This window comes from Cucumis sativus, chromosome 5 (assembly GCF_000004075.3).
Source record: "Cucumis sativus cultivar 9930 chromosome 5, Cucumber_9930_V3, whole genome shotgun sequence".
NCBI classification, from domain to species: domain Eukaryota; kingdom Viridiplantae; phylum Streptophyta; class Magnoliopsida; order Cucurbitales; family Cucurbitaceae; genus Cucumis; species Cucumis sativus.
Genome location: NC_026659.2, coordinates 19,192,253 through 19,479,720, shown reverse-complemented (window position 1 = coordinate 19,479,720; position 287,468 = coordinate 19,192,253). Strand labels below are relative to the sequence as shown.

Here is a 287,468-nt window from a genome sequence, read left to right as displayed (position 1 = left end):
GGCACCACCATACATTTATTTATACCATATATATGTTTATAACATATATAATTATATTTATCATACATTTTCTTTTAATATTGCTTCATTGAAAACCTTAGTGAAGAAAAAATATTATATTATTTTATATACTTTAATAATTGTTTTATTAAAAACTTTAAGAAAAACCAATAGGGAAAGTCATAGCAAAGGAAAAAAAGCGTGCATCCCTCGTCAATACATCACTTGTGTCCATTGAGTCGTTGCATTTCAATGCTGTGAATCAACTTTTCAAATGTTGAAGTGGACCAACTTTTCAAATGTTGACGTGAGTAATGATTCTAAAAGTAAATATGTCAAGTTGTCATTTGAAGAAACTGTTGAACATTGTTGTCACTATTTTCTTGAAGTTCATGTGTAGAAGAGTTTTGGTAAGATATGTTTTGTTCCATCTCCTTTTATATACGCTTCTTTGATTTGATTTATGTTATACATGCGGCATTGTCTTATGATAATATTGTTGGTAAACTTTCACTAAAAGACAAACCATATCTTTCTCGAATATGATGAGTCATTGACCCCAACCACACACATGCTCTTTTAGCTTTATGAATTGCAAGAATCTCAGTAAGATTTGACGAAGTGGTTGTTATGGTTTGTTTTATAGATCGTCAAGATATAGTAGTTACTTCATATGTAAATAGATATGGGTCACGTAAATATCCAGCATTTGCATAACCAATTAGATCGTAGTTTGATTTATTTGAATAAAACAATTTCATATCAATCGTCCATCAAAGATAAAAGAGTACATGCTTAACTTTATTCTAACGTTTTTTGGTTGGAGAAGAATTATATCTTACTAATAAATTTATTGAAAATGCTATAGTCGGTCTCGTGTTATTAGCAAGATATATAGGTGTACCTATTACACTAAGATATGATACTTCACAACCAAGTAGTTTTTCATTATTTTTCGAGGTCAAAAGATAGCTTCTTTACATCTAGATATCGAACTACTATTGGAATGTTTAATGGGTGTGCTTTGTCCATAAAAACTTTTATGTATGTTGATTGATGAATAGAATTTTCAATCGCTAAATGGTCGATTTGTAAGCCAAAGACAAAATTTTGTTTTACCAAGATCTTTTATTTCAATTTTTTTAGATATTTTATTGCCTTTGAAAGCTCTTCGTGAATTTCAATTATATTGAAATCATCAAAATATATAACTATAATAGCAAATCCTTCTCGTGATTTCTTAATAAAAATACATTGCTAGATTTTGGTAAAACATCAAAATATATAACTATAATAGCAAACCCTTATTCAATAAATATTCACTATTGCTCTGATTGTTTCAATCAATATATCACTACAAGAAATTAGGGCTCTCCTGACGCAGAAAAAGGCGTCGACAAAAGCAATGTTGGAACAAAGGTTCATTTTCGACACATAAAAATACACATCGACCGAGATAAGTATTCCTGATGTCGTAGTTCAAGACGTTGGAAGAAGATAAATAAATATTTAATTCTTGCATTTTTTCGACGTCTCTTTGCACGACGTTAGGAGAGGTAAAAACTATTTTCGACGTTTTACTTATGACATCATAAATAGGGAGTGTCTCCCAACGTTTTCGATGTACGTCGGAAATTCTCTTGTAAAAATCTACTTCAGTTTTGTAATTCACAGAACTGAAAGCTGAGAGAGTTTGATTCCACATTCTTTCTTTTCTCCTTGGATGAGGCTTAATAAAGTTCAACTAAGTGTTTAGACATACGACAAGTACAAGTTCAATGGCCACTCATATACCATAACTGAAGCATTGATTTTCACCACTTTTAAAACTCTTATTTGATGGAGTTTCCTTTTATGATAATCCTTTGTGGTTTTCTTGAAATCTGAATGATTATTACCACAAAAAGTATAATTATTTCTTAATTCCTCTACCATTGGTCACAACCTCGACCTCAACCATGATTGTTTGAAAATACATCATTGACCTTTAGAAAATGATGTTGCTCCGGTTGGGTTAATCAAGATTCTTGATTTTTCATTAATAGCTCGTTATTTTGTTTAGCTACAAGAGAACATGATTTTAAATACATAAAATATCGAAAATGTTTTTCTCTAACATATCTTCATCAATAATTTTTTTTCCGCATAACAATAATTTTGAACAAGTTTTAAATAATGTGAAATTATGATCATTCACTGATTTAAAATCTTATAACATTATGTGCATTCCAATCATATTGAGGTTTAAGAAGAATTACGTTTTTTTTTTTTAATTATCGTATCTTTCTTTTAAACTTTGCTATAGTTCATAGAAATCTTTTATTATAAGATATTCAATCTTTAGTTCCTCGTGAAGATAGATGTAAAAAAAAAAAAAAAATTATGGCTTTCGCCTTTTCTTGACTTGAAGTTGTGTTTTTTTTTCCTTTAATCGTTCCTCTAAGGTTCATGACATCAAAATGAGTTTCAACAATAAGCACCCATGATAAATAATTATTATCATTGATAAAAGTTCTAATTTGGTAAGACTTGTCCAAGTAAAGTTGTAACAAAGAAATTGTTATATTAAAAAATGAAGAAACATGCCAAACATGCATTGATAATCAATTAACATAATGCAATGCATTATGTTTTCTTAAATAATGGATCAACATGTTCAATAGATATGTATTATGCATATCATGCAGATGATATACAATAAAAAAAATCAATCTGACTAAGATATAGTAGTTCTAAACCCTAAATTGTAACATATATATATTAATTTTATAATATACTCAAACTTTACATGTTAAAAAAGTTGACCGAACATGCTTAGGTAAATGGATAAAAACATGGGTAATTGTAATGGATGACCATTTCAAGAATAATAATTAAGGATATAACAACATTTTTAAAAAATTGCAAATATAGCAAAACTATCGTTGATAGACTTGTATCACTGATAGACTCGTATAATTTATTGGTGATAGACCAATTTTTATAACATGGTCTATCAGTGATAGACTCTATCATTGATAGAATTTGACAAATTTTGTTATATTTGTAATTTTTTAAAAATGTTGTTATATACTTAATTATTTTGAATTTAATTGCTAAATTTACAACTATCCCTAAAAACATTTATATCATTCTAGTAAAAAAAGATATTATAGATCAAACTTATAGTAATAGAACGTAGACAATTAAATTATAGACATAAATGACTATAAACTACATAGATCATAAAAGAAATAAGAACAAACCATAAACTTATTATAAACTTATTATAGATAAAAAAAAATATAAATTATTTCATAAATCACAAAGAAATTAGAATGAACCAAACCATAACTTACTATAAACAAACAATAAATTTGTAAATATAATAGGTAAGAAAATATGTCAATATGCATAAAAGAATATGTATTCAACATTTAAAGTATGTATAATGTGTAAATAAAATATTTTATTCACATAAGCCATATATGCAACATCCATAAATACAAATAAATAAATACTAGCCTACCTTAAATGGTCAAAGTTTAGAGAATGAGGTTGACAATCTATTATGAAATGATAACAAAGAAACAAACAACAATAATGAAACAAAACAAAATGGAAGAGTACAAAATATAGAAAATAATTAAACTCAATTGTGACGTGTCTTAAAACACCACACTCCTCTATTTATAGAATATGTCATGATATGGTCATTTATAGGATATATCATGGTATAAAATACAATATTGAAATCTATAAAATGAATGTTACAACCTAAAATTGAATGAGAACTATATGACAATTAGAAAAGATTTCGTGATAAATATTCCACTAAGTAATAAAATAACACTCAAATGAAACTAAACAAAATACATTTTGTATTTGACGAGCATTGATAAAGAAGATGAAAGATACCCATAGATATTTAATATGGATATCGAACCTTTTGATTTACGAATACATAATTCTCATACCTTTTTGTTAATCAACCATTCGGTTCATGTAAAACATTTCAATTTTGAATAAGTATTACTTTTGAAACTTGATCTTCAAGAAGATACATATTTCCACAAATCTTCTTCTATTGAAATTTATATGTTTATAGTGCTTTATAATGAACAAATATTGCAAAAACAAGCATTGCACAAACATTCAAATACTCTCATAGATACTAAAGAAGTCTAGCAGTTTTAACTTTTGAAACAATACAAACACAAATCCTTCAAAGATTTTTCTAAGAAAAGCTAAGTTTGTACAATAGTAAGGTGTTTTTAAATAAGTGTTAAGAACACTTGAAAAGTTGATCTAAATGGAATAAGATTTGAAAGTTTTTATTGATAAACAATAATGAGATAAATAAAATATGTTAGTGGATGTTTTTAAGTTGAGAGCAAGTTGCAACCTTTTGCTTTCAACCTGGATTCAAGATTGAAAAACTTCAATCCACATCTTACTAAATCTGCTGTTTTCTTTTTCATGTGTTCAATTAACAATTCCTCACAAACGATGCAGTTAGCTTCAGTCAGCTGTTTCCTCTCCCTCAGATGCAAAAACACTTTCTTTGCCTCATCAAGTGTCCCATACTTCGACATTCCTGATATGATAGCTGAGTATGCAACTGAGCTCGGAACGCAATCTTGTAGCACCATTTCCTTGAGAACATCGATCACCATTTCCGCTTTACCCGACTTACATGCATGGACAATCGTTAGAGCATATTTAAATTCCTGAGGTCCACTCTCGATGTTCGCCAGGCAATCTCGAACAAGCATCATAACTGCATTGATCTCACAGATTTTGAAGAGACCTTCGGAAAGAGAACAGTAGGCTGCAATGGAAGGAACTGAACCCAGCTCAACTATTTTGTTATGGGATGCACAAGCCTCTTGGATTTTACCAATTTCTACGAAACATAATAAGGCAATGGAGTAAGTTGTTGAATTGGGTTCGATATTTGAGTTCTTCATGTCATTGTAGATTTCTAATGCCTTATTTGCCTGTCCATAGCGATGAAGAGCCCCCACCATGACATTGTATAAGGCAACACTGCCATATCCCTTATCAATCATGCCGTGAAATACATCTAAAGCTACGCTTATTTTGTCCTCCTCTTCTACCATAAAAGACAAAAATTTGGAAAGAACATCATCCACAGAAAATTCCAACTTCTGCAACAAGCTTACTAACTTCCAAAAGTCGTCCATTCTACCCGTCTCCACATACATCATCATAATAGGTTTCACAGTTTCGAAATCTGGCTTAAGATCCTCTCGTATGGTTAACTGAAAGAGTTTATAAGCCTTGTCGACTTGATTTACATTACAAAGACCTTTAATGAGGGAATGATATATCCCCAAATCAGCTCTATACCCTGAATCTACCAAATCCTTAAACAAATCACAAGCCAATCCAACTTTCTCATCCTGCACAAACGCCTCTATCAAAGTCCCATAAATTGCTCTGTCTATCAAAATCCTCTTCCCTTTCATCTCTTGAAACAATTCATACCCTTTTTGCGCCCGCCCGACTTTGCACAATCCAATAATCAAAGTCCCATATGCCATAACATCAGGCTCTACTCTATCTGCTCTCATTTCATCCCAAACTCTCAAACAACCCTCCAAATTGTCCTTAGAAGCCAACACCTTCACCATTGCTGTATAAGCAAACACATCAGGCTTACACAAATTCGCCCTCATTCGAGCCAAAAGCTCAAGCATTTCATCAACCCTCCCTGCTTTACACAACCCTTTAATCAAAATCATAAACGTGACACTCTCTTCCACTAGCCCATTTTCCTGGAAATCCCTATAAACAGTTAAAGCTAAATCCAAATGATCTGTTTTGACTAAGGCATCGAGAATCCTATTATACAAGAAGACACGGGGAACAACCCCAAACTTCTTCATCTTTTCATAAACATAGTAAACTCTAAGACCTCTATTGGCATCACAATGCATCCTAATCAGAATCTCAAACTGTTTTTCACTAGGAGGCTTACCTTGCGAATCCATGAGCTCGGGGATCTGATCAGCAGCTCTGAAACGATTGTGGCGATTCAAACAATAAGCAAAAGCATTGTAAGAAGCAAAAGTGTGATGAAACCCCTTTTGTTTCCCAGCCCAGTAGAAGAACTTGGAGGCTAAAATAGAGTTAGAATCACGACGGTGAGAAGCCTTGAGAACCTCCGCCACAAGGTCCGGAGTAACACGGCGGAGCTTGTTGAGTTCAGAGATCACCGGGGGGCCCCACTGGTTTTGATTCTTCCGAAAGACGTCGACAATGAATCGAGCAATTGGGGAAAGACGGAGTGAGGTGGAGAAGAAGGCATCGGAGGTGGACGACGGGAGGTTGGAGCGTTTTTGAGATGGGAGATCAGGATCCCAGTTGTGAAGAAGGAAGGGTTGGGGTTTTGGGGAAGTGGGTTGGTGAGGACTGGGTGGAGGGAGGGAACGGCGGTTAGTGAAGAAGCCGCCGTAGACGGTGGGGCGGTGCTGGTGGGGGTTGCGGTGGCGGTGGCCGTAGTAGAAATACTGCTTATGGGGTTTTTGAGGGGGCATTTCTTGGATGGTGAAATCGCATAGTTCGTCAACTTAAATAGAGAACAGTTAGGTCAGGTTGAGAATCGCCGGAGGCATTCGTAATCGCAACAGAGGGTATAACCTCCCTAGTAGAAGAAAAAGATGACGGATTAAGTGTAAAGACTGTTTTGAAGAGGATTTTGTCCGCATCACTCCCACGTACGGTTCCTCAAACATATCGTATCCAACATCTTGCTTACATACAAAGGGACATCGCGTTTCATTGAACTGACTGAACTTTTCAACCACGACTGTGGATTATCCTCACGATGGTATAAAAACCCGATACGAAGATCCATCTCCAAAGCCTAGCTTCATTTCAAGACAACGGTGGGATTTAAATTTTTTTAGATTGTTTCAATTTTTTTTAGATCCATCTTCCACTCGCGGTTGAAAGGTCCATGTGAGCCCGATGTCATCTTTATAGCCCTCTCTCCAATTCAAAACAAATCGCATGATTTTACATTTCAAAATTTATTGTTTCCACGCACCTTCTACTTGCAATTGAGAGTCCCATCTAAGCCCAAAACCATTGGACTTACTTTTTTGGATGCAATCACTCATTTGAAAATTTTAGGATCATTCCTATAAAAATCGGATTCATTTGGAAAATAACACTTCTTAAGTTATTATTGGGCATGTACAAATCTTTCTCCCTTAAACAAAATTTGTAAATTTATTGCAAACTTTTGTAATTTAAAAAATTTATTGCGTGTTTTAGACTGACAAATCAAGCAAATTTTAGTGAGATTTGAGTTCAAGGAAAGGATCTAACTCATACATATATTGCACTTACTTCACCTTATTAAAAAATAGAAAAACACATTCATTATATATTTTCTACCACAGCTAATATTTATATTAGTCCATATATTTGAGATGCCACAATAGTAGTTTATTAATGACAAAGTTAGACATACTATATTCAAATTCAAAATGACATACGAATCTCTCAAGTCGTATTGCTTCTACTACGGTTGGAAATGCCACAAACTTAGCGTATATTTGTAATTAACATCATCTTTGTAAAGTTTAAAATCATTCAACCAAATTAGATTAAAAGAATAACTACGAAGAACTAAAATTTTATTAAAGATTTAAGAACTGAATTTGAACCATTAATGATATTTTTACTGAATGATGAACATAATCAAGGCCATTCCACAGATATTTCAGTTTGAAGAATATGCAATAACATAATTACATATCTAAGCTAATCAGCATTCCGACCAACTTTTAACTAATCATTATTAAGGGGGAAAAATTACATACAATATACATGGAAGTTTCTTAGTTCCTTGAACCATTTCTTAGCCACCTGATTCGATCATATAAACACCTCTAAAAAAGAAGTAAGCAGTTTATTTATACCTCAGCTTCTCTTTTAGGTCGATTTCGAGTTCGTGGAACAGTTGGTTTTTCTTCAAAAGATATTTCTGAACCATCTTCGTAATCCTCATCTTCCTCCATGATGGCTTGATTAAGAGCAAGCTGTTTCACAAACAAAATTCAACAGAAGGCTCAGTGCCCATTCCCCAATCATAGGAATCAATTTCCCTAAAAAATCAGTTCCCCATACATAAAAACGAAACATGTCATGTGTTTTTCCAGCTCTTTCATAACCAAGAATGTGGAATTTAAGTGAAGCTACATGATCGAACACATCCATGATGGTCTTTGCCATCTTCTTCCTCTCCCTATTTTAATGCTTCCAAAATATTCCTGCTTTAAGCAAGGTCTACGAGGTAATCAAGGTGGGAAGAACTTGAGATGCTTTGGGATGCCTTCGAAGTCCTAATTTAGGGTTTTCACACATGGAAAACTTGTAAGTTATGAACATTAGGCCTATGGGGTGTCCAAGGTGGGAAGAACTTTGGTTTTTGAAAACTAAGCTTATAAATATTACTTTCACATCTGATTTTGTTTTTCCTGCTATTTACTTCTTAAGCTTTAAAGTCCAAGTTAAGTTTTGAAAAACATGTTTCATTTTGAAATTTGGCTATAATAATTCATATATTTCTCTAGGAAATATAAAAACAAGTTGTGACAAAAAAAAAGAGCATAGTTCTCATAAACTAAATGGTTATTAAACCATGGTCTAGTCATTTAACATCTCAGAACTGGCCTTAAGGTACTCTCTCTCAAGCTCAGTGGTAGTGGTAATTGGCGAGAAATGAGGACATATGAGGCCCTCTCTCGAGCTTACTGGTACTAGATTATCCAATTCAATTGGGGATCATCTAATCAAATGGCCATGAATCTACAAAAATAAGCTTTTGAGCATTGATGAACAAAGGGGGCAGCTTTAGCGTGGGTGGGACCGTGGGGGTGTCTCTCCTTTTTCTGATCCCATTGAACTTGAAAGTGTGCTTAACAAATTGAAGCAATCACCCCCATGGATAAGTAAGTAAAACCAGTTCTTGCAGAGCTAGCTCGAATGCATCTTGGTAACAATGTCTCAACCCTGTAATATTTGACCTCAATAAACCCATAAAACACTGCATAATCCTAGTTTAGGTGCTGCCATGTGAAGAAGCCAAGCCATGTCTTCAAAGACTAAAATCATAAAACAAAACAACCATACATATTGTAACAGTAAAACATAAGCAAATGTGATATTCCTCAACAGTTGACAGTAAGCCTTAATTAAATCAAACACAAACCTCAGTACAATAGAAGTCTCATTTCAAAGCTCAAGTAAACTTATCTAAACCAAACTTGAACGGCAAACCACCAGAATCTCATCAAATTCAGTTCCGCAAACAAAATGAAGCGAAATTAGAAATGAATAATAGAGGTTACCTCCTCAAGAAACTTCTTGTCAAGGTTATCGCCGATTTTAAGGGCAGTGAGGACAGTGATGAGAATAAGAGATAAAGGGATGGAGAAGGCGAAGATGTAACTGCTGGTGCTGGCGCCGGCACGAGTCGTCACGACTCGTAAGGTCCTGGAGGGCGATGGGTTGGCGAAGAATCTGACCGGCGGGGAAAAAATGGAGGGTCTGAAGAATGGCCGTGGGGGAGCAAGGGGGAGAGTGGAAAAGGGAAAGGGTCGGGTGGAGATAAGGAACCTGGCCATGGCTATTGCCTATTGGAAGTGTATGGAATTGGAATGGACATTGTTGAAGGCTTGAAGTTGTTGTTATGTAAATGGGTGTGATGATAATGGATGGCCCAACTCCAATTCAATGGACCTCTTCACAATTACCCATTTGAAACAAATGTGAAGTTTATGTATTTTTCAAAATTAATGTAAGCAAACTACGATGCTATTACTTGGCTCCTTGGTTGTTTCGGTTGCTAGTGCTTCCCAATCCTTACTATCTACGCAATTTGTGCTTCCTTTCGCTATCCAACTTGATTCTATTTCTCCCTTTAGACTCGTAGTTAGCATTTGGAGAGTTACTTGGTACACTTTTATCATGTTAGGTGTAAGGGTAATATGCGTGTTCATCGTACTACTTTGTGTCCTATCCAAGAGATTAATTATTTTTATTTGTCATTCTAAACGGTTGGGGCTTCTCTGATAGGGATTCAAGTGACAAATTCTCGTTGGGACCTTTTTCTCTTGAGTTATTTATGCATCTTTATTGTTTTTTGTTATTCTATATGGTATTTTATGTGTGTCTTGACCTTATAGCATGATGTTCTTTTTTCTTTTACGACGTATGTACAAAATATTTACTAGTGTTTATTTGATAGCACCCAAGGGTAATAAATAAGTGTAGACCAACGTTTTTTAAAAAAAAATTAAAGTATTTCAAAATCTATAAGTGATATGCTTTTATTATCTAGGAGTTAGATCTAAATTTTGTTATATTATACTACATTTTCAAATACTTAGAATTTTATCAATAATATTGCTAGAGATTAATGATTCAGAGGGAGTCTGACTTTGTAAGGACATTAAACCAAGTATCAATAATATACTTAGAGGAAGCTAAGTAAAGTGACGTGATTTTGTTGTAATTATGGATATTGTGTCGAAAAGATAAGTTATATACATGTAATTCTTTTAAACTCTGGTGAACATTTCTTCTCAATTGAACATAAATATAGACGTGTTACATCCAATTGGGTTAACAAGTTTCTTGCATATTTCTCTTTGTTTGTTTTTTTTTTTTTTTTTTTTTTGTCAAATTTGCTAAAGTAAAATAAGAAAAAGAATAATTTTGATGATTTTTCTCTAGTTTGTAGATAATTTCAATTTCACTGCTATATTTAAAAATATATGTTAATAATATAATATATATTGTAATTGCTATTATGGTTATTAGTTAATGTGCATTATTATATTATTTGATTTTATATATATATATATATGGTATTTATTCTCTCATCCTAACCATTTTGTTATTTAAATATATTTCTTATTTGATTTTCGTTATATTTATATTTTACACGTTTCATTCGAATTCTCGAAGTTTCAATTGTTGTAGCTCGTCGTTAAAGACTGAAAATAGTTTGTAAACAAGTATTTAATCAATCATGAAGTCTTTTAGCTCTAGCTTGTCATTTAGCCTTGAAGCATAATGATTGTCTCTAAATTGGTTTGACTTGGAAAGTTTTTCCATGAATTTCGACCCTATGTGTTTCATTTGAGCTAGGACGAGCTTGGTAAGTTTCATTGTTCCCTTCATTTGAGTTGGTGTGAAACCTCATTTTCTAACTCATACTCTATTTTGTTGTTTTTCAACATCTTATAAGATATTAAATTAGGTTATTAGTATACAAACTCCTTGAATAATAATCCAACTCAACTCAATCTAACCATGAAACATTTGAGTTAGTCGGATTACTTGAATTTTTTTCTAAAATTAAGCAAAATTTCAAGATGTAAACTTTTTATCTATTTCACACACACACGAGTTAAATTATTTATAGTAGTTGGCGCGCGCACACACACAAATGAGTTAAATTGTTTATAGTAGTTGAAGAATAAATTATTTAAAAAATCATAAAATTAAATTAGATAAATATATGTGCATATAATAGTAACTAGTATGCATAAAAAATATATTTTGTAAAATTAAAAATTAGTTCGTATTCCAACTCAAATGAATTGTAACCCAACCCAAATCTTACAATTGAGTTTTTCTGAAGTCATCCAACTATTTGGTGGACCAAATCAATGACTAAAATAAATTACCGTAGAGATGTTAAATGATAAGGGGATCATAGTGGAATCTTCATCCATCCCCACAAAGAATGGTTCAACTTTCTTTGTTAAAAGGGAAAAGGGAAAAAGATACAAAAGTTGATAGAAGCATTCAAAGTTAGCTTCAACTTTTTTTTAATTAACTTAGCTCCAAGGTTTCCTAAAGTTATTTTATTTCTTTTATTATATATATATAGACTAGCTAAAACCTCATTTTCCTCCTATGAATTCTAACCTTTTGTTCCATTTTAATCTTTCATTGTCAATTCAATTTCTTGAACTTGGAAAAAGATTCATTTTAGTTTCTAAAAGTAATAGTTTTTTTTTTATACTTAGTAGGTTAATATTCACTCCTAAAATGTTTAAAGATGATGTGTGTCTAGTAAGCTTTAAATTTTAAAACATATGCCTAATAATTATCATTTGTCTTAAACTTTTGGATGCTGTGTGTTTACGTTCTTATTTTTCAAAATGCCTTCTAAATATCATCAAACCTAGAAATTTGCATGTGGTAGTATAAATATTTTACTTTTTTAATGAATTTGGTGATTTATAAATTATATTTTATTTAAAGCTCAAATATCTATTATATCTAGAAAGTTGAATATATCTACAAAATCGAAGGTGTGTACTTGTCCATTGTATTGAGTACTTTTTAAAAATTGAAAGTGTTAATACCTCTTTCTATATATATATATATTATATTTAGAACTAACTAGTTTACTTACATCAAACTAATCTGATGATAGCATCATGTTTGATCCTACATTATTTGAATGTTCAAAAGAACTTGTAGAATATTAACTTCTATTAGATGATCTCTTTCCTTTTCGTAGTCTTTTTTTTTTATCAAACCTATGTCCTTTATTTATCAATAGATCAAACTACGATGGTTGAAAGAAATTATCTTTATAAATTGTGAATTTTTCTAGCATGCGAAACAACACGTGCACCCAGTATTCCTTGGTGCAAAAAAATCAATTAGCACCATGTGACATGTTAAATTAATTAGATATTTTCAAAGTCTAGGGTCTCAACTTTTCTAATTTTTCAGTAATCTAGTTGGTTTTGCAACGTGTTGTAATGTTTCTTTCCAAATCCCTTGCTCTATTTTTTAACTTTTTAGATTCAAAATGTGTTCACATCAATCGGTGTAAAACTCAAAATATGAGAACTTCTCAAACACAAGTTAATTAAAAAAGATAGAGGAAACCAAATGAATAATTAACCCAATTGTATTATACTATTTTCCACCATAACCTATATGCATATATATGTTTGGCTCCCATACAAATCTATATATTAACTCATCCTAATAGAGATATTAAAAATTTCCATATATATATATATGTTCTATATACATTAAACAATCAATTAGCAGAAGAAGAAGAAGAAGAAAAAAGAACCAAAATGAATGAATTAAATATATTCAAAAGTTTAGGGTAAGTATGAGAGAGAAGAGGGTTTGAAAAGTCTAAAGTCCTCAAAGGCAATTTGTTTGGCGAAGGAGCACTATGGGTTAAAAAACAATGGTCCAATATATCATATCCTTAAACATCAAGACTCTAATCAAAGTTTGTTCCATCAAAATATTATTTATTACAAATACTACTTTTCCTTTATTTTCTTTTTCTTTTCATTTTAGAAAAAAAGGACTTTCCAATTTGGCTTTCGGTGGTTAGTTATTGTATTTCAAATTGAAGGCTCCCCCACTCTTGTGTTCGCCCTTTCTTGACCGTATTATCCCCACCACTTCAACTCTCATCAAAATTATATATTCAAAACCACCCTTATTTTAAAACTTCATTTTCTTTTCTTTTATTATTGTTACAGGTAGATTGGCGTTAAGTTCATACGACCAATTAATAATCTTTATCAATCCATGATGAGAGAGTTTAAAGTGAACTTAAATGTGAACTTGGAGTGAGTTCTAAAAGTTTTTGGAGTGCCTAGAATGAGCTAAGAATCCGCGTTTAAAAGCTTAGAGGATGTTCAAAGAACCCATGAAGAACTATATATATAGCTTGCTTATAGAAAAGAGAGGAGTTCAATATAGTATATCTATGAAGAACGTTGAAGGACTCATGTAAGCGACATTTGTAGGATGAGTATTGGAGGACTTAGAAGTCATATAGGGAACCTTGGAGATTCCATTGCAAAACTCACACAAGATCTTGTAGAAATGTGTTAAGAATTGAGTAAGATTGATGCATGCACTTAATTAAGCATCAATCAATTACAACATCAAGTGGTGATAGTGTATAACCGTTCAACAAGTATTAACTTAGAGGTTTCAAAAAATTGAAAACCAACAATTACGAGCCTAAACATAACTACAAAAACCAATAGTTGAAGATATGTCCATATATAAAATTGTCTACTATTTTCTGCAATTAAGTTGCCAACAAACCTGAGACTAATTTGAATCTCAAAGTGTACTCTATGGCTCAACCAACACCATTCAAAGCTCTTTTTTTCTTCATAAAGATATTTGTACTTTTTTTTTCTTCCATAGTACAAATTTAGATCTACTATAGTATATAGAATGTTATAAAATGTATGCAAGTATATATTGCAACAAACTTTGTTTCATTTTTGCTATTTTAATTTAATCCTCTCGCATTTTTACAATATTTTCCATCCTGCTTAATTTTATAATTACTTGGAACGCTCTCTTTAATTATTTATCTTTGATTTCCTTTGCTATACTATTATTTTCATCCACAAATTGGTTTAAGTTTTACTTTGCATATTGGATGTTGATTTTTAAACATATATATGCATCACATGATGGGTAGGTTTTAGACGTAATACATAATTTAGCTAAAATATCTTACTACCTACTATGCTTTTTAAATGATATTAAATTATAAAAAGACAATTGTAAGAAGTACCAAATTTGCTCTAAACAATAAATTGAATCCAAGATAGAATAATGTGTACCATAATTATACTATATACTATGTAACCAAAAAAATGATGTAATATTAAAATATCAAAGTATTCATAAAATTTGGACACTTTTTTTTTTTTTTTAAGGAAAGTCAAATTGGTATCTATAAAAATGTTTAAAATACATTTGATTAGTAGAAAACCTCAACCAAATACAATAAAAAAATTGAAAGATATTTATAAGATGCATAGTGTCACATGTAAGGAAAGATTCCTAGAAACATACATATATTGATTGCTCTAGCTAATTAACATGCACCTTTTGTATTCTCTTTATTACCTACCAAAATTAATATTCCTCCATCAAATTATTAATAACTTTAAGAATACTAAAGAAAATGATTAAATTATCAATTTGGTTATCCATTACTTTGACTTAATTTCAATAATTGGGTTACTGTGTGTGACCATAATTTCAACCTTATCCTTAGTTTCAAAACCTTTTAATTTGATTTGTAAAATTAACTAAAATTATGGTTGCACCCAAATTGAAAGAAAACAATAATACAAGATAAACACAAAAATTAACATAAAAAAATTACTTTAAACTGAGAGATAAACTATGTCTATCTTATTCATCTAAGAAAATTGGAAGAAATTTACCCACATTCTTGTGTAAGAATTAATAAACGGATGATTTTCAAAAATAAATCTTAATAAACAGTCTATAGTGATTTACTTAGAACAATTCAATTTTTTTAAATGAAATTTAAAGACAGTGTAAATTGATAACACTCATAAAAGTTCAACCTTTATATAATTGTTAGTTTCTAGTTTTAACGGATAAAAATCTCAAAGTTAACATAATTAATTGAGTAAAAAAATATATGATACATTGTATAAATATGTTAGAATGAATTGATATCTTATCTTCTCTTAATTATTTGAAGGGTTAAAGTTCATATAAGAAAATGAAAAAGAATATACATTTTGGCATATAAATTTTAAGTATGGTTTCGATTTCAAAATGTAACACTGTTGTCGTTAAATTTTGAGTTTAGTTTCAATTAAATTAAATGGTACTTTTAAATACTATACATTAAAATAGTTTTAAAATGGTGTATTATTACTCATCTAATTTTTCTTATTTATTTTGCTATTGGTAACAAATTTCTTACCGATTAAAAAATATAAAATTTAAGATGAAAAGTAGAAATAAGTTTAGAAACCAAATAGTATTTCAACCTTACTTTTATTCAAGTATTATTTAAACTAAATGAGGGTGGAGAGGAGGAAGGGTTTCTTAAAAGAACTTATTAGTTAAATATATTTTTGTTGTTTAGTTGGTAAAGAACTTAGAAACTTATTGAAGTTGAACCATCTCTTATTCTTTCCTTATATTTGGTGGGGTAACCATGTCTCCTCTTCAAGTAAACCTGACATGTTCCTTCTTATATCAACTTAATCTAATCTAATCATTAACATTTAACAATTACAAAACTAAAAATCAATTCTAAGTCAAAGGAAAACAAAACTATTCAAATATAATATTTACAACACCAACAACAGACTGTTTCGTTTATTGAAATCCCTTTTCTCAACTATTACAACTTGTAACAAAATAGTGTAAAAGAGAATATACATTCAAATAAATTGGTATACATTACAAAGACTTCACACATTTCCATGATTTCCCACACTTGTATCTTCACAAAAAAATTTGTTACAAATGACTCAAAAATTTATGTTGCTTTGACCCAAAAATGAATTAAATAAAAGAAAAGCCAAAAAAACCCAATTATGCTTTACCCTAATCTTGCCATTTCTTCTTCACATCTACTGAGAAAAAAAATGAAAAAGGAATATGAAGCAATGAAGGCTTGAATAAAAGAACCCAACCAATGCTTCAACTTCAAAAACTTGACTCAGAAGGAAATGATAGACTTCTTCGAATCCTCTGCAACGAAAGCACCAACTCCCATGGCTGAAGAAGAAGAAGAAGATGAAGATGATGAAGATGATGAAGCAGAAGCTTTAGAAACCCACCAAACTCTCAAGCTTTTATCAAGGCTACCACTATACAACAAGAATCCCTCACCCACACCATTTGGAGCTGCTTGTAAGCATTTGATTGGTCCTTCATGTCCATTTATCACCCCAATTTTACACAGTCTCCCAAATGCTTCTCTTCTCCAAATCCCAATACTCTTATCAGCTGATCCACTGCACAAAAACTCCCCCGTCAAACATACACATAAGACAGCCATTTTATGAGCTTTTTTCTCACAAACAACTTTCCAACTCATTGTTTCTCCAATCTTTTCCCATCCCATTAAAAACCCATCTGAAATTCCCCCAAATACCCATTTCCCATCATTTGAAACTACCACAGAATTTATTGATACATCCTTATGACCCTCTAAAATCCCTAACAAACTATGCATTTCTTCTTCTACTTGTTCTTCTTCTTTTTTTCTTCTTCCCCATGCTTTGATTTTCCCATCTGCAGAAGCTGAATATACAATCCCATTACAAGCTACAACCCCATTAATGGCATCATCGTGAGCTTTAATGGATTCTAAACATTTCAAATCAGAAACCCTCCAAACTTTTAGGGTTTTGTCCCAAGAGCCAGAGTAAATCAGACCATTATGAACAGCTAAACAAGAAATTGTATCCGCATGTTCAATCCACAGGATTTTATGGTGCCTTCTTGTTTGAACATAATTGCTTTGTTTCATAAACTTACCCAAATAGTCTTTCGCCGTTGGTAGAGTATTCACGAGACGGAAATTGTTCTCCGACCTGCGTGAAACCTTCCAAACTCTGATTTTCCCGTCCTGATGAGCTGTGAAGACTCTGTTCCCGACGGCGACCACCGCCTTAACCGATCCTTCACCATGGCCGAATCTAGTGAAAACCCTTAAGTCCGGCTGCTGCCATACGATTATGTCTTTCCCTTGCGAGGCGCTTAAAATGAACTCACCACATAGAGCCAAAGAAGAAACAGAGCCAATGTGGCCGGGGAGAACAGCCAGTGGGCGATATGAAGAATACCCAGATGGGGATTTGTTGAGAAAATCACAAGGGAATTTGATGCCTTTGAAGTGGAATCGGTAGGAAGTCGGGGGAGTGTGGTCGTCAGCGTCACTGCTGCTTTCAGAGCTTGTGGAGTGCAACAATGGCGTGGCAGCTTCTGTTACAGGAGGATCCATGGAAGAGAGAGAGAGAGAGAGAGGGAGAAGGGAGGGGGGGAGCGGAGGAGTGAAGAAAAAGAAGGGAATCTTTGAATCCGTTGGGAGGAATTGAAGAATTGGGATAGGTTTGATTTGTAGGATTATTAAATTAAAGTTGGGGAAAAAGGGAATTGAATGGTGGGTGTAACGGATACTTTGGTTGTTCATAGACAGAGAAGGATCAGTGGGAGACTTTTTTAACCTTTTTTTCTTTTTATTTTCTATGGCCTTTATTGTAATTAAAAATGTTTAATTATTTGACACCCAACCTTTGGGTGTGGGGAATGCAATTTTTTTCTTTTTCCTTTTTATTTTATTTTTTCCATATTACTTTATAAATACTTAGATAGACGATTTGGCTTTATCAAATTACTCTAATAATTTGAACTTTTTAAATATCAACTTTATTTTCTCCTCATTTCTTATAATAATTTGTATTTTCCTTAACTAATGAATCATTTTTTAAGCTCAATTTTAGAAATGTAAACAAAATTTTAAAAGCTAGTTTTTTTTTTCAAAGTATTGTTTGGTTTTATAAACTATGATGGTAAAAATAGATAGCAAATCAATGAACAATTGGTAGTATCTATAAACTTAATTTTAAAAAATAAAAACAAAAATTTAATGATTACTAAATACGACCTAAATAATTTATAAATTGAGCCTCCTTAGTTTGTTGTTGGTTTGATTTTAAGGTTTGGGTCCAATTGCACATTCTTTCTTTTATTTTAGAAAATTTTGGTATGTTAGCCTAGTTCACAAGTAGTATTTCAGGTCATGTCACAATCCTTCACCCATATCCTCACCTAGGTTCAAGTTCTTGGATCTTCGATCACGACCTCTTTCAGCTCCAGAACCTTGAACAACTATAGGTGACGCTATAGAAACACATTTGCATAGCTTATGGGTAAATCATCATCATTCATAGAATCACATATTTCATGCTTGAAAGCCAAACATGGCCTAAAAACACATTTTCATAAAGTAATTTCAGTCCTTAGTCATCGACACATACTTTTATAATAACATTTTTGTAAAAATTTTAAACATACACATTCTTAAAATCATCATGAGTACACACGTCATTTAAGTATAAATGGAAACGTAGTCATAACAAGTTTCAATCACAGTAGTTTTCAAGCTATATATAATAAATAGCACAAGTACAAACAAAGCTTGAAAATGAGTCACTCACAGTCAATGATTTGATCCCCCAAGATTATACGCTTCTCCATTTTGATTTAGCTTGAAACAAAGATTAAGGTCTCTCGGATCTTCACTTAGCAAGACGGCACAATAATCTTTAAAAACACTTCATTATGAGCCTTCAAGCTATTTTACATTCCTAGAGTTCTTGCATTTTCAAAACTCCTTAGACTAAACTAAAAGTCCACTTTCAAAATTTTTAAACCTCAAATTTAAATTTTTAGAAAAATGGATGTCCAAACTTAAATCAAACTGATTGAGTCTTTCATTTCAACAAGTTCTCGTACCCAATATCCATACCTTGAAGATTTAGATCAATTAACAATCTCAAGCCAACCTATTGGGAATTCCTTGAAAATCCTCAAACTCTCCTATTTTTAATCCAAAACATTATGGGCATCAACAAACCTACGCATACACCAATTAGGTATTTCTAAGAACATAAAGAAAATGCACTAAAGTACCCAAAACTTATTGCAAACTTGTCGAAATCGTCATGACTCGCCTACACAGCACAATAACGACTTTTCTAACTCAAATCTAGCATTCAAATCGTGAGTAAATTAATTCTTGCACTAACCACTTATATTTGGTATTCAATAGGCATCCAAAAAAAAAAAAAAAAAACAAGATTCTCACCATTTTGTTCCAAAACACCCAAGCGAACTCCAAAGTTAATGGAAAGTCGATTTCAACCTTTCAACTCTAGGACCCGAGTATCATAGGTAATTTTATTTTAATGATTAAACTTAATGGGTATTCAAGAACTATAAGAAACTTCAATAAAACTATTCCAAACCTTACCAAGAACATAACAAGTCCCCTTAATTTCAACAAGATTAGCGGTTACTCAATATTATCATTAAAGTTAAATGAGTACTCAACAGTCTGCTCTAAAAAGCTTAGAAACTTACCTAAGTGGTGTCAAAACGCCTAATTTCAAGCTTCCATATGGCTGCACAACGGCCCAAACTCATTTAAAATTCGAATGTAGCATCAAAATGTAATGGGTATTGTGAAAATCAAGTCGAAACTCAATGGGTATTCAAAATTTCAAGAACACTCGTTATAAGTATCCAAAATCTTACCTAAGGCATATCAATATACAACCTTAGCTTTAAAGAAAAGCGTTTAGCAGTTTTCTAAATTTGGTCCTAACATCCACAAATCATGGTTTATTCAATATTAACATCAAACTTAGATAGGTACTCAAAACCCACTTCATAATGCTTAGAACTTTACCCAAGTCTACAAGAGAGAAATTTTAACGACTAACTGAAGGAATGAAAACTCAAAACGCACAACAATAATGGCGTAAATGGCTATCGGAGGAGCAATAACGCGACTCCAACAAAGATCAAACGAATCGAAAAACACAAGAGGGTGACTGAGTCACCTTTGTGGATGTGGAAGTGAGAGCCGCTTTCTATGGAATTCTAGGATAATTCTCCATAGCATCCACTAAATCGGGATATACATGTAAGGCCTTAAGGTACGACCATTTAGAACTTCACTCAATTAATAATGTGTATGCAATGTTATTAGAGGTATAATTTAAAACCAATGGTTACTTTACAATATTCTAAATTATTGTCACTACATAAATGTTCAAGTTGTAAAACATATTTGCTTAAGCACAATATTACCACTACAAGAAAGTATGACTCTCCTAATGTAGATTCACACCATCGAGAGAATAGGCTTCTTTCAACACACCAATTGAAGCATTAGGAGATATAATCTCTCCGGACAAATACAACAAGCGTTGACAATTAGTAACTGACTCCCGACGCCAGCCATGCACAACGTCAAGAGATGTAGGACACCCCTGACGATTTTACTCCACGTTAGGAGATATAAGATAATTGTTGACGGCATTAGTAATGGTGTCGTGAATTGGTAGAGATCTGCCGATGCATTAATATATGTGTTGGCATTTAAAGGACCTTCTAAGAAGAAGGGCTCATGAGGAAGGGCTTTGTTTTTTAGACTTTTGAAGAGTGGAAGGAGAAGGGTTTTCGGTGTCGTCGTTGCTGCCGCCACCACTATCTCTTTATGTATGTAATATATTTGGAACTTTAATTGATTTTATGTGTGCTTGGGAGGGTTGTCAAACTTAGGGTATTCCTTCAATTTCTTTCAATTATTTAGGCCTTTTTCTTCTTTCTCTTTGCTTCTTTAATTTCATCCCATTAAAATGTATATTGACAATCCATAAGTGTTTCTTGCCCTTGTTCTTTAAGGGTACGTAAGTGTTTCCTGTCAATGTTTGAGAATATAATAGGTTGCTTAGAAACTACTATTACTAGTTTTATGGTTTCTTCATTGTAGTATATTGGGTTTGGACCGATGACTATCCAAATGGAGATTTTAGTTTCCTTTATGTGTGAAATGAAATGGATTCATAGGTTTCAAAAATAAATTTTATCTATTTAATACTTTGTAATGCAGACTTTGGACTAATGATCGTAGGATGCTTCTTAGATTGGTTACTTTCTCGTAGAGGTTCAAAGATGCTATACTCACTATCTTCTCGAGAAGAAAACATGGTGGAGAATTTCCTTGTTAACTTATAAATCAAAGTAGGAAAAGCCACCTAAAAATAGATTAATCAATCGAGATTCAAATGTTACTTTATGATGTACATTGTTTGAATGAAAATATTTTCCACCTACTTGTATGTTGTGGTATGTTGGGTCTGTAATGTATGCTTCCGAAAAGATGTTATCTTAAGAAACTTCTTGTTGAAAAAATTTTAGGCCCTAGCTGAAGTAGGCTTTGAGAGCTTATCAAATTTTTTTTGTCTAAAAATGATGTGAGACCTCAGCTTGTTGTATGAATCTTTCTTCTAGTCCTCAACTTGTTGCTTTCTTATGTTGCTATTCTACACACTTATAATAAATTTGATTCATGTGATATATATATCGAGCCATTTGCTAGCTAGTACATGACTTTTATTCCAATTATATAGGGTTTTTTTTTTTTTTTTTTTTTTGTAAGAGGTCCATACTTGGAGGAAATTTGGACTTTTGGTTTCCTTTTTATTTTCTTTTAATGTTTGTTTTGCTATATCAATTTTGATTGATGTAAGATTTGTTCCTCATTTCTCCCCTAAAATCTATGCTTGACCTAAGTAAGGTACAAAACCATACATAATTGTTTCCTTCTAAGTATGTTTAAGGATATTGGCAAAAATGTCAAATGTACACATGTTATCTATTTTTTCTGTGCATATGAGATGCTATACCAATTTTAGTATGTGTGTATGTATGTATAATATTAAAATACCATAATTATATGCTATAATTTTATTTGATGTGAATCATGGATGTGTATGTGATGCTCTACCTTGGCATAGTTATAAATTCCAAAAGCTTATTTTCACTTTGATGGTGACCATGCAGACTTAACCAAAGACTACAACTTCGGTCACAAGTTTACCCTGTTGCTATTGAACTCCGATGGAATGGTATTTCTTGGTTCCAATTCATTAGATTCTTTCTTGTGATTTTGGTCTTCCTTATTTCTACACTTCAAAAGTGGTGTCCTATTTTACTCTTTCAATTATATTGATATGCTCTGTAACTTTGAAACTTTCAAGTTAATTGTCCTTATTTTGGTTGACTATGTTTTGTTTCATGATAAGAAGTTCCATTGTTCTCTATATCTACATTCATGCTATTACCATTTTGTGTTGTTAAGATGCAGTCGAGCACTCACTCGACGTATACATTTTATACATTTCCCCAACGTCCAAAATGCCTTTATTTTCTTTTAATTTTAGGTTACAAAAACCTAAAATTAAAATAAAATAAACATATATTTTTTTAAAAAAATAACCTAACTCCCGACGCCTTAGACACAACGTCAAAAGTTATAAAAAGATCTCTCAACACTACAAGAAAAGCTGTCTACTATGACAGTTGTGTATATCACAAAATGGGAGAGGGAAAAAAAAACTGACACAAAATGTAAAATTTCGCGTTTTTGGCGGAAAAAGACGAAATTTTTCGGATAATACATTTCACGACAGTTATCTAATATCATAGAAAAAACATAAAATAATATTTTATTTTTATTAAAAAAATAATAAATAAAGATTAGAAATTTAGAAAATATTTCCCCAAATCGTAAACCCTTATTATTTTCCTCAATTCTCCTGCGAAGTCTCCATCTCCAATCTGATCTTCTATCTCCAATTCGACCATATTTGGGCCTCATCACCTCTTCTGCCATTTGTGCTTGTCATCACCTCCTCTGCCGGTAAGTTTCTATTCCTTCTCTCTTTGTCTCTCTCTGTGAATATTGTGTAATTCCCTTTCATAAACATTCCAACAATCCAATGTCTTTATACATGCATTTCAACTACCCCTCTTCTTCATACCCAAGTCAGAAGAAGAAAAAAAATGCTTTACGTAGCTCTCTTTGTCCTCTTCTTCAACTTTTTCCTTTTTTTTTTTTTTTTTTTAATGAGGTTAAAGTGGATTCTTAATTTTTTGAATTTTGAAAGTGGGTGTTCAAATGCTGCTTTATTATCCTAGGTACACGAAGAGGGATTATGAGAAAATGGAGGAAGGTAAGTTGGATTTGCTTCTAAAACAGTATGGACTCTGTTTTACCCTCAAGGGAAAAGGGCATTTGCTATTGGCATGTTCTTATGACCTTAACAACTTTGAATTTACCCACTATGTGTTTGATGAAATTCCTAAAAAAAAAAAAAAACTATTAAATTTTTATGAACCCAACTCTGCCCTTGGTCTTGATTGTCACTTCTTATGTTTCTATGAACGTTTCTTAGTGTGCTGTGAATGGTTTTTCAGGATTCAATATTTAACAAAAACGTCTGCATTCTAGCAAGGTTTGATTTTCTCCATTTTTCTTTGAATTGGTGCTTACCTAGTGATTTTAAGATATGATTTGGAGTAGTTGTGTAAATGACTGATGATTGGTGGAGATTTTCACTTAATACATTTAGGATTTTCGTTAGGTTTTATCTCGTTGTATTGTGGATGGAGGAAGAACACAAGCTTTCCTTGTTGGGATTACAACAAGATTTCTTGTGTGATAGGATTTTGGAATAATGCAGAAAAGTTGAAGGTATTCTCTTATTTATTTCTTGAAATTTTCTAAAAAAGAACATCATCAATCAATTCTATCTTGACACTTAAACAAGAATTTTTTTGTGAGATTATGAGAAAATATGATATTAGTTTGTGCTTGTAAGGTGTTTGACGATATGTGTCTGAAGCTTTAAAAGTCTTCTTCTTTTTCTTTTGCATTGTGTGAGTGTGTTCTATGATCTGATTGTTACACACACTGAAGCCTATTTTTAACTTAGTATATTAGACTTGTTGTAATGAAGTTTAGTTTGGCAATTGGCAATTCACCATTTAGAAAATTGTTTGTGAAAAGCCTCTTGTTCTTTCAAACCAAATACCTAAAACCATGGATATAGACAACAAACATAACCTTAAAAGGAACAAGTACCAACATCAAAAGGTGCTTAGTTTTCTTTCATAGAGAAGATTCTATCTGAAAGTTATCTTCCCTCTTTGTTTTACAATTTTTTATTGTGCTAGTTGTTGTCATTTTGCAGTTTGCACAAGTGTTTGTAGCTAAGTCATGTCAATCCATCTATATGGTGCATAATGGTTTTTTAATGTACACTTTCCACCCCTCTTTCCTCCTTTTGGATAGAAGTTGCTCATAATGTTCCATCTCGTGAATTAATTGTTTCCCTGTTTTCATAGGCCGGAAGCGTGGATGTTCAATTATATATACGTTTGTTTATGAACTATTTATGATACCCTGAAATCATTTGATTCATAGACCTATTATCTTTTATGCTATGAGTTGGTCTAAATGTACATTTTGTTGTCTCCAGTAGACTGAGGATCCACTATCTTTTCATTGTAGATAATATATGGGTCCTTGAAAATGTTCTGCTTAGTTTTCTTGATAATTTATGTTGCAGACTTATGATGGAATGATTATTGGAGAACATTCTAGGGAATTAGATCTAGATGTAAGTTGAGAACTTTATGTTTAAACTTTGGATCGAAGTTGTTTCTACTTGATTTACATGGTAAGCAATTTTATTTTTTTCCAGGTTAATCTTGTAAGAACTAAAGAAAACTTACCAATATCCGTTCTGCTTGCAAAGATGAAAATGTGAAGCTATCTCCACCTCGACTTGTATGTTATTTCTACATTGAGTTCCAATTGTATATATTTTAGTTTTATTGTGAATCCAGTATCCAAGATGTAGAATTCAACTCTAGAACGTCAGGACACAAGTAGGCTAGAAAGCTTTATTATCTTTTCCTAAGTATGATTACTCACACTAACATCTAATTTTAAACTTAAATGCAGAGATGAGTCTTGAAGAAACAATAGGATATGTTGCATCTGATGAACTTATTAAGGTAGTTTATGCTTTATTCATTCAAATTGTCTTTCTCATCTTCATTTTCTTTGGAAATTATTGTCAATGTACTCAACTCGTAATATTCTGATGCAAAAACTATAACACACTTAATTTGTTATTTTTTAATGTAACATTTAGGATCATATAATGTTTTTGCTTTGTTGTTGTATGGTTATTGATGGAAAACAATTATTTAATGAGGTTGCAACACACATGGCACGCATGCTTTCCTTCTAATGTGGCTTTTATGATTGGATCTAAGTATTAGCTTTTACAATTACTTATTAGGTTCCGACCATTTACAAATAGAAATTTATTGAACTGGCTACTTTATAAAAATCTCTATTTTGGACTTACAGTTTGTTGCATTGTGCCAAGACCATATTGAAAAAAAAAATGAAGCAAAATAGAAAGGAAAAGAAGACAATCCCAGTAGTTGTTCTTAGCTTAGACCAAACAGAAGAGAAATGATCAGAGCACAAAGAAAGAAAGAACTTGCATTTCAATGGAGAATAGCATGAAAAACAAGAACCCGGTTGGAAATAGAAGAAAATAAAACTTCAAATAATAATTAACGACAGAAGAGAACTTTCATATATATATATTTGCTTTTACGCTTTCGATGTGAGACTGTTTGAATTTAGTTCAGATGTTGAAATTCTTGTATCCTGAGTATGTTCTTTTGATTGTAGTGTCAATCCACGGTATAAAGCTTCAAATAATGATACAAGTAGTAAACTTTGTTTTATTGTCGTCGTGGTTGCTCCTTTCGCAGGGTTGTGAAAGGGAGAGTACTGGGCCTCTTGACTTGGAAATTAATTTATTGTTTGATATAGTGTATCGCATACAAATTTTGTTCTCGATAGTGTACGTTTTTATTTTCCTTCTATGGATTCTTTTCATGTTTGAACATTTGATATATTTGTTCTACAGGATGCAGAAGCATATGCTTACCTTTTAAAATGAAGGATTGCAACAATTTTAGAGGAAGGAGGAGGCCTGAGGAAATTTACCAAATACTTGAGTGATAATTCTGGTGCTAAAGGATATTGCATGTATGCCTCTTTAAAGACCTTGTAAATTCCATATTTGTAAATTGTTTAAACTTGATTGAAAATGTACGAATATTACAAAGTGTATTATAGCATATATATGTGTATATATATATATATATTAAAGTATCGACCATTTGTTTCTATATGGATGAATGAATTATAACATTATTGTCATTCAAATGGTTCGTGTAATGGCGAAGAGATAAGGAGAACATAAAAATATGGTAGTAATTGAGGGATTTGTAACAGAAAATAATTGTCATAATATATGAATTCGTCACACTTCATAATTGTCGTTAATACTAAAATAATGACATTTAATTTTTTAAAAAAAACTGTCACGACTATCCTATATTTGACAGGAAAAAAAATGTCGTTAATAGCGAAACAATGACATTTATTTTTAAAAAAGCTGTCACGATTGCTCTATCCTTGACATTTAAAAAATGTCATAAGAAATGAATTTTCGACATTTTTTTTAACTGTCGTTAATACGCAACTGATGACAGTTATTTGTTGTCATAATATACAATATGACAGTTATTTGTTGTCATAAAATAGTAATTAACGACATTTATTTACTGTCATGAAAAAGCTTATTGCGACAGTTCTCAAAAACTGTCATGGAAGGACTTTCCACGACTCCCGCTTCTATAACTATAAATAATTGTCACGAATTTCGTCGTAGACCACTTTTCTTGTAGTGCAACGTCGTACATAGACGTTGGGAGATTGGTCTTAATTTCCAACACCTAGGATGGCGAACTCTCGACGCCATACGACACTGGGAGTTCTTCGATATCTTGATGCTTCATTTCACGACATCGAGAAATCCTCTCTCAATGCATTTCTCTCGAGTCGGCTCTCAACGCTCATTTTATGCGGCAAAAGATCCCTTTTTGATAAATTTTAATATATATTCCGACGATTTACTGCGTTGCGAGATCTGAAATTTCTTGTGGTGTACACAGATGTATACTGATTGAAGAAAATGTTTTTAAAAATTTTCAAGTGGGGGAATTATTATTAAAAAAATTTCAAGTGGAGGATTGTTGATGAAATGTTTTACCATTACAAAACGTTACAAATGTTTCAACCGTTACCAAATTGTTTCGACCGTTCACAATTTATCACGTTGAATCATTACATTTTGCTCCGCTATATATATGGCACACCTCATTCTCATTTCAACACATAAAAACGAAAAACAAACGTTTCTCTTCTCACTTTCTACCTTGTGTTCTCTCCCTTCCTTTCTATTTTTGTTCTAGTTTTGTTTTTCGAGAAAGTATCCTTTAGAGTGTTGGTATTTTGTTCGATTTTGGTTTAGCTTTGGATGAAGAACTGATGTTGTTTTATCTTGGAGATGATGGGGCAATTTCAAAATTGTTTGCATACCGATCAAAGCTGTGAAACGTCTTAAAGAGTGCGAGATTCATGACTTAGACATTTTGTTAACGTGCTTCTGTTTTACTATTTTTCTTACTACGATGATTAGCTCCACCGAAATGCAACAACACCAAGTAACAACTAACAAGTGTCTCCTGATCTAGGCATCCAAACATACAGATGGCCAAATTTTGCTTCCAATACTTGCTTTACTACATTATCCAATTCCAGTTCCAATAGTATCTCTATCGAAAATTAACATTAATATCAATATCCATGTCAATAGTAAATATGATTGAGATAATATCAGTAGTTCATATCAACAATTAATATGAGTGTCAATAGTTTATTATTTATTATTATTATTGGTTATTTATAGTGGAACATATCGTAATCAAGTTAAAGATTTTGTTTTTATCTAGATTTTTTTTTTGTCATTTTTTACACATTTGTAATATATATTTTCTTTTAGGTGTAATATTTAGATATTTTGTTATAAAAATATAATTTAAAAATAAATTAAATAATATCTTTCACATTTTCAAATATAGCAAAACCAACTAATACTAGGTGAGACATATATAGACTACAATTCAAATCAATTTTTGATTGTTTAATACAATAAAAACATCATCATACAAAAAAAATCAATTGTTTAATACAATAAAAACATCATCATAAAAAAATCAATTTTCATGAAAATATTAATGAGATGGTCAATACTTTGAGAAGAACTAAACAAAACAACTAGATCAATCTGATTCGATTTATCTTTTATTTTATTTTTGAAATAAGATATATGAGTTTTCTTTACTTTTAAGTGTAAATGAATTTATTTCTCTTATTTTGATCTCTTCATATTTTTAATTTCAGTTTAAAAGATGAAAAGAGCAATTTTAAAAAGTATAAACTAAAATAAACGTTTTAAAAGTAGTAAATGAAAGTTAAAATTTGAACATTTTTTATTGTAAAAGATTGATGAAAGAGCTTGAGAGTGTAAGAGAACACAATTATTGGCACATTTACTTCATAATTTGGCTCCATAGATGTAGATCAAGTTCACTAAAAGTTAGTTTAATTATTGATGGTAGTAGTTGCATATATATTGTCTTTATTTGTATTCACACTTTTTAAATTATAGAATGTAATCTTATGTAATCTTAGGTTTGGTATGTAATATATATATATATATATATATAAAGAATGTAGTTTAAGATATGAAATTTAAGCCTATATTATTATATGAGATGTAGTTGGAAACTTTATCCAAGTAGTATCATTATTTTATTGAAAGAATTAATATCACCAATAAATTTATTTAAATTTCAATCAAAATCATCCGTGTATTAAAAAAATGGATCCTAAAATATTTTATTTTTCTTTTAAGTATTTTTTTGAAAATTTGAAAGCTCCTATTTAAGATAGTTTACTTCAAGATGTCATGGACTAATTTTTAAACAAATACAAATTAATAGATAAGAATGAAAACATCTAGAAATTTATAATTATAATTTCAGCTCCTTGTGATGACCGTGTGTTACGCCCCAAACTCGAAGGTAATTTATTTTAAGAAAATTATTCGATTTGTATAAGATTTATTTATTTTTTTTTGAAGAAAATATGTTGAAGGGGGAGAAAGAAGATTTGAAAATGTGATAATATAATTATATATATATTTATTTATATTTTAGTTTTATTATTTAATTTAAATAAAAGAAAAGAAAAAGAAATTTTTTTCCTTCCTTCTTCCTCCCGTTTTCTTCTTCTCCTTCCTATACCCTAGCAGCCGCACGCCCTCTCTTCCCTTCCGTTCGCCGCCGCTCCTTCTTCTCTTTTCTTCCTCTTTCGTTCGACGTCGACTGTCAGACCAAGCCGAAAACGAAAACCCATCCCTCTTTTCTTTTCGTTTTCTACCGCCGGCCACCCCAAAATTTCTCTTCTTCCGTTTCTCTTTCTTTTCTACCATACCCAGCCGCCGCTGCAACCGTCGGCCGCCATCTCTGTTCGCGAAGCAAGTCGTACACGTCACCTTGCAGCTGTCGTCCAGATCTGCGTCGCCGTGCCCCGTCCCAATCGCCTCTGTCTCCGTCGAAGCCAAGCCCAGCCGCCGCCCATTCCTTTCCTCTCCGTTCGTGAAGCCCGGTCGCCGCATCAGATCGTCGATCGATTTTGAGGCAGCGCGCACGTCTACTTCCAGCCGCGCGTTTTCTCTTCTTCCAGCAGCGTGTTTTTCTTCTAACCGCGATTCACAAGCCAGCGTACACTCTAATCTGTCTGCACGATGGTTTTTGTTTAGAATCGATTGCCGCTGTCCCTATTTTTACTGAGATCCGTCGAAGTTTTGTTGGTAAGATTGAAGTTATGAAATTGTAGTCGTTTCCAAAACAATTTAAGTATGGGTTGTGATGTTTTCAAGGTGTTCAAACGTTACGGATGGGTTAATTGACTAATTTGATAAATTATTCTTGAAGGTGTGAAAGATAACTTTGTATCACTTAAATTCACAACCAATTTGTGAATTTTGATTTCGGGTTGCTCTTATTTGGATTGTTTCGTGGACGATAGTTGGTTAAGGAGCTTCCCTAACTTTGAGGTAAGAGATTTTCTACTGGACTCAATAACAAAATTAAGATATAATGACTAATTAAGATGTATTGACTGTATGGACCGTATTATTATATTTGAACTGAGTAGAGATGATTTTTATGATGTATGTTTGGACATTGACTTAAAGTTTAATGTTTGCTGTGTTTGACCGGGAGAAATTAATACATATATGTGCATGGGTGTTGATGTGGACTGTGGTTGAGTATATGTTGTGACTGTCTGGTTATGTATGTTGTACAAAGATAAGGGATGTGGAAACGACTGAATCTCGTAGATGTTGCTTATATAAAGTGTGGATTTGATTAGTAGATTGATTGTTGTCTAGACTGAATGTATAATCTATTGTTATGTTGTGTGCTTGTGAACGGAAGAAACGTCATGGTTGTGCCCTTGGTGACTGAGGAGGAGGTTATGATTGTTTAGCTTGTTAATTGATGTAATGATATGCTTTTTACCGACCTTGGGCTAATTTAGAGTAAGACGACTGTTTGAGGTTAAATAAGAAGTTTACGTGATGAGAATGTTTAACTGATCTGTGAATGATTGCTAAGATGTTTAGAATGGACCGAGGGGAAAAATTGTTAGCTTTTATTGGGATGTGTGCCTTGTAGGTGTCTCACGGGATCACCAATTATTCTGCACCTTCGGGAGCATTAGACTGATATGTGTTTTCTGCAAAACACTAGACTGAAATGTACGTCCCTCGGCGGCGTTAGACTGAAATGTGCATCCTACGGGATCACAAGACTGCGACTCTACAGGGTGTCCCAATAGAATGTTAACAATTTATTTTCCCCTGACGGGACCAGGGTCTCTTACTGGGTATTTTTATACTCACCCTCCTTATGTTTAATTTTCAGGCAAAGGTAATAAAGACGGCAAACCGACGAGGGGCAGGAAGAAAGCGTGATTTCCATATGGGTTATTTTAAATTTGCTTCCGCTTAATAATTGTTGGACTTGGACTTGGGTCCATTTTCCTACTAGACTTGGACTTGAGCTCATCATCCTTTTTGGCTTTATTTTTATATCTAAGGTTTGAATTGGGTTGGGTATGGTAAAACTTAATTACCAAAATTCAATCAAATTATAAATATCACAATGTTTGACGTGATAACGTGGCAAAATTTAATTAGCAAAAATTTCTTACTCAACAAATGCCCATTTTTTGAGATTTGTACATGAGAATGAGTGGATGAATCTTGAAAATGATAAGTTGAAATCAAAGATACAAGTGATTTTGTTCTTGACTTTGACTCCCATTAAAATGGAAATTAATTACGTTTGATTAAAATGAAGTTTGGAATACAACTCTATGTCAATGTTGTAGTGAATTTGACTTTAATTCACAATTTTTTCAATAAAAAAACATTTGGAATATGGCAAAAAAAAGAAAAAATCAGAATGAATTTAATGGAAGAGACTTAAAATGGAGAAAATTAGAATATTATCAACCCATCAATCTATTAGAATATTATCAATCTATGACTTTCAATTTTAAATTTTTTTTAGCAAAAGTTTTGTTACTTAATATAAAGTTGAATTGCATCAAACAAAAAAAAGAGGGAAGTTGATTAATGTGTGAGATAATATTGATATATAAAATATATACATAGTATATATAAAAGAAGTTGATACCAATATTGTATTTTTAAATTATTTAGAATATTAATTACTTCAATTCATAGTGGAATGAAATTTATTTAAGAGTAATTTTAAATCAATTTGCATTTAAATAACGTGGTTGAAATACATTATCGATTCCTAATTATTTTTAATTTTCGGTTTTTGAAACATATCGATTGATTCTAATGATATTTAATGATTAAAATTCATTGTGCAAGTAAAGTTGACTTTTCAATTAACTCTACAATCCAATTTCTTTTGTATGCAATAACCAAAAAACAAAGTTCACAACATTTCTTTTGAAAATCCTAATTTAAAATCTTATATATTTAGAAGTGTATTAATTTAAAAAATATCATTTGAATACTACTGTTTGATTAGAGAGTTGAAGCATTTCAACAAATCATGGAGAATTAAAGTGATGGTTTTGCGAAAAATAAACATTCAATCCTTAGTATTTTTTTTCTTCAATTATATGATTTTAATTTGAATAATTGTTTTTATCGTTGCAAGGAACAAAAATACAAGATGTTATGTTTAATGACATAATTAAAAAATTAGAAAAAATGTGAAGAAAAATAAATCATATTTCATACAAAAGCAACAGCATGTTATGTTTCGTGGACGTTACTTGATTAAGGAGCTTCCCTAACTTTGAGGTAAGGGACTTTCTACTGGACTCACCGACAATTTTGAGTTATGTTGGACTGTATGGTTAAATTGGAATTTAGTGTATATTGTGTTTAACTGGGAAAGACAGATATATATTTATGTGTGGAATGATGTGGACTTGGTATTGAGTGCATGCTGTGACTGACTGGATGTGACTGACTGAATATGTATTTTTACACATATGGATGTTGAATGACTGAAAGTTATAGATGTTTCTTGATTAAATGTAGGGTGAAACTGGTAGATTGTCGTTTGACTGAATATATGATATATGGTTATGATTGTGTTTCTGTGAATTGAGGAAAGGTCGTGTTTGTGTCCTTGTAGACTAAAGTGGATGTTATGATTGTTTTATTGTTCACTGATGTATTGACGTGCTTCTGACCGGCCTTGAGTTAAATTCCAATAAGATGATTGTTAGGTACCAAGTGAAGAGTTTATGAAATGAGAATATTTAACTGAACCGTGAATGATTGTTTAAAAGTTTAGAATGGACTGAGGGGAAAAATTGTTAGCTTTTATTGGGATCACCAATTATTCTGAACCGTGTGCCTTGTAGGTGTCCCACGGGATCACCAATTATTCTGCACCCTTCGGGGGCATTAGACTGATATGTGTTTCTGCAGAACACTAGACTGAAATGTATGTCCCTCGAGACGTTAGACTGAAATGTGCATCCTACGGGATCACAAGACTGCGACTGTACAGGGTGTCCCAATAGAATGTTAACAATTTATTTTCCCCTGACGGGACCAGTAGAGGGTCTCTTACTGGGTATTTTTATACTCACCCTCTATATGTTTAATTTTTCAGGCAAAGGTAATAAAGGCGGCAAACTGGCGAGGGGCAGGAAGGAAGCGTGATCGCCACAGGGGACACTTTAAAATTTTGCTTCCGATTAGTGATTTATTGTATTCTTTGTATTCGAACGTGAGACTGTTTAGAAATTTTGAGGTTTTAAAGCATTTAAAGTTTTGAAACTTTTTTGTTTTATATTTTCATGTGAATTTTAGTAATTTAAAACTGGGGCCCAAACAAACAAAGTAAATTTTGTTCTTTTGAGGTTTTAAATTTTAATTAACCAAGGTCTTTTGTCAAAAGTTAATGACCTCGACTTAGGTAAAAAGTTGGGTTGTTACAACTTGGGAGTTCGTCCACCTGAAATGAAAGGTCAACGGTTGAACCTTCCTTGGTTGACAGAACAATTCACAGAATTGCCACTGGATGCTGATGTAGTGAGCGTTTAGAGATACGCTTGTGCATACATATGCAGTTAATTGGAGGCTTTCTATTTGCCAAATCAAACACCCTGGTCTACTGTATGTTCCTTTCGCTTTTAATTAATTTTGATCAGGTTGGTACGTATGCTTGGGGCGCTGCATGCCTCACATAATTGTATAAGGAATTGTGTCGAGCGAGTAATGCATGATCTTTAGAGATTGTTGGCCCATTAATATTGTTGCAAGTATGGGCGTATGACAAATTTCCTATTCTGGCATCACAAGTACCAATTGAGGTGTCAGTTGGTCGACCTTTGAGTTTCAGGTATTTTTTTTATGTATATATTGTTTTTTAATAAAATTTGTACGGTTTATAACTTATTAATGATTTCTTTCTCTCATTAGATGGAGCGGTGCTATACCATTGTCAGAACTGTCAGCAAATATGTTGATCACCTACCAAATGTTTTTTGATCGGCTAATCAACTCTCAAGTAGTAAAATATTATACCAATATTGTCTAGGTATGTTTTTTGTTGCTTACTTATGTTTGTTTTTTTTAACAGATTAATTGGACACCATACCCCCACATTATGACATTGCTTCCACCTCAATGTCATAACGGTCAAGCGATGTGGACATATGTGGGTCCTATGATTTGCTTTCATCACGTTGAGAAGCATCAAGCAGATCATGTATTGCGACAGTTCCATATGCTACAAATGCCACCAGAGTTTTGCTCCATAGATTAGGGCCTACACCAAATTGATTTAAGAGGCAAGCACGATCAAGATTGTGGTAGGATTCATGCGGAGCATATAGTAATGTGGCATTCACAAAATAATTTTTGTGCCGAAGCAGAAGTAACACAAGAGCCGACAGTATTAGATAACTACTTTTCCTAGTACACGTTGATTACCAGACGCTTCATGACACCTGATGGCGCTTACTATTATCGTATGGTAATAAATTTAATACAAGCCTGAACATTTTTTAATTATATTATTTATAATCGTTCAAAATAATTTCGTTGAAGACGTACGTTGAGTCTCGATGGAAAACAATTTTGAAATTTTTAGGCCAATGTGTGACAAAGTCATGGGAGATATAGACCAACTTGTTCAGCGGACTCGACGTTTAAATGTTGTGACACATATCGTAAACGCATTCGATGACGACGAAGACGACGAGGCGATGATGTCGTAGAGGGAGATGAGAAAAATTCTTAGTTGTATAATTTAAGTGTTCTTAAATTTTGCTAGAACTTATTTAAGTTGTATAAATTAAAAATTGGACTTTTTAAAATTAATTATAAATTAGAAGTTGCTAATACGTGATTTAGATGTAGAAGTACTCTTAATAATATCAAAATATAATATTATTTTTAAAATAGAGAACCAAGTATTAAAAAAAAAACGTTCAAAACATTTTTTCTCGATCTATCTTAAGTCACAAGATTTCGTTAATAAATTAGCAAAATTTCTTATAAGATATCACTAATTTGTTAGAGAAGTTGTGATACTTGATTATTAGTAGAGAGGGGAAAAAAATGAAAATTTAGCTACATTTAGATGAGTGAATTAGGATTTGAAAATGATCCAATGAGAATGTTGAAAACAATTATTTATGTTTTTGTCTTATCAATTCACTCAAAATATCATCTAATGATGTGTTTTACCTTTGGTTTTTTGTTTTAACACTTACCATGCCAAATTTTGAAAACCAAAAAAAAAAAAATTAATAATCAATTTTTTTTTTATAATTAATAATCACTTACCTTGGACATTACAAAAACTAAAATCTTCACATCTTTTATTTTCATTAGTCTTTCACAAATGTTGTTATTTTAAAAATAGTTAGTTTTTTAAAATCTAATAATTTTTTAAATTTTTTTAGGAAGTCGTGTACCCGGTACACAACTTTGGTCATCGAGTCACCACGTGGACTCCACGTGGGTCAAACTGGTCCATACGTGGAGCAAGCTGGTCAAATGTGTTGACATGTACAATGTGAAAGTCGTGTACGGGATACACGACTTCGTCAAATTTAAAAAATTCACCTATTTTTTACAATAGTTTGTCAAACTACCTTATTCTTATCTTATTAAACAACCCTATTTTTATAGAAAACACATTATTTTTTAAAATAACCCTCAATTTTCTTATTAAATTCATATTTTCAATTTCAATTTGATTATTTTCTTATTAACAATTTTTTTTATTTTTTTCCTTTATATATATTCCAATTTTTAATCCTAAAAATATGTTATCTTATCAAATTGAGATCACATCCAATTTTAATTTGATTGTTTTTTTTTTATTAACATTTAATTCCTTATTGCAATTGTTTGATATTCAAATTTTTCATGAGTAATTTTTTAAGGAAGTTTTGTATCTAGTACTCGAATTCCTTTACGTGGGTTAAACTGGTCAAAGTATGAGTGACGTGGATTAATAGAAATCGTGTACCCAGTTCACGATTTCCTTCGAAAACCCAAAACTATCCTATTTTTACAATAGTTTGGAGTTATACCCAACTTCTAAAATTTCTTTTCATACTACCCCTTTTTCGTCATTATTTAAAAATATATATGTATTATTTTTAAAAATACTCCATTTTACAGTAATGGTGCATGTCTATATGGTTGAAATATTCAATTTCACATTCACATTAAAAAAAAATACTCTTTTATCTAAAATTGTAATTAAAATAAAAAAATAAAATTTGAAATAGTATAATATGATATTTTCTAAATTTACTATTCATTTTTCACTCAACGAATATGAAAAAAAATATAAATATGAAAATGTTAAAATGGTTGTTCCAAATATATAAAGTTAAATAATAACTATAATTTTTTCGTGTGTGATTTTTACGTGTATCGGACGCGTTGTTTAGTACTTAAAAAAATGTCAATAGTAAAAGAAAACGAGGAAGGAAGAAAAGAGGAAAAATGTGAGATGGGGTGGGGAGTGCGACAAAAGGAAGTAGGAAGTAGGAAGTAGAGGTGTAAGAATAACTCAAATAAATCGACAACCCGGACTATCCAACCCATATTATATCGGTTGAGTTAGGTTAGTTTAAAATGTAAGTTGAGTTGGGTTGAGTTGAAAATTTTGGTATTTTATGGGTTAGGTTGGGTCTCAGGTTGGGGTTGAAATTTGGTTCAACCCAATCCAACCCAACCAAAATTAATAATTTTTTATATTTTTTATTTTATTATTTATTTAATATTTATGGATTATGTTTGAAACTTTGAATTTATGGATGTTTCAATTTTTGGAAGCGTGTATTTATCGATATACCATGTACAACAATTTTAAATTTTACAAACATTAAGAATGAAAAAGAAAATACAACCCAACCCAACTCAACCCATATTTTAAGGATTGAGTTGGGTTGTGTTGAGAATATAATTTGGGTTATTTGGATTGTGATCAACCCAGTTGACCCAAAAATATGGGTTCAGTTGGAAATGTTCCCTAACCTCTCCTACTAGGGCGATAGATCTGACGGCAAAAGCCCGATCGTCCCTAGAAGAAGCTCATCAAAGTCATTTCTGCAAACGAAGATTGAAGCCCAACGATGACAGAGTCGATCTCTCCTACTAAGGCGATAGATCTGACGGCAAAAGCCCAATCGTCCCTAGAAGAAGCTCAACAAAGTCATTTCTGCAAACGAAGATTGAAGCCCAACGATGACAGAGTCGATCTCTCCTACTAAGGCGATAGATCTGACGGCAAAAGCCCAATCGTCCCTAGAAGAAGCTCAACAAAGTCATTTCTGCAAACGAAAATCGAAGCCCGACGATGACAGAGTCGATCTCTCCTACTAGGGCGATAGATCTGACGGCAATAGCTCGATCGTCCCTACAAGAAGCTCAACAAAGTCATTTCTGCAAACGAAGATTGAAGTCTGACGATGACAAAGTCCGATCTCTCCTACTAGGGCGGTAGATCTGACGGCAGAAGCCCGATCGTCTCTAGAAGAAGCTCGACAAAGTCATTCCTGCAAAAAAAAAACAAAAAAAAAAAAAAAAACAACAAAACAAAACAGAATAAAAAAAAAAAAAAAAAAACACACACACACAAAAAAAAGAGAAAAAAAGAGAAAGGGAGAAGAAAAGTTTTCTATACCTTTCTGCTGATTGGATGAGGAATAAACGTTGGATGAGGTATAAGTGAGTGGGGTATGAGTCTATTTATAAGTCCAACAAATCCAATTCCTAAAAGGATTAGGAATGATATTTAATTATTTTTTTTTAAACAAATCCAATTCCTAAAAGGAATATGAATGATTTTTAAAAATATATATATATAAAGAAAAGATAATCCAATTATCTTATTTTATTTTAAATTATTATTTTTTTTGGATAAATCTCAAGTTTAACTTTTATTGAGATATTTAAAATATTTAAAAATTTCAACATTTTTTAAAATATATATATATATATATATATATATAGATAAATATTCTCAATTTCAAAATTCAAGTTAAATTAACTTGCATATCTGACCTCCTTTTTATCATGAATTTAAATCGGAGCCATAAATCCAACTTTACCTACGATTGAGGACCTGATTTTTTATCTCAAATTAAAATTGGTCATTCCAAATTCTTATGCATCCCCAAGATAAATTAAGGTACGGTAGAAACCTTATCCTTATTTCAAAATTAAAATTTTGGTTATATTCCAAATTTTACTTAAAAAAAAAAATCATCATATTAAATTTTTTTTCTCTCAAATAAAATTAAGTGGGAAATAAAACTTTGAATTTTTTTAAGGTTTGGCCATATTCCAACCCTTATTTTAAATTTAAATCAAACTCACGTACTAAATTCATAGTTTGATTAATTTGATACGTTGAATTGAGTAAAAAAAAAAAAACTCGTACTTTGACTTCAAATTTATCTTTTCCGAGATTCATTCACCCATATACGTGCATAAATCTCGAAAAGGGGGCATTTGTTGAATAAGAAATTTTGAGACCAATCACAAGTTGCCACATCATTTATTAAGTTAATGATGAAAAGTACAAATAATTAAATTTGGGACTAATTAAAATTGACATATGCTCCAAATTAAAGAGTTAAAATAAATAAATTGGTCATTCTAATAATGCCACATGTTTTCATATTAATCGTTGGATTAAGTTAATCATTTTAGTTCAATTAAATATTATTTACTTGGACTAAGTTCAATTAAGCCAAAAAAATAAGCTTAATTGAGCCCAAAAACTAAATATAACCTAAGTCCATATGGTTGAGCCCATGGGTCTGGTCCATGGACCAACCAGGTTCAAACCCATAAAGCCCATTTGTAGGGGTTGGAAAATTTTGACTCTAGAAGATCCAGAGAGAATTCTTCCAAGAGCTAGAAGACTCCCTAACTCCTAAAGTCGACCATCCTCGAAGATTGAAGCTTCTTTAAAGATACAAGCTATACAAGCTTTCTTCCAAGGCTCCAACTTCAAGAACATCAAGGCTCCAACTTCAAGAACATCACGTGCTTCGCTTCCTCCAAATCAAGCTGAAGCATCCAGTTGAGAGAGAATCAGAGGATCAAATTCTAGAGATTGAACCGCATCGCATCAAATCAACAAAAATACAACATCAACTCCAAGTTCAAGTCCACGAATTAAATTTCTCCGGAAATCTCGTGCGAACAATATTACTTTTGTAATTTATTTTATCTTATTACCTATTATGGAGAATCATTTTTTAACTATTTTGTTTAAATGATATTTTCTAATTTTAATTGTGTTTATTTTTTTGCTTACTTATGACATATTAAGATTAAAATGATTTAATTATTAAAAATAATATAAAAAACATTACTTAGTTAAAATGATTTAATTACTATTACTATTAAAAATAAAATAAAAATATTAATAATTTATTATCTTTTAATTATATTCTCACAACCTTCTTTTAACCTATAAAAATTTTAAGAGATAAAAAAGTTAAAACATGGAAAAATCTATCTCTTTATTTAATGATTAAATTTATCGAATAATTCATATAAGTTTAAAAGGTTTCGTAACTTATATTTTTGTCATCAATATAAAGAACTCTCTTCAACAATTTTTCTGGCAAACATTTGAATATTTGCTTCTACTTGGGATTTCTTTAGTTTTCTTCTTCTTCACTCTTAGCCTTAGAATTTCTATGATTGTTTAAATTTAACATCATTCTGACCTTTCTTTTATGTTGTAGTAGTAATTTGGAATGTTAGGGAAGACTCAAATATATGCATGTAGGTTAGAAAAAAAAATGATACAAAGTCAATTTCGTGAAATCGAGTTTGATCATTCTTTTAGTTATTTTTTTAATTTGAAGTACAGAATTATAACCATTGGTTTTTGTATAGAAAAGAGTAAGAAAATAATATACAATCTATTGTCAATTATGAAGTCAATTCCAACACAGCCTTGAATTTTTTAATTTTATATTTTAATTTATTCTACAAGATTATATTTACCTATTTCTATAAAAAAAACACTATTTTATCTTCAAAATTCTAAGAGGAGATATCTTTTTTTTTTATAACTATTTTACTCATTTGTACAAATCTTAAACTTTAATATTATCATTTATTTTTGGACCTAAAATTTTCTTATTAATTAAGTTTTTTTTTATGCATTGATAATTAGAAAAAAGAAAAAACCCACCACCCACCACCCACCACTCACATACTCAATGAAACCTTTTTTTGTTGCACATAAAAATTTAAATGATTTACTATTTATCAAAATAAAGCAGATAAAATGAATATTAACTACTTATTTTCTGTTCATATTGTCTCATCCTCACATTTATTTCTTAAAAATATATTTATACAACAATCTACTAGATATACAATACGTAATATGTTTTCTTTTTCAAGCAGCAAAAGTTTAAATTAGTCTATAAAATGACTTGATCAAAAAGTTCAATAATATTATAGAGAAAGGAAAATATTATAAAAATTTAAATGTTGGAAATTGTTGAACAATAAATTTTGACCAATTAAATTACGCCACATGAAGTCAGGTCCAACAAACAAATGGGCTCAAGCCTAAGTCCAAAAAGCAGGTGGGCCCAAGTCCAAACCCAACTTGCAAATAGGCTCAAGTTCAAGCCCAACAAACAAATGAGCCCAAACTCACCTAAAGCCCATGAAATTTCTCTATAAATAGAGACCATTGTCATTCATTTTAAAGAAGGGTCTTTGGTTGAGGAAGAATTGAAGCTCTAAAGTACTGAAACTCTAAAGAATTGAAGATTCAAACTTCTACAAGCTCTCAAGATGTGCAAGTTCGTATCAACCTCGAGATCAACAACTTCTGAAAGATTGAAGACTTGGAAGATCAAACTGTTCTTGAATTCCAGAAGATTGAAGTTCAAATCGACTTGCAACAACAACATCCTAAAGATCGAAGATCAAGAAGTTCTAAGTTTTAACTTGTATTCGAGAGAAAGCATCAAAAGAGTAAATACTAGAGATTGTATTTGCAATATTCATCAATATATCAAAGTTCAATTCCACGAAATACATTTCTTCGAAGTCTCGTGTGAATAGTTTGACACGTCTGGTGGGACAATCTCTACCTTACATCTCTTTCTCTTTTGAAGAACATCTAAAAAAATCATGACATCCCAAGGCAACACTTACAAAGCTTCAGGCGACGTCGGCAAACAGTCAAATACTCGCAGCCGCTCAAGGGAGACTCAATCATCTGAGTAAATGCCATCATTTGAGGTAACAAAGAATATTTGGGAGCAACTGCCAAGCCACCAAAAGGTGAAATTATAATCAAAGAAAATAATTTGATTGACGAACAAATTTCCTCATGTGAACGCTCGAATGAGGAGATGCCTCATCCAAATATCATGTCGGTTATGGTGACTGGCATGGATACAAGTGAAGACAGAATGTTTGAGCCTGAAAAGAAGATCAACATGCTCCTGAAGGCCATTGAAGAAAAGGATAATGAGATTGCATTTCTCAAGAATCACATCGAACGTCGTGATCCTGCTGGATCAAGTCATACACATACTATAAAAAATATTGACAAAGTGGTGTAATTCAAAGTTGTATTTGGGTCTTTTTTATCCAAGAATCAAATCTTCCATTCTCAATTGGAGAATGATTATTTATAGATGTGAATGGTAGTTTACAATCAGTTGATTGGGTGTAACTAATCAGTTATTTCAACTGATTAGTTAAAGAAAACAGAATATAACAGGAATAAAAACTAATACCTAACTGTAACTAACACCTTAATTGTGTAATTACATCATTCCATCCTCCCTCAGATTGGACTCGACCACGAGTACACTAGTCGGCAATGTGGAAATCGTATGGAGCATAATAGGGCTTCAAATCTGCAATATTGAATACTTAGTGGATATCATATTTGGAGGGAATTTGACCTTAAAAGCATTATCTCCATATTTTTCCAGAATGCGAAATGGGCCGATTTGTTTATCCTTCAACTTGTTATATGTTCCAGCGGGAAATATGTTCTTCCTTAGGTATACTATTACTAAATCCCCTTTAGAAAAAATAACTTGTCTTCTCTTATTGTCTGTTGCTTTCTTATAAGAATCAGTTGATTGAATGAGGTGGTCATGAACTTCGTTATGCAGCTTTTCAATACTTTCTGCCATTGTTTATGCTTCTTTGTGAATTTCTACGGTAGCAGGGAGTGATGCAAGGTCAAATGTTAACCTAGGTCGTTTAGTGTATACGACCTCAAATGGACATTTATCAGTCGACTGGTTCTTCATGTTATTGAAGGCAAACTCTGCTTGTGCGAGGGACAAATCCCATTGTTTAGGTTTAGAGCCACTAAGACAGCGTATCAAATTGCCTAGTGTCCTGTTGGTTACTTTAGTCTACCCATCGGTATGGGGATGAGCTGTGGTGCTATATTTCAGTGTTGTATCAAACTTCTTCCACAGGGTCTTCCAGAAATGACTTAGGAATTTGACATCCCTGTTAGAGACTATTGTCTTAGGTATTCCATGTAATCCGATGACTTCTTTGAAAAAAAGGTTAGCTACATATATGCACTAGTAGAAAAGTGGTCTACTATGACAGTTGTATACATCCTAAATTGAAAGGAGAAAAGAAAAAATTGTCACAAAAGCTAAAAAACCGCGTTTTTGGCGGGAAAAGACGGAATTTTTTGGATTTTACTTTCCGCGACAGTTATTTGGTGTCATAAAAGATACAAAAAATATTTTATTTAATTTATTAAAATAAAATTTATTTTAAATAAAAAAATTTATTAAAATCAGATTTTTTCCTAATTCTAAAAACATTAAATAATTTATTATTAAAATAAAACATCTCCAAAACTCTTTCTCTACCTCCTCCTCTTCTTCTTCTTCTCTGTGGAAGATCCACACGTCGCCCCTCTTCGATTTTTCCTCCCTTCCGCTAACCATCTCTCTCCCTCTCTCACGCACGCCGGAAAAGACTAGACTTTTGGTCAACAACGCGGGAAATCCCTCTCTTTCTCTCCTTCAGCCGACGCAACCACCCAACACCCCTTGCACCGCTGAACTCACTGGTGAATCTCAACCATTATTTCTATTGTTTGTATTTATACAGTATATTAACTTCAAATGCTTTCATTTTACCCACAATGTAATATATTGATGGTTCTTTTTATGAAAAACATCCCTCATAGTTTTGCTTTTATATGAGATATGTGTTTGTTTTGTCTACCATCCTATTCAATATTGTTGTTTACAATCATTTTTCTAATTTGAATCTACATTTTTTCTTTATGGTTGGCTATGTGATGAAACATTTTGGTAGCTTACAATGTGTTTGATGAAATGCCTCAATGAAGCATTTGGATGATTTTTGATTGATTTTTTTTGTTCGAATTAGGAAATCAAGGCCAAGGGAGATGTCATGGCTATGGGCTGAAGCTTTGAGAAAAAGAGAATGAAAAATGAAATGTGAGATTTTAAACTTTGATGGTGTGTAGGGTCTTTTTGTTTGTCTATGCATTTTCCAAGTGAATTTTAGTACTTTTGATTTTTCTATTGATATTTTGTTTATGGTTGCTATTGAGTTGCTTTGATTGAAGGATAGAGGAAAGTGATTATTGATAATTATAGGTATGTTCTCTCTCCCTTTCTTACAATAAGGATAGTAGCAACAAAAATTACTACATGTTCTATATTGAAAGGAAAGACAAAAAAATGATGGTGAATTAAGATTTATTTTGTATGGTAGAATTTTATTTGCCACTTACCATGCTAGATCTTTCCAAGAGGAATAAATTAGAAAATGTCGAAATACACCCTCTGCTTGAAACATAAACCACGATGTATGTTATACACATTGGAAAGGTATGAATGTGTATGTTGAAACTTAAGCCTATACACTTTCCAAGAGAATTTTTGTATGTTATCTATTTGGTTTTTGGCTTTAAGTTTTTGAAACTTACACTTTTTTTACCTCTACTTTTTATCAACGTTTTTAAACTATATTTTCTTCCTATGACTACCTTATGACATTTTGAATAATTGATTGAATTGAGGATTAGCGGAAAGTTCTCTTACTTCAAGGACGTTGTCGTTATTTGTTCAAGTAAGTAGTGTCTACCTCCCTACCAAAATAGATATTCAACTATTGTGGTTTAAAGTATATTTTGTATAATTCTAGTCTCGTTGAAAGTGTTTTAGTCGAATTAGTATGGTATACTAGTAGTATATAAACGTTTGCTTGAATTAATATCATCTAAAATCTTCATAGTAGTTCTTTCCTTACTTTGAAAGATCTTGTTGTTCCTTTCCAACAATAGTGTTGGAAATTGGGGGGAGGGGGGAGGGGGGGGGGGGGGGGGATTAAGGGCTTTATGAGAGTTATCAACTCAACTTTGTCAAATTGTCATGTAAATAGAGTACGATTTAATCATTGAACATTTTTTCATACTTAGGGCTTGAAGAATCCTCGAGAGAGTGACAATGCTTGTTGAATTTTTATGAAAATGCAACATTGAAAAGGTATTACTTATGAGTATTTATGTTCAATCTTATTTTGTTGTGATCAATTGAGATGCATAATATGCACTAGAAATTTGTTAAAGTGCTAGACTTATATGTTTTTTTGATAGGGTTGGAAAGGCTCCAAGGTACGTTTTTAACTATTGAATTACAATGAAAATTGTTTGGACTTGTTAGTTCAAAGTTTAAATTGAGATTAGCTTGTGAAACTCAAAGATTTCATTTGTATACTGATTATATATGTTGGTGTGAAATAGTTTATCTTGCATGTTCCTAACAAAATGATTATGTTTGCTTGATTATATTTCTATTTGTCCATTTTCTTAAAGGTTTTGAGTGAACTCAAGTTTATGGTAGATTGGAGTACATTAAAGTTCATTGAACTTATTCTTCATTGTCCCATTACATAATGTCCTAGATAAGGTGTGTGTATATATATCTTGTTATATTTTTTTAATCTTTCTGAAAGTTTATAAACCATGAAAAGTAAGTTGAACAGTAGTTTCTCATTAGCTTTTGTTTCTAGAGACATATCTTTTATGTACATAGTTCTCTTTAGGGTTTGTTGAAATTGGTTTGTTGTGAATATCTATGGATTTTATGAGAGTCACAAAAAAAAAAAAAAAAAACACAATGGTTTGTTTATCCCACATTGTATTAGTAAAGAAGAGTGAAGGGAAGGGATTTGAAAAGATTCAGAATTAGCCCCCATTATAACCATATCGTTTTTAGTTTGGGGCATTTAATTTAGGTTAGGTTCATCATCATTTCGTTAGTATTGTCTTCACCTTCAAGAAGAAATGGTTGAATTAACAAGTTTTTACAAAGGCGAACATATAAATTCTAACAAACAAGTTTTTGTCTTATCATTCTTTCATTGTCCAGCAACGTTTTTGTTGTGTTTTATCTTTTTTAAGTCAAAATGTGCACTACTTCTGTGTATCTTAACTTCTGCCTTCTCCTCAATTTAGTGGTTCAGTTATGTGTTGGGAGCTATTGAAACATTTTTGAATGTTGTACCAGCTGCAGGGATATTTAGAGGTAATGATGAGTATTTGTTGTTTTAGAGTTAGACTACAGACAGAACTTATTTGTATCTAGTTAAGCCTTTTTATATTGTTATTGGTTGTGGATTTCATTAGTTTTCATTTATAACTTGGATTTAAACAACATTTTTTAGTTTCTAATTTCTATTTCTATCAAGGATATATTTGTCTGGTATGTGAGGTTTTGATACAATTTTACATGAGGCACTGTTACTCTAGTTTATTCTCATGAAGACACCATGTCCTTTTGTTTACACCCTTGTAAGTTTTATGAAAATGCAATATTGAAAAGGTATTACTTATGGGTATTTATGTTCAATCTTATTTTGTTGTGATCAATTGAGATGTATAATATGCACTAGAAATTTGTTAAAGTGTTAGACTTATCTGTTTTTTTTTTTTAATCGGGTTGGAAGGACTTCAACGTTCGTTTTGTTAAAGCAAATTTGATCTTTATATGGTTAGGTTGATGAGTTTCCAATTTCAAAAGTCTACCTAAAGCTCTATTGTTTGTTTAACTCAAAGGTAAAAAAGAGTAAAGTATGTGGACTTGCACCGAATAGAGCCATGGTAAGTTTCCAATTTCAAAAGTTTACCTAAAGCTCTATTGTTTATTGATGAGTTTCCATAGAATTTTGAAGGTTTGAGAAGAGTTGTGAAAATTTGGGACAATACCACCCTCCTTACTTGTATTTATTCTCATTCTTATTAAGTTTTTCTAATTACGTTTCTTTTGTCCCTCAAGGATATATCAAACTGTTCAACTTTAAGGACTACAAATTGTCATACATGTATTGTCGTAGCGTTTTTGTTGTAAGGACTAGGAACGACCCAACTTTAAGGACTACAAATGGTTATTTTGCTCTACTTTAAACATTGTGAACTTTTCATTGATGAAATTTGCATACCTTGGACATTTTCTTTTTGAAGTACATTTCTTACCATGGACAACAGTGCAGTAAGTCTAGGGAGGAGGAAACTTCTTCTTTGGTCGGTCTCACATTTTTCAATGTAATAGGTTTTAACTTAAGAGTAGAGTATGTACAGATTCTCAGAGCTAGTATTTACAATGGGATAATAAACTAAATTTCATCGGATAAGAGTTAACCAAAGAATAGCTGATGTTTGTTACTATATTTAATTTTGAGAGTTTTATTGCAAGAAACAGGGGTGAGAGAGTGCTTTGCATTCTTATATTTGAAGCTTCGATCTCATCTCACTTCTTGCTTTTTCAACTATCTAGTGCTTTATGCACACATACACACACACTTGAACTCTCTGTATTTGTCTCTTTTTGTCTCCATGAATAATGAGAAGCCAATACAAACAGATGAATTCTCTGTTTGGTTCTCTTTCTCTATCTCGATGTTGGGGAAAAGCTAAATATTTGAGGCATTGATTTCAGGAATTGGTGCAAGGGTTTGGATCAAGAGGCTGCTGCAGTTGTTGTGGCAAGATTAACTTCATAAAAAACGAAGATGGAGGTATTCTTAAATGCTTATATCCCTAAAAATGCTTATATCATTTATATTTATTCGTTTACGTCACCAATAATTCTCTTCAAACATTTTAAACTGCATTGTTTTGGTTTCGGAAACTTAAAAATGAAATTGGGAGACGACTCCAAGGTTTAGGGAATTTTATATAGGATTCTTACCTTCAAAAAGTTTACTTTGTCATGTGTGCTGAAATTCATGCGTTCCTCTATTATATTTATTCTAAGGTGTTCTTTTACAACATAAGCTCGCTCTATCTTGAATTAGTTTATAGATTTTGGTTACTGATATTAAATTCTACAAACGCTCATCAAGTACATGGTTAGGAAATAAGTTCTTGATTAGAAACAAGATTCATAATATATATAATGTTTCTTTTACATTCACATTACTACATGGTGGTCCTCCATTTTCTTCTTTGTTGTGGTAATGTTGGTTCACAAATGTATGTGTTATGGATGCTTATATTCATGTTGTCTTTGTAGGTTCAACCGGAGTCGACAACTTCATGAGTTTTCTTTCAAAGAACATTTTCAGAGACGAACATTTTTGGTTGGTCGTTTATGCTTCTGCAGAAAATCTTGTTAGATGTATTCTAATGTTATTTAAAATATTTTTTGATTAAGGGTTGGGATTCCGTACTTGTAAATTGTTGACACTTGATTGGAAATGTACGAATATTATAAATTGTATTATATCGTGTATATATTAAAGTGTTGGCTACTTTTTTCTATATGGGTGTCAATATTATAAATTCAAAATTGTCATTCTTAGCTACATTATTGTCATTCAAATGGTTCGTGTAATGGTGGAGCGGCAAGGAGAACAGGAAAAAACTGTAGTAAATTGAGAAATTTGCAACAGAAAATAAATGACGTAATAAATGAATTTGTGACAGTTATTAATTGTTGTCAATCCGAAAACGATGACAGTTGTTTAATAAAATAAATTGTCACGATTGCCCTATATGTGACAGGAAAAAAATGTGGTCAATAGCAAAACAATGATATTTTTATACAAAAAAACTATCGCGATTAACATATTCATTACAATTAAAAAATGTCACAATAAATGAATTCGCGACATTTATTTAACCGTCCTTAATACACAAATGATGATAGTTATTTGTTGTCATAAAATAAAATATGACAGTTATTTAACGCCGTTGAATTCTGATTAACGACATTTATTTCATGTCATAAAATAACTTATTGCGATAGTTTTTAAAAACTGTCATCGAAGGACTTTCAATGACTCCCGCTTCTATGACTGAAAATAACTGTCTTGAATTTCGTTTACGACAGTAAATAACTGTCGTCGTAGACCACTTCTGTACTAATGATGGCATCATTCGTTTTCTTGCAAGCAACGAAGTGAGTCATCTTGCTAAACCGGTCGACAACCACCATGACTGAATCATGGTTTCTTTGAGTCTTAGGAAGTTCGACTACAAAGTCAATTGAGTGATCTTCCCAAATTGATTGTGGAATCGATAATGGGGTATATAACCCTGCATTAGTTCGAGAGCCCTTAACCCTTTGGTAAATGGAACACCTCTTCACAAAGTTATTGGAGTCTCTCCTTAATTGTGGTCAGTAGTACCGTATAGAAACTGTCTCAAAGGTTTTATCTTGTCCAAAATGACCAGCTAGCCCATTAGAGTGGGCTTCTTTTATTAAGGCTTCCCGTAGGAAAGTGTGTGGTATGCATAATTGGTCTCCCTTGAAGAGAAACCCTTCTAGAATGTGATAACCTTCAACCCTTAAGTAATTAGAGCATCTATACCAGATGTTTGCAAAGTCAATGTCCTCTTCGTATAGTTCCAGCAGATGCTTAAAAGCAATTATCTCTAAGGAGAGGAGCGTAAGTAGGGAGCCTTTTCTGCTTTGGGCATCAACCACCTTATTCTCTTTTCCAACTTGATGTTTAATAACAAAATCGAACCTCGGTAAGTGTTGGAATTTTTTGTCCTAAAACTCGTAGTTTGTAAATCATATTCTGTTCAATAAAGTTGTTATTGAGAAATTAAATATTATAATCTTAAATCCAATAAATCAAGTTCCAAGGCTATTTTTTGAATAAACTTGAACTTTATGTGTAAACGTAAACGTGGATAAGTTCGAGTATATAGCATAAATAGTCTATAGTATATGAAATAAAGGTTGAGCGCCTTATTTAGAGAAACTATGGATGTCGGCCCACTTTGTAGTACAAACGAGGTGATCCTAATCGTTCATGTAGAGACATGAAAGTGGGGGCATCCTATGTAAAATGTTTACATAAGACTGAATCATGAATTAGTCTTTTTTACGTTATAACATCGTTTACTGTTTAAAACTGATTATCTCAATTATTGATGACCTAGGTAAATTAGTCTTAATCCTGAGTTAACTATGAACTCCTGTTCACACGAGATTATCCTTAGATATGCATAGGTGAGGGCAGCTCATCAGCGTTGGCCCAATAAGCCTCCCATTTCAGGGGTAAGATCGGGTGGATAGCTGGGAACATAGGGTACAAGATGGAATTCACTCCTACCCGCTTTAAGGTTAGTAGATAGGTTGTTCTCTTAAGCACTGAATTCAAGTCTTGAACAAGGGGCCCCACCCTCTCATTGGCCCGAGTGGGATTAAGTTTATAGGTTGAACCTTAAACCAATTGTTCAATAGTGGATTAGTGGGACTTAAGGAGCAAGATGTAATCTTGGGGGTAAAACGGTATTTTGACCCAGCCAAGGTTACGAGCAACCTGTGAAGGATTAACTTACTGATTATGGTTTTATCAAATGGACACAAATATATCTATAGTGAGGGGAGTGCAACTACGGGACTTTAGTGGAATGACCCGTTAGTTAACGAATGTTGATTAACTCGGTTTAAAAGAGTTTAGCTAGTTAATCTTGAATCGTTGGAGCCCATGATCTATAGGTCCATTAGGTTCCTCTGCTAGCTCATATGGATTAAACTTAGAACAGTGTGATGAAATAAGTCGAATTGTTCGAATTGGGAGAAGAAAGGGAAACCGACAAATATAGTGATATAGTCGTCGGTCTTCTAATTAGAAATAGAGCTTTATGTTTTACATACTATAAGTATGAATGCGGATTCATACTAAGAAGCTCGGAATTGATGGAATTGGTCAAAAATAGTAAAAAGTCAAAATGTTGACTTTTGACTTTGAAAAGTCAAACTTTGACCGACCTTATATTCAAATGTGATTTGAATTTTGGAAAAATGAATGCGGATTCATGCTCGGGAGGTTGGAATTAGTCAAGACGGACAAAATGGTAAAAAGTCAAAATATTGACTTTTGACTAAGAAAAGTCAAAGTTTGACTTTTGACTTGAAATATCTAATGACCATTTTACCCTTGGACTAAGTTAGTGGGAAAATCCAATATTTTGTTGGATAATCTCACTAACTCTTAGTGGGATATGTGGCTATATGAGATATAGACACCTAGCCCACTAAGTTCCACTAATTGTTAGTGGAATATTAGGTGTTGAGATTTGACAAATGAATTGCATGCATTTTTGCATGTAATTAGGTTATCAATAGAGCTGTTTTCAAATGTTGAAGAACTTTTGCCTCTTTTATCATTTTCATCATCTCAACAAAAGAAAAAAAACCTTCCAATCCCATTTTATCTCCATTACTTTCTACACCAAAATTGGGTCCCACAACCCGGCTCTTTGTCTAGAGGATAGTAGTTGAGTACTAGTGGTGGTCTCGGTTAGAATTGGTAAGAAGATATCAAACCTTTTGAAAGCTTCTAAGGTAATATTTCTTAAAACTCTAATTTAATTAGTTTATGGTTACATGTTAATTGTGGCAATTAGGGTAGAAATTCGATTCTTTTTCTGCTGTGCATGACTTAGTTCTATCAGTAAGTAGGAGATCCAACGGACGTGTGATCGACTGATGTTTGTTTGAGACTTAAGGTACTTTAAGGAGAAATGATCGATTAAGAGAACAAACTCCTTGGAAAGTAAGTAATGTTCCCACGACTTGAGAGCTCGGACTAAGGCATATAGTTCTTCCTCATATGTGCTCATCGATTGTCGAGTTGGACTCAACTTCTCACTGAGATATTCGATCGGGTGGCCTCGTTGAGATAGGATGCTCCAATCCCCGTTCCACAGGCGTCGACTGCTATCTCAAAAGGAGAAGAGAAGTCTGGTAATTGTAGAACAGGGCTAGAGGCTAGTCTTCTCTTTATGTCTACAAAATTCTTCTGCTGAGATAGAGTCCATTTAAAGTTTCCCCTCTTTAAGCAGTCGGTCAGTGGTGCACAAATGGAGCTGAAGTTTCTCATGAATTTCTTATAGAAGGAAGCCAACCCTAGGAAGGCTTGTATCTCTTTGATAGTGGTTGGAACTGACCAATTCTGTATTGCTTCAACCTTTCTTGGCTTCATACTTATCTTTCCCCTCTTGATTATGAATACAAGAAATGTAATTTCATCCCTAAAGAACTCACATTTCTTTTGATTGATGAAAAGCTCATTTTCTGTCAATACTTGGAACAACTTTCTAAGGCGGAGCAAGTGTTCATCATTTCCACTGTTGTACACTAGTATTCGTCGAAATAAACCACAATGAATTTGTTGAGGAAGGGGTCAATCTTCGAAAAGATGGTGGCTTTGCCAAGTTGGTCCAAGAGGTCTCCAACTCTTGGGATAGGGAATCTGTATTTCACCGTGATACAGTTAATTGCTTTACTATCCACACACATCCTCCCACTCCCATCCTTCTTTGGGGTGAGAAGGGCTGGAATGGCACACAGGCTAAGGCTGGGCTTAATATGCCCTTTCTTAAGTAGTTCTTCAATGTGTTCATGGAGTACTTAATACTCTTGAGGGGTCATTCTGTAATGAGCCAAGTTTGGCAATGATGCTTTGGGATTAGATCTATATGGTGTTGGATGTCACGAAGTGGTGGCAGGCCATCAGGTTCCTTCTTTAGGTGTGGAAATTCCTCAAAAAGTTGTTGTAACTGAGGTTCCAACTCCTCAGGCTGTCCTCCATTAGGATTGTCCATCACCACAAATGCGAATATATCTTGCTCAATTTCCTTCAGTAGGGTCTTGCCACTGACTGTTGTGAATAGTTGTCCTCTTGTCTTACCATTCTCCTCATATTTCTTGGCCAAAGGGAGCAGGGCTACCTTTTTACCCATCCAGTGAAATTCATATGTATTTTATCTCCCCTTGTGCAAGGTTTGAGTATCGTGCTGTCCTAGTTTGCCTAGGAGGATGTGGCATACATCTATGTCGATAACATCGCATATGATTTGGTTCTTGTACCCACTTCCAATAGAAAGGGGAACCGTATATATCTTATTGAGAGTGGACTCATTCCCTTTCTTTACCCACCCTATCTTGTAGGGGTTTGGGTGTGGCTCAACCTTTAAGTTCAAGTTGGAGACTATTTTCTTTGCTACAAAATTCTCGCTGCTGACACCATCTATAATAACATCGAATACTTTCCCATTAATGGTGCATCTTGCTTTGAAAAGGTTGTGGCGTTGAGGATTCTTCTCTTCCTTGGGGGCAATGCGTACTTTATGGATAACATAGGAGACTGTGTCTCTCTCATTTGCCTTAATTTCTTCTGTTTCCTCTTCTGGTTCTAATTCGTCTTCGCCTAGTAAATTGCCTTCCTCCTCTGCTAAGGCAATTGTCTTTCTTTGAGGGCAGGAGTTAGATAGGTGGCCTGATTCTCCACATCGGAAGCACTTACCCAATAATGGGCGAGTGTAGTTATTTTGGCTCTTGCCCTTATTGGCTATCTCTGCCTTCCTTTTGTTGGTTGTGGCTTGGGTGTCTGCCTTCTTTCCTTTTCCTTGAATTGACATGTCGGCTGGTCATTAGTTTTGTTCGTATAACTTATCTTCTTTGTTGATGTTGGTTCCCATGTTGTCTTTTGATTCATGGTCTTGGACTTGAGGACAATCATCTCTTCTACCGTTTCTGCCAACAAAATTGCCTCGAGTAAGAAATGGAGAGGTTTCAGCTTCACCTTCTCTTTAATATCAAAGTGTAGGCCTTCCACGAATCTGGCTATTGGGTGCTGCTCGTTCTCACTTAGGTTTGTTCTGGCACTTAATCGGTGGAACTCTTCGATGTATTCAATGACCGTTTGGGTGCCTTGCCGACAATTCTGGTACTAGCTGTATAAGGTCTGCTCGTAATTCGGAGGCAAAAATCATTCTTTGAACAACTTCTTCATCTTTTCTTACTAGCGTACGGGTTGTTTGTTGCATCTTTGCCTGTTGACTTTCAGTTGCTCCCACCATGCTGATGTGCCACCTTTGAGTTTCAAGGCCACAAGGCGTACCTTTTTCTGTTCGGGGGTGTCCATGTAACTGAAAAAATTCTCAGTACTCTTTATCCAATCCAAGAAGGATTCGATAGCTCTTTTGTCGCTGTATGAAGGTAAGTCAACCTTCATCTTGAAGTCATGGTGGGTCTCTCCTTGCACGCCGAACCTTCTGTCATTTAGCCCTCTCTTTGTTTCGTCCCCGAAGTTCCAGGGGTTGTTCTGGTCGTTGTCACTCGAGGTTTCATCTTCGTGTAATGCTTCTTGTTCTTCATGCTCGTCGATGTAAAATTGTGGAGGTGGGTTGTAATCGGGCGTTCCTTCGTTAGCATATCGCGGGTTGTGGAGGTTTCTGAAGTTTCCTCATCCACGTCGTCTTCGTCTGTCGTTGATTTCGCCATTGTCTGCTACGTTTGCTTCGAATCATGGTGGCACCGGTAATTCATCAATCCTTTGTGCTAGTAGTTCGAAGTTATCCATAACTCTGTCTATCTTTCGGTGTAAATCTCCCAAGGAGTCTTCGATGGCCCGCAAATGAGCCGTTGATGTCCTTGGTGAGAAGGCGGCAATGTTCTCCATCTCTTCTTACGCACTGTCGTCCCCCGTGGTTGGGTTATTTCCTCTCCGACTAGCCATCCGTCCAAGAATTGGGCCTACTCTGATACCACTTTGGTGTAATTCAAAGTTGTATTTGGGTCTTTTTTATCCAAGAATCAAATCTTCCATTCTCAATTGGAGAATGGTTATTTATAGATGTGAATGGTAGTTTACAATCAGATGATTGGGTGCAACTAATCAGTTATTTCAACTGATTAGTTAAAGAAAACAGAATATAACAAGAATAACAACTAATACCTAATTGTAACTAACACCTTAATTATGTAATTACATCACAAAGGGAAGGCTTATCCAAGAAAGTCAACCACAAAATTAGACCTCAATCGCATCGTTGTCTATTCAACAGTTGCAAGAGGTGATTCCAAACTCCATCAAAACTCAATATGGTGGACCTGCTCAAACTCTCTCTGTATTTCAAACCATATACGAAGAGGATCGACAATCTCATAATGTCGAATGGATACCAACCACTCAAGTTCCAACAGTTTGATGGAAAGGGTAACCCAAGGCAACATGTTGCTCACTTTATTGAAACATGTTAAACTGCTAGCACGAGAGGAGATTTATTGGTAAAACAGTTCGTTCGAACTCTAAAAGGAAATGCCTTCAACTGGTACATCGACCTAGAACATGAATCCATTGACAGTTGGAAGCAGCTTGAGGAAAACTTTCTAAATCGCTTCTACAGCACCCGACGTATCGTCAGCATGATGGAGTTGACAAACACCAAACAGTGGAAGGGGGAGCCAGTCATCGACTACAAAAATCGATGGAGAGCTCTAAGCCTAGATTGCAAAGACAGGCTCACAAAAATGTTTGCAGTTGAGATGTGCACCCAAGACATGCATTGGGAACTTCTTTATATTTTGCAAGGGATAAAACCACGCACGTTTGAAGAGTTGGTGACTCGTGCATATGATATGGAACTAAGTATCACACACGGAGGAGTAAAAAATTTCTTGGTTCAAAAAATGATGAGTGACAAGAATGAAATTGATGACATAAAATGATTGCAAATAGTGTCATAAATGAGTCTATGGTTGTTCATACAACCCCTTTGAAAAATTTCTCTAAAAGAAAAGAAATAAAAATTGAAGGAAAGCATGATAGCGAGGAAAAGCGACGTCCAACTCTTAAAGAAAGACATGAAAAAGTTTATCCATTTTCTGACTCTGATGTTGCAGACATGTTAGAGCAGATGCTCGGGTCATTAGTCATCCTGTTGAAAAGTGTTTTGTGTTGAAGGAGCTGATTCTAAAGTTGGCTCGTGAAAAGAAAATCGAGCTGGACATTGATGAATTAGTTGAGACGAATCATGTTGCGGTCAATATTACTTCAAGTGTTCCACCATCAACACAACTTTATGATCAAAGGAAAAACTTAATTCAATTTGGGACTTTTCAACCTACAGTTGTCCAATTCCAACAAAGAATCGTGACGACAAACTTCCAAAACAAAGAAGAGCTTGTTGAATATGATGACAAAGGATGGATAATTGTGACTCGTCGAAAAGGAAGACCATCAAATTCCATTCAAAAGGAGTCGTCATTCCGTCAAAAGCATGCAAAAGGATGCATCTCCCATAAAAAGAAGGGAAAAAGAAACAAGAAGATGTGGAAGCCTAAGCCTGTCAAAGGAAAAGACGAGGACTTCTTCCGACCTCAACGGTCGATAACTTTGAGTGAATTCCTCCCAAGAAGCTTCCTTGATGATCATCCCAAGGAAGTATTAGAAGTCACTGCATGTCATGTTGTCAATATAAAAAAAGTCGACAACAGTTATACATCTTCTGAAGAAGTCAACAATTCAAATGAAATTAAGCAAAGGACTTCTCTCTTTGATCGTATCAAGTCTTCAACTACTCGATCTTCAGTCTTTCAAAGATTGAGTATGTCCACAAAAGAAGAAAATCAATGTCCAATGTCTACTTTCACTCGAATTTCAGCTTTCAAAATGCTAAGTATCTCTACATCAAAGAAAGATCAACCTTCAACATCTGTTTTTGATCGACTAAAAATGACAAACGATCAACATGAAAAAGAGATGAAAACTTTGAAGGTAAAATTACATTATGAAGAAAATAATAACGAGAAGATTCACAGTCGTGTCCCATCACGCATGAAGAGGAGGTTGTCTGTTGACATTAATACAAAAGGTTCCTTGATCGTGAAGCCAAGACTTATTATATTCACCAATTCCACAAATGAATGAGGTGAACAAATTTTTTATGAAAATATTTATTAAATGTGTAAAGCTCCTTATCACAAGAGCCTAAACTGCATGATGCTCCTAGTCCACAATAGCTTAAAAGGTGAATGAAAAAAAAAAAAAACAACTTAATTGAACTACGTTATGACTTGATCCATATGTTATAAAAAGGGTACGTAGGCAGCTTAAAGTTTACTTTAAGTTCAGTTGCACGAAAAAAGAAGGTATTATGTTTCATTGTGATGATTTAATCTCAATAGAAAATGAAATTCATGAGCAGTTACAATAGAAAAGAAAGGGGGCAAAGGAGGCAAAGTCAAAATAGCGAGCTCTACCTTTTCTCTCAAGTATTGCACGTGAAAGGATCTTCATCTTCATCTTCTCTCAAAAATTATAGCTGAAAGGATCTTCATCTTCATAGTGTTGTAGCTGAAAGGATCTTCATCTTCATCTTCTTCATGTGTTGCTGCCGAGAGGATTCATTTTCATCTTTTTCATGTGTTACAACCGAGAGGATTCATCTTCTCCCACGTGTTACATTTGAGATGATTCATTTTCATCTTCTCTATGTGTTGTTGTCGCCATCATCTGTATCTCCGATGTGTTGTTGTCGCCATCATCTGTATCTCCGATGTGTTGTTGTTGTCACCATCTGTATCTCTAATGTGTCGTTGTTGTCACCATCTGCATCTTCGACGTGTCGCAGCCGTCAGAGTCTCCATCTCCATGTGTTGTAGCCGTCGTCATCTGCATCTTTGATGTGTTGTAGCCGTCGTCATCTGCATCTTTGATGTGTTGTAGCCGTCGTCATCTGCATCTTTGATGTGTTGCAGCCGTCGTCATCTGCATCTTTGATGTGTTGCAGCCGTCGTCATCTGCATCTTTGATGTGTTGCAGCCGTCGTCATCTGCATCTTTGATGTGTTGCAGTCGTCGTCATCTGCATCTTTGATGTGTTGTAGCGGTCATCATTTGCATCTTTGATGTGTTGTAGTGGTCATCATTTGCATCTTTGATGTGTTGTAGTGGTCATCATCTGCATCTTTGATGTGTCGTTGTTGTCACCATTTGCATCTCCGATGTGTTGCAATCGTCATCATCTGAATCTTCGATGTGGTCATCATTATCTGCATCTTCGATGTGCTGTAGTCACCATCTGCATCTTCGACGTGCCACAACCATCAGAATCTCCATCTCCATCTTTGATGTGCAGATCTCCATCTTCATCTTTGTCTTCCATATGCAGTCAGTCGAATCTCCATTTCCATTTCCGTCTTCGATGTGTCGCAATCGATCAGATCTTCATCTTCATTCCCATCTTTGATGTGTCGCAACCAATTGGATCTCCATCTCCATTTTCGTCTTCGATGTGCTGCAGCCGATCGGATCTCCATCTCTATTTTTGTCTTCGATGTGCCATAGCCGATCTGATCTCCATCTTCATTTTCGTGTTCGATCAAGTTTGGTGTGCTCCATCTTCAAAAGATAAAAAGTGAGAAAAAAAAGAATTATATAAAAAAATAAAGAAATAAAGAAATAGACAAAAAAACAAAGGAAAACATAAAAAGAAAGTTTTTTAAAAAAAGTATTTGAAAAATGAAGAAAAAAACGAAAAGGAAAGAAAAAGTTTTCTTTTTAAGAAAAGTAATCGAAAAAAATATAAGAAAAAAATAAGAAAGGAAGAAAAAGAAAAGAAAAGAAAATTAAAACAGAAAGAATAAAAAAAAAAATTGAAGAAGAATCCTTGAGAGAAATGGTGCGAAGGAAGTGTTGTGATTTTTGTTTTCACTCATTCTTTTCTATTTATAAAGTAGGGAAGGTGCCAAATCTCAACCAAACTTCTCAACAAAATGGAGATTGAGTTCGGAGTTAAGATTTAGTTAGGAGTTGGATTAATTCCTAATCTTTCTCCTTATTTAAAAAATGCATCAAATAAACTAATTAAAAAAAAATTCTTTTGAAAAGATATTTCCTAATTAAATCCATTTTTTTATATTTAAACAAAAATAATAATAAAATCCCTAAATCTTGTTTGGTTTTGTAAAAGTGTTAAACTTTACCCCAAATCATTAATTTATTTCAAATTCAAAATAAGAAGAAAAAAACTGACTTAAATTCATATTTTGATGACTTGGCAATATCCCAATTTTATCAATTTTAAATTTTAAATCTCAACTCTCTCATTAAATTCATCGGTAAAAAAAAAAAATCAATTTCATTAAAAACAAATGGTCATATTCCAAATGATTTTTAATGTAAACAAAAAAAAATGTGAATTAAACTTAAAATTCACCAAACTTTATATAACATTTTAATCACACTTATGTCCAAATGCATATTATGATTAAATTGACATATTAACTAGCGCCAAATACAAGAACAAATTCACTTGTTTCAGCTTATCGTTTTCGAGATTCACCCACCATGTAAACATGCACAAATTTCAAAAAGGGGCATTTGTTGAAAAAAAATTTTTAACCAACTAAATTATGTCACATCATCACAGTAAATATGGTGATGATTATACTTTTGTTTGAGTTTGGATAATTAAGTTTACTCAACTCAACCAAATTCAGGTCCAACAAACAAATGAGCTCAAGTCCAAGTCCAAGAAGAGATGGGTCTAACAAGCAAATGAGCCCAAACCCATCTAAAACCCATGAAATTTTCCTATAAATAGAGACTATTGCCATTCATTTAAAATGGGAGTCTTTGGTTGAAGGAAGAATTGAAGCTCTTAAGTACTGAAGCTCTGAAGCATTGAAGAATTAAACTTCTACAAGCTCTCAAGACGTGCAAGTTTGTATCAATCTTGAGATCAACAACTTCTGAGAGACTGAAAACTTAAAAGATTAAACTTTTCTTGAATTTCAGAAGATCGAAGTTCAAATCGACTTGCAACAACAACATCCTGAAGACCTAAGATCAAGAAGTTCTAAGTTTTAACTTGTATTCGAGAGAAAGCATCAAAGAAGTAAATACTAGAGATTGTATCTACAATATTCATCAATATATCAAAGTTCAATTCCACGAAATACATTTCTTCGAAATCTCGTGTGAACAAAAATATAATAAAAAAAAACATTGTATATAAAGAAATACTCATTTAAGCTTTATGATATATATCTTTAGTATTATTACTTTTTAAAATTTACCACTACATATTGTTTATTCATTTTAGCAAAACTACATATTAACAAGATTCTTACGTTAAAAATTTATAGTATAAATAGAGGAGTATATAAATTTTTTTACTTACATCAATTTTTTTATTTTTGCTTTTTATTTCAACTAAAAAAGACACTTTTCCGTATCTAATCGCCAAAAATAAAAGATGGTATTTCTATTTTCTATTTTAAAAATAAAAAAAATGACAAAATATTTACACGGTATAAAAAAATCAATTGTAATAAATTTTATATTTTAGTAGTTCTTTTATAGAGTAAATATTTTGTTTTTTTCTCCTTTTGGAAAACCAAAACCCCCTAAAAAATAGACATTTTTTAAAATAGAAAAATAAATTAAAATATTTACAATTTATAGCAAATTTTTTGGATTCTATCACGGATAGAAACTGATATACTTTTATCACTGTCTATCAATACTACTCATAAAAGGATATCAATATCTATCAAAAATAGAATATGAAATCTTACTATAACCTGTAAATATTTTGTCAAATTTACTATTTTTCAGCGATTCTTTTTTTAAACTCTTAATTATATAATTAATTATAGTTGCATATTATCGAACTTAGTTAATAATTTGATTATATGCATATTTATTTAAGGAATTTGCAAAAAGTGGCCAATTAGGAATACAAAATAATATTAGAAGGCATATTTCACCTAGTTTTTGCCGATTAGAATCCAATTTTTGGTTTATTCATTATTCCCAAATTGTCCTAAGGTGTTTTATTAATTTGGTTGATTTGAAAAATTGTGGTGATTTTAAAAAAAGATTGGAAAAAATAGGTGTCTTCAAAACTATTTAGGGAAAATTGGTGTTTTCTTTTTTTGTCATTTTGTGGAGTGGGTCCCACTAGCTATAAATTATTGTTGTTGTTTTATTATTATTATTATAAAAAAAATTAGTGGAATGAACTATTTAAGTAGGAAGGTAAGTGGTAACTTTATTGTTTAATTTCATTTTTAATATATTTAACTCTTCTTTTGATATTTTGATGATTTTTTTTTTAACTTTATAATTTTTGATATTGTATAGATTCAATTTTTTAATGTTCAATTTTGTTACAAAAATATTTAATAATTTCCAATTCATACAAATTAGAAATGATTTGTTATTAAAAAAAAAGTAATAGGAGATGGAAAGATAAATTGAGATGAGATATAAATCAATACCAAACACAAATTGAGATAGAATATAAATCAATAACAAACTAATTGTGTGTGAACAAATTGAGATAGGATATAAATCAATAACAAACTAACTGTCTTTTGAGTATATATATGTGTTTGATTGAAGAATAATAAGTAAAATATTTTTATAATTTTAAGAAAATAATTTTTTAAGTAATAATTTTTACATAGATTTTGTTATTTTAAAATTTTAATACTGTAATAATTATAATAAACATAATAATAATAATAAGGATGATGATGATAATAATAATAATAATAATAATATATTTTGATTGGGCCCACTGACTTCATTTCCGCATAAAAAAAGAAAAAAAAGAGAGAAAATAACATGGAATTGAATATTTAAATTTATATCGTGTATAAATATTTTATAAGATTAGAACTTTGAATAATTTGTTAGTAAACTAAAATTATATATATTAATAAAAGTGAGAAATTTAACGGTTTAATTATCAGTTTTCAATAGTTGTTGGTTTCCATTAATTGATTTTTTTTTTAAAAAGAAATGAATTCTTTCTCCCATCTCTAACTTCTCAAGTGAAGAATTTTAGAAGGAAGAAGAATAAAATAGGTGTGGGTCTGTTGCTATGTCCAACCCATCTATTATTGAACATCTCTAAACATCACAAATTGTTGCAAACTAAATAAACTACTATTGTGCATGTAACAAAAATTGAAGAAATAAAGAACTAAATTAGATAAGAGCTACACATAAACTCCAACTCCTTTAAAATGATTTAATTAAACTTTAATGAATTGTATAATCTTACAAAAAAAAGTTATTATATGAGAATTCAAAATAGAGACTATTAGTGCATTAAATCAGTTGTCTAACTAATTAAATCTTTTGGGAGACAAAAAAAAACAAAAGTGAGGTTGAAGTCTCCTTTGAGATTGTGTTGCATTGCGTGCATGTGTTATCTCTTCTAAGTTCATTGTTCTCGTTCTTGTAATTTTAGGTTGAAGTCTCGTTCTATATTAACTGTTCTTTTAGCCATTGATCATCTGAGATTAATTAATTTTAATTAATTAATTAATGTTTTGATAGTAATAAATATAATTTTTTATATATATAATTTTATTATGAAGAGTTGTTAAAAATAACAAATTTGACAAAATATTTATAAACTATAACAAAATACATTGATAGTCAATAATATAAGTCTATCAGTTCTATTTTTGATAGAATCCAAAAAAAATTTCTAGCTTGTAAATATTTTAATTTATTTTGCTATTTTAAAATATGGTCATTTTATTATTTTAAATAGTTCATAAGATAGAGCTCAGAACAACCATTATGATGCCTTTTGAATCACGAAAATCGGAGTTCAAACGAAAAAAATCTTAACAAAAAAAATCTGAGATGGTGATGTGGCGGTCAAATAATCGAATATAACCAAAATTAAAGAAAGAAGGAGGAGTAACACAAATCAATTTTGTTTTATTTTATTGGCTTTGAAAAAGAAAATAAATTTAAATTATTATTTATGTATATAAAGACCAGCTCTTTAAAACGATTGGTGAACTTGAGTTTTAAAATAATTATTTTTAAAATGATATATTATTATATTATTGTATGCGGTTGTGTCTAATGACTATAGTTTAAATCTCAATGATTTTATTTTATTTTACTTACCTCTAACCAAAAAATAACTTGGATCTTAATAATTTCCTCTTACTTTTGTAATTCTAAAAAAAATTGAAAAGTCACCCTTCTTATTTTCTCTAAAACTTCTAATAATCCCTGTAGAATTCTTATTGTATTGTAGTATGAGGATTAATTGTTGTGAACTCAAAAATTGCACTCACCTTCTTATAGTGTTTTCTTTTGTGTGATTTAAAGCTTCAACATATTGTGGTGGTCGGATCCTAACCCATAGAAAGGATTAGGTTTGTTCTTAAACCCGAAAAAGAAGCTAGTAACGATTCGATTCTTATTTGTGGAAAGAGGCAAAATAAGGTTTTTAATCAAAATCTTCAGTAGTGCTTGGAAAAGTGGATGTAGGTCGAGTTTGACTGAACCACTATGAAATTGTGGTGTCTTCTTTCCTAACTCTTTTCTAATTATTTTTTCATTTAATTTTAGTTGCATATTTTTGTTGGTTGGAGATTGATTCTATATTTTATTATACATTTTTTTTTTATCAATCTTGTATAAACTTTAGTTTCATTATTATACAATAAAACTCTAGCATTGTATATAACAATAAGTGCCAAGATATTTGAACTAGATGATTTTAAAAATTAAACTTAGATAAATAATCATATACCTTGATCCATGAATGGTCTTCTAAAAGATTGTGTTTCTCTCACTTGACCTCTCTTAACATAATTAATTTTCTTGATGGGAAGAGTTAGATATACACCGTGTTTAATTAGGGCATTATCTTTTTATGTAATAGGCCTAATAAAATAATGGCTCCAAAAATATAAAATGACCTATAATGCGCTACATTAATGATAATATTATATTTAAAATAAATCTAACATCTTGTTATTTAACATAAATTAGCTAAAGTTTTGTATTTAATTCAAAAATTATCTAATTAATTTAGTTTGGACATATTTATTAAAAAGTTTAATTAAACCCTATTCACCCCTCTAGAGTTGCCATATTGATCCAACATGAATATAAAATCTAAGAACAATTCAAAATTAAGCGGGATTCGATAACAAGTTTTCAATACTATCAAACACTGTATAAAAGGAGTTGTTCTTTAGTTTTCAAATTATCTCAATTTGAAATGTGTTAATTAAGTTTAATATACTAGCTCAATCGTGTCAATGATACAATGCTAGGAGAGAGTATGGGATTGTAATAATTTTTCAAATAGTACAATTATTTTTATTGAATGGTTGGATTTTCTCATGCTAATTCTTGTGTTCCCTATCTTATGACTTTCTTTGTTAGTTTATTTGTTTATTGTGTGGTAGTAAAAGTAACATTAAAGCTTTAGGGTTTTGTAGTTTCTTAAATTTCTGAGTATGCGGAGTGTTTGTTGCATTGTATAAATTTTGGGATCATGAAAGAATTCTTGAAATTCTTCGTAGACAAATTTAGTTATTCTCACTAAATACTAAACCTTAAATCCTAAACCGAGAAGCTTGAAGAAAAAAGAGTATCTCAATGTTTGTACATGATCAAGAAGCAAATCACACTAGGATTGGTAGAAGTTACAAAAACTCATATCAATCTAGCGTTATTCTCAATGCATGACATCGTCTAGAGATGATTGGAGTGAAGATAAATGATGAAGATACCACACTCAAATACATCTTGTCACTTCCCCTCTTTATGAATACTTGAAGCAAATCTTGATGTTAAGAAAGAGAAAACTTTAAGTTTTGTTAAAGGTACTAGTCAACTTTTGTCGATGGAAAGGAGAATGAGAAGTGAAGGTGGAATTTGCTAAGTTTTAATAAAATGTTAGAAATGTAGTTGTTTTACCTCGAAAAAAAGTTCAAGAAAGTAACGAGCTTCAAAGCAATGTAAAATAAGTTTTGAGTTTCAATTGAAACATATTAAGCGTGGAAATACTAATGCAGTGATATAATACTTTGAAAGAGTGCTATTATAATTGGGGTCAAAATAACTTTTCACATAGTAAAATTTTTCTGTGTAGTCTTTCCTTTAGTTATTCCACGTCTATTTCTCAACCTTATTATTTTTGTTAATTAGTATAAAAGAAATCACTCATATATAAAAATATTGTTACATGAAAAAGAAAATGAAAATGAATTTGTATTCACATAGGTATGTGTGTTTTGCCATTTTGAAGATAAATAGCAAGGGGAGCACACTATTAATTGAAGACCACCTTGTAAAGAACAACTTCATAAAGGTAAAAAATAGATTTGTTCCAATCAACAATATGGCCTAAAACTATGATACATTAAAATATGAATGAAAAAAAGAATGTTGGTACAACATTAGCTCCACCTATCTTTTTGCAACTCTTTTTATCGCCCAATTACAGTTTCTCAATTTTTTTTGTTGGGTATAATTGGAGTGTGTTGCAGAAAGACGGGTACAACCAAGAATACACTCAAGTATTGCTCTTAAATTATACCAAAATAAAAACACTAAAAATGGATGTAATTGATTGATCATTGTTTATAGAATGACCATTGTTGTTGTTGTTGAACCACCAAGGTGGAGGCTTTAAAATGTGAATCAGCAGAGGCAAGCATGTCTCCAATGATCCCAAGTTCAGGAAACTCATTCCAGATTCCATCAAAAACCTGAAAGTTTGTGGTGAATCAATTCCTTCTCTTCTTCCAACTATGATAAGATCATATTCATCACCAATAGATCTTATTATTGTTGCTGTCTCTGATCCCTCATCCGCTCTCCTTTCCACATATCTGAAAGGTTCGCCCCCTACAAAACTATGCTTCACGTCGTCGTCAACAGTTCCGTGTCAAGAACCATCTCCCAATGGCTTATGCTCTCATCTTCTGCAATTAACCGTATCACTGTGAGTTGAGCACTACTCACCTCTTTAACCATGCGTCTAGCAAACGAAAATGCTTCCCTGTCGTCTTGACCACCAAGAAAAACCATTGCAACTTGTAATAACGATGCACAAGAACCTCCAAACGAACGATAGCTCGAAAGATGGCCACGGTCAATGAGGATTCCCACTGAGCACGGTGCTCGCTCAAGGACTTGGCAATTTAATGCCCTTATTGTGCTATCCTCTGAATCCACGAATCCTTCTCTTGTCCATCTTCGATGAAATGGAAGAATTATAATGGAAGTGAGCTTTTTAACCGCTACGGTGCAGATGTCGTCGTGCATTAGTTTCATCGGAGCAATTGCTGTGAATACCTCAATCGATACAACACCTTCGTTCCTCATTTCGTACTTGCGAAGCATTTGAATAATACTATCTGAGACCATCACTTCGGATGAACTTTTTTGTTCATGAAGCTCATGTGTGATGAAAACCGGCGTAGCTCGACCAACCAATTCTACAAGGTGAAGAGCATACAGAGAAATAGGAGACTCCTCGGTCGGGCATGATGCATCGAGAAGGTTAAGCAAAACAGGAAGACCATCCTGCGTATGAATGCATCCTAGTATGCTCAACTCAGCATCAGGCTTCAAATTGAGAATGTTCTTTTTCTGGTAGTGAGAATATTTTCTTGAAGGATCATAGAACCATTTCACGACCATCGGCATCAGTATCGAGAAAATCAAAATATCAGCAATTAACACTGCAAAAGTCTGCTCATATAATAACTGCAAATTTCACACCAAAAGGACCAAAAGTTACTTATAAATCTAATGTTATGTATAAATATAAATATATATATATAAATCTAATGTTATGTAAACCCTTACATTGCTGTCATAAAAGTAAGAGCAAGCAGCAAGCTCTACAATGCCTTTGCTACACATTATGAGGCCAAATGCCAAGGCATCATGAGAAGACATCTTGAAATATAGAGCAGTACCAACAGAAACAGCCAATTTTCCAATACTGGATATAAAGATCACAATAATAGAATGGATCAAAAATTCTCCATCGTAGTAAAGGAATGAAAGATCAACCTTCATCACAGAAATAGTGACAAAGAGCGGAACGAAAACCGATGTAATAATGCTATCCAGTTTCTTCACTAGACTGGCTCCTAAAGGTGGTCCTTCAGGCACAGTCAAACCCAAGATAAATGGTCCTGAATAAACGGTTCGTCCCATAATGTTAGAAGTTACACTAGATACAAGCACCAATAGAATGATGATGCATATGTATCCATCCGGCACAGGCCTCCCACTTGGTGTAGACCTAACAATCCAGAGCATCGCAGGACGAAACAAAAACACAATAAGGACCAACGATCCAATCGCCATAGCAAAAGTCATCAAGCCATTCAAAGCACCCTGGCTTCGAACATTTTCAATAACAGTAATTATCAAGGAGAAACTCAGACCCACCAAATCAGCTACAATTGTAGTAGAAAGTACCAAACGACCAACTTCAGAATTCAGAATTTTGAGATGGTCAAGAAGGCAAACCATAACAGCAAATGAAGTGTATGATTGGTGTGCGGCTATAAACTCCATGTCAGCCGTTCCATGTGTCTTACTAAATCTTGATAAACCAAATGCTGTCAACGAACCAAGTATTGCAGGAATAACTATTGATAAAATACCACCTATCAAAGATTGCCTTCCTGATCTTTTAACCACACTTAAATCCATCCTAACTCCAATAAGAAACACAAAAAGTGTGTACCCAAATCCTGCCAGCAAACCCACTATTTCTTGTGATGCAGTGGCAAATACACCATCTTTGAAGTTGTCAAATGATTCAAAACTTCCCCTCCATGATGATCCAAGTATCAAGCCAGTCTGTGGCGAAGCACCAACAAAAGAAGCAGAGAAAAGACAAGCTAAATCATCATCACATTCGAAACCTCAGCTTAAAATATTACTTCTCCATACATTCAATGATCTTCTCTTATCATGAATAAACTCAAACATTAATCTAAGTTACAAGTTATTATCTATATTATATTTAATAATTTTGATGCAATCTTAGTGTTTTCCAATTTTAACTTTTTTTTTATCATAGGGGTATTTTTGTCATTTTACTATGATATGATATAAGATGTGGCATTAAGATTTTGATCCGGAGATTATTTAAAGTCTTCCATTAAGTTGTTTGATATAAAATGATAAATTGAATAAGCCTTTGGGCTTTTCCTTTTAAGCTAAGCTAGAATAGCTTCTTAAATTTCATCAATCATCATTTCTTGTAAGTTGTATCGTTGTTTGGAATTCGTGTGAAACCAATTTTTAAAGTGAAAATGAAATAAGTGGTTTCTCGTACCAAAAGGGTTTCTAATTCCAATTCGTTAGCATAATTTTGATATCCTACCATGGTGTAACATAATATATATGTTCCAAGTGGAAAAGGCAATACACATATTTATAATTGAAAGCAAAAGAGACCACATCATTAAATAAGGAAATCTAAAATACAAAATCAAAAGAAGAAGACTATAAGAAGTAAAAAGAATAGAAAAAGAGGAAGAGAGAGACTTACAATTATTTGAGAGACAAAAAGAGGGAGACCAAAGAGGCGAAGGAAGGAATGGAGGATGATATTGACAAAGAAAATAAGCAGCATTTGAAACTCCAACAATGGAAGAGGAGAAAACCTAAGTTTACGAGCAGCCCCAAAAACAAATTCCCAAATGCCATCGGAATTAATCTTGGGAGGCGTATTCAAGCAAAGGGTTAGGAAACTCCCATGATCTGAACCAAAAACATCATTGTAAATGGTGACATTGGAAGCCATTGCTTTGTTTTAGGAAAAGGGAAATTTGTTGGGAAGAGCTGAAAGAGCTTATGGGTGTGGATAAAGAAATGTGTGGATTTTATAAAGAAGAAGAGATGAAAAATAAAAGTATGAGAAATATGAAGAAGAAAGAAAGAGTTTTTTGAAAAGTGGTTGGAGTTTGAGGCAACAGAATTGAACTAACAAATAATGGGTTCTTGTTGCTAACCATGTTTGTTAGCATTCAAAGCTCTTCTCATACTGTTTTTTTTTTTCATTTTAAAAAGAAAATCTTTGCTTATATTTAGCAAATTTTTTAAACCTTACCCTCACAGTTTACAACAAAATTCAAACTCCCACTCTTTACCAAATTCTTCATCTTTATCATTTTTAATCCTTTTATTTTATTTTTTAAAATTTCACTTACCTTACCTACCTTGCTTATTTTTGTTCTACTTAATATAACAAAAAAAATTAAAACTTTTGTACCCATAGTTTTTATGATTTGTTTGGATTAAGTTACAAAATTTGATCAATTTGAAATTGGAATAGTATTTTATTTGCTTACAACAAACAGAAGTGAATTACAATTTAAAGAAATGAACATATGTCCAACATCTTAGGAGATATTTAGTCTATTAGAATCAAAGTTATTACTTGGTTTGTGAATTAATCACTAATGAGGCCCTTTAATGGAAAATCTAAAGTGTTTCTCTATTAACCCACTTCATTATGTTTGTATATAGCCATTTGATCTACTTTTTCTCTTTCTCTCTCTTTGTTACATCCAACTCTAGATTATGTTTATCAAATTGAGAATTTGTAGGGATAACTAGCTTTAACTAGTTCATAAATTTAGAAATTTGTTTAAAGAAAATGTACCGCTATCATAATGTTTTGCTTTAGTATTCAAATACTCAACAAACAGAGAAGTTACTCAAAATTGTTGCAACAACTTACACTCTTACCTCCTTACCTTCTTACCTCCTTCTCTCATTATTTCCTTTCTATAAAAATTTAAAATGTCAATTACAATGACATACTCTGTTTGATGTCTATATTTTAGATATGACCTTATTGAACATACGATAAAATTAAAGAAGTAGCAAATTCAATTATAGTTAGAAATCTCAAACAAATTAGTTTTATTCGGGCGAAAATGAATTTATTTTACATATGTTTTATAATTACATTTCGCTCCTAATTCTCAAGGTTCTTTTGAGCTCAACTTTGATGCATGTTTCTAAACAGCGATGTTTGGGATTGACACCATTATTTAGAACTTGAATGTTGATATGTAATGCCTACCTTAGAAAATTACTCCTTTGGCAGGTTTTGTTAAGCTTGCCAAGGCCATCAAGGGCCTTTGTAGAGGTCTTGAGGCTAATATATTCCTGTTTTGAGTAGAAACTAATTCTCTTATTATTTGTAAGTTCTCTTCTTATTTGTAAGTTTCTTTTGTTGGAAATTCCAGTTCTGCTAACGAGATCATCCAAGCTTTCATATACTCTATTCCTCATCTCTTCCACAGTAGGTGATGAGCTAGCCACTCATGCTCAAACCTTTGGTTTTTTGACTCTCTCACTTGAAAACAATCCTCCTTGGACAGATTTTTCCCTTCATTTCGACTCATTTTGTTTAAGTTACCATTTGCTACCATTGTGCCAAAAGAAAATTACAATATCTTCAATGTAAGTCTTTAATTCTCCATTTTCAAATGTAAATTTGGTCGAAAGTCACAAAGTTTTGGTTTGATTACCATCGTGTTTTCAAGGTTTCAAAATAGTTTAAATTTTAAAAGCAATTTACCATTTCGAAAGAAAAATAACCTCGACTAAAATGTGATTTTAGTCATTAGGGCGATTCAAGTTTGAGAGCATGAGAGTATGAGAGTATCATTGGAGAATAAATTTTTCATGAGTAAAACTAATATGTTATATATATCCTTGGGATATCAGTAGAGATGTGAATTGAAAAATGAAAAAATGAAGAAAAGAAAAATGTTTATGAAATTAGCTGAGGGTTTGAAGGTTTTACTAATACACCTTCATCACAAGCACACACATGAACAAGTGACACCATAGCTTAAATTATAATTTACAGACATCAGACATTACTCAACTGTTTTCCTCTTTCATGCCCTTTGAATCAAACACACACAATGACAAACTCTCAAACCTTGCAGTTCACCAACAGGGATGTATGGAAGCAAAGAAAATTTCCCTGCCACTCATTCTTCATCTTTAAAACCATCGTCAACGAATACTTCTGTGTCAAGAAACTGACAATTTTCTAACACACTCAAGTATTTTTCATAATCCTATTACACATCATAATTAGTTCATCTTGCCTCTCTAACATCCTAAACATACAAGCAAGTTGTTGCTGTTGATCATCTGCTACAAACCTTATTCTAGAATCACTATATATATAGTTTTTTTTTTTTTTTTTTTTTTTTTGCCTTTTTGAAGTTTTAGTTTCATTAGTCAAACAAAGTTAAAACAAATGAACTTGGTAAGATGGTGTTTGGAGGTTTACCTCTTCTACTACCATCAAAAACAAGCTTGGATGCGTTTGGCAGGAGTAAAAGCTCCCGAAGCATTATTCCGAAGATGGATTTCGTAGCGAGATGTTAGCATTCAAAGCTCTTCTCATACTGTTTTATTTTTTTTTTCTTTCATTTTAAAAAGAAAATCTTTGCTTATATTTAGCAAATTTTTTAAACCTTACCCTCACAGTTTACAACAAAATTCAAACTCCCACTCAAATCAAATTCTTCATCTTTATCATTTTTAGTCCTTTATTTTACTTTTTAAAATTTCACTTACCTTACTTGTAAAATTGCAATAAATGACTATTTAAGCAATAATAATTAAGAATATAGCAACATTTTAAAAAAATTGCAAATATAGCAAAACTATCACCGATAGACTTCATATAGTATCAGTGATAGACCAATATTTGCAACATGGTCTATCAATGATAGACTTATCTCATTAATAGAATTTGACAAATTTGGCTATATTTGTAATTTTTTTTTAAATTGTGCTATATACTTAATTGATTTAAATTTAATTGCTAAATTTGTAACTATCTCTTCTTAATTTCGCTGGCAGTCGCCCCCACCCCATGGCCCATCATATCTACTTTTTCCTCTTTTGTTCCTTCATTCTTTCTCTTCACTTTTTACACTTTTCTTTTGTACTTAAAAAAATTTCAATACTATATATTGTGTATATATCAATAATAACACATCACACGCTTAATCAAACTTCTAATTCTAAATCATATCATACTATATATATATATAAGCAATAATCTTTAAATCAACTTTCAACAAAATAAACAAATATATTGGTAGTATATCATAATATGTCAGACAACTTGCAAATCTATCAAAAGTATATTATCAATATATCACTACATATCAATTAATTTAAAAGAACGTGACATGAAATCTCTAGCAAATTGGAATTAGAAACTCTCTCAAATAAACCCTTGCTTAAATGTACTAAAAATGATATAATTGGAAAATACTAAAGTTTACATCAAAATTATTAAATAAAAACAATAATTTGATGCTTGGACGATTTATATTAGTATCAATAGTGTATTTATTAGTTATATATATCACACATACCAATCAATTTCAAATACCAAACATCGTTTTTAGTTGTAGAACAATATTATAAAAATATATATTGTTAGAATAGATGTCGAAAGAAATTTATGCACCGTAACGAACCACTATCTTGAAAAGCAATTACGACACAACTGTGGTGCTAATCTTGATGTCGGTTGTTTCAAAAGATTAACACAACTCCCAAATTTAGATGTACACGCTTGCCGAAATAAGGGATAAAATCAGTAGAAGATTGGTTAGAGAAAAAGAAGAAACTAGAAAAATTGTGCAGAAGGATGAAGATTTTAATACGAGACTCGAACGTATAGATTTGATGAAGAAGATGATAATAATTAAAAGGAGAAAAAGAGAAATGGGAAATTTATTTAATATCAAAACGTTTAAATTTTAATAAGAGTTTCAAAAAATTAAATGGAGAAATAATAAAAAGTGAATTGTTTTTTTTTTCCACACAAGTGAGGTTACACATGCCCATCCAACTTATCAGACGAATAGGCGACAATGACAGGATTATGCTATATATCACCACCAATAACACACTTTAGTCTTACAACTAGCATGACTTGGTAATTATACCTTCCAGAGATTGCTAAATTGATCCTCAATGTTGGACAAAAGTTTTATCCCTTTCTTACGGGTTAAGCTCACAAATCATTTCCAATAAATCAGCTCCCACAAATGACTTTTATGGCAAAGTTAACAAGTACAAAAAAAAGAAAGGGTTATAAATAAATCTGTACTAAACTAAGATAGGATATCAAAGGTTAAGCATCAACGTCTAATAATTTGAATTGAGATATTGATGCATAGTGAAACAATGCAACAATCTTGATGGAGAGAGTGAGTTACCACTTGAACTTTCAATAACGTTGAGACCCCACAACACACTTTACTCCTTTTTCTTGATTGTACAATATAGGATGTGCTTATTATGGCCATGCACATAAACATGCTTTTGAAAGAAACGTTTAAACTGTTTCATTGGAAAACTATCACGTTATATGTTTCATTGAGTTTGTTAAAATAAACTACTCAAATTGAGTTACGAAGACTTCATCATTATCCATCAAGTCTATATCTGGACCACCCCAATGCAAGGCTAAAATATAATTCAAAAAGGTTTTAGTGATCTCATCCATCAAGTTTATCTAAGGACCACCGAGACAATGGGCTATATTAACCATCAAGTCTACCTCAATAGAGATCACCCACTATATATCCACAATGGGCTATATGGACCATAATGTTCATTGAGGAGTCCAAAATTATTTTCTTAGTTAGTCTTTTGATCAAAGGATTAACCAAATTCTTCTTAAACCTAACACATTTTAAGAAAATAACTCCTCCTACTAACAACTTTTTACAGCTCCATGTCTAAAGACGTATATATCTCTTATTTTGCTATTATAAACATTCTTATTGCCCATACCTGTGGCAACCTGTGAATTACAATATATAGAGACTAGTACATATGTCTCTCACAATGGTAAATCTCTCAATAGGCTTTTAATCCACTCAATCTTCTAATTGTAAAGTAATAAATTCAAATTTCATTATTAAATCTACCTATGCAAGTATGTTTTGCAAACTTCCACATTATTGCTCCCACCTTTGAGTAAAAAAATATATCCACTAATAGAATTGATCTCATTATTATCAATAGCCTAGTTTGCATATAATAACCTTCTAATACAACTAAAAATTTGTCGAAATGTAAAGAATAATCTATTGTGCCTTTAAAGTATATAAATCTCAACAAATGACGACGAGCACCCCAGTGATCCTTATTAGGATGATGTACATGTATGTATATCTACTCAACCTACCTACAAATGTAACAGTTCATTTTATAATACATAACACTGCTTATAATTTGTGTGTATTTAAGCTGAGACCCACTCTGATCTCTTTTATTTTTCTTAAGATTTGCACTCACATCATATGGAGTTTTTATCCAAAGGATAATCAAAACAATCTATTCACTTTAGTAACTTGTCACGTAGTGTGATTGATATAGAAAAGAACAATTTAGCACTCTTCCTAAATTATTTCCAATCGACAGATGATGTAATGGGTAATTAATTTGTAGATGCGACATCCATCGCACTTGCATTTTCTCAACAATGTCTTCATCTTTCTATTCTCTATCATCTTTTTCCAAATGTCAAATCATCTTTTTCCAAATTTCAAATTACTTGGCTGCAACCTTATGTACCTTTCTATTTAGTCAATTAAGGTTACCTTCACATTACTCTCCTTTTAAAATTATTGTTAACAATTGTGTTTTTAAAAAATTATCTGTAATGAGAAATTAAAAAAAAAAAATTGTTTTCAGATATAGAAAAAAGAACCAAATTATTTAAATTCTATCAATTATTTTTTTACCTAAACCTAACCCTAAAAACTGTGTAATTAATGGTGTTTTTGCACTCTGAAAAGAGAAATATTGGAATATATGTGTAGATAAAAGAAAAAATGAGTAAGCAGTGACCACATGTCGTTGTAGGAACCAATAATCCAATAGTAATGAGAATCTAAACTCATCCCCTCAACCTTCATCACAAATCACACTTACTCTGTCTCTCATCATTTTCTCCACCGTTATTATATTCTCTCATTCATCGTCTCTTCATAAACCCTAATCCCAATCCATCCCCATGGCCTCGTTATCCACGGTGGTCGGATCTCAACCGGCTATCAAAGTCATCGCTCTCTGTGGTTCTCTTCGTCAAAACTCTACCAACCGAGGCCTTATTCGTGCCGGTAATTCCTCCATTTACTTTTTACCCTTCTTTTAAAGTTATTGGGTTAAATTGTTCGCTGTTTTTTCCAATATTTTTCATGTGGCTGTTCATTAATATTGCGCAGCAACGGAGATAGCGAAGGAATCCATCGACGGATTGCAAATTGAATATTTGGATATCTCCCCATTGCCGATGCTGAATACCGATTTGGAGGTTGATGGAACATATCCGCCCGTCGTTGAGGCGTTTCGCCGGAAGATTCTTGAAGCTGATAGCATTCTCTTTGCATCGCCGGAATATAACTACTCTGTTACCGGTATATTCCTTTTTCGTTTCTCGTTTTCAATATATAATAATAAGAGATGTCAGCCATTTGTTTTGGAACACGTGTCTTGTCAGCATTAAATGGACCAACGTCACATGTCTCTCTTTAAATATACTTTTGAATTTTCTTTTAAATTTTGTTCTCAACCTCTCCAGTCACAAAAAATTATTTAAAATGTTTATGAAAAATAGTAAAATTTTAGCGTGGAAACACTTTCATACATACTCTATAAACTTTCCTCAATAATTATTAATCGTATCATACACGTCAATCAAAATATAGCAATTCATGTCACACCATTTTTTATATTTATAAAAGTAGCAAATTTAAAAATGATAGTCCTCTTATAGCGTGATAACAGTTTGATATCATTAATTAGTTGTCATATTCGTAATATGTAAAAAAATATGTGTTATGATATATTCTTCTTTTTAGATTTTTTTTGTTATTTGATGCAATTTTTCTAAAAATTATTTGAAATGATCGTGACATATTTGATTTTTTCCCCAAACCTATCCTTATTTTGATATTTATAACATTTTACTTTGACTCATTTTGGTTTCTATTTTTTAAAAATGTTTATTTTAATCTTTTAACTTTTGTTCATTTGGGAGAGTGACTATTTTGGTCTATTCATTTTCATTTTCATTTCATATTTTTGCTACCACTTTTTAAAAGTTGAAATACAAAAATGAACCAAAGTTAAATTATAAGAACTACAAACGAACATTTTAAAAATACTTAAATTAAACTTAACCACGACTTAAAGTAAATGGACCAAAATGAATATGTCGAAATTATAAGGACCAAGACAAACAAAGACCAAAAGTATAATCTTTAAACCTAATAATTCAATCAATTTTACCTCTAAACTTTTGCGATTGTATCAAATGGACCAGTTTTCAAACTTTAATTAAGAAACATCATATGGAACATTATGCCTTGATTGACAACTATTTCGTTTTTTATTTTTGGTGTTTTAAAATTAAGCCGATAAACATCTCATTCACTTCTAAAAATTCTTAGTTTTTTATTTACTTTCTACCCATATTTTTAAAAACCGACAAATTTTGAAATTATTTATTTGGTTCTTGAAACAAATACATTCTTAAATTTATAATTTTATGTATTCGTATATGTGGTTGAAAATGAAAAGTGGTATGATATCTTTAAATTTTCAATTTTAGGTTAGATATTTTATTTTTCTAAGTTTGTATCGGTCAAATCCTTCACATATCTAACAATTTTTAAAAGAAAATTAACAGATTTATTAAACATCAAATATATATTTTTTCAATCGTTCAATCTTATATATTGTTCTAATTGTGTGTTAGTGTCAGGTGCTTAAGTGAAGACTACTTAACTAGCTTGAATTGTCAACTTACTTATGCTATATTGTTTTGTGTGCATTTAGGAAAAGTTTATTCTTTTACATCAATGAACATTGATATTACACTTTAAATTTTATCAAATTAAATCAACAAAATCCAATATGAGTGACTAAACGATATGTCCTTAAAATTAAAAAAAAAAAAAAAAAAAAAAAAAAAAAAAAAAAAAAAAACTACTTATTTGATATATATACTACAGTGTTGGATTCCTCTCTATACCCATATATTGTATTAAAAGAACTTATACATGTTATTTGAGTTTAATTTAGTGGTGGTGGTGATTAATAGTGTTATTAGCACAAAGAAATTAAAACCCTTTTATTGGCATAAAGAAAATGACTCGGTTGCCATCCTTCGAGCTTTCTTCTAGATTTTGTTAGGCCAACAAGCGTAATAAGTACCTCTTAATTCATAGACTCCCTTCTCTTTTCTTTTGATTCTTTTATTGATTTGGTTGTGTCTATTCTGCTTTAACGAACTTAATCATTCTTAGTTTTAATTAATTGAAAATCTCTTTTGAATCACCTTTGAACATGCTTGAAGTCTCTCCTATTTCATTTATTTAATGAAATGTTTCTTATCTAAGAGAAACGATGTTGTTATTAGCACCATTGAAGAATGCAATAGACTGGGGATCAAGGCCACCAAATGTATGGGGAGACAAAGCAGCAGCAATAGTTAGTGCAAGTGGTGGCTCTGGTGGTGTAAGATCACAGTACCATCTTCGCCAAATTGGAGTTTTTCTTGACCTTCATTTCATAAACAAGCCTGAGTTTTTCTTGAATGCACATCAGCCACCCCCCAAGTTCAACAGCAGCGGTGACTTGATCGATGCCGAAGTTCGAGCAAGGTTGAAAGCTCTTCTTCTAGCCTTGCGTGCATTTTCCTTGAGACTTAAAGGAACTAACCCCTTGTAAATCAACAAACGACGTTGGAATAAATGTTATGTGATCCTTATTCATGTAGAGCTGCATGGTTTAAAAATGAACCTTTTACAAAATAACCAACTTGAAAAAGAGATGCCATTGTTCGAATAGCTACAAAAAAAAAAAAAAATAGCCTATAAATACATATCTCTTTTCAACTATTTTAGTGAACTTTTTTCTATAAGCTTTTTCACCCATAAATTTCTTGATGATATTATTATTAATATAACAATTGTAGCTCACACAATTTTAAATTTTATACTAAATTTCTGAATAATATATTTTTAATTAAGGGAGAAGTCTTTTATGAGTTCTTGAATATGTATATATATTGAAACATAATTATGCATGACTTCTGTTTCTATATAAGTTTTGTATGGAATATATTTTCTTTCGAGTGATTTTGGCTTGAAATGTTTTTCGTGGGTTTTGTTCTAAAAAAATTATAACAATTCGGCTAGACTTCATATTGTGTTTTAGCAATTAATTTTTATTGTTTTTTATATTTTCAATACACATATATTGATTTTGTTATTCTCTATTTTAGAATTAATATGGCTTCAACCGATGCTTTTGCACATTATTGAAATTGAGAAAGGAGGAAAAACTCATATATATAATTTTGATTTTATCACTCAAGATGTTGATTATGTTTTACCATTTCTATGCATAATCAATGGGTACATCCTTTCATTTGTTAGAGTATATATATGGAGAGCACTTAGTTTTGATTAATAAACTCATTTGTAAAACACAAAAATACATAAACTTATTGACTTTAAATTTAACTAAAGAAGATATATATATCTAAAGTGTATCATTGAAATTGTCGTACTCTATACTTTTCTATCTTAGAATTTCAAGAAAACAAAATATCACTATGGGCGTAACTATATTCTTGTATTCGTACATGTAGTCCTCGTTCTCACGCTAACATAAATTAAAATGTATACAAATAATCAATATAAGTTTTGATACGATTTTATTCAAGATTTTTGTGTTGTTGATTACGAGTGTATTGCTAAAATTACAAATATAGCATCAATATCAAATTTACATCCATAAAATAAAAAATGACCTAAAATATCATCAATCGGGTAAATATGTACCAAATAATTGTTTTGTAGTAAAAAAATTGGTAAAATTCATATGAAGAAAGTCCAAGTTTGGGCCAAAACTAAGAAGACAAAGGGCCACATTTTTCATCAAAGGCTAAAATACACACACACAAGAACTCTCCTTTGTGATCTCAAAATTAAATATACTATACTAATAATATAATAAACTCTCTCTAAAAAAATCAAGACATTAATGATTAAACTAAAGTGCCCTATTTTCATTGGTCCAATAGTAAAAATAAATAAACAAAAGCCCTTTTTTAAGGCTCTATTTGTAATACTTTAATCCCTTTTTTTTTAATTCTTATAATCACTTGTGAATACACATCAAAAAAGCTACTTTGCCTTTTTGTTTTTTTACGAAAATAAACTAATGACAACTATTCTTTTTTGGTTAAACAATAATATAAAACAAATTAATTAATAGATATATAATTATATGTACATTTTTTTTAGTCATCCAATAGAAAATCAAGCTGTCCTCAACATTCTAATAAATTAAAATATAAACATTAACTACGTCAATATTAATATATTTCACAAAATATAATTCTTTTTAACTTTTATATAGAGAGTTGTTATTATGTATGCCATTTATCAATTTTTATTATCATGGTTGATTACAACAAAATAAATAAAATCATACATCCCTCTGATATTTGTCATACAAACATGAATTAGCTAAGTAAACTAGATATAGATCATCCACAACTAGGGTGGTTGTTCCATATCCTTTTAGAAAAATTATTCACATTTACTTCGTCCTTTTAGGAATGTGACTCGTAAGTATTGGATTTGGTCACATTAATGGTTTTGAATAAAAGGGTCTACCATATAATTAATAGGCTCTAAAGAAGGGGCACATTGGCCTAGGCCTCAACCTCTAAATTAGCTGCCGAGATGGACCATTTGCTTTAGCCACTCTTCTTTTAAAACATCTACAAGAAGCTTGTTATTTTTTAGTATGTTTGAGATGATGCAACGCTTCTTTAGATTTTTTCATTAATCAAAAACTCAATCTATCTATATCCACGGAAAGAAAGTTGAGGCTATTGCTACCTCGAGTTTATATATAAAGGTTAAAATACAATTTTGATATTTGCCTATAAAATTTTAAATGTCTAATTTTAGTTTATATATTTCAATTTTTTTTAGTTCAATCTCTGCTCTTGTTTATCGATTGTTGATGACTTGATTTATTAACATTTTTTATGCTACATTTTAGCATTTTGAAAACATTTACGTTTTCTTAAGAATTATTATTATTATTAATAAGTCAATTTTGATAATATATTAAATTTAAAATTTATAAAAGAAGAATTAGTGCGTGGATATAATATAAGTAAAAAATATTTTAACTTAATTTAGAAAAGCCAAGATGTTGATGTATTTATATAATATATATGACTTTTTTTCTCTTTTCATTTTGTATTTTTAGATTTGGTAAAATTGAGGTCTCATAACAAATTTAAATTTTGAATTATATCATCATCTCATTCATGTTTTGATTATAATACATAAAAGATCAAATCTAGAGGTGTTTGAATATCAGTATATTAGGTTGGATGATATGAATTGGATTTTGATTTGATTTGATTGATTGATTTATATTTAATTTGGAATAGAATCCTTTATATTCACTTAATGAAAACTAATCACATCACATGAAGATACCAAAAGAGAAAAAAAAAAAAAGGATTAAAAAAGTTTTACCAAATCCATCAAATATTGCAATAAGATTAGATTTTGGTATAAAATTATTATTAATTGTGTATTTGGCAAATTATTCTTCGGCTGCCAATTCCCCTTTTGTTCTCATTTGTGGTGTGGATTTAGCAAAGCTTGTAAAATATTCACCAAGTTGTGCACATTAAAAATCACCACTTGCCCTATAATTTCTCATTTTCAACACACCTAATAAATAACTACAACTGATTTAATTTAACATTTTAATAAATACAATTAATTCAGAAGCAAAATCTATTCAACTCTTTACATCTATAAAATATACAAAATTATTTTAGAGTCAATTAGTGTCTAAGTTCAACAATGTCTATAAATAATAGATATAAAATTTTATTATATTTTAGTTTATTTTGCTATACTTCCAAACAAATATAAAGTAGATTCATATATTTTGTTGGTAAATTCGTAAAGTAGTTATAAAATTTATACTATTTTTTTTGAATAAATAATTATAATTTCACTATTTTGAAATATGTTAAAACTATTATTATTAATAAATTATTTTTAAATTACTAAGTTTAATATGTCAATTTTTTTTTCTTTTTTTTAAAAAAAAGAAATTCACATAATCTTATATATTAAATAAAAACGTTAGAATTTCATTGGACTTAAAATTCAAATGCATATTTTTCAACAAATATCAAATAATAATTTTAATAGTTTTTTATCAACCAAGTAGACACAATTGGAGTCAAAATTCAAGATTGATTTACATTGCATTTGAAATCTATCATGATGAAGATTTTGAAATCTACAGGAACTTTTAAGATGTTATAAATAATGTTGCCTTAACATGTAGCTTAATTTTAACATTTATGACATGCATCTTTATGTGTTGTATAGCACAATGCTTATATTGTTCCAACCAGCCCTCCACCTATTTATTAATATTTTGTGGATTTTTCTTTCTTGAATAATAAGTGGATACATAATTCTATAGTATATTTAACAAAAACGTCAATATATTAAGAAAAAAGAAAACAATAATTTGTATAATAGTGTTGAACTCTTTGAAAATGAGTAGGGAAATTAATATATATATCAATCAATATGTCATTTGATTTTGGTTTTAAGTGTGTGTCTGTTTGTGTTTGGCGTTAAACCACGTGGGGTTGGGTTTATTCATGAGGGAAAAAAAAAGCCATTTTGTATTTGCCATTTCGTCTCCCTTGCTTTTCAAACCAGGTTGAATACAATACTATATAATGATTTTGGTCTACTTTTTTTGTATTATATCGGTATCTACCATTGATATATTTATAATAATTTTCTAATAACTTTTGAACATCGTACGAAAAGAAAAAAATTATGTGATTTAAAAGTACTTGAGAATACACTTCAATTCAGCATTTTGAAAGTGCTTTTAAAGGTAAATATTATCGAAACAAGCCAGAACACAAAAGCTAAGGGATAGAAGAATGTAAAAATTCTCCTCGTGATGGACATTTCGGGTCGAAGAGCGTGTTAGAATGTTATGAAGATGATGAACACATATAAAGAGAAATAGATGACAGATGTAACTGATAAACCTAATCCTTAGCCTCATCAACGTAAAAAAATAAACATGAAAGAAGTGAATTGCCTCATCAATGAACCAATAACACAACTTTTTCAAACAGCCAAATTCAGTGACTACCCAACAAAAGTTTTTCAACATGGGATAAAACTACAGTATCTAATTTAACCATTTGAAGAAAGTGAGATCATCAGACTCAACCAAAGCAATATAAAAAACCAACACATTTCTTACAAGTATTTCACGAGCACACTCATAACCATTCCAACATTATTATTACTATTGTGTCAAATCACATCACTGTCATAGTCAACTTCATCACAAACATCCATGCAATAACGTCAAACATTTTCACTCTCTTAAAGAAAAAAAAAAAAGAACTCCAAATATATATTGTTGTGATCAAATTAAAGCCCTTGGATTAATGAAAAAGGCTACCACAGATTCTTCAGAGTTTTGGCTACCAAATAAGAGACAAAAGGGGCAGTGAATTTAGTGGGAGCAAACACCCAAAAAGGAGACAACCACAAAACATAGAGTGCATGAGAAATTGAATTGAATGAACCAAATTTCCATATTATTAATGCCACATTATATATTGGGTGTGTGGGTTTCTCTTTGATTCTGTTACATGTAAAATAATGAGTTCAAAATAGTTGTGTATGTGTTTGTGTTTGTTCCCTTTAAAAGGTATGTATTGGAACACAACACACTTCCCATTGCCATCCAAAAATAGTTGACTTTTAGAAACCCCAAATATGAAAAGAGGTCCTACCAATACGTTTCAAGTGTTTCACAATAAGAGACACAAATAAGTGATTGCCAACTTTCTACCTTGTCTAATTTAAGTCCATATTTCTTTTTTAATTTTATGTTTGTGAATTTCACATTAACATATAACAGTAGAAGATGATATTTCTATGGTATAGTAGAAGTGTTGATATGAATTACAAACAACAAATTGTCAAAAATTAAGCATCCGTGTACTAACTTAATGCAACATCACATACGTACAAGTCCTTTGACAAGCCAACTCAAATGAATATGATAAAAATGAATAATCTGAGTAGATACGTGGACCGAACAAAAGTTGTAACTAAAAGAAAACACGAAATATAATTGATGCTAATTTAAAATGATTTACCATACTAAGTAACCATATATTAAATGAACCAAGCTAGTCCAATAAGAAGATTGAATAAAAAAGAAAGGCATGAAAGAAAAACTATATATATAGTAGCTTAGGCCGGCCTCGGGATAAGAAAATTAAAACTCTCAAACATATATTCTTTCTATTGTATATAATATATACACACTTATAATCGTATTCCAATTATAAAGGACAAAATTAGAAGGAAAACTTTAAAATCATTACTTTTCTATATGACTCTTTCTATTTTAAAATATGAATATGAAGCTCTTCTTAATTCCTTCTCAACTAAAATGTCACCAAATAAAAATGCATATGTCATATTGCTTTATTTGTGTGATATTTTTTGTAGAACAAATTTCATATATAAAGGCCATCTACATAATGCCACTTTGGTCAAAACAACATAAGAAACTTTAAACTCTAAAAACAAACGAAAAGAGAAACTCACAAAGCTATATATATTGAAGCAACAACTTTGTACATATACGATTATTACATATATATATATATATATATTATCAATCAAAAGACTAGAGATTCATAACTCACCACTTCTATATGTGAATTTGACTCAAATGAGGTTCAATATGAATAAGAAGTTAACGAATGACCTAATAAATTTGTCTTAAATCAATTGAGTTATTTTGGTGTTGTATTTATTTTAGAAGTGGTTGATAAACGAATTATGATATCTGTATGTTATTAAAAAGAAAATCATAATAATTACTCTCTCTTGAATTTCATATATTTTTTAGTACGCTAGTGGTGGATACAAAAATTTTAAATCTTACAGTTTTGTATGAAAAGGAGTGGTACGTCAATTTTCAATTAGGGTTAAGTATTATCTTTCCCGGTTTTGATTCCAAATTATATATATTCATATATTATTTTTTATGATCAAGCTATTGATCTCCTCATATATATATATACCTTAAAAGATTTAAGGTTGTTGAACCTTTTTTAGTCAAGCTAGTAATACACTTTAACAATATAATTTGAGCATGGAAGACACAAGACAAGACCAATATTATATTAGATGTTGTGTAGGATGTGAGCATTCAATATATATGTCCTATCTCTAATCATTATTTGCAACAATATGTGAAGATTGACTTCAAGTACAATGAGAAACTTTTGATAATCTAATCCTAGGTTTTGAGTTTTCTCAAGATATCTCATTATTCTTTCTACAACATTCCAGTGTTCTAAATTACTTCTGCTAGTAAACCTATAGCATAAGCTATGTTGGTCTAGTGCAGTCAGTAGCATATCTCAAACTTCCTATGATGCTCGCTTATTCAAATTGATTAACATTGTCACCAATGTTAATTTTGAACAACTTAACACTAGAATCATAGGGTGTACATGATGGTTTCCTTTCAAAGTAGTTGTGCTTTCTTTAGAATCTTTTCTATGTAATGAGATTGATCTAAGAAAATTTCATTTTTAGTTTTAGTAATTTTGATGTCTAGGATTACATTAGCTTCTCGGATTACATTAGCTTCTCTTAAGTCTTTCATGTCAAAGTTTGCACTCAGCATTTATTTTACATATTTTATGACGTGCAAGTTTGATTCAAAAATTAACATCCCATCTATGTATAAGCAAAGATAGTACATAATCTATCTTCTGTTTTATAGTAGATATATTTGTCACTCTCATTTACCTTGAATCCTTTGGACATGATTAAGTTGTCAAACTTTTTATGTCATTACTTAGGAGCTTGTTTTAGGCCATAAAGGGATTTTTCTAACTTACAAACTTTAGATTATTGACAGTGAACTATGAAACCTTCAGGTTGTTCCATATATATCTCTTCTTCTAAATCACCATTTAGGAAAACAGTCTTAACATTCATCTGATGTATTAAGAGATTGTTCAAGGTATCTATAGAAATCAACACTCTCATTTAGGTGATTCCAGTTACTGGAATCAGAGAAAGTGTTGAAGAAATCTATGTTTCCCTCTGCCTAAAACATTTTGCCCCTAGTTTAGTCTTACACTTAATTATCTACTGATCCATCAAGTTTGAGTTTCTTTCTCAAAACCCATTTACAGTCTTTTGCTTTACATCCAAAGGGTAGGTCAACTAGGTTGAGTTTTATTTGATTTCAAGAGATTCTATTTCATCGTTGATTGCTTCTTGTCATAGGTTGGCATCTACTGAGGATAAGGCTTCAGTTAGATCTTTAGGATCTTCTACATTGTACATTTCAAAGTCTTCTCCAAAGTCTTTTCCAAAGTCTTTTATTGTTCTAGGCTCTCTTTCTTCTTCTAAGTTCATGATTTAATTTCTTATCTTGTGTTTGAATCCTAACTTAAGGTAAACTACTTCAACTTAAGTCCAGACTAGTTGACTATTTAAGCTCCCATTATTTCTAGATTTAAAAGAAAATTTATCCTATAAAAAATTTATATAGTTTGATTCTATGATTACCTTATTTTCTAAGTCATAGAACCTATAAGTTTTACTCTTTTTTACGTATCCTATAAAGACACATTCATAGGCTCTACTAGCTAGTTTTCTTCTTTTAGGATTAGGTATTCTTACATAGGCTAAATGAAACACAAGTTCTAAGATAATACAAGTTTAATTTTGTGTTTTATTCTTAAGGACTTCGTATGGTGAAGTTTTACTGTTTGATTTAGGAATCCTACTAAGCATACAATTAACAATCTTGATTATTTCATCCCACCAAGATGGTGGGGTCCTAAATCAAGCAACGTAACAACTACTAACTTAGTTAGTGTTCTATTCTTCATTTTAGTTTTTCCATTCATTTCAGAAGAGTAAGGTGCAATTATTGCACTTATTATTCCTTTTGAATTATAAAACACATTCAAAGCAATTGAATCATATTCAGTTCCTCTATCACTACAAGGTCTCTTAATTCTTTTGTTAAATTGATTCTCTATTTGAGTTAAAACACTTTGAACATGTCAAAGACATCACTTTTATTCTTAAGTAGGTAAATAAAAGTTAATTAGGAACAATCATCTGTAAGTGTTATAATATACCTTTTACTATTCCTAGTTAACATGCCATCAGATTCACATAAATCATAATGAATTAACTCTAGACAGTTACCCTAATTACAGATTTATGCGAAGTCTTTGTTATCTTAGCTTGACTACAACATGCATCCCTTTTTTAAATTCATGCAAAGATAACTTAGGAATAAGATTCAACCTACTCATGTTGCTAATTAATTTTTTGTTAGCATGACAAAGTCTAGCCTGAAAAATATTAAAAGTAGACAACATGTAAGCAGAAGACATTTTCTTATTCATTTCCAAATTGCTTTTAAGCATGCCATCAGTAGTGTAACCCTATCCCACAACACAAATACATTGTTTTTATTTGAAGTAAAGAGATTTGATACTATTGTTTGTGTGAAGTCGACTTTGTTGAGGAGATATCTTAAGACCAGGTTCTTTCAAATTTGAAGAGTGTGCATAACTTTCTTAAGCACAAGCGTCTTGCCATATACAAATTTCAATTCTACTTCTCCAATGTCGGCCACTTTGGTGGTGTGATGATCCCTCAAAAGGATATTCTTGTCCTTAGCCTCATTATATTTTCTAAAAAAGCTAAGGTCGTGACAAACGTGACAAGATGCATCAGTGTCTAGCCACCAACCTTTAGACCCCCAAATCACATTTAATTATGTGATCATAGCTACTAAATCCTCTTCTACCAGGTTTGTTTATGCAGTAGGATGATTCTCGTTTCTACAATTTCTAACTATATGCACAGTTTTATTACACTTATAACAAACAATTTGTATCGTACTTTTAGACTAGGGTTTCTAGAAGTTCTTCTGTTTGTTGGATCCTCGTTTCATTTTGTTCCCTTTGGAAGTCAAATTCGGTTTTAGAACTGCGAAAGACTTCTTTTTGGAAATCGCGTTCACTTTCTCCTTTTGATCATGATTTCTTGTCTGCTTTTTTATCCTTAAACGTGTGATGAGGCTTTCCAGCGAGAACTCATTAATTTTGTGCATAAAAGTTTTTTTAAAATCCTTCCACAGTGGAGGCAATTTGTCAATAATAACCGCAACTTGAAATTGATCGTCAAGTGACATACCTTCACTGATAATTTCATGTATTATCTTCTGAATTTCATGTGATTAAGCCTCCACAGATCTATCATCAGTCATTTGAGATTGCAAGTATATGCTTACCGCATACTTCTTGGATCAAGCTTCCTCATCGTTATACTTTTTCTATAACACGTTCCATACTTCTTTTGCGGTAAACGTGGTACTGTAACAATTATACAACTCATCAGTAAGACCGTAACGACCAAACTCTTTATACTAAGTTTAGGTCTTTACACAAAAGATAAATATCAATAAACATTTTCTTGAAAAGGGAAAACTAGATTTTTTATAAAATTAATATCAATAAATGTTCGAAGACATAAAATCAACAAAAAAGAAAAAAATTAACAAAAATAATTTGAAAACGTGATCCACGGGTACTAACAATTTAAAGAAAACCATAATAAATAAGTAACGCAAATCTTTAAATTAAATGTCTAAAAAACAAAATACTGAAAACTGATAATTAGATGCGAAAGTAGAACTATGTCCTTATATGGCATGTCATGGGCCCTTCCTCTTGCTCGACAGCTTTGCAGATTCTTTACCTTTGCCTAAAATATTAAACATAGAAAAGAGCTTGTATATAAATGTACCCAGTAAGTGATCCACTACTAGTCCTGCTAGGTGTCTATTATCTTTCCATTAGGGGGCTCCATGAAGAGGTACCCAAAACTATCGTGGTCCAGAACTCACGCAATCTAGTGAACTGTAGAAATACTCTCATCTGTCGGTGAACCCGAAGGAATACCTATGATGTCGAGTTGTAAGTGATTCTGTTGAAAAACTCATAATCATGTTCATGACAGACCGGTGGTTCCGTCGAACGCACATAGTTAAATCTATAAAAGGTGGTGATCTCAAGAAACACCCATGTAGGAATAACCCTAATAGACAAAGTAACAGAACACCATACTCCATAGCATATAGCAAGATCATAAACATGACATGAATATCAATCAAAATGTCTTTAATCATGTGATTAATATATCATGCATAATCATTAGCATAAGCATATCAGTCACCATTAACGTCATCATATTATGCATTTTAGCTACCATTAATGTAAAATAATAAATACATGCAAGCTCTTAACTTCATGTTCGAAGGTCTTGTAGTAGAATCTCTTACATGAGAGATTAGCCAAACAAAATATTCCTTAGCTGATAGTAAAAGTTCTCTAATTAAATGGATCTAAAAGTTGATATTGAAACCAATTCAACCTTGATAGGAAAAATTTAGCATTTAAATCTAAGATTTTCCAACGGGACCTTCCAAAGATAATCAATCAAAATCAACTTCAATAATAACTTAATTTAGAGTCTCAATTAATTAACCTTTAATGAGTGTTAAAATTTCATAATAAAGATTCAAAACACTCACCTAAGCCACCAATCTTAACCAAAACTAGTAAGACGGCAGCAAGAGTTGTCTTAGTAAAAAAGATGAACATTTTCTTTTTAATTTAAGGATTCCAATTATCTTTCCTCATTAAATTACTTAAATGCACACAATTTTAGGCATTTGTAATCATTAATATTAATATTATTATTATTATTCTCTCACCAAAATATATAATATACATATATATTTATTTCAACATTATTCTCAATCTTAATTAAATATATCATATTTTCTCGTTCAATCAAATCAACCATCTCTCTTCAAATGGATTATTTTATTTTTCAAACAATGATGATAATTATATTTTATCATGTAATTAACTTTTCCATATTAATTACTTTTCCAATCTTCAATATAACAACCAAATAATTTAAGATAATTAATGAAAACTCTTAAAAGATTTGAGATGTTACATTTCTTTTTTCAATAATTATATTCCCAATGTATAATTATCAATTTTCCTATTAAGTAAATCCAATTCATTTTCTTTCCTTATTTACCCAATCAATGCAATCATATCAACTTCTCTCCCCAATCAATATTTAAATTTCTCTCAAATAATTAATTATCTATATCTCTTTTCCATAATAATTATATATATCATTACAAGAAAACAAACTAATCATGACGCCAAAAACGACGTCGCCAAAAGCCACGTCGGCGTTAATAAGCTTTTGGTGACATGTGCAGCAACTCGTCGCGGAACCTTCCGCGACGTACGAGAATACGTCGCAAAAAGTTTAATATTTAATTTGTTATTTCACCTTCCTGTGACGTGTGTTTCAAAGGAGACTTACGACAACGTCACGTACTACACATCGCGGAAAGTTTACTATTACATTCATTATTTTCGACTATTCCAGATGTGTACTCGAAAGACATCGTGGAAAATTGAAGTTGAAACATCATGTTTTGACTTTTCGCGACGTCTCTCTGACATATGTCGCGGAAAGGAGAAACTATAAATTCAATATTGATCTTTCTATAATGTGGTGGTGAACGACGTCGTGGAAAGTAATGTTAAAATAATAATTATTTCCACTTTTCACGACGTGTAAGGGATAGACGTTGCGAAAAATTACCACAATAAATTTGATGTCCTACTTTTCGCGACGTGGTTGTACTAAATGACTTATTTCATAATCTTTGTGTGTCCATGTTCCTGCTCTTAAAGTTGAGTGAAGGAATAGAGAGATTGAAATGTTTAGATGAGAAGTTTAAAAATTAACTAAAATTTTATATTTATATGCACTAAAAATCAAGAGATTTGTAATTTAAATCCTCTCAACTTAACTTTTACTAACTTTCAATAATTAAACCTATTTATCTTTTAGGTCTTAACGATGAACAAGAGTTGGTCTTTAATGTTTGTTTAATTTTGGTTTTTGTGTCTATAGGTACTACGACAGCATTCTCGAGTAATTTCCATGAGTACAAGTTAGTCCCTCACACGCAATCCTCAGTCGGTGACACTTCAAGTTAGTCCCTTGACTTGGATGTCACTTTAGGAGTTAAGATTTAGCGATTTTATTGTTGTTGCATTTGTAGAAAGAGTCAAAGTTGAGAGATTATTGGGTTGTTATGGGTCAGGTAGTTTGACCATAGAGTCAGTTTGAAGGGAGGAGGAGGAACTTAAACGTCACTTTAAAGGTCTCAATGTCATTGTTATCTTAGGTGGGCCATGCAAAAGTTAGTTTTTGTGTAAGAAGTTTATATTCTATCATTGTTACATTTGTACCAAGAGTTAAAGTTGTTAAATCCTTGTAACGGTGACAATTATGAACTACATACTTTGTAAATGTTATATTTTGAAACTAGATTATAGACTAGAAAGTTTTGTTTATGGCAAGAACGAACCACATTTTGGTTTTCAATAGATGTAAATGATATAGCAACACTGAATTTTGATTTTACATATGAGTGAATTCATATTAATACTGTTATACAAAATTTTCACACATATATATGGTGTGTCTGCTTTGATTTTATGAAGATTGAGGTAAATGTTGATTGAAATTCTACTAGGCACATCAACAATAAATCACTAGATATTTGTTTATTGGTGTGTATAACTCACGTATCAATTTTTATCATCAATAGAAAGTAGAAAGGTATCTGTGGGTATTATTACATTGTCTACCACGGGTTTTTCACAAATTCAATAAAATAACATGTGTTAAATCAAATTGGAAAAATGGACCAACAAAGATTATTCTTTAAAATTTAATTTGAAAACATACGCATGAGTTTTATTGTGTATCTCGTGAGTTAAATATATCTTATTGAGTGAGTATTTTTTAAATACTTTCAACACCCTCTATGTGTCTATTAGTGATAACATTCTTTTAGTTGAAATTTTTTAGACCAACGTATACATACATTTTAGTTAAGCCAAACTTTAGTTGACAATAATTTTAATTTTTTTCTATTTTTAAAACTTTTCTTATAAAAGATATTTAATAAATATCTTTTAATTATGATATCTCATGTTTAACCACATGCATATCCTAATTACCATATACATTTTTATACTTTTAAGTTTATTGGTTTAGTTTCTACTTAATTTTATCCCCTTTTGTTTTTTCTTTTATTTCCACATCTTTTGTATGAAAGCTTACATAAATGTGAGTATAAACAAAAAAAAAAAAAAAAAAAAAAACAAGCAAATGATCATTAGTAATCATTTAAATCGTAATAAAAAAGAAACCCTCACACGTACTCTTGTACTTCATTAACAAAGACGTTGTATCTTTATCTTCTTTGATCAACTTTAGACTTTTTCTCCAACCTTTTTCGTTTGTTCAACTGGTTAAAATCCTCTTGAATTTGTTTTTTAAGCCTACAAACTCAAACAAAGACAAAAAAAACATCTCATTTTCTCTAATATTTTTAGAACCAACTCGTTTTGTCTAATTTTTTAAAATTAAAATAACAATAATACTCCTTCATCTCACTTATCTAGCAAACTAAAATACAAATATATATATATATATATAAAATTAGCACATGATTTGAGTTATTTCTTCTCTCATAATTAAAGTAGGTAGTCCAAAAATGAGATATAAAAAGTGAAAAAGAGTATAGACAATTTGATCCTTAAATGCATATTGGTGTGAAAGCTAGAAAAAAGAAATCCCCATGTGAGGAGCACGTAGACAATGTCCAACCCATAACCACCATCTCTTGTGTGCTTCTTCCACACAACTCACTACTCACACACCACTACCCCATCCATCATCACATCACTTCCCACCATTCATACCAAATTACTCATTTCAACACTTTTTATTTATTATTCAATCATCTTCTTCATCAAAACTATATATCAAAATCATATCATCATATATTATTTAATTTAATTTGCTCTCATTCATTCACACACACACACATATATCTTATACTTCTCATCCTATCTATTTCTCCATTATAAAATATCAAGAACGTTGTTAGTACTTCTTAATATAATTTCCAAATGTTGTGTGTGTTTAATAATATAGGTTACTCCTATTAATCACACTACTTTAATTAACATCCTTTTAGTACTAATAATTGTATGGATGGGACCGAACGTTTGTCTCTAACTTTAAAAAGGAGGGAATGCATATCATCTATAATTGTCAAATTGTGTTTACTTTGAATGCTAGTGTAACATTTATGTAGCAGCTAGTTGTTGAGATTTTGTTCTTTAAAAGTTATATGATATATTCATACATTTTCGGATAGTTGGGAGGGTTTTTGTTGTATAGTATTAAATGGATGAAGTTAATAGTCATTACCTAATACACAAACAGTTGTATACATATATATATATTTAGAGGTATATTATAATCTAAGGTGCTATGAGCAAACTATCTTCATCTTCTTCTTTTGCTTCTACATCTTTTATTAGATGTGACAATTTTTACAACATATATATAACCAAAAAGAAAAAAACTTAAATAGACTATAGATGATTTGATGGTTATTACTGTATTTTTGTAAATATAATTTAATATTTAACATTTTCACCTATATTTTGTATCCCTTAATTAATACTTTATAAATTGCCAAATAAAAGACTTGAAACCAAACTTATAATTCAAAGTAGTGAACTTTATTTTGAACTTAGCATCAATGTGAGGATTCAAACATATAAACATTTTGTTTAGGAATAGTCTTTAACCCATTTAATTATACACATCATGTTTTTGTATGGTTCTTATAAAATTTCCATATTGTTCTTTAATAATAAAACAACATCTGATTTTAAGATCATGAGTTGATGCACGTTGAATTAAGCTTACTTTGATCATTTACTTTATAATTAAATTATTTTAACTCATTTTAAAAGATTATTAAAATGATACTTCAACTATATGGATGAAAGTTTTAAATTAGAATCTAAATTTAACTCTTTTATGTGTAAGAGGTTATGGTTAATTTACATATTTACGATCTGTGTAACAAAAAATAAAAGCTCACAAAATTGTCATAGATCTGTCTTGTTGGTTTTGAATTTTATGTTGAATGTCTGTGCATCTCCTTCATATGTTATTTCTCCTTCACACTTCTTCTTGTTCACGATTTCTTCATCCCCTCTTCCAGAATTTATTCTTTTTTTCGTCATCTCTCATCTTCAACATTGTCTACTTATTCTTTATTAGTGTATTGTTTTTCTTCTCTTCTTTCTTCTTTTTTTTTTCACTACACGATCGTACAACAAGATCTAAATGATCGTGTATAACAATATCTAAACCATTTTGGTGTATACCAAGATCATTTAGATTTGGTACAAGATTATTTACCAAGATGTAAAGTATCGTGTATGAAAATCGTTTAGATTTGGTATAAGATTGTGTACTAAGATCGCTTAGATTTGATATAGATTGTGTAGGAAGATCATTTACACATTGGAACACTCGTGTACCCCACGATAATCGCTAGTTATTTTTATTATTTCATGTTGTGGGCTTGTGAGCTTGTAAGCTTTTTTTTTTCTTTTTCAAAATTATTCTATTGGATGTAAATGTTTTTGTTCTTTGAAAAAAAATCCAAGATTATTATTAATGCATTGGTTTCAAACTTCTTAAAATATTCATTTTATTTTGACGAATAAACTTTATCTTAATTCTGAATTTCTTTTATAAGATGATAATCATTTTGGCTTAACTTTATTTTGATTTTAACAAATTTGTAACTCAAGAATAAATATTAACATGTTAATATAGGAATGTATGTTACATGTATTCAAATCATAAAGTAGAGAACAAATGGATGATCAAAGAGATTTGATGATTAGCTTATTTGTTTGATGTTGTTGCTTTTTACTTTGTTGGTAGCTTATCTAAAATGAGGTTTCTCTAGATTTGGCATTCTTAGTCTGATACATTTTTTTTTGATTGGTTCTTAAATTAGTGTAAGTATGAGATTTCTCTATTTTCAACTTAGTCGGGTTGTGGCTGATTTCTTTGTTTGATTTTTTTTTAAGAAAATCATAAAAGTAAAAAATAACCATTAAGAAACTAAACTTTGGATGCTATAAAACTTTTAAAGAAAAATAGAAAAAAATGAAATTGAAATAATATTAAAAAAGATGAAAGATGAAAGTTTAGGGTTGAAAGTAATTTGTTGTTAACAATAATAAGAAAAAAGAAAGAAAAGATTATAATTTAATATCATTTTAAATGAGAGGGAAAAGAAAGACTAAAAATGGCAAAGAATTGCATAATCAGCATTCTTCTTTTCTTCCCCATAATCGTCTGGTCTGTTAGCAGTTTTAGGAGCAAAGTACGGAATCAGAGTAAAAAGTGTGGAACCTCTACGTTCAAACCCAACCAACACACACACATACACAAACAAAACAAGTCAGGGAGATTTGTAGCAACTTCAACTTTATTTTTCCATGTCAATTCAAAATCTCCTCTCATTTTCATTTTCATTTTCATTTTCATCTTCATTTTCACATTCTGAAATATCCTAAACAGGGGAACACAAATTCATATCATTCTTCTTCTTCAACCTTCTTCTCTGGGTTTTTTACGTTTTTCACTATCTGGGTTGGTTTCAGAAGGAGGAATTTTTGTAAATTTGGGGATATTAGACAAGTAACAGGGAGAAAAGAAAACAGGGGAGGGCTCTGAGTTTGCTTTTTATTATTGGGTTTCTGTTGTTAACATCAAATCTGTGGATGAATATGCAGGAAGAATGTGGAGGAGGGAATGAAATAGAGAAAGAAGGAGAAGAATGAGCAAAGAATTGGGTTGCATTGTGAGGGCCTGGGAAATTACATTTCGAAAATCACAAACCCTTGTAAAGAAGAAGACCAAAAGCATTTTCTCAACAATGTCTGTGGCGCCAACGGATGATGAACCAGGCCCCACCGCTCAAACGTATCACGCCGAGAAGATCCTCTCCAATGGTGATTTCTATGCCGGCCGGTGGCTTAAGGATCTTCCTAATGGCCATGGAAAATATTTATGGACAGATGGGTGTATGTACGTCGGAGAATGGAGTAAAGGGAAGCCGATGGGTACCGGAAAGTTCAGCTGGCCGTCCGGTGCTACCTATGAAGGCGATTTCAAGTCGGGTTTTATGGACGGGAAAGGAACGTTCACGGGTTCTTCAGGGGATACGTATAGAGGTATTTGGGTTATGAACTTGAAACATGGGCAAGGGATTAAGAGCTTTGCTAATGGTGATTACTATGATGGAGAATGGCGACGTGGTTTGCAGAATGGGCATGGCAGGTATCAATGGCGGAATGGGAATCATTACATTGGGAAATGGAGAAATGGGAAGATCAATGGAAATGGGACAATGATTTGGAGCAATGGGAAAAGGTATGATGGGTATTGGGAAGATGGGTTTCCAAAAGGAAATGGGACGTTCAGATGGTCAGATGGGAGTTTTTATGTTGGGATTTGGAGTAAGAATCCTAAAGAACATTCTGGAACATATTATCCATCGGGGTCTACGGATAACAATTTGGATTGGGATCCTCAGGAGGTGTTTGATGTTGATTTGAATGAATGCATGATATATCCGTGTGAAAAGGTTTCAATATATCCTTCCGATAAGGTGGTAAACCAGAGTGGATCTGAAGGGGAGTGCTTGCAGAGAGATTCAATTGATAGCCATAGTTTAGAATCTGATGTTGATGGAGCTAAGGATGGGAGTGTAAGAAATGAACTGGAAGGATCCATGGATATTCAAGTTCAAGAGTCAGATTCCAAAGGAAATGGACAACAGCAGACGAGAGTACAATTGAAGGGACAGGGTGTAACAATATCTAAAGGCCATAAGAACTATGATCTTATGCTAAATCTGCAGTTGGGAGTCAGGTATCAAATAGAATCAACTTCATTTTTGTTCTTGTGTTTCATTTCATTTCATTTTCCTTTCTTTCTGTCCTTTTCCTCATTTGGTTCTCAGTTTTGTGATTATGCTTCTAAGAGAAGCGTTGAGAATGGTCGTTTATGGTGATATGTATTATTGTTACATGTAATATGCATATCAGAGATTAGCTTTCGCACTGGCTACCTTCAAAACAGCTCTATAGTTTTCTCCAACCAACTAGTTTGAAATATGATTTTTCAGGAAACGTAAACTCAATTCAAATGATTTCCAAGTTTTGAAGTATGTAAATACTTAAGAATTGAAGAGGAAATTGTAAATTTTGCTACTCTTACCAAGCTTCAATGGGAACCTTTCAACTACCAAATTAACAACTTTGAATCTCTTTGTTTTTCATCCAAAGTTAAGTAACGAAACTTTTGACAATATTTGGTGAAAAGCTCAGTAAAGATTTCAGCGTGATGTGATTTTATTTTTGCCCCATTCCCACATTTTCTTATTCATCTGGACAGACATTCTGTTGGAAGGCCAGCTCCTGCCTCTTCATTTGACTTGAAAGCTTCAGCATTTGATCCAAAGGAAAAGATATGGACAAAATTTCCACCGGAAGGATCCAAGTATACTCCACCTCACCAATCTTGTGACTTCAAATGGAAGGATTACTGTCCTGTAGTATTCAGGTCAGTCATCAAATAGTAACATGGATTTTCTTGCTAATACCACTTGTTATATTTCTGTCCAAAGACGATTTGTATTTGTATTGTGGGTAAGTTATCTAGGAAATGGTTTTATGTAACTTCTATAGCTGTATTCTTCAAGACAGAAGGTTGTTTTCTTTTTATTCAACTGTAAGTCTATATCCACATGCCAAAAAAGTTTTATGATAACCTAAGATTGTCTGAGGTTGCCATCATTGGTAACGTAATTGAAGAACAATGCTCAAAACTCCCATATTGATCAAATAACTTTTCTTTGTAGAAAACAAACATACATACATGTTCCACTTCACTATTACAAATGGAATGAAATAGTGCAGAGCCTCACGGATCATTATATCCATATTTAGGACTCTAAGGAAGTTGTTCAACGTGGATCCAGCGGATTACATGATATCGATATGTGGGAATGATGCCCTACGGGAACTTTCCTCACCTGGAAAAAGTGGAAGCTTCTTTTACTTAACCCATGATGATCGCTACATGATAAAAACCATGAGAAAGGCTGAAGTTAAAGTGAGTTTTCCTAGTCCTTGCTTCTGCTGCACCTCAAATTTAAAGTTGAATTCTGTAAGAACAAACAGTATAGTTTCCCATGCTCTTCCTCATAGTGTTTCCCTGAATTTTTTTTTCCTTTGACATATTTTCATTCAAATTTTGTTTGATTCATCTTTCTGCTTCCTGTGAAGTAAAAGACATGTTATGCTATACATCTTACATGTTTCTTGAATCAAAAGCTGTACTACAATTTCCCTTTCGTAATTTACCAATGCAACTTGCAACAAATTCCAGGTTCTCATACGGATGCTGCCAGCCTACTATAAGCACGTTCAAGGCTTCAAAAACACTTTGGTTACCAAATTCTATGGTCTTCATTGTGTGAAGTTAACAGGCACTACCCAGAAAAAGGTAATGACGGAAATATTGTAAGAACAAATTTGAAGCTTAAGTTTCTTCCAATTGACAGTCCTGGAAACACAGGTGCGGTTTGTCATTATGGGGAATCTGTTTTGTTCGGAGCATGCAATTCACAAACGATTCGACTTGAAAGGTTCCTCCCTTGGTCGTACAACTGATAAGCCTGAGTCAGAAATCGATGCAACAACAACCCTTAAAGATCTCGATTTAAATTATATATTTCGGTTGCAAAAGATTTGGTTTGACGAATTTTGCAGGTAAATCCCTTGGTACAATCTCGCCACTTGAATCTACTTTGTTTGGAAATCATTAAAATTGGCATTAATGGGTTGTCGTGTAGTTTATAACCATACAATTAACAGATACACCGTGATTTTTCTGGCTATAGATTATAATATCATGTCACGACTCACAATGAGTTAAAACAGTTTTATGTTTCATTTTCTTTAACTGGTACGGGTTCTTGTTTCATCTATACTTGTAGCCTCTAGGGTGCTTCCAATACACAGCTGTGACAAACTTTCCTTCTTTCCTCCCCGAATTATAAGTTTGGAATTGTCATGTATGCAGGCAGGTCGACAAGGATTGTGACTTTCTTGAACAGGAGAGAATTATGGATTATAGTATGTTGGTGGGTCTTCATTTTCGAGAAACTTCGCAGAGGGAACGAGGCATGCCTAATGGTCATCATTCTGGAAATTGTACTCCCATTGGTTAGTTTTTGTCATACAATTATTTGTCTTTCCGTAGCTCAAGTCATTCATTGTCACCTAATGATTATGCCAATCTCTCTTTTGGACTCATTTTCTCAGGAAATGGTAACCATTACGGTGAGCCACATTCATGCTTAACCAGAATGGACTCTTCAAGGTATGTACGACTTTCAAAATTGTTAAGTATTCGGAAATTAGTTATGGAAATAGATCTTAATTCTTGACAAAACATTCCATAAAACCCAGTGATAGTATGTTCAACTCAGCTGGTTCTCAACTTGTATAGAAGTTTCAAGAGTAGGTGATCAGAAACTTTGTTCAAATTTTCCTTTAAAAGCTACAAACCAACTAACTTGTATCGTATACTTTGTTATATCAATTGAAATCAGTAATCACACATTTGTGATTTTGAGTGGAAGAACAACCTTGTGAACATAAAAGAAACTCTTAAAAAGTAGTGTAATTGTATGTCATGATGTTTTATTTGTGCAATCTATGATTTATTAAACAGGTGGGCTTCCACAAGTTTGGGCATTAACATGGAAGCAAAGGTTGAAAAGACTATGAGAAGAAGTGATTGGGAAGGTCAGCTGATTGGAGAACCCACAGGAGAGAGATATGATGTTGTACTTTTCTTTGGAATAATTGACATACTACAAGACTATGACATTAGCAAGAAGCTTGAACATGCATACAAATCAATGCAATATGATCCAACTTCGATCTCTGCCGTCGATCCTAAGCAATACTCGAAAAGGTTTCGTGATTTTGTCTTCAAAGTTTTCGTAGAAGACACTTGAAAGCAAAGCATGCCGATTTTGGCTATACTCTTCGACTTAAAGCAGATGACAGCCAGTGCAATGGGATTTCCAGCAGGGATGGGGGCTCTACATTGCCAGGTTTTTGCTTGTCAATTAGACATTTTCAAACCAAGTTTGATACATTCTTTTTTTAAAAAAAAAATTATAGTCATATAAGTATTAATTGTTTTAGTTTTAAGTTGTAGATTAAAGTTACAGACAGAAAACTCCTACCTACAATTTGTAAATTTGTATACGAAGGATAAGGATCAATATATATATAATGATCGAAACCATTCTTTATTAGTCTCTTCTCTTGTCATTATTTTCAATGAAAAATTTTATTTTCTTTTAAAAAATAATAATAGTAGAACAATTCTTGTAAAACCAATTAAAAGAAAGAAAATAAGATAAAGTGTTTTTTGTTATCTTGTTGCTCCAGTCAAATAAAATGCCACAAAACAAACACAATTTACATTTTTTTTTTCTTTTTTAACTCAACAAACTTTAGTTGAGGGATTCTCAAAATCACTGTGGCTCAAACCAGCATTAAATGGTTATTATCACTCTCAAGATTAGAAGTTTGATCTTCAATCCCATTATTTGTAATGCAAAAATAAAATAACATTCTTTTAACCTTACAATTGGCAATTGAACTTTCAAATTGTAATAGCTTACACTTGATGATGCACAATTAAATTTGGATTAATATACTATCAACTGTACTCTTTATGACTCTGCAAACAAAATTATAATAAATACAAAAGAGAAATAATGGGGAAAAACACAGTATTAGCTAAAGCTATAGTACATATATTTACAGCCTACAGGAACATTTTTACATTAATATTTAGTGGAATAGTGTAGTAAGGACCAAATTCCCTCAAATGCCAAATTAAAGTACAGCATCTGATCCTATAGCTACCATTCCTATTCGTTATAAACCATACATGCTGTATCCAGTTAACTATTCCATACAATGGATCACATTTGGCTACCACCACCTATCTTGTAAACCGAGGTTTACTCTGCCTGGCATAACATAATGTAATGAGTTGATTACCAAGGTTCAGAGTTCTTACCGATGAACTTTCGAGAAAATGAGGGTCTGCTCCAACCATCTTCCATCATAATAAGTGCAAGGCGTTTCATCAAGTTATCCACAGCTTCTTCTTCCTGGCTACTTAACTTGCTGGTTGGACTTGAGGAACCCTGCAGTGGTTGGCTAATGAGATCAGTTCACTGAAGGCTGGTCAATTTCTAAGTTTAAAGAAGGAGAATGTACACTTTTTCCCTTTTTCTTTTCTTTTCATTTTATAGATAGAACGTACCTTTGTTTCCTGATACAACTTCAAATACTCCAGAGATTGCTCATAAAAACCACAATGGTAGAGAAGGATGCTATAATCTCTCAATTCCTTCGAATCAACATCAAGGAGGATAAGCCGTTCACATGCTGCAAGAAAAATAATAAGCTTAAGGAATAAGATTAAGATTGAGTAAACGTCGAAGTAATGAAATTATTTCCTTAAGGAGAAAAAAGGAATACTTGGTATAAATGTGAACAATAGAAAATTGAAAAGAAAAGAACTGTTCGAGCTTGTAGAATGATAGTTCTCGAATTGTGAATTTACTTGCCAAGGAGTTTCGAGAGCTCCTCTCTCTTCTCAATCCCCATGGAGCTACATAATGAAATATTACCCAAAAAGATTTATAAAAAAAAAAAAAAAAACAATCTACTATCCTCAGACTCTTAAAAGGCTGATCTCAACTTACAAAATTCCTATGGGCCCATAAAATGTATCACACCTCACACAATTTACATTCACGTAACAGAAATACATCGTTCACTCTCTCCATCTCATTCTACCCATTTTTTCCTGTAGCCATTTTTTCTTCTTCCTCCGAGTATAAACCTTAGTCAACAGGGGCCTATTGAGCTTGTAGAAAATCCATGTGCAAAGTTTGAGGTCTAATTGGGGTTCAGATTGAGGCTTGAACTGAGATTTAACAGACTAAAAGTTTAGCCTGGTAAGGTTGATTCGGGACTCCAATCAGTAGTTTCATTCCTTGAAAAAAATCCAGTTAGAAAGGAAAACAGAGCTGGGACCCATTTAATATGCTTAACTAGTTTCTTCTCCATTTGCTTGTTTTTTTTTCTGGTTTGCATCCTACGCTAGAAGTTACATAACAGGAAAATGAAATGGGAGCCTAGCAAGCTTTAAATACTAGGAAGCAGGATGGGTTTCCTCAGTTTCTCCCCAGCAAAACTTAAATACTACATCAGTTTGCTAAGTATCTGAAAATCAATATAAATCCTGGTCTTTTGGATAGTCAAGTAGTGAAGAGGGTTTCAAAGTATTCAGAAGGCCATTGGGTCAAGGTTTTATTAATAGATAGACTGTGGTCTAACAAGCTCGAAGAAAAAGAACTTTACATTACCAGATAATGCACGCCTCATATCTCCATAACGCACACTGGTCCAAACTCCACGTTCTAGCCTGTGTTGAGCGGCCTTGGCAGATGCAAGCTGAAAGCCACTGGAAAAGAGGCAAAAGTGGACAAAAACAGAGATATTAATGCACATATCTACGTGCACTAACTGGAAGAGGGGGAGATGGAGTAAAGAGTAATAGATGGTGAATTTGGTAATACAAGGCAATCTGATGTAAGTATAAATTACTTCTCAGTTCTCTCAAAGTAGGCTATGCTGCAGATTTAAATAGTTGAAATACCTTTCCTCAAATGCATCGGAACTATCACTACAGTTGGCAGCATCGGCTGCCCTTAAGAACAAACTTCTGGATTGATTTTGTTGAAATGGCCAAAAAGATTCCTTTAAATTGGTTAGAATCTGTATTAATGTACACACAAAAGGAATAAATCAGAGCTTATCTAAAAAAAAAAAGACTTGATTTCAGGAAAGAATAGAGAAAGGTAACAAACAAGACAGCTCAATAAAAAGGAATGCCAAACTCTAAATTAGTTATACAAAAACATAGTTCAATCCAAAAGAATAAAGCCTAATAGAAACGCCAAAAGTCTAATTAACAGACATCCAAAGAGAACCATTAACCTAAGAAAAAGACCACACGTCCTCCTGAGATCTTATGGTTCAATTCAATGCCACTAAAGCTCTCCTCTCTGAAATTTTGTTTGAGAAAAATCAATGAATTTTTAACGAGAGTTTTCTTGGTTAGATCAATTCGGCTCATTTGAAGGTTTCCTTTTGGTGTACTCTTTCCAAACTCTTACCTATCCTATTTGAGGGCCTCTTCTTCTTGGTGCACACTTTCCAAACTATTATGGAATTTTAACTGTGTAGCTGGAGTGGAAGTTGTTGACAAGTTTGAAAAAGATTCTTTTCTAGTGATTTGATCAACCCTGCACTTTCTTCCCAAACTAATGGTTTATTTTAAAAACTCAGATTTCTATGTCTTTAAAAGTTGCTTTGATTATATTGGCCCCTAATATTCTAGAACTTTTTTCCATCTCATGCTCAGAAATAAATGAGGATCCATTAATCGTACCATCTTTGTAGGAAGCCTAGGAGCTCCAAAAACTAAAGTTGTAACTAACGTCATCAGCCAAATCTTGCTACTAGTGGGTGAGTATAAGAAACTTCCATTTATTAATGAGAGAATCTTTATCTATCAGGGCAGGGAAGGTTCCTTTTCTGATGATTCATTGTTGATCTTCAAAATCATTTCTTGTTTAATGATTTAGTCGTTAACAAATCTAAGAGTACGGTTATTAGTATTAGCTGCGATTTCTTAAACCTCAGCTCTTTCAACAGGCTTGAAAATGTTAATTTATTTATTTTTTAGACAAAGAAAACCAACTTTTCAACAACGAATTAAAATAGTTAGAGTTGTTTTTCAGTTCGAATTGGTCAGAAAGAAATAAAATGGCATCTTCAACACTCCTCAATTTTTCATAAGTCGTGGCTTTCCTTATAAAAAAGAATCACTCTTAGTGTAAGCTTTACTCAACGTCTCTTATTATAGTCTCAATGGTTTATTAACTAACTGCTTTTTAAATAAAAATCTTTAATAGGACCAATAGCAATTACCTCCACCAAGAGAGTTTGAGTTGTCATTATGTGTGGTTGATCAGATTCCTTGCTTTTCAGTTTATGATAGCCCATGGGAAGGCTATAATCATCATGCGGGTGATATATCTCTACATCAAAATCTAGAAGACTCCATAAACGAAGCATTTTCAGGATCTCTGAGTATATGAGTGAAAGTAATGCAGCTGACCCTGTACGATGGGTCAAGACCTGTCAACATGAAATAAAATATTGCTAACAATTCAACTCCATTAAAATAAAATAAGAACAAAATAATCAAAATACAAGAAAAGAGGGCAGAATCTTCTACCGTGTGAAGATATAGAGCTCGTGGTTCTGATTGAGCTTTAGAACCGGTTCTTCTAAAACCCTAAAATGTGAAGTGTGCCATGGGCAAAAATAGGAAAAGCATTGAGATCCATATGGATTCAACAGTAAATCAAATAATTCAAATTATAAAGCAAATGTACACTTTTGGTTGAATTTTAAAATATTACCTTCATGACGTACATATACCTCTCTATACTTTCCAAAAATATTTCAGGGGATGAATTGAATGAAGATTTGTAGTGAGTACAATAGCCCATGGAAAGATCACTTAGTCTATGAATAAATGCATCAACGGGAAGAGGAACAGATGAATGAGATACCAAAGAATCATCCTCTGCTGCAATATAAAGAGCAGCTTTCGCCAAATCAACACGTCTATTAATGCTAATACTTGTATCCCTCTCAATCTTAGATAAATAGTGAATCTGACTCAAGAAACCCTTCCTAGCTTCCTGCATAGTCCTTGAGTATCAAAATAAAATTTATCTAGCTATTTTGAGCATAGTTCAACAGGTTAAGATATTATTTCTTTAGACAAAAGTTTAGACGTTTGAATCTCCACCCCACATATTGTTCATCTTAACGAAGGAACAAAAAGAGAGATTTATTTGACAAATGACACCTTTTTTTTTTAAGGAATAGAACCTTTCTTTGATTTTTGAAAACCATGATATCCAGGGCATTGTCAAAGCATGAACTAAGAGCACAAATGTCAAACTACCAAATTTTAACATTAAGTACAACAATAAATACACAAGTGTTCAAGAATTTTTCAATTTAAAGTCAATAAATTTAACAAAATAGAAATGAAGTGTTCTGGTCCATGAATAAGCTAAGTACATATAAATGCTTTACGCTAATCAGTGTTGAATAGCTTGACTCAACATTGTACCTTATAAGAACCTAAAGAGCAAAGGAAACTAAATATTACCTAATTAGAGCCAAACTGTAGAATGTCTTATCACATGTGCTCAGTAGATCAAATAGTTGCTTGTTTATATTTTTCTTTTTCAAAATCAGAGCACTGATGTTAAATTTGTGGATCACTAAGATTTTTCTTCATTCAATGGGTGCACTTCTACTAGACATACATACTACAATGCTACATAAGGAGAAATCACCAAGCTCTACCCTTATCAATAGATATATAAACAAAAGTAGAGGTTAGAATAAGGAATTCGGCATTAAAATTCATGCTTAAAATTTGGTCCCTGAGGTAGTTCTTATCTTTGTAAATTCAGTTTGCATCTTCAATTACCCCACTCATAATTTCTCTTAAAATACACATCCCATTTTCGGAAAGAAAAAAAAAAAAAAAAGAGTTTTGATCAAAAGGAATGTTATTAAGCTGATGGGGAAGGTGAATTGAATAATATATCATCAAACAAATGTCGAACACATTGAAGTTTATAGACTTAAGGACCAACTAAGGGATGTGAATCCGATCAAAAAGCAATTTATATGAAAAGGCAGTGGTGGTAACAAATGTTTTAAAAGAGTGAAGTACCTTGGCAAAGGTGGAGTCAATTCCAGAAGAATCCAAGGCATGATGGAGAAGAAAGTTGAAATGGTTGGAAGAATTGGGGTGTTGAAGAAACCCACCAGAACAAAACACTCGGAAAGAGGGGGGAGTGGAATGGGAGGAAAATGAATTGAATTTGAAGGACTTAGAAGAAGAAGAAGAAGAAGAAGAAGAAGAAGAAGAAGTTAGCCTTGGAAAGCATAAGGAAGCGGAAGCAGAAGTGAAGGAAGCCATAGCCCAGTTGAAATCCAAAAAGACTGAGGAAGAAATGGAGTTGAAGATGGAAATGAATTAAATATCTAACGCACATTCCACATGGAACGACTAATCTATACTTTAAAATTTTAAACAATTTGTAGTCTACCAAAAAAACAGAAAACAAATAAATAAAAAGATATTTATATTTGAACACATGAAAGTTAAGTATATATAAATGTAAGGTAAAGGTCAATGTTTATGAAATTAATGAAATCAAATATTCGTCTATTGAGATAGTGATGTAAGATCTATGCTTCCAATTTCATTTTTTATTTACTAAAACAAAATGTAATCAAATTCTAAAATTGATTTTTTTTTTTTTTTTCTGGAATTTCCATGAAATACTTCGTCGTGGCAAAGACTGTTTTTTTAGAGTTTTGTAGGAAACTATTTATAAGGTTTTATAAAAAGCATTAAAATTGAATTCTATTATTTTTTTCTAAACCATATGAATTTGCAATTTAACCAAAACGATTTTAATCAAGTGTCGGTAGTGCTACTGCTAGCATTCAAACTTGAATAATTCAAATTAATTATCAAAGGATAAAATATTCATGAACTATGACATTTTCCTCTAAAAAATTAATAGGGAGAGGAGAGAGAAATTACTCATTAATTAATTTATCAAAACTATTTTTAAATATATCAAAATATCAAAATAATAGTTTTAAAATAATTATTAAAAAAAACTCATTGAAAAAAATTCTCTTCTATTTTTTTTTCTTTTTTTTCCTTTTTGTGAATTGTCCATGAATTTTAGGAGAAGAGAATCTTCCTTTATCTACAGGTTTATATCTATATCTCAAATCTTCATATTATGAAAGAAACAAACTAAAGGAAATTGTGATAAATAAAATTTTAAAAGACAAAAGAAAAAAGTTTATAAAACGAAGTCTTAAGAAAAACCTTAGTTCAACTCAATATGAAAAGATTGATCCCTTTTGTTCTAAAAAAAACACTAAATTAAAGACCATACAAATATTTTTAATGCTTTATTGCAGTTCTCCATCTATCAATGAGACTACAATTTAATCATCCCATATTTTGCAAACACTATTGAACATTTGTCATTTTAATTTATATACATGTCTAAATAATAATAGTAATTTTAAGATCCGATGCACTTCCGTTCTCATCCTGATTTCCACTAGGACTTTTAGTCTTGCTTATGATTTGCCTAAAATCTCCCAAACTTCACTTTCTATAGCTAAATGTTCCTATTTTTCTTATGCTAATGATTTTCTTGAAAACTAACTCATCTTTCTATAACATCCAAAAAGAACTTGTAGCATCTACGGAAAATTTTAACCATTTTACATCTAGCAGAGAAAGTTTATCCAACTTGTAGAAGACCAAACTGAAAATTTTAAATCATTAAGTTCAAAGTAAACTAAGAACAGTACTAAAATGGTGGTTTAACCTTTGCTTTGTCATTCAATCATTAAAACTAAGGGGGAAAAACCAAATTGTATAGATATTGGTCGGTGCATCCATTTCAAAATCACTCTAACTATTGAAATTGAACAGAAAAATCTTGTTTTGAGGCTATGTACATCAAATCAAGTGGGGCTTCCACTATCAATACAGATGGCAACTGTTGTTGGGAGTCGGAATCATTGAATCTTCAACATACACAAACAACCTTTTCATAGGAGGCAAGGTTTGCAACAACCAGCAAGTATAGCAAGTACAATAGTTGTGTCGTTTTCAATTGCTAAGTCAAATTCTTAAGGCTTTAGGAGAAGTTGGGATTGGGAGAGCCTAAGAGAATTAGTAATGAACTGACCTTTTTTTGTAGAACAAGATGATAAAAAGACAGCCTAATCAACTTCTAATGCAACAGAACAAGTCAAACACCAATGAACAGAGAACTGCTTTTTATATATATGGGGAAAGAAGACCTGAAGCTTGCTAAAAAGCTGGAAATTTCTTGCTCTTGTTGACACCACACGTGCAAAACCATCTGCCTCCTATGTACAATAAAAATAGCAGACAGTGTGATCATTTGTTTTACCTCTGGTATTATAGAAGAGGAGTTGTGAGCTATTCAAAAGCCAAGATACCATCACTATTGTTGACTGCCATTTTGAGCTTCTTCTGGAATCGGAGTCAGCTCTCCACCTATGCTCTTATTCTCGTTTTCCTCAGATGCGGGGTTACGGTCTCGGTTTCTATTTGGACGAGGTTTCCTAAAGTACTTGGCGACAAACATTTCAGCCAGGTCAGGATACTTTCCTTTGATGAAATTATCAAGGCATTTACGATATGAAAAATCCTCTTTATGGCCGTCGGTTGTCACAACATAAAAACACCTGCTTTCCTGAAAACTGCTGTGCCGACTAACCTGCCAAGTTCAAACACAAACAATGTAAGATATCCTGAAATGTCCATCAAATCGTAAAAAATGGTAGGAGGGTCTGTAACAAATCAAGACTAAGGTGCAATCAACTTCCAAATAAATCCACCGGCGTCAGCATTCAGTTGCCAAATTAAAGACTAAGGTATGGAAGTACAGCTTGAGTCATCACTCAGCAAGGATGAAAAGGATTTAGCGTCATCTAGAAGTTTATTATTATTATCAGGAGCATTTTCAAATATAGCAACATGAACCATCTTATATATTTTGTAAATACTTTAACAGTTTTGCCATTTGCATTAGTTCCCCCTTATTATTATTACTCTTGTTATTATTGTTGTCGCATAGAAACTTCACTTTGGAGAAAAAGTGAAAGGATACGAAAAAGGGCCAAAAACCAAACCTAATGAGTTAACAATATAAAAAAGAGCACTGATCCAAAAATATAAGACCAAGATAATAATTAAAAAAAAATTCAACATGGCCATCCAAAAAGAAGGGAACTTTGGTAGGTTCATCCATTATCTCAAAAAGGCGAAGATGGGTGGAATAAAACCAAACATACCGTATGAGGAAGAGCAACTTTATGTCAATCCATTTTGGCCAATCTTCCGACATACAATATGTCTTTGTTTGCATTGCCGGACAATGTAGTCTCCCCCTTGGGGAGATTATAAGGAATTTTTTTCTGGGGAGGGCATTCGGGAAGCAAAATCAACCACTTAGTTAAATGGGCTAAAGTTATTCGGCCTCAACTTGATGGAGGGTTATGTTTGGGAGGCCTGCAAAATTTAGAATTTGGCTCTCCTAGCCAAGTGGGGTTGGAAATTTATTCGAAGCATTCATAGAAAGAACCATTTAATTGGCACACGGTTGGTAATTCTGGTCATAGCCTAAAGAGCCCTTGGGCTTGGATTAGTATTTCAATTGTTTGGAGGAAGGTGGAGTCCTTTGCCTCTTTCAAACTTGGTAGTGGCTCTAGAATTGCTTTCTGGACAAATGGGTGGATTGATAATCTTCCCCTTTGCACTCAATACCCACAATTATTCAGAATCAGGATTGCACTTCTACCAAATGGATCCATTGCAGCACATTGGGATAACTAGATATCCTCCTAATCCATAAGTTTTAGAAAGCTTCTTAAAAGATAACGAGATTCTGGATTTTCAAAATTTGATGGCTCAACTGTCAATTAAAAGTGTCTCGGACAATCTTGTTAGAAGGCTATGGTCTTTTGAAGCCTCTGGTAATTTCTCGGTCAAATCTCTCACAACACACCTCTCAGGTTCATCTCCATTGAATAGAGACCTCTACAAAGCCTTGAGGAAATCTAAACCCGAGGAGAGTAAACATCCTTATATGGGTTATGATTTTTGGACTCCTAAACTGCTCCTTCAGTAATGCAAAGAAAGTTACCAAACAGTTGCCTTTCATCCTCAATATGCCCACTGTGCAAGCAAGAAGGAGAAGATTTGCCGCATCAGTTCTTTACTTGTTCCTACTCTGCAAATTGTTGGTCAAAATTCTTAAACTTTTTAAGTTGTTTGGGTCTTTGGAGAATCTTTTAGCCTAAATGTAAAGCAAGTTTTGTTGCTGTCCATAGTAAAGAAAGGACTAATCTGAAGCTGCGTTTGCAGAAATTTGGTTTGAACAAAACCAAAGAATCTTTCATGATAAGGTGATGCATTGGTTGAACCGCTTTGAGATGGCTAATAGAAACGCTGCAGCTTGGTGTGCTTTACACAAAGATTTTGAAGCATTCTCCATCCAAGAAATCATGCTTAATTGGCAGGCCCTCATTTTTCCAGACCATTAGTAGCAACCTTCTTCATGGCTCACGTCTATTGCAGCTATCACTGAAAGAGTTTTGTCTTTACTTTTTCAGACTTTTCACTCCTCATTCGTGGTGCTTTTTCTTGTTGCTTAGTGGTGTCAATTTACTTGGGATGTTCGAGTGCACCTGCCGATCCTGTGGTTTCTTTTCGTTTTGCTCTTTATACAAACATTTTGTACACTGAGCTTCATTACTATCGATAAAGAGGCCAATTTCCTTTTCAAAAAAAAAAAAACAAAGAACAATCTTTTATGACGACTATGACTACAATGGTGGAATCCGAATCAGGAACTCCACCCAGAGGAAGTTGGCCTTAAAGATGCTTAGAAATATTAACTACAAAGGATATCCTTTCACCTTGCAATCAAAAAGCTTTAAACAACAGACAAAAAAGAGAGACTTGGCAAAGAGAGTAAATAAACAAAAGGAAAAGCTTCAAGGTACCAACTGTCATTAGTTTTACAGCTCAGATTTTTTTCACATGAAAACAAAAATGGAAAAAAAGGAGAAAATCTAATAAACTTAAGAAAGTAATAACAGTAAGAGAAATTTACCATGAAGTGGTCAATTCCAGCGCCCATTTTTGCAGCTTTGTCAGGATGGAAGTTGAATACACTTTGAAGTACAAAGGATTGATCTTCAGCAGATAGAGGATCCCCATCATTGTACCTTCGCACAAAAAAAATCTTGGATGAAAATTTAAATAGAATAATAATGTTCAAGAAACAGTGTCAATGTTAACAAAAGGATGAAAAAAAGAAACACCAAATTTGTTTTACACACAAGATAAGTAAATCGAGAACACGAATCTAAAAACATTAGCAGACTTCATGAGCAAGTGTACAAACAAAAACCGTTCATCAGAAAATCCCCTTAATCTTATTTCTAATTAAATACTAAGGTCTTGCCTCGGTCCTATCATTTTCTCTAGCCACTGCAATCAATCTAAGAACATTTTCATTAATAAGCAGATCCATGCTTTACGTCTACTATTTATAATCAAATAAAATTACTAAAAGCAACCAATGTGCCTTCTGGGAGCAAAGAGGTAAACATAAATCACCATGTTAAGTGAAAGCATCAAGAGAGAATATGTACCCAGATTGATGCATAACTTTTCTGATAGATTGCATTATGGGTTCAATATCTGCAAGAATATCTTGTTCTTCAGAGGTAAACATATCCAACCGTTGTCCAGATGCAGTATATAATGCACGTAAATTAGCATCATCATTCGACATTCCAGGAGATTTCGGAGGACGGTTCTTCCTATTTTTCCACTCCCCAGCATTTCCGCCCCAACCTTTTGACCCTTGGTTCTTCTTATCCCATCCATGTGAACTCGTCTGTTCGCTCGACTCTTTATTCGAACCCCAACCATGAGAAACTTCTGGTGATTTTTGTTGTTCCCAACCTAATGAAGTTTCTGGAGGTTTCAGTTGACTAAACTGTGTACTTGAATCATCCTGAGATTCCCGACTACATTCTTCAGATGCCCTCTGGGGTTGCCCCCATGAACCCAGTGAGTCATTTTGGGATCCCCAACTTTGTGAAGCCTCCAAAGATTTCTGTTTGTCCCATGGCTTATCCGTCTTCTCCTGAGAGTCCCAGCCTCGTGTATCAGAAGATTTTTGCTCATTGGTAACTTGATCAAACCCATGATCTGATCCCTCATTTGACTCAATTTGGGAGCCCCAGCCACTTAGATTTGATTCATTGTTAGCAAGTGAAGGTTTTATAACATCCCGTGATTTCTGCTGCCCCCAGGCATCGTTGCCAAACCCCTGGGAAGCCTCTGGTGATTTCTGTCGATCCCAAGAATGATTGACAACTGAATCACTATGGTCCACGGCTTTGGATGGAAAGCTATCCTTGGAGTCACCAACAGTTGGAGAACCCCAACTAGATGTCTGATGGCTCTCCAACTTTTGGGTGGCCTTCCTATCCCATCTATCAGAAACCTTCTCTCGGTCCATTGATGCCTGGCCATCATTCCATCCTGCTTCAGATTGATGATCACCTCCAGAATTCTTTGTCCAACCCCCTGTAGAACCCCAACCGTTGGTTTTGGAAGAAACTTCTTGCACTTGAACCTGGAATGATTCAGCTTTATCCTTCACCTGACTAGACCAATTATCTTCCGTTTTAGAAGTTCCTCTTGACCAAGCCTTATCTTCCCATCCACCAGATTTAGAGGCCATCTCAGCCTTTTTATGGAAGGCATCTTGTGTTTCAGCTTTATCCTTCTGCAAACCAGACCACTGACTTGATTTTTTAGGCGCTGTTTCACGTTTAAAGCTATCATCTTTTGTTTTTGTCCCCCACGTAGATGCAGAATCCCAACCTCCAGATTTTGGAGTCTTCTCCATGGAAGTAAAGGAATCTCGTTCAACTTCTTTTGTACTACAGTTTGACCAGTCATTGTCGTTTGAACTATTAGTAGCTTTATTTCCCCAACTTGACGTAGTATCCCAAGCAGAGTTTGAAGTATTCTCTTGGGCATTTGTAACAGTCACATCAGGTTCAGCTTTTCTCCCCCAACCAGACCAGTCATTGCCATCAGACGAGTTAGTAGCTTTCCCATTTTCATTACTTTCCCACTGCCCACCACCAGTGGAAACTGCCCCAAGTGATGGAGCCTTCTCCCACTTTGATTCTCCAGGATAATTATCCAAACAGTGTTCAAATTCAGCACTGTCTTCAAAAACTGGCTTCTCAGAAGTAGAGAAAGGCTCTGGAGACAAAGTCAACTCACCGTATTCATCTTCTACCATTATATCCTCAATCTCTTCACCTAGGCATGCAGACGTTGGCTCTTCTGATTTACCACTTCTCACCATGTGTAAAAAGTTATAAACATCCACAACATCATCTTGTTTGCATCCTAACTAGAAAAGGGAAAAAAGGGTGCGTGAATGAGTACATAAAAAAGATCTTTGAAGGAATAACAACAATAATTATAATGATAATAATAATTTATCGGTACCTCTTTTTGGTCCCAGAGGATGTCAAACCTTGATCCTGTACCGACAGCAACGTGTTTACCCCAAGAACAGGAAGCCACTATGCTTGATAAAGAATCCTTGTGACATTTCTCAGCAGCTTTCTCAAAACATTTTCTTGGCGTCTATAAATCCATAGATCAAAGATTATATGACCGGCAGTGTATCAACCATTAAGGAAAAAAAGGAAAAAAAAGTTAAATTTCATATAGAGAGACAGAACAAGAGAATGAAAGGGACTTACAAACAAAGTGGCTTCTGTAAATGGTACTTGGATATTCAGTGCCCGAGATAATGCTTTATATCCACCTGAATTGAAGCCAATCATATTTCCCGTGCATGTCATACTGTTCGCCAGCAAAATGAGATGATCTCCAAGAACTCCTTTTGAAACCATTGACACTGACTTTGAAAGCCGCTGCATGTATACCAGCTTATATATCATTTTCCTTGACATTAGTTACCTACTTATTATCAAGTCACCTACAATGCAGGTACTTACCATTCTTTGGAATTTTTAGCTAGAACGAAACAATAACCATAGTGAAAAATGATGTTCCTTTTGGTTTGCATTTGATTTCCTTTTCTGGACTACTCCAATCATAGGTCATATTTGGTTGTATTTGTTTTAATTCAAACTCTTTTCATTTCATCAAAGGATGAAATACCATGTTTCCTTTTCATATATATACATATATAGAACATGTGAAATGTGAGATACCTATCTTCTTAAATTCGTTATCAATAAAACAAACGTCCAAGGAAATGTGAAATGGGAGACATCAATCAAGTTAACTTTCAATCCTTTGATGAAATGATGTGAAATGTGAAACAAACATAATTTGCTAATCCTGTGAAATGTGAAATTTCAATCAAGTTTACTTTCCTAGAACATGTGAAATGTGAGATATCTATCTTCTTAAATTTGTTATCAATAAAACAAACGTCCTAGGAAAGTAACTTAATTGTACTAGAGTAGAACTAAGAAATGTGTTCCCCCTTGGAGAAAGTTTCATCGAGCTGATCCAGAAATTACACAACAGAAAAAGGTTTTAATTGAAGTACTTTACTGGGACAAACAGGAGCATGTATTCATCATACCTGGATCATCTGATCAAAAGCACATGAAATGCCAAGCAGTTCCTGAACTTGTTTAATCGCATAAGGAACAGATCGTCTGGTATCAATCAAATGAAGAACAGGTAGGCAACAGTCCAGCACATTCCTCCATGCATCACCATTTTGTTTCACTGCCGATTTTTCAAGACAGACATCCAAGGCTAGTTCACCGTCCTGCCACCTGGAAGGATTTTTTTGCCAGCTTGTTGAATCTGGACTAATCCAGATCACACTTGCAGACTTGATCCGAGGGTCACCTATTGAATCGATGAAAAAAATTTCAGAAAAAAGTGAAGTACGGGTTTAAAGCTAATTTACAAATATTGAGATATGAATAAATTTGTCTCATTTAAACTATTTAATGAACTTTCTCTATATTTTGGTGCAATTTCTTTTCCTTTTTTGTTCAACTTTTAAATTCTTCAAACATTAACTCCTACTCGTGTGTCAAGGTTAAGCTTCATTTGTTTATTGATTGAAATTAGTTCTCAATAATCTGAGTTCCCACATGGAAGCAGTGTTGGCGCTTGTTCGTGGAGTATAGATTCTAGAAGTTAAGGTATGATCCCACTTAGAAAATTGAATCATGGGGTGCTTTGGTTGTTATCACATGTCTGTCTTGAGGAACTCAACAATATTTTTGTACTTTGTTTTTTTGGTTTTGGAAGAAAACAAGACCTTTCATTGATATAATGAAAAAGTCTAATGCACAAAAAAAAAAAAGATAATGAGTAGTGCATAAAAATACAGGAAAAATGTTTGAGGAAAATATATCAAAGGATTAAACATGATTAAACAGAGAAAAGGCACTCCAATTCAGAAAATAAAGGCACATGAATTGAGGTAAATATCTTGTAGAAAAAATCCAATCAAAAAGGGGAATATATGAGTGTCAAAGGGGAATATTCAAATTAAAGAAGCAAGCTGCAACGCTGATGTCAGGTACACTTTGAGCAAGGAACTCAAAGATTGTTCCATCCAAATGTGCTTATATTGTCAGGCTTTCATCTTATCAGACCAATAGAAGAAACCTCTTTGTTTTACTTCTTCTCAGACATTAATTGAATTTTTATTGATTTTTTGTGTCCATGACTTTGTAAAGGGTTTTGTTTCCTTTTTGTCGTTTGCTCTCTTTGTTTGTTCGTTTGCTTACATTTAGTCTCTTTTGATTTTCTCTAAGCTTACTGTTTGGAGCAAGTTATTTTGCAAGTATGTCTAGATTCCAATTGCTCCAGCAAAGATGAGAAAATCTTCACTGATTTGATGTTAGATTCTAGCCTTTTCCAATAACAAAGACAAGTGTTTTTAAAGTTTGAACATTATTTTGTTAGAAGCGATTGCAATTCTCCTTTTCTTAATGGGCATAATTTTTTCCGGGCATCTAGGCAAGGAGTGGAGTTATCAAGAAAACCAATCCCAATTTTAATCCTAATCCTAATCAAACTAGGATTTGACCAAGATACCTTCATTTATCCTAATCCCGTACCTAGTACATCACTATGTCAAGGATGTCTTGGTGTTTTAATGAACTTGCGAAGGCATGTTCAGTGGATATGTTTTTTTGGATCACCCAGCAAACCCCCATTGGAACAATAAGTTTTTGAAAAAAATTAAAAGACAACCTATAATACCTGGAAATGGATTCTTGAGGAAGATTTCTATTTTTTTCTTTTTTGTGCTTGAAAAACTCAAGGGTGGTTTCTTTTAGGGAAGATTTTTAAAAAAAAAGGAAACAAGCCTCTAAGGGCCCATTTGGTAACATTCCCACTTCCTGTTTCCGGTTTCTATTTTCATATATTTAAGAAAAGGAGGTGTTTAGTGACGTTCTCTGTTTCTCATTCCCAGAAAAAAGTAGAAACATTTCCCATTTTATAAGGAATTATTGGGAACAAAAAAAAGTAGGGTCCATTCGGTAACGTTTCCATTTCCCGCCTAGTAAAAATGTAAAATGAGACCTAGGAGTTATTACAAAAATAAACTACAGCCACACCCAATCAGAAACAAAGAAACTAACGAAGCACTAAACATCATTGAACTAACTATATGTTAAAAACCTAATTAAAGTATTAAATAATTCTTAAGCAATAACATTGAAGGAGGAATAGTTTATGCAATCATTTAATGCTTCTAGAAATAGCAAAGGTCATCTGACATCCCAATATTTTCTTCTTTACATCCAACTCTTCCTCTTCCAGTCTGCTCTACCAGAAAATGTTAAGACCTTTTTTCTTTTTATTTCCCTTCTTATTTTTTTCGCCTTTTTTTATTCTTCTCTTTTCTTTTTTTTTTTTTCTTCCTTGTTCTTTCTTCCCTTCCTACTCATCTTATTTTTCTTATTGTTCAAACATGAGTGTGCCTTAAAAACAGAATGAAATATTTGGTTGAATCTTATTTTGTTAAAGAAAATTTTTAAATGGATTCTTTATTTTGAGCTTTAATATAATAAATAAGAGGCTGGTTTCCTTTTTAAAAAAATGGATTCTCTATTTCATTACGTTCCTTACAATACACGCTTGAAGATTGACGATTCGGGTTAATCACAGTTCATGTGCATGTTTCGAATCGTGGGACATGATATAGTCGTATAATACAGCTCACATTGTACGTTTGAACAACACTTTTGCCCACATCCAAACCCATTTTTGCAACATAGGTTTTGCAATTGGTAACTCCACAGGTTTTGATGGATTTGTGGGTTATATTTTGAGTTTCCTTTGTTCAAGTAATTTTTAGTCTTTTTACTACTTGTAACTTGGTTTATTCTTAATTCTCTATAAATTGTGGCTTTCTCCCTTAAATCCATAACTTTTCATTATTAATAAAGATTCCTTTTCCAGGTTCAAGATATAATTCCCTTTCAGACCCAACTCTCTTTCCTGTTGTAGTTATTCAAAGAAGGAAAGAATAACTCATAATCCTACTCAAGACCCTACTAACTAAGTAGAGTTCTTTTCAGAGTTCTTGTTAGAGGATGTGTCATTCTCTCTCGCTCCCTCTTGGTATCATATGTGTCATTCTCAATCAGAATCTAATGCCCATTTGTTTCTCCATTGCTATTTTGCTGCCCATTTTTGGCACTTTATCCTTCAGGCTTTTGACTGGTCAACAGTTTTCTCTAATAACATGATTGACAACCTGTCTTCTCTGTTGGTTGGTCACCCTTTCCATGGACATAAGAAAACTTTATGGCTGGCCATCACTCGGGCTTTTACTTGGATTCTTTGGGGGGGATGCAATAGGCGCCTCTTTCGGGACGATTTCTCCAAATTGAGCTTTTCATGGATGTGATTATTTATACTACTTTGATCTGGTGCAAATATAAGCATCCTTTTAAGCTTTAAGTCTTTCTTATCTTGTCGCTTATTGGCGTTCTTTCATGTAATCACCTTTGGGTGTGTTGGGCTCTACCCATAATTTCATTCTCCCAATGAAATGTTTCTATTTCTAAAAAAATAAAGATTTGATTTTGATTGATTCTTAGGACAAATTCTCCTTTAATCCTCTTTGGCTACACCATATGTACTAGTGCAATTAGAATTATCATATTTTAAAAAGGTAATATAGGTTTGAAAAATTTATATGCACCTCGGTCAAATAGACAAATATATAATGGGTAAAGAAAATGATATACCTTTGATGATTGTTTCTGAAAGCAGGGGAAAGACTATGTCAGCAAGGATGTGTGCAGTTCTCTCCAAATGAACATCTCTTGTCTGGTGCCAGAATATTAAACACGGCATATCAATACTCTCTTCTCCATTCCATTGATGGAAAGCGCAGTGTTCACTGCCAAAATTCATCACAAATACCATATACTTTTAACATCTTATTGAATGTATGTGAAACATTAGCACTAAAACAGTAATACTAAAACCCTAAACCCTAAACACCTAAACACTAAAACCTCGTAGACAGTCTACCAAGATCTTCACTAGAAAGTAAAGAGAGAATGCAAAAAGTAATAAAATAAAACAAAATAAAGAAAATGGGAACTCTGCTGTTTGCACTAAAATTGATAATTAAAACAGCCATGAATCTTGCACATGACAAGATGTTAGGTTGCAGTCGGTCTTGCAATGAAATTTATAGAATAATGGATTACTTTTTTTTTCTAATGGAAACAACTTTCATTTAGAAAAAATGAATGAATACAGAATACAGAATACAGATACATACAAAAAGAACCAGCCCATAAAAAGCGGAGCTCTCTCTAAAGAAAAGGACTCCACCCACCTATGTAAAAAGGCCTTCAAAATCAAGGTCCACAAAGAAACATGGAAGTGAATGAGTGACCAAAAATAATGGATTGCTTGGATCAAATAAACTATGCTTACTAGAAAATAGGATTCCCTCAAATCCATGGGAAGAGCTATCGTATACCATTCATCCCAAGTTGAACTTGATTCAATTACTGCTCTCATGGCCCTACAGAATGCCTCGGATGTAAAACTTATCTTCTTCCACATAGGTCAGATTGACATGACAGTTGAGACTAGCATGTCTGCGAGAGAGATTTGAGAGGGAGATGAATGACAAACAGGCAAAGTGTGTTCACTGTTTCCTTCCTTTCTCTCTTGTGTGAAATTAAAGAGGAAAAGGGCTTGGACTGGTGGGCCTCCGAGGGAAAAATCGGGGTAGGATGTTTGAGTGTGGGTAGAAGAAGGTGCACTTCAGTTCAATTTTAACCAGACCAAACTGAAAAAATCAGTTGTTTTATCTGGATAAACAGCGAAGCTGAAGGATTTAAAGACTGATCCAAACTGGCTTGACCCAATTTCTAAGTTTTTGCAATTTCTTGCACACCCGTTGCCATCTTTTTTATATATATATCCACGAGTGTCCAGGCCATCTTACACCCACCTAGACTAATCTCACAGGACAACTTGCCTGACATTACAATGGGTGTTAAGGAAACTCATAAAAAATTAATTACTAGGGAGGTGGCCACCATGGACTGAACCTATAACCTCTTAGTTAGTTAATGAAACTATGTCTCCTTTTTTACCACTAGGTCAACCCACGACGGTTCACTCTACAACTCTCTAAGGTTCAACATAGAATAACTCAATGAAATCCTCCCTTCCAATGAATAACAATAACCTATGGCCTCATAAATACTAGTCAAAGTTGGACTAATGGTATAAGGCAGACAATTATCAACTTATCACCCACCAAATTCTACCATCTTCTAAGCAACTTTTGTTATAAAGGAGGATCCATTCAAAAGACTGTTTATCTTCCTTTACTTCTTTGACACGTGAAATATCCAACAGATTGCAAAACTAGTTTGAAGTCATGATGTTCTAAAATTTTGGTCTAAAAGAAAATCCATAGCCGGAATGGAGAGATTTGGTCCAAGACAGCCCTGGGAATGAAGTATGGGAATATAACCAAGAGGCGGAGCTAGGAGTAAAAGATAGGCTTGTTAGGAAGATGGCTTCACTAGTGGGTTCTTTTTGCTGTATTATTTGTCGGAAAGCAGAGGAAGACTTGGATCACCTTTTTGGGGGGTGTCAGTTTGCGAGATCTGTGTGGATTTCCTTCCTGCAGGAGTTCAATGTTCAGATTGTTGGCCAGATGAATGTTCAGCAACGATTGGGAAGTTTCTCCTCCATCCACCTTTCAATGAGAAAGGTTGTTTTATGTGCTTTCCTAGGGTGTGCTTAGTGATGTTTCATGCTTCGCTCTAGTTTCAGTTTCCAAGATTTTTTTGTAGTTATTCCCTATGTAACATTTTGCTTAGTCGGAAATCCTTTCTTTTGAGAGGGTGCTTGGGTTTTTTTTTATGCCCTCTCATTCTTTCATTTACATCAATGAAAGTTGTTGACTTTATAAAAAGAAAGAAAAAGAAAAAGGACACAGGTAGGATGACACCCATTTCTGAAAATGTAGGTCAATGACACAACAGGGACTCGTTATTTAAAAAAACATAATATTAAAATATCAAATCCATAATAATTTAGTTTTCTTTACAATAATATTTATCTAGAAAAGGAACGAAATTTAAATGAAAATTTACTTTAAAACTCAAATGGTCAAATAAGTTATTATTCACTAAAATCTAATAAAAACAAAAGCCCAGCCCACTAAAAGAAAGGCCAACCAGACCATTTTAAATTGAAAAAAAAAAAAAACCTAACCCTAAAAACTGTCATTTCTTTCCCCCCACCCCATGATTCTGCTGTTCTCCCTCCACATCAGCCACCTCATGATTGTTCGATCTCCTTTCCTTCACTGTCACCATTCTGATCATGGTCTGCCACTCTCTAACGTCATTGTGGATTTGAAAAGCTCGGGATTTTTTATGTATGTGTGTGTGTTTGAGGTGTGACCATCGTATGTCCAAAATTTGTATTCCAAAAAAGGGACACAGGAAAGGACTATACAAAAAAAAAGTCTTCCAATTGAGAAACCAAAAAACATAGGGTTTCAAAGCTATCTCCATCAGAAAAATACACATCATTTCAACAAATGTGGGCAATTCATTCAAGCACACTTAAAAGCCTATGAAACATGGACACGGATATGAGACACAGATACGACACAGACACGATGACACATTATATTTTTTTCAAATCTAGGACACGACACGTCCTTAAAATATTCAATTTTAAAAAATATATATCATTTTTATACTAAAGAAAATTCATGGTAAATGAAAGACTTAGTTTGATGTATTCTACCCTCAAAAGTTATTATTATTGTCATATAGGTGTCTTTTTAATCTACTCAACAAGTGTTCTATGCATGTCTAAAACATTTGCTGCACTAACAAGTGTTCAATAGGTGTCCACCAAGGGTTGAATTGTCTGAGACGTAGCGGACACGGACACGATAGCCAAACTAAAGTGTCCATGCTTCTTAGTGAAAAGCCTAGTTTGACAAAATTGTGAAGTTCAGTTCAATTGTGTCATGGGATCCAAAGTTGAATCAAACAAATTTTCAATTTATACGTGGCATACATATTAAATATGTACATAGCCAAACCTGATGGAGAATCGTAAAGCATGAGCAATTTTCTTCTTCTTCTTCTTGAAAGAACTCATAGTTTCTTGGCATCTTCGTAAAACCTCAGTCATGTCTATATTCAACTCTTTCAGGAGCATCTATTAAAGAAAGCTCTATTAACCAAGCAACATGTACAAAGTAAAAGCAGAACTCAATAATCAGAAAACAATAGTAAGGAAAATAAAAACCCGAACCCTGTTAAGATGCACATGACCAACAAGCCCTGGACCAAGCCCTGAGGGAGTCGGTTGTCTGTTATATCTGCAAAAAAGGAGCACGCGGGCAGAAATGTTTACATGAGGCATTAAAAGTTATTGAACTGTCTTCTTTTTTAAAAAGACATGTGTATATATATATGAAACCAAGCTTTCTTGAGAAAGATCAAAGTATACAATGGAATAAAAAGAAATAGGCCCAAAAACAAAGCAGCCCTCACGCTGAGGAACATAAAGGGGCTCAGGCTCCAATCCAAATGAATAATGCTAAACTTGACCTACCTTCTCTCTCATAATTTTCATTTGTAGACAAGAGACAAAGTAATGACTAGATAAGAACATAATAGTGTACTAGCAAAATTCATCCAATACCATTTTTTGTCAGAACAAGACAATTTTATTATTAGATAACATGGGGTTCCATCATAAAATCAATTGACCAACAAGTAGAGTAGCTCATCTAACTTATAAGAGTGTGAGGTTCCTTGGCTTCCAATGTGGAATCCTTGATCGTTATTAAAGTGGTCAAGTACAGGAAAAAAGTCTATATATATATATTATCCTAATGAAGAGCATTGTTCCCTTTTTCTAAGAAAAGATATATTATTCTCCACCTAGAAGCTTAAGACACATAGAACAACCACAGGCACAAACCAAATCAAATATAATATGACAGATAGCATTGTTTTTCTTTTTCAAAAAAAAAATAAAGGAAAGAAATGAAATGAAGCTTTTCATTGATAAAATGAAAAGAGACTGATGCTCTAAGTACAATAAAACCAAACTAAACTACAAAAAATACCAAAACGGATATAGAGAAAAGAAGATGTTTTGCTTTAGATGTCAACATGTTAACGGATAAATTTAATCCTTGAGGTATGTTGAACAAGTACGTTGAAATAAAACGCAATTTATCAGAATATAACAAATAAAACGTGCAATCATAAATAAAAGAAAAATGGGGAATAACAAGGTGTAAGAGAGGAACATACTCAATCATGAAATCCATTGCCGCATCTTTAAGGGTGACTTTCTTGAGATGACTTTTAACCACATACGCTGCATTTTCATTGCAATATTTTCTACCACAAGCACAATTATTCAGATATAATATCACCCGACGATCAATAGGTTCATTCTTAAAACTGACCTTGCAAAGAAGAATTTCCTGCCACAAGAAATGGTAAAACTCACCAACCATAAAGTATGTAAATGGTTTGAAAGTGCTACAGTGAGTACTTAAATCATGAAACCGCACAAATAGTATGAAAATTTGCGGCAGTGGAAGATAGTTGTATTTCAATTAAAAACATTAGTAATTTATCTCTTAATTACTTTTGTTATCCTTTCCTTTTATGATCAGTCTCCTTGGATCAATTTCTAAACTAACAAAAATGAAATAAACTTTTCATTTAAATGGACCAAAAAAAAATACTAATGGTCGATGGTATAGAAAATGACAATCACCTTCATCATATCCCATGATGAATTGCTGCTAGGAGTAGAATCAAGAACTGCCTTATAAGCAGGAGTCGACATGGCAGTAGCTGCTAAAACACCAACTGGTTCACCAGGAGGAAATAAACTATAAGGCTGCATCATTCCAGCCTTCATGCCATATTCAAGTTGAATGATGGAATTGCTACAAACGTTCCTCACAGTACCATCGTAACAGATGACAACATCACGAAGGATGGCCATCAAGTTTTTGAAAAGAGTTCCAGGTTCAGTAAGCCCTCTCGATGAACGAACCATTACCTCTCTTGTGGAAATTGAATGGACCATTTCCTCATACGGATCCAACCCATGGAAAAAACAGCCTTTGACCAAACCAAATTCAGCAGAAGGATAGTCAATTTTATCAGAAGAATATCTGTTATGAAACAAAGAGGCAACATCCTCAATCAATGACTTGGAATAAAACCTTCCCTTGTCAGAAAGCTGCAATCCAAGAAACCCAATTTGTTGAACCACTTTATTAATAGCAGACTCACTTTTAGAGTCAAATAACTTCCCTAATGAAGATAATTTTAAGATAAAGTTTGTAAATGGAACTTTGACCGATCGGAGGTGATTCTCTAACTGCAACTCAACCAGCTCATTGAATGTTGACCTTAACTGATACAGCAAAGGTGATAAAACTTGAATATTTTTTTGAAGAGCTTGTAAAAATGCCATGGGCATGGAATAATCATCCAAGCCGACGCTGAAACCTTCTGAAAATATATGTTCCATCAATAACGGCTGTAAAGAATCAAAAAATTTCAGAACCTCTTCAGGACCCTTCTGAAAAAAAATTGACGTCAAAATTTCATTAATTAATGATGGCATAGCATCTCTGTCAAAGTCAAATTTAAGAAAATTGCTATTCTTTATCAAGTAACTATCCCCATGGCAGTCAAAACTTGCAGGCAACACAGTTTGCAGTATCTGCAAAGCAGTCCAATGAAGACTTCCAGAACGAACTCCCAATAAGGCAGGAGGTGGCAGATATGAAGAAACAAACATGGCCAGTTGCTGTGCAGCAGCTTTGCCCAAGAAATATTTCCTGAACATCATCTTGAGAGACAACAATGAATCATTAGCCAACTGCAAATTCAAATTCCCACTGTGAGAGCTGAGCAGCTGTTTTTCCACAGAGAAAAGTCCCAACACCTCAGCTTTTGCTGCAATGGACTGAGGATAAAATAAATGAATACAGTCACCATCAAAATCCGCACTCAAGGGTCCACAAATTAGAGGGTTGATCTTGACTACATGATCATCGTGCAGATACACCCTCAGAGCTTGCAAAGAATGTTTATGAGTAGTTGGAGGCCGGTTAATGAAAACAATGTCTCCATCCATGATCCGCCGGTGAACTATTTGACCAGGTTTCAGATAAGTATGGCCCATTGAACCTTCACGAAGTGAATAGGCAGAAGAGCCATCTCTATAGGTCAAACATAACTTCTTATCTACCAGTTCCTGTAAATATCTTATGTTATGCACACTAACTCTCTCCTCGAATGTGATCCTTTGTGCAACTTCAAAAGGCACGCCAATTTCATTAACTAGTTTGTAAGCATCTCCAGTAATCACACTGCGAGAAGAGAAACCAGAGCCCTTTCGAATAAACAAAGTTCTCATTTTCTCAAGCCATGCTTTTGTGGAAGGATCATTTAACTCTTTATTAACACCAAATCGTGCATCTATGCCACGAGATGCCTTAACAGTTCCCCTAACTTGGAGATATTGATCGACAGCCAATTGCAAGTCATTAGCTTCTACTTCATGCGATTCAAAATTTGGAGCGCCAGACCTAGAACCTTTGATGATTTCCACTTGCTTAAGAATTTTCTTCAGCATTGAGACAGCTGGATCCTAGGTAACAACACAAAAGTAAATTATTAGTAAGATCTAGTAAGAAAACTATCAATAATAATATGTTGAAAAATTAAAAAGAAATCCTGCTGGAGGCCTCTGCCCCTAGACTGAGCTCTTACCGAAGACATGACAGTAACACCATCAGAAATTTCTGGTACGGACAAACAGTTGGGAGGAACTGGTAAATACTGCAAGATATATCCATCCTGAGGATAATAACCTCTACCAGCAAGCTTTTTTCTGGTCTCATTGGGAATTTTTTTCAGCATTTCCTTCACCTAACAATTTATCCCAAAGAACCAAATACAATTATTTCTCCATCAAGCAAGGGGGTTGGAGGAGAGTTAACTATCTTTTTTTTTTTTTTTTTGAAACGGAAACAAGCCTCTTCATTGATATAATGAGTAAGACTAAAGCTCGAAGTACAAAGAAACGAAATGAAATACATCTAAACAAAACGGAAAAAAAAAGGACCAAGCCCAGTTATCGACAGCCATATATAATTGAAAGGCAAGCTCAGTTATCAACATCTACAACTGAATTGGAGGGCAGTGAGTACTGAACCTCGCAAGGGAGCAGAGTCCGAGTGAAATTATCACCATAACGGAAACCATATCTTTCTAAAAAATCCCAAAATCTTTCTTGTAGTGAAGTCCTAGATGGTACTTTTAATTGTAAGTAACTAGCACCATCTGCTTTTTTTGCCTCTCGAATAGTAACTTGTGAAGCATCCTTCCAAAAAGAAAACGAAAATGATCAGTAGGTGAAATGAAGAGAACTCAAACTAAAATTTAAACAGCTAGTTAAAATCGAATTGCTATTATCAGAAAAACATGTCAAATTATATCGTAGGCTAGAAGAGTACATAGTTAAGTCTGAGCAATTCTAGACCTAGAGGACATTTCACTTTTTCTTTTTTCTTCTTTTTCTTAAATGAGAGATGGAACTTTTCACTGAAAAGATGAAAAGAGAGACTAGTGCTCAAAGGATACAAACTCCATGAAAAATTTAAAAGAAGAGAGAGATTCTGCCAACAATAACAATGATATGATTAAATTTTATTAAATTCTTAGTGGTAAACGTCCACACTTTTTTTGGGGGTGAGTGGGTAGGGGAGAAAAACAAATTATTTGATTCAAATAATGAGTTCGCACAGGAACTTCATCCAACAAACAAAAAGAGTGGATGTACAAAAATAGAAATGAGGTGTCCCCAACAAGCCAAATAAATAAATAAATAGCAGAGAACTCCCAATTGACATAAATTTCCATCAAACTGTAATCACAATTAGCAACAATAGTGAAAAGAAAATATGTTTCCGGAAATAACATTTTCATTGATGAAGTGGAAAGTTACAAGCAAGTTACAAAAGTCCCAGATGACAACGCCACAACTCAAGGATACAAAAGGCTACAGTTAGGATAAATCACAAGCGAGATACAAACAGTAAGCAATCTATGGCATAGATATTGATCTAGAAGTCAGAAAAACAGTTCACAGACGTCAAACACAAAGAATATATCTATTAGTCATGTATCTCACTATCGGTGACAGCTCCTGTAAATAAAATGGTTGGTCTCAGCTTCCGGAATGATTTCCAGGTGAAAGTGAATCCTATATATTGAAGATGGGAGGAAGATAATCTACAAATACCTGGAGGTAAAGATCAAAAACTTGATCCAGAGTACATAACACCGGGCACATATTACATAGGAAATTCCAAAAGTAAACAAGTTGCAAAATATTTTCCACATATCAGAACTCCTAAGTAATCAAACACCCTTATCCAGTTGACCTCCCTTCAACTCAATGAAAAGCTTTCAATTACTAAACTTCTACCAGATAACAATAGTTGCCATCCTTCTCATCAATGTCATCATTCAAGTTTTTGGTTACATAACTTCCCACAACAATAGTCATTCTCCTTTTTGTTATAACAATTTTTAAAGAGAAAAAAACTGATTGATCTCCATGTAATGAATGAAAAGAGACTAATGCTCAAAAGATACTACCTCCAAAAAGGAGCAAAGAGAATTGACTTCTCTTTTTTGTAGACTTATTTTTTGGATGCTCTAGATCATTCCTTCGTTTTTCTCAATTAAATGTTTGGTTTCTTACTAAAAACATTTGCTGCAAACAAACTTTCCTCCCATGCCTCAAGTCCTGATAAATCTTTCCTTTGAAATTTCAAAAACTCAAGGACATGGTTGAGACCACAACAATATATCAGGGGACAAATGCACGCTCTAAAATACTAGTCATCACAATAGAACCAGAAAAGGAAGGGGCAGTGGTACAAAGAAACAAATTTGCTAGAACCCATAATAGAGTGACACACATATAATAGAACCAAAACAAGCAAAGACCTCAAAAGCTCATAAAGATACCCTGAGAATGGCATTTTCTGTTTCTTTTCATTACATTAATGAATGGTTCTGAATCTTGTTCAGAAAAAAAGAGAAATAAAATTGAGAATGGGGCATTACCTCACAACATGAGGATAACAATCTTTCTGCAAAACCAATATTCTTTGAAGGAAACTGAAGAAAAAAAACAAACGTCCAATAAAAATCCAGGCTTAAAGGTCAACAATGAAAATAATAAAAATAAAACCATAGCATGACAAAATTATTATTTCTGGAAAGAGACTGCAAAAATTATTCAGGAACAAACAACTAAGAAAAGAACTCATAAAATAGTGGTTCAATGGCAGTAAAAATATATGATCACTCTTGAACATACCACCATAGTTGAACAGAAAATAAGAGAACAAAGTTAATGAAGTATAGTGAAGTCAAACAGAAGGGTATAAGGCAACAAAGATAAAATTTAGGTTATCACAAAACCTCCAAACACTCCAGGTTTGTGCGGTGCACTAATTCGAGATCAAAAACCTAAAAAGTTGATTCCCATGGGGTTTGTTGTGTAAAATCGAATGCTAGTCTGTGTTTGGAGTGCAGGGTTTGGTTGGCTAAATTACTGATGCCTTTGTTAAGTACATGGTTGAGTTGGGCTGAGTTTGGTTATTCTGATTTTTTTTAATGATGTTTTCTTAATCATATTTTTTTATCTGAATTTATTTCTAAATTACATATCCATATTTAGTTTGATCCTGTGTGAAACAACTGTCCCTACCATATTCAAATTGGAATTATAAGCTGTTTGATTTTTTTTACATCATCTTTTTTTAGAAACATTCAATCATAATTTCATTGATAATATGAAATAAACAAAGGGCAATAAATGCGGTGAGAGATTACATAACGCTATTCCACTGTGAAATAAGAGATTTAAAGTCATAATCACAAAAGAAGGGAGTGAATTTACACCAAGAAAGCAAAGTATAAAACATGTGATAAGAAAATTGAGTGAATGTCGTCTTTCTATCTTCAAATTTACGATGATTCCATTCGTTCCATATGAGCCAAAAGAAGGCTTTGATGATGAAGGTCCACAAAATCGTTTCTCATTCTTGATTGGATGGCCCATGAGAAGCAAATTCAACAGAATGAAAGGATCATTTGAGAATACCACTGATACTTGAACCAAGACAAAAATTTCTCCCAAAATGATTGTCCGAAGTCACAATAGACCAATAAGTGCATAATGGATTCACTACAGTATGGCAAAGAACACACAAATTCAGGTCAGACAAAATTGGGGCCTTTTTTCAGTACCATAGGGGTTGGATCATTCGAACCACAAACTTTGTAGTTGCTAATACGTAACAATGCACTTAAGCAAAATGGTGAGAGAAGTGAAGGGGCCCATCATGATTGAGAAAAATAGAGACAGAGATGGTGGACCCTACCAAATATTTGTAATTTCAAGAAAAACCTTGGATTTAAAGAGGGTATCCCATGGGTTTGGAGGTGGTTTGCAATTTGTACCCTTATTAAGCTGCATAATAAATGGATCTCTACAGGGAAGAACAACAATAGTTACATAGAACAGCAATAGTTACATAGAACAACAATAGTTACACAGAACAACATACGTTATACTCTTTAACTACATAACAAGAGGTCTGATAGTCTGATTAGAATACTTGTTGCTTTTAAGTCCAGTTTTTTTAATGATTTTTATTCTTTACTGTCAGCATATACGGTTCGGACTGCTTACGTTTTTTACCATACCAATTAAATAGGATTTGTGATCTAGACTGTATACATATACCATATAGATACATTAACTGGTCTGCTCATCTTTTTGCCAAAACTTGGACATCCAGGCATTAATCTTCAATAAAACGGATGTACAAATCCATGAAAAGAAAGTTTTACATACCTTGGTTTTTTTCATTTTTAAGCACTTCAAACACAGCAAGCTTAGCATCTTCTTCAATTCAGTAATGTGATTGGGATGATAAATGGGGATTGGTAATTCAATATATCCAAAATGGCCTGAAAGGTGGAAGATAAAGACAACCTGTCAAGTCGTCTTCATGAATAGACTAACTCATATTTTCACACGTGGGTTTCTTTTTTGTAACTTTTTGGTGTGTAGGGATATCTCATCTCCCCCTTTTCCTATTCTTCCCCTTCTGTATTCTCCTTATGATAATGAACATTATGTAAAACATTAAAAATCTAAAAAAAAAAATCAATACCTTCACACTTCCCAGGTTCAGAAGTACCACATGATTCACATTTTCCAAATTCAATTGGCAGACCAAGAAATGGATTTGACAGCTGACTCGCATGGGTAATAGGGCAGTCACTGATAGCTGCAATACACTACCAAAAATAAAAATAAATAAATAAACGGACAGCAGATACTGATGAAAGGGAGGGGGGGATGGATGTTGGAACCACTGCATAAGGAATTTTCTTTGACGAATTCTTAAAATACCTATTCAATGACACGTGACCCAGAAACAGATAAAAAAATTAATCATCTACTAAATCAAAAGGGACAGGAGAGAGAGAGAGAGAGCATCCCACAACAAACAAAGCAAACAAAATAACTATAAGAAAGTACTCCATCAATTAAGAATAAGAAACAAAGAACTACAATAACTGCATACCAAAGGGAGACAGAGGTATTTTATTGATAAAATCAACAACTTTTATTGAGAAAAAAATGAAAGAATACAAAGGAGGGAGATATTGAGCATAGCTATAGACCAAATCTCCCCCATGACCTCTTCTAATCTCCTAAAAACCTCCTTTCCTTTACAGTAAACGTATTTCATTGATATGTGAAATATTACAAAGAAAGGGGAGGACACAGCCTTCCAGCCACCAAAATAGTTCATCCACCATTCAGACAGTCAGAACGTAGCAAAAGCACCAGGGTTCACATCCTATAGGGCTTGACCGCATATGCCTCTCATTAGGAAGTCATTGTCCTCAAATGAAGCTGTTGAAAGCTCTCATGGACCATTACTCCAACTAATAGAAGATTTCTTAAAATGATGACTAATCATATCCAAAATTCCTGTGAAACACTAATATTGGTGACAGAGACAAGCAAATAATTTAAATCTCTTTTAACTTATGATTGGGAAGGCCATGCACCCTTGATAGCAACAAAAGCACTGAAGGGTTGCACAAACAGTGTTTTTCCCTTTCTTTATAAGGAAATAGTTGGGAAGATAACATTAGATAATATAAGTGATGTTATTAATATTAAGCATCAATTTGAAGGTCAATGAAGCTTAACAGCTTCTACTTACAATTTCTTGGCCATTGGCCAATGAAAATCTTATTCCCACTATTTCTGCATCTAAAATAGATGAGCAAGAGGGTGCCTCCTCCATCCTTTAACAGTAACTTTTTTATAATGCTGCAAAGTAAAACAAACAAAAAAAGAAAAAAAAACAATGTTAGATCTGAATGGTTACAGCATAATGGAAATTAAAAGAATAAAAATTGCAAGAATTTTCCATCCACTTGTAGTAAAGAGAAAAGAAAAAGGCAGCCAGATTAAAGGAAAAGCAATATAAGTTTTCAATGCAAGTAATGAAAGTTACTTGTTTTCAGTATAGCCACAAGCTGAGATGGTTTCCTCCTCTTCCTCCACCTCCTTTTTTTTCCCTTCTTCTTTTTTTTTTTTTTTTCTGAAAAAAAAAAACCATGTTAAAAAGAAAATACCATATATTAGTAATGTAAATGGAAAATTATTAAAACAAGTGAAAATGGTCAGTGTCAGTGAGAAGTTTAGCCCCGGAGCTTTCAGGTCAATTATATGAGCACGGTGCATGATATTTTCATGATACATAACTTTTAGCATCTGTAGAAAGTGCAGGAGGAATTGAAACATAAAGACTAGCAAGAGCCCAATAAAAGAAGCTCTAAGATGCTTATAGCTGAGTTTATAATAGAAGACATTTCAAAAAAATAAAATGACACTGTCTGTAAATGTATCAGAAACCTTTGGTAGAGTTTGCCTCTCATTTCAAGGGTGGTTGCACACATGCATGCATTTAAAAGAATGTAGCAATCATGAGCAGAATAAGAACCTTACACTTTGAGCATTATAATTGTTACATACAAAAGACAAACAAAGTCAACTGAGAATGAGGCAGACAGAGATAAAGTCCATTTATTTCTTTCTTCAATCATTTTCTCTCCTTTTTCTTTTCCTCTTGCCAAAGGCCATAGTCCAAGACTCCAATTCATGTTCTTCTACTTTCCCAGCAACTAAGTACCAACGAAAAAAAGCATGCAAAGGCGCAGGGAAAGTATACTGAGAGCAACAATCATAAACCCAAAACCTCTCGAAGATGTGAGAATTGTTTCTTTGGACTACTTTTTGATAGAGAAAAAAGAGAAACCCCAGCTCGAATTCCAAGCAAAAAATGAGAAAAACAAAAGGGAAGAAAGCAAACAAGTAGTCCAACATTATGAACCCTGAAATCCCTCGGGACAAACAATTCAAATAATCACAGACAACAGGAGTTGACTCGTCCAGTTATCCAAGACAGCCCCAACAGAAAACTTAATCGCCCTCCTCCGCTCCAAATTCGCTGACACCCACAAAAATCAAACACCCAGAAACGAAAAAGAAACAAAGAAGGGAAAATGTACCTGAATGGAAGAACTCGAAGGAGTTCAAAACCCTACAAGTAAACCCCCAAATGCGAAATGAAAGACCTTGTAGCAGTACCACAAAAGGGTACAGAAAGAAATGGTTTTAGTGAGAGTTGTGTACCTTTACGAAGAATACAATGGCGTTTGAGGACGCCCAGTACCTAGCTTCGCTCGCCTGCTCCTTTTCTTTTTCACAGTCTCTTCTCTTCTCTCCCCAGCAGGCTCTTCTTACATTTCTTATTTGCACTCACTCTTAAGAATTCGTTCCGCCATAGCCCCCACTACCAAATTAATTACACTTTTCTTTTCTTTTACTTTTTGTCACTTTTAGTTTTAGACTTTAGCCCCATTTCATTTTGAAATTTAGCCTTGCTTTTTGTTTTGGGGTAAGTTTCTATATTTGTGTTTTCACTCATGGATGTTATGTGAAATTTTTCACCGCTCCATATCATTTTTCTCTCAATACAAACATAACTCATCTTGCATGGTTTACTTTAAAGTTAGAGATTCGATCAAAGTATATATATCGTCATTGAAAATAGCTTATAGAAATTTGAAACAATCCATATTGGTCACCTACTTATTAGGTGGGTACATATAAACTCGTAAACTAATGGGTATTGAAAAATGAATAAAAAGTTTTATAATTGTTCAAGACGTCTCAATTTCCAATGACTTCTCTACTTTCCATTTAGTTTATGGATATTTTAAATGACAATAACTATATTTGTTGATCTCATTTAGCTTTCTAGGTCCTTCTCAATTTTGTTCATAAATGTCTCGATTTTACCTTTACTGTATTCAAATTAGGTTTTTGAAAAAGAAAATATACGTTGAATCTTATTAACAAAAAATTGTCATTCAATTATTACTTTAATTTTTTATAAATGTAAAAAAACAAAATATTTGTATGGTTTAATTTGCTTCTTCTCTTTAATAAAATAATGAGCGCACATCAAAATCCTAATTTACATAGTGGTAAATGATGTGCACACATCAAAATCCTAATTTTGTCATGTCGCGCTCAATCTCTAAAACTTGTTGGTTTTTTGGTTCATATTCGTTTTTTGGCAATAAAATTGGCTAGAAAATGTTAAAAGCTAGATTTTTTACTATTTCTCATCTACCTTGATCTTTATAAATGATTGAATTTTTTTTGAATTTACAACATTCATTCTTTGAAAGAGATCTAATATAATACGTTCAAAAATAAAAAGTCGAAATAACATTGATTCTACGTTATCCTCACCCTAGATTGGGATTACCCTTGGAAATGGTTGATCTAGAAAGCCTTAGAGAGTGAGGTTTAGATTTGAGAAATTTGCTTCACTATTTGTCCAACACTTTCATTTCATTATTTGTTGTTTTTCTTCTTTCTTTACTCTCACTAGTTTAATATTTGTAACTCATGAATTTTGTATTGATGAAATCTATTCATTTTTCTTCCGTTATGGGTTAATTTTATAAGGGATTTAGTTATATTGATACCCAAGACAATATGGCTTGAATTAATACTAACGCATCAAAGCGCATAATCATTCTCTTCATTTCCTTTGTATAGTACGTTGTTTCTTGTTAAGTTAAGCTAACCATTTACTTTAGTATTTTAGTGAAGTACTAATGTTAAGAATTAAGAAATATGGGACTAAGATTAAATATCAGTAGATTTTTTTGTCCACATTGGAGCAATGTCGACTTGATCCAGTTGCATAACTTAAAGCACATAGTCTGCATGTTGAAACTTGACTGTTTATTCCTATTGTCATCTACGACTTACTTTAATATTCAGACTTTCAGCACTCAACCAAAGATTCACACTTATTTCCACTTGTTACCATCCTACCAAAAACTTACACTAATTTCCACTTGTTGCACCATTTTTTGTATTGTTAATACTGTTTAAGAAAGAGTTGAGTTGCATTATTTAGTGTCTTGAGATTACAATACTTGGAATAGTGTCGAGTTTACTACCTTTTGACAATGTGTGCTTGAACCAAATCACATTAACTTGAATTTCCATCACTTATATACATCTGATCGATCAAATTTTATGCATCGAGTACCTTTCAAGTACATGTTGACGAGTTTGATCTAAATTGTTGAAAAGCTTGTTCTTAAAGTTTCAATTATTAAAGTTTTTAATTAAGAAGATTTCAAATACTTTTTTTAGAAAAATAAAAACAAAAATAAATCAAATATACAACCTTTTTGGCCGTAATTAAATCTTGTTTGTTGTGGTTTTAAATATTTGCTTTTTCATATTAATCAATTATTTGTGTATATTGGTATTTTACGATTTAATATTTATCAATGGACTAATTTCAAATATAGCAAAATGAATCAAATATTTACAAAAATATAGCAAAATATTACCGTTTATCCACAATAGACCAAAATAAAATACTATATATCATGATAGATACAGATAATAGTCTAGCTATCACATGTAGATTGTGATATTTTTGTTGTGTTTGTAAATATTTTAAAAAAATTTGTCATTTTAAATAATTTTGTTTTATTAACCGATAACTTAAAAAATAAAGAGAATTTCCTTTCTCATTATTCTGATTTTGATTTTGATTTTTTTTTTCTTTTTGCCATTTTACACAATGAAACCATATTTTGTTGTCCATCTTGTCCGCTTTTTCGATCTTCTATGATGGATTTATACTTTTTGTTAACAAAAAGTACAAGACCTTTTGATTTTTAGGTACATACAAGTCCTTTTGATTTTTAGGTACATACAAGTGTCAGTTGGATCAAGCGTTAGATGATTATTTAGACTAATTTTGATTTTTTACTATTTGCGTTAGATGATTATTTAGACTAATTTTGATTTTTTACTATTTGCGTTAGATGATTATGTTAAAGTTTCATTTTGAGAAATAGTAAGATGCTAAGAAAAGATAGCAAAATGAATTTTGGTTAACTATTACTATTTCTTATACTACAGAAAAAGATGTTGCCAAATATAGCAAATGAAAAAAAAAATTACGAATATATAAAAAAGTTATCATTATCCGTCAACGATAGTTCGTAATAGACATTAATAGACTACTATTATCATTGATGTCATTGCAAGAAAATACCAATAATGAAATAAAATCTATATTATCAAACTCTACTACTACAAGGGCATAATGCCAATGGAAAGTTCGAGTCGATCCACACAAAAGCACAAGTTATAGCTTTGTTAAGCTAGTTCTTTAGTTTTAACAAAGGACTTGGGGTTGTGTGTGGATAGAGATGGATGTCTTAAAATAAAAGGCAACAAGTAATTGTAACAAAGGATCAGAAAATCTAGTTTTAAAGCAAGAGAGGTTCCTAACTAATTTTGATCAGATTTTTCTTGATTAGACATGCATTCAATCTATGCACCCACAACCACTTACTCAACATAACCAAACTTAGGTCCTCAATATGACTTCCAATAGCTTCAAATCAATTTCAAACAACAATTAACATTATAAAATGGACTATTTGCTTGAAATATACAATTATGATCATTTAAACACATTAAACACAAGTAAAGATAGATTAAAGGTTTAAAAGTAGCTATTTCTAGATATATTAGTTATCTATCAGTAATATATAGATAACGATACATGTGTATAAGAGCTCTATAATTGATAGACTACTTTCATTTACATTGTATTTGAGAATGGTATGATTGAAAGACTAGAAAGGTTTACACTAGATACCATCAACAATCGAAATGAATGATCAAATGGAATATAAGCCCCAACTAGTGTGAACTTTTGTTTCATGCACCATAAAATTAATCTTTAATTACTCAATCATAGAGCCATACCAAAAATATAAAATTAAACTAGTGGACAGATAGTTGTTTGTAGAAATACATACTTTTCTATCTAAAATAATAAAATTCATAATCATAATAAAAAAGTGGCCATTTTAAAAATAACAAAATAAAATAAAATATTTAAGTTATAATGATAGTCTTCTATCACTCTAACATATGTATGACCATGAGTGATAGAATTTGCCATAAATCGTAAATATTTTGTAAAATTTGTTATTTTTAAAAATTATCCTAATAAAAAATGACATTTTTAAAAATAACAAAATAATTAAACTATTTAGAAAGTATAACAAAATTGATTTGGAAATTTCTATAGTCTATTTATTTATTTATTTTTGCTATATTTTATAAATTGTTTGAATGTTTTGTTATCTACAAAAAAAAAAAAAAGTTTCCCTAAAAAATTATGATTATTATCTAAAATAATAAAAATGGAGAAGAATGCGCTAATTTGTCTAATTGTTTGAACCGACTCGACTGAAAACATATTACAGAATCAAATCCTTCTTCTAAGAACAACAAAACTATTTGATAAGTTATAGTTTTTCAATTTAGAAACATTGGTGATTGTTATAAAATTTGATATAGATATATATATTTAATATTTCTCTTTTTTTTATATATATATATAAATACAATAGCAATATAATATATTTTCTTTAATAAGTAATCCTGGATATTAACTAAGAATAAACAAATAACAATGGTTGAATTGGAATTTGAAATTATAAGAAACGATAAATATTGAGAATCTCATACCAAAGAACAAAAATACAAACAACAGCTACTTAGATTTGAATGAATTAGTAGATGAATTGCATGGTGTTGGATCAAGAAGATGTACACCAATTTAGAATTCCTACCATTCTTCTTCTTCTTTTTTGTGTGGCATATGAGCTCAACACTCATTTACAATTTTGACTAATTGGGCTTCAAAACCCAATTACTAATGGGCTTTCAGCTTGTCTGCTTCTAAATACAATTCTTATATCACTCCAAACAATCTATCATATCATTTGAATTTCATTTAGTATAACAAACCTAAAAATAGCAAAACTGGTGGTTACTTAATTTTTTGAATTTTCTTTTACCCGTTTATACTTTTAATTATGATAATACTTGTTTTCAAATACAATTTAGTAGCCAAATAATACAGATACAGTCTATTTATAAACTAATTTTAAAAAATATTAACTAATTTGGACTACCAAGATTTCTCCGTATCCCAAAATACATGTCTATAATTCATAACAAATTTTTGGAATTTTAATATTCAAATCAAATCAATTAATATTTATTTATTTAATTCATAAAACTTATGTTTAATAAATATTTTCCCTAAAAAATTGTTAAAAGATTTTCAACTATTCATCTTAATTCAAATATTGTAAAATGTAATGCCTAAAATAATGACAATCACCCGTCCACTATTTTCGAAGGATTTATATTTCAAATTATTTTTAAAAATTTATTAGATAATACATAGTTATTTTAATTTATATTTTAAATTATACACTTATATTGATTGATTTTTATTAAAAAAAAATAATTTATTGTGTCTCTCTAATTGAAGAAATGTATTTTGCAAACAAGGTTTAAATTTAGTAAATGTTAACTAAATTTGCTATTTTGTTGCTAGATTTAGGTTAATAGCTATTTTCAAATTTGTTATATTTTAAACCATTTATTAAATAACACATAATATATCACTTTTAATAAAAATTTGAATTTAAATTTTAATATATATTTTTAATAACATTTTGAATTTAAATTTTAAAATTTAATTATGACTCAATGACATTTTTGCAATTATTTGAATCTTCTTTTAAATTTGATCAGAGAAAAGAAAAGAAATAGATTGAGAGAGGCAGCCGACAAGAGATAAACACAATGTGAAAAATATTTTTTTTTTTATTGCAAACAAGAGAGAATAGATCAAATGAATCTCGAATGTATGAAAAACTCACTGATTTGAGTTGACGAACTCATCGATGCGTATCTTGCATATAAATTTTGAATTCTATGGTATAAGTTCATGATTTCATCTTTATTATAATATCAACAATGCTCCCTTTTTTAACTTGAAACTTTTGGCTATGGTTGTTCGATAGGTGTAAAGTCAAACCCTTTGATTGAATGTTTCTCAATTTTGCAATTATCCATTTCAAATAAATTGCATCTTTTAGACATTGAAATAGATTTTAAATTTTGGAGACATGAGGTTGAGCTTTTTATTAATGGGTAGGTATTATTTCAATTACAATGTATTCTGGGTTTAGGTAAATAATTATACTTTTTATATTGGATTGAGGCATTTGAGAAATTATTTCATTTATTTATTTTTCTAATTTTTATGTTTTGGTATTATAGCAATTTAAAATTACTTCTGCTATTTTTCTAAAATAAAACTCATAGTTTACTGTTGTTTCTAACGGTGGATATAACTGTTTTAGTCCAACAAAAGCATGAGAGGCTCTACTTAAACTTAGAGAGGCCCAAATGAAATATGGTCTCACTTTTGGAAACCAAATATTTTCGCCCTACACATCAAGCCGAATCAGCCTCCAATCCTCTCCTCACTGCTCGCTCTTCATCTTAAGTTTTACGTTTTTTCTCCTTCCACCATTTTTCTCTTTTCAAGTTGGATGGGTTGCTAGGGTTAATGGATTCTAGTAACCGAACAAAAGAAAATTTGCAAAGAAAACACTCACTCAAAAATTAATTGAAAGAATTTGAAAGTTGGGCAGAATCGGAGAAGAGAAGTCTCAAAGGAAGAAAGAAAAGAAAGCAATCGGCCAAAACCTTGAAATGACAGCGAAGTGGATGTTGAAGCGAAACAGAAGTAAAAAGCCGGTGAGTGGTTGGTCATTTTGGTAATTTCATATCTCCGCGACGTAAGCACAAGGTTATCCATAATATATATTAAATTTAATTTTAATGTATTGTTTATTCAAACTTTATCTTTTTCTACAATATTTTATAAAAAATATATTATTCGTTATTCATTCTTTTTTTATGCAAATTTTAAATTGACATATTTTACGTTACAAAAAATCATGCGGAAATAGTCGGTCCTTCTTTATTGCTATAAATTTCGTGAATGTTATTGAAACATAGTGAAACGTCAATATATTTTTTTAACATATTTATTATATAGTGTCTGGTGCCTCCTATATAAAATTTTTGTATCTGTCTCTTACGGTCAAAGTTATAAAGTAAATTCGTATAATGTGTACCTACACTTTCATTTATTCCGAATAATATATATTTTAAAGTTCTATTGGATAATCAATAAGTTTTTTTAGTTAAACATGTTTTTTTTCTCTATTTCATATAATGATAGAATGATTTGGATTTTATTGAGTATAATGGTTAAATTATTTGCTTAAATTCTAAAAAAAAATATTTACAAGCTATTGTTATTTAGTTTTTAAAATTTAGCTTAGTTTTCTAAATCTTAAACAAAAAAAATCTAAGATTAAAAAGTAGAGTTTATAGACTTAATTTCAAAATAGAAAAAACATACTAGTTACTGAACTCAACCTTAATTTTTTATTTTCAATTTAAATATTAAGCCAAATAAACCACTATTTCTCTTCTAAATTTATGGCTTTGTACATAAGAAAACAGAATTTCAAATTTATTTTTCTTTTTTTAAGTTTGGTCAAGAATTCACTGTTATTTTAGAAGAAAATAACATATATGGAATGTATCTTTTACTTTTTATTTTTCATCACATCCCACATTTGTATTCACAAAATCCACAAAATGAGAAGAAAAATAAAGAAGAGTTTAATTTTAAGTTGAAATATTATTTTAGTCACTACAAATTTATTCAATTTCAACTTATATACTTTTTTAATTGTTGAGTTTTAACTTTTAATAAATCTTAAACTTACTCACACATATATACTAGTTTATTGTTTTTTACTTATATCTTATTTTTCAATATTTTTACTATTAACTTTGAAAATGTATTATTTAAGTAATTTTAGAAAAAAAACTAATATTGACCGAGTAAATTTAAAATTTATTAAAAATAGGAAAATAAAATTAGACCGATAAAAAAAATATATAAATTAAGATTTAAATTAAACAAGTTTGAAGACGAAAATGTTAATTTTGGCCATGTTTTTATATTCTCAAGTTTCTAGAAAGGGTAAATAAGTAAATATAGCATGAGTGTGACCAATAATTTCTTCCATAAAAAAAAATCGCAATAATTATTTGTTGAATATGAACATTTTTTAAACCTAATGTATTAAGTCAGAAACAAAAAGAGGAAAGGGCCAAAATTATCAATTAGCTTCTCAAGTGGGCATCTAAATGTAATTTCCTCAACTTGGAAAAGGAAAAATGAAAAAACAAACAAACAAAAAGAATCAAATTCAAATGTGATTATTTAACAACATTTGGAATCATATCTGCTTTCTAAATCTCTTTCGAAATTTGATTCTTATTTTTTTAATAAAATCAAATCATACACTCCAACCCAAATGAGGAAAATATGAAAAAAAAAAGAAGAGAGAGAAGAATATATGCAATATCTTTATATAAAACAATTGTATATAAATTTTTTTTAAAAAAACAACTCACCAATTACAAAATTTTCATTTTTTTTTCTTAAAATACTTAGGGGACAACCAAATTTGTAAATATTCTTAGAAACAGGTCACCAATCATATCAAGATCTCTAAATTATATGTTTAATTCCATGGATTACTTATTTTCGTTGTACCATCAATCCACCATTTTACAATGATTCTCCATAATTTTTTGGTTTCATCTCCAACAAAAATAAAATTAAACTAAAGAGTATATGAAAAAGAAAAATAAAATTGAAAAAGAATTTATTTTTTGAAAAAATGATTTCATTGAATTAGAAGGCAAAATTGAAAAGTAGATTTGTACATTGGGTTAGTTTCCCAAGAAAATGTGTGTGTAGAACTCTAGAAGTCAGTTTTGGGGGTCTAATTCTTTACAGGATTTCTAAAATAAAAAATAAATAAAAATTAGTTGTTGAAGAAATTCTTGTTCTTCTTTTTCTTCGTCAATTGTTTGTGGATTTTTCTTTAATCAAATGAGGTCTCAATTTCCTGACATCAGATAATTGAACTGGTTTGAGGAAGAATTCTTCAGCTCCTTCTTCCAAGCATCTGTTGATTCTTGAAGGAACATTCTCAGATGACATAATCACAACCGGTATGTCTTTAAGAGATTTCGATTCCTGCAAAATTAATTACAGAGCATCCAATTATTAGTAACCGATTGATTAGATGATTCAGATTTCGCAATGGAGAAAAGAGGAAATTGAAAAATTAGGGCAAACCTTGATTTTTCTAAGGAGTTCGTAGCCACTCATTCCAGGCATGCTGTAATCCGTGATGATTAAATTTACATCCACTTCCTGAAAACAGAATTCAAGTTAGAGAAAGAAAGAAAGAAAAAGAGTAGAATGGTGAGAAATGGAGTGAAGGGAATGAAGGGAACGTACTTGATGATGATGGTTCTGATCAGGAGCGATTTTGGAGTCCGTTTGCTGATCGTGATGTTGAACAAGACCGAGAAATTCCAAGGCCTTAGTTCCAGAATCAACAGCAGTAACATGATAGGAAGAGGTTTTGAGGAGGCGTTCGATCAATTTGCGATCGATGAAGCTATCATCAACAGCAAGAACATGGAAAGGGGTGGATTCAACAGCAACAACCATAGCTAATAGCTGAAAAATAGGTAAGAATGAAAGAGAGAGGATGAATTGGAGAAGAAGAAGAAGAAGAGGGATTGAATTTGAGGAAGGAGAGGAGGAATTGAAGGAGTTTTTATATGTAAGGAAGATTGAAAATGTTGAAAAGTGACAGTTGGAAAGTGAGATCCGACAGATTTGATTCGGAATCGAGAGGATCTTCAAGGTTGATTTGGTTTAGACGGGAGGAGTATTGACCAAATAATAATAATAAAAAAGAAAGAAAATGGATTTGGAGGAGCAGCCCCTAAGGGTAAAGGCCGAGTGCCGGTGGCTGCTTCTTGTTTTCTTTGTGGTCGTAGTACTATACCATACGCTCCCTCCCATCTTTCATTCGTTTTTACTTTCTCACCAAACTTCCTTTTTCTTTTCTTTTCAATTTATTATTATTTGACTTATTCATCTATTTCTTTATCATTCTATTTTGACGTCTTATTATTATTATTTTTTTTCTTTTGGGGGGAAATCTCTTTTTCTTCTCTACAATTTTCGATTCTGGATGATGTATTCTAAGTTTTAAAATTTCATACGTTTAGGTTTTCAGTTTCATTTTGACTTTTATGTTTATTCAAATTTTAAAACTCTTCTAAAGTCACAAAAATTGGTTTCTGAGGACTGATTTTTAAAAACCCCACATCCGTCTTAAACTACTTACTCAAATTTTGTAGATTTCTTGCAACCCAGATCAAGAACGTAAATACAAAATATTTGCATAAAAAAAAGTGTAAACATAACAAAATATATCAAAATTTGTCAACGGTAGAAGTTGAAAATATTAGTCAATCATTGATAGACTATAAGAATCAATGATAGAAATATATTATCGATAAAATTTGCTATATTTGCCATTTTTTAAAAAAAATGTTACAATATACTTAATTATTATTCATAAATTGCTACCTATTATAATTATCTAATAAATTATGGAATAAATATCTCGCTTTTGATGATGATATCTGCGAATACTATTGAACACGATATTTTTTCCTCTCGATATGTCATTCACGAGGGAATGAAATAGTTTTATCATTGTCTATTAGTAACAAGTGATAGAAATCTATCACAAACTCTAAATTTAAATTTGAATAAGTTGAAGAGTAAGAACTAGTCCAACATCAATTAGTTTTAGTTGAATAGAAAAAAGAGAAGAGAGAGAAAGAATCAACAAAATAGAAAAACAAACAAAGGATATCAATCCACAAACAAGAAGTGGTGAAAAGAAGGATAAAGAAATCCACGATGAGAAGTATTCTTTGGTTTGGTATTTGTGTAGATAGTTTACAAAATTTTGGTATGTATAAATATCTCTTTCTAACAACTACTTTTGGTTATTTAAAAAGGCGTGTACTCTTTGGTATTATAGTTCCGTTGGATTCTAGTAGTTGGCATAGTTCTTAGATATCACGACTTCATTTCTTAGAAATTACAATATTATTTTACTTTATTTATTTTTATTTGCAATAAATGGTACTCAATCTCAAAAATATTTTTTTTGTTTTACCCATTCTTTTCACATCAATTCTCATTTCAATCCATTCTAACTTTTTTTCCTAAAATCAATTTCAAATTTTAAATGATCTTTTTCTTTTGACAAACCCTAATAAATATAAGTAAAACTCATATTCATCCTTATCAGTTTCACACAAAGAGAGAAATTTAATCAAGAATAATAATAATCTCATGGAGAAAGTGAAACTGTAAATACGATTGCTAAATTATAAACCACTTTATCATGCATAACTCAAGCTCACAATTCTCAATAGCTCATCAAAACGAATAAGCCTCGATAGAAATGATCTCACCAAAACAAAAAGGAGAAGTTCAAATAATAAAAACACTTTCTCCATTAAATCAAATCCAACAAGGCTCACCGATAAATTTTCTAATAAGGTGAAGACCATATGAAATTGCCAACACCTCACGAGTTTTAGCAAGAAAAGACTCTGAGCAACTACAACATATCCTGAGTATCATAGACTGTCCCACCAAGCCCAATACTCTATAAAGCACAAACACATGTATTAATATGCGATATGAATACGATCAAATATGACAATTAATTACATAAAAATACTTAATATAATCTTTCAAGAATAAAAGAATTTGAGTTTATAGAAGGTTTGAATGATAATTAAAGGGACACAAGAAGAACGATGAGAAGATGGTATATTCAATTTATATATATATATTTTATTTAGTTTGCTAGTAATTGTAGTAATGTTATGAAACCAGGTAAGTTATAGGATTTAGGATTCAAATTCATCCCAAATATACAAAAAATATATTTGCATATCTCATTAATTAACGACGTATCTCAAAAGAGGATACACATATCTAAAGTAAAAAAAAAGTTAGATACTCTATTTCACGTATAAGTATTAAACATGTATCATCTGATATTGATTATCTACACACTTTGATGTAACTGTGCTTCCTACCTAATACCAATTTTAGAAATATGACAAACTACTATACATCAACATTAAGCTATGACTTCCACCATCAACGTCTTCAATTCGTATGTACACAATCAGATATCAACTCACAATTGTTCCGACCACACACTTACGAAACCCATCATTCTGAGTGGTAATTAAAAAATTCAAGTTAAAATAGTTGGAAATTATGAAAAAATTAGAAATGAATAGTTGCAACTCTAACAATCAAATCTTAAAAATAATGCAGTGCAAATAAAAAATTGACACGTATAACAAATTTTAGATTTAGTTCTTGAAAGCCTATCACTTATAGACCATATCACTAGTTTAGTAAGGTTGATAAGAGGAATCTACCACAAATAGATTTTTCTATATTTACAATTATTTGTAAATGTTATTATCAATTTAAATGCATTTGTCGAAATAATGTAAAATATTTACTGTAATTTTAATTTAAAAAATTACAACATTCTCCTGATAACTTAAAACTGAACTTATTTTATTTTATTGATGAATTTGTGTTTCTTTCATTTTATTTGTGATTAATTCATGAGTTCAAAATTATGGAAAATGGTAAAAAAAAAAAAATAGTAAAATAGACAAATATGATTTTCGTCTTTAAGCAGTTTTTTTCCCTTTAAATGTAAATAATTTGATTTATTTTTATTTTAATATTTTTTAAAAAAACCCTTAAAATATTGACAATATTTTATCAATATAGAGTATAGTAAACTAATATAAAATATTGACAATATTTTATCAATATAGACTATAGAGCATAGTAAACTAATATAAACTTATAGTACTGCTAACCTCACATTAATTGTTTCAAGACTATATTTAATAAATATGCAAGTTTTCCAGAACTTTTAGGTTAAAGTATAAAAAAACGCCCCTAAACTTTATCCTCCGTCAAAATGTTAATGGAATTTCAAAATTATTCTTTAATTTCAAAATTATATATTTTTTTAAAAAAAATACTATTATTGTTAGTTTTGAATGAAAATTCTAAAAGCCTAAATTTTCAAAAAAAATTTAAAAAGTACTTAACTTAATAAAAATTAAAAAATACCTCTAACCAAAAACACTTAATTTCTTGTAACAAAAGTAACTTAATATTTTTAGAAAAAAGTTAAAAGAAAATGCAATCAATTTGTTGGAAGTTTTTAAACCTCTATATGTATATATGTTTATTTCTATTAGTTCAATAGGATCATTGCAGATTCATTTTTATTTAAAATTTTCTAAATGACACTTATGCAGTTCTTTTCCTTTGGTAACTAAAATAAATATTAATTATAGAAATAATAATTTACATTTTTATTTCCATTTCAAATTCTAATTCTAGTAAAAGCAAACAATAAAATTTTATAAGCTTAACTCAACACACGCTTATGAATTTAAAGGTCTAATATCGGGCTCAAATTTTCACTATATGTTACACGTTGATGATTATAAATTGATAATTTTTTTTAAATATTAATTTGACATTATATATAATCAACTTATTTATCTAAAAAAAATAGGGTTAAAATTAAATTAGTTCTATTTTAATTACTACATTTTTAATATATATCCAAATTTAGTTTTTTTTTTTTTTGTAATTTATAGTCAATGAAACTCATGGTTAAGAAAAAAAAAAAAAAAGAGTGGGGATTAAATTTAAAGTCTGAAAATACACAAATGGATGGATTTTAACCAACATATATTATATTATTTAGACTTCAAATAATTACAAATCCAAATGACACACACACAACACTACTCTCATATTATTCCCTAATCACATTGTAATTAATTAATAAGTACTATATGTGAAACCTTATCAAATGTTTGAGAACACATAAAACATGATTATTCTAATTGATTTGATCTCTTGATCAAGTGCAAAGAAGTGATGATGAACATGATAATATATTTTAGATAGTCAAAATCTTCTAAAACAGTATACACACACACACATATATATATATTTATATATTAAAAAAAGATATGTGTGTGTGTATATATATATATATATATAAAAGGAAAACAATCATAGTAATAGGACCCTTTGAAGGACTTTAAGGGGTACCTATTTTGAAGAATCTAATAATTATAAATTTCCAAGAAAGGGCAATAGCAGAGTTGAGTTTGCAACCATGTCTTCCTAACATGAAGATCTCTCATCTCACCCCACCATGGATTGTAGTGTTTAAAGGGGCCCAGATCAAAGTATATAAAATCATATCAAATCTTCATAAAAAGAAGACATATAGCATTGAAGTTGCTTCTCAATTGCCTCCTTCCTCACCATTATTCATGTCCCCCACATGGATGTTGATTTCTTATAAAAAAAAATGTTTTAATTATTCTTTTTTTTTCCTTTATTATTTATATATTTCTTTTAAATAAAAAAGGTGGGTTATGTTTAAATTTAATGAAAGATGCATAGGGTATATATATATATAAAGTTGTTATTTTAATTTAATATTCTCTTATATGTTTAAATTAATATTTAGGAATGAAAAATGAAAAATTACAACATTTCACAAAATATTTACCCGATCTTAGTACATCGAATTATTTAAAATAATTTCTCTAAAATTCTAATATATATAATATATAATATATAAATAAAGTTAATGTATGCATAGGTCAACTAGGAGCAGGAGAAGGATAAAAGAAATAGTATTATAAAGGCATAAGTCATTTCTTCTTTTCTTTTTGCAAAAACAATGGCTACCTATATGATTTTTGACTTTAAACTTTAAATTTTAAATGAAGGGGCCCTTCAAGTTGAATTTGATCAAATACATTAATTTTTCTTTCGACATCTTATGCACTATGAATGGTGATCAATCAAATTGTCAGTGATTATTACGTGGGAGCTGCACTCTTTCTTTCACTAATTAACTTTCCATCATTTACCATTTATCTCTAGATCCATACTATTATCCATGTCAAGTAACCATTTTTTTTCTAACTTTCTCATAATTTAATTACCATTTTCTTTAGATCTATATTCGTACCCATATCAATAATAGTTGGAACAACTTCAATTGAACAAAGACTAAACACAAAATATGCAACAAAATTCTAGAACAGTTACACGACCACCAACATACAAATCCGAACAAAACCTACAAGACAAAAGCTCAGAGGAAGAAGATTGAATCGTCGCAGATCATGCTCTCTTTAAGACGTTCGTAGTTTTGCTCGATGCGCAAACAATTTGATAAATTTCCATGACGACACCTCTAGGATAAAACAACAAAAACCTTGTCTGTCTCAATCAGATCTACACGGTCGAAAGACGACCATAAGACTCACACCCTTCTTATTATGCTTGAAAACGGAACAAAATATGGTAAAAAAGACTCGAAACGATTCAATAGTCATAAAATTCATTAGGCAACACACAGTTCAACGACGATAAAAAGAAACTATCTAAGAAAAAACGGAAAACAAATATTTTTTATTAAAGAACTATTAAAAAATATTACAAATAACATTATTTTGCTCCACACTAGGCCACATTTGTCTATCTCACAACCCCTCTAAAAAAAATATTATGAACCTAAATCAAAATAAATGTTTTAAATACAACATTCAATAGTAAGTTTAGTAACAAGAATATTTGGGAGACGTTAGCCCAACATTAGCATAATTTATTAAATAATATGATAAGATGACTCCTAAACAAAACTCACGTTAAGTCATTTATACAGAGAAATGATGTAAAAATTCCATGGAAGAAGTTTGAATCAATCAAATTTAAAATAATCCTTTTTTTTTTGTGGTTTTTTAAATTCAATTTCTTCAAAATGAAAGTACTTTTTCTTTTATTGAAATTTGGAAAATGCAAAACAAATTGAAAAAGTTTGGTATTAGCAAAAGAACATGTGGAGGATAGGACAAACAAATGTACAAAGCCAAAACAGAAAAAAGGAATGAGTGGAGGCCTAAAATAGAAGGGTTAGCCTTGGCCATGTCGAAGTTGAGACCCAAGTCGAGGAGGGGTTTTGATCTTGAAAAGCTGACATCGACAACAGAGGAAGGAAACCTACTATGAAAAGGAAAGAAAGGACGTTATAAATAAAATTATGGTAGATATGTAGAGAAGGTAAGTTGTTTAGTTTGAATTCAGATTCGACAATTGATGGTCTCGACATTTTTCTACGTCACCTGTGATTTGGCAACATCATATTTGCTAATTGTCTTAAAGGCTTATTATATAAAGTGAAAGTTGTTCTTACAAACCAAATACTGGTCTTTTCAGCATGCTCTGTCCTCACTCACGTGTATTCTAAGAAAATTTTCAGAATGTCTTCCGAAATAGACGAAATTGTAATGTGACAAAGAGAAAAAAAAGGTGAGTAATGAGAAATGTAATTAATTAATTAGATATATGTTAGAAAAATGCGAATTTAAATTTCTTTTTCTAGTTTCTTGTCTTTATTTTATAAGGGGTGTTTTGAAATTTTGAGTTTCTTTTTTCTTTTTCTGGTTCATTGTTGTGAGTGTTTTTACTATACATTTTTAATTTAGGTTTATGTTTTAACTTAGTTTGCATTTTTGTGTTATGGATTGTTTTTTGAAATTTTGAGTTTTTTCTTTTTCTTCCTTTGGCTTTTTGTTGTATGATGTTTTTTTAGGAAACATTTATAATTTTAGATTTATTATCTTTTTACCTTTGCTTGTATTGTTTGAAAATTTTGAGTTTCTTTTATTTTTATTTTTCCTTCTTTTGATCTTTTGTCGTGAGATGTCTCTTTCTCAAATATTTTTAATTTAGATTTATTATTTTTTAGCATGTTTGTGCATTTTGTTTATTTTCTTTTGTTATTTTGTTGTGTGATATCTCTTTATGATATTTTAAATTTAGGTTTATTATTTTTTTTTAGCTTTACTTGTTATGAAATTTTGAGTTTCTTATTTTTGGTGGCTGTTCCATTTTTAGTTTAGGTTTATTTTTTAACTTGCTTGAATTTAGTAGTATATATGGAATGTTCTAAAATTTTAAGTTTTTTTACTGGACATTTTAAAATTTAATTTATTATCTTTTAGTTTGTATCATTGATTCTTATGAAATTTTGAGTTTTTTTTCTCCTTTGTTGTGCAATGACTTTTTATGATTTTTTACAATGCATTTCTAGTTTCGATACTTTTTAGCTTGTTTGGATTTTCTATTATGGATGACTTTTTTTTAAAATTTTGAATTTCTTTTTTTAGATTTATTATCTTTTAGCTTCCTTGTATACGGATTGTTTTGAAAATTTGAATTTCTTCCTTTTCTTCTTTTGGTTCTTTGTTGTGGGATTTCTTTTTAATAAAATTTTAATTTAGATTTATTATGTTTTAGTTTGCATTTTGCATCATTTGTTCTAAAATTTTGGCTTTCTTCTTTTTCTGTTAATTTGTTGTGCCATGTATTTTTATGAGACATTTTTTTTATTTAGATTTATTCTTTTAGCTTGTATTTTGTATTAGGGATTGTTTTGAAATTTGGAGTATTTTCTGCCTTTTCTTTTCTTTCTTTTATTTTGTTAGTTTGTGGTATTTTTTATTTGATTGAAGAAATGTGGAATTTATTTTTTTCTTGTCTATGATGACGATCAAATTCTTTTCACCCTCTCTTTCAAAATTTATTGTGTCTATTTGATTTGAACCCTTCTTGTTTCTCTCTTTCGTGTTGTTTCTTTTACTTTTTTTTTTTTTATATTAAATTCTTTGGTTTAGTTCTATTGTTATTGTGTTTTCAGAATTGTAGATAACTTCCTTAGTACTTTTGATTTAATTTTCTTAATTTTCTTTGACTAACTATTGTGGATTTTGGAGAAACTTTTGCACCTGGAAGCTATATGCTTGACGCTTGGTTTGACATGTATTTGTACGATCAAGTTCTTTAAGATGAATGTCAAGAGTGTGTTTCTTAATGTATATATGAACGAGGAGGTGTTTGTGGCACAACTTAAAAACTTTATTGATCTTGTTCACCCATAACAAATCTTATAAGCAGAAAAAATAAGGTAGCTAGGCGAAGGACCAACCCAAACATGAGTGGCTTCCCACTTGGTATAACAACTTTCAGAAGGAGCTTCTGCAATATATAAAGCAAAAAGTGTCACACCTCGCCCAGGACATCTACTTTCTCGATTTGAGACGTGACGTGATGTCAGCCGAAGCCGTTCACCTTCGGATGATAAACTCCAACTGATACATGACATGGAAACGTGAAACATTTTAACAACAAAAATCTTTCAACTTTAAATACTTTAAACAAACAATCTAAAAATTTTTAGATTTAGATCCGTTATATCAACATGGGTCAATTAAATTTGTATACTTCATAAGATCCCCTAAACCATTTATGTTTCAAACATGTAAAGCAACATCCAACGGCCTCAAAAACTAGAAGAAAGTCTCTTCTTGACCTTTAATATTCAACTTTAGGACCCGAGTAATATGAGTAATCTAATCTTAATGCTTAGACTCAATGGACATGTAGGAACTCGAAGAAAATTCATATAAGTTATTCCAACACTTAATCAACACTTACCAAAGTAACCTTTAACTTCAATCAAAAGTCCTCTAACCACATTCAACTATTGAATCCTTAGCATCCAAAAATCATGGCAAGCTTAATAATGACACCAAAAATCAATGGTTTCTAGAACCCTCTCAATAAAGCTTAGATAATCTTACCCAAGTTGTGCCAAAGTGCCGAATTTTGAGCTTTCGAATAGCTAGACTGCAACTCAAACTCTTCCATAATTCAAATCTAGCATCAAAGTATAATGGGTATTGTTTAATTCAAGTCTGGGTATTCGAAAATCGTCAACAAACCCAACTAAATACACAAGAATAAGCAAATCCTTACCGAAAACTCTAAGATATATCCAACAACCGGCGACAAGATCGAGTTGTACCAATGATCGAGCAACGCAAGAAAGAGGTTCCAATTTTTGACAGCCACAACTCGCTGTAGAACTTCAAGATCCACTATGCGCATGAGCTAGACAAATAGTTGAGCATCGCGCTTGCAGTGAAGCGCCAATTCCGGTGAAACCCCAAATGATGGCGAACTCCAACGAGTTGTGGGAGACATGGCTGCAGCGTTGCAACCAATAAAACCTGCAGAAGAGAGCAACAGTTGAAGGGTCAAAAAGCTAGTTTGTTGGAGGCGGCAGGCGTGAATTAAGTGCGAAGACTTGGTGGCAGTGCGTTTGGCTGATCGTTTTGTTCAATTGCAGACATCGATGACAAGTGGTGGCGGAGGGAGATAGAGAGAGAGAACGAGAAGAGGGAGGGAGGTCACGAAGAAGAAGAAGAAAAGAAGACTCTAGATTATTTTCCATTTAATTAAAAAAATAATACTAATAATATGAAAATGATCAACCCTCACTTCAAATTAACCTACTTTTTGCCCCTACTCTTCTACTTTCCAACACTTCAAACTTTTCAAGTCTCAGACCCAACTAAATTTATTCCAAACTATCTTATTAAACTAATTAAATCTGTAAAGGGTGTTAAATGTGTTGTAAGTTTGATTGACACAAGTTAAGAAACATTAGAGTAAGTAGAAAAGAAGAGCTTACCAACCATCTAACCTCTTCTACTTTGTATTTTTTGTAATTACGAAATTAATTGTATATAAAAGCCTTGTACTAAAACAAGTGCATCTCACTTTTGTGAGAGCTAGGTGAGACATTCAAGTTAAAGATTAACTCATTGTGCTAACAAAAGTATAGAAAAGTAGGTTTGATTCAAGAATCGCATATCGTGGAAAGTTCTTTTATGACAGTTCTAAAAAACTGTCACGATATGTGTTTTCATGACAAAAAATAAACCTCATTAATTAATATTTTATGACAACAAATAACTGTAATTTTTTTTATGATAATAAATAACTGTCACCATTTACACATTTATGACAGTTACAAAAATGTCACGAATTCTTATGTTATATTTTTTTTTCTGTCATGGATAGATCAATTGTGATAGTTTTTATAAAATTTAATTGTCATTGTTTCAGTATTGATGACAGAAAAAAAATGTTATGAATTTGTATATTATGATATTTTTTCCTGTTGTGTATTCCTCAATTCTTGTTTTTCTTACTGCTGAACCATTACACTAACAACTTCAATAACAATAACAATGATACATCACACCCATATGAAAATAATAAGTCAACACTTTAATATATATATATATATATATATATGCATAATGATACACTTTGTAGTATTTGTACACCCATATTGACTAATAACCATTTGTTTAGTTCAAATGTAGTTTCCATAGAAAAACAATATACATTGACATTGGAAGCAAGAAACCTAAAATCAATACATTGAAAGCAAGTGTTTGCTACCAACCATACAAAAGATGTTATATCAATCAATTGCTCCAAATTGGCTTCAATGCTCCAAATGGATTCTTCCAAACCTAGTAAGAAAACAAAATCTCATTTAGAGTATGATTCAAGAACATTACCTATGAGGAGATTCTACTTAAAGCCATTTAAAGGTAATTAAAGAATATTACCATTGGTGTAAGATTGAAAAAAAAAAACAATATTGAGATTATAGAAGAATAACTAGAGTGCCCAAACTTCTGTAACAACATTTTCAGCCCCCTCCCAACCCTTCATAAAAATGTGTAAAACTGCATAAAAATAAACAAAATGAGATGGTTAGTGAAACTTCCATATACCCTCTAATTAGCTATGCACTTCCTATTAAGTGAAGAAACAGAATTGTAACTAGACATAAGAAATAAACAAAGTGCTTCTCATCCGCAAATTGAACTGCAAGACTATCAGTTCCATTCTTTTCCTTTAGGAGGATACAAGATAAAAAAGAAAGCATAAGCACTATTCTTGTTGATGTATATCATAAAACAGAATTATATGCGTAAAAGAACTAGCCAAATTACTGAAGTTAGTAAATTTAAATGTATGAACATATAATTAAATAACACCTATAGAATAATTAAATAGAGGATAGAATTTAGAAAGCATCTAAGACTTTAAACATCCAAGTTATATCCTTGATGATGGATTTAGAGAAATTTAACTATTTATGATGACAACTCTACATTTGTCAACATAGGCCAATGGATCGAGATTAGGAGATGGATGGGCATTTTTGTATAAGCAAAGCTTAAACCTAAAATAAATAATATTCACCACACCACAATTATGATAGGATTAAACTCAAGGTCTACGAAATAAATATGCTGAAAGTGGGTTAAGGAACACAATTAAGTACTACGATATTAATGATTCTATTAAGTTTCTGCTTTCCTTTCTTTGAATTTATTCTAATGGTGTGATTCTATGTTACTGAAGCATGGAGTTTGATGAACAAAATGATTAAGTATTGAATAGGTACAACGTGGAAACAAAAACAGAAATAAGAAACCATCAAAATGACACAATTTAAGGAATCATAAACCCAACAAATAACCAACCCAGAAAATTAGTACATTTCAATAGATCAAATGCTAAAAGTAGCTTTATACTACTCTAACCTTCTTCAAATGCTTTCAAGGAAAGAGCATGAGCAAGGGACAAAACAACTTCTTCTTTTTTGATGTCCTAAACATAAGTTTTCTACAAATAAAATAAAATTTACATTCATTATATCAGTATGGAAAGAAAACCTCCCAATCAACAAAAAAAAAAAAAAAAAAAAAAAAAATCAAAGCGTATAAATAAAAATCTCTACATCTTATGAGCTTAAGAAAAAGTATCAAGTAAATTATGAGCAGAAAATTAGAATGAAATCAATACCAATCCAGCCCTAAACAATATCCTTGCAAAAGTTGAATGAAATAGATTTTTGCTTAATACTTATTCTATTTTCTTGTTTCTAAATATGTTTAGTCAAAAATTAGAAATCACCATGATTTTTCTAGTAGTTAGAGGGAGTTTCTCAAAACAAAGCTAGAAAAAGCAGCAATAACTTCCATAGAAATTTGAAAGGGAGCATTGAATTGGAGGAGATATTCTATTATCTAGTGAAAGCATAGGAATCAAAATATTCTACACACATATATGATGTTATTGTGGACAATATAAATGGGTGTAAAAGGAGTATAACCCTCGAACTTAATTCTTTGTACTTCTTACTATCATTATATTATATTACATTATGAAAAAGTGTTGGGTTTTACTTTTGTTCTTTGTGTTTCTTAATCTTACTTAAATTGATGGTTTATCAAAGCTTCCTATAAATTAAGATAAGTTTATTAATTACATAAAGAGTTTATTTCTTACTCATAGTGAAAACGTTCATAGCTTTTTTTAATCTTCAATCACTAGTAAATCAAGAGTAACCAAATTACAACAGTTTAGTAATGAGTTAGATAACAAGTACTTGTGTTCAAATTTATATATATAGTTTGTTTATGCTATAACTATCATGTAATTACGATACATCTCAATAGCAACCGTAAACAAAAGATCAATAGAAAAATCAAAAGTACTCATATTCACTTAGGAAATGTATAAACAAACAAAAAGACCCTACACATTATGAATGTTTAAAATCTCATACTTTATTTTTCATTCTCTTTTTCTCAAAGCTTCAGCCCACAGCCACAAAATCTCCCTTCGCCTTGATTTCTTAATTCGAAGGAACAAAAATCAATTAATAATCAACCAAATGCTTCATTGAGGCATTTCATCAAACATATTGTAAGCTATCAAAATGCTCCATCACATAGCCAACCATAAAGAAAATATGTAGATTCACATTAGAAAAATGATCGTAAACAACAATATTAAGATGGTAGACAAAACAAACACATATCTCTTATAAAAGCAAAACTATGAGGGATGTTTTTCATAAAAAGAGCCTATCAATATATCACATTGTGGTAAAATGAAAGCATTTTAAGTTAATATACCGTACAAATACAAACAATAGAAATAATGGTTGAGATTCACTGGTGAGTTGAGCGGTGCGAGAGGTGTTGGGTGGTGGCGTTGGCTGAAGGAGAGAAAGAGGAGGATTTCGGGTGTGTCGTTGACGAAAAGTTGCGTCGTTCCTAACATGAATGAGAGAGGGAGAGAAATGGTTAGCGGAAGGGAGGAAAAATTGAGAATGAGGGTCGACGCGTGGTCTTCCACAAAGAAGAAGAAAAAAAGAAGAAGAGAAGACAAAGAAGAAGAGAAGAAGAAGAGAAAGAGGTAGGGAAAGGGTTTTTGAAATATTTTATAAGTTTTATTTTAATAAACAAATTATTTAATCTTTTTAGAATTAGAGAAAAATGTTATTTTAATAAACTTTTGAATTAAAATGAATTTTATTTTAATAAATTAAATAAATTATTTTTTGTATCTTTTATGACACTAAATAATGGTCACGAAAAGTGAAATAAAAAAAATTCCGTCTTTTTCCGTCAACAATGCAGATTTTTAGCTTTTGCAACAGTCTTTTCTTTCCTCCTTTCAATTTGGGATGTATACAACTGTCATAGTAGATAGTTTTTCTTGTAGTGAAAGTTATATTTGAAGTATTTTATTTGTTTTCTGCTGTATGCTAAGGTTAAAGTGTAAGGTTTAGGTGAGGTTTATGGTGCTACATGGTGCTTACTAACGTTAATTTAAGCTGTCTTTAGTTAAAGTTTTTCTCGGCTACTAAATGTTCAACATGTTATCTTATGGAGAAGTACACATTGAGTATCTAAGCGGCGTGCCTCCACTTGATCACATAAAGTGATCTTGGAGGGGGTGTGAGTACATCTCATCTCCCTGACATTGCTCACATTATCCGTCCTCCACTGCGTGTTGATCTGGACTTTTCTGCTGGTCTGTTTGTATACTAAATGATGGGGTACAATGTTTCTCCCTCCTGCTTTGACCTCTAGTATTCTTCATCTTCTCTCCACTGAGTCATGCGATTTTAGAGGTGTCATCTAGTCTCTGGGTACTGTGATTCACAGTTTGACTGAGTAGCACACTGCATGTTGATTCGTTGCTTCAGTATCTCATAACTGTGCTTCTTCCGTTAGATGGGAATGGTTCATCTAGTCAGACTCTGTTGTCCTGAGTTTATTTTTCTAACAAGCAAGGGGTAGTATCTTGTCTTAGGCTGCTTTGAATTTGTGTTGTTTTTGTTTGGTTGGTAGTTGGCTGGTATGTGGTTGATGGGTTTGCTTGCTTAGATAAATAAAAGAAATTGTTCTAAAAAAGGGGAAGTTTGTTATGTTCTGTTGCTCCAATTTCTTTTATTTATTTATTTGGTTAGCTATTTATTTATTCTAACTAAGGTTTTGGTTTGTTTGGATTCTACTGGTAGTTTTTCTCGGTTTGGTTGTGTGGCGGGCGGGTTAATTATGGGCTTTTATGTGTAGGGTTGTGTGGTTGCTGATGTGTGTGTTCTTTTGTACTGTGTGATTACTATTGAAGATTGTTGATAGAGATGTGGTGCATATCTTTGGAACCTTGGTGAGTTAATGGTACACAAGGTCTTGCTTTTATCTTGGGAAGTTCTTTAGAAAGAAAAGGAGAAAGGGTGTGAAGAGTTTGTAAAAGTGAAGGAAAGCCTGACAGTCTCTGTTTACATGGTGATGTCTCATTCAGTGGGAGCTTGCTCTGTTATTATACACTAAAAGTGTAATCTTTATTAAGAATTTTCAAGGTTGGTTGGTGGTGTTCGCTAATAAGATTGTCACAAGTTGGGATCAAAGGTTGGTTGGCTGTGTGGTCGCTATATCAGGTAGAGCCCGAAGTTGGCCAACGGGGTTACTAGAAGTGGGTGTTTGTAAGTTGGATGACAAACTTTGTAGATTAAATTAGACAGAAAAAAAAGTGTAAACCATGGGCTTGGTATAATACCTCTTAGCTAATATATTTGTCCATAATGATCGTGACCATCATGCCCACGATATTATGCTGATAAATCCAAGAAGTTATGGAAGGTCTGTATCCCCAGAAAATGTCATAAACTCCCTTTGCAACCAGGCTTGCATTCTCAACAAAAAATCAAAGAAATGTATCTGTTACAGTTTGGTACACTTATAACTGAGTGTATTTTCTCAGTATCATTAATTATTTTCAATATGCTTTGGTACAAGAAGTTCAGAGTTTAGGGGTTGTAAACAGACATAGTTCATTCAATGTAGTTTATTGAAAGGGTGCGTGTGATTATAGCTACTAATTTATAATTTAATTTTTCAATTTTACATTTTTTCAATTTACGAAGAGACAACTGTGGGATTTAAAAAGGTAGGAGGAGAATAGGAAAAGACAATGAATAGATAAAGAAGAAAAAGGAAGAGGAAGAGATCACATAATGTAATTTGAAGAGTATAAGATCGCATGCATCGACTTTTCTTTCTTATACTACTCAGGAATAAACGGGTAGATATATTATCAGATATGAAAACTGAAAGAAAGAATGATTGTAGTGCTGGTATGTATATACATATATAGACATTTTCTTAATTTCTAGATCTTTCAATTTCATATACAAACACACATATAAATAAACAAATATATATTACATTACTATTTTATTTTTTGTTGAGTTAATATATATATATATATATATATTTGGCATGCAGTTGTAAGATCTACAAGAGTTGAAAAACCCCTTCGTTATACTTTACAAATCCAATCCTTTTGGTTGCTGAAAGCCGCAGTTGCTGCTTCTGATTGTGATAGATATGAATCTCAGATCTTCAATGTTGGGGTTATAACTGGTAGGTTTTCCCTATCATATATCTAATTAGTTAATTACATTTCTCATTTCTCATTGCTCATTGATAAGAATAGGATGAAAAAAGATTGGTCACACTCTAATGGGTTTCTTTGATATTTAATTATTTTGTGTATTAATAATAGCTAAATAATTCAGATGGGAAAGTAAGACGTTTTCATGCCGTGAAGAAAGAGTGGGGGTTTGAAAAGTTATTGTCTCTTGATACTTTTAATGACGCTTCAAATGGATTGTTGGTTGATGATTGTTGTGCATTTGGAGTTGATGTTATTTTAATGAAATCCAAGGATGGAAATGGGGAGGTCATTTCCTTTAAGTAAGGAACCAAAAACCTACAAATTTACATTGGAAAGTCAAGAACTTTTAACAACTAACTAAAAACTTATATGAATTCGATTCTTTTACTGTGGAGAGCTACTCTTGGTATGGAACTATTTATAATCGTGTTATTCTGAAAAAATGTGTGTTTGCATTATTTTATATTTACATATCCAACGTTTTAGGAAAATATGGCTATATCCTAGTGGGTACTTGAATGGCAAGACGATGTCATTGTACTTAAAGCTTGATAGTTTCGGGATGCTTCCACAAGGTTTTAAAGCTTACGCTGAATATGAGATAGCAGTATTTCGATATAAGAAGATAGTTGAATTAGCTCTATTTCGATATAATAACTAATATTCCATGTTAATTGCTTTTATATATATACTACTTTAATAACACGTAGTTTGTAAGGTTTTAAATCTTAGTAGAATTACGTAAAGTGAATTTTTTAAATAAGACTTTTGTACAACACATTTTGGAAGAATTTTGATTTAAAGTACCATTGCAGAAAAACATGTGGAAAATGAAAGTGAAAATTTGAGATTATTTTACAATAATTAATTAGTGTGTCTTTTAAAATTTAGTTATTTTAAATATTAATTTTTATTTTCCTCTTGGAGAATTTTGTTAAAAATATATAAGTTAAATAAAGTTGTCGTTGTGGAACTTAGTAGTGAAAATTGAATATTATAATTTTGAATCCAATAAACTAATGTCTCAAGGTTATCTTCAATAAACATGAACATTACGTAAAAATATAAAAATGAATCAAATTCGAGTATATAGTCTAGCTGATTAGAGATGAGAGAGAAGAACTCTTTCCACCTTCCACCCTTCCCCTCTTATCACTGTCCATGATTACACTATGATGACATTTGTCCAACTCCAACAGCCCTTCATTAATTCCTTCTAGCCTCATTTACTTCGTTCAATCCCTTCAAAATCCAACTCTTCAGATTCTTAAATCTCTTACTCAACCTTCCCCACCTCCTCATCAATATATTACCCATCCTTTTCACCTTCCAGATACTACTAAACTACCTGATCATATGCTGCTTTACACCAACCCAATATGTCTTTCTTAAAGTTGCTCATGCGTTACAACCAAATTGAAAGAAAGGAATATACTCTGTCGTTAGAAAAAAGTGATGGAAAGGGTAGACATGTGCAATGGAAAAAAGAAACAAACTTTACTCTAATTGCAACTAAACAAAATTTAGTAATCAACATGACACAATAACCCTAATATAAACAAAGATGGGGTTAATAGAAAAACTTACCTTTGAAGCTTTTCTTCTCTTGTATTCTCTTCATGAATTCTAAGGTCAACATTTTGACTTTTTACCATTTTTTTCATCTTGACTAAGTTCAACCTCCCGAGCATGAATCCACATTCATATATCTGAAATTCAAATAACATTTGAATATAAAGTCGGTTAAAGTTTAACTTTTCAAAATCAAGTCAACATTTTGACTTTTCACAACTTTTACCATTTCCATCAATTTTGAGCTTCCGAATATGAATTCATATTCATATTTTTAATTTAAATCATATTTAAACATGAAGCTCTATCTTAAGTTTATAATCGATGACTATATCAAATATATTTGTTAGTTTCTCTCTCTTTACCTAATTCGAACAATTCAAATTATTTCATCATAATGTTCTAAGTTGATTTCTTGTGATCTAGCGGGGGAACTTAATGGACCTATAGATCGTGGGCTTCAACGATCCGAGATTAACTGGCTAAACTCTTTTAGACCGAGTTAATCAACGTTCGTTAACTAACAAGTCATTTCACTAAATTTCCGTAGTTGCACACTCTTCAATATAGATATATTTGTGTTCATGTGATATAACCATGATAAGTAAGTTAATCTTTCACAGGTTGCTCGTAATTTTGGTTGGGTCAAAGTATTGTCTTACCTTCGAGTCTACAACTTGCTCTTTAAGTCCCACTGATCGACTATTGAACAATTGGTTTAACATCCAACTTTAAACCGAATCCTTCTCAGGCCAATGAGAGGGTGGGTCCACTTGTTCCAAACTTGGATTCAGTCCTTAAAAGAACAACCTATCTACTATCCCTTGAGCAGGTAGGAGAAAATTCCGTCTTGCACCTTATATCATTAACTATCCACCCGATCTTACCCCTAAAATGAGAGGCTTATTGGACTAGAGCCATTGAGCTGCCCTCACATATGCAGATTTAAGGATAATTTTGTTTGAACAGAAGTTTATAGTTAGCTCAAGATTAAGATTAAGTTATAGTGGATATCTATAAATGAAATAGTAAGTTTTATTATGGCGTGCGGATGTGGCGAGGTCTCGAGTGAGAGAGAAAAAACCTGACGATGGGCTGGCCATACCGGCAATGGAGCAGCGTCCTGATGTGGCTGGCAGCGATGATTCCATGGTTTATCTTAAACCACGTTGGTGCAACTTGGCAGTATCTTTCAAGAGAAGGGAGAACTAAGGGTACACTTTCCATAATATTTCCAAAGCAGAATATCATTTTAAGCATATTGTCTACTCTTCAATAATGAGCCCACAGGAAGATATAATCAAGTGTAGATAGAAAACAAGAAAGACCAGCTACAAAATACGAAGGAGCCAACATAACATTAAATTGCACACCTAGTTTTCTATCGCCTTCTTTGCAAGTTAGAGATATCTGTACAATTATGAACCAAAGATCTTTCATGTAACAACTCGATCTTTTTAGGTCCCTAACCATGGTCATTGCTTCTATGCATGCAATTTTAAAACCACAACTAGTTGCCCATTAGGCACACAAATCTAGCTGACCTGAAAGAACACAAATCTAGTGTGTACATAGCTATGTGTAGGAGAGAGTAGTTGCCACTAACTTATACGCAACGTGCAATAAGGGGTCTCACATTATATAATCATATCATAGTAACTTATAACTTTATAGCACGTTCTTATAAATTTTCAGTCATAAACAAGACATACCATCACATGAAGTTTTCTTAGCGTGCCTTAAAGTTTCATTACATTTTGTCTGTCTCAAAGGAATTCTAGGAGGTTGAAACTCAATTTATATCCATATATCCTTTCCTTTGGCTTACCGAACGCTTTTGAAATTCTAAAGCATGGACCCAAAACAAATTTCAACTTTCAGACCCCTTAATCAAATCTGTAAATTCATTCTTAAAAAAGTTCGTAAATGTTTTACCCAAGCTGGCCTTTGTCAAGAAACTGTCTCGAAACCATTAATAACGATAACACAAATTATAGCATCAAAATTGAGCTGCAAAGTGACTTGGAGCAACACCACCAAAGAAACTCATACAGAACGACACAACCCTGCTAAATAAGGTTAAAAAAATTTCCTGCCCTTCAATTCCAACACCAAAACAGAGTGGATTACTCAAATAAAACTCGTTCGCTGCTGTGGGTCACGGTAGCTAGACGCAGTCGACGTAATATTGCGATGGCAACTGTGTGGGTTTCCCTTCTGCACACATGAGAGAAGAAAACTCCTGAAGGGAGAAAAGGAGCGACGGACAGTGACCCGATATATCGGTGACTGGCAGAGGTAAACGACGGCTGGAGGCGATTGGTGGCTGGTTATGGCGTGCGGATGTGGTGAGGTCTCGAGTGACAGAGAAAAAACTGACGATGGGCTGGCCATACCGGCAACGAAGCAGCGTCCTGATGTGGCTGGCAGCGATAAAGTTTGCGTTCAGTGGTTGGCCGTCCAGAGGGTTGGGGAAAGTGAGCAAGATGATGTCCCGGCGAGGGGTTTCTCTCTACAACCAAAGATTCATAATATTTATTCCTCTATTTTCCTTCGAAGGGGGTTTTGGCATGAATAGCTATATATATTTAATTATGAATAATAACAACGTTTTTAAAAAATTTCAAATATAGCAAAGTTTAGTGACAGACTCCATTCGAGACGACTATCAGTGATAGACCAATATTTTCAGTATGGTCTGTCATTAATAGACCACAAGGTGTTTGTCGTTTCTTATACGTTTGTGATTAAGAAACCATATACTACGAAAATGAAGGAAATAAAACAACATAGTTTGTTAAAAAAAAAAAGTTAATATTAATCAATATATATTACACCAATTATTAATCAATTTTGTGCACATAGTGCTTGAACTGCCAATCTTGCAGATAAATTTGTAGCATCGCCTAATCCAAATGACTTTGCAGATACATCAATTGAACAACTTTCCATGCCAATGCAAGCTTTTTCCACAAAAAGAGCACTGTTTGTCACATCCCATGAACCTTTCTTAAACGAACCACATTTTCCCTCTGGATTTCCGTAGCTAGCAAATTGGATTTCAGAGATGACATGTCCTCCCTGACAAGACAACTCTAAGGTGCTTCCTTCATTAGCATTTCCACATATAGTTCCTATTGTGATTGTTTGAACTGACACGTATTGTGGATTTCCACCAATTTCTTCAAATAAAATCAATGTGTTTGTGTTGCTTGAAAGAAATGATCTTGGAACATGATACCATCTTTGAGAAGGATTTCCACAGTTTTCCACACATTTGCTAGGGTTGTATGCACCTCTGTAGTCACATGTTGCACTGCAACTATCATTGCCAGCAATGAAAGATGGCCAAAATCGGCCTATGCTTTGCCCGTTTACCCAAGCTTGGCCTTTTCCCATTCCTTGCATGTCCAAGACTACTGGGTCAATTCCAGCAGGCGTCTTAAAGCTAGTCTTGTACCATGTCATTCGCCTTCCAATAGATTTCTTATTTAGTGCAATCCAATTTGTTCTCTTGTGAGAACATCGGGTTGTAAATTTGCTTCATTTCTCCATTTAATCCAACCTTATAAGACCATAAATTTGATGACAAATCAGTTGTCACATTTCCATCTCCAATTAGATAGATGGGACCTCCATCGATTCCCGTTGGCACCATATCATAAAATGCGTCGTAATTCTTCAACCCAACTGTGGCACTCAAAAGAGTTATTGTGTTGATTCCCGATTTTAGTAGAATGGGTTTCTCAAACACAAAACTCTGGCCATTACTCCCCCATTTCGACCCAATGTATCTTTTATTGACGAAAGCATGAAGCACATGACCCTTTGTATTTACTTGGAGAGTCACATTTTGAAGTGAAGATGTTCCGTTAGTGTCAACCTTCGTCATGTACCAGAAGTAATCGCTGAAATCAACTGTGACCCTTTTTTGTTCCAAAAGAAGGTTTGCCGCAAATTTACCATTTCCTTGCAGTGTGTCTTTCATAGGTTCTGGAGCCCAAGCCCATGACAGTTGTGCATTTTCCTTCTCATTTTGCTCCTTCACGAACATAGATGTCTGAGAATTTACTTTTGCAGTGTTGTAAACCTCCTTGTTGCAACCATCAAGAATGCTCACAGACCAAGCTGGTACAAAATATTTTCCATCTGCTTGTAGATCTATGGTGGCATCATTCTTTCCATCTGTGTTGCTTAAAAAGCAAAACCTCTCCCCTGTTGTTGGGTTAAAGAATTTCGTTAAAGTTACAGAGCTACCAAAGTTTTGGTTTGAGTGTGTGCTGTTAGTGAGAATCTTCTCTCCTAACTTGATTGATGCATGGAGTTGTTTGAGATGCCCCCATTTAGGTTGATTCAAGTTCCCATACTCATCAAGTGGGGCGTTGTAGTCGTAAGATGTAGTGATGAATGGACCTCCCGATGTCCTTCCAAAGTTGGTGCCTCCATGATACATGTAATAATTGTTGAAGACACCACCAGATTGAAAAAATCTTGCCACAGAAAATGCTACATCTTCTGCAGTTCTATAAGGGTCTTTGTCGCCCCATTTCTTGAACCATCCCACCCAATTTTCAGTGAACATTTTTGGGCTCTTAGGATTGTTTGGAGTAAAGTTATCACAATAGAATCCATTGCATGTATTAATCATAGGTTGTGGGGCATCACTTTGTTGGCACATGATCCATGGAACGCCAATATTGAGAGATTCGGCCATTTGAGCACACCAATTGATGTATGCTTTTCCTGCATCTCCATAAGCTGGTGTCATCACATTTCCATACTCATTCTCGATTTGAGCTAATATTATTGGCCCTCCTTGTGAAGCAAAGAGATTGGCTTGTTTACACATATTTACTATCTTTGTCGTGAAAGTTTGCATTTCATTCTTGTAAACTTGATTGTTAGTTCGTAGTTGGATTCCTGGCATATTGTGCAACCACACTGGAAAGCCTCCGTAGTTCCACTCGGCACACACGTAAGGACCAATCCTCATGACAACATAAAGTCCAGCGTCTTGGATAAGCTGGAAGAATTTAATAAAATCTAAACGTCCAGAGAAATCATATTTTCGTCGTTGTGGCTCGTGACGATTCCCAAAAAATGTATGTCTCAATTGCATCAAGTCCACCATCTTTAGCTTTTTGAATAAGATCAGGCCACATTGCTTCAGTGCTGCGTGGATAATGAATTGAGCCTGAGAAGATAATACGTCGTTCTCCGTTGATAATTATCGCATTTGAATCATATGAAACATTATCTCCTAGGCAAAAAGTCAAGCAAGCCAGAGTTGCAACAAGCCATTGAAGCTTAAACATCTTTGATCCCACAACTTATGTCCTTGGTTTATTTGTTTCCTGGATCGATGTGTTTATTTATATAGAATACACAGTGACAAGGTGAGAGTTATTCCCTATCTATATTTGTGTTCAAGCTTGTTGATCAATTTTAAACATAGAAAAAGGACTGACAATAGTTTTTCGATATGAGTTGCATCCTCTGAAATTGTAGAATTCTAGTTGACCTTATCCTTAAATAACCTTTTACCGAACTACAACTATTAGTTATCGCAATTAACAAAATTGTGTTCTTTTTTCCCGATCCCATAGGATTCTACTTTTCATTTTTCACATTTCGCTTCCTGTTGTAAGCCATCAACTTTAGGTTAAGCTAATATAATATGGGCAATTGACTGTAAATAGGTATATAGATATTGTATTTGCACCAAACGCAAAGATGACACATAAAGATATTTATTTAACAACCTCTTAAACGGTGGATTTTAATCATTCTCATTACACTCAATGAGCATATATCAAAACTAATTAATTAAAATTCATGTTCAAATTAAAGATGTTAATTGTTTAGTGAAAATATTGTTTCATTATTTAAAATACTTCTTTAATCTATATATCATGATGTGGGATGTGTGATGCGGGATGTGTGAAACAGTGAAGGTAAATAAATCCAAGTCAACCTAGGTGGAACAAAAAAAGAGATCATCATCAACAGAATAATATAGGAAGTAACATATTTTCGAGGGAAAACAAAAACTACAAAAAGATAAACTGTTGAAAATTTTATTTATGTCAATATCGAGAAACTCTCTTCAATTACCATCAAAACCATAATACTACTGTAAAATTAAACCAAAAACAATAGTGTTAAACTCTAATAGGATACTTAATCATCACGATCATTTTGGCAGTTAAAAAAATTACTTATGGATAACCTTTTCTTCATAAGTTCTGCAAGCATGATGCATCTCCCTTTCTTCAACTTTAATGGAAACAATAAAGGGAAATAGTGAAGCTGCTAAATCCAAGTGATGATTCCATGGTTTATCTTAAACCACGTTGGTGCAACTTGGCAGTATCTTTCAAGAGAAGGGAGAACTAAGGGTACACTTTCCATAATATTTCCAAAGCAGAATATCATTTTAAGCATATTGTCTACTCTTCAATAATGAGCCCACAGGAAGATATAATCAAGTGTAGATAGAAAACAAGAAAGACCAGCTACAAAATACGAAGGAGCCAACATAACATTAAATTGCACACCTAGTTTTCTATCGCCTTCTTTGCAAGTTAGAGATATCTGTACAATTATGAACCAAAGATCTTTCATGTAACAACTCGATCTTTTTAGGTCCCTAACCATGGTCATTGCTTCTATGCATGCAATTTTAAAACCACAACTAGTTGCCCATTAGGCACACAAATCTAGCTGACCTGAAAGAACACAAATCTAGTGTGTACATAGCTATGTGTAGGAGAGGGTAGTTGCCACTAACTTATACGTAACGTGCAATAAGGGGTCTCACATTATATAATCATATCATAGTAACTTATAACTTTATAGCACGTTCTTATAAATTTTCAGTCATAAACAAGACATACCATCACATGAAGTTTTCTTAGCGTGCCTTAAAGTTTCATTACATTTTGTCTGTCTCAAAGGAATTCTAGGAGGTTGAAACTCAATTTATATCCATATATCCTTTCCTTTGGCTTACCGAACGCTTTTGAAATTCTAAAGCATGGACCCAAAACAAATTTCAACTTTCAGACCCCTTAATCAAATCTGTAAATTCATTCTTAAAAAAGTTCGTAAATGTTTTACCCAAGCTGGCCTTTGTCAAGAAACTGTCTCGAAACCATTAATAACGATAACACAAATTATAGCATCAAAATTGAGCTGCAAAGTGACTTGGAGCAACACCACCAAAGAAACTCATACAGAACGACACAACACCACACACGCTTTTGAAATTTTGTCAGTTTTAGTATTATTTGAACTTTTATCGATGTCTTTTCTTTTACATGAAAAGTTGTTCCAATCTTTGCTTTCTAATTTCCATAATTGTTTGATCGCTTATTAAATTGCGTAACAACTTTAGAAAATTACTTTGTTAGCATGGCTATATATTCAATCAAATTTTCATCAGCACTTTTCTTTCTTGATAGAAGGTTTTTCAATATTTATGGGGTGAAAGACTGCCTCTTTGCGCTTTTTGTCTCCTCTGTCAGTAATAAACACCTCGAAGGTGTGCAAAAGATCCACACAAATTCATGAGCTTCTTCTATTGCAGTAAAGTTGCATATCAAAACGCCCGGGTAGAGACCATCAAACTTTTCTAACAAGTTTTGATTCAACAATCTTTTCTCCCATGGCAAATGTTTCCTCAATTGTTTGTCACAACATTTGTTTCCTCTTCCATATTTTAGCTCACCATTTAATTCAACAATTGTTTCCTCTTCCATCATTTTAAGAGATTCAAATTTAAAGCTTAGAGTTATTGTTTTTAAACCAAACTATTTGTAAAATATATCAGGAAAGAAAGATGAATACTTTGTAAGATATATTGTCAAGAGGGAGAGAAAATAAATGAAACTTCTTACCTTTATTCAATTTAATGGACTAATATTTATAGTCTAATATGAAAGCAAAAATTAGTAACCCACTAACTTGGTGCTTGCTAAAATTTTGGAGATAATTAAAAAAATAAATAACCAAAACAATAAATAAAAAAATAACTTAATTCTTTCATATCATGCATATTAATATAGCTCACAAGAACATAAGTCTTGGATTTTACTTTTCATGTTCCTACACAGACGCCTTCAAGAATCTTCCATGGCAGAAATACATGTGTTTATTAATTTAAACACGTTTTGATCAACTAACCACTCACTGGGTTTGGTACTAATTGTTTGATTTTTTTTCAGGCAACGTTTGAGGTTCCAACTGCCTATGAGAATTGAGATTTTGCGACCAGCATATTATTAGATTTCACATTCTTACATGTATTTTGTTAGTATAGTTTTGGCTTGTAATTAATTAGTGGATAGCCTTAGTCGCGAATGGTTTGTAAACTAAAAGTACTTGCATGATTTCTGTTACTAAGTGTTATGAAGTGTTCAAAATTCTATGATATCGACTCTGATGAAATATGTTGGGGAGTAGTGTTAAAAAAGTTTTCTTGCCGGTGTGGTTTATCCAATTTTTTAGGGAAGCTTTGCCGAAGTTTTTACAGAACTTTATAAAATGTGTTTTGCTAGTCTTTTATTTTCAGAAGAAACATATTCAGAAAGCATTTTAATGTCTTGATCTAGATTTAGAGGGATAGTTTGGAACAGGGTCGGACAGATATCGCATCAAAACTTTCCATCAAAGTTACAAAACTAGGGGTTGAACGACGCATAAACGACTTCTAAGAAGAAGGCTTTTTACTTTTCGGAGATTAATTTTGCTTTATATCCTCAAAATGACCCCATTTTGATATTTAAATAAATTTAAAAAAAAATAAAAAACCTCTTTCAATGACAGATCAAAACCGCCATTAAACTACGTATTTTCCACGATTTTACTTATATTTTAGGAATTTTTTTAAAGCTTTCATACAGTTCTCAACCTCCATCTTAACAGTGCTTTTGATGGTTGTTTTTGCCCACCCTCTATTATTAATTTCTCGTTCACGTGAAACAAAACCGAGAAAATAGACTCGTTTTTTAGAAACTGACATCGTATTGATGATCAATCATCATTTACAAAATGTCAATTGACATCTAAACCCAAACTATTGTAGTGTTTATTGAATGTGGTTTTCAGTAGAAACAAAACAACATAGTGCTTTTGTTTAAGTAAATGAGTTAATTGTTATGTTGATTGAAAGTTGGGTTGTACGACCAATCATATATGTAATATTAGTTTTGATAGTTAGTCACCTTGCAAAAAAAATATTAACTCTTTTTAATAAGGTAACTATAACAATAGTTGCCTATGAAAGCCACTTGGAGCAATGGAGGAGTAACAAATGTGGCTTTTGGTTATGTTATATTAGCTTTTATAAAGAAAATGAATTTAAAAAGAAAATGACTTTAATTTTTTTTTTTTTTTTTTTTGTCTAACAACTAGTTTTTTTAAAAGATGGTGAAGTTGTTTTATTGGTTTTTTTTTTAACAAAGTATTTTTAAAAGATGGTGAAGTTGTTTTATTGGTTATGTTATATTAGTTGTTTTATTGTGTTGCTAATTGAGTTTAAATCTCAACCATTCATTTCTCTTTTCCTTACATCTAATGACCCAAAATGATTTTGAATTTATCTTTCCTCTCTTTTTAAATACTTCACTTTTTTCAAATTTTAAAGAGACAAGATTATTAAAACTTTACAATCCTCAAAGCCAACATTGTTATTCTCTCTAAAACTTCCAATTTTTATTATTTTCATCTTATTCTTGAGAGATTCTTATTGTATTGTGAGAATTAAGTTTGTGAGCTTCAAATTGTATACTCACTCTTTTAGAAAGTTTTCTTTTGTGTGATTTAAAAACTTCAATATATTGTAACGGTTGGGTCCTAACTCGTGGAAAGGATCGGGTTTGCTCTTGAACCCAAAAAAAGAGCAAGAATCGGTTTGACTCAAATCCGTGGAAATAGTCAAAAGAAGATTTTCAATCAAAATCCCAAGATGTGCTTGGAAAAATGAATGTAGGTTGAGTTTAACTGAACCACTATAAAATTACGGTCTCTTCTTCTCTAACTCTTTTCTAATTATTTTTTAATTTAATTTTATTTAGATATTCTTATTGGTTGAGTTCAATTGCATACTTTCATTCATATCTTTTTATCAATCTTGTTATTTAACAAAGTTTACAAAGTTCTTTATTTAATTTTAAAAAATATCTAATTAGTTGAATTTACTTTTTATTTGTCAAAAAGTTTATTTTAAACCCTATTTACCCCCCTCTAGGGTTGCCATACCGATCCAACACAGTTGAGACTCCCACAACACGTTTTACTTCTTAAATTTTTATTGATTTCGCAATAATTTTTATTAAAATAGACCACTCAAAATTGTGCTATTTAAGGTCATGCACATAGAACCTCGAACAACGTGAAAGCTCTACAAAATATCCTTAAACTTTTTCGTAGAAGACATCCACACCTTCACGATCATGTTTGTTACTTCATCAAGTCTATCACAATAGACCACTCAAAACTACGCTATGAAAGACTTCAAATCTAGTCCATATCAAGACCAACTTCATCAAGTTTGTCAAAGACAAACCACTCGAAACTAAGCTATATGAAGATTTTACAGTTATCCATCAACTCCATACCCACCCAACGAAGGGCTATGAATTTTTCAAAGGTTTTAATTTCATCCATCAAATTCATTTAAGGATTACCCACCTGTGGCTATGGACCATCAAGTCCATTCCAGTAGACCTCCCAGAAAAGGGTTATGGACCATCAAGTCTATCGCAATAGACCACTTAGAAAAGGGTTATGGACCATCAAATCTATCACAATAGACCGTCCAAATAAAGGGCTATGGACGTGTGAAAACCCTATAATTATTCTCCTTGTTAGGTCTTTGGAGAGATGCTCTGCAAAATTTCTCTCAGACTTTACATACTTCAAGAAGGTAAATTCATTCATCCATTCATAACTCCATGTTTCAGGCGAATATGCCTTCTAATTAAATAATCATCACCTTTAAAATAGACTATTAAAATCATTTTGACTATAATAGTTTGCATCCTAAATACAAACTATAATAACTACAAACTCAGTTGTTGTGCATTTCTTTTGTAATTCCATTAATCCTTGTTAATAAAGAAGTTTTATGCATGAGTAAAAGCCATGCATAAACCATTTTTAAATTGAAATTCCATTGGTAGGTCTATCTAATTAGGTTTTAATATATCCATTTTCTATCCAACAGATATCTAAATTTTCAATTGCAATTTTTTTTTATATATTTTATGTTTTTATCAATTTTATATATACCCCTAAAATTTGGAAATGATATAATTTAAAATTTGAATTTTTTTTATTATCTCAATTTAAACTTAAACCAAGGACCTTTTTTATGAATTTAAATCTACTTCAAACTTTCGTAACTAATTCGATTTAAACCACCAAATTATATATGCTTTTATATATATATGGAAAGTTGAAAGTTTAAATTAGTATATTTATAAAAATTTAACATTTAAATTGAGGTAAATCAATATATCTACACGTAGTATCTTGTTCAAAAAACAATTCATATATTTATGAAAGAGTAAAAGTTAAACTAATATAATTACTAGTTTCTGTCAGCCTACAAAATTTAGAACTTTGATAGTATTATTAATTTAAAGAATTTAGAGATGTGGATTGATGTTTATTTATTTATTTTTAATAACAAATGAAAACAAAATTGACTTTAGGATAATATAAAATATAGAATTCAAATTTAGAGCGCATGAGAGGGACTTGGGTTTGCCACTTTGGTCGCTCCATTTTCTTTAGTGACGAAGAAACGGGACAATGGGAAAGGGAAGAAGGAAGAACAAAAACATCAACGTCTTCCCAAAATCCCATGGCCACGACGATTCTGCTTCTGCTTCTGGTATTACATTCTTTCACTCTCTCTTCCTTTCTTCAACTTTCATTTCAACAGTTTTCAAATACTTCAACTCCTTCTACAATCAACATTTCTTGGATGATTCTTTTCAATCTTCTTGCAGTTGTGACATCCTCAAGATATGAAAAACCAGTCCATTACATCCTTAAAATTCAATCTTTTTCATTACTGAAGGAGGGTCTTGCTTGTTCCCCACGTCAGCGATTCGAATCCCAGAAGTTCAATGCCGGCGGTTATGAATGGTGTTCCTACCCATTTTTATGTTTTTACTTTGAATGGCCTGTAACCCTACCTTTTTGGATCCTCATATTGGGTTGATGATAGGGATATTTTTATTTGTTATTGTAGGAAGTTAGCCCTGTATCCCAATGGAGATCAGAGAAGAGATGTGTCTGATCACATTTCTCTGTATTTGGTAATGGTTGGAGATAACATTTTATCAACTACTTCAGAGGTTAATGCAGTGTTTACTTTTCTTGTTTATGATACTCTCAGAGGCAAATATTTGACAGTCCAAGGTAACCAAACTTCTCTTAGGCTTTGTTTGATGTTTTGTTTGTTTTAATTGGAGGAGTTTGCATTTTGGAAATAAATTCTTATCAATTGTGATTCATTATCTGATAATATAAAAGATTATAGTTTATTTGATCTTTGTATTATTGTGCCATGTTATTGATGAATTGATCAGATGGGAAAATGAGACGATTTAGTGCAACCAAGACAGAATGGGGAATTGAAAAGTTGCTTCCACTTAACACTTTCAAGGATGCTTCAAATGGTTTCTTGGTTGATGATTGCTGTGTATTTGGAGTTGACATTTTTGTCATGAATTCTGATGTTGGGAAGGGGGAGGTCTTTTCCTTGATCGAGCAGCCAAATAATTACAAATATACATGGAAACTCAACAACTTTTCAAAACTAGATTCATCTTTGAGGGAATGTAATCCCTTTACAGTGGAGAACTGCTGTTGGTATGTTAACTTTTGATTTTGCAATAGTTTTTGGCATATAGAAAGTTATGTATATATATGTTGAAGAAATTGACATAAAAAGAAGAGAGAGACACTTGGACGAAAGAAACTTTTCTTAAGAAAGTAAAGTAACTCGCTCACTTTTCCTCACCTTAAACTCTCTAGCTTTTCTTTCTTTCTTCTTTTGGTATCACTTTCTTTTCTTTTTTGACTCACAAATGAAGATAAAACTTCTATTTATAGGAATGAGATCCTTGAGCTTAAGCTATAGGTTTTTTCTATACTTTTTTTGGATCTAAACTATTGTGGATAGTTCTTTGAGATTTTCCTTATCTAAATGAATTATATAGAATATCTGGGATCTTAAAGAAGTGTTAGGATGTTCCTAGATCATTTCTTTTGAGATACTTATTAACAATCTTCTAGATAAATTGAGAGATGACTAATATTTACACTTTGATTATATGTAGATACTTCAAAAATGTTCCAGAATAGTTACTGTTACATTCTCCTTTAACATATGTATATTTGCATAATTCATCTATCTTTCAGGAAGATACGATTGTTCCCTAGCGGAGATTTGCAAGCGAAACCAGGCTTCTTTTCCATGTACTTGATGTTGACCAATTTGAAAGAGTTTCCACAAGGTGCTCAAGTATATGTGGAATATGAGATGGCTGTATTGAGTCAACTTGAAGATGTACCACCAATAAAAGAAACTTGTAATTGACTGCTATTTACTGTTAAATTGTCATTCTGTTGTGCAAATTTTCCAAGCTTTCCTATATCACGTGGGGTTTGGATGATAGAATTTTGTTCAGAAATCAGTTCTTTTTACTTAAATCTTGAACTACTTTTGAATGGTATCTAGATCTTGAAAACCACTTTCTGAAAGTTATACCAAACTCATACTTATAAAGTTGGCTTTTCTTTTTTTTCAGATATTTGTTGGTTTGGATTTGGTGGTATAGAAGCTGACAAAGGATGTGGTGCTTCAAACTTCTTGTCATTGAGCGATCTCAAAGAACCAGCGAGAGGATATCTTCTGAATGACACTCTAGTTATTGAAGTGAAAATTAATGTCATCTCTACCTTGAAAAAAATTGTATAGAAGTCACATTAAAGCTGCAACTTCCAGCATTTGGCTGTTCTTTTTTGTGGTTAAGTGTATGGGATTTCTTGTTCAATGTTGCATGGTTCTATAGTTTAGGAATATAGTTGATAGAAAAATACTATCATGTTCTTTGTGTGAGGTCAAAATGGAATTCCAAACCAAGAATGTCGTCTTCCCATCTTCGCATCGTCTTCCCATCTGCACAATTTGAATTTGAGAATGCATTTATTATAAATGGACAAGTGGAACTTTGAAGAGTATGCCTTTCGAATTGGTCCCACTAATGTATCTTAGTACTCTTTTGGTTGCTATGAGATGGCAATGGGCAGGTGAGTGCATGAACTATGACAATTTGTTCACTGAGAAGGTGATGTCTGGTCGAGTAAAGGTAAGATATTGGAGGGCTCCAATAATAGTTCTGTAGGTCATTTCATCTTCATAATTTGAACATGAATTTTCTGGTTTTATCACTAAAGGAATGTATAGCAACTACAGTATTATACCCTAAAAATCCAATACTTTTCCTTCCTCAAAGCGACACTCCTAAATCCCACAGTGATATATTTGAAAATCTCAAAGCTTCGATGGCGACAGTTATAAATGGTGGGGTTTTAGGGTTAGTTATAATTAATGCTCGCTTTGATAATTGTTAAGTTATGAAGTCTAAGGATGAGTTCTTTAGTCGTGGTAAGGCTCACGAACTGTTTAGGTCAAACAAAAATGGAGTTCACAACTCTTATTTCCCTTTTAGAATCCCATAAATGTTAATATAATTAGCTTATAAATGTGCATGTCTATTTCTTTATTTCTCACTATCTTGGCTGTTGCACGAGATTAGCTCTAATATCCTATAATGGTGATGTGTAAAGAAATGGGCATGATGATCATATATGACCGATCTTGTTGGAATGTCTTGAATTTGATGTGTAGTACTGCTGTGAACAACCTAGTACAGAAGTCATGATACATGGTAAATGAGTCGTGGTCTAGGATGACGCACCCTTATCAAGGTTTGGGCGCAACGTCTCAAAGGCTTTTTAGTTTTCAATAATTGAGCACATGTGCTTATTTATAATTACGAGTTATTTACAAATTTGACCACAGGGATTAGAGAAGTGCAATATATAAACTCTCTAATCTAGTGGCGTTGTATTATATTTTGAGAAATTCTCTCTAATAAAATTGTTTTTCCTCTATGCCATGGACGTTGTTAACATGTTGTAAATAAATCTCTAATGGAATATTAGCAACCCATTATGGAATATTAGCAACCCATTAAAATCGGTAGTGTCTCTTGAACTTAAAGAACACATACGTTCTAATATTTCTATCCCATCTTAAAGAGTTGTATTCCATTGATATCAATTGCACCTATTAGACAATCAATTCCACCTATTCTTTTTTAAAAAATACACAAAATGAGTGGAAGGTGCATTGGGAGTGGACACCTCCGTAGTAGCACCCTTATCATTCTCGTTTTATTAATATAAATCAATTCTACCTATTAGACTCAATGTACACTTATATTCAAAGAGCATTGTCTTATTTAGAATGGTAAAAAAAAGATAGAGATAGGGAACAAATAAGAATTTTGTCAAAATTAAATAGAAAATTGATAAATTAATTACTCTCTGTAAAACAAAATTAATAAAAAACAAAGTTAGTTACATTTGATTTTTGTAAATAGTTTGTCAAAATTAATAAAAGACAAAACTAATTACATTTTATTTTTATATGAAGTGTAAATAGTTTGTCAAACGTTCTATTTTTCACACTTTTCCAACGAAAATATTCTCCTACATTGTCCCTTTATGTGTGTATATATAGATAAGTAACTACGTGAGTTTTTCAAATATTGTCATATTTGCAACATTTGAAAAAGTGATGACATAGATGCTAAACGATGGTATATATTAAATATAATTTGTGATGCAATGAAATTTCCTATTCCTCTCGATGTTCGCAAATGTTTCAAAAATATTCATTTAATAAAATTTATGTCAAATTTAAATCATTAGCTCATTTTAGATCATTGACAAGCAGTTATAAAGCTTTGGTTTCTTTTCAAAATCTAAGAGAAATCCCATTGGAAAGGCAAATCTGAAACATTATTTTGTTGATGTGTAACATTACTAACTTTTGAAAGTCTGATAATTTTGTAAATGAATAGGAAAGTTGAAGAGTATTTGTTATCGTTTAACTAGACGTATATATAAACAATCGAATATATTTGAAGAGAAAAATCTGAAGGACTAAGGAGGACAAAATTTAGTTTAGTTTGACAAATTTTCTCTCCTCATCATTTCGGAAGTGAAGAAGACGAAAAGACGAAAATGAAAACAAAGCGGAACCCAGAGACGTCAAAATGGAAGATCGGACCAACAATGTGGTCTTCCCTTCTCAGCAACATCACCAAATAACTTAAATCACCAAACAACTTAAAAATTAAACTAATGGGTTTTAGTAAATTTGGATTATATTAACACCTTCACACTCTTCTCAATTGTTGGCTTAAAAATTAAATTTGTAAAGACCCAATTTGGAGGTAATAATGACGTTACAGGGTTTGATACTATGTTATGTTTTTTCTGGGTGAATCAATAATTTATTATGGTAGGTCTTGTCATTGCCTTCCTAACTAATCTTGAGGGTTCTTTAACATGGTATATGTAATTCCCGTTAACATTGACATTTACATTAGCTTAACTTGCAAATGTTCTTATTTCTTTCATTGTGAGATCAGTATTTTGGTTGTTGTTGTAGAAAATTAGCTATGTATCCTATTGGACATATGGAGAGAAAAATGTTTCTCCCTATTAACCACTTTTATATGGAGTATAGATTGATAATTGTGCCCAAATTAATGATTTAGATGGAAAACAAAATGCTTTCACGCCCACATTTGAAAAGTTGGTTTCACTTCACTGTTTCAACCCTTTATTTCAATTAGATATTTGGCAAATTTTATTTTGGTCTCTAAACTTTGTATCTTGTTTTATTTTGGTTCTTGAAAATTTTAAAACGTCTATTTTAGTCCCTTAACTTTTAAAAAGAGCATGTTGGTCCTTGTCGTTAAAATTATGCTAACTCTTTAACATATTGATGATGTAGGTAACTTTTATATTTGGATGACTAGATTGCCAAATAATTAAGATAATCACTTTTAATAATCTAGGTAGGGTTTTAATTTTTAGTTAAAGGCTAGATGACAAATATATTGATGTTTTAGAGGAGAACTCAAGATGTTATTGTCTTCAAGATTTTGATCGTAACCATTTTGGTGCATTGTCATTCTAGTTTACTTTTCTTAACTCATGCTAGATTCATTTCATCCCTATGCAAATTTTGTACACTTCAAGAAACTAGGGTATTCCCGACATGGTAAAACGTTTGCAAAATTTCAAAGTGTGTCGGACAAAGTAATGTCGACGTCAAACCCTCCGTCCGTAAAATGTCGTTTGAGAAACTTTAGCCGACGCGCAAAATGGACGACATCAGTATGGGTGTATCCTCGATGCAGACAATTCCAACGGGTAAACAACGTCAGTATCAGACTAACCCCGATGTCATCACAATGCGTCGATGAATTAGCAATTTTGACGTCACGTCGGGAAATTCTTACTTTGAAGTATGTAGATGATGTCGAGGAAATTCATGTTCTTTGACGTATACCATGTGTCAGCATAATTTTTTTTTTTTAATTATTTTGTTACTTATTTAATTATTTGTTTTTGTTATCGTGAGGTATTGTTTTTGGTTCTGCCTCGTAAGGCAAGAAACAAAATTTGCAATAAGTTCTGAAAATTAAAAAGTTACAATTTATAATAAAACAAAATACGAAATAGTTAATCATTAGTCATATTAATATAGTTGAGGGAGTACAAGCGAAAAAGTAAAGATAATATCAAATTTGATCATAGCCTTCTAGTGATTAAGAAATTCATATCCTACTTTTGGTAAGATCAAAATAAATCCTACTCAAATCTCCTATAATGGTTTGTTCCATATTAGTTATCTAATAATTTTTTCTTCTTCTCTTATATTCAATTTCTTAGAGACACTATTGATGTAACGTGATGGTATCACATTTTCTTCAACCAAAATTATTTGATATCAATATACTGATAATGAAAAAAGAATAAAAGAGATGTGATCCAAAATGAGAGATGACAGAAGAAAAAAATTCTAGAAGAGTCAAAGAAATCGTGAACAAGAAGTTGTGAGAAAATGAAAATAAATAAATAATAATTTAATGATGATGCGTACATATTCAATGAAAAATTCAAAACCAATAAGAATGAATCTAGAATTTATGAAAATATAATGGAGCTTTTATTTTTTTTGTTACACTAAATATTTTTTGTTTTTGTTTTATATACGTAATTAAACCTTTTTTTATTGGTTCAATCAAATTAAGTTTTTGTTTTCTTTTGTGAATTATGTGATTTTTTTTATTGATACAAATTTTATTATAGTATTTTTTTATAATAATTAATTATATATATTGTTTGTCATTTTTTATATAAAAATGACAGAAAATATGTGTCATGTTTTATATTGTTTACAAATGGTCATACGATTGGTGGTGTTGATATGAAGTTAATTATGACCAACGACCTCCATGTAGAAACTTAAATGGTCCATTTGTAGGTGACTGAGTATGGTAGATTTGAGCATAAACTTAAATGTAGAATCATGATAAACTTAAATGCATAACCATCACTGTATGTATAATTTACCTATTATACATACATCATATCAAAGAAGACATGCGCGAGTGCAAGAGCCTTATGAGTTAGAAGAAGTTTATCAGCACGTGGAAGAAGTGCCTTCAGTGACACAAACTCAGAGTGAGACTGATTACGTTAGTCCAATGATGATGGTTCCAACATTTTGAACAAGATATTATGATTCACGAGTCGGTCAGTCGTCAAACTTTGAAACAGGATATTACAATACGAAGGTAGGTCCATCATCATCAAACTTTGAGTAAGGACTGATCCATCATCTTCATAAAGAATATTTGTTCTAAAAAGTGCCTGCAACGACACTCAAGCAACCAGATGAGCAACAACAAGAGAATAAGGAGGGTCGACTAGAACAACAAAAAGTGTAGAGTTGATGAAGACAACCAACTAAAAATTGACAACGTCCAGGTTGTAGAACACATTATTTTTTTTCATTGAATGAAAATGGTTAAATTCAGACATTGTACTTATTTAATTATTTTTCAATCACAAGTACTAAAAATTTATGACCTTCAACTAATACAAAACGAATGGATTACAATGATAAATATCCATAAATTAAAATTTGAACGTAAACATAAATTAGAAAATAAAAAAAGTAAAAGAAATTTTATCAATTTAAAAATACAAAGCACAAACTTTTTAAATAAATTTCAATAACAATAAAATTGAAACAATTTTTTAATGATAAAATAGATTTTTTCGTGAGAGAGAAAATAAATTAGTATTAAATTTTAAAAAATAGAATTTAAAGTTTGGGAAAGAAAAATGAAATTCAAATAGAATAAAGAAATAAAAAAATTATATGAAAAATATAAAAAAAGAGAAAGAAATGGAAAAAAAAAAAAAGAGAAAGAAGAATGGGCGAGTCTCAAAAGAGAGGGAAAAAAGAAATGAAAAAAAAAAAAAAAAAAAAACTCGCCCAATAGAGAAAAAAAGAATAATTTTTCTAAATAGTTTTGAAATTAAAATGCATTATTTTAATAAATAATTTTTTAAAATGCAATATGAATATAATTTTTCCTATTTAGACACTTTTAACCTTTTTCTTATCTGTCTATTCATATTCTTTTTTCAATACCCAACGTTTCCAATACAAAAAAGTGAAAGGAATACGAATAGACAAAGTGGTCTGTATAAGTATATATAAATAGATCACGCAGGCTTGAGTCTTATTGCTTGTGGGGAGGCTATGAAACAGGCAGATATATCTATGGCAGATTCTAGATCTGGTATTGACATTTTTTTTATATATCTATTCCTCTAGCGAGTTTGTTATATTTGTCAAAATAAGCGTAAATCATTGGATACTTTCAAACTTGTAATATTGATAGAGTTGCATTTTGTGCAGTGGTAAGACTTAGAAGAGCTGAAAAACCAGTCCATTATACTTTACAAATCAACTCATTTTCTTCGCTGAAGGCTGCTGTTGCTGCTTCCAATTGTGACAGATATGAATCACAGGTCTTCAATGTCGGAGGTTATAAATGGTAATAAATTTAAATTTCTTTCAATATCATCTACTTATATATATATATATATATATATAGTCTCTTTGGGATATATAATGTTTGATTGCAGGAAATTAGCTCTGTATCCGAATGGAGATAAAAGAAGAAATGGGGAAACCATATTTCTATGTATTTGGTGACAGTTGAAGATGAGATTTTAACAACTACTTTAGAGGTCAATGTTTTTTTCACATTACTTGTTTATGATAGTCTGGAAGACGAGTATTTGGCAGTCCATGGTAATTAAACCTAGACCCTAAAACCATGTTTTAATGTAATTATTATTTTAACCAAAAACATGTGAGAAGGTGTACTAAGTATTTGAACTAGATTGATACATTCTCAACATCCTAAATTTAAAAAAAAACTGAAAAGCATGTTTTATGTCAATATTTTTTTCATGAAAAAAATCAATCTCTTCCGTTTAACTTTGCATTCTTCTACTTATTTATATGTTGTGTCCAAATTAATATGATTCAGATGGGAAAACAAAATGCTTTCATGCAATGAAAACAGAATGGGGATTTGAAAACTTGGTTTCACTTGACACTTTCAACGTTCCTTCAAATGGATTTTTGGTTGATGATTATTGTGCTTTTGGAGTCGACGTTTTTATTATGAAATTTGATGGGAAGGGAGAGATCCTTTCCTCTATCAACCAACCAGAAAATTACAAATTTACTTGGAAATTCAAGGATTTCTCACAACTACGTCAAAATCGTTACGAGTCCAATGCTTTTACAGTGGAGAACTACCGTTGGTAATGAAAATTTATTTTGAATTATTTGTATATGAAGTTATATTAATATATATATGTAGATATTACACTTAATGATTTTATGTTTCAGGAAGATATCCTTGTATCCTAACGGATACTCACAAGCAAGCTCTGAATATCTATCATTGTTTTTGGCATTGGATAGCGTCGAAGAACTTCCCTCAAGATTCTCGAGTGTACATTGAATTTGATATGACCATATTGACACAACGTCGGTTGGATCAACCAAAAGAAGTATCAGGTATGCAACATCTTTTCACCGTTTTTAATTTGCAAAAAAGTACAAGGTATTTTGGAAGCTTTATGTTTGTTGAACAACTACTCAAGACAGTTTTTATTGAAACCGTATAAATAAAAATGAGTTTTTTTAAAAACAGTTTTTTCTAAAGCAAAATTCAAATAAGTTGTTAATTATGTCTTTAAGGTTCCAATTTGTTAATGAGTTAAATTTAGCTTTCTAAAGAATTTTTTTTAATGTGGTTTTTAATTTTGCTAAAAATTCAACTCCTTTTTACTTAAATAAGTAACAACGAAAATCAATGGGTAAAGAAACACTCAAACTAATTGAAATGATTGCGGAACGTGATTAAGATTTTGGTTGTTTCTATGCTAATCATCAAATCAGCCCAAATATCAAACAGTTTGTTCTTGCTTAAGATTTTGCTTGGGTTGGTTTTGGTGTTGGTGGTTAAAAAGTGGTACATGAGTCATGTACTTTAATCTCAATTAGTTAATATTGAATTTCATATGTTAAAATTAACTCGTTGCGTTAACCAGTGATTTAACATGATTAAGATTTTAGGTGTTTTTAATCCTTTGTCCTGCAGGTAAATTTTGGCTACAGACGAATTCGCCGGAAGGGGGTTGGACGAATTTCATATTATTAAGTGATCTTAAGGAACCCAAAAAGGGGTTTCTTCGCAACGATAGGATGAAAAAGTTTCTGTAAGAAGGAAAATATATATAGATGGGCGAGTTTTTGCAGCTTTAGACGGTGAGAACTTCCATGGATTTTTTGCCATTCTAATGTCAAAAGGATATATATATGCACACAAACTTTTGAAGATGTGGTTTTAAATTTTGCATATATGAATAAATGTGGAATTATTTTGCTATTGTAAAAGACGGGAGATTCACAAATTATGAACATCTGAATTTTAGCACCTTTAATTTCCCTCTTGACCTCCTCCATTTTACTATTCCTAACTTACTCCATGATATAATAATTGAAACTATAATAATGTGTCCTCCAACCACGTATTATAATATTTCACTCAAGGTTTCAAATGCCATATTTGGTTTAATTTTTATAAGTGTTTAATTAAAATAGAAAGTCATTTTAGAAAAAAGAATTGGAGTGTATTTATTTTTGTCTTTTGCCCTGAAAGTATCTAAAGTAAATATTTTTCTACTTTCAAAATTATTAAAAAAAGACTATGTACTCTAAAGGATATAGAACTTGTTAAATAATTTTGAGAAGTTAAAGTATCAAATAGACAAAAAAGAATGAAAGATGTTATTTCATCCGAGAGTAAATCTCATTATTTGCTTCTAAACTTCTTGAGTTGTGTGATTAATAGGCCTAAAATTTGAACAATTTTTAATAGGTTATTCACTTTAACTTTGTGTTCAATATCCATTTAGTTAAAGTTGAAAGAGAGAAGAAAAATCAATTTTAATTACCAACACGATCGTTTTAAACATTGATGGATCTTTTTTTTTTTGATATCTTTGGAATTTCGGTTGTTGGGTCGTTCCACATGGTAAATAAGGCAGTAGCAGACACATTATTGAAGCGGATGATCTCCTTGGGGAGTTGGACCAACGGTTGTGCAAAATATTGGAGCAAAGATGTTGTATGTTATCACTTCCGTTAAGCCACTCGTCGACATCGACACCCTCTCCCACATTCATCTTGGCGAAGTCGTAGATAATTAACAAATGGTCTATTGTTTTACTTTTGCATTTACAAATAGGACACCAATTTGGATCGAGATTATGATTTTGCCATTTCTTCTCTGTAGAATCTCCCTCATATTTCAACTTTTATGACACGAAGTCCATACAAAAACTTTTGACAAAACAATCAACTTGTCAACAAAACAATGAATATGTCAAAAATTGTAGTTTGAATAGAACTTCTGTCAATAACTAAAGATACAACAAAAGGAATCGTAAGTAAACAAAAATGGAAGGGGTACAAGACATTGTAAACCTAGTTTGATGAGATAAATGGGGTTCTTGACTTGAGATCATAGATCTTTTTATTGCCATGAGATATCCATCATAATTACATCTGTAGGATCACAAGTACAGAAATTATAATGCAAATGGAAGCATATGCAATATTTAATAAAACTTAAAATACCAAAGGGAGACGAAAAGAGACGCGTGCACTGTTGTTCCATTTTCCTTCGTCCTAAAGAAACGGGAAATTTGGAAATGGTGAAGGAAGAACCACAACAACATCGCATACCCCAAATCCCAGTTCCCAAGGCGACGTTTCGGCTTCTCTTCTGCTTCTGGAATAAAACTCTCTTCCTTTCTTCAACTTCCAATTCAACCATTCTTCAATTCCTTCTGAATTCGTTCTTACAATGAAAATCAAGAACATCGTCTTCCCGTTTCCCCATTGCGACGATTCTTCTTCTGGTGTAAACCATCTTTGACTCTCTCTTCCTTTCTTTAACTTTCAATTCAAAAAAATGGCTATTGACCTTTTCTTTTTATCTATTCACATCAAACTTGTAATATAGTAGCATTTTGTGCAGAAATAAGACTTATAAGAGCTGGAAAACCAGTCCATTATACTTTACAAATCAACTCATTTTCCTCGCTGACGGCTGCTGTTGCCGCTTCCAATTATGACAGCATATGAATCCCAGGTCTTCAATGTTGGAGGTTATAAATGGTAATAATTAAATTTAAATTTCTTTCAATTTTATCTACATATATATTCTTCTTTTGGGATATATAATGTTTGTAATTTGCAGGAAATTAGCTCTGTATCCGAATGGAGATAAAAAAAAGAAATGGGAAAGACCATATTTCTATGTATTTGGTGACAGTTGAAGATGAGATTTTAACTACTTTAGAGGTCAATGTTTTGCTGATCACATTACTTGTTTTGCTCACACCAAATAGAGTGAGATATGAGCAGATACAAGTTAAGCTAACGTAAATTACATAACGTCAATGTTAATGGGGATTATATATAGCCAGCCATTAGGGTACATTTTTTTTTAATAATTATGAAAGTTCAAAAATATATATTTAGACACTTTTAGGGCGAACAATTAAATTTCTTCAAAATGACCTTTTTTTTTTCTAAAAGAAAATTAAATCAAACACTTTTTAGTTTAGACGTCTAAACTTGTAATTTAACCATTAATTAACAAAAACTTAATTCAACCCAGATAAAGGTTGTTATTATTCTAACCTAAAATTATTTTTTCTTCTTCTTTTCCCTGTCTTTAATATACTACAAATAATATTGAAAATTTTGGCCACGAGTGATATGGATGTAGTCCCATATATATTTTTTAAAAAAATGTCAAGAGGGAAATTAAAGGTGAACTCAAAATATGTTTCCAAAATTCAGATGTTCATAATTTGTGAATCTTTCTGTCTTTTGCAATAGCAAAATAATTCCACATTTATTCAGATATGCAAAATTCAAAAGGCTGTGTGCATATATCCTTTTGACATTTTAGAATAGCAAAATATCCTTCAAAGTTCTCACCATCTAAAGCTGCAAGAACTTCCCCTTCTATATCTATTTCTCTTTCTACAAAAACTTTTTCACGGTAGAGATAACATTAATACCCACTCAACAATCATAATATCATTGTCAAGAAACCTCTTCTTCGGTTCCTTAAGATCGCTTAATGATATGAAATTCAATCAACCCCATTCCCAATTGTCTCTAGCCAACATTTACCTGCAGCACACAAGATTAAAAACACCTAAAATCTTAATCAAATATTAATAAATTGAGATAAAGTACTGGGTTGAATGCATGACCTATGTATCACGTTTTAACCACCAACCCAAACATTCTAACAAACTACTAGATCATTTGGGTTGATTCGGTGATTGGCATAGAAACAACCAAAATCTTAATCACCTTCGCCAATCATTTCAATCTCAATTTGCTTAACTATTTGGGTTTCTTGTTTTTGAAAAATAAGTCTATTTTTATTCAATTTCTTTGCCTATCGATTTATCGTTCTTGAGAGGTGAACTCTAGCAAAATTAAAAACCACATTTAAAAAACTATTCTTTAAAAAACTAAATTTAATTTGTTTAACAAATTGAACTAATTTAAAGACATAATTAATGAAAAATTTGAATTTGCTTAAGAAAAAATGGTTTTTTCAAAAATTTATTTTTATTTATCCTTTCAATAAAAACTATATTAAGTGGTTAAAACGAATATAAATTTTTTTAAATATCTTATTTTTTAAATTAAATATTTGAAAATCATCTCAAATACTTAAAGTTACTTTGAAAATTAAAAAGAGTGAAAAGATGTTACTTACATGATTCTTTTTTTGGTTGTCCTACCCAAGTTGTGTCAATATGGCCATATCAAATTCAATGTACACTCGAGAACCTTGAGGAAGTTACGTTCTTCGAAGCTATCAAATTTCAAGTACAATGATAGATATCCAGGAGTTGCTTCGGAGATTCCTTTAGGATACAGGGTTATCTTCCTAAAACATAGAATCATTATCTTCCTAATTAGTAAACACCTGTACATATAAAAGGTGCATCTAAAAAATATTTTACATATACTTCTTTCACAGTAGATAAAAAAAAAAAAAAAAAAAAAACAAGCAAAAGGATTTTACTCATCTTTAAAAATCAAGGAAAGTGATCCTTCCATGGATGTAGGCATTCTTTAGCCGAATCACGTAAATCTTGCCTTCTTCTTCTTCTCCTTCGTCTTCAACAATTGTTTGTGTGATCTACTCCATTCAAAATCAAAACCCATTCTCAAAGACTTAGAGTTTGAAAAAAGTAGAGAGAAAAAGAGAGGTAATTTTTTTTTTTCTTTTCTTTCGTAAAGTGCAGGAACGAAAAAGGAGGGGAGTTCTTACCTTCATCCACGTGTACGGCTATCATCACAAAGAGACGTGACTTCATCTCCTCGTAGCCTTACAACAAGCTATCCTCTACTTGCTTTGGGCCTGAAATCAAATTGAAAGAAGCTCAACAAATTGGTATTAAAGCAAATCTTGATTTTTCAAGAATTTGAATGTGGGAGGATTAAAGAACACAACAAACTTGAGAATGGTAGTGGCAAGATTAGGAATAGAGAAGTTCGATGGAAATTAGGGAGATTTTGTCTTATGGAAGACAAAAATCAAGACTTTGCTAGGTCAGCAAAAGACTCATAAAGCCCTTTTAGATCCCTCAGGACTTCCAACAACACTCACAACATCACAAAGAGAAGAAATGAAGTTAAATGTCTATGGTACACTAATCCTAAATCTAAGTGACAATGTTATAAGAAGTATTAAAAGAAAATACAACATATAAAATTTGGAAAAAATTAGAAAGTTTATATGCAACTAAAGATCTCTCTAATAAAATGTACCTAAGGGAGAAATTCTTCACAAACAAAATGGATCATTCATAAACTTTGACAGGCAACATAGATGAGTTCAAAAAAATTGTTTCAAGATTTAAAAGTCTTGAAGACAAACTCAGTGATGAAAATGAAACCTATTGTTCTCCTAAATTCTCTACCCGAAGCTTACAAAGAGGTAAAAAAATGTACTTATATATGGCAGAGACTTAGTAAAACAAATGCTATTGTTTCAGCCCTTAGAACTAGAGAATTAGAAATTTAGTTATCACAAAAAGAGCATCAGTCATCAAAAAAAGAGCATCACAGTGGAGATCGTTTATTTGTCAAAGGCAAATCTCACGCTAATAAGTGGGAAAACAACAGCAAAATTTATTCAAATGACGAAAATAAAGCACAACAGAAGAAGAAATGTAAGTATTGCAAGAAGAAGTGACATCTAATCCAAGATATATTGCTTTTTCCTTAAGAAAAAGAATCGAGAGAAAGAAAAAGATTCAGAGGAAAAGCAACCTGAAGCCTCTATAGTAGAAAGTTCATATACCTATACTGATGCTTTGGCATCAACTCAAGACCAAGCCAATCATGTTATCCCCTTTGGTAAACATGATTGGGTTCTAGATTCTAGATCCACCTACCATATGACACCTTTTAGAACGTTGTTCAACATATATAAAGAAATCAACAGAGAGTTAGTTTTTATGGGGAATAATGAAGCCTGTAACATTGTTGGAATTAGGTCAGTCACCATGAAATTAAAAGATGGGACTTTGAAGCTTCTCACAAATGTTAGACATGTTCCTCGCCTTAAAAGAAATCTTATTTCCCTAGGAATGCTAAATTCTTTAGGGTGTGAATACCAAAGAAAAATGTGGAGTTTTTCAGGTTTTTATGGACTGTAGAGTAGTATTGGTTGAAGAAAAGATAAATGATCTTTTAATAATTAAATGGGTTGAAATGTTAAAGGAAGCTAGTGTTGTTTCTGCTCTAAATCTAACTGAGTTTGACATTTGGCACAAAAGACTATCTCACATCAGCTAAAAAGGGTTGAGGCTCTATCCACACAAGACATCCTACCTAAAGAAATAAGTGATAAGCTGTCTTTCTGTAAACACTATGTGCTAGGCAAAGCAAGGAAACAAAGCTTCACCAATGCACAACACACAACTAAAGGAATCCTAGACTACATCCATTCGGATCTACGGGGTCCAGCCTCAACTCCAAGCCTAAGTGTCTCAAGGTACGTCTTATCCTTTACTGATGATTTTTCTAGAAAAAACTGGGTTTACTTTATAAAAACTAAAGATCAGATTTTTGAAAAATTTAAAGAATGGAAACTAATGATAGAAAAACAAATTGATAAAGAAATTAAGTTCCTTAGTACTGATAGCGGTTTGGAGTTTTGTGGAGATGTTTTCAATATTTTTTGTTGGAAAAATGGTATTACAAGACATATAACAGTGAGATCCATACCTCAACAAAATAGAGTGGCATAAAGACTCAACATAACAATCATGGAAAGAGTAAGATGCCTATAGTTAGATGCTATCCTAGAAGAAAATTTTTGGACTGAAGTTGCTGCCTATGCTATGTACACACTAAACAGAAACCCTTATATACCACTTTAGGGTTCTTAACATCTAAGGAGAAATGGTCCAAACACCCTCCAAATCTAAATGATTTTAAGGTGTTTGGATGTGTAGGGTATGTCCATCAAAACCAAGTGAAACTAAAGGCAAGAGATATTAAAAGGATGTTTGTTGGCTTCACAGAAGAAGTAAAGAGTTTCAAGATGTGGAATCCCATTGGCAAGAAGTTTATAATCAATAGGATGTTCATTTCAGAGAAGATGAGATGTTTATGCAAGGGAAATGTAATCTTGATGAAAATCCTAATGCCACTGAAACCTATATTACTTACTTTTAGGTGGAGAATACTAGAAATAATGCTCAATCTACCAAGGGAACTATTTCCACTTAGGAAGAGCAAGTAGAGAACACAAGTGGAGAACAAACTAAAATAGTTGAAGAACAACTTGACTTGAGTTAATACTCCCTAGCAAGAGACAGACAAAAAAGAGTAATTGTTCCTCCAACTAGGCATGGTGAAACTAATTATATGGATTTTGTTCTAAATGCTACTGTAGCTCCTAATGATCATGAACCAAGTTCCTTTAAGGAAGCTGTAAATGGTAATGATGCTAGATAGTTGATTGAAGCTATGAATGAAGAAAAAAATTCACTAAATGTGAATAATACCAAGGCCCTAGCTTCTTTACCTAAAGGATGCAAACCAATAGCATCTAAGTTGATCTATAAACTCAAGGAGAGAATTACAAAAGACTCACAAACTAGGTGACAAGATCGAAATTGGTATGCAAAAAGTAATGAATTATGCAAAGTATATAAGCATGATCGTTATCAACACATGTATGTTCAAAAATTAAAGTGGTCGTGAGTGGTACATAACTTAACCGCCTTAACAAAAAATTATTTGTAGTTTACCCTTGACTTTTACAGTAGATAGATGCAAGCACAGGTGTTGAACCTAAGAGAGTGTAGGATAGACATTTTCTTGAATGTAATGCTTGAAAAGAATGAGATTAGTAACAAAAAGAAAAGAAAAGCATGGAAAACAATTTGAGAAAATCATAAGGGAGAATGAGAATGAGAAATTTGACTTGTAATAATACAATTCACTAAAAGAGAAGTTAAAGATTGAATTCCAATAAGAGAATTGAGGAATGAGCTTAGGCATTGATCTAATCTTATCATTGAATCAAAGAAAGTAAAGGAAGTTGAAGCTTGCTTGATCGTGGAGGAATTTTGAATCAAAATTCAAGAAAAGAGATTAATTTCATGGGGATTAGTTTAATTTTTGCAATCTTAACTAAACCCTTAATTGTTCTTCAAAGAAAATTACAAAATAGATCATTCATAATTTTGCAACCAATGAATTAAATGGGGATTAATTTGTGCACTAAAAAGTAAGCAATTTAATTCTAAGAATTGACTAAGAACAATTGAAATCCATAAAACATCAAACAATTTGAAGAATGAGAGAGATACAATCAAGAATCAAGAGAATTTGTGTAGAAACAAGTAATTCAATTAATCTTGTACTAATTGATATACTTAAGCTAAATTGCTTACAAAGATTGAATAAAAAAATCAAAGATCAAGAATCAAACTTACAATAATTAATGAATTGAATAAAAAATCTAATTTTTGATACAAATAATTGATGATTCCAATAAAGTCTAATTGCAATAAAAAATTAGAGTAATGAAATTCTAAAAAATTAGAATCATCTAAGCCAAAATTATGTGAAGAAATTATCCTTGCATCTTCAATAATTCTCCAAAATTTGTTAAAAGATTCGAAAATGACATAACAAGGGTAAAGAATTTGGAATTTGGAATTTGGAATTTGGAAGAAATTGAGAGTAATTTTAGAAGAAATAGTGAATTAAATTCTATATGAAATTAAGAGTTAGGGGTATTTATTGGAAAAATTGGAGGATTATAGCAAATAGGCCAAAAATTACACTCTCAAGGTCCATACCGACCTAAAATCCACTGAAAAGTGGAGAAATTTCGAAAATAATTATGAATTTGCCATTGAAAAGTGAACCAAAAAATGAAAATAAATTTTGTTTCAACCTGCTAGAATACCTTTGAGGCAGACAAAATGTAATTAAGTTTTAAGGCACGCTAAGAAACTTTATGTGATGGTATGTGTGGTTTATGACTGACAATTTATAAGAACGTGCTATAAAGTTATAAGTTATTATGATATGATTAGTTATACAATGTGAGACCCCTTATTGCACTTTGCGTATAAGTTAGTGGCAACTACCCTCTCGTACGTATAGCTGCATACACACTAGATTTGTGTACTTTCAGACCAGCTAGACTTTTGTGCCTAATGGGCATCTAGTTTTGGTTTTAAAATTGCATGCATCGTAGTAATGACTCTGGCTAGGGACCTAAAACAATCGGGTTGTTGCATGAAAGATCTTTAGTTAGTAATTGTATTGATATCTCTAACTTGCAAATTAGAAGGCAATATAGAACTAGCTAGGTGTAATTTAATGTTATGTCGGCTCCTTCGAATTTTGTAGTTCGTCTTTCTTGTTTTCTATCTACACTTGATTATATCTTCTAGTGGGCTCATTATTGAAGAGTAGACAGTATGTTTAAAATGATATTTTGCTTTAGAAATATTACGGAAGGTGTACCCTTAGTTCTCCCTACTGTTGAAAGATACTGCCAAGTTGCACCAACGTGGTTTAAGATAAACTCTGGAATCATCACCTGGATTTAGCAGCTTCATTATTTCCCTCAATGGTTGCCATTAAAGTTGAAGAAAGGGAGATGCATCATGCTTGCAAAACTTGTGGAGAAAAGGCTATCCACAAGTCCTTTTTTTAACTGACAAAATGATCATGATGATTAACTATTCTCTTACATTTGAACACTATCGTTTTTGGTTTTACAGTATTATGGCTTTGATGGTAATTGAAGAGAGTTTCTCAATATTGACATAAACTAAAGTTTCAAGAGTCTACCTTTTTGTAATTTTTGTTTTCCCCTGGAAATCCGTTGCTTCCAATATTATTCTGTTGATCTTCTCTTTTTTTGTTCCCTTTAGGTTAACTTGGATTTATTTACCTTCACTGTTTCAACCATCACACATCCCACATCATGATATATAAATTAAAGAAGTATTTTAAATAATGAAACAGTATTTTCACTAAACAATTAACATCATTAATTTGAACATGAATTTTAATTGATCAATTAATTAGTTTTAATGCCAATTGAGTGTACATGAGAGTGATTAAAACCCACCGTTTAGGAGGTTGTTACATAAATATCTTGATGACATATTTGGGTTTGGTGCAAATATAATATCTATTTACATTCAATTGCTCATATTATATTAGCTTCACCGAAAGTTGATGGCTTCCAACATGAAGCCAATCGTGAAAAATGAAAAGTAGAATCCTAAGTGATTGGGGGGAAAAGAACACAATTTTGTTAATTGCGTATAACTGATAGTTGTAATTCGGTAAAAGGTTATTTAAGGATAAGGTCAGCTAGAATTCTACAATTTCATAGGATGCAACTCATAACGAAAAACTTTTGTCAGTCGTTTTTCTATGTTTGGAATTGATCAACAACCTGGAACACAAATATAGATAGGAAAGAACTCTCACCTTATCACTATGTACTCTATATAAATAAACACATCGATTCAGGAAACAAATAAGCCAAAGACATAAGTTGTGGGATCAAAGATGTTTAAGCTTCAATGGCTTGTTGCAACTTTAGCTTGCTTGACTTTTTGCCTAGGAGATAATGTTTCATATGATTCAAATGCGATAATTATCAACGGAGAACGACGTATTATCTTCTCAGGCTCAATTCATTATCCACGCAGCACTGAAGCAATGTGGCCTGATCTTATTCAAAAAGCTAAAGATGGTGGGCTTGATGCAATTGAGACATACATTTTTTGGGATCGTCACGAGCCACAACGACGAAAGTATGATTTCTCTGGACGTTTAGATTTTATTAAATTCTTCCAGCTTATCCAAGATGCTGGACTTTATGTTGTCATGAGGATTGGTCCTTACGTGTGTGCCGAGTGGAACTACGGAGGCTTTCCAGTGTGGTTGCACAATATGCCAGGAATCCAACTACGAACTAACAATCAAGTCTACAAGAACGAAATGCAAACTTTCACGACAAAGATAGTGAATATGTGTAAACAAGCCAATCTCTTTGCTTCACAAGGAGGGCCAATAATATTAGCTCAAATCGAGAATGAGTATGGAAATGTGATGACACCAGCTTATGGAGATGCAGGAAAAGCATATATCAATTGGTGTGCCCAAATGGCCGAATCTCTCAATATTGGCGTTCCATGGATCATGTGCCAACAAAGTGATGCCCCACAACCTATCATTAATACATGCAATGGATTCTACTGTGATAACTTTACTCCAAACAATCCTAAGAGCCCAAAAATGTTCACTGAAAATTGGGTGGGATGGTTCAAGAAATGGGGCGACAAAGACCCTTACAGAACTGCAGAAGATGTAGCATTTTCTGTGGCAAGATTTTTTCAATCCGGTGGCGTCTTCAACAATTATTACATGTATCATGGAGGCACCAACTTTGGAAGAACGTCGGGAGGTCCATTCATCACTACATCTTACGATTACAACGCCCCACTTGATGAGTATGGGAACTTGAATCAACCTAAATGGGGGCATCTCAAACAACTCCATGCATCAATCAAGTTAGGAGAGAAGATTCTCACTAACGGCACACACACAAACCAAAACTTTGGTAGCTCTGTAACTTTAACGAAATTCTTTAACCCAACAACAGGGGAGAGGTTTTGCTTTTTAAGCAACACAGATGGAAAAAATGATGCCACCATAGATCTACAAGCAGATGGAAAATATTTTGTACCAGCTTGGTCTGTGAGCATTCTTGATGGTTGCAACAAGGAGGTTTACAACACTGCAAAAGTAAATTCCCAAACATCTATGTTCGTGAAGGAGCAAAATGAGAAGGAAAATGCACAGCTCTCGTGGGCTTGGGCTCCAGAACCTATGAAAGACACACTGCAAGGAAATGGTAAATTTGCGGCAAACCTTCTTTTGGAACAAAAAAGGGTCACGGTTGATTTCAGCGACTACTTCTGGTACATGACGAATGTTGACACTAGCGGAACATCTTCACTTCAGAATGTGACTCTCCAAGTGAATACAAAGGGTCATGTGCTTCATGCTTTCGTTAATAAAAGATACATTGGGTCGCAATGGGGGAGTAATGGCCAGAGTTTTGTGTTTGAGAAACCCATTCTACTAAAATCGGGAACCAACACAATAACTCTTTTGAGTGCCACTGTTGGGTTGAAGAATTACGACGCATTTTATGATATGGTGCCAACGGGAATCGATGGAGGTCCCATCTATCTAATTGGAGATGGAAACGTGACAACTGATTTGTCATCAAATTTATGGTCTTATAAGGTTGGATTAAATGGAGAAATGAAGCAAATTTACAACCCGATGTTCTCACAGAGAACAAATTGGATTGCACTAAATAAAAAATCTATTGGAAGGCGAATGACATGGTACAAGACTAGCTTTAAGACACCTGCTGGAATTGACCCAGTAGTCTTGGACATGCAAGGAATGGGAAAAGGCCAAGCTTGGGTAAATGGGCAAAGCATAGGCCGATTTTGGCCATCTTTCGTTGCTGGCAATGATAGTTGCAGCGCAACATGTGACTATAGAGGTGCATACAACCCTAGCAAATGTGTGGGAAATTGTGGAAATCCTTCTCAAAGATGGTATCATGTTCCAAGATCATTTCTTTCAAGCAACACAAACACATTGATTTTATTTGAAGAAATTGGTGGAAATCCACAACACGTGTCAGTTCAAACAATCACAATAGGAACTATATGTGGAAATGCTAATGAAGGAAGCACCTTAGACTTGTCTTGTCAGGGAGGACATGTCATCTCTGACATCCAATTCGCTAGCTATGGAAATCCAGAGGGAAAATGTGGTTCGTTTAAGCAAGGTTCATGGGATGTGACAAACAGTGCTCTTTTTGTGGAAAAAGCGTGCATTGGCATGGAAAGTTGTTCAATTGATGTATCTGCAAAGTCATTTGGATTAGGCGATGCCACAAATTTATCTGCAAGATTGGCAGTTCAAGCACTGTGTGCACAAAATTGATTAACAATGGTGTAATATATATTCGTTAATGTTAACTTCTTTTAACAAACTATGTATTTTTATTTCTTTCTTTTTCGTAGTATATGGTTTCTTAATCACAAACGTAGAAGATACTATAAACACACTGTGGTCTATTAATGATAGGCCATCACAAAAATATTGGTCTGTCATTGATAGCCCATAAAAGTCTCGATTGGAGCTGTCACTAATCTTTTGCTATATTTGAATGTTTTTTAAAAACGTTGTTATATATTTAATTATTAGGGGCATTTTGAAAAATAGCAAAATAAATTAAAATATTTACAAGCTATGGCAAAATTTTGGATTCCATCAAAAACAGAAACTGATAGACTGCTATCACTGTCCATCAGTGCCACCGATAGAAGCATATCAGTGTGTATCAATGTCTATTATTGATAAAATATGAAAAAGTTGCAATGTGTTGTAAGTATTTTGTCAAATTTGCTATTTTTGACAATTCTCCTAATTATTATTCATAATTAAAAAAATATATAGTCATTCATGCCAAAAACCCCCCTTCGAAGGAACATAGAGGAATAAATTGTGAACATTTGGCTGTTGAGTGAAACCCCCTGTCGTGACATCATCTTTCTTACTATCTCTAACCCTCTCGACGACCAACCACTGAACGCAAACTTTATCGTCGCCAACCACATCAGGACGTTGCCACCGCTGCCGTTATTTCCAGCCCACCGTTAGTTTGTTCTCTCTCACTAGAGACCTCGCGACATTCGCACGTCATAATGAGCCACCAATCGCCCTTAGCCGCCGTTTACCTCTGCCAGTGACCGATATATCGAATCACTGTCGGTCGCCCCTTCTGTACCTTCGGGAGTTTCTTTCTCTCATGTCTGCAGAAGGAAAACCCACGCAGTCGCCACCACAATACTACGTCGATCTGCGTCCAGCTGCCAAGACCCACACTTCGAACGAGTTTGATTTTAGTAATCCACTCCGTTTAATTCAGTTATGAAACTAAAGGTAGGAAACATTTCGAACCTTATTTAACAAGGTTGTGCCGTTCTATGTGAGTTTCTTCGGTGGTGCTGCTCCAAGTCAGTTTTGAGCTCAATTTTGATGCTATAATTCGTGTTACCGTTATTAATGGTTACGAGACAGTTTCTTGACAAAGGATAGCTTGGGTAAAACATTTAAGAACTTTTTTAAGAATGAATTTACTACAACTTTGATTAAGGGGACTAAAAGTTGAAATTTTGTTTGGGTCCATATTTTTTAATTTCACAAGGGCTCGGTAAGCGGAAGGAAAGGATATCTGGATATAAATTTTGTTTCAACCTGCTAGAATGCCTTTGAGACAGGCAAAATGTAATTAAATTTTAAGGCACGCTAAGAAACTTTATGTGATGGTATGTGTGGTTTATGACTGACAATTTATAAGAACGTGCTACAAAGTTATAAGTTATTATGATATGATTAATTATACAATGTGAGACCCCTTATTGCACTTTGCGTATAAGTTAGTGGCAACTACCCTCTCGTACGTATAGCTGCGTACACACTAGATTTGTGTACTTTCAGACCAGCTAGACTTTTGTGCCTAATGGGCATCTAGTTTTGGTTTTAAAATTGCATGCATCGTAGTAATGACTCTGGCTAGGGACCTAAAACAATCGGGTTGTTGCATGAAAGATCTTTAGTTAGTAATTGTATTGATATCTCTAACTTGCAAATTAGAAGGCAATATAGAACTAGCTAGGTGTAATTTAATGTTATGTCGGCTCCTTCGAATTTTGTAGTTCGTCTTTCTTGTTTTCTATCTACACTTGATTATATCTTCTAGTGGGCTCATTATTGAAGAGTAGACAGTATGTTTAAAATGATATTCTGCTTTAGAAATATTACGGAAGGTGTACCCTTAGTTCTCCCTACTGTTGAAAGATACTGCCAAGTTGCACCAACGTGGTTTAAGATAAACTCTGGAATCATCACCTGGATTTAGCAGCTTCATTATTTCCCTCAATGGTTGCCATTAAAGTTGAAGAAAGGGAGATGCATCATGCTTGCAAAACTTGTGGAGAAAAGGCTATCCACAAGTCCTTTTTTTAACTGACAAAATGATCATGATGATTAACTATTCTCTTACATTTGAACACTATCGTTTTTGGTTTTACAGTATTATGGCTTTGATGGTAATTGAAGAGAGTTTCTCAATATTGACATAAACTAAAGTTTCAAGAGTCTACCTTTTTGTAATTTTTGTTTTCCCCTGGAAATCCGTTGCTTCCAATATTATTCTGTTGATCTTCTCTTTTTTTGTTCCCTTTAGGTTAACTTGGATTTATTTACCTTCACTGTTTCAACCATCACACATCCCACATCATGATATATAAATTAAAGAAGTATTTTAAATAATGAAACAGTATTTTCACTAAACAATTAACATCATTAATTTGAACATGAATTTTAATTGATCAATTAATTAGTTTTAATGCCAATTGAGTGTACATGAGAGTGATTAAAACCCACCGTTTAGGAGGTTGTTACATAAATATCTTGATGACATATTTGGGTTTGGTGCAAATATAATATCTATTTACATTCAATTGCTCATATTATATTAGCTTCACCGAAAGTTGATGGCTTCCAACATGAAGCCAATCGTGAAAAATGAAAAGTAGAATCCTAAGTGATTGGGGGGAAAAGAACACAATTTTGTTAATTGCGTATAACTGATAGTTGTAATTCGGTAAAAGGTTATTTAAGGATAAGGTCAGCTAGAATTCTACAATTTCATAGGATGCAACTCATAACGAAAAACTTTTGTCAGTCGTTTTTCTATGTTTGGAATTGATCAACAACCTGGAACACAAATATAGATAGGAAAGAACTCTCACCTTATCACTATGTACTCTATATAAATAAACACATCGATTCAGGAAACAAATAAAGCCAAAGACATAAGTTGTGGGATCAAAGGATGTTTAAGCTTCAATGGCTTGTTGCAACTCTAGCTTGCTTGACTTTTTGCATAGGAGATAATGTTTCATATGATTCAAATGCGTTAATTATCAATGGAGAACGACGCATTATCTTCTCAGGCTCAATTCATTATCCACGCAGCACTGAAGCAATGTGGCCTGATCTCATTCAAAAAGCTAAAGATGGTGGACTTGATGCAATTGAGACATACATTTTCTGGGATCGTCACGAGCCACAACGACGAAAATATGATTTCTCTGGACGTTTAGATTTTATTAAATTCTTCCAACTTATCCAAGACGCTGGACTTTATGTTGTCATGAGGATTGGTCCTTACGTGTGTGCCGAGTGGAACTACGGAGGCTTTCCAGTGTGGTTGCACAATATGCCAGGAATCCAACTACGAACTAACAATCAAGTTTACAAGAATGAAATGCAAACTTTCACGACAAAGATAGTAAATATGTGTAAACAAGCCAATCTCTTTGCTTCACAAGGAGGGCCAATAATATTAGCTCAAATCGAGAATGAGTATGGAAATGTGATGACACCAGCTTATGGAGATGCAGGAAAAGCATACATCAATTGGTGTGCTCAAATGGCCGAATCTCTCAATATTGGCGTTCCATGGATCATGTGCCAACAAAGTGATGCCCCACAACCTATGATTAATACATGCAATGGATTCTATTGTGATAACTTTACTCCAAACAATCCTAAGAGCCCAAAAATGTTCACTGAAAATTGGGTGGGATGGTTCAAGAAATGGGGCGACAAAGACCCTTATAGAACTGCAGAAGATGTAGCATTTTCTGTGGCAAGATTTTTTCAATCTGGTGGTGTGTTCAACAATTATTACATGTATCATGGAGGCACCAACTTTGGAAGGACATCGGGAGGTCCATTCATCACTACATCTTACGACTACAACGCCCCACTTGATGAATATGGGAACTTGAATCAACCTAAATGGGGGCATCTCAAACAACTCCATGCATCAATCAAGTTAGGAGAGAAGATTCTCACTAACAGCACACGCTCAAACCAAAACTTTGGTAGCTCTGTAACTTTAACGAAATTCTTTAACCCAACAACTGGGGAGAGGTTTTGCTTTTTAAGCAACACAGATGGAAAAAATGATGCCACCATAGATCTACAAGAAGATGGAAAATATTTTGTACCAGCTTGGTCTGTGAGCATTCTTGATGGTTGCAACAAGGAGGTTTACAACACTGCAAAAGTAAATTCTCAGACATCTATGTTTGTGAAGGAGCAAAATGAGAAGGAAAATGCACAACTGTCATGGGCTTGGGCTCCAGAACCTATGAAAGACACACTGCAAGGAAATGGTAAATTTGCGGCAAACCTTCTTTTGGAACAAAAAAGGGTCACAGTTGATTTTAGCGATTACTTCTGGTACATGACGAAGGTTGACACTAACGGAACATCTTCACTTCAAAATGTGACTCTCCAAGTAAATACAAAGGGTCATGTGCTTCATGCTTTCGTCAATAAAAGATACATTGGGTCGAAATGGGGGAGTAATGGCCAGAGTTTTGTGTTTGAGAAACCCATTCTACTAAAATCGGGAATCAACACAATAACTCTTTTGAGTGCCACAGTTGGGTTGAAGAATTATGACGCGTTTTATGATATGGTGCCAACAGGAATCGATGGAGGCCCGATCTATCTAATTGGAGATGGAAATGTGACAACTGATTTGTCATCAAATTTATGGTCTTATAAGGTTGGATTAAATGGAGAAATGAAGCAAATTTACAACCCGATGTTCTCACAAAGAACAAATTGGATTCCGCTAAATCAAAAATCTATTGGAAGGCGAATGACATGGTACAAGACTAGCTTTAAGACACCTGCTGGAATTGACCCAGTAGTCTTGGACATGCAAGGAATGGGAAAAGGCCAAGCATGGGTAAATGGGCAAAGCATAGGCCGATTTTGGCCATCTTTCATTGCTGGCAATGATAGTTGCAGCGCAACATGTGACTACAGAGGTGCATACAACCCTAGCAAATGTGTGGAAAATTGTGGAAATCCTTCTCAAAGATGGTATCATGTTCCAAGATCATTTCTTTCAAGCGACACAAACACATTGATTTTATTTGAAGAAATTGGTGGAAATCCACAACAAGTGTCAGTTCAAACAATCACAATAGGAACTATATGTGGAAATGCTAATGAAGGAAGCACCTTAGAGTTGTCTTGTCAGGGAGGACATGTCATCTCTGAAATCCAATTTGCTAGCTACGGAAATCCAGGGGGAAAATGTGGTTCGTTTAAGAAAGGTTCATGGGATGTGACAAACATTGCTCTTATTCTTGAAAAAGCTTGCATTGGCATGGAAAGTTGTTCAATTGATGTATCTGCAAAGTCATTTGGATTAGGCGATGCTACAAATTTATCTGCAAGATTGGCAGTTCAAGCACTATGTGCACAAAATTGATTAACAATGGTGTAATATATATTCGTTAATGTTAACTTCTTTTAACAAACTATGTATTTTTATTTCTTTCTTTTTCGTAGTATATGGTTTCTTAATCACAAACGTAGAAGATACTATAAACACACTGTGGTCTATTAATGATAGGCCATCACAAAAATATTGGTCTGTCATTGATAGCCCATAAAAGTCTCAATTGGAGCCTGTCACTAAACTTTTGCTATATTTGAAACAAAATTGATATTTAAAAATAAAGCAGACGAACGAGGAGTCGTTACTCGAAATGTGGCATGCTTAGTTGTTCAAGGGTATACTCAGATGGAAGGCATTGACTTTGATAAAACCTTCACTCATGTTGCTAGACTTGAAGCTATACGATTGTTACTTACCATTGCTTGTATACAAAAGATCAAGTTGTATCAGATGGATGTCAAAAGTGCGTTTTTAAATGGATATTTGAATGAAGAAATATATGTTGCTCAACCCAAAGGTTTCATTGGTCCAGTATTTTCACAACATGTGTACAAATTGAATATAGCTCTGTATGGTCTCAAGCAGGCACCTCGAGCCTGCTATGAACGACTTACTGAGTATCTATAGAAACAGGGATATGTTCAAGGTGGGATATTGTGATGCTGATTTTGCTGGTTGTTCTGATGATAGGAAGTTTACATTCGAAGGGTGTTTCTTCTTGGGTAACAATTTGATCTCATGGTTCAGTAAGAAGCAAAACTTTGTCTCTCTATCCACTGCTGAAGTTGAATATATTGCGGCTGGCAGTGCATGCTATCAATTTATCTTGGTTAAGCAAATGATAGGTGAGTATGGTCTGTCTCAAGAAAACATGATATTATATCAATGATAACATGAGTGCCATTGATATTTCAAAGAATCTGGTCCAGCATAGTCGCACCAAACATATTGATATTCGACATCACTCTATTCGCGATCTTGTTGAAGGTAATCTTACTTCACTCACACATATTTGATCTGCCCTCCAGCTAACAGATGCTTCCACAAAACCCCTCGACACAACTTCTTTGTACATTTACAAGTTGAATTGGGTGTGCGTCGACTGCTGGCTTGAAATTGTGTTTTTGTCTTATTGGTGTGGGCTTCTATACTGTGTATTCCAACCCATTTATGATTGACCCATTAGTAGTTATTGTAGAGCCTTTTTATATTTGACAAGTTTGGAGTTAGGTGGGAATCATTTGTGTTTTTGAAAGGGATGTCTATAGATTCAAGAAACCATCGTCTTCCTCCTAGTATCTTCTTGATTAAAATGGTGAGCACCCAGCGCGACTACTACCACGAAACCTCTGTTCCTCCTCGCAATTCTACCATTCGTTAAAACATGCATGGAGGACGAATGGGGGTAAATGAGTTAAGAGTGTTCCTTCACGTCGTATGTATGTTTGACTTGCTGACCGAAGTAAAATTCCTCTTATTAGTTCTGATAGCTCTGCATCTATACATGTTGAGAAGGTTGGTGTGCCCCTGTGGCTGTTTTAGACGAAGGACTTTTGTTGGGAAGAAGCTTTTGTGGGAATACTCTTACCCTCTTCTTTTGAATGATTTACTTTTCTAGTGATATTCTGATGATTGTTTGTTTTGATGTGCTGTTGTGTATTCTGTGGTCTACTACTATTAAAAGAATGAATGGGATAACTACCACAGTGTGTGACTACTAACTTGACTTTACGATTGACTTCTGATGTGGCTAATGATCTGGGTTGGTTTCATTTGTCAGTATTCAGGTGTGTGTTTCCTGGGATGTTAAGTGTGTGTTTCCTGGGATGTTCAGTAACTTTCGTTGCTTAGTACTTTTGTTGTGACTCTGGTTGATCATAAAAAAAATCGTTCATATTTGTTTCCTTTGATTATGGAAAAGATATCGAGAATATATATATGAGAAGACTTTGGTTGTTTGCGGGTGGAGAAAAAAAAATACAGAGAGTTTACGAAAAAAGTTTACGAGTTCGCCCGAAGACAACCGAAAAAGGTGAAGAATGTCATGACCATCTGATGTTGATCTAATCACTTTAGCTATTTGTTTTTTATATGATTATGAAATAAATGAGAATAAGGAGTATGCCAATGGGAAGACAACTAAACTGAGAGATCAGTTTATAAAAACAAGGGGAGTCTGTATCAAGTCTTCAAAAAGAATCTGCACATCCTCAGAGGGAGCCTGAGTTTATTCTGCACACCTTCAGGGTAATTATGTCTTAATTATTTAATGTAACCACTGAGATAGTTACATATTATGAATATCAATAATACTCTTTATCTGAGTAGAGAAGCTCCCTAGATGTAGGCAACATTTACCAAACTGGGTTACCAAAGTGTACTGTGTTATTTATCTTCCATGTGCTCTAGCTATTCTTGTAGTTCAATACTGGTGATATAGCTAAAAGGTAATTGCCCTCCTCACTTTTCACCTTCCTGGTAGTGCACAACTATATTTTGGAGATTAGTGAAAAATAAAGGTAAGTGAAACTAGTACATTTAAGCTGCAACTTCCAACTTTTGATTGTCTTTCCTTTTCCTGTAGGTAAATATATAACATTTCTGATTCATTGTTGCATGTAATTTCTATAGTTTTGAAGTATATTTTAGGGTAAAATATCTTGGAAAATTACCAAAAATAGGCTAAAAATAAAGGGATGAGAGATTTTTGAGATTGATTTTGAAAAAGTTGATTTTTAGGACAAATTGAGGATGAATTGTCTAAATTACCCTTCTTTAATTTTTCCTTTATCTTCCCTTCCATTTTCACTCTCAATTTCTTCTTTTATCTTTTCCCTCCCTTCCATGGCACCTTTATTTTCTCCATCCATCTACACATTCTTCTTCTGGCAAACATAAAGGCAATTCTTTCCTTTTCATCATTCTCTATTATGTCTCTATCTCCTTTTCCTCCCCTTATCTAGTTGCTTTTGAAACTAATAGTGAAAGTTTGAAACGTGTGAGATGTCTGCGAGATGTGTGCGAGATGCATGCGAAATAAAACATCCAACCTAGTAAACTTACTAAACATATACAAAATCACTCTAAATGACCTAGGAGGGGTAGCAATTTGATTGTGAAACTCATAGTAAAAGTTTGAAACGTGCGAGATATGTGCGAGATGCGATGCGTGCAAAATAAAACACCCGACCTAATAAACTTACTAAACATGCACAAAATTACTCTAAATGACTTGGGGGTAACAATTTGATTGTGAAACTTATAGTGAAAGTTTGAAACGTGCGAGATAGGTGCGAGATACGTGCGAAATAAAACATCCGGCCTAATAAACTTACTAGACCTGCACAAAATCACTCTATATGACTTATGAGGGATAGCAATTTGTCTGTAAAACTCATAGTGAAAGTTTGAAATGTGCGAGATGGTTGCGAGATGCGTGCAAAATAAAACATCCAACCTAATAAACTTACTAAATATACACAAAATCACTATAAATGACTTATAAGGGGTAGAAATTTGATTGTGAAACTCATACTGAACGTTTGAAATGTGCGAGATAGGTACATAGAACGAACCTTGTTATTGGTACGGATTTTACATTATACCATAATTTCATCATCGTCATTATTATTGACTAATTGTTCATGAAGCTGTTTCATCATCGTCATTTTATGATTTTATGCATGTTTGTTAAGCATTTATGTTTTATCTTGCACGCATCTCAAAACTATCTCGCACGTTTCAAACTTTCACTATAAGTTTTACAATCAAATTGCTACCCCTTCTAAGTCATTTAGGGTGATCTTGTGCATACTTATTAAGTTTATTAAGCTCTTATGTTTTATCTCGCATGCATCTCGCAACTATCGCGCACTTATCTCGGAACTATCGTGCATTTATCTCGCAACTATCGTGCACCTATCTCGCACGTTTCAAACTTTCCCTATGAGTTTCACAATCAAATTGCTACCCCTTCTAAGTCATTTATGGTAATTCTATGCATGTGTAGTAAGTTTATTGAGCCCTCATATTTTATCTTGCATCTATCTCGCATATGTTTTTGTGTTAGAAAAAAAAAACTAATACATAAAATCCTAAAAAATGCCAAAAAAAATTGTATGCTAAAATAAAAACATCAAAATCTAGGTCATTGAGACCCCTCATACGCAACCTATAATTAACTCAAAAAAAAAAAAAAAACTTTTAACTTGAAATTTGCATTATCACAACTAGATATAATTAATAATTTCCAACTTATTTTATACAACTAACATATAAATATTCAACAAACTAAAACTTGGTACACAAATGAACATATGCACAAAATGAAGTTAATACAATTTTATCATATAAACAAAACATGACCACAAACAAAACATCCTAATAGTATATATCAAATCTAACAGGTTGTCTATTGGTATATTGGTAATTAATGTGATCATTGTAATGACCCACCACGACTCTTTTGTAACCACCAATCACCCCATTTTCTTGGAATCATGTTAAGTTACTGATCGCTGACGAACCTTCGATGGAGACTGAAAAGTGAGAAGCTCAATACATTGTTTGAGCATACTGCAAAACAAAAATGTGTAGAGTAAAACAAATAAACTTGGATCCAACTCAATGCATGCTTCAAAAAATTTGAGCTACCTACCTTACAACATTTTGGAACAAGAAGTTCGTGTCACTATGGCTACGAAATGCATCCAAAAATTGCTTAAATGACACTTTTTAAATCTTAACCATCTAAAAGGTTCTTAAGTAGCCATTTCACTCTCAACCTCTTAAAAAATGTTACATTCCAACTCCAAAAACAGCTGGGGTGTTTTCATTTTATTCTACTAATTTGCATGATGCTTGAATATAATAGCTCCAAATTTTCATCCAGCAAAATTAATCAAACAGAATAGGACTGTGAATTCTTCATAGATTATAAGGATATCATTTGATCAATTTCAGTACTAACTTCATTCTAGCCAGAGATGATTGCAATTACTCAAACAAAATTTCCAAACTAATTAGATGGTTTGTCCTCATGTTTTTAAGGTCAATTTTCAATTTCTAGAACGAAATTCATAATTTCTAAACCTAGAAACAAGAAGATAACACTCGAAATTTGAAGGAGAGAAACAAAAAATTAGGGATTAAGGACGTACTAGAAGCAATTTGATGATGTTGCTAGCGCCGAAGATACAATGAACAATGATGAACTTGAGAGGCTCGGAGGGAGGAAAATAGGCCACCAATACGCATTTCTTAGTGCATCTCCAGCGGAGAATCTTGCACGTCGCATACGAAATAACTACCACGGAGGCCTGAACGGTTGGCGACGGTGAAGGAGACGCGACGACGACTGAGAAAGGAGAAGAGTTGAAGTCAAACTGCACTTTGCCTTAGTAGAAGAGCTGAGGGAGAAGGAGAAAGCCACGCAAGAAAAGAATGTGAGCAAGAAGCAAAAGGAGAAAATGACACAAAGTTAATTTTTAGGGTTTTTTTTTTAATTAAAGGGTAATATAGACTTTTCACAACTTATTTGTCCTAAAAGTCTTCTTTTTAAAAAACTCATCTCAAAACTCTCTATACCCATCCAAATAATCTCATTTTTGGTAATTTTTCAAATATCTTCATTATGAAAAGGTACAAATGTATCAACAATATATCAAGTTGACAAATCTATCAACAATATATCAATCAAATGCATCATTATAAGTATATCAGTCAAGTGTCTCGAATGTGAATAAGTTGTAGAGGCATTTGCAACATTTCTATGGATGGACTGAGCTTAGTTATTGACAATTGTAAGAAAAATTGGTACGGATAGCAGATTTTTTAGTTTAATTTTAGAAAATGTAAAAGAAATAATAATAAGAAAAGAAGAAAAATAGCAATCATCTATGATCCACGTCCATAGTATTCCTTAATTATCATACCATCATTATTTATTTTTCCAAGAAAAATTATAAAAAATAAAATATTTAAAATAGTTTTGTTTTAGGGATTGTAAATAGTTTGTAATTTTTTTTATTTAAAAAAAAAATCTATTTCAATTGATCGATTGAGATTTGTTTTTTCTTTTAAATTAAAACCATGCATGTATCTATTTGCTTTTTGAATTTACCTTCAAACATAAAATCTTATCTCCGTCATTCCTCTTTTATCTTTCGTTTAATTTTCATCATCATGATCTCATTGCTATAGAAAAAAATTTCTCAATAGAATTGAAGCTTTCTCACCAATATCTTAATTTCCTTAAAAATTTTGCTAGTTGAGCCTTTTTCTATTGTTTTGATCTCCATTGTCATGGAGACTCCCGCCATGGAAACACCACCTTGAGGAAAAATTTGCCAAGATGTTTTCTTTCTACAATCATAAATTAAATAATGTGAAGAAGGATCGAGTTGTTAAATTAGAGCTGGATAAAAAAACTATGCATAAGAACTCATTTATAAAAGATTATTGAGAAGATTTGGAAGCTCTCTCTGGTTCACATTGTGACTATGGTCTCAACTAGTAATGAAACAAGGAATTGCAAAATCGGTTCAGCTTTGACACTCACCCATGACCCATGTGTATGACAGCTAGTGTCGACAGATAGACTAAGTGGAATTGGACTGAAACCTCATTAAATACAATCACTATGGATTGGAAGCTATAGAGTTTGGGATATGGACTCTGATTACTCAAGCATATGGAAGCAATGAAACAGAAGCTTCTTGAACTAATTTTATTACTTCCATGACTCGAGCATGGAAGCAATTATACGAAAACACAATTTTATTGTTTTGGTCACTTTTGCAATGCATACATATCTTCTGCTTGGGTGCAAGTGCAAGATGTCTTTTTTTTTTCTGAGTAGATATATGTGTAGTTGATCATGTTTAAATTTGTTATTTGATTTATTGGAATGTAGTATTTTTGTTTTTTAGTGCAATTGTATTTGTGAGGCTTAGGATGACTAATAGTTATTTTAAATACAAGTAAAAGCGTAGTGAAACACAACTAGAAGAAAGAAAAAAGAAAACTTCATAAAAGAGATATTCTATTTAAAAGAATTAGAAAATTAATGTCTCAATAGGATGCCAAATAGTTGTGTTTCACTACGCTTTTACATATTAAATTCCTTCCATCAATGCAAACTGGATACTGAATAATATGGTGTAATTGTTTTGTGATTCATGTTTAAATATATATTAATAAGGGGTAATGTGTTGTGTGTATTTATGTATATTATATGCTACGTATACGTGTTTGTACTTTCTTTCCTTGAGTGTAAGCTTATACTTTCTTTCCTTGAGTCAAGTTTATATAATGTATTTTCTGTAACCTTGTTTGATTTTGTAAATTCATGAACAAAAAGGACAGATAAACAAATCTCTTGATCCAACTAAATCCTAGTAAATCTTTTTTGGTTTGGAATTTTCAGGTTAATGAGTTTTAAATATTTATTGCGATATTTTTGTCCTTTTGGTAATTAGTAATATCAAATTTTGTTTTGCTATTTAACTAATTTTGAAATGTTTTTGCTACTTTTTAAATTCAATCTTTAAAATTTGCTAATCATCTTATTAGCCCCTGTGGTAATTTATTTTGCAGCCCAAAATATTAAAATGTTTTCTTTATTATTTTGGTCTTCTAAATATTGAAAACCATTTAGAAAATTTGAACAAACCACTTATAAATTATAACAAAAATTTTTATATTCAGCTACATAGTTACTCATATAAACAGACTGAAGTTTATTAGTTGTAGAAACAGATACAAAACTATCATTAATAAAGGCAGAAGTGAAGTCTATTGGTGTTGCCGTGTTCTTTTTTTTTTTTTCTAAAAATAGTTTGGTATTTTTTCTATATGTTAAAATTTCTCTTTTTTTATAATCATTTATTTATGTAATCAACTCATAATTTTGAATATTTAAAAGGGAAAGGGAAACCACTTCCCTACAATCTCTTGATGACGGTAGCTGAAATTGATCTGCTAGCTCAATAAGTCCCAACCAGGTTTCTTCATCTAAATATATAAAATTTTAACCATGAAGCTTTCAAATAAAGTACAAACCAAAAATACACGACAAAATATTGTCGTCAGTTGATTGGTTCTACGATTTTGTCACAAAAACCAATCATTAAGATGTTACATCAACTAAAGTAAAAAGAATAAAAGTGAAATCTAAAATCTAAAGGAGGGAGGGGAAGGGGGAGAAGCTCATGTTTCTCTATGTGTCAACACCAAATACTCTAAGACCTCTAAAACACAACTTCACAGCAACCTCTATGGATGTTTGGAAAGAAATACAGCATAGGAAAAGGAAAGTGCCTTCTCTACAGTGCACAATGATGGTTGATGGATTACTGAGGCGTCTGGGTGTGAGGCGGAGGGCCTGGTGGTTGCGGTGGAGGCATCCCAGGTTGACCGCCAAACTGGGATAAAGAAAGCAAAGCAGTCAAAAAACCTTGTGGCTTAATAAGCAAAGTTCTAAGAACATCAACATAACAAAAGAACATTGATGCATATGAACACCCATTTAAGCATTGAAATATTTGTGCACTATCAAACTTGATCGGGTTCAGCTTCTTGCTAGAAAAGCCAGTAATATCGAAAAGAGAAAACAAAACTCATCCATCCACCATCTCTGTATATTTTAACCTTTCAATTAATCCTATTCTACATGGTTGAAACTTGTATTCACTACTAGCTTTGATAACAATTGTAGAATAGAAATATCCCATTTGAACCCCCATCAGGGCGAAGTAAATCAATACAGCCTAGATTTTGGTTGTAGTGTGGACAAGAATGCAAATGTGATTTAACAGCCTCAAGGTTCAATGTTAAATCATATTTGCAATTCAGTCTCTATAATGGGAAAACTGATAGTCAGAAGATGATGCTAGAGATAACAACAAAACTGTTATAATCTTACCTGGTACGGATTGAACCCTGGCGTCATTGGCATTTGCCCAGCCTGTCCCCGATTGAATCCACCACCCTGTGGGTACATTGGTGCTCCAGAAGCATTTGATGGGCCCTGCATATTTGGTAAATTATTCTGAAAACCTTGGACAGAAGGTGGAGCACCACTGGTAGGCATAGGTCCAGAGTGCATTGGATTCATGCCCATATAATGGTTTTGTGGCATGGGAGGAACCATTTGATTCATAGATCCTTGCATCCCCTATAAGCATATAGTAAAATTCATCAGGCGTTCAAAAGAAAGGGAAGTAGGCATAGGCGAAGAAGGAATTGAAAAAGTGTCATTCCATCCAGAGATTCCATACATCTTCTCAAAGACAATTTCCATGTCTGATTGATTCTGTGGATTCGAGTTTACTTATGGCATGAAGCAACTCTGAGCATCGGTCTAGTTAATTGGCACATTTGGCAAAACAATATATTCTTTTTCAATTAACCAAAGTTCATGCTTGCAAATCAATGTACATATTCTTTTTAATTTTTTAACAAGGGTTATAGTCCTAGTGTATCTTGTAGTGCAATCTCAAAGTTTCTTTAGATCTTATGATTGAAATATAGGAAGAATTGTTTGCAGCAAGTTTGGCATTCTGACTTGCGAGATAATTAAAAAAAATTCTATTTTACACTTTGTACAAAAGTTAGAAATTTTGTAGTAGCTCTACCTCTTTGCCTATGCCTCTTCAATTTATTCTGATTATGGTTTAAGAAAAAACAAACAATTTTTTGAATAAGAAATAATTTCGAAATATCCAAGAGAGAATACAAAATTGAAAATACAAGAGAGGAATACAAGAACTAAGGGGAAAACCCATCTAGAAAGAGACAACAGAAACCATGGGCCAACAAAAAAAGAGAAAAATAGAGATGTATAATGGATTTAAAAACTTTGATTTTAAAATTGAGCGCATGAGAAATTATTTATAATTTTAAGATGACAGTTAAGATATGTCATCAAATAATATAATTAAACTAATCTCATTTGATTTAGAAACTCCCATAATAGGAAAACAAAAAATTAAATAAAAAGAAAAAGTAGAAAATGTTTATACCATTGGACCAGGCATAGGCAGGGGCCCCGAGGCAGGTCCTGATGAAGGCAATGATCCAGGTTGTGAAGGCATATTCAGTGCTGGCATTTGGGGTGGTCGAGGTAAATTTGGGTGCGGGAGCAAAGGAAAATGCGATGGAGGCTGTAACTGAGGCAAATTTTGAGGTTGCATGGGCACTGGAGCCATTTGCTGAGTCTGGTGGTGTTGTGATTGCTGCTGCTGCTGTTGCTGCTGTTGCTGCTGTTGTTGCATGAACTGCTGAGGATTCTGTTGAAAAGAATGCTGCTGATTGGCAGCAAGAAGAGAAGGGTGGGGACCAGGTGGGAGGGGAGGAGCCCCCACTGGCAATGAAATTTGATGTGGCTGCTTATGTTCTCCCATTGCAGCAGTATCAGATAAGGGCATTGCAACTCCAATGCCAGGAATGGTTCCCTCATTCCGAGCCAGCCCAGGTGGAAATGGTCCGGGGGTAGTAGGTCCATCAGGTACCACAAAGTTACCAGTCACACGAGCAGAACCAGCGGGATTTTGCTCACTGTAACCTAATAAAATTACATGCCAAGTCAAAACAGATGGCATTTCCATGTAATCAATTCTCTCATTAACGAAAATTGTGCAAATGCTAGATTACTTATGCACTATACACAGTATGTACTAATCAAAACATTGCACCATCCTGTTTCACGTGCAGAGCTTACCCGTGCTAAACTTATCACGAGCAGTGTCTCCTGGCCTATTTCTACACCAAAATTTGGTTGTGTGATCATTGCTACCACTGCAAAAGGAAAGATCCTTCGTCAGAACCTACCAAACCAATGCTTCCAAAACAACCCATGCTTACAGAAAATAGCAAGCATTAGCATATAAACGATAAAAAATCACAAAACTTTACAAGCAAAAGCACACATATATACCTCACTACTCAAGAGTAGCCAATAAAAAGGCACTAATCGACATACCTCAGAACAGAACAATGTACCAGAAAAACAAACAAAGTTTGGACGCTATGCTGATATATTGAATTTATTGTCTACTTAATGGCTTTAGTAGTCATTCATCATGGTAACAGTCATTTTCCATGTTTGCATTTGAATACTTCGTACTCATTGGCTATTTAACTAAGCCATAAGCAGCCAGTTGTAAGGCTTCAAGTATAATAAGACTCAAAAAACCATGCAATATTTATTCCATGATCCTGGGAGCTCATTATCCTCTGCAAAAAGTCATTGTGGCTTCTGTCCATCCCACATTTGGGAGTTTATTTTGTTATCCAGTGAATCCCTCCTTTCCATCTCTCCTCGTTGTCGAAGACTAAAATTCCCAAGAAGATCAAATTCTTTCTATGTCGTGTCTTTCACAGAAGACTCATACCCTAAATAGAGTTATGAGAAACTTATCCAACTTGATAGACTGACAGTGTTGAATCCCTCTAGAGCTGTAGCTGAAGATTTTGATCATCTCCTCTAGAGTTGTGATTAACTGATTACACTTGCTCAGTTTGGAGTTATTTTTCCGGACATTTGACTTTAGCATGCTCGGCCAAGAGAATGTAATTCTGTGGTGGAGAGCCTTCGTCATCATCCCTTTTGCGATACGTCATATTACATAGCTTATCAACTTTTATAGAAATAGAACATGCAGGCTTACGGCTTACCCAGGCTTCCTTGCCCTTTCCCTTAGTTCGTATTGTAGCTCTCAACACTAAAAAGAATTGAATGTTTACACAAGTTTCTGAGATTTCTATAAATACAGCTTAGCGTGATTTTTTTTTTTTTTTTCCTTTTTGTTTTTAATGAATAACAAACTTTCATTGAGAAAAGAATGACATTAAAATATTAGGAAAAAAATTTCACAAAAAGGAGCTACACTGGAAAGTTGCATTATGGGGTGATAATAAAACTATTCTGTGTGAAAAGTTACTTAACCTTGGAAAAAAGTCCCGCATTTGGGGAAAATTTGATTAAGAAAGCCCACCTTTCAGAGTGAGTACATTGTAGGGTTGTTTGAGAAATTGAAATGAATAACAAACTGCTCGACTTGCAAGATGAGAAAACAATTCTATTCTATACGAAAGAGCTAAGAAAGGGTAGAGACCTCTTTTTCAATATACAGTAATAGGATGCAAAACTTTTAAATCATTCCAGCAAAATTAATACAAGTAGAGAGGCACAGATACAGAGCACAAAATACAAAATTATCCGTACCTGCAAAGAAGATAACCAATGGGATGCCAAGCAAGGTCCCACACGCTATTGTCATGTGCGTTTGTAATTTCAATCTGAGGAGTTTCATGTCTGTGAACAAGAGAATCATCTAATGAAATGAGATTGATGACCTTTCATCAATCATTGTAGTCATGCATTGAATTAAAACACCAATCAAGATTAAATCACAAGAAATGCAACATTATCTGAAGAATTGATCCGACAATGCAACTATCTTTAAGATGCGTGTTCAAAAGAAATAAGGAATCCTATCAAAGACATAGTTGTATCATCAGTAAACATTACATGAGAAAGATGAATTATTATGCTACCCATGTGAAATCTGAAAACCGTCAACAACACTATTATCACCATTCTGTAGTCACAGCTAAGAACATGAACAACCAGGAAAAAGGAATGAGGAAAAGGGCACCCTTCCTTAGAACGCTTTGTCCCATAATAGACTTTTTTCAAATACAGATCCCTTTTCCTTCCAAAGCCAAAACAAAATTATTCCCAACCATAAAATATATAGATTAGATACAAGAAATTGAATATTCAACCAAAACACAAACATACCCAACAAGCCAATGAAAGATAGAGCCATCAAAACTCCCACTAACAAAATACTCTTCATGGAAAGGATGCCAGGCCAATGCTGCAAAAAAAATCACCTTCATATAAGTATTTACCTTACAGATAAAATAAGAAGGAAAAAAACCTTAATATTAGAACAAACCTTAAGAATAAAATAAACGGAAGTATTTCTTTTTATCCTTATATTAGCTAAGTACGGTATATTTAAGCTTAAACTTCAATTTTACCAAATTGGATGCTAAACTTCACATGTGATGAGACTAATAGCCTCCACTTTTTTTCAATTTATCTGTGGCAAAATGTGTAGACATTCTTGAAGGTGCTTTTGTGACGGACTTAAATAATTTCTGGCCAATACTGGACACTGAATTGCGGTTAATTTATTGGTGGGGCCATGAATGGTTTTCTAGCTTAGATCTGAGGATTAAAATTGACCTATAATATGGTTGTTACTCATAATTTATGTTACACCCCTTGTTAACCTACCGTGGTAAAATTTTGCCTAGAACGGGTTTGAGGCAAGGCAACCCTCTCTCCCCTTTTCTCTTTACACTTTTGGAAGATGCTTTAAGCTGACTTATTTCTCCCTTTTAGTATTCTGATAACACAACCATTTTCTGCCACGCAGGAGGAGGGATTTGAAGAATTGAAGGAAGGTGGTCTCTTTTCTAAGTCCAGAGCCTCGTTTGGATGGATTTTGAGATGTGTTGCTTGGCTAGCCTCAGGAGGACGATATTATATTTGCATTTGCATTCCATTGGGAGCCGTGCAACTGAGCATTTCATTTTAGGAATGCTTAGAAACTTTCAGGACAAAAGAGGTTTTAAATCACCGATTGACCCAAAAACCTAACCTAGTAGGTGAAGGTAAATTTAATATTCCATTACTCAATACTCCATCTTACTTGTGGGCTAGAAATATGAAGAATGCACCCCAAGTGAAAATCAACTTTAATTGGAGAGGAAAAAACTATACAGTGGTTTGAACACAAGACCTTCTTGAACCACCTGCTCTAATACCATCTTATATCACCGATTAATCCAAAAGCTTAAACTAGTGAGTGAAGATAAATTTAATACTAAATCACTCAAGAGGAATAGTAAATCAACCACTTTCACAATTCTCAGAAGAAACACAAACCTGAACGTTGGGTTTATACTAAAAGAAACTTGCCTCAAAGTAATTGAGAACAGACAGTTGATCTATCACAGGATATCCAATCTAATTCTCTGTTGAATGCTTATGCAAATCCAAGTAACGTACATTCTCTTTCTCATAATTCTCCCAATACTTCTCATAATTTTCCTAGTTCTCCTTCTCATAATTATTTACATGATGTATTTGAACTTGACATTCCAATTGCTCATAGGAAAGGTACCAGTCAATGTGCCAAAGATCCAATTGCAAACTATCTTTCTTATCACAAATTGTCTGACAGTCCCTTCAAATCCAAAATAGCCAACCTGTTTGTTCCAAGGAATATACAAGAGGCCCTAAATTATTTGAATTGGAAATTGGCAGTAATGGAAGAGATGAATGCACCGAAACAAAATTGCATATGGGATATAGTTGAACTACCTAAAGCCAAGAAAACAGTTGGATGCAAGTGAGTGTTCACTATAAAATGTAAATTGATGGTAGTATTGAAAGGTACAAAGCTAGATTGGTTGATAAGGAGTTTACTCAAACCTACGGAGTTGATTATCAAGAAACATTTGCTCCAGTTGCTAAAATTAATTCAATCAGAATTTTGCTATCTATTGTCGTTAATTTTGATTGGCCTCTTTATCAAGTGGATGTTAAGAATGTCTTTCTCAATGAGGATCTTGAAGAAGAGGTATTTATGGACTTGCCACTTGGATTTGAGGTAGATCTCAGAATTAACAAAGTGTTCAAGTTAGAGAATTCATTATATGGTCTCAAATAGATTCCTACAGCCTAGGTTGAACGTTATGAAAAAACAGTCACAAGCTATGGATTTAGTCAAAGTCAAGCCGATCATACTATGTTCTATAAACATACAAGAAATGGCAAGGTTATGGTTGTGATAATTTGCATTGATAATATCATTATGTAAGACCTCCGATCATTCATCAATAGAAAAGGAAGGGCAAGAAAATAATTACACAGGAGACAGACCTAGGAGAGAGCTGGAAAGAAAAATTATGTCGGTGGGGTCCACAAATGATGAGATTCATAAATAGAATGTTTTTAGGGATTGGTGAGGCTAGGTCTTATTATAGAAAGACTACTCAAAGGTGTTGTGTCTATAGGGAGAAGTTGCCAGCCTTCTCAAAGGTGCTGGGTTATTTTGGTGTGTTTTTCTTGCTGTTTTTACTTGTTATTTCCTTGTGTCTATAGGGAGAAGTTGCCAGCCTTCTCAAAGTAATAGTCGAAACACAACAAGATTACAAGGAACAAGAAGGACCAACCCAAAATATTTAAACCAAGAGAACAAGCTAAGCCAATAGCAAACCAACTCTCGAGAAGCCCTAATTAACAATTCAAGATGAACAAAGAAAAGCAAAACAAACAAAAACTAAATGTAAGATCTTAACACCTCTTCTCAAAAAGAGCCCACTCGAATCTAAAATCCTGCATGCCCAAATCTTCGAAAATAAAGATTTGAAAGGCTTTGGGGGATGGATTTCGAAAAGAAACCTTCCCCTTGGATGGAGCTTCAATTGCAAGTTCTAGTGAGTAAAGAATTAGAAAGATCAGAATCAAAGGAGAATCAAGAAGAGGAAGAAACATTTGATGTCTTTGGCAAAGATTTTCATCACCTGTTTCAAACAGAGGAAAAGCAGTTGATTGGAAAGGCTAAAGAATCATTATCCACTCCTATTGATAAGAAAGAAAATCCTTAGAATTTGATTTCATTAGTTGAAGATTGTGGTATTACTTTTGGTTGAGCACTGGTTTCAATGTCCTGTGGTGATCAAAGGTTAGACTTTTGTTTTTGTTTTGTCCTGGCTTATGGTTCTTTTGTGGAAAACATCAGGTTTTGGTGACACTTTTTTGGATTGGCGCTTCAATGATATTGATGGTTTTGAATCTGGCCTTGATCTTAATCCATGTAATCAGTAGAGCTGCCTCTATTCTCAATTTTCATCAAAACTAAAAAGCTCTAGTGTTCATTCTTCGGTGATCTTCCTTTAATTCAGGACAGCTTGGCTCAATTTATGGGAAGGCTTCATCATTGGCAGTTTGCAAACCAATCCTAACGTGAGTTTATTTACAAGTCCCTTCCGCTTCAAAGCTCCATGTCACCCAAGTTTCAACTTTTGTTTGTTGTTAGAAGTCAAGTTTGGAAATGTTTGTTCGTTGGGTATTGTTATTTAGAACCCTTTAATGGAGCTTGGAGTTGGAACAGAATAGGATTTTTGATGATAAGACTACCTCGTTTGATCCTTTCTGGGGTTTTGTACAGCTAAATGCTTTAAATTGGTGCCCATAGCTATAGCTGATCCTTTAATAATTTCCCTCTCCCTCTTTGTTAGTCCTTGATTGGAGGGCTCTTCGTGTGTAGTTCTTTTTGTTAGGCGGAGGAGCTATCTTCCCCCAGCCCTCAGGTTTTTTTGTTTTAGCCTTTTTCCCCTCTTCCTAATATGTACCGCAGGTTCTTAAAATAAAGTAATATGAAAAAAAAAATGTGAGTTCCAAAACTCATGAACAACCCTCGCCTTAGATGTTCTACTTGATGAGCCGCAAATGATAAGGAAAACCTTTAATACGCCCCAAACACAAAGTGGACACAACATTTTCGTTATAACTGCATGTTGATCAATTAATTAAATGAACAAAAGTACATAAATGAAGGGCCGGGGAAGCCAAGTGAAACAAAAGAAAGAAAATGTCCTACTTAAAAACGAAGTAAACCGTAGATGGTCAATTTAAAAACTGTCCCCATCAAATAGAACAAACATTCTACAAAATGTTATCAATTACCAGTCACATCCTTTCTATGCCCACGAAAGGACTCAAGTTCTTTCATGGCCCTGATGTCATAAAGCTGCAAAAGAAAAACTAATTAAGACTACATAAACGAAAGAGAGTCAGGAAGTCATGATATCAATAAATTAGATCAATATCTCCAGTTGGAGAAGTTAATTACCTTGATGATTTGATCCTTTGAAGCAGTCAGCACCCAATTACCATTTTGATTCCATTTGACACATAATACTGTATTTTTATGACCATGACTGAAAACACAATCATCGTTTCTCACAAATTAGTCCAGCATTAATATTTATTTTTTAAAATAGAGTAAAATTTTAATCAATTATTTTGCTCACAATGAACAAAGCTCTTTCCCGGTTTTTGCATCCCAAAGCTTTACGAGGTTGTCTTTTCCACCTGATAAATTTTCAACCAGAACAATAAATATTTTCAAGATCACTCACGGAAAGATATGGAAAAAGTTTCCTAAAACAAGGCAGAAACCTGAAACTAGTAGAGACTTTGTGGGGTGCCAATCAACACTTTTCACATCCCACCCATGGCCTGCCTGAGTTCAAAACAGAGAATCTGGGTTACTTCAAAGATTCTCAACAAACAAATACAAAATACATGCATCTTGAAGACAAACAACTAAAAGCGAACAAAGATCTAACTTGATGAGCATGCAGCGTTATCGAATCACATCTGCAAACGACTTTACATTAACCCAGTAAAGAAGAATATTTGGATGCATTTGATTTGTGTTTTCTTATGGATATCATGCAATAAAGGTAAGGGAACCTCTTTTGATAGCTTTTCTGAAAACATTATCTATATAGCTATGATATGGTGCAAATGCAAGTCTTTCTATAGTTCACACAATCTATCTTCTCTTTTGACCAACTGGAGAAATCTTCTGTAACACCTTTGGATTGGGCTTTGGCCTCTTTTTGCAAATTTCATACATCAATGTAATTGTTTCTTATCAAAAGAAAAGAAAAAGAAAAAGAGAACTTTCCGTTGACCTAGCAACAGAAAGAAAATTTAAAAAGTAGATCTTGAGATAAACAATCAAAAAATGTCTAAATACACCTAGCCAATCATTGCTACAAAACATGATCTGCTAGATACAGAAGTAGACATTATGATGTTAACCATCAAAAAATCTACTGATTTAAAAAAAATGCAAAGCACATTACCAGACAAAGAACGCTCTTCTTGGCATCGAGCAAAGTCCCAAACTTTGACAGTGGTATCATCAGAGCAGGAACAAAATTTCAAATCCGTCCTACAGAAGCTGTTCAAAACAAGCTCATTGTAATCAACCAATGGAATAGAAGAATGTATGCCTCTTTAAATTTACATTTGTACCAAATATCTATTCTACGCGGAGAGAGTGAAATGATAAGAGCTCTAGATCATAAGGGAAGATAAGGTTTCCTAATGGGAGCCTTCCATTTGTTAAAAAAACATGGAAAGACCATAATTACAAAATAATTTGGTATAATTCGTACACCACCAAGAGACTGTATGACGAATAACCTGTTAGACCACCCATCATACACCAATACAGTAGGAGAAAGAATAGGAAAGAGAAGCAGGAGAGGGAGTTAGTTATGTAACCAACTGTAGGTGGGCACCACAAATGAGTGGAGCGACGCATGATACAAGAGGGACCACTGGGCGTGGGGAGTGAATATAAATAAGGGAGAGAAAGAGAGAACAGGCAGCTTTTAGTTTTAGTTTTTGGTGGTAAAGTATCCTACTGTTTTATTCTTGAAAGAGAGGATAGCAGGAGAGGGAAAGGAGTCCATCGAATTGGCTCATAACCAATTCGGTAAGAGTGTTCTGTATTATTTTCTGCAAATTTCATCTTAGTAATATCGAATATCCTTCATCTTTTATCTATCGATAAGTGGGAATATCTGGAATTCCATCATAACCATCCAAAAAGAATTAAAGAAAGCGCTTTTATCGTAAATATTCTGATATTTCTTTCATTCGATAAGGCCAAAGTAAGAAGCAGGTGGCACATTTCCATAAAATTCTGCCCCTACCACCAGAGCCTTGACAATCTAAGCCTTCTACCACCATAGTACAAGACTGTTTATTTGTCTGTAAGTTGCCATTTTCACCCTATAACATGTCCTGTTTTTGTCAGTATACATTGTTATTCAAGAAAATTTATCCATCGAAAGAGTATTATGCGAGAAGAAGATATTTAAGAAAAGGCTATTAGTTACTACCTCAAGTCCCGAACTGATTCTTTATGAGCTGATTTATTTGCCTTCACATTATTCATGTTATTTTGCCAATACCTACAAGAAAAATGTCAAATATGAAAATGACCATTTGCTCAACAAATTCATTCTACACCAAACATTATAAATGGTCGTGAAATTGTGAAAAAGTCCACATAAAACATCCAACTTATCGAGAAAGAATTACTTTATTGATCCCCCATCATCACCAGAGACCATCCAGTTGTCGTTATGGCTCCATACCATAGACCGAATTGCTTGATCATGAGCCTGCCAATGAAGATGTTCCAGCAGTCATTTATCATTCACTTTTATGCAATTTCATTAATTAATTATGGGATCCATATACCTGAAGAATCATTTCAAAATTGAACGACTGTCCATTCCAAAGGGTAAATTCACCACTTTGTGAGCCTGTAATCAGACGTCTCCCTGTAGGAGTCCACTTTGGAAGAAGAGAAAACACGAAATATTAAACGCTAATGAGATGGAGGAAAGTCCCGGATGCCAGAAAACATTCTCTTTCTCATGAAATGGTGAGGATATTATGACGAACCTTTGATGTAATGTAACTTCTACTCTATTCAATTTCCAGATCTATGATTTTGTAAAGCAAAGCCCATAATGTAAGTTGCAGATTAACATAGGACTTGAAATTTCATGCTAACTAACTAACATGGATAATAAATGGAATGGTAAAAAATCACCTATCTATAACCTCCTACACATGAATAGGTGTAACAAGGTTAAGTCTCTTGCCTTCTCCCCTCACAAGTTTTATCGAGGAAATGAAATTATATTCTTTCTTAACCCAACTAAGAAAAGTTCAACTTACCAGCACCCTATTAATTGAGCAACGATTTTTGTTGATTGATGTATGGACAAACTTTGCGGCAAAGCTTGTAGATGGATTATCTGAATAGGCAGCTGGAGGCAGCATCTGCATCAAGAATTCAGGTAAGATAAAGGCTATTAAAAGGAAAGTTACTTCTCTCAGAAAATAAACGTGTAGAAAAACAATTACACTAGTGCCTAGTACAAGTTTACGGAACAAGTGAGCAAAAATGATATCAACAATGATTTAGTTCAGAATTTCTTTTTTCAATAAACTAAGAATATCACTGACATCAATAGCTGCAGCTGGAGTTGATTGCAACACAGTCCTATCCTTCGAATCTCGTTGCCACATACGAAGCTGCAGATCAATTAACAGATCATAAAGTGCATAACCAAAATAGAAATCAGGAATTTTCTTTTTCTTTTTCTTTTCTTTTTTTTTTTTTTTTTTTTTTGATAAAAAATTACATTAAGAAAAAAATTTTAAAATTAAAACAAAAGCACAGTAACCATCCCACAAAATCACATTGGGAGAAGTGAAGCACAAAAAGAAATTTTATTTCCTAAGAAGTATACTGATCATATTATCATACTATAATAATTAAACTTATACGACATTACGTTCTCACAAAAGCCAACTGTATAAGTCTAATGCTTTTTTTTTTTTCAATTTAACTGCAGAAAAGATTATATTGTGAATCAAACAGTTGGTGATATATAATTAAATTTACCTTACTCACAAGCTTAAGCTTTTGAGTCAATTGGTGATTTAAGATGGTATCAGAGCAGGAGGTCCCATGCTCAAGCCCCCATATTGTTGTTTCCTCCTCATTTATTATTGAATTTCACTTGTTGGGTTTTCGAGGGGGAGTGTGTTGGTGATACATAATTAAATTTACTCTTACCCACTAGTTGGGTCAATTGGTGATCTAAGACAAACAATTGTAAAAGTAGTTGGTGTGATTGTTTCATTTTCTTTGATAATCATGGTCCTTCCCAGCACAATCTCAGAGTCCTAAGGGCCTTTCATAATATGTAAGCAGATCTTTGACCAAGTGTTACCAATGAGCATTGAAGAATGAGAACTATAGAAAAGAAGATCGGGTAGGTATCATCTTTAAGATCAGCTTTGAGAAAGCCTTCAATCATATGAGGATTTACTTTTTCAGATAACATTCTGTGCTACGATTCTTGCTTGCAGAGGCCTTAAGTGGGGTGACTCTCTCACCGCTTTCTCTTCAATTTAGTGGTTTATATTCTTAGCAGATCAGTCCCTACTAGTGTGGAAAAGGGTTGTGTGGAGGGGTTCCTAGTGGGAAGAAGAGATTTCACCTTTTGCACCTTCAATTGGTGGACAGTCCTTTTCTTTTGTTTTAAGGAGGTTACATCCTTTGTTAATAGCTTACTTCCTTCTATTTTTTTAATTACTAGCTGCTTCAGTTTAATCTTAATTTGATAGCTATTTATAAATTATTTTTGATTGATTGTGGATTACTTTAGATCAGTGGGGACCATCGAGTGATTGATTCTCTGCAAAGCATTCTCTCCACAAGCTTTCTCAAGCTCCAAGTTCTTCACACCCCAAAATGATCCCAGCAAAACCCTTCATAAACCCTCACTCGATGGTCTCCACTGATCTAAGTCCTTTTCTCAGCTACTTCCCCCATTTTTTACCCTTCTCTCATATGTATGAATGATAGGAGGTCTTACATTATAACCGATCAAATATATCTGGTGGAAGTTTTTTCAAACCATCGAAAGGAGCAGCTTGATTACTTCATAACTCGAGTATGAATTTTTTTTTTTATGAAGAGTGTAAATCACATTTTGTTAGTTAACAAATAGTTTAAAGAGCACAATTTCGAGTATTACCATCAAAACAAGAAGTTGTTGGGCAAGTGTTTGTGGTGCTACTTACAAAAGCCTAAGACGTAGTGGCATAGAGTCATTGTGAGCAAATACAGCACCCACTTCTTTTAACGAGTCTCTGAAAGTAGGGTTTATTGGGTTTATGAATTTACTTTTGCTCCTATTTGTATTTTTTCCTCTATGAGTATTTTGGTCTCTATTTATTCACCAATGTAATAGGCTATTATGTATTCAACATATTATATAAGATTATCACTGTATCAAAGCTCTAAGGTTTTATACTATTAAACCGTAGCCGTACTTGTTCGACCTCTGTCTCCATCGATTTGACTAGCCATCGACAGAGATAGAACCACATGTAAACCACTCCAATTTGCCAAGATGCATTGACAATCTTTTCAATAAAAACCTCAGCTGCTAAAGGCAAGAAATTGAATAAAACAGTGAACAAGAGCCATGTCAGAAGACAAGATTTGTAAAGTCCATACACAAGCAGTACCTGCATGTATCGCACTACTGTACTGGTATAATCTACTGCCCTCCTTTGAGTCAGCTTTCTCATTCTTTTGGCAGCAAAACTATCACTATGGGCTGCAATAAATACATCTTTGACTTGTTAGAAAGTGTCAAAGAAATTTCCAAGAAAAAATAATAAAAGGCAATGGTCCCACCCCAAGCATATTCTAGAGTGCGGCTATCTTAAGGCCCAGTGAGACATGCACCTCACACCAGTAGGCCTTTCATAAAGAAACTAAGAAATATTCTTAAGAAAATGCTCATTTCTCTCTTCAATCTCTTGCAAAACTCTAATTTCAGAAATTTATCATTATCTTATTAGTTATTATTCATGGTGATATATTTTGCATAAAAATTTTATTTATGTTCTCAATCATGTCCTCACAGCAAAAGGCCCTTTTTGTTTTTTGTTTTGCACTTAAGCCCTTCAAGAACAGATGTGCTTCAATTCACCTCACACAGTGACACTTTAAAGGACAACATGTATAACACATTAAAGTAATGCTTCAAAAACACTAGATTTGTAATCAGGAGAAATGTTACATCCATCACTTGAAGGTCTTAAATTGCCATGAAATCAAAAGAGAAGCTATACTGGAGAAGACAAGTTGGTGAGAGAGAATGTCAACAAAATAACATCCAAAATTCATTCATGAGAGGGAATGGCTTTAAATACTAGCCTAGGGCCAAGAGGGTGAGAAGAGCCCTCTAAAGCACTAATAAACAAGAGTTCCAATTGTTAAAAAATCATCAAAAGGCTATAATTACAGAGAAGAAATGTTGTCATTTGTGCACCACCAAGAGATTGTATGTTGAACAAAAGCCCAAAAAGAATCAAAGAAGCATATAATCTTCAAAAATTCAACAATTCCTTTCTTTCCGAATGCACCACAAGAGAGACCAGGTAGCATATCTTCATAGAACTTTCCCTTTACCACGGAAGGAAAAACTCTCAAACCCATCAAGCATTCAATCATACAAACATTCCCAAAGTATTTGTCTCCTTGCTATAAAAGCTCCTTGCGCCTCAGTGATAGTTGAAGGGTGCATTTCCCTAAACGATTTGCAAGGACCGTGGCTAAAACCTTATAAACATTAGTGATGTGATGAGACTAGTAAGCCCGAAACCCCTTCCATTTTTTTTTATAAGAACATCTTTCATTGAGAAAAAATGAAAGAGTACACGGGCACAAAAGAAGAGGGAACTCCCTCTACAAGAAGGGATTCCAATCAAGAGAGATAATTCGTGTGCATATATATATATATATATTGAAAAGGAAAAGCACTTTTCATTGAATTAATGAAAACTGAAAAGAGACGAAGTCATAAGGTACAAAGAACATGTCTAGCGTCAGGAGGTGCACCTAGACATCTCAACTAGGTTGACACACTCTTAGCACCCATATCATGCCCAAAATTGAGAAATGAACAAAATAACACAACCAAAATAACCAATATCCGAATTTCAACAACTATTACAAGAGAAGCAAGATCAAGACTAGAAGCAATCAAGCAAGCCAAAAATACAATGTACACGGCAAGAAGAAAACATAAGCCACCAAACGAGAACTGCTTTTAAAAAAAGGAGAGATGAAAGCCCGCCAATTCAGATTTAGTTTGTGGGTTGAGTAATCTTCAAAGGTTCTTGAACGTGTGCACCAAGAAGAGGCGATTAATCAAGCAAACTCAAAACAATCTAACAAAGGGAAGCTTTATCATGGAAAACTTGTTGGTTCTTTCAAACCATAATTCAACTAGCAAGGTTTTAGCCGCATTGCTCCAAAGCAATTAGGCCTCTTCTTAGGGGATGGCCCAACCAAAAGCTGCAGGACATTGCTCCAAAATTAACAGCCAAAAACCTAACAAAGATTAGGGGTGTTCAAAAAAACCGGTAACACGACCAACCCGGATTACCCAACCCAAACCGTAAGGGTTGGGTTGGATTAAATTTTGTGTTGGATTGGGTTGGGTTAAAAAATTTTAAAAATAAAAATTTGAGCCGGGTTACCGGGTTGGGTAGTTAAGGGGTCGGGTTGACCCAACCCAACCCGGTTATAATATATATATATAACCATAATATATTTGGCCTTCATGCTTTAGCCGGCCCATTATCCTTCTTCCCTACTTCATGCTTCAATCGACCCATTTCCCTTACCTTCATGTTTTGCTGGCCCATTTCTCTTCCCTTCATGCTTCACATGACCCATTTCCCTAATACATTAGTTTTTCATCCCACTCCACTGGCACTCCCACTAAGCAAATATGGAGAGATTAGAGAGAGAAAAGAAAAAGACCAACCCGCCAACCCAACCCGGCCCAACCCGAATTTTTTGGGTTGGGTTGTGTTGGGTTGCCTTTGCACATTGAACCGGTAGGGTTCATTTTTTGCCAACCTCGACAATTTGGGTTGGTCCATATTTTTCCCTCAACCCGGCCCAACCCGACTTATGTACACCCCTAACAAAGATTAAAAAGTAGAAGCAAACGAGACCAACATTTTTTAACATAAACACATTCAAAAAGCAAATGTTGTAAGTATACCTGGTTACCCAAAACACAGTGGACAAATGTGAGGTGAAAGGCAGTTAGAGGGAAGCTTCCTTTGCATGACGGTAGCACAATTTAAGTTTCCAAACAGCATAATCCATATAGTGATAGGCACTCTCCATGCACTTTTAGATTTCCAAAGACCCTTCTCCAATAGATTGTATATGGGGACGTGAAGGACAAATGATTAACAAGAGATTTAATAGAGAAGACTCCACTTACTTCCAATGACCAAATTCTTTTATCCGGAATACAATAAGTTTTTTGATCCACAAAGAGACATGGAAACGAACAAGGGACCAAATCTGATATTGTAGGAATAGGGTATTATGGTCAAATCCTTAATCTATTAGGATTGGGATTAGTTTCTTTTATTAATTAGGATTAGGATATTAGGATTACTTTCTTATGTTCATTAGGATTAGAATTAGTTTCTTTGGTTTATTAAAATTAGAAATAATTTTTTTTATTAATCAGGATTAGAATTAGTTTCTTTTATTAATTAGAATTAGGATCAGTTTGCTTTTCAATTATAAATAGATTACTTGTCTACTTGAATTCACAACTTTTGAACATTAATAAAATTTTCATATTTGGTATACATATATACATATTTTAGTATCAGAGCAGCCATCCGGGTCAACATTGTTTGTCATCGGTGAAAGACCGAGAAACTCTTTGTGACACCTATTACAAGAGGGAGTTTTGTGAGTTGTGCTCGTTGCCGAACAACACACATCTAGCAAGGGGAAACCCATAAAATTCCAAAAAGAAAAAAAAGGATGTGTCAAGATTTTGCAAGAATGGAATTTTATAGAACTACAATTTGGGACAAAAATTATAATAGAGAACAACCAAGAAAGACTAAAACATGCAAGAAAATTCAAGAATCAGTCCTACAACAACTATGATGAAGAAGATTATTCAAGAACACCCAATTTGTACATCAATCGTGAAGTTTTTGAAGAATGAGAAGGAAGTCAAGAAAATCCAACATTTGTTGGGAGAGATAGTTCAAAACGTGGGGCAATTTTCAGAACATTTACAAGAACTTAAAAAAATGTAATTCAAGAAATTTGTTGCAAAGATGTGAGTGATAAACAAAAAAATCGGGAAACCCACACAAAAATTCAAAAACGGAAGATGTCTCTAAAATTCTACGAGTCGAAACAAAAGTCACCAAAGAAAAATAAAATCAGTGCGAGATTGCACATCTTGAACCGGATGAGGAAGAAAAAATAAACAAAATGAAGAAATCATCTGTGTGAATGAAGACTGAAACTATTTTCAAAGTGGAGCTTGAGTAACCCAAATCGGAAGGAAAATTGACACCAAGAATTGACGAACTTATGTTGTCTGCAATTAATTTGAACAAATTTCACTACAACATAAACTCAATTTCAAAAAATAGATATGTTGAAATCAAAGCCGTTGGAGAGGTAGAAGAAGAAAATACCCATGGGCAAATTCATTTGGAGAAACTTGAAAACCTAATTACAGTCGACTACAAAACAACGGGGGAGATGACATGTCTTGAATAAAAAACTTTTGGGTATTTCGTCAACAAGGCAGAGGTGACCAAACCAAAAAATCCAACCAAGAAGATGAAAGACACATCGCTTGTGGGAAAGAAAGAAGAAAATCATGTGGTTGATGAAGAAGATCCTCAAAAGCATTTTGGCAACCCATTTGCAAGAGTACACAATGGAGAAGAAGACGACTACGCTTTTTGGCAACCCATTTGGTGTTGCACAATTATTACCCTTTTTTCAGATCCTACTTGTAAGACCCATGACCCATGTATTTCGTTTCTGCCAAAAACACAAACACAAATCCAGTTTGAATTAGGATTTGATTCCCTTTTATTGAAGTCCATTGGCCCCATACACAAATTTAATGAAGTGCAAAAACCAGTCCCCAATTGGATTTTCTTCTCTTACAAAATGGGTTTTTCCTAATTTTCTTAAGATTATGCATATTCATTTTACAATAAAGGATTTTAACAAATTAGTTCTTGGATTCATTGACTTGATCATGAAGATAGATGTTTTTTATGTTGAATGTTCCAAGATGTTTCCAGTCAAGTAGCTTACTTTTTTTTTGTACCTTCATTTTCGTTTTAAAACTCGAGGATGAGTTTTTTTTCTTTTAGGGATAGAATGATGTAGTAGGAATAGGGTATTATGGTCAAGTCCTTCGTCTATTAGGATTAGGATTAGTTTTTTTTATTAATTAGGATAACGATATTAGCATTAGTTTCAATTATTAATTAGGATTACGATTAGTTTCTTTGGTGTATTAGGAGTGGTTTCTTTTATTAATTAGGATTAGAATTAGTTTCTTTTATTAGTTAGGATTAGGACTAGTTTGCCTTTCTATTATAAATAGAGTACTTGTCTTCTTGTATTCACAACTTTTAAACATTAATAAAATTCTCATATTTGGTATACATCAAAATCTCCCAAGGGTCTCTCTCCACTTACCTAAATACCCTGTTGTTCCACCTTCCCCACATGACCTGAGTTGCACACACTCACGCCATCCACAAAAGAGGCCCATTCAACCCAAAAGGCGAATCGAGGAGGAATAGGTCTAACATCCACATCCTCGACCCTATTGGAATTCTCCTTCTTAAGAATGAGGCAAACAAGGGTTTTCGCTAAAGAACACTTCAAGATACCTCTCTCCAAAAATTCTTTAAAAACACTTTCCACCTCAAGGACTTACACTTGTCACTCCCAAAAACTGCTTTTCTAATTTCCTTCAACTTAAAGGGGAAAAATGACTTTTTCTCTTCCCATGTATGTCTAAAGCCTTCCTATCCTCCTAAAAATTCAAGAAATTATTGAAACCTTTTCCAAATCACTTCTCCAGAGAGAAAACATCGTCCCTTAAGTTATTGGCGAGAGGTGTCATCCTTGAGTCTCTTAAGTGCTTTGATGGCCTCTTCAAGGAAGATGGATTTAATCTGGATGATTTAGAAGAAAGATGTGTTATTTTGTAAGTTCCATCTTTAGCATCTAAAAAGGGAGGTACTTAGTCCACTAATCTCCATCCTCCCCCTCACATTCCATCTAAAACTATTATCTCCTTTCCAGACTCAAAGGTAAAGTTCATCAAATAAGTACCTCTTGCCTCCTCTACAAAAGTTTCCCAGACACAAGAAGTATAAGATGATGATTCCATTGTTAGTGTAAGTAGCAATGAAGATGGTAGTTTGGCTCTCAATTCAGTGCCTGAAGAAGTCCTTTCTGAAGGTGATATAATTCAAGACCTGGTAGTACTTTCCCAAAACTCGGCAAAGAAAAACTCTAGTCAAAAGACTTGCTTGATGCATTAACAGCTATCCCCTACTCAAAACCTTCCTAAATTCTCCTCCTTAATTGATAAATATGGTTTGATCCTTGGGTAATCTTTTCACCAAATTCACCCAATCTCCATCAACATCTACATATGCAAACAACTAGTTCTTCAGCCTAAATTGTTGAAGAGCTAGGGAAGACAAATACCTGGACACCAGCGAGACCCCTCTCTTCTCACTTTAAGAAAAAAAATACAGCTCCATGGAAATTATACTGTAGAACTTAATGGGGAATTTAAAGACTACAAAGAAGCGAATAATTGAGAGGGCATGTGGATCAAGGTCAACCCACCTCGATAAAAGAAATCATGTTTCAAATAAGAGATAAACCCAGAAACCAACAAGAACTATCAGCATGTGCTAAATTGAGCATGGACGAATCATTTCATTGCGCTCAGACTTTCTCAAAGGTTTTTGCTGCAATAAACCTCTTATCTAAATAATTCAAGATTGGAAACACTTGCTCCCTTCTGGGAAAATGACTGACGATACAAAGAAAGGAACTACCAACAATTTTACACTCTCGGTGCAAAATACACATCCCAATGCCCCATTGACAAAGTTAACAACACCCCCAGAAATCCCAGCAACCAACCCAAAGTCCAAAACGACTTGGGTTGCAGAAAAAACTCGCGATGTCAGAAACTAGATAACAGAAAAGAGAGTTTTTCACCTTCGTAAGGAGGAGGAGCAGGGCCAGAGGGATGGCGAGGATGATGGTGCTGTTGAAAATCGGGAGCAAGTGTAGTTGAAGAAGCAGATGGCTGCCTCATCATGGGTGGCCCTGGCGGGGGAGGGCCTCTTGAGAAATCCCCGCCAAGAGGATGCTGATTCGGCGGCTGCTGATGCTGCTGCTGAAACTGTTGGGGGTCGCCGTACATGGTGTATATGCTGAGACCAATGTGATAGAAGCTAAGTGAAAAGAAAATGGAAGGTGTAGAGTGAGAAGCAATGTAGAGAAGATGGTTGATGCTTAAGAGTTAAAACCCTTAAACCCTAAACATTTTGTCTCTCGGTTGCTTCATCTGATGACCGATTTCAGCTGTTGGTGCCTCGAGGTTTTGAGCTTTCGGAGTCCAAACGGCTGGGCCAGTGGCAAGATCGAAGGAAGGGCTGAAAAGCAAATAAGCAAATTTTATGGCTTACTTTGAAAAAGAAAATTAAAAGGTTTTTTAAATTGGTAAAAATAGTGGCGAAAGCATTTTTTTTTAAATAAAGATACTAATTGGCAAATATTCAAATTACAAATGCACGCTAAATTTAATCAAAATTAACTTAGCTATTCGTATCAAACATCATCCAACATTCTTAACCTAGTTGGATAGGTAGTAGCTACAATTCCAACCAAAGTCTAAATGAATTCTTAAATCAAATGGATAATTTAATTGAAGACAACTCTCTTACATAAAATAAAACTTCAATAGAAATCCACCAAACAATTCTTAATATTCACCTAATACACTGGTGGCAAATTCTTACAACAATCTGGTGAGACATTTTCGACTATTGATAAATAGTGACCCTAGAACACATGGTCAACGATTTTGTTCCTAGATAAAGTTACAATGAAAAAAAATATGAGGATAGAGAGAATGAGAAGGGAGAATGAATGAGTGAGTGAGAAGAGAGGAAGATCATGACACTTATTGGTGTTATTTTTCACGATAATAATGACAATGTTGACAATAGTTCCCTCCTCCTCCCCGCCACCAACTTCCTCCTTCTTTCCCTCGCCACCAAATCTCTTCTCTTCCAAAAATCCAAACGTTGCCTCTCTAAACTTCCACACATCCTCCATCAACTATTTCACCCAAAACCTCTTCCAGGCAACAACCTTTGTGTCGCCTATCATCCTTTCGTCACCATCCACATCACCCATCAAATCTACCTCTCCCTGACGACTTGATGACCTGACCTCAACAAGCCTCTATCTAACTTAAAGGTCATTGTGAATGAAGTGATAACCCTCCCTCTAGAGGGTAAGATACCAATGCTTCCTCCTCTTCCCCCACACTGTTATATAAACTTTTGAAGAGGAGGAAACACATTTGGAGGCGATTAGCATAACCAAGTCGTCGCCAAGAGTTGAGTCCCGAGCCTGTATTGATGACCCACTTGCCAAGGAAAAAGAACTTGTCCTTGGTGCAACAGGCTAGACAAGCTCCTCTACACACGAAACGAACACCCTCCAAAGTCCACAGCGTAGAGTGATAAGAAAGACATCTTCGAGTTTTTAGAGAAATGCACAAGGAATTTGTTGAAACTAAACGTTCCCAAATTAAATCTGAAGAGACAGTCTTCCAGATGCAAGGAAGATTGAACATAACGGAATGTGAGTTTGGGTCCTTTTCGACACACAAGACTCAAATGTCTTTAACCCTTTAAGCCATCACTTCATTGGTCATCTCGCAATCTGAAATGATGTGGCAAATGTTCGTACAACATCATTGGCAGTTCCTAACTATGATGGAATACATCCATGCAATCTTTGTACAATATGTGCCAACTTCGATCATTCCACCATAATTAGAGGCACCTCTCCAACTGCTACAACAAGAATTTTTTTGTGCTCTTGAACCTCGCCAAGAAAATTAATTTATTAGGGTGACCTCGGCCCCTTTATATTCTTTTTTTCCTTTCTTATATTTATTTTAGAAATTATATACGTGTAATCAGTAATTTTATCTATGAAGTACAAATTATAATTAAGTTTATAGTACACGTACTTTATTATTTTTTAAAATGGCAAAAAATAAAGCTTAGCCCACATAAATAAAAGCAAGGATTTGATTATTTTTGCTATATTTGCAAAATCACAAACCCTAAAAGACATTTTTACAAAATAGCTCAACTAATTTGCCACCCAATACAATTTTCCTTTTCTTTTTTCATTGCGTTTTACTTTTCTTGTAGCTTGCTTTCATTTCATGCATTCTTTGAATTCTTTCTTTTTGCTTCTCACAAGGATAAGTCCAATGATATTGATTCATCGTTTTGAGTACAAGTTTTCCTCTCTACGCCTTAAAAAATGTACAAGTTTTTCTCTCTACGCCTTAAAAAATAATTTTTAGAAATAATTATCTTAGTTTTGTTTAATTATGGTTATTTATTAAGTGTTTATTTTGAAGATTATTTGATTTTGTGGACATCGAAATTTATTTAAATAATTTGGATGTTATTTAATTAAATTGAAGGGTGGAAACTTTTGTTAGAGATTTGATAATTATATGTATTATAATTATTATGAAAAATAGTAAAGATAATTCTATTCGTGGAAAACTAATTATATTGAAAGATAATTAATTATTTGGAGAGAGTATATTTGTCTAGAAAGAAAAAGAAAATAATTCTTTTATAAAATATAGTTATTTGTAAAAGTATATAATTATTTGTAAAAGTATAATTATTTTGATAAAAGAATAAAGTTGTTTGAATTTGAAGTGATTTAATGAAAAAGAGAAGATTTTGAGTTTTGGAAAACATAACTACCTTTTTAAGATAAAAGTTGATTTGATGGAAAATTTTATTGAGAAAAGATAATAGAATAAAAATAAATGTTTATATCGGTATTATATATATATATATATATATATATATATAATATTATATATATATATATATATATATATATATATACATATATTCTATAAAGAGAAGGAAAAGGAAAATAAAATAATAATGATAAATATCATTTGGGTCAAATAGCATTGGAATATTCAAATCGAAAACAGAAACATAACAAAAAAAAGTTCTTCATCGTGAAATTTATTTTGGTTGCATATCTTTGGAAAGTTCTTGTGGCGAATCTTAAAAATTTAAACGACGAATTTTTCTCATCAAGATTAAATTGGTTTCAACCTCAATTTTTGGGTAAGTTAATTTGGAAGAATTTTTTAATAAAAGTCAATTGTTAATTTTATTAATTAAGATACTTAAATTTTCTTTTATGATTAAGATTGGATTAATTGGGGAATTTTTTTTTTTTTGTCAGCAAAGGAATATTTTTTTTTTAGCTAATCTTAGATAAGAGATTCTACTACTAGACATTCGAATTAAATTTTTTAAGAGTTTGCATGTATTTTTCATTATGCATTAATGTAGCTAAGATGCATAATGTGACTATAGTAACTAATATCCATCAACATCTACATTAGCTAATATTGATTAATGATATGGATGACTGACATGATTGATATGTTTATGACTATGTTATGATGCATGAAATATTAATCACATGATAAGGACGTTGTGATTGGTATTCATGTTATGTTATGATATTTATGATATACTACATGTTATGGATGAGTGTTCTGTTAGCTTTGTTTGTTAGAGTCGTATCATATAGGTGTTCTTTAGGATCACCACCTATTTATGTCTGTGTGGCTAGCTCTAATGAGTGATTCGACGAGGTCACTGTCAGTCCAACTCTCCTTAGGATGTTTCCTTTGGGTTCACCGAGAGCCCAGATGTGTCTCTACAAGATCACTAGATAGTGTGCGCTCAGAAGCACAATAGTTAACAACCCAACTCTTCTTTAAGGTGATTCCTTCAAGTTCACCGAGAGTCCAGATGTGTCCCTACAGGATCACTGGATAGCGTGCGTTCGGGAGCACAATAGTTATGCAATACCTTCTTACATGACTCTAACAGAAAGTTAACAAACACCTAACGGGACTAGTAATGGGCCCCTTACGGAGTATATGTTTATACTCACTTTTTACTATGTTTAATTTTTAAGGCAAAGACTTGGTAAAGATAGAGGAAATTTGGCGAGTGAGACAAGAAGGATCTGTGATATGCAATATGGGGACACAATTTTGCTTCCGCTTTTCATTGTTTGTTTTCAGCTTTTTTAGCTTAAATATTTTTATCTATTTGTTTTTATCTTTAAAATTTGAAAAACTCGCTACAACATATTTCATGGTGTTTTTAATGAAAATTTAGTTTTTATCTTTCCAAAAAATTGTCAAAATTGTTATTTATTTTTAAGGTAATGATATCGACTTAGTATAGAGAGTTGGATTGTTACAGTAAGCAAAGAGAAAGGTTTCTTGAGTGAGCCAGAGTCGAACATAGAGAATTTGCGATCCTAATAGGTGAATCGTGCTTCATAAAATCATGCAGTATCTATACAATATAAATTGATATGCACAATATGATCTTATATATTTACACTAACTGCAATGGAGCAGCAAGATGGGGATGACGATGAAATGAAATGAAATATGAACTCATGTATTCGACGATGATATGCAAGAATGTCTAACTAATTAAGTGTAAAGTAAGAATAACTACTGTGTCAAGGTGACGTAAAGCATTTGTTAACTTCATATTTAAGGCGAGCAACCTCTCGATGCCTTCGTCATACTCCCCCGCCTTTCGGATACAAATACTTAAAGTTAAAAGATGATTTGTATCTAATCTTTCTAAATTAATTATATGCAACCCATCATATATTAAGATGAGCAAACTCTCAGTGCCTTCATTGCACACACTCACATTTCTGATATGTATGCTAAGGAATAAGTTTGGCGATAAGATTGCATTACTACAACCCTTTCACCTCCTGTTTAGCTAAATCTAGGTCATCACTCGTCAAGTGACAACAATTAACACTTTATCTTTTCTTTTGAATAAGACAAGACATTAATGCCTGCATTTAACTAAACAAGACATCCGTAGACATCAAGATTCTCTAGCATTAACTATTTCTTACATTATTTTACCCCTACTTACTTACACGTAATGAATTTGAGAGAGAGAAGAAAATGAGAAAATGGAGGTAGAAATACATTGCATTTATAAATAAAGCTTTAGACTTGTCGGCTATAGAGTTTACATTACAAATACAAGCAAAGAAAGTGCAAAAGAAAATACAGAGAAATGAGACGATCCACTAAGAATGATTTCTCATAGTCATTGACTCTGATTTTTGCCTATACACTAAGGGGACTCCCTCATATATGTACTAAGCTCACACCTAAAACAAAGAATGAAAATTAAGGTTGAAAAAGCTTGTTGTTTGATGGTTTTTCGCACTCTTGTTCTTGATGACCCAACCTTCTATTTATAGGCAAGGATTGACAAGACTTGTCAGAGTTTGCGTTTCATTAATTCTCTCGAAAATATGCTTTACAACGTAGACGCCAAATTTGTCCTTCCTGACCTTCACACAAACTGTTTTGTCTGTTAGTCATACAAAACGCCTAACTTTATACTTTTAATCGCCTTGTTGGTTGTGTTGCCTTCTTGCCTAACTTGGTTGTGTTGCCTCCTTGCCTGCACAAGGACATGAAAAATGTGATAAACAGGCATAAAGCTCTTTTGTAGCTCATCACGCCCAACCAAGTTATTTTATCTATAATACTACACATTTTCTTCCCTTTTCATACGTTAAGGCTTCATTATTCTACCAAAAAAGCTAAAATAATTTGTATTTCTACAAGTTATCAATTACTCTTTGTAAGACTCGTACATAAAATTTAAGTTAAGAAGTGAAAGTTTTGACTAAGTGTTAGACTAGGCGTTTTGGGTGGTCACGTAAGTTAAGAAGTGAATTTTTTGACTAAGTGTTAGACTAGGCTTTTGGGTAGTCTTTGCGAGAAGAACCAAGTGTTTCGTGGAGAAGAAGTATGTGATGAAGCCTTGAAGTTTAAGTTCGAGATAAGAGTTCTATGCGAGTAAAAGTTGGTTAGTTCGCAAGGAAGATTTCTTGGAGTAAAAATGTAACCACATGATAAGGTTATTAGCGAGAAATGTTAAGTGGTTTAAGTTATTCGCGGTATGGAGTTAGGCGAAGAAAATGTCAATCTAATTTGACAGGAGTTAACATGTAAGATTAAATATTTAAGCATGTCTAGGTTAAATATTAAATTTACACGTGTGAAGTTTTAAGTAAGAGCTGGTGACCTGAGAAGAGTTTAAACATGACTAAGTTAGTTTAAGTGTTCTATATATAAAGGACTTGGTCATTAAGTAAGTAAAAAGATTTTTTTAAAAAAAAAAAAAACTAAAATGTTGTTGTTTTGTTTTGGCAAGAAGAAGAAAAACAAAGTGTTAGGCGCAGCAATTTGTTTCGCGAGAAGGATCCACAAAAAGAGAAGGAAGAGGAGGATCTTTGGTAAAGTGTGGTGAGTGTTTTCTCTCAAATAAATTGATGTTAAAAAATTATTATGATTTTTCTTTACTAATTTGAAAGAAAATTTAAATGAGAAGTGTTTTAAAAGAGATTTCTATGAAAAGCTTATATGTTTTCAAACATGATTTATAATGTTAAAGCTTGACTTGATGATTATGGTTTCAATACTATAAATGATTTTCAAATCATTAGTTGTTTCCTTGAGATGATGCTAACTTTTATGCGGACATAAAGAGTCAAGGCCATCGTGGGGTGTACGAGGCTACATGGTGATAAGAAGTTGGCCTATGCGTTGAAAAAAGTGTATAAAGCCCAGTGAACTGAGCCAAAGACGGATTTGTATGTTCTCGGATGTTGTTGTTACAGTAGTCTAAACGCGAGTTGATGAGACCAAACGTAGACGATTCAGGATCCCTGGGAAAAAGAACAACTGACTAATGAATGTTTATGCAAATTGTATATTGATAAGATTTTCGAGTTGATTTAATTCTATTGTAAGAATGAATGCATGTGTTTTTACATGTTTTGTGAAATAAAGTGATTAGTGATAAATTGATTTGCGTTGGAATTTATGATTTGGCAAAAAGGATTTATCAAAGGGCATTGCGAAAAAGATTTCATAAAACCTCACCAAGTCTTTTAGACTTCTTACATTTTAAAAATCTCATCCTTTAGGAACCGACATTTAGGCCAAGTAGAGAAGAAGGCTGACAAGTGTGCGACGAATTGAGAAAGCTACTAGGCGTTAAGGAGTTTTGGATAAATGTAATTTATTTGGTCGAAAGGTTGTTGTAATCGTATGTTCTCATAAAATGCATGTTATTAATAAAGTATACATTTTGGATATGTATTTATCATACTTGGCGTTTAAGGTTAACCACAATTACGTTTTGAGTTTTGATTGATAGTTTAAAAGGAGTTGAGAATAAGATTAACGATAACACCAATAACAAAGTTTAAGCTAAATCACATCCTATTCGCTCTACTTCTTGGGTTTTGATTGTCTTGCGGATTGGGATGTGACAATCTCCATGATAATAATGACAATGTTGACTGTAGTTCGATACAAATTTCATTGTGTAATGGTATGTAGAGATGTCCATATAATCCCGCAAGGACTCGTCCCGAACGAGACGAGAAATCTTCGAATATATATAGAGAATGAGGATGGAGTGAAGATTAACTTTTCCCATTAACAATACACGGAGGTGGAAAATTTTCTAAAAATAAAACCAAAAACTTAGTTATGATTAACCTCTTCTCGAATACATGTTAGGTTTTGTACCCTTTTCACATGTAAAATACCATCTTTAATTACCCTCGATTTCAAATCCTTTCCTTCTCTTTCATTTTCTATGTCACTGCCCTTCTCTTTCAACAACCGATGAACGAAAACTCAATGTAACACTACTTAAAGAGATGGAATTCCCAGTGGAAACATTGGGTCATTATTGTTTTGATTTTGAGAAGGTAAAAATTAAGAAACCTAAATCAAACACCACATATCCTAAACAATTTAGGCTAAGCACGATTACAATAGTAAAGAATTGTTACCATTTAAGGTTCTTTCTTCCAAGTAAATTCCAACAGTATTTCTTCCAAATGGTGTTCATCGCCCTGTCTGGCAGAACCCAGTTTGTGGGAATCAATTTGAAAGAGAAAAGGGAAGGGAGAATAGAGGGCAGCTGCCCACGCCCCCACACTCCATTCACTCAAAGGGAGTTACTCGTTAATCTAATTAAAATAGTAATTAATTTTATTAAATATCTTATAATTAATTTAATATTGGGAAGAGGAGAGAGAATTTTAAAAAATAGTAAATTTTACGAAATATTTACAACCTATAGTAAATTTTATCACACATAGTCATTGATATACTATAGTGATAGAAGACTATAATTGATAAAATCCAAAATTTTGTTATAGTTTGTAAATATTTTAATTTATTTTGCTATTTTTAAAAAACGCTCATTGAATGATATATATATTTATCTCTTAAATAATATATATTTTTCTTAACCTACCTATACTTTTAACATGAATGTTATGCATATCAATAATCATACATTCAAATACATTACTTCTGCCACACTATATAATTTAAATTTAAATAATATTTATAGGTAACTATATATCATACACAATTAATATATATGTTCCTAAGCTAATTCAAACAATTCAAATTATTATTTCAAACTTGTGGCTGTTGTTAATCCATTATGAGCTGGCAGTTAGGGAGTCTAGCAATGGACCTATAAATTACAAGTTTCTATGATTTATGATTGATTAATTAAAATTTTCAATTAACTAATCAAAACTCATTAACGCTAACGTTAATTATAAGTCTAGCAATGGACTTATATTCATGTTGTCTTCGTAAGTTTTAATGGAGCTGACAAAGTTCATGAAATTTCCTTCGAATAAGCTAATCAGGGTCATCAAAATACACTGACGGTTTTATAAATGAAGAATTTGACCATAGTTCAAGCAACAAATAATATTTTCAGAGATGAAAGATTATCGGTTGGTTGTTTATGCTTGTACAGAAAATCATGTCGTTATATATGTATTATGATGGTATTTACACTGGTTTTGATTAAGAGCTGTAATTTCATACTTGTAAATTGTTACAAAATATAACAAAATTTTAGATACTATCAAATTATAGACACTAATAGAAGTATAGATGTTTGTCACATTTTTAAAATCTAAAATTTTGTAAGTATTCTAGCTGGTTCTTATTGCTGTATTTAAAAATGTTCTTAAATTGTACTATATATGATTAAATAATTGGATGGGAGCCATGCAGTCTAAAATGTACCCCGTAAGATAACAATGATTTGTAGGTAGTTTTTGAAACAGTTTTAGAAAACTAACTTTTTTTGTTCTTAATAACAAACAAAAAAAAAAATGATTGTTCAATTTCTTTTGTGTCTACAATGGGGTTGTTTAAATTCTCTTTTTGCAATTGCTATTTTTTTAAAGAAAATAATAAATACATTATTTTTTTTAAAGATCAATAATATTCAGGTGTGTAGCGGAATCTATATGCAAATCTTCTTCTTCAATTACAAAGGAGCTTTCATGATATAAAAACACCACTCAAAACATATTTTTTTTGGGTGCCTACAAACATTATTATAGGTTTCTTAATAAGTATCTAACTCTGTTAAAATTGTGCCCTAGTTCCTATTTTACATGGTTGAAGTTTTTTAACTAATATTGAAAGATACTTGGATGCATTCTGATTGGGCTATCTTTGCGCAACTAATTACCAATATTATTCTAATCACAGAAAATATTCACAAGACAATATTTTTTATTTTTTTCTAAAAAAATTATTTGTTGTGTACTGTAAGAAAACTTGAATAAAGAAAAAACCAGGTGCAATCTAGACTGCACACTCAACCTTATTTCATGTCGGTTAAATGCTAGAAATAATGAATGAGAATATAATAAAAGAAGATTTGAAGAATCTGTCTACTACTAGTTTTTCCTTTTAAAACGAATATAATTCAAAGACAAAAGATTGTGTGTTTTTTTTACCTTTGTTGTTGTTGTTGAAAGGTTGAGGAAAGGGAATCAAACGAAAGTGTTCATGGAGGAAATCAAAAGGCAACACAAAGTTCTTCTTATGAACAATCCAATGAATTCTTTCATTACCTAACACAAGAAGAAGAAAACAAAGCGCATTATTAAGAACTACCCACCAAAGGAAAATTAGGCTTAATCCATCTCCGATCCATTCATCTTCATCACAATGACATCCCAAACTCAGCACTTTGAACCTCCAAATTTGCAACACCTTATACACACCATCCGCAATATCATAACCAAAATAATACAAAACCTTAACCTTTTTTCTTTTGTCGTCATCATCAACGTCATTATTGTTTGGAAGAGGAAAAACCTCTGTCGTGCGAGGGTTTAGGATGATGGCACGGATGTCAGGGTGTGGTCGAAGTAGAGGTGGTTGGGAAGTGGCGGAGGACAAGACTGTTTGCCTGTTTGGCGGAGAGAGGGTGGGGGAGAGGGAAGGAGAGGAGGAGAGTTGGGGGAGAGGGTTCACGTCGGAGGGCGAAGGAAATGGGGATGGAGAGGAGGTGGTGGAATGTGGAGGAGGAAGAGATGAGGATGATGATGTGGGAGAGGGAGTTGGGGCGGCAGTGGCGGGGACGAAGAGCGAGGAAGAAAGGGTGGGAAGTGGAGGAGTTCCATGACTTGGAGACGGAGGAGAAAAGAAGAAGAGGTTTGGTCATGGGGAGTTTTGTGAGGATTTTGGAAGATTATGATGTATTTCTTCAGGCAGTCGAGGAAGAAGAAGATTATGATCATCAAGAAAAATGGAGGGACATTACTATTATTTTTTGTGGAAATTTTCTTGTGTTAGTTTTTTTTATATGTGGGTTGATTTTTGTTGTGTTTGATGATGATCACAATGTTGAAACGCCAACTCTAACAAAAAAAAAAGTGCATAGATGACAAGTTGTGTTTCCTGTAAATTGTACTTCAACTTATTGTTAGATGATATATATGTCTAAACAAGGTGAATAATTCTCACCTTGATAAACCTTACATTAATTTATATAATATTGTGTTTCATCATTACAATGAATTACTTTGATTAGCGAGTTTGTAGTCGTTGAACAAAATAATACCATTGAAAATGTTCATTATTATGCTAATGTTTAGCTACCCACACATAAATAAATTTATCATGTAATTTAGTTACTATCACTGTTATATTATTTTGTGTAATATATAATGTAATTTTGCAAAGACTTTTGTGTTTAGATGCAAATAAATTTTCACATTAGCTAGGGAAATAAATAGAGATTTATGGTGTACAAGTGAGCACAATGATAACTATTGGTATAAAAATGTTTTTGGGTGGTAGTAAAGCCCTACAATTGTGGGAACATTTTGAAGGTTGATAGTCCTTACCAATTTATGTTAAAATCATAGTCTAAACTAAGGTGTGTATGTTGGTGATATCCTCAAAACTAAAGTTGTGTGGATTTGGATATGGAGAGCATGTGTATATATTTATTGAGGGGAGGAAACTAAGTGTGTGTAATATTGGTTCATTCGCAATATGATATTTGGTTGTGCATTACTTGGCTTTGCTCTAGGACTTGATTAAAAAAAAAAAAAAACTTGAGTAGGCAATCAGAGTTTATGGTTGAGAAGGGATTCACAATGGGTACTTCATTCAATGAAAAAATTGTTAGCTGCAAACAAAGTCTAACAATGGTTAGAAAATATATGAAAAGTTGACTAACCAAATAGATCATACAGCGAAATTGATAGGAGAGTACATTTTTATTTGAGGGAAGAAGATTAAGGAGTGCGATAGTAGGTTAATGTCTACTATATTCCACAATGTATAAGTACAGACAATTAGCCCTTTTACGTCATTTATAAAACAAAATCTCGAGTTTGTTTAAAGCGGTCAATGTCACATAATTGTAGAGATATATATAGTGTTTCATTATATTTAGATAATCATGTATGACATTTTACATTTTCTTAAAAAAAATTGAATGTAAGTTGATATATATGCTATGCTACTTCAAGAAAAATGACATTTTATAACAGTTCAATACAACCAAAATTAAAAGTAGCTAGTGAAGTAAAAACGGTTGTAAAATGTGAAAATTCATGTTTTTGACGGAAAAAGCGTTGTTTTCAAATTCTACCTTTTCGTGACATCTATTTGTTGTTTAAAACATTAAATAATTTATTTATTAAAATAAATCTTAATTTTATATCCCAAAAAATGTGAAAGTCACACCCTTTCTCTAATTCGTCTTCCTCTTCGAACCTCACTCCACCTACCAGACCATCAGACGAACAACCAATGTCGACCTCTCCAAACGGCTACTCTTGACTTGACTCCGGAACTCTTCCACAAGGGATGAGGATAGACGCTTCCTATTTGGTCTCTTGATACCCGACTCTGCTGAAACTCCCTACGGTGGAGATCCCATTCTTTCTACTCGGCCTATTCACACTACTAGGGGGGTCTTCATGAGACTGGGCGAGAGCCTAAAGAACTCTTGTATCTGAGTGATTGGCGGACGATTTCAGTTATGCTGCTGAGCCAGCAACGGGGCTCCTTTCTATTTCCGACTATCTCAAATGTAGTCTGTCACCGCCAATCGTCACCCACCGTCCATCTCCGAAACTCCTCATCCGCTGTCGGTGACATTTTCTCAAGTTATTCTTCTTCTTCTTCTTCTTCCTTCCCATTTCTTTCTTTTGGTTTTCTGTCTCTGTATTAAAAATTATTTGCTGAGATGAGACACTCTCTTTTACTTGTCAGACGCTATTCATCTTCTTCTCAACCTTCTATTTCAGATCCCAGCACTTTAGAATCCATTTTCATTCAAAGGTTGTTTCTCTCCTTTTTTGTTTTTCTGCATTGTTTGATCAATTTTTTGCTTTTAGCCATTGATATGCTTTTAGGTGTTTCAGCTTCAAGTTTTGTTGTTGGCTGTTGTTTTGAATTTTGTGTGAAGTTCTCTAATTAATTTAGCTGATTATTATTCAGGAGGGCTGATGATGACTCTGGGCATCTTGGTTCTGTAGTGAGCAGATAATTTCTTTTCACAACTCGGCAGACGTTATTTGTTAGTTTGTCCCTGGGTTTGTGGGCTTATTCTTCGAGGTATTCGACTACTTGCCTAGTCTTTTAGGTTTATCCTCTGCTCAATGAACTTGCATTTAGTTCTTCTAGACTGGTCTCAACTTGTCATTGTTATTTTCTATGTCACAAATGAAATATCGTGACAACTACTGCTCACATTTGTCATTTTTGTGGGTGGAAATGAAATGTCGTGGTTAAATAGCAAACTTATTAAGTTTGGAAACTGACTGCATAAACAATTCTTCCACCTCAACTTGAAATGTGCAAAATTTTGATCTGAGAGTTCTAAGAAGCATAGTTGTTAATCTACAACAACTTGCATAGATTTATATGGTTCTTTATACTTTGTGTTACACTTTTATGAAAAAATAACTTATTTATAACTAAGTTGTGTAGTGTATTTACACCTCAAAGCCCCACTCTTTATCATTTTCTTCATCTTCATCTTTTATTTTATTTTAGGGTATTTTTTGAAATTTCACGCAAGGAAAGGTTTAAGAAATTTCCAAGCTTTTAGTGTTTCTATATGAAATATGAGTATCATAGGATGTAGTTGATTTCTTTTAGTTGCTATCCATATTTTTTGTAAGCACGTTTGTTTAGAGGCCAATTTAAAAGATATGTCTCAATAGTTCGATATCATTTGTACACCAATGAAATTGATAAAAATTACAAGATATGGTTTTGGCATGGTGAAGATTTGAACTCATATAATGTTACGGGTAGAATGGAAAATACAGTGGATGAAAACTATGAACACAATGATTTATTTAATACAGTAAATATGGTTCAATCTGTTCATGACCAATCTTCTAATACATCAAACACCTTTGATACTATGTTTGATAAGGCAAAGAAACCCTTATACCTAGGATGTAAGAAATTCACCAAGTTGTTAGCCCTCGTGAGATTGTACAACTTAAAGGTTAGATATGGTTGTAGTAACGCTAGCTTTTCTAAATTACTATCCATCATAAGTGATCTCCTACTTGAAAACAACGAAATACCAAGTTCCTTATATAAAGCAAAGAAGACACTAGGTGCCTTAGGACTAAGTTACCAAAAAATTGATGCATATCCTAATGATTGTTGTTTGTATAGAAAATAGTATGTCAACATGAAAAAGTGTCCAAAGTGTAGTTTGTCAAGGTGGAAGATCACTAAAAACTTAACGAATGAAAAAAATGGAGTGGTTGCCAATCAAATGTGGTATTTTCCAATAGTCCCAAGGATTTGTAAGAATGTTTAAAATCTTTGATAATGCTAAGAACTTGCGTTGACATGCGATTAATAGAAAAGTCGATGGTATTATCAGACACCCAGTTGACACTCCATGTTGGAGGTTGATAGATCATATGTGGCCAAACTTTGGTCAGACACTCAGCTGACACTCCATCTTTGAGACGATTTTTACTATCAAGTTTCTGTTGTGGCTCTGAAACTAGCCTTTTTTTTCCTTACTATTAGATCAATATTGCTACTAACCATCTCTAGTTTTATGTATGAAACCAAAATTATACATATGTTTGATTTATAAGATGTCGATAAGGTATGTGATCGTGTTGGAACACCTGATGAAAAAGGGTAAAGCATTAAACATAAGAGAAAACGTGGTCCTACAAGAATGAAGGAAATAACTCGTGTCAGCCGTGAGGGTCGAAGATTGGTGGTTGAGTATAATGAATTGGGTCAACCAATAGATGAAAATGCAACGAAGCTTAAGAATTTTATAGGAACGACTGTATGGTCCCATATTTTGATTACATACTCCAATTGGCCTACGGTGCCAAAAGAGATAAATGACAAAATTTATGAACTGATCGAGGTAACAATCCAAACCAACATTTCAAGTTTTCTAAAATTTCCATTTCCATTAATATTTAAGATGTGATGTGAATATCATGCCGAGCAAATTTGTAGTTAACCTGAGATCGAAGAAGAGTCTCATTTAGAATACTGGCGTATGCTTTCGTCAATTCAAGTCCAAATTGACGACAACATATGTATTGTCATTTAAGGAAAGTCTAGAGAAATTAAAATTTCCACCAAGTGAGTACTCGCTCATTGAACAAGAACACTAGAATGAATTTCTTGCTTGTCGATTGAAAGAAGACTTTGAAGTAAGTATGACGGTTCATACCATTTTTTAAAACTTTATGATTTTGTAGCTCAATTTGCCAATTAATTTGAATTGATATAATCACATGTAAAGAAAAAAAGTCAACAAGGAAAGGAGAAGCGGAAGCAAAACAAGTACAATCATCGAACATCTTGAAAGGGGTACGCGAATCTTGTAGAAGAGTTGGTAAGTCGTGATTTGTTATATTTGATTATACGAGTTTATAATACATTTATTTTTTTAATACTTTTTTCATGTATGAACTTTAAATAGAAAGCGTCTTCGTCGAATCCAATTGATCGATCCATAACATGCGAATAGTAAGGGGAAAGTTGGTTCAATTTTCTCAATTTTAGACCCAACAAAAACCAATTAGTTAATAGAAAATGAAACTAAATCAATATCCAATGAAGGATAAAACCAATGAATCACTAGACATTTGCATTGTCATTGCCACTGATATAATCCCACTGTTTTGAACAGTTCGGTGGTCATCACGAGACTTTGTGTGGTAATAAGATCCGTTAATTATGTACCCCTCATACGTCATTAAACCAGGATGGGGGTCATGTGCAAGTCGTCGTATTATGTTCGAGACGACCTATCGTTCGTGTAATTCACTCATCACCTATTAAAAATAACAGTCAGTCATTGTGACTATATAGTTATATATAACCAATAAGAAGAAAACAACAAGCAATTTGAAGTAGTCATTAACCTCTATCAAATCAGATTTGACATTTTCTTTGCCAGATCTTGCTTCTCGTCTAACGCAAACCACGAATAACTTCAATTATTTAACAATTCTTGCAAATAACCTTATCGGGTGGTTTTGGTTCTTCTTGCGAAGACCACCCAAAACGCCTAATCTAACACTTTGTCAATACTTTCACTTCTTGACTTACGCGAAGACTTTTTCTCTTTTTATCACACAACTTCTTTCGTGAACTACCCACTTAATCGCAAAAACGTATACTTAACGCCATAAAAGATTTTATTGCTTAATTCTTTTCGTGGATTTATTTAAACGCCAACTTCTTAATATATTAGCAAAATTTTACTTCCTTACTCAAATTAGAAATGGGTCTCCCATGGTACGATAATGAGTAAGACTTATAGATTCTATGGATACCACCACGTTAGAGTTAGACTCTTCACTCTCATTCTCCCCCTGAAGATGAATAACGAGAAAGAAAGTACAATCTTCGAGAAATGCAACATCCATGGAGACAAAGTACATACAAAAGGACGGGTGAAAACATTTATAGCCTCATTGATGCAGAGGGTAACAACAAAAACACATGTCTGAGTCCGAACAGTAAACTTAGATAGGTTAGGGTCATGGTTATGAACATAGGCTGTGCACCCAAATACCCAAAGAGGAACATTAAAGATGCAATGGGTAGAGGGATATGACTCTTTAAGACACTCTAAGAGGGTTTAGAGATGTTGAACACGATATTTCCTTTGCTATGAGTGTTGTCAGCCAGTTTATCCACACGCCTTATGAGGAACACATGAAAGTTGTCAACAAAATTCTGAGATACTTGAAAACAGCACTTGGTAAAGCGTTGATGTTTAGAAAGACAGAGAAAGACCATGGAGGCATGGGTTTGGATATATGTGAGGAAATTTGGCTTCAGAAAGTCTGATCTTCATCAGTAATGTTAGACACCATTGAAGCTTTGCTGTGATAATAAAGCCACTATTATTATTGCTAACAACCATGTTCAACATGATAGAACTAAACATGTTGAGATTTATCGACATTTCATCAAAGAAAGACTTAACAGTGGAAGCATATGCATTCTATACATCCCTTCAAGTCAACAAGTTGCTCATGTTTTTACCATGGGGCTTCTCAAACCAAACTTTGATATTTGTGTTAACAAGTTAGGCCTCATTGATATTTATGTCCTAACTTGAGGGGAAGTGTTAGAATTAGTGGGCTTGGCTCTTAGAGTATAATGGAAAGGTTATGGAAATATTTTTCCTAATTCTTAAATTTTTTTCTTTTTTTATTCCCTTGTATATTATATTTTTCTCCGTCATTGTATCTATTGTAAAGTTTATTAAAAAAAAATAACAACAAACTATTGTGATTTTTCTCTCGATACTCGGGTTTCCACGTAAATCGATGTGGTCGTTGTCTCTACTTTCAATATCAATATCTCCTTACCGTTGCATGTGGCTTAATGTTTCAGTTCAAAATTTCTACCATTTTTTCTTTTAGAGAGAATATGTTTTCATTGCTGCTTATTTAATCAACAAAATATTTATTCCACTTTTATCTCATCAAACCCCCTTGAATGTGTGTTTGGAAAGGATGCTGACTACAGTATGTTGAAAGTTTTTGGATGCCTTGCTTATGCTTCAACCATTTGTGTTAAAAGATCAAAGTTTGATCCAAGAGCTCATCCTTGTGTCTTGGTTAGCTGGCATTAAAGGATACAAATTGTATGACGTGATGAATAAAAGCTTCTTTGTTTCTAGGGACATGGTGTTCTTTTAAGAGTTATTGCCTTTCCATTCAGCATCAAATGGGCACAATCAACTACAAGATAATTTTTTGCATCAACTTGCTCTTCCTCAGTCCATATTTATTCCTTCAAATATTGATTGTGTTAATATACCTGCTACTTCAAATATTGATCCTCCAAGTACTGCTGACAGTTCTCAAATGGCACCTGCTGACACAAACGTGGTCGTAAATTCTGAGATGTTGATAGAAAATGTCCAACTCCATGATGTTTTACAAATTGTTGATGAAGATGAGTCTTTTGATGAGCCAGTTACAAGAAGATCAAAAGGAGAGCACTATCTACCTATCCACCTATTTGAAGGACTTCCATTGCAATTAATGTCACTTCCAAGATGCTCAGTTGTTCAAAATCTTCATTTTCCTTAAGCAAATATCTTTCTTATGATCTTTATTCTTGAGCACATTGGAATATATGCTCAATGTCAGTACTGTTTATGAACCGACATTCTACCACCAAGCAGTAAAGCTCAAAGAATGAAAAGATACAACGGAAGATGAGATTGCTGCTATGAAAAGAAACCAGACGTGGACAGTAATATCCCTTCCAAAAACTCATCATGTTGTTGGAAGTAAATGGGTATACAAAGTAAAATACACCACTGATGGAAAAGTTGATTGTTATAAGGCTTGACTGGTAGCAAAAGGATACAGTCAACAAGAAGTTGATTTCTTTGATAATTTCTCTCCCGTAGCGAAGATTGTTACTGTTAAAGTTCTTTTTACTTTGGCAATTACATATAATTGGTCCCTTGAACAAACGAATGTTAACAATGTCTTCATAAATGGTGATTTATTTGAGGAAGTTCACATGGCATTACCATTGAGGTATAAAACATCTTTCTTAAACATTTGGGACTGGCTAAATACTTATTGGGCTTAGAGTTATCTTGTTCTAACCAAGGTTTACTTTCATCTCAACGAAAGTCAATACTTGAAGATGTCTATTACCTTGATGCTAAACTAGCTCATTGCCTATAGATCCCAATCCCAAACTTTCCAAAGACAAAGGGAAGTCATTGTCTATCAAGAAAGCTACTTGTTACAAAAGGTTAATTGGAAAATTGTTATATTTGCAAATTTATGGGCCAGATGTTTGTTTTTCTATTTATAAGCTAAGTCAATTTTTACAACATCCAACTACAATTTATCTTAATGTTGCACACCATTTGTTAATATACTTGAAGCAATCACATGGACAAGGAATATTAATCAAACCAGTAACAGTTTCATCTTCAAGTCTTTGTTGATGTTGATTGGGAGCATGTTTAGAAACAAGAATATCAGTTTCGGGATTTTGCATTTTCCTTGGTGATTCTTTAGTATCATGGAAATCAAAGAAGCAGTCCACTACCTCTAAATCTTCGACATTAGTGGCGTATAGAGCTTTGGCATCAGTTACTAGTGACTTGATTAGGATATCTCAATTGTTGGTTGATTTAAAAGGTGCGAGTTTTGCTTCTTCCATCTACCGTATTTTGTGATAACTAAGCTACAATTTCTATCGCCTCCAATCCAACATCCATGAACGTTTGTATAGAAATTGACTGTCACTTTGTTCCAGATAAGGTTGTTGATGGTTTTCTCAAGATTTTTCATATTCGTTCCAACCTACAGCTTGTTGCTATAATTACAATAGTCTTACACTCCACTATTCTATCTAGGATGTGATAGACCCCCTATATTACATCAGTACAGCAGAAGAGGAAAAAAGAAATAAAAGGAAATATCACATGCACATGAATAGCACGTGAGGGTTAGTAATGGGAAGGGTTAGTGGCCTTATTATTAGTATAAATAAAAAGGTAGTCGTGGGCGGGAAAATCAGTTAGGTTTTGTTTTGTGAAAGTGAATTTCTGTTCTTCCTTGAGAGAGAAGAAAACAGGAGAGAGATTTCATATTGTAATTAGAATTTCTTTCCTATTCTATCATCAATAATATAGTAGCAAACTCATACAAAGACTGGTTTCCATCAAATTAGTATCAGAACATTGATCTCAGGCAAGAAGAACGAAGATGGTGCAGACTCGGATCGAAGAGAAGATGGAGATGTTCGACAAGAAAATACAAGGCATCAAGAAAGAGATTAGTAAGATACCGGTGATCGAAAAGACGTTGGCGAAATATCCAAAAACATGGAGAGACAAAGTCAGATGATGTTGCGAGTTATGGAATTGACAGCACAAAACCGATACGCGATGAGTGAGAAATTATCTGAGTTAACGATGCGCAATTCATTGGCGAAGGAAGTGATCGAAGGCGAAGGGTTATCAAGACGGGAGAATGAAACAAGGAAGGATGAAAAGAAAATAGATGACGAAAGTAATAGTGACCGCAACAAGTTCAAGAAGGTGGAGATGCCAATATTCAATGGAGATGATCCCGATTCTTGGTTGTTTCGCGCAGAGAGGTACTTTCACATTCATAAACTTACTGAATTTGAGAAAATGATAGTATCCACTATTAGTTTTGAGGGTCCATAATTGAATTGGTACTGTTCTCAAGAAGAACGAGAGAAATTTGTAGATTGAGCGAATATGAAGGAAAGGTTATTGGTGTGATTTCGATTCGTGAGGGAGGGATCATTGTATGGAAGGTTTTTGCGAATTCAACAGACGACGACGGTAGAGGAATATTAAAATTTATTCGATAAGTGGGTAGCTTCTTTGTCGGTTCTATCAGAGAAGGTGGTAGAAGAGACATTTATGTCCGGATTAAAACCGTGGATCCAAGCGGAGATGGATTTCTATCGGAGATGGATTTCTGTGAATCGAAGGGATTCGCGCAGATGATGCGAATCGCGCAAAAGATGGAGAACATGGAGGATATTCGTAGGGAAGCAAAACTTTTCGGATAGTCTGGAGAAAACGTGAGAAACTCCCAAAATAGCACCAAGGCTAATACCAATGCGAATACAAGAGAAAATAAAGGAAGAATGAATTAGCCGATGAGAATGATTACTCTACAAAGAAGTATGAAAGGAAGGACCGAAGCGTTTATCTGACGTTGAGTTTCAATCCAGAAAGGAGAAAGGATTATGCTTCCACCATAATAAAAAAATATTTTCATGACCACAAATGCAATATGAAATAGCAAAGAGAATTGTGAATGATTGTCGGAAAGGAAGAGAGTGAGAAGTATGAAATTGTGGAAGAATGAGGAATTGATCAGAAAGAAGTGAATGCCTTTGTTAGTATAAATAAAAAAGGTAGTGGTGAATGGAAAAATCAATTAAGATTTTGTTTTGTGAAAGTGAATTTCTGTTCTTCCTTGACATAGGAAAACAGGAGATGGATTTCATATTTTCTTTCCTATTCTTAATTCATACGAAGACTGGTTTCCATTAGGATTCTAATCAAATTAGAAATTATTGATGTTTATATTCGGAACCTGGGGGCGTGTATTAAGTGATTGTAAATAACAAGTGCTAGTTTGGTTCAAATCAGGTTAGTCACAATTGATTCACTTCCTCTTACCGATTTCTTCCTATATAAAGGGATCGGTATATTATATTTAGAAAATTTTAGACAAAAAGTCTTAATTTATTAAGAAATTTTACAAATCATACATTCAAAATTATTTTTTTAAATAGGAAAGATAATACTTTACAAACAATTATAACATTTCATTAATTATTAATTATATAATACGATTATTAAATATATATTATATTCTTAAGATTATTTAAAAAATTACCGTATTTAAAACGATTTGTATTTAATATGAATTCCATGACTTCTTTATATTTATTTGAGAATTAATATGTTAATAAATTTCAAGTATCTTTTAAATTAATTATAAATCAGAATATATTATAATAATTGTAATTTTATTTTATTTTGTAATAAACTATTTAATTGTTCTTTCTAAAAATATAACTTAACCTAATTGTTCACTCTCTCCGCCAGCCGTTACATTATCTTTTCTATCGCCGACAGTTTTTTTTTTGCTATTCTTCTCGATCATTTGAACTTCTTATTACATATTATTATATTGTTTTATAAATTTGTAATTTATCATAACCGTAAGCTGCAGAATCTTAACAAATCGCCGCCATATACAATTCTCCATCACCTGAAGATACGATAAAATCCACATTAATTTGTTATTTTACCCATTTAAAATTAGTTCATTCTGAGTATATCATATGCGTATATATAGTATATATTAACAATATTCCCTTATTTTAATGTTATTATGTTTTGATTTTACCAGTTTTTTAATATTTCCTTTAAACATATACCACATATTATTTATGATTATACTAGTTTTAGAATATTATCGCATGATATAATATGTTGTATATGTGATTTATTATATATATACCACATCTTATTTACATTTATATTAGTTTTATATATTAATCGTGAGATATAATACTTTTAGTTGATGTTTTATATGAGGAATAACATAAGTATGTCATTTGTTATTTTACCCATTTAAAATTAGTTCATTCTGAGTATATCATATGCGTATATATATTATATATTAATATTCCCCTTATTTTAACGTTATTTTGTTCTGAATTTACCAGTTTTTTAATATTCCCCTAGAATATATACCACATATTATTTATGATTATACTAGTTTTATAATATTATCGCATTACATAATAGGTTGTATATGTCATTGACTGTCGAAATGACAAGCTTTTCGTTGAATATGGAAAGTGAGAAAACGGTAAAGAAGTTTCCTATTTTAATGTTGCACGATTTCCTCCCATTTTCTATATTAATATAATAGATATATTTTGTTAAAAAACTGCCTAATGGACAACTTTAATACATCATAATATTATTTCAAACTTAACGTATTATTTACCACATAATATATGAATATTTAAATAAAAAACATAAACAAATTGATATAAGAACCTTTCACTAATAAAATATACACTGAATTCATATATGTTATTTAGTATATATATACCTCATATTATATACAATAATACCTTATACATAATTCCTACAGAATTTGTGTTTAAATTTTTTGTTTGTATAATAAATATTACTAAAACAATAGTAAACGACATGATCATACATACATATTTTTCCTTTATAAATGTATTTGATTACATTATACTTTAATATATCTGCAATCTATAATAGTTATGTTCTATGTTTTAGTATATATATACCTCATATTATATACAATAATACTATATATTGACATATAGTTCTATTATTTTTTTGATATGATGACCGTTCTTTTTCAACGTTGAATTCTTAATAAACTCTAGAATGTATCACATTCAAAACTAAATTTTCGTTTGTTTGTCTATTTAATCGAATATTTCAAATATACCTAATATACCAAATGTTTCATATATTTTGAATATAATATAAAATATACATAATATACCGAATGTTTCATTTGTTTTGAATATATATAATATTAAACACAAATTTTCTAGCTAGATTCTGTCGGATAAGTTTTGTATTTTTTGGCCATCAAAAGTTTTTTTCTTCACCATCGAAATCTCAATAAACCCTAAAATGTATCACATTCAAAACTACATTTTCATTTAATTGACTATTTAATTGAATATCTAAAATATACATAATATACCTAATGTTTCATATGTGTTGAATATATACAATACTAACCTCAAAGTTTTTAACTATATTATGTTCGAGAAGTTGTGTATTTGTCGGTCGTCGACTGTCTTCTTCTTCACCTTCGAACTCTCTAAAATTTTGAAGTAAAAATCGTAATCCATGTTGAAAGGAGTAGACAACCATTTTCATGGAAGGAAAGCATGAAAATTTTTCCACTTCTTTCCAAAACTACATCTCATTATTTTTTCCATTTAGATATTTGTTATAAATCAATTAAATAATAGAAATTTGTATTAAATTATTTTGGGTCTCACTTATTTCCGAAACGGCATCCCACCACTTTTTTCATTTAAATATTTGTTATAAATCAATTAAATTAAATAATAAAAAATTGTATTAAATTAATTTAGACCCCACTTCTTTTCAAAACTATATCTCAGGGTTTTTTCTATTTAGATATTTGTTATAAATCAATTAAATAATAGAAATGGGTATTAAAGTAATTTAAACCTACATTTATGTAATATATGGGTCAATTTAGGATTTTTATGAAATTTATTAGTAATTTGGATCCTTCATGTAATATCATATAACAATTTAGGCTATATAAGTTAAACGACGCTTATATTTATATGAGCTTCTTTATACTTCTGCATCAACAAGAACTCTGTTTATTCAATTGTTAAAAAGCAATCCCAAAATAACTGTGAATTTATTTCAAACCGACTAAAAAAATAACTAGGGGTGCATGATCTATCTTCTAACTCATAATAATAATAATAATAATAATAATAACAATAAAATGCTAAAGTAAGAGCCAAATACAACATTTTATAATTCTCTTTCTATAGTAAAAATTCACGTCCCATTACCTAAAATAATCCTTATCGAAAAAGTAATCAAAGTCATCAATCAAATAAATGTAGTAGATAAGATTTGAACTCAAGACCTTGAGATTTTAATAGGGACATAACCACTATACTAAAAGCAGAATATAGTAATAATAATGTATTATTTAACATATATTGTAATTTAACCCATCAAAATTAATATTAAAATACAAAAATCGAGAATGTGAGGGGAGCACGTGCCTCTAGCCTCTTAATAGATCCGCCCATGACAGTATGGGATGAATTGAAAAACAATCTCTGAACTCAAAACTATCTTCATCAATTTCATCCAAAAAAAGATCAATTAAAGTCCGAATAATGCAAGATTTGTTTCTCAGCTAAGAAACAAAACAAAAAGAAAAAAAGAACAATAAATAATAAATAACAACAATAGTAATGAAGTTTTGAATATCATCAACTCTAATGTGAGATTGAACATAAGAATGAAAACTCAGTTGTACGAGCCTGCCTTACCCTAAAGAAAACTGCAGCCAACTTTAAGCCTCTTTCCTAGTTATCCTACAGAATAAAAGCAAATAGCAAATAAGAGATATAATAATACAAAAGAACTAGGCCAATAGATATTTGTTTATACTTTAACAGTAGAGTAATGTGAAAAAAAAAGAATATTCATCTAAGATATTATGCCAAAATTAGTTCACTGAAGCAGTGGCCAAAAAGTTTCGTTCTCACCTGAAGCAATAGATTCCCAAGGCAGTGGTGATCTCATGAATGACTGAAGTTGCGAAGTGCAAATACAGAGCACCTGCGGAAGTAAAAAAAGGGCAGAAATCATGAAAAATGCAGCCCAAATTAGGGAGTTGAAACCGAATCAACAACATAATTCAACTATGGTGTAGATGATCAACACATACGTAAACTTTTAGTAGATCTAACAGATCTATCTGATGATTTCAAAGCATATTAATTGAACTATGAATGTTAAAAGGGGTGGGATGGGGAGAATTGTTAGAAATAACATACCAGTAAAAAGACAATAACCAAGAACAACCAGACTTTCATCAACTAAAGGTACCCTGTCACATAGATTTACAGAAGTTTATTAGCATAAATTAGGGTAATTATAATTGATGGCAATTTTAGGAATAATAATTAAGGATATAGCAACATTTTAAAAAAAATTGCAAATATAGCAAAACTATTGTTGATAGACTTGTATCGCTGATAGACTCGTATGGTCTATCAGTGATAGACCAATATTTACAACATGGTCTATGGGTGATAGACTTCAATCATGGATAGAATTTGACAAATTTTGCTATATTTACAAATTTTTTAAAATGTTGCTATATATTTAATTATTTTGAATCTAATTGCTAAATCTGCAACTATCCCTGTAAATTATATAGCATTCCATCTTCACAGACTGCACAATCCTTAACCACATACCCGTCGTTAAGCCTTGCTGTGAGAGTGTTTGCAATGGCAAGAGGAAGAAATAATAGTGACTGCATAAATATTTTTTAAAATATTATAATCTTGCATCAAACTCTACCCACATCTAGATAGTATGAAACAGATGAAATGCAGGAGAATTTTAAGAATAATACGGATTTCTATAGAAACAAACAACAAATGCAATAAATGCATCATGGTTCATGTTCAAATTTTAAAATGTTCATAGATATTTGCTACCATATCTGCTGCTAATCTTGATTTCAATAATAATAATAAAGGGTATGCTAGGTTACTTACAAAGATCTTGATTTGTAGGTTAATTACTTCAAATTTCATATAACAATATTTCCTAAATGCTATTGGATCACCATGCCAGTTTCAATCAAAATATATTATGAAAACTTCTACTACTTCGAAAATCATCCAAAACACTTTACCAACAACAACACAGAAGACGCTTGGTTTTCTGTAGTCATAGTTCCTTTATTTTCTTACCGTGATCAGTTTATTCTAAATATTCTTGAACATCCTTTCCTTTATTTTCTTACCATAATCATAGTTCCTTAAAAAAACCGTTCTTTCAAGTGTGAACATTCAACACGAGTAGGCACTTAGCTTAGCTTTACATATGAAGCAAACTTAAGGACATGCATTTAAAAAAAAAATTGAATTATTATTATTATTATTTTTATAGAAACAGTTGTATTATAGCTTCTTTTTCATGTATATGAGCTGTGACTTAATAATTTAACTATGTATAATTTCATTCAACTAAAAAAATCAAAGTAAATAATTAAGGGGGTGTTTGGGGCAAGAGGTGAGTTATTATAGTCGTAGGTTATTATTGTTTAATTAGAATAGTTTGTGCTTGGGGTGTAGATTATTTTACTTTGCGTTATAATAATATGTGTTTGGTGTGTAAACTATTTTAGTTTGATACGAAAATAGTAAATACTATAGCAAATAATAAAAAAATAATGTTGTGTCAAATAGTAAATATTGTAGCAAATAGTAAATACGGTAACAAATTGAAAGTTTAGAAATAGTGTTTATTGTAGCTAATTAGAGATTTTTAAATAGTATTTACTCTAGCAAGGGATGACTATTATAGTTTCATAATCTTTGTCCCAAACGCCCTTAAATTAAGTATTTCTATTAAGGGTAGTTCAAGCCCTGATAATTTCATTTCTAAGCTATAGATCAAGGTACAATGTAGCATAAGGGATAGGCAATGATATAATGTCATAATCATGCCTCTTCACGGAGATTTTCAAGACAGTCAATTCTATACCCCATAGCTAGCCAAGGCTTGAAAAGTCATCGACTTGATGCAAAGTTGATACTTTTGACCAGTGTTTTTAAAGGCTCAAGGCGCACCAAGGCGCATTGGTCCTCTAGAGCCTAGGCGTAAGGCGCAAAAAAAGGCGCGAGCATTTTTTCATAAGGCGCACTATATAAAAAGAGAAGAAAATATATATATACACACACATAGCAGAACAACAATGTATAAAATATAGGTACCCAATATAAGTAGCCTAAACAACAAAACACAATAGAAAACTACCCAGTATTCAACAAGTCAACAATCAAAATAAAAGTTCATCCCTAAAGATCAAACTCATCATCACTAAATTGATCCTCGTCTTCATTCATTCCTTCGTTAGACTTATAGCCATCAGTATCTTCTTCTTCCAAATCGAAGTCATCTAAATTTACTTGTTTCCGTTGCGTGGTAGACGAGGATGAACATGAAACAATAGTCTTTGCTCTAGAGGTACTAGCTCTAGAATAGAATGATGGTTCTTTTGCTCCGACAGCTCTAGAAACATCACCCCACGTTAAAGAATCATCGTCAAATACCAACTCATCATCCTCCTCAGAATCGTCATCCAATCTTCCAATCAACCATTCGTTACTATCATCAATATCTTTCAAGGAGATGGGATCGACAATATCTTGTAGGTTGTATCGACGTTTTAATGCTCTGTTGTATTTGATGAACACTAGATCATTCAAACGACTTTGAGCAAGCCTATTTCGTTTCTTGCTATGAAGCTGAAAAATTAGAAAGTTTCATTATCAGTGAATCAACAAATTTTGATTCTCATTCTCAATGTACTTAAGGAGAGAAAAGGTAACTTGTTCAAACACACTCCAATTACGCTCGCATCCAGAAGCGCTACAAGTAAGACCTAAAATTCTCACATCAAACTTTTGCAAGTTTGGAGTTGATTGTCCAAAATTATCCCACCATTCCACTATAGGCACAAACAAAAATATATATATATTAATAGAAGAGCTTGTTGCTAGTATCGTTGAGTAATCGTTTAGTTGAAATTTACCTGGAGATATTTTGTCCCTTTGTCTGATTGCTAAAGGTTGTCCGAATAATGCTTCAGCTCTCTTATACTTGCTTAGTTCTGCAAGTATTTTGTCTTGTACTTCCAATGAAGCAACCATTTTTGTTATGCATGAGTAGAGTCCATTAACTATTTCATCATCCTTCTGGATATTAGGATTCAGATAATAGAATGACAGGTTTAAATAATACCCCGCTGCATGCAGAGGACGATGCAACTGAAGCTCCCATCTTTTATCAATTATGGTGAAAATGTCCTTGTATTTTTCTTCATTATTATTAAAGGATTTAGCAATAGCTTCCTTAGCTCTATCCATGGCCTCATAAATATATCCCATAGGTGGCTTCTTCTCGCCATCAACCAATCTAAGAACTCGGACTAGTGGGCCAGATACTTTAAGAGTGAAAACAATTGTAGTCCAAAAACTAGCCAACAAAATAGTCTGAACTACTCGTTTCCCTTGTTGCTCCTTACTCCATTTGCTATCCTTCCATTCATCTGAAGTAAACATCTTCCTCATATTATTCTTTTGACGATGTATACTCGATAATGTAATGCAGGCAGTAGCAAAACGAGTCTTAGCTGGTCTAACTAACTCCTTTTGGTTAGTAAAACGTCACATCATGTTTAACAATCCAGGACGAACGTATATGAAATTGCTAATCTCCATGCCTCTTTTCAATGCTTTGCGAATATTCGAGATCTTGTATATATCCTCCAACATCAAATCTAAGCAATGAGCGGTACACGGAGACCATATTAACTGTGGTCGCTTTGCTTCTAACAATCTCCCTATTAACAAAGAAAATAAGTACACATTTAACGTAGAACTCAACTAAATCTAATAAATTAAAGTTATAACTTGTAAGTAGTCTACATTCTTACCTGCCATCACATTTGCTGAGGCACTATCGGTAACTACTTGTACAACATTCGCTTCTCCAATTCGGTCTACAAAATTATCAAATAACTCGAACATCTTCTTTCCATCTTTCACATAAGATGAAGCATCGATGGACTCAATAAACATGGTGCCTTTAGGACTGTTAACTAAAAAGTTAATTAATGTCCTATTTCTTCTATCGGTCCATCCATCAGCCATAACAGTGCATCCAACCTTGGCCCACTCTACCTTACGGTAAACTCATTTGTCGCTTCTAATTCCTTCTTCAAACATGGAACTCTTAACTCATGATAAGATGGTGGTTTCAATCCAGGACCGAATTGCCTAATTGACTCAATCATAGGGGCAAAACTCTCATATGTGCAAGCATTCAGAGGCACTCCTGCATCATACAACCATCGAGCAATTCTTTGGATGGTGTGCTCTCTCATTTCCTTCTTGTATGTCGCATTCAATGAAGTTTGTTTTCCTTTGTCCTTTCTATTTTGAACCACAGTTTCTGGGTTAGGAGTAAAAAATGCATCCATTGGACCCTTTTGCCTTGGCTTCTTCAAGCTCGGGCCCCTTGGTGTTGCTTTGTTGTTTATACTAACACTCCCTTCATCTTCATCCTCAATACCGTAATCTTCTACATCAATGTCCACAATCAGATTTCTTTGTTCTTTAATCTCTTTTTTCTTGGACATGCACTCTTTAATTTCTTCCTTCACGTGATCCGGACATTTTGTACAGGCGGTGACATTTCTATAACCACCAACGAGGTGTTGTTTCATTCTATATACCCCTCCTTTTGTTACTTTCGAACAAAATCCACAGACAAACGTATTTATATCTTGGTCATTTTGCAATTGACCATATTTCCATGCCGGATTTTTTCTTGAACTTTTATCAGCCATCTATGATCTAAGTTATTCAAAAAAAAAAAAAAACAGAAGCTATCTATGGATGGGATGAAGTTGTTATAAATGGAGGATTGGAGGGGAGTGTGTTGTGAGACCGATGGGATGAAGGCTGTGTTTGATGGGTTATCGAAGGAAGTTGAAGTCGAGAAGTATAAGAAGAAGAAGATGTCCAAAACTTGCACACAATAAATAAGTCAAGAGACAAAACCAATAGTCACTCAATGGGTATACCATGCTATGAAAACACAAAATGACATAGAGCCAAAAGATGCAAGAGATGGGAAACATTTCAAGTTCATTCATCCATATTTGTTCTTTTCACCGTTCTGAGCAATCAATATGTTAAATGAAAATAAAAGGATAAAAACTAATAATTCTTTGAAACAGAGTACATTCTGTTTCAAACAGGAAAAGGAAGAGAACAGGAAGAGAATTTCTGAGCTTCAAATGAGAATTGAAGAAGCTATGGTGAAAGAAAGTGGGATGCTGATGGAGTTTGATGTTCTTGTCAAAGAGTTACAGAAGAAGGAGAAAGCTGCAGATGTTAACTGAACGATTGAGATAATCACCCGTGATAAAGTTGAGATGGAGGAGGCGAAAGCTGAAGCACTAGCACAGAATATTATTGTCTTCTCTTTTCCTCTGTTTTTGCACCAAAAAACAGAGTAATGGCAGCCGCAGCCCCAAATAGATTTGTTGACGTTTTGTGTGACGAAGGGTGGCCGGAACGGAAGGGTGGAAAAGGAAGCAAAAAGTTTTTGAAGTAGAAGCAGAACGGAAGAACCGAAGAAGTAGATGAAGAGTCGTGTTGAAGAAACTTCGCGCGCGGAAGGAGAAGGGTTCTTTCTTCACGTTCACGTAATAGGTTTAAAAAACCTAGATAATAATAGTTTTTTATAATTAAAGCCCAGCCCATAACTTATTAAAAAAGCCCACACCTAATTCGACTTGCGCCTAGGCGCGCCTCCGCCTAATCTGGGCCTTTTAGAATTCGCTGCGCTTCCTCACAAATAAGCCCCAAGTGGGCGCCTTGAGCCTAGGCGCGCCTTAGGGCGCTTTTTAAAACACTGCTTTTGACTAAATACTATCAACAATTTTTTGGTATTATATATTAGCATCAGCAAATAATGATGAATTTGTCTATTGTATTTTTGTTCATTAAAGTAAACATACCATGCACATTCCAGTTTTCAAGCCCTTGGGTTCATCACAAAGGTGGGCTAGAATCATTCTACCCTGCAAAACAGAACGCTTCTATTTTAGTTTCAAGAAATGCTACAGTTCATTGTATTAAAGGTCCCAACTCCAACTAGTGTATGTCATCAATCCCATAAAATGGTGCCTAATCATGGGGATAACGCGGACTCTTTAACATTTGTCAGATCAGAACAACAAGAAAATGGTGACATGGTACTTCATCAAAAGCTCCATAGCAATAACACTAAAAAAAACCAACTCAGTCCATCAAATCCATATCATAGCTTCTTAGATAGGGAGAAAGATGTTGAAAGAGAGACGAGAGAAAGATAACCTATGTCTTACCACTAAGAATCCAAAAGCAAGTCCAGTTCCAGTTATAACCAGATGGGGATAGCTTCCAATAATGTCAGAAGGTGACAAATGATCCCTAAATGAGAGACATATATGGTGTAAAAAAATATGATGACTACAAATGTACTAGGTGAGGGAAATGCAAATACGATTGAAATTTACCATGCTAAGACTCCTCCGACAAGCACTAGAAATGGGTAAAGCTGTATGAAGAATGAAACAAAATATCTATGTTATTGCATCATAACATAGATAACCAAAGTCAATGGACCATGCGATTTTACCATAGCCAATGCTAAAAGCATGCTTCCTTTTCTTGCCTGCACAACCTTGCAAACATTGTACACACTGCACAGAAGCATAGATGATATGGGGGGTTTGAGAAGATATTTCAGTTAAAAGTCCTCAACGTTGAAACTTTCAACATGAGTTGAAAATATTCAGAAAACTTGTGACTCCATCCCACGAAGAAAAATAACAGAAAAATTTTGGTACTCCACTTACTTTTTGATGTGCCACAACTTTGAAAAAAGGTAACAAGTATCACTTTCTTTTAAATCATTTTATATTTAACCTTTTCGAAACCGACTTGTTTCTAAAGCAGTCACAATTATTGCTTTCCAGTATCCGTAATTGAAAAGTCTTACTGTTGAGAGCACATTAATTGTTTCATAATAATCTGATATTCTCTATATCCAAATCTATTACTATGCTTAACTGATATGTAAACTTTTCTGAACTTAAAAAGACAACTATCACATGCATTTGGATACTACTTCTAACATAGAAGATAGGAAACACTTACTTGAATGCAATTGTAGGAATGACCCCGAAAGCAGCCAATAAAACCAGTGCAGCCCTGAACGTAGGGATATCTAAATACAGAAAAGTTTAAAAAGCGATCAACTACATGAAAAGTAGTTGTGATTAAACAAAGAGGTCAAAAAAGTATAAGTAGAGGCCTACATTATATATAGGCCATGAAATAACAAGAGATAAAAAGAGAATGTTATTTCAAGGAAAATGGACTTTTTCTTCCCTATTTCTCATAAACTTTATCTCTCCTTATTAGAATATAGTGAATTTTAAAATTCAAGTCTGAAAGAAATTTCAGGCACGTGCAGGGTGGTTAATTTTTTCCATAACAGTTTCGGTTCCCAGGTTATTGGCTACAGGATGCTCTCTCCCATGCATGAGGACACTATGTATAGGTGGTCTGAGTAGTGTATGAGTGCTTTGCAAGCTCCTACTGATCGTGAGGAGGGTATTATATTCCATGGAGTGAGTTTCTTTAAAGGTGTTTGGAATGTGGTTGAGGAGGATTTATGTGATGCTGTTTTGCACTTCTTTGAGTTCTGTTATTTGCCTCATGGTGTTAATACTACTGCGATTATTCTCATCCCTAAGCGTATGGAGGATTTTCAGCCTATTTCTTGGTGTAATGTGATCTATAAATGCAATTATAAGATTCGTGCGTGGCTTCCTAATTTTATCATTGGTATAAATCTGTCATTGTTCCTGGGAGGAGTATTACTGGTAATATTATGCTTTGTCAAGAGTTGGTTAGGCTATCATCTTAATTCTGGTAATCCCCGGTGTGCTATGATGATCTTCAGAAGGCTTATGATTCTATTAATTGGAACTTTTTGTTTGGCTTGTTGCTTGCTATTGGCACCCCTTGCAGTTTGTTAGTTGGATTAGGGCTTGTGCTACCTAATTGATGTTCTCCATTATGGTTAATGGCTATCTTGAGGGGTTTTTTCCTAGTCGGAAAGAGTTAAGAAAGGGTAACCCTTTGTCCCGTTCCTTTTTATTATGGTGATGAAGGTTATTTCTCGTATGTTGAATAGGACTCCCCAGAGTTTTTAGTTCCATAATAGATTTGAGAACGTTCGTTTGACTCATCTGACCTTTGTTGATGATCTAATGATTTTTTGTGTCGCTGTTGAGTCTCCTTTGGGGTTTGTGCGTGACTCTTTTGGAGTCTTGAGACCTTTCAAGTTTAGTTGCTAACCTTGGAAAGAGTTCTATGTTTGTGGCGAGAGTTGAAAGTGAGTTTTCTACTTTGTTGACTGATAGTATAGGTTTTGCGCTTGGTTATCTCCCTGTTCATTACCTTGGGCTTTCCTTGCTTTCGTAGGTTACGGTTTACTGATTGTGTCCCTCTTATCCAGCGTATTACTTGTCAAATTCGTTCTTGGGCTTCTAGAGTTCTGTCTTTTGCTGGTAGATTGCAGCTTGTTTGCTTCGTGCTGCGTAGTTTTCAGGTATACTAGGCTAGTGTGTTTGTCTTGCCGATAGGTGTGCTTCATAAGGTTGATAAAATTTTGAGGTCGTATGTTTGGACGGGAAAGGGGGGTAGAGGGGGTGTTATGGTTGCTTGGGAGAGGTGTATCTCTTTTTGATGAGAATGGTCTGGCTATTCATGATGGGCTGTCTTGGAACATTGTGGGTACCCTGAAGATTTTATGGTTGTTGTTGGCTCATTCGAGTTCTATGTGGGTGGAGGTCTATATTCTTAAGGGGCGCTCGTTGTAGTCTATTGATTGTGGGATGGATCGGTCCTGGTGTCTCCAGGCTATCTTGCGGTAGCATGATAGGCTGAAACAGCACGTTCGTTTGAAGGTTGGTGATGGTAGGCTATGTAGAGTGTGACTTGACTCGTGGGTGCAGGGTGGTCCGAGATTCTGGAGCAGGTTGGGTAGTGGGTGATTTATGATGCGGCGAGCAAGCAGAAGGCTAGGCTGTCGGAGTTCATTGCTTCGAATGGGGAGTGGAGGTGGCTGAGGGTGTCTATGGAGCTGCTTGATTTGTGGGAGAGGGTTTAGGTTATCCATCCATATCTGAGTGTTGGGGATCGATAGGTTTGGGTTATGGGTAGTCAAGGTGGGTTTTCGACTGCAAGTTTATGGGAGGCTATTCATTCAGGTTCATTGGGCAAGTCTATTGTGGGATGGAGGGAATATTCTCAGGCATTCCTTTTGTGCTTGTTTGGTTATTAAAAATAGGTTGGGCACGACGACGGAACCAAATTATCCCACCTGTCCAACCTATCTCAAGTCTCCAACCAAGCACAAAAAGAATGCTTGGGAATATTCCCCCCACCCTACAAACAGCCCAAACATTGTGAACGCAAGTAGCCTCCCACGCACTTGCAATTGAAACCAGCCTAACAACCTAGAACCCAAACCCACCAATCCCCAACTCTCAAACTCGGACGGACAACCTAAACCCTCTCCAACAAATCAACCAACTCCCTAGACACCCTCGGCCGCCTCCACTCCCAATCTGAACCGATGAACTCGAAAGCCTAGCATCCTCCCTACTTGTTGCATCAAAAATCACACTCACCAACCTGTTCTAGGATCGAACCACCTTGCACCCACGAGTCAAGTTACACTTTACATAGTCTACCATCACCAACCTTTAAATGAATGTGTTCTTTTAGCCTATCGCGATGTCACAAGATAGCCCGAAGACACAAGCAACAGACCACAACGACGTCCTTTTAAGAATAATATAAGCTTCCAACCAAGCTACCCCATAGAGAACCCAAACAAGCCAACAACCATAAAATCTTCATGATACGTGCAATGTTCCAAGACGGCCATCATGAATAGCAAGACCACCCTCACCAAAAGGGAGACACCTTCCCCAAAGCAACCTTAACATCCCATTTACCCTCCACCTTCCCCCTTCAAAGATACGACTTCAAAATTCTATCAACCTCATGAAGCACACCCGTCGACAATACAAACACACTAGCCCAGTAGACCTAAAAACTACGCAACACAGACCAAACAAGCTGCAAACAACCAGCAAAAGACAGAACTCTAGCATCCCAAGAATAAATCCTGCTAATAATGTGTTGAATAAGACGAACACAATCAGCAATCCATAACCTACGAGAGAGCAACGAAAGCCCAAGGTACAAAACATGGAGACGACCAAGCGCAAACCCCATACGATCAGCCAACAGAGATGCAATTTCACTATCAACCCCCGCCACAAACAAAGAACTCTTACCACGATTAGAACCAAACTAGAGAGATCCCCAAACTTCAGGATCGTTTCTCGCATAAACAAAAGGCTCATGACCTATAAAATCATAAGATCATCAGCAAAAGCCAAATGGGTCAAATGAACATTCTCACATCTATGATGGAATTGAAAACTCTTGGGGTTCCTATTCAACATATGAGAAAGAACCTCCATCACCTAACAGAAAGGAACAGAGATAAGGGGTCACCCTGTCTCAACCCCTCAAAAGTCATTAATCATAATGGAGAACATTGAGGAGGTAACACAAGCCCGAATCCAACTTACAAACCGCATGAGGGTACCAATAGCAAGTAGCAAATTGTTAGATACCATTGATATAGGGTAGGGCATAAAGGTAATTAGATTTGTTGGTAGTTAGTTGGAGAGGGAAGAAGGCATGAAGAATTTGGTGAAGAAATTGGGCTGCAACATTCCTTGAAAGAGAGGAAGGGCAGAGGGTTAGAATTCTTTTACTTGTTCTTTTACTTCTTTTATATTGTAATTTATGTTGAAGGTATCAATAAAATAGAAACACTATGAGTGTTCTATCACAAACCAAACAAAAAGTCCCAATTAATAGAGTCATAAGCCTTCTGAGATCAACCTTCGTAACACAGTGGGGCTTACGAGAATTAAGATGATAACCCCGAACCAACTCTTGGCAAAACAGAAGTTTATCAGTAATACTCCTACCAGGAACAAAGGTAGACAGATTACCGTTGATAAAATTAGGCAGCCACATGAGGAGCCTTTCAACCAAAAGTTTAGAAATGCACTTATAAATCACATTGTCATCACATTTACCCAAATTCGTCTCTACCTGAGTAAAGGGCCTATCCAAAGAGCCCTTTGTTTCATCTTCCTCTAACTGCTTAAAGGACTCCAACACAACATCCTCACAAGTCCAATAGCCAAATCATCATCCTTACTGGGTCTTTCCTCGCTCACAACCTCCTGCTGTTGAATCGTATTATCCACAGTCCTTGAACACTTTCCAACTAAAAGCCCAAAACCATGACACTAATTACATTTACAGGGTTTCCACTCATAAGTAGAGTCACGATAAAGTCCACCACTCTAAGACTAACTGTAATCTCAACAAGTATAACTAAATCCAAATCTAATTCAACACACACGCATACGACAGTCTACGATGTTCCTTAGTAGCTAAATCTAAAGTCAGTAGCTTGCCAACAACACTTCCACCACAGCAAGACCCGCTTCAATCCACAACTCCATAGGGATCCTACCCAATTTAATCCAAACAGAAACAAAATAAAAGACAAAGGATTCAGAGACAATACTTGAGCCCATTTACGAAGAAGCATGGGTTTTCCACCAAGATGTCAGGGACCACATGATAGGATCCAGTCCACAGATTTTGGTTTTTGAAACTGAAAGCTAATGAGATCATTTTCAAGGATCATAACAGTAGGCATTTCAATTTTGTCCCAATTTTTCTCAATTAGCCTTTGAATGATTGGATAGGGCATTTTCACATCAATAATCTGCCTCACTAAGGAATTTTCCCAAACCTTAACTCCTTTAGCAACATTCTCCTTAGGCAAAACAACCACAATTTTTTGACTAACGAAAGTAGGAGGAGTGAAAGGAAGAAACATACCAGAAACCGAGCCAAATAAAGTAGCCCATGAGGAACAGGACAAAGTTTTGACAGTCGGTTCCACCACCCTGTTGCAAACTCCCAACCCAACAAGCCATTCGGAGCCTTAAGATGCACTGAATCCACCGAGTCATCCTTGGAATGACTACTCTTCGAACAAGACCCAACCAAAATGTTCACCGCGAGCTATCGAACAAGACCCAACCAAAATGTTCACCGCGAACTATCCTACACACATAAGCCCATTTGACTACATCAGCGCAAAAGTCTTTCCCGTCGAACACACCGACCCATCTTCCAAATGTGGCAGCCCAATTCCTTCACAACTGGGCCTAATAGATACACTAGATGCGCGGTCACCCGGTTCAACCCCAAATTGTCGCCCAACCCGGTTCGCACTTGATGCGAAGTTCGAAAGTAAGTCACTGCTTACCGTCGCCTTTCAAGCCTTCACCGCCACATCGTGCACACGTTTTAGTCCAACCAGTGCACGTTGCTTCACTACCGAGGTGTCACCAGACTGAGATCCCATCTCTTCCGTCGACAACATCACCTCAGAAATCGAAACTAATAAGACATTCCAGAAAAATTTGCTCGAAATCCCAAAAAGTTGTCGATCACCACCGAATCTCAAACCACGAAAAACACACCAGAAGACCCATAGTGCAAATGTTGAATAAAACGGCCGATAAACCCACGTCAACAATACCCCGAAAGGTACCGGAATCCAACCAACAACCGTCCGTTTACACCTTCGCTGAAGCTTGTTGAAAGGAGAAATTAGAGAGACGTGCGTGGATGCACACGCCCGAAGATCAAAGAAAATTTGGTTTTCATCGTTGATCAACTTGGCCAATTTTCAAGCAAGGAATCGATTTTCAGTGGTTTCTTACTCTTGCCAAAGTTTGGTCAACCTTTTGAAGCATTAGCCACTTTCGATTGTTTTGGTTCACACCTCAATACTCCACTAAGAAGCTCCCTCCCGACCGATGCTTCAAGTGAATGTGCAAGGAACCTTTCCACGAATATAGACGCATTTCCTTGGTTCCAGAATCCTTGAATCAGAAAGGCTTAGAACCAAAACAAAACAAAGAAGCCGTTGAAGAACCACTTTGGACCCTAAAATCAAAACTGAGTCGGGGCATCATCATTGGTTTTTTTGTTTTTTTTTTTTTTAAGGGCCTTTTCCTAGGACCAACAATAGAACGGCTTAGACTCGGCCCACTTTCAAGCCAGGAATCGATTTTCGGTGGTTTCTTACTCTTGCCAGAGTTTGGTCAACTTTTCGAAGCACTGACCACTTATCAATTGTTTTGGCTTGCACCTCATTACTCCAATAAGAAGCTTCCTTCCCAACCGATGATTTGAGTAACTGTGTAAGAGACCTTTCCACAAATATAGAAAAAGCAGGGGATGGAGTTGGAGATGTGAATATATAAAGAAAATGATCGTCCTCCACCCCCTAACTCATATTAGGCAAACGGGTAGTGAAAGGCTTATCCTCAAAGAAAGTAATGTCTCAAGAGACAAAATATCTATTCAAACTTGGACGATAACATTTGTATCCTTTTTTAACATGAGAGTAGCCTAAGAAAATGAACTTCAAAGACTTAGGGTCTAACTTTGTCAAATTATGACGAACATCTCGAACAAAACATGTATAACCAAATATTTTAGGCTCAATAGGACACAATGATTTTGTTGGAAAGAGAACATGATAAGGAATCTAACCTTGAAGAACAAACAAAGGCATGCAATTTATAAGAAAACAAGTCGAAATTGCATCAACCCAATAATGCTTTGGAACATGCATTGGAAAGGATAATGTCCATGCAGTTTCAAAAATATGCCTATTCTTTCGTTCTGCAACCAGATTTTGGGATGGAGTATTAACACAAGACGATTAGTGAATGATTCCATGTGTACGTTAGTATGAATTTAGTGCTTCTGAAAAATACTCACTAGCATTGTCACTTCTCAAGGTTCTAAGGCATACACCAAACTGTGTTCGAATTTCCGCATGACAATTGGTGAGATGAGAAAGTAACTCAAAACAATTTTTCATAAAATATAACCAAGTCATGTGAGAGTGATCATCAACAAAGCCCAAAGGTAACAAAATATCTAAATCCAGTTTTGAACACAATTGGACACGGACTCCAAATATCAAAATGAATTAACTCAAAGGGAGAATTTATCCGTTTGTAAACTCTAGGACTGAAGCTACGACGATGAAATTTGGCAAACTGACATGAGTCACAATTCAATGAAAACAAGTTATAAAACTGAGGACAAAGTTTTCTTAAGACAGGGAGTGATTGATGACCAAGACGACAATGGGCATCAAAAGGAGAAACAATTCCAGAACAAGCAATGATAGTTGACGTCGATACTTGGTGATCAAAACTGTAAAGTCCCCCAGATTCATGTCATTTCCCAAAAATCTTCTTTGTTACAAGAGATCCTGATACAAGCAATAGCCAGGATAAAATGAGACACAACAATTAAGGTCACGAGTGATTTAACTAATAAAGAGCAAGTTAAATGACAATTGGGGTAAATGGAGGACAGATAGACAGAGAAAGGGATGGGTAGTACCAGATCCAACAACAAAAGACTTTGATCCATTTGCTAGGGTAACACTGGTAATGGATGTAGATGACAAAGTTATAGAAAATAATTTGGGATTACCAGTCATATAAGGAGTAACACTGGAGTTTATCACTCATTGTGTAGAGGAGGAAGAGAGACAATGATTCATGTTACCTAAATTAGCAATGGTTGTAATAGTCCATGCTAATGATGAAGGAACTTCTTTCAACATAGTTGACAAATCATGGATAGATGGAGCCCGTAATTGAGCCAAATGAGACATCACTATGGGATCGAAAACCAAGATCTAGGAAGCTTCTAACCAACGGTTGCCTAAATTAGAACAAAACATCAACAAATCTGGAGAACCAAAAGGGTATTTTTCCAAAGACCCTCACATTCGATAGAATTCAGAGAAACCAAATACACAGATCAATTGAAAAACACAAATGGAGACAAACTCAACCAAAAAAGTACAAAACAGATCTCCCACGCGCTCCCATGTACTGGCACGTGGATCTTGTGGTGGAGGAAGGAGCAGTGCATGAGCCTCACTGATGTCTTCAAAAATCTGGGGTGTGGTAGATGGTTGGGCTCTTTTTTAAGCTGGGCAGAGTTGAAAAAGAACAAACTTTCGTCGGCAACTGACAAACAATGGCGGCAGCAGCGGCTAACGAACAACAAACAAACTGATGACGACGAAAATGGGCAAAACTATAAACTCACCTCTCCACAAAACTCTAGATGTTACAAAAGGGTTCCAAATTCTCAAACCCTAATTTTCTCTAATGCTCTTATACCATGTTGAAGTTAAAGGAAAATATGAATAACTCACTTGATTCATTCTATACAATAGAGTTCAATATATATAGGAATACATGGAAACCCTAACTAAATACAAGTAAATCACAATGATGGACAAACGATTAATAAGCTCCTATATATATATATATATAATAACAATCTTTCTTAGTTGCCAATTGACGATCTCTTTAGTAATCACTTTTAGGTGTTTGGGGTATTCACTTGATTTCATTTATCATTGAAAATGTATATATATATATATATGTGTGTGTATGTATATATATATGGCTTCTCAGGATATGACCTAAGCAAAGGCCTACATAGGTAGAAGGAAAGGTACCAGCATCATACCCCACCAAGGAAGCCTACCTTTCCACCTTAAGACGGTTCCAATTAGGACCCAAAATTTGATATTTTCCCCTATTAATCCTAAGACCCAAGATAGCCTCCAAAAATGATAACATCTGATTCAGGTTAAGGAAAGACTCGTTACTTGAACAAAAGGGAACCATATCATCAGTAGGTTGAAGATATGATAGAACAACCGTGTCTACCAACTACCTCTACATTGAGGACATTCACAAGCGAATGAATTAAAATTGTATGCATTATTTCATTTTTTTTAAAAAATTATCGGAGGGAAAACAAAAACAAAACAAACAAACTACACATTTATGCCCGATATGCAAACGGTAGTGTGAACAAGACCACCCATAAAGACCTAGAAACACACAGAACAATATCAATGCAATCGAAAGAGCTAACAGTCAAGCTGAACTAGAATCTTGCATATAGTATTAAAGCACAAAGCTAACCAGAACTCACTATAAAAACTGGTAATAGAGAATTAGAGAGAAGAGAGGGAGAATGGATATTCATAGTTAGAAATGCTGAAGGTGTTTATACAATATAGAAAATTTTCATTGATAGTAGATTTGATGTCTTACCATGAAAAATAGGAACCCAACTAAAAATTGGTATGGACTTCCCGAACTGCTGAGTCCACCACCCAGCACCTGGCAGAAGATATATTTAGGACTTGATGAACTTTTCAATCAAGCTGGAAAAAAATTGCATATACAAGGTAGAAAAATGCAAACTGAAATTGTAAAACAAGCAGGAAGAAGAAACATACCCACAAAGGTTGTGAAAAAATGACATAAATAAATCAGCATGAGACCCTCAGTAGGTCCATTTACAACAGGAAGAACTAGAGTATTGGTGAAGAAGCTATACTCAAAGATGAAAATGGAAGTTAGGTGCCAATTTTTGTTTCCTTTTTCCCTTTGAAGATAATAAGCAAATTAATCCACCCAGAAAAGCAAGCATATTAGGATGGGGCAACAACTCGAAACCCAATATCAAAGTCAGCGAGATTGCAAATTTACCAACCCAAGTTAACAATAGTCCATGTTTCAATTGGAAGAACTGGAAGAACAATATACGAAAATAACATTCTAAATATGATACACAAAGTGTGAAAAAGGGTAATCTGACCTCAATGTCTACCCAGCAGCATTTGATCATGATAAAGATGCATAATCACACACACACACACACGCACGCACACACAGAGATATATATAGATAAGTAACAATTTCATTCCCAAATGAAATATGGATAATCAAATATATTACCTACCAAAGACATCTATTAACCTATGTAAAGTCAAACAAGATTCACAAGTGGAAAAGGGGGTTCCCTGCAAGCATCAGATTTCTTCTCTCTTTTTCCTTTTTGTGATAAAAAAAACAAAAACAGAGATTTTATTTACTTATTTTGATAAGGATCTTTGTGTAATATTAATTATTAAATACACACACACATATATAAAACCATGGGCGGGGGTGGAGGAAACACCTCCTAAGGTACAACTATCACAGAAAAGGTTTCCAACTTCTAATAGAAACTATAATAACAAAAAAGCTCTTTTTGGTTTAAACACTACCAAGAGGGCAAGTGTCGTATTCTCTATATTCAGTTTATCCTAAAAAATTCTAAGATTCCTCTCCTTCCAAATTGACAACAGTTTGAAAACAGAGATCTTTTATTAAGCAAGAAAGTTATACCAAAAGGGGGGGGGGGGGGGATGAAGAATCCCCATTCCCAAGCTAAGGGATTGCTTTTAAACAACGATTACTGCACGGCTAAAAAGATAGATGCCTTTAAGAACTAAAATCATGAGAGAAAAGACACTGTCAATCTGTCATAACTCCTAGTAACTTCTATCATATCAAAATAATAAGCTGGTACAGAAAACTTACTGTTCCCACGTTGCACCATAAAAGGGAACAGCTGAAAGTACCCAGAACCAGAAAGAAGATCTTCCGCACATGGCAGTGCTCCCAAATGCTAAGGTTTCAAACTGGTATAAACGCCAAGAAACAAAAGATATATGAATGCAGGAAGGCCAGGAAAATACAGCAACCATGGGTCATGTTACATACCGCACATGCAAGTGCATCACATCCTGAAAGACAGAAAGAAGCCAAAAAACAACATTTTTTAAAACATTAATCTTTGGTGAGTCAATTAAAAGCAGGAGAGACAGGAACAAGGGGGGAATAAAAAATAAAATAGAAACATTACCATGGTCAAAAAGTTCTCCCAGTGGACTTGAGGAATTTGTCCTCCGTGCTTGCTTCCCATCAACCGCATCAAAAGTCTTGTAAAACAGGAATAAAGGATTTAGAAGGCAATTAGCAACAAGTGTTCATGAAATCTCTGGTAGTGGTTCAACTTTCAAGAGAGGAAATGTCATCCAAGGAGTATAGCAAAACTCCATATAGAATATCAGAGCACACCTGATAAAGAAATAGAAGCAATCCATGCGCAAAATGAACCCACCTTGGGGGAGCTGAGTCCAAATGAGGAGAATATACCTGACATAGAAGTGCAATTAAAATAAAAATATGAGAAAGACCAAGGGATCAATATATCATTAAAAGAACCACGATGTGCTAATATAGCAATAAATATATCGCTTTAGTGTGATATTTGGATATTTTCCCATATTCTATACCGATTTTAAATATACAAAAGGGTAAATGAAAGTATGTAAAAGCAGAAAAACTAATAAAACAAAATCTTGGCATGCCTTAAAACATTTTTCATGAAGAATTAGGGCCAGGCGTTGCAAGAGAATAATAACCATAAGATAAGAATAATGCATTTGGAGTAAAGCTTAAAAAAGACCAGTGAAAAGGAGTATTGAATGATACTCACATAACCAAGAACTGCTGATGTGACCAAAAACATAAATCCCATAAGTGTGATCTACCACCAGAGCAAGCCACAAGGGGTAGAACGTATTATCTCAAAAGTCAAAGCAAAAGATAGAGTACAGTACTCAAAAGGAAACATCAGTTTACCATATTCGGACTGATGAAATCATCCAGGGACACACGTGAAGTGAGAACAGAGAAAAAATTGACAAGTCAGCATATCTTCAGAAAGAAATCTACTAGAATTTAAATATGCTTAATCAGGATTGAAGAACATTGCCCAAGAAGCTACTGACATTTTTAAACGCAAATCATTAGAGAATATCTTGAAAAACTGACTAATGAAATCTCTCCAGTATGCGAAAACACAGGATCGGATATCATGGGGAAAGCCATTTACTGAATTTGCAGAATCACAACTAATAGAAACAAAGAAGCTTTACTTACGGCATCCATAGTGGAAAGAAACTAACGAAGCGACTCCAAAAGGGTTGCAGCACATATTTGGCAACATAAGAGTGATCAACACCACTGTACTTGTATCTGTGCAGTGTTGCAACCCCGTGTGCACCAATATACCCCATTTCCTCTCAAAATATGATCAAACTTGTGTGGCAGAAACCAATCAACTCGCCTGAAATTCAGCTATATCGGAAAGGAACAGTAACTCAACCCAACCAATAAAAGTATCCGGCAGGATAGAATGCAGTATCCAATCAAGGAAAAAAGATGCAAATATTTAAAAATATATATAAACATACAAATTACTAATTCGGGAATTTCAATACCCTAAACACCTTACAGCAATAACCCATTTCCAATTCAGAAGCAATATGTTCGATAATGCTCTACTACGAACAATCACTGATAAAGAAAACAGATGGGGGCGATTCATAACAATGTTTACAAGAGTAACTCCCACTGAAAGCATGGATCTAACGTACATTAAAGTTTAAACTATCTCGGGTAACTTGAACCGAACAGAGTTCAACAATAAACTTGCAAGAAATCAAATGGGATGCCACATACAGAGGTAACTACTACTGGAAAGAAAGCATGGAAAGACAAAAGAGTGAATAAAAGAAGGTTACCTGATTTGTTGTCGGAGAGGAAAGTGGATAGAAGGAGAGATGAGGAGATGGAGGAACCCTGTAGTGTGAGAAAACAAGAGGGAAAAACAATTGAGGAGCGTTTCATCTCCGGCGTCTCTGAAGGAAAGTCATTCCTCGTAGTTCGTACAAAAGCCAAATTATTGTTTCAAATCTCTTTTATTTTCCGACAACATATGAAATGGGGAATCCAACTTCTCACGTGAGGTTTATAGAAGTTTATGTCAACCTATGTTCATATTAGCTCTCGACGTTACTTCGTAATAACATATTTGTAATTGCAAAATCGAATATGGCTTAAGATGAATGAAAAAGTGTCTTTCGTTACTCACATTCCTCACATGTGATTTAGGTTTTAACCCTACTTTCTGCCTCTCCTTCCTATACAAGGGATAGTCACAAATATAGCTATTAGATTCAAAATAATAAATTATGTAGTAACTTTTCAAAAAAAATTATAAATATAGCAAAATTTGTCCAATTCTATTAAATATTGATCTATCATTGATAGATCATACGAATCTATCAACAATAGTTTTGCTATATTTGCAATTTTTTAAAATATTGTTATATTCTTAATTTTTATTCCTCAAATTGTTATCTATTACAGTTACGCACAAAAGTATTAACAAAAATATGGTAGGTGTTGACTATTTAGCCCAAAACTTTTTATTGCTTTTTTAATTCTTAAGTGACCATTTGGGAGAGGGAAAGCAGTTCTTTCATTTCCTTGTTTGAGTCACGGATTAGGAGAGGAAAATACTACACTTAATTCCTTTATTTATTCTTTTTCCTCGTTTATTATCCACTTTTCTCACTTAATCATTTCATTTTCCAACGTAATCTTTCAATTTTCCAATATAGTCCTTCTCTCTCTCTCCTCTTTTCTCATTTGTTTCTTCTCTCCAAATTAATTCTCTTATTTTTTTCTCTTTTTCAAACGGAGTAATCTTCATCTCTTATTTTTTATTCTTTATGTGCCAAACGAATTAATCATTCTAGTATGTTGCGTATCGTTCTCATGAAGAAAAAAATTAATAAATGAAAAAAAAACAACAGAATCCAAGGATTGACGATACAAACTTAAAATACAAATTTCTTTTTGTATTCTATTTACGGTACAACTTGAAGAAATATGTTTTACATAAATGAAAACAAACAATACAATTTGTTTGTACTGTGCATTGTGTGTATGGTCCAAAATTCGTTTTTATATAAAATCAACTTAAACATTAATACATATTTGTTGTGTGTTGGGGTTACAGTAGAAATGAAACATAAACATTATTTTAATACATTTTTTCGTCGTTTTGGAAAACAGTAAGACCAAAATAAGTAACTTTAGACAAACGCAACAAAAAAAAATTAATAAAACTTTTATTTTTATTTGTATTTGGTTTACGGAAAACATTTCATAAGCATTTCTTACACATGGAAAAAAATGTGATTCAATTTCTTTCTCATATGAGCTTGTCGTAGAAAAAACAAATATTTACCATAAATTTTTTTAAAAAAAGTAGGGGATTTACGGATTAAATTGAACTACAAATTGAAAACAAATAAAAAATTAAATAATACAATTTCTGTGTGAATTAAATTTATGATATAAATTTTTGAAACATATGCGTGCTGGTATACATTACATAATGTAAATGGAAGGAAAAATGTGTATCAAACATACCTTAACTACAAAAAGAACCTTACAAATCCATGTGGGTACAATAAATAACAGAAGTGTTGGTACATAATGAAAGGAAAAGAAAGTAGCCTCAGAGTTAAGAAATTCTCGCAAAGGCATTCAAGAAGAATGCATTTGTAGTAGAATTTTGTGCAGTTGACTCGATAACATCATATGTAAAAGCAAATAAAGAAAAGAGAGTCGGAAAACCTCATTCAAAATAGCAAGGGAGACATGGTGACAAAACAGTGGCCATTGTGACAAAACAGTGAGCAAACCGAGAGAAGAGATCATACAAAAGAGCAAGGGGTCATTCAAAAGAGCAAGCAAACATTATGACAACAATGGGTTGTAAAGAATTCAATACAGTGGCTAAAATGGCAAAACAAAGAGGATGAATTAACATGATAATTGAGCATAGGAGACATACACAATAGTGGTGAGAACGTTAAAAAGGGCAAAGTGAACACAGTGAGCAAACCGAGAGGGAGTTAACATACAAGTCCGTGAGTTGTAAAGTATTCGATAAAGTGGCTAAAATAGCAAAACAAATGGGATGCATTAACATGGTAAGTGAGCATGGTAGACATACACAATTATGGTGCAATAGCCATAAATAAGCAGAAGTAAACACAATGATGAAACCAATAGGGATACAACAAAGTAAATGAAGCAGTCTTGTTTTGTGAAAAACAAATAAGAAGGCGACATTTGATGAACGTACCAAAGAGAAATGCAAATATAGCAAAATTGGAAGACACTCGGGAATGGAATGCAAGAAGGAGGAAGGGTCAAATATATAGTAAAGGGAAGATAGTAATAAATAAGGGAGGAAACATTAAAGATGAACAAGAATCCCATAAAATAGGGGATTTTACAAATGAGGGTGACAATATTGTGGCTAAAGTGACCGTCAAAGTTGAAGACCTAATCTTGGAGAATTAGGCAAGTAGGTATGCACATAATTTTTAACACAAGTACACAATAGGCATCACATTGTTGACGTAAAAATAGGATGCTAGGGGAATAGACAGTGTTATCGTAAACCAGGAGGCAGTAACCACAATTTTAAGGCAACCATGGAAACAAATCCACACATGTGAGGAACACATAGTGAGAAAAAAAAAAGTGAAACAAGTTTGTTTAAATAATAATAAGGCAATGAACAAATGGAATGAATAACAAAATTCATTTAGACGCAGTAAACATAACTTGGAATGGAGGTGCAGGACATAATGAATCACGTAGGGAGGCAAATAAAAATCATACATGTGAGAAACACAAAGTCAGGAACACCGAAACAAACTGACAGACAAACCATTAGAAAAAAAAAAGTTAAACCAAAGTTTACATACGTTAGAAAGTGCCAAACATTAAACTCATCACTGGTCATGGAAAAACAAATGTATAGTAGACCCAAAAAAATGCACAAACATGAAAAAAGCATCAGGGAGTGACCACCAATTTACTAATCATTGGCTGCACATATCTGCATTGTTGATCGGCGACCCCTGCCATGCTCCGTCATGGCCCTACTCGGTTTCCATTCAACATATTAGTGTAGCATATGTGACATTAATGGTCGTTCGATTAGAAAAAAAGTGCAGCAAAATCGTTCTTAGACCGATAAGGGTTGGGGAGCAGCAAGGGTTCATCGGCAAACCAAACATATGGAAATTAAAGATGGAGAGGGAATGAGAAATAGGGGGTAACACACGTTTATGGCAACCGGTCAACGAAATGCATCAGATAGAGGATGATAACCATTTCGGAGGCAACGTTGAAACACAACTATCGCAAAACGAAAATGGGTTTCAATAGTAAGAACATAAAATCAAGGATAGTATGGAAAAAATCGAAAACGAACAGAACGAACCGATCGTTGACAATGGGAGTAAGGAAATGTAGATTTTCTTCCATTTCGATTAACACTAGAGAGGAAAGGGAGAAGATAACAGAAAATGAGGAAGATAATCAGAGGAAAAGGGAAGACAATCGAACGGAAAATCAGAGGAAAATCGACCGAAAATGCGATAGGATTATTTAGGGTTGTAGGAAAAACATAAAAGAAGATAGGGTTAAATGGGATAATTAGGGTAACCTAATCCCCATTTATTATAAGTTTTAACTCATATAGCCTAAATTGTTGTATGATCCAAATTACTAATAAATTTCACAAAAATTCTAAATTAGCTAGTATATTATATAAATGTAGAGCTCAAATTACTTTAATACCCATTTGTATTATTTAATTGATTTATAACAAATATCTAAATGAAAAAAATCGTGGGATTTATAACAAATATCTAAATGGAAAAAATCATAGGATACCGTTTTGGAAAGAAGTGAAAAACTTTCATGCTTTTCTTCTACGAAAACAGTTGTCTACTCCTTTTACGAAAACGGTTGTCTACTCCTTCTACGAAAACGGTTGTCTACTCCTTCTAACGTGGATTACGATTTTTACTTCAAAATTTTAGAGAGTTCGAAGGTGAAGAAGAAAACTTTCGATGGCTGACAAATACAAAACTTATCTAACAGAATCTAGCTAGAAATTTCGTGCTTAATATTGTATACATTCAAAATATATGAAACATTCGGTATATTCGGTATATTGTAGATTATATTCAAAACATATGAAACATTTGGTATATTAGGTATATTTTATATTCGATTAAATAGGCAAACAAATGAAAATCTAATTTTGAACGTGATACATTCTAGAGTTTATTGAGAATGAAGAACTACATTTTGACCATCATATCAAAAAATAATAGAACTATATGTCAGTATATAATATTATTGTATATAATATGGGGTATATATATACTAAAACATAGAACATAACTATTATAAATTGCGGATATATTAAAGTATAATGTAATCAAATACATTTATAAAAGAAAAATATGTATGTATCATCATGTCGTTTACTATTATTTTAGTAATATTTACTATATAAACAAAAAAATTAAACGAATGAATTATGTATAAGGTATTATTGTATATAATATGAGGTATATATAATAAAAAACATATATAAATTCGGTGTATATTTTATTAGTGAAAGGTTCTTATATCAAATTGTTTATGTATTTTATTTAAATATTCATATCTTACGTAGTAAATAATATGTTATGTTTGAAATAATATTGATTATGTATTAAAATTATTTATGTTTACAAGAACATGAACGAGAAATAATTATGATGAGTATATGTAATATATGTCATTAAAACATTAGCTGTTTTCTAGTATATGTAATATTGAGGAAAACTGAATATGATTGTAATGTAGGGATTTTGATGAAAGAATTGAAGATATAGGGAATTGTAGGGAAAAAAATGAATTATTCAATAACATATATGTAAGAAATATAATTCATATTAAATGCAGTAAGAAAAAAACACAAAACATAAAAAAAATGTGTGTGTATTATTGAATATATGAAGTGATATATATGTAACAAATCACAAAAGATAAAGGAATTATGCAATAACATATATGTAAAAAATATAAAATGGATAAGGAATGAATATATAATATGTGTATATATTGGTATATATATGCACTAAGAAAAATCACATAATATGAAGAAGTATTATTGAATATATGTAGTAGTATATATGCTACAAATCACATTACATAAATTTCTTTATCTTTTTGCCCTAAAATCGTAGCCCAAACATACTCTAATAAATTAATTACTTAGTTAAATCTTCACATTTTATTCCATTAAATACTTAAGATCAATTGATCACATTGTTACATTGTTAGTGACTTTAGACGTTATTTTTTTTTTCAAACTTGCTTATTTCTTATTTCAATATTTTCACGAGGATTAGTACATTTTTAAATTGTCAAATATTTATAAATATAATAAAATATTATCGTATATATGCTAGACCACAAATAGATTTTAGGTGTGTTCGTAATGATAAGAGTACTGTTGGTGTCTATCATCATTTATAAAATATTTTACAATTTTATCATAAAAATAAAAATAATTTTTCAATAAAAAGATTTAGAAAGTAGATTTTGGGAATAAAAAGAAAGAGGGGGTTTGTTTGTTTTTGTTTTTTTAAAGAAAAAATAAAAAAAAAAAATAGAAAGGAAGAAAAAGGGGGATTGGAAGGGAAGTAGAAAATAGGGCCACAGAAGGAGGGAATGGGCGTGCAGTGTCGAATTATAACTAAATTCCTCTAAACTCCCGCTCTCTCTCGTCTTTCCTCCTCCATTCACAACGACCATTTCAAAATCCCACCACCCAACAAAAAGAAAAAAAGAAAGAAAAAAGTCAAATTTTTACAAGCACAAATAACACAACACTAACAAATTCCAAAATTTCCCCCTTCTCTCAATGGATCTTTTTCTTCACAATTCCGATCTCTTTTCTTGAAACTCTCCTCCTTTTTCGTTCCCTTCCCCCATTTTCCCACACATTCTAAATTCTACAACAATGGACAACAACAACCAACCTGAGAATCAACCCTCCGATGCCCCCAAATTGGATTCTGATCATGCCACCAATCTCCCTCATCAAACCGATGCCCCTGCTGTAAAATCTGACGAAAATTCGAAAGATCAAGATCACGATCACAATAAGAATCAGGATCAGGATCAGGAGAACAAGGAGGAGGAGGAGGAGGAGAAGAAGAAGAAGAAGGAGGATGAAGAAGAAGAAAGGACGAATGGAGATGAAAAGAAGGAAGAGGAGGAAGAGTCCAAGGATGAACCAGATCTTCATTACAATCTCAATACGATTCTTGAAGATGTCGATCAATTTCTCTCAACGCCTCACGGTTCTCGTGATCGAGAGGAAGATTCTGCTGTTGACATTCCCAAGTTCATCGACAAATTCTTGGATCTCGTGGATGCCAAGATTGAGCAATACAATAACGAGGAACCCAATGCAAAGCAGAGAGAATGTCGAGTGCCGGAGGATGAGTCAACGTTTCTCGAAGCGATTGATAGGATATCGAAGCTAAAAAATGCAATTCACGAGATGAAATTGGAAGAGGAGAAGAATTCATTGATCAATCGCATCGGAAGCACTCAACAGCAAGCGATTTCTTATTTGGAAGAAGAGTTCAGATTCTTTCTGGAGGAATCTAGAAATAGCGATTCTGATCCTGCTACTGATACAAAAGGTAAACAAGAACAGGATCGTTGTGCATTTCCTGAGGCTGAATCCGACCAGCTCCAGTTTCCAGGTTACTCCAAGGAGATCGTCAACTATTTGAACAAAATCGCTAAGCGAATGATTTCCGGTGGGTACGAATCGGAATGCTGCCAAGTGTACATGGTTGCGAGAAGAAACATAATCGAAGATGCCTTACTGAAGCTCGGATTTGAAAAACACAGCATCGATGATATCCAGAAGATGAATTGGGAATCAATGGAGAGGGAGATCGCTACATGGATTAAAACGATCAAGCAATGCGCCACCATTTTGTTCTCTGGCGAACAGAATCTCACCGAATCTGTATTTTCATCATATCCTCCGATTTCCGCCAGTCTGTTTAGCAATCTTACACGCGGCATTGTGATTCAACTGCTAAATTTCTCAGAAGGAGTCGCAATGACAAAACGCTCCGCAGAGAAATTGTTCAAACTCCTTGATATGTACGAAGCTCTTCGCGATATGGTTCCAAAAATGGAAACATTATTTCCAGAAGAATCCGCGAACGAGCTCAAAACAGAGACCACAACCGCTCGAACTCGTCTAGGCGAAGCAGCGATTTGCATATTTTGCGATCTCGAAAACTCAATCAAAGCAGACACCGGAAAAACTCCGGTACCAGGCGGCGCCGTTCATCCATTAACTCGATACACCATTAACTACTTGAAGTACGCTTGCGAGTACAGGAACACACTGGAACAAATTTTCAAAGAACATTCAAAGATCGAAAGAGCCGATTCCACAAGCCGACCACATTTCGAAGGTGAACAAGCACCGAATTACAACCCAAGCGCTGACAATCAATCACCATTCTCGGTAGAACTGATGCGTGTGATGGAGCTATTGGATTCAAATCTGGAAGCAAAATCAAAGCTATACAGAGACATAGCACTGAGTTCGATCTTCATGATGAACAACGGACGATACATCTTACAGAAAATCAAAGGATCTGCAGATATCCACGAACTAGTGGGTGATTCATGGTACAGGAAGAGATCTTCAGATCTACGCCAATACCACAAAAATTACCAGAGGGAAACATGGGGTAAATTGTTAGGTTGTTTGAACCACGAAGGATTAACAGTACACGGGAAAGTGGTAAAGCCAGTGCTGAAAGAAAGGTTTAAAGGATTCAACGCATTGTTCGAAGAGATTCACAAAACACAAAGCTCATGGATCATAAGCGACGAACAACTTCAATCGGAGCTGCGAGTATCGATATCGGCGGTGATGATTCCGGCGTATAGATCATTTTTAGCTAGGTTTTCACAGTATTTGGATCCAGGGAGACAAACAGAGAAATACATAAAGTTCCAACCTGAAGATATAGAGACATACATAGATGATTTGTTTGATGGAAATCCAAGCTCCATGGCAAGAAGGAGAACATAAAAGCTGTGGAAGCTCTTGCAACCAATTTGATTAAAAGAAAAGGCAAGCTTCATTTCTCTATAACGATTTGTTGTTCTTGTTCTTGTTGATAATATATGATGTGTGTGTGTGTGTTGTTTTTTTTGGGAAAGACCTTCTGAGGATAATTTTGTGATTTTCAGCTTCAATCTGCGGATTGCAATTTGTGAATTGCAATTGCATTTGCAAATTCTTCTTCCTTGGCTTCAACTTCCCGAATTGCTGCTGGGCTGCTCTCTCTTCTTCTTTTTCTTTTTCTTTTTTCTTTTTTTCTTTTCTTTTTTCTTTTTTTCTTTTTATATTATGTTACCTTCTTTTCTCTAATTTTGTCAAATGATTGTTTGTAATTGTCACAAATTAACAATGTAATTCTTTTGTTTTTGGCCTTCTCTCCATTCCTGGCTCCACCTCCATTAGATATTTGATTCTTTATTGTTTGTTTTATTTAGGTCCGATTTCAATTTTCTTTCTTTTTTCTGTTTATTGAATTTGGTTTTTAAATTTTTGTTCATTCAAACCAAAAGCTATATCATTTTGCTTTCTATTACTAAAAATTAAGGATGTCTGGAATTTATTGCTTTCCTAGTTCATTTATTATAAGATTAATGTAGATGCAATATATATTACTTTATTAAATTAGGGTAGTTAAATTCAATACACTATTTCAAATTTAATATTTCATGTAATTAATTTTAATAATATATATAATAAAATAATAAAAGATGTATTTGAAGAGAAAAGGGAGTAGAGAAGGAAGAAAAGTCATTTTGTTTTAGATTGGTACAGTAGCTTAGGCATGAGAATACAAAACCTTGTACCAAACATAAATATTTTTATCCAATACCCATTTTCATTTCATTCTCAATCCAAACCACTTTTAAACATCCATTATATTTCTTGATCCTTTACCTTCATTTCTAGAACCAACAATAAAATCTAAAAAATTTCAATTAAAAAAGTTTTAAAAAATATATTTAAAACTTCATTTTTTCTTTATACTATCAAACTTCTATTTTTAGTTCTTATAAAAGAGTAAATTCTAGTAAAGATAAGCGATGATAAATATAAATAATATAAAAATATTAATTGAAATCCTTCCATATATATTTTATGAGTTTTTTTATTTACAATAATTTTTCATAAAAATAGGTAATAGTTTAGTTTTAACTCAGAAACCAACATTTCTTTTATAGTAATGATTTAATGGGCACACCATTTTTTTTTTCAACAAAGATGATGGGTTGAAACTCAACCTACACAGTATACATTTTACGTTGACTTGTTTATTCAATTTCCTTATTTTAAATTGTAATTAATAATTTTTTAGCAAAATTTTTAATTCTCTTCGATTTATTTTTAATTACTAAAATTTATAATAATATATTTTTAATAATTAAAAAAGACACAATTGTTGAACTGTTTTCTAAATAATTCGTAAATGAAAATGTTAAATCTAAACTAAAATGTTTGTATCAATATTTACATTTGATTTCTACAAGTTATTGTGGCATTTTAGGTAGAACAATTGAACCAAAGCATATAATAATGTGTCAAAACATGTAGCTTCTATCACAAGTTCATAAATATAAGATATTAAAACTTGCATAAGTCTCCACACCTGTTTTATCCTATTTTACAGCGTTTTATCGCAAGATTGTAGAGAAAAGAAGAAACATAGTGAATCGTAAAGGAGTACGTGTTACATGATAAAAAGCTTGTCTGTCGACTAAATATCTGTAGGCAAAGAACCACATCAGCACGGAGGAAGATTCACTAACAGACATGAATGGTAGTTGCAGTTGATGTGACTTGACAAAGACTGCAATCGACGCTAACATGATCGAAAGAATAGAAATTTCCTGCCGAAAGTAGTCTATAAAACAATTGAAAAGTAAATTGTTTGCCCATTTTTATTTATATTGAAATAGAATTACGGTTCTTACAATTTTGTAGCAATTGTTTGTTTATTGAGAAGGAGATTTTGTTTTTGGAAGATAAAATGAGTTATCAGCGAAGGTAATGTGATACAGTAAGAAAACATACAGTGACTGATTCTTTCAGACATAAACTTTGTGTGTTTGGCGGTTTAAAGTTGTATACAGTAAGCATAAAATATTTTGTACAGAGGTATAGAGTAATTAGAAATACTTTTTGCAATTAAATAGTGGGATGAGAAGTATAATGATCATGCTATGATAGGGCAGATGGTGTTTGTTGTGTGTTTGTAGGGAAGAATGCGTTGTAAGAAAGTGTATAAAGAGATTCATATACATGTTCAAATTTTAAGATAAGCACAAGATTATATGTCAAGAGTAGAGTAGCAAGAGGATATATGAAGAGATCTAAAAGATTATTGCAAGTGAGGACAAATATGCTTTTGGACATGTCTCGTGAGAGGGAGAGTGTTTTAAGTTCTAATTCTATGATTTTTTAGAAGACAAGGACAATGAAGTAGATACATGTTTCTAACATTTTCAAACTTTACTTTTAAATTACCCAAAAAGATAATACAAATAGATTTTCTTTTAACTAATAGACTTGTAATGGGTTTAAGAGGAAACTAGTACCTGTGTTATTGCAATTTCAAAGGTGTCAAATGCATATGGACCAAGCAACAGAGTTGGGCTTTTTTTATGATTTTCCAAAGAATTTCTTTGTTTGAATGTGATGTTTAAGTCAGCTGCATAAGTAATATCTTTCCCAAGGTATAACTTAAGTATTCTCTATGCTAATGGGCAACCTTTTAATTGATTAACTTTGCTAAGAAGGTCATTCACATATTCATGTGGGTTGTGTGAGGAGTGTATGTGAGACGATGGCAAGTATTCATTTTTCTTTGGGATGTAGTTATCCAGAAAGATATTTTATTTTGGTCGGCAAATTGTTGAATAGCAATTGCTATCATATATTTTGGCTTTGTGAAACTTGGAACCCATTACTACATTTCAATCAAGTTCCCTTCCTCCCTTCTAAGATTTTGATAAGCTTCTTTGTTAGCAAATAAGTTCTCAATCGTGTTGCAATTTGTATATGAGATAAATTATTACATATTTATTGACTTCTTAAATGTCAGATATTCTTACTTCTTATATCTACACAAGCAGAGCTAGAAACAGTTGCTACAATCATTCTCAATTGTTAATGAGGCTTATGAATTGATGCTTTTGCACTACATTACACATGAGATTCTAACTTGCTTATTCATTTATTAGGTGGTCAGGTTCTTGGTAGAACGGAATAGTAGTAATATACTTTATGGTCAAGTTACTATTGGAACATTCATCCTACATGTATTTTTCTGTCTCATCTTTCCAATTATGGACCATTTATATTCAGAAATAGCATTTTATATTCGATAGAGATGTGTTAAGAGATGTCATACCTAATTTTCTGGTTGGTTTTACATCTCAAACGCCTAAATTTGTAAAGTGAGAATAAGGAGAGAGATGCTGTTTAGTGCTTTTTTTTAAAAGTTGCTAATAATCAATTCAACTGACGCAAATAATTGATGAAATTGATGGAGCCTTAGTAGATGATGGAAAGAGTGCAGTGGATGTAATTCTAAAGATGGTAAACATATTTTGTATTGTTTCCCTGAGATAGTTTATTAAAGTTTTCTATCAGTGAGATCTTATAACTTATCTTACTTAAAAAAAAGATAACACAAGTTTTTTTTCTTTTCGTATTGTCATGGAGGAAGGTTCTAGTGGCATGGACGTTAATAAATTTAATCAAACATGTTTTTTAGCTTGACTTCTTCTCCCTCCCATTTTCAAGGGTTGTTGATAGAGGATTCACTAATGGATAAAGGGCACCATATTTATGTGATTATGTATTATAGGTGGGAGTAATTTTTATTTGTTGGATTTAGAAGTTGCAATTTTGATGTCTTGTCTTTGTATTACTCTTCAAATTTACAGGTACTAGGTGTTTGCGAAATTTGGACTTTTAACTTTTCTGTTTATGCATGCTTGAATAAGTGAGTCTGAAGTACCCATCCGTTTATTTATTTTACTACCATAATTTTTCTTTTGTGGGAGCATTTAATTTGGTGAGGCTTCAGTTAATTAGTTTGTTTGGATTGTGAGTTAATTAATTTATTTTGCATGTTTATAGATTGATACACAAAGATCATACTCACAGGCCGAGTTAGACGAGGTGCAGGTTGAGTTAGCTGACTTCCTGGATTCGTACATGTGATTGTGACTTATTTGTGATTCTGAAGTTTATATTGTTTCTTGTTTTTGTAAATGATCTGAAATATTCATATATATGTAAAAAGTTTTGGAAATGTTTATATATTTATACGGTGAAGAGTTTTATTTATATATGTTCATGTTTTGAAATGTATATTTGATGAATATCGTCATTCATATATATTTAAGAAATTGTTGTTGGACGACTATGCAGAATTATGGGAGCACAATACAGGAACAAAAATATAATTGAATTACAATTTTTTTAAAAAAAATTTCGAAACATGCTTGACGGTTTTTAAATATAATAAAAAAGTACATTCTTGATGGTTTTAAAACATCATAAACAACTACATTCTTGACAGTTTTTAAATATCATGAATTCTCATACTCTTGACGGTTTTAAACTGTCATGAGCACTTATACTCTTGACGATTTTTCGCTGTCACAAAAATTAGTATACTTGACGTTTATAAAACGTCAATGTTCACTAATCTTGACGTTTTTATCAATTGTCAAGAACTTTGACTTTCTTGACGCTGGCTTCAACGATGGTTTTAAAACCGTCAAGAATAGTGATTCTTGACTGTTTAAAAACGTCAAGAGAGCCTATTTTTGTAGTAGTGCGGGTCTATGAGGTTCTCCAACGAAGTCTATTTAATTGGTTGAGAATAGTAGATTGTTGGACAAGTTCTTCAAAGAAAAAGAGTCTATTTAAGTAAGTGACTTAGATGACACATTTATGAAATATGAGGGGGTTGACGACGACATGGTTAAATTAGCTTTACTGTACTTTATAGAGCTGTCATTGTTAGGAAAATATAGTCGAACAAAAGTGGACCAAAATTTATTTAGGATTGCAGATGATTGGAAGACATTTAACAATTATGATTGGGGAGAGATTTTTTTTGGACGCACGCTTTGTGCCTTAAAACGAGCCTTGGACATGAGAACATGAGACAACCATGTTATTCCAACGTCGTTTAAATATTTACCTGAATCATTAGAAAATGCAAGAATACTTCTCCATGATTCTAAGAACATTGATTCACGATATGTTCCCGATGCATTATAAAATAAAGTAGCTATCGTGTCATTCTTATATTTATCATTCAAATTTTGAGTCAAATGTTAGACACAAAGGCCATGGAATGCAGACGAAAAACTGATGAAATACCCTTAGAAAAACATGTTTTTCGATCTATCATGAATCCTAGATTAGACACCTCCACTATTGCGCCTTTCACTTTCTGTAAGAACCATTGTATTAAAGCATTTGTTTCTTTATCAACCACTCCAAAGGCAAGAGGATAAATTTGATTGTTACCATCTAAGCAAATGACAACTATCAACTGACCCCAATATTTGTTCTTAAGAAATGTTCCATCCATGACTATGATTGGTCTAATGTAATTTAAGAATCCTCAAACACATGGACCAACAACCATAAAAAGATATTTGAAGAAACAATCATCTTCAAATTCCATATGAAATATTGTACCTAGATTTGTAAATTTGAGTGTTTCACCATATCTAAGCAATAGATTATATGACTCTTTAGGACACCCTCGCACTCGTTCATATACATTTTCTCTAGCACGCCATGCTTTTTCATAACTCATATTTATGTCATAGTCTTGCCTCATGTCTTCTATGATATCACGTGGTTTGTATAGATGACTGACTCCCTTGAATTTGGACATTATTAATTCTTCAACATCCCAAGATTTTGCTTGCCTATTGTCACGATTCAAAAACTCAAGGAACTTTGACATACTTTTTAATATTTAATATATTTGAATCATTCAATCTCACCGCTCGCAATCTCTAACCACAGTTGTTGTCAATGCATCTAACAAAAAGAACCTCTTTTGTAGACTTTTTTACTACAAACTGAAGAAAAAAAATCATTGTCAAGATACTTAATCTCATTGACAAACCTCTCGAAAAAAAATATTTTTCCTACATCCAACTCCTCACTTGTAGAGCTTTCTTCGGACCAATCACTCATTTTTTACTTCAACGTTCAGCTAGAAGTGTTGTAATAAAATTTAGATTTTTCTTTACAATATTTTGTAGAAGCATCTCTATGTTGTGGGATGTCAAACGATTCACTGTTCATCTCAACTGACTCCCATGTAAAAGTATCATCTTTTGAATCATATGGCTCACATGATTCCCATATAGACGAAGTGGTTCCTATCATGTTATCAGGCAAGCCAACTTGAATTTCACCAATATGAACTTCATTCTCATTTAATATATCCATTGTAATTGGAGGATGGGGGTTTAAGTTATGATGAACTTGGTTGCTCTTGGATACTGAATTGTAATATTTGTTTAACACTTTCTTGCTTTGATTTCTTTTAGGCTCAAATGAAATGTATAGAGGGACCTCAAATGGATTTTTACTAAGAATATAAAACTTCAAATCACGGTTATTGCTTAACTCGAATGGAGGAGCTTTGTTTTTCACTTTTATCTCATATATGCATCTTATTATTATGTCAAACTTTGTAGAGTCAACCTCTCAAAAAGTCATATAATTCTGCTTGTAAATCTTTTATGTGTTATTTCTTTACCGACAACAATGTCATTAACATGCCTCCTTCATATTTTCTTCATTCCTCATCTCATGTATCACTGTAATGCACTAAAATTTGAACATGTGACATCCTTAAACCACCTTAAACTTTTTAATTCCTGCAAAAATTGATTTGAAGTTAGAATTTGACATATCATATAAAAAAGTGTATGACTTATTTTGCGAGAATAAAAAACAGTAGCTAAAAACTAAATAAAACATGCATAGTTGCAGCCTAAATAAGTATGTGACTAATTCAACCTTGAGTATTTAAATTTTGACAACTGCGAGATGTTTAAGAGATTGCGAGATACAAAAAACAATAGTTAAAAGTACCCTAAATCACATAAGAACAAGTATATAACTTATTTGAGATTAAACATTTGAACTTAAGAACCTGCGAGTTGCTGCGAGATAAAAAAAAAGCAAATAACTTGTTGACATTTTTTGAAACGATTTTAAAACAACCACAAATCAACTCGAAACAATTAAAAATTATGTTTGGTTTATACATTTAAGATTTAAATATATATATAACAACATAATTTTGAGGAGAAAAAAACAAAAATTTTTTTTATTAAAACATGCTATAGTTTGTGGGACGTTTACCGAAGGAGAGGATGAACGGCACCAGACTAGGAGCGAGAAAGTTGACAACCTTTTCA

At 32.9% G+C, this 287,468-nt stretch overlaps 17 protein-coding genes, 8 long non-coding RNA genes and 1 pseudogene across 40 annotated transcripts; 11 read left to right on the top strand and 15 right to left on the bottom strand.

The window, feature by feature from the left end:
* Nucleotides 1–4,192: 4,192 nt before the first annotated feature.
* Nucleotides 4,193–6,953, bottom strand: LOC101209362 (pentatricopeptide repeat-containing protein At4g20740). The gene has a single exon (XM_004140238.3). It carries the CDS (start codon nt 6,540–6,542, stop codon nt 4,362–4,364), a length of 2,181 nt encoding a protein of 726 aa, XP_004140286.1. The 5' UTR covers nt 6,543–6,953; the 3' UTR covers nt 4,193–4,361.
* A 715-nt stretch (nt 6,954–7,668) lies between these two features.
* Nucleotides 7,669–9,714, bottom strand: LOC101209610 (hypothetical protein). Its single transcript, XM_004140239.3, has 2 exons — nt 9,366–9,714; nt 7,669–8,054 (listed from the first exon to the last, which is right to left on the bottom strand). Exons 1-2 carry the CDS (start codon nt 9,639–9,641, stop codon nt 7,929–7,931), a joined length of 402 nt encoding a protein of 133 aa, XP_004140287.1. The 5' UTR covers nt 9,642–9,714; the 3' UTR covers nt 7,669–7,928.
* Nucleotides 9,715–16,157: 6,443 nt separating this feature from the next.
* LOC101203878 (protein JINGUBANG) lies at nt 16,158–18,087 on the bottom strand. The gene has a single exon (XM_004140296.3). The coding sequence runs from the start codon at nt 18,014–18,016 to the stop codon at nt 16,538–16,540; it is 1,479 nt and encodes a 492-aa protein (XP_004140344.3). The 5' UTR covers nt 18,017–18,087; the 3' UTR covers nt 16,158–16,537.
* Nucleotides 18,088–23,163: 5,076 nt separating this feature from the next.
* LOC105435509 lies at nt 23,164–26,636 on the top strand. Of its 4 annotated transcripts, none has more exons than XR_004216471.1 (8): nt 23,164–23,317; nt 23,596–23,630; nt 23,875–23,912; nt 24,042–24,151; nt 25,029–25,079; nt 25,164–25,249; nt 25,427–25,479; nt 26,415–26,636. It is a non-coding gene; the product is annotated as an uncharacterized LOC105435509 (long non-coding RNA). The 4 variants fall into 4 exon arrangements; XR_004216473.1 differs by having other exon boundaries at nt 24,030–24,151; XR_969553.2 differs by lacking the exon at nt 25,029–25,079 and having other exon boundaries at nt 23,165–23,317.
* Nucleotides 26,637–29,638: 3,002 nt separating this feature from the next.
* Nucleotides 29,639–31,778, top strand: LOC116403667. Its single transcript, XR_004216447.1, has 3 exons — nt 29,639–30,272; nt 30,397–30,518; nt 31,393–31,778. It is a non-coding gene; the product is annotated as an uncharacterized LOC116403667 (long non-coding RNA).
* Nucleotides 31,779–43,414: 11,636 nt separating this feature from the next.
* Nucleotides 43,415–46,631, top strand: LOC116404018. 2 transcript variants are annotated; one of them, XR_004216953.1, is made up of 4 exons: nt 43,415–43,608; nt 43,935–44,005; nt 44,992–45,058; nt 46,570–46,631. It is a non-coding gene; the product is annotated as an uncharacterized LOC116404018 (long non-coding RNA). The 2 variants fall into 2 exon arrangements; XR_004216954.1 differs by lacking the exons at nt 43,415–43,608; nt 43,935–44,005 and adding an exon at nt 44,147–44,167.
* An 18,890-nt stretch (nt 46,632–65,521) lies between these two features.
* Nucleotides 65,522–68,435, bottom strand: LOC116403935 (cation/H(+) antiporter 4-like). Its single transcript, XM_031885879.1, has 3 exons — nt 68,306–68,435; nt 66,473–67,524; nt 65,522–66,370 (listed from the first exon to the last, which is right to left on the bottom strand). Exons 1-3 carry the CDS (start codon nt 68,433–68,435, stop codon nt 65,522–65,524), a joined length of 2,031 nt encoding a protein of 676 aa, XP_031741739.1.
* A 6,046-nt stretch (nt 68,436–74,481) lies between these two features.
* LOC101210100 (NAD(P)H:quinone oxidoreductase) lies at nt 74,482–77,604 on the top strand. Its single transcript, XM_004140240.2, has 3 exons — nt 74,482–74,820; nt 74,926–75,117; nt 77,124–77,604. The coding sequence occupies exons 1-3, from the start codon at nt 74,715–74,717 to the stop codon at nt 77,432–77,434; spliced, it is 609 nt and encodes a 202-aa protein (XP_004140288.1). The 5' UTR covers nt 74,482–74,714; the 3' UTR covers nt 77,435–77,604.
* Nucleotides 77,605–94,198: 16,594 nt separating this feature from the next.
* On the top strand, nt 94,199–99,271 carry LOC101210353 (phosphatidylinositol 4-phosphate 5-kinase 6). Of its 2 annotated transcripts, none has more exons than XM_011656951.2 (9): nt 94,199–94,366; nt 94,662–95,802; nt 96,328–96,495; nt 96,882–97,047; nt 97,324–97,440; nt 97,513–97,706; nt 98,020–98,162; nt 98,262–98,319; nt 98,674–99,271. In XM_011656951.2, the coding sequence occupies exons 2-9, from the start codon at nt 94,706–94,708 to the stop codon at nt 98,960–98,962; spliced, it is 2,232 nt and encodes a 743-aa protein (XP_011655253.1). In that variant the 5' UTR covers nt 94,199–94,366; nt 94,662–94,705; the 3' UTR covers nt 98,963–99,271. The 2 variants fall into 2 exon arrangements, with proteins under 2 accessions (XP_011655253.1, XP_011655254.1); XM_011656952.2 differs by having other exon boundaries at nt 94,201–94,326.
* A 375-nt stretch (nt 99,272–99,646) lies between these two features.
* Nucleotides 99,647–105,209, bottom strand: LOC101204123. Of its 2 annotated transcripts, none has more exons than XM_011656950.2 (8): nt 104,872–105,209; nt 103,532–103,816; nt 103,345–103,404; nt 103,035–103,244; nt 101,698–101,816; nt 101,405–101,502; nt 100,294–100,418; nt 99,647–100,174 (listed from the first exon to the last, which is right to left on the bottom strand). In XM_011656950.2, the coding sequence occupies exons 1-8, from the start codon at nt 105,118–105,120 to the stop codon at nt 100,022–100,024; spliced, it is 1,299 nt and encodes a 432-aa protein (XP_011655252.2). In that variant the 5' UTR covers nt 105,121–105,209; the 3' UTR covers nt 99,647–100,021. The 2 variants fall into 2 exon arrangements, with proteins under 2 accessions (XP_011655252.2, XP_031741015.1); XM_031885155.1 differs by having other exon boundaries at nt 103,532–103,826; nt 104,872–105,049.
* A 1,376-nt stretch (nt 105,210–106,585) lies between these two features.
* LOC101204362 (DNA-directed RNA polymerase V subunit 1) lies at nt 106,586–148,283 on the bottom strand. 5 transcript variants are annotated; one of them, XM_031885154.1, is made up of 21 exons: nt 131,200–131,370; nt 131,076–131,107; nt 130,019–130,105; nt 129,722–129,831; nt 128,654–128,780; nt 128,332–128,447; nt 126,531–126,584; nt 124,609–124,776; nt 124,164–124,322; nt 122,146–124,041; nt 121,671–121,846; nt 120,658–120,724; nt 120,443–120,561; nt 117,087–117,241; nt 113,438–113,712; nt 112,581–112,754; nt 112,321–112,461; nt 110,433–112,222; nt 109,889–110,003; nt 107,208–107,488; nt 106,586–107,114 (listed from the first exon to the last, which is right to left on the bottom strand). In XM_031885154.1, exons 4-20 carry the CDS (start codon nt 129,803–129,805, stop codon nt 107,213–107,215), a joined length of 5,892 nt encoding a protein of 1,963 aa, XP_031741014.1. In that variant the 5' UTR covers nt 129,806–129,831; nt 130,019–130,105; nt 131,076–131,107; nt 131,200–131,370; the 3' UTR covers nt 106,586–107,114; nt 107,208–107,212. The 5 variants fall into 5 exon arrangements, with proteins under 5 accessions (XP_031741014.1, XP_031741011.1, XP_031741013.1 ...); XM_031885151.1 differs by having other exon boundaries at nt 106,586–107,488; nt 131,200–131,369; XM_031885153.1 differs by lacking the exons at nt 131,076–131,107; nt 131,200–131,370 and adding an exon at nt 148,265–148,283 and having other exon boundaries at nt 106,586–107,488.
* On the bottom strand, nt 139,735–140,969 carry LOC101210839 (two-component response regulator ORR10). Its single transcript, XM_004140242.3, has 3 exons — nt 140,396–140,969; nt 140,231–140,308; nt 139,735–140,128 (listed from the first exon to the last, which is right to left on the bottom strand). The coding sequence occupies exons 1-3, from the start codon at nt 140,609–140,611 to the stop codon at nt 139,952–139,954; spliced, it is 471 nt and encodes a 156-aa protein (XP_004140290.1). The 5' UTR covers nt 140,612–140,969; the 3' UTR covers nt 139,735–139,951.
* A 737-nt stretch (nt 148,284–149,020) lies between the features above and the next one.
* Nucleotides 149,021–150,461, bottom strand: LOC105435508. The gene is made up of 3 exons (XR_969552.2): nt 149,945–150,461; nt 149,770–149,845; nt 149,021–149,277 (listed from the first exon to the last, which is right to left on the bottom strand). It is a non-coding gene; the product is annotated as an uncharacterized LOC105435508 (long non-coding RNA).
* A 782-nt stretch (nt 150,462–151,243) lies between these two features.
* On the bottom strand, nt 151,244–154,259 carry LOC116404023. Its single transcript, XR_004216958.1, has 3 exons — nt 154,022–154,259; nt 151,615–151,734; nt 151,244–151,515 (listed from the first exon to the last, which is right to left on the bottom strand). It is a non-coding gene; the product is annotated as an uncharacterized LOC116404023 (long non-coding RNA).
* Nucleotides 154,260–161,233: 6,974 nt separating this feature from the next.
* LOC116403934 lies at nt 161,234–163,701 on the bottom strand (annotated as a pseudogene).
* A 6,952-nt stretch (nt 163,702–170,653) lies between these two features.
* Nucleotides 170,654–172,553, top strand: LOC105435677 (MATH domain and coiled-coil domain-containing protein At3g58340). Its single transcript, XM_031886353.1, has 4 exons — nt 170,654–170,818; nt 170,989–171,271; nt 171,824–171,993; nt 172,213–172,553. Exons 1-4 carry the CDS (start codon nt 170,719–170,721, stop codon nt 172,380–172,382), a joined length of 723 nt encoding a protein of 240 aa, XP_031742213.1. The 5' UTR covers nt 170,654–170,718; the 3' UTR covers nt 172,383–172,553.
* A 5,793-nt stretch (nt 172,554–178,346) lies between these two features.
* On the top strand, nt 178,347–180,309 carry LOC105435676. The gene is made up of 5 exons (XM_011657918.1): nt 178,347–178,365; nt 178,485–178,613; nt 179,125–179,404; nt 179,493–179,598; nt 180,250–180,309. Exons 1-5 carry the CDS (start codon nt 178,347–178,349, stop codon nt 180,307–180,309), a joined length of 594 nt encoding a protein of 197 aa, XP_011656220.1.
* A 2,698-nt stretch (nt 180,310–183,007) lies between these two features.
* On the bottom strand, nt 183,008–185,184 carry LOC105435507. Of its 2 annotated transcripts, none has more exons than XR_004216609.1 (4): nt 185,025–185,184; nt 184,525–184,614; nt 183,964–184,392; nt 183,008–183,362 (listed from the first exon to the last, which is right to left on the bottom strand). It is a non-coding gene; the product is annotated as an uncharacterized LOC105435507 (long non-coding RNA). The 2 variants fall into 2 exon arrangements; XR_969551.2 differs by lacking the exon at nt 185,025–185,184 and adding an exon at nt 184,712–184,880.
* Nucleotides 185,185–190,316: 5,132 nt separating this feature from the next.
* On the top strand, nt 190,317–192,782 carry LOC116403933 (beta-galactosidase 7-like). Its single transcript, XM_031885878.1, has one exon. It carries the CDS (start codon nt 190,317–190,319, stop codon nt 192,780–192,782), a length of 2,466 nt encoding a protein of 821 aa, XP_031741738.1.
* Nucleotides 192,783–195,741: 2,959 nt separating this feature from the next.
* Nucleotides 195,742–198,207, top strand: LOC116403932 (beta-galactosidase 15-like). The gene has a single exon (XM_031885877.1). It carries the CDS (start codon nt 195,742–195,744, stop codon nt 198,205–198,207), a length of 2,466 nt encoding a protein of 821 aa, XP_031741737.1.
* A 4,162-nt stretch (nt 198,208–202,369) lies between these two features.
* On the bottom strand, nt 202,370–203,612 carry LOC116404133. The gene is made up of 2 exons (XR_004217050.1): nt 203,337–203,612; nt 202,370–202,752 (listed from the first exon to the last, which is right to left on the bottom strand). It is a non-coding gene; the product is annotated as an uncharacterized LOC116404133 (long non-coding RNA).
* A 2,554-nt stretch (nt 203,613–206,166) lies between these two features.
* Nucleotides 206,167–227,372, bottom strand: LOC101211088 (flowering time control protein FY). The gene is made up of 18 exons (XM_004140243.3): nt 227,004–227,372; nt 220,406–220,497; nt 218,327–218,395; nt 218,036–218,140; nt 217,550–217,645; nt 217,388–217,470; nt 217,186–217,257; nt 216,139–216,236; nt 215,444–215,503; nt 215,296–215,356; nt 215,115–215,202; nt 214,949–215,012; nt 210,983–211,061; nt 210,404–210,493; nt 208,898–208,974; nt 208,200–208,741; nt 207,101–207,352; nt 206,167–206,600 (listed from the first exon to the last, which is right to left on the bottom strand). Exons 1-18 carry the CDS (start codon nt 227,209–227,211, stop codon nt 206,529–206,531), a joined length of 2,208 nt encoding a protein of 735 aa, XP_004140291.2. The 5' UTR covers nt 227,212–227,372; the 3' UTR covers nt 206,167–206,528.
* Nucleotides 227,373–239,247: 11,875 nt separating this feature from the next.
* Nucleotides 239,248–240,442, top strand: LOC105435506. Its single transcript, XR_969550.2, has 3 exons — nt 239,248–239,687; nt 239,794–239,862; nt 240,022–240,442. It is a non-coding gene; the product is annotated as an uncharacterized LOC105435506 (long non-coding RNA).
* Nucleotides 240,443–251,268: 10,826 nt separating this feature from the next.
* Nucleotides 251,269–272,027, bottom strand: LOC101205809 (choline/ethanolaminephosphotransferase 1). Of its 4 annotated transcripts, XM_011656945.2 has the most exons (20): nt 271,736–272,020; nt 271,092–271,289; nt 270,792–270,801; nt 270,646–270,696; nt 270,225–270,302; nt 270,010–270,085; nt 269,868–269,890; nt 269,685–269,785; nt 268,556–268,650; nt 268,368–268,436; nt 259,165–259,234; nt 258,644–258,707; nt 258,522–258,562; nt 258,351–258,435; nt 257,982–258,044; nt 252,634–252,692; nt 252,208–252,260; nt 251,917–251,989; nt 251,698–251,742; nt 251,269–251,561 (listed from the first exon to the last, which is right to left on the bottom strand). In XM_011656945.2, the coding sequence occupies exons 2-19, from the start codon at nt 271,226–271,228 to the stop codon at nt 251,721–251,723; spliced, it is 1,170 nt and encodes a 389-aa protein (XP_011655247.1). In that variant the 5' UTR covers nt 271,229–271,289; nt 271,736–272,020; the 3' UTR covers nt 251,269–251,561; nt 251,698–251,720. The 4 variants fall into 4 exon arrangements, with proteins under 4 accessions (XP_011655247.1, XP_031741211.1, XP_031741210.1 ...); XM_031885351.1 differs by having other exon boundaries at nt 251,284–251,742; nt 271,092–271,278; nt 271,736–272,027; XM_031885350.1 differs by having other exon boundaries at nt 251,284–251,742; nt 271,736–272,017.
* Nucleotides 255,176–257,975, bottom strand: LOC116403786. 2 transcript variants are annotated; one of them, XM_031885353.1, is made up of 2 exons: nt 255,888–257,975; nt 255,176–255,794 (listed from the first exon to the last, which is right to left on the bottom strand). In XM_031885353.1, exons 1-2 carry the CDS (start codon nt 256,102–256,104, stop codon nt 255,619–255,621), a joined length of 393 nt encoding a protein of 130 aa, XP_031741213.1. In that variant the 5' UTR covers nt 256,105–257,975; the 3' UTR covers nt 255,176–255,618. Both variants share the same exon structure in this region; 1 of them encodes a protein (XP_031741213.1).
* Nucleotides 272,028–277,538: 5,511 nt separating the features above from the next.
* LOC101206040 (exocyst complex component EXO70B1) lies at nt 277,539–280,467 on the top strand. The gene is made up of 2 exons (XM_031885049.1): nt 277,539–280,047; nt 280,167–280,467. The coding sequence occupies exon 1, from the start codon at nt 277,891–277,893 to the stop codon at nt 280,003–280,005; it is 2,115 nt and encodes a 704-aa protein (XP_031740909.1). The 5' UTR covers nt 277,539–277,890; the 3' UTR covers nt 280,006–280,047; nt 280,167–280,467.
* Nucleotides 280,468–287,468: the final 7,001 nt, after the last annotated feature.

Coding starts and splice junctions, on each gene's coding strand:
- LOC101209362 (XM_004140238.3), bottom strand. CDS start 6,542: ATGCCCCCTCAAAAACCCCATAAGCAGTATTTCTACTACGGCCACCGC.
- LOC101209610 (XM_004140239.3), bottom strand. CDS start 9,641: ATGGCCAGGTTCCTTATCTCCACCCGACCCTTTCCCTTTTCCACTCTC. Junction 8,055..9,365: donor ACAAGAAGTTTCTTGAGGAG/GTAACCTCTATT, acceptor TTTGTGAAACAG/CTTGCTCTTAATCAAGCCAT.
- LOC101203878 (XM_004140296.3), bottom strand. CDS start 18,016: ATGAACAACCAAAGTATCCGTTACACCCACCATTCAATTCCCTTTTTC.
- LOC116403935 (XM_031885879.1), bottom strand. CDS start 68,435: ATGGCTTCCAATGTCACCATTTACAATGATGTTTTTGGTTCAGATCAT. Junction 67,525..68,305: donor ATTTGTTTTTGGGGCTGCTC/GTAAACTTAGGT, acceptor ATGATGATTTAG/CTTGTCTTTTCTCTGCTTCT. Junction 66,371..66,472: donor CTTACTTTTATGACAGCAAT/GTAAGGGTTTAC, acceptor TGAAATTTGCAG/TTATTATATGAGCAGACTTT.
- LOC101210100 (XM_004140240.2), top strand. CDS start 74,715: ATGGCCTCGTTATCCACGGTGGTCGGATCTCAACCGGCTATCAAAGTC. Junction 74,821..74,925: donor CCGAGGCCTTATTCGTGCCG/GTAATTCCTCCA, acceptor AATATTGCGCAG/CAACGGAGATAGCGAAGGAA. Junction 75,118..77,123: donor ATATAACTACTCTGTTACCG/GTATATTCCTTT, acceptor TGTTGTTATTAG/CACCATTGAAGAATGCAATA.
- LOC101210353 (XM_011656951.2), top strand. CDS start 94,706: ATGAGCAAAGAATTGGGTTGCATTGTGAGGGCCTGGGAAATTACATTT. Junction 97,048..97,323: donor TGAGAAAGGCTGAAGTTAAA/GTGAGTTTTCCT, acceptor AACAAATTCCAG/GTTCTCATACGGATGCTGCC. Junction 97,441..97,512: donor CAGGCACTACCCAGAAAAAG/GTAATGACGGAA, acceptor CTGGAAACACAG/GTGCGGTTTGTCATTATGGG.
- LOC101204123 (XM_011656950.2), bottom strand. CDS start 105,120: ATGGCTTCCTTCACTTCTGCTTCCGCTTCCTTATGCTTTCCAAGGCTA. Junction 103,817..104,871: donor TTGACTCCACCTTTGCCAAG/GTACTTCACTCT, acceptor AGGACTATGCAG/GAAGCTAGGAAGGGTTTCTT. Junction 103,405..103,531: donor GGTATATGTACGTCATGAAG/GTAATATTTTAA, acceptor TTCACATTTTAG/GGTTTTAGAAGAACCGGTTC.
- LOC101204362 (XM_031885153.1), bottom strand. CDS start 129,805: ATGGAGGAGGCACCCTCTTGCTCATCTATTTTAGATGCAGAAATAGTG. Junction 120,725..121,670: donor GCAATGGATTTCATGATTGA/GTATGTTCCTCT, acceptor CCTTTTTTGCAG/ATATAACAGACAACCGACTC. Junction 113,713..117,086: donor TTCAGAAACAATCATCAAAG/GTATATCATTTT, acceptor TCGATTCAATAG/GTGACCCTCGGATCAAGTCT.
- LOC101210839 (XM_004140242.3), bottom strand. CDS start 140,611: ATGGTTGTTGCTGTTGAATCCACCCCTTTCCATGTTCTTGCTGTTGAT. Junction 140,309..140,395: donor ATCAGAACCATCATCATCAA/GTACGTTCCCTT, acceptor TTCTGTTTTCAG/GAAGTGGATGTAAATTTAAT. Junction 140,129..140,230: donor AACTCCTTAGAAAAATCAAG/GTTTGCCCTAAT, acceptor TTAATTTTGCAG/GAATCGAAATCTCTTAAAGA.
- LOC105435677 (XM_031886353.1), top strand. CDS start 170,719: ATGGTTGGAGATAACATTTTATCAACTACTTCAGAGGTTAATGCAGTG. Junction 170,819..170,988: donor CAAATATTTGACAGTCCAAG/GTAACCAAACTT, acceptor TGAATTGATCAG/ATGGGAAAATGAGACGATTT. Junction 171,272..171,823: donor ACAGTGGAGAACTGCTGTTG/GTATGTTAACTT, acceptor TCTATCTTTCAG/GAAGATACGATTGTTCCCTA.
- LOC105435676 (XM_011657918.1), top strand. Junction 178,614..179,124: donor ACAGGTCTTCAATGTCGGAG/GTTATAAATGGT, acceptor AATATGATTCAG/ATGGGAAAACAAAATGCTTT. Junction 179,405..179,492: donor ACAGTGGAGAACTACCGTTG/GTAATGAAAATT, acceptor TTTATGTTTCAG/GAAGATATCCTTGTATCCTA.
- LOC116403933 (XM_031885878.1), top strand. CDS start 190,317: ATGTTTAAGCTTCAATGGCTTGTTGCAACTTTAGCTTGCTTGACTTTT.
- LOC116403932 (XM_031885877.1), top strand. CDS start 195,742: ATGTTTAAGCTTCAATGGCTTGTTGCAACTCTAGCTTGCTTGACTTTT.
- LOC101211088 (XM_004140243.3), bottom strand. CDS start 227,211: ATGTACGGCGACCCCCAACAGTTTCAGCAGCAGCATCAGCAGCCGCCG. Junction 217,258..217,387: donor GATGATGGGGGATCAATAAA/GTAATTCTTTCT, acceptor TTTTTCTTGTAG/GTATTGGCAAAATAACATGA. Junction 215,504..216,138: donor AGAAGAGCGTTCTTTGTCTG/GTAATGTGCTTT, acceptor GAACTCAGGCAG/GCCATGGGTGGGATGTGAAA.
- LOC116403786 (XM_031885353.1), bottom strand. CDS start 256,104: ATGGCTGATGGATGGACCGATAGAAGAAATAGGACATTAATTAACTTT. Junction 255,795..255,887: donor CTCAGCAAATGTGATGGCAG/GTAAGAATGTAG, acceptor CTTTGTTAATAG/GGAGATTGTTAGAAGCAAAG.
- LOC101205809 (XM_031885351.1), bottom strand. CDS start 271,228: ATGGGGTATATTGGTGCACACGGGGTTGCAACACTGCACAGATACAAG. Junction 269,786..269,867: donor GTGATGCACTTGCATGTGCG/GTATGTAACATG, acceptor CGTTTATACCAG/TTTGAAACCTTAGCATTTGG. Junction 258,708..259,164: donor ATTCCTACAATTGCATTCAA/GTAAGTGTTTCC, acceptor GCTTCTGTGCAG/TGTGTACAATGTTTGCAAGG.
- LOC101206040 (XM_031885049.1), top strand. CDS start 277,891: ATGGACAACAACAACCAACCTGAGAATCAACCCTCCGATGCCCCCAAA.